General features: G+C 34.6%; 11 protein-coding genes across 12 annotated transcripts; 5 read left to right on the top strand and 6 right to left on the bottom strand.

Moving 5' to 3' along the window:
* Nucleotides 1-1,999: 1,999 nt before the first annotated feature.
* LOC120634283 lies at nt 2,000-5,643 on the top strand. The gene is made up of 4 exons (XM_039904773.1): nt 2,000-2,379; nt 3,649-3,904; nt 4,691-4,810; nt 5,464-5,643. The coding sequence occupies exons 1-4, from the start codon at nt 2,177-2,179 to the stop codon at nt 5,545-5,547; spliced, it is 663 nt and encodes a 220-aa protein (XP_039760707.1). The 5' UTR covers nt 2,000-2,176; the 3' UTR covers nt 5,548-5,643.
* Nucleotides 5,644-7,341: 1,698 nt separating this feature from the next.
* On the bottom strand, nt 7,342-24,311 carry LOC120634175 (isocitrate dehydrogenase [NAD] subunit beta, mitochondrial). Of its 2 annotated transcripts, none has more exons than XM_039904607.1 (9): nt 24,189-24,311; nt 21,660-21,749; nt 17,829-17,921; nt 16,572-16,688; nt 15,699-15,906; nt 14,720-14,883; nt 13,984-14,193; nt 13,008-13,144; nt 7,342-9,179 (listed from the first exon to the last, which is right to left on the bottom strand). In XM_039904607.1, exons 1-9 carry the CDS (start codon nt 24,228-24,230, stop codon nt 9,086-9,088), a joined length of 1,155 nt encoding a protein of 384 aa, XP_039760541.1. In that variant the 5' UTR covers nt 24,231-24,311; the 3' UTR covers nt 7,342-9,085. The 2 variants fall into 2 exon arrangements, with proteins under 2 accessions (XP_039760541.1, XP_039760542.1); XM_039904608.1 differs by having other exon boundaries at nt 21,693-21,749.
* Nucleotides 24,312-25,175: 864 nt separating this feature from the next.
* Nucleotides 25,176-45,503, top strand: LOC120634356 (sideroflexin-1-3). Its single transcript, XM_039904869.1, has 9 exons — nt 25,176-25,325; nt 33,548-33,713; nt 37,108-37,262; nt 38,771-38,888; nt 40,218-40,293; nt 41,928-42,013; nt 42,601-42,728; nt 43,740-43,924; nt 44,858-45,503. The coding sequence occupies exons 2-9, from the start codon at nt 33,565-33,567 to the stop codon at nt 44,915-44,917; spliced, it is 957 nt and encodes a 318-aa protein (XP_039760803.1). The 5' UTR covers nt 25,176-25,325; nt 33,548-33,564; the 3' UTR covers nt 44,918-45,503.
* A 4,564-nt stretch (nt 45,504-50,067) lies between these two features.
* LOC120634198 (zinc finger protein 595-like) lies at nt 50,068-71,587 on the bottom strand. Its single transcript, XM_039904659.1, has 13 exons — nt 71,314-71,587; nt 69,839-69,973; nt 67,725-68,312; nt 66,927-67,060; nt 65,327-65,651; nt 63,600-63,733; nt 61,711-61,785; nt 61,161-61,290; nt 55,029-55,162; nt 54,260-54,368; nt 52,798-52,911; nt 51,422-51,535; nt 50,068-50,756 (listed from the first exon to the last, which is right to left on the bottom strand). The coding sequence occupies exons 1-13, from the start codon at nt 71,416-71,418 to the stop codon at nt 50,511-50,513; spliced, it is 2,343 nt and encodes a 780-aa protein (XP_039760593.1). The 5' UTR covers nt 71,419-71,587; the 3' UTR covers nt 50,068-50,510.
* A 4,593-nt stretch (nt 71,588-76,180) lies between these two features.
* On the bottom strand, nt 76,181-79,003 carry LOC120634235 (snRNA-activating protein complex subunit 4). Its single transcript, XM_039904710.1, has one exon. The coding sequence runs from the start codon at nt 78,923-78,925 to the stop codon at nt 76,571-76,573; it is 2,355 nt and encodes a 784-aa protein (XP_039760644.1). The 5' UTR covers nt 78,926-79,003; the 3' UTR covers nt 76,181-76,570.
* Nucleotides 79,004-79,368: 365 nt separating this feature from the next.
* On the top strand, nt 79,369-94,712 carry LOC120634348 (DNA mismatch repair protein Mlh1). Its single transcript, XM_039904861.1, has 12 exons — nt 79,369-79,613; nt 80,672-80,735; nt 80,821-81,020; nt 82,792-83,062; nt 84,900-85,056; nt 85,663-85,746; nt 87,048-87,190; nt 88,575-88,818; nt 88,954-89,470; nt 91,815-91,951; nt 93,161-93,286; nt 93,879-94,712. The coding sequence occupies exons 1-12, from the start codon at nt 79,501-79,503 to the stop codon at nt 94,178-94,180; spliced, it is 2,358 nt and encodes a 785-aa protein (XP_039760795.1). The 5' UTR covers nt 79,369-79,500; the 3' UTR covers nt 94,181-94,712.
* A 2,858-nt stretch (nt 94,713-97,570) lies between these two features.
* On the bottom strand, nt 97,571-158,874 carry LOC120634171 (DNA replication licensing factor Mcm6). Its single transcript, XM_039904598.1, has 15 exons — nt 158,481-158,874; nt 155,983-156,185; nt 154,993-155,213; nt 153,747-153,938; nt 151,968-152,140; nt 150,918-151,041; nt 150,046-150,184; nt 148,206-148,363; nt 147,207-147,359; nt 105,040-105,345; nt 100,974-101,167; nt 99,934-100,052; nt 98,984-99,109; nt 97,839-97,984; nt 97,571-97,739 (listed from the first exon to the last, which is right to left on the bottom strand). The coding sequence occupies exons 1-15, from the start codon at nt 158,570-158,572 to the stop codon at nt 97,620-97,622; spliced, it is 2,466 nt and encodes an 821-aa protein (XP_039760532.1). The 5' UTR covers nt 158,573-158,874; the 3' UTR covers nt 97,571-97,619.
* A 347-nt stretch (nt 158,875-159,221) lies between these two features.
* Nucleotides 159,222-162,077, top strand: LOC120634317. Its single transcript, XM_039904816.1, has 4 exons — nt 159,222-159,611; nt 160,015-160,126; nt 160,640-160,744; nt 161,193-162,077. Exons 1-4 carry the CDS (start codon nt 159,508-159,510, stop codon nt 161,586-161,588), a joined length of 717 nt encoding a protein of 238 aa, XP_039760750.1. The 5' UTR covers nt 159,222-159,507; the 3' UTR covers nt 161,589-162,077.
* LOC120634316 (glycerate kinase) lies at nt 161,725-163,698 on the bottom strand. The gene has a single exon (XM_039904815.1). It carries the CDS (start codon nt 163,533-163,535, stop codon nt 162,075-162,077), a length of 1,461 nt encoding a protein of 486 aa, XP_039760749.1. The 5' UTR covers nt 163,536-163,698; the 3' UTR covers nt 161,725-162,074.
* A 2,037-nt stretch (nt 163,699-165,735) lies between these two features.
* On the bottom strand, nt 165,736-186,185 carry LOC120634253 (melanotransferrin). The gene is made up of 16 exons (XM_039904731.1): nt 186,008-186,185; nt 185,121-185,317; nt 184,539-184,661; nt 183,554-183,715; nt 181,799-181,932; nt 180,908-181,074; nt 179,676-179,820; nt 177,949-178,158; nt 176,324-176,423; nt 174,449-174,631; nt 172,938-173,108; nt 171,952-172,121; nt 170,157-170,300; nt 168,530-168,717; nt 167,054-167,213; nt 165,736-166,260 (listed from the first exon to the last, which is right to left on the bottom strand). The coding sequence occupies exons 1-16, from the start codon at nt 186,045-186,047 to the stop codon at nt 165,990-165,992; spliced, it is 2,565 nt and encodes an 854-aa protein (XP_039760665.1). The 5' UTR covers nt 186,048-186,185; the 3' UTR covers nt 165,736-165,989.
* A 237-nt stretch (nt 186,186-186,422) lies between these two features.
* On the top strand, nt 186,423-190,751 carry LOC120634267 (cell growth-regulating nucleolar protein). The gene is made up of 4 exons (XM_039904756.1): nt 186,423-186,592; nt 186,783-186,916; nt 187,968-188,668; nt 190,015-190,751. The coding sequence occupies exons 2-4, from the start codon at nt 186,789-186,791 to the stop codon at nt 190,491-190,493; spliced, it is 1,308 nt and encodes a 435-aa protein (XP_039760690.1). The 5' UTR covers nt 186,423-186,592; nt 186,783-186,788; the 3' UTR covers nt 190,494-190,751.
* Nucleotides 190,752-252,356: the final 61,605 nt, after the last annotated feature.

Genomic DNA, 252,356 nt, shown 5'->3' with positions numbered 1-252,356 from the left:
TTCCACCTTATTGGGGTAAATATTCCAACACCTCGGGGACTATGCGTTTTATTTTCATCATTTTGTTTTATATTAAGAGCTTCATGTTTTTTTCATTATTATTAGAGCCATACCATTTTAAGAGCTACTATTTAATTGCTAAAATTTTAGTAGAATAGTTTTCTCATAAAGCGTCCATTGCCTAAAGATGATTTTTACAAAAAAAAAAACTTTATAATAAGCAAATCTTTGTACCGGATGATATAATTCCTTGACTTGTTGCACAAATGTTCGACAATATAAAGGAAGACTTTATTTATTGTCCAAGTTTTAACGCTCTTTTAGGCGTTGCGATACGATTGCGTTTTATTTTACAATATAACATACTTTATCCACTTTTAAACTTCTTTAATTAAGTATAACATTTTTGTACACGCATTTTTTATATTAATAATTACGGCATGAGCAAGGCATTTGAAGTTGGAACATACGTAAACTGGATCTATTGTCTGTCTGTACACTTAATATAAAGTTTTTATGCATCTAGTCGAAGGTCGGTTCTAACTCTCGAGACTATAATTACAGAGTAAAATGCAATTTAAATGACTAATATTAAAGCTCAAATTAGTCTACACTGCTACAGCAAACGCTGAATTTTCGACACTAAAGTTAGTGACATTCGGTGCATTTTGCTTTGAAATAACAGTAACCGTTCATGATAGCGACACTACTATTGCGAGCATAAAAATCTTATATAAGAGTTCTGTTTGTTGGATTTATTTCACATGACTGGTTTTTTAGGTGGAACAGATGTGAAGAGGCTGTTTTTTTTATACAAAAGGTTGTTATGAGATCAGTATTTGTTATGTGATGTCACATTTTATTGATGAGAAATACAAATTTTGGACAATTTCGTGTTTTTATTTCAAACATTTACATTTATCCTAATATATAATTCTTGGTTATGTTAGTCACCTAATTCCTAAACGGCTGGACTGATTTTGATGAAATTTTGTGGGTATATTATTGAGCCAACCTGGAAATCGTACCTAGAACATTATGATCGTATAACCGTGTCACATGTGGCGCTTCAAATAGGAACAAAACTTGAGGCTTTATTTGTACATTAGAAGTCAGGGGAGAAGTAGAGATATCGGGCATGTGGTTTGTATTGTGTGGAAAATTCTACCGAAGGTAATATTAGATTTACCATAACTCATGTTTAAAGAATGAAGACAAACACATTTAATACATCGAGGCAAGCAGCTCCGCTTTCATCTCACACAAGATAGAACAATGATTGTCAAATTGTAAAATTATGTTGGAAAAGAGCAACTGCTGAGTTTCTTGCCGGCTTCTTCTCGTTAGAATCTGCCTTTCGAACCGATGATGGTAGAATTACTACCAACAGACATAATTGACGCTTCGAAAGTGCTTATATTAGGCCTACTTTTTTTTTGTATTTTTTATTTATTTATACGTAAAATAAATACTTCTCACTACTTATACTTGAAATAAATGAATTTGGAATTTTAATTTGGTATCAGAGTCATGATTTAAGTATAAAGCTACGTGTAAAAGGTGTTAGTGCCCTTGATACCAAATTGGCCATTAAACCAAGTTTGAACAGTAATTCAGTCATTACCTTAGACTCCTTTATCACACACAGTACTTTTGACAGCCATGTATCTAATATACTTACTAAAATAAACTAATATAAACGCAAAAGTTTGGGTAGATTTTTGTTACTTAAACGGCTGAACGTAGACAAGATATAGATTATAGTATGGAAAAGCATATAAGCTAATTTTTATTCTGGAAACATGTTCAGTTTTTTCACATATCCACTTTTTTTGCTTAATTGGGTCATCACATCACAATTTCCTCGCGAACTACGTCGCGGGAGACAACTGGCCAAGCATAATATTAACAACTAAATGCATAACTATACAAACATAACTTATATGTTTGTATCCTCTTTGAAGGCAGCTTTTGATGTTCGAACTACAAAAACAAAAAATACAATTGTCAAAACCACGACGGCGTCGTTACACATAACACGCCTAACAAACCCGCCGTTATAAAATCTCAAAAATGGCGAGATAACATTAAACAAACCCACAAAATGTAACCATCAGACCATCTCCCCTCCTAAAGCCGTATAACTCTTTGATTAGCTAGTTAGAACCGCATCAAAATGGGTAAGCCGAAATACGAAAACCCCACAAGCACCTATCCATACAGAATACCGAAGAGGTTGAATATCTTGAGCGTCCCCCGAAAGTATATTATTGATACTGGGGAGGGAATGCCAGCTTTGACTCCCAGGGGGGTCCGGAAGTCTGCACTCAACAGCGTACTGTCTGATCGGGTGAATGACGCCGCTTGGCCTTACATACGGTTAGTAAATAAAAGATATTTAACAAACTGGACAGCCGATTGGCGTATTGGGCAGCTACCCTGCTTTCTGAGTCCAGAGCTTTGGATATGCTTCCCACAACTGAGAAATGTTTTATATGTATATTATAAGTATTTATGTATACTACTTATGAATATTCACCAGTTATCTTAGTGCCCATAACACAAGTTACGCTTAGTTTGAGGCTAGATGGCGATGTGTGTATTGTCGCAGTATATTTATTTATTTATGTAACTGGCCACTTAATTGTACCATCATCATCATCATTGCATCACACGTTTGACATGCACTGCTGGACATAGGTCTTTTGTAGAAAGTTCCAAAATCCGCGAGTCTGGGCACCTTGTTTCGACCAGCTCCCCACGACACGCTTGTTGTCTTATGTCTATCTCGTTGGGCGACGACCAACGCTGTGTTTACCTCAGTAGGGTCGCCATTTGAGTACATTGGAACCCCAGTGTCCATCGGTTCTCCGAGCTATGTGCCCCGCTCATTGCCACTTCAGCTTCGCGACTCGCTGGGCTATGTTGATAACTTCTTTTACGGATCTCATTTCTGTTTTTATCTCGTAGAGATACTACTAACATAGCTCTCTCCATCGCCCGCTGAGTGACTGAGCCTTCTTATAATGATCACAGTAAGCGACTATGTTTCAGATCCATAAGTCATTAACTGGCAATACAGTCAACTGGCTGAGTTCGAATCCCAGCACACACTAACTAACTTTTCTAAATTATGTGCGTTGAAATATCACTTACTGCAACGTTTAAGGAACACATCGTGAAGAAACCTGCATGACTGAGAGTCCTAAGTAATGTTCTCAAAGGTGTGCGGAATCCACCACTTCTCATTCTCTGAGGAGACCCACTGTCTGTAATGGCCGGCCGATCTCTTTCATACTTAACTGATATGAGACTATTGGAACGACGGCATTACCTCAACGAAACGTTTTTAAAGTCAAATTCAAATACAAAATTCAGGCTTACCTACTAAGCACTTTGGAAACGCCCAGACAGTCTGTTTGTAGTACCTTACTGTACCATACCATTGGTGTACGACACGTTAAACCACTACGATAACAATAGTTTAAGTCCACCAAACCGCATTAGACCAGTGTAGTGGGTCTGAGCTCTAAAGAGAGAGCCCTGAGTCCAGCTGTGGCACAAATAATGATGATCGGTCAATTCGTAACTACCAGGGGCGCATAAAGTAGCAAGAACTCAATTTGACACTTTATATTCATTTTATAGACGTTTCCTGCTGATAAAGCGCATGTACAAGAACAAATTCAGTCAAGAACGCCTGGAAAGAATCGACCGTATGATCGAAGCCACAAACGTGACATGCTACTCGAAACTGGCGAACTGCGTCATAGACCTGAAGAAGCAGGACACTAAAGACCTCAAGAAGAAACGAGGATGGACCGAGAGCGAGTGGAAGAAGCATATGGACTACATCGGACAGATCGCTGGACCGAGGAAAGAGTTTAGGCCACCCCCCGTTAAGGTACTTTACGTCACCCCCTGTGAAAGTAATTTTTACAACCCCCCAGTTTTTTGTATCCTCTACATTTTTTGTAGTACATATTAGGTTGGGCGGCCATTCTATCCGTAACAAGAGCGAGGTGCATCTTTGACATCAAAATTTCCGGATTGAAAATGCTTAAACCAAATTTTACTGTCACAGACGCTGCACTAGGTCCATGACCATCGCAACTATCGCGTTTTTCGCGGCTTGCGTTGCATTTTTCCCTTTTTTGTAATAAAATTTTAAAATGTATCGAATTCCTTCATTAGATTCACTCATGTTCACAGTACGAAAAACAAATAAAAATCACACATTTTCCTAATTTTAATTTGAAATTATCTTCTTTAAAATTTAATCTTTTAATGATACTTATTAAAACCAGCCAGATACAAATAGTATAGTCAATGAGATTTTATTACAAGTTCATACATATTATAATGCGAAAAGACTTTTTCCCCAACCTATTAAAATGCGGCGAATTCAAGGCTGATTTACAAATGCATGACAAAATTGAGAGAAAGTTATTCGTAAGGCTATTGATTATAACCGAACGACTTTTTAAAGTTTCATTTGAAATGAGATATTTGTATTACACCTCTAGATTCCAAAGCGACTTTTAGATATATTTTACGTACAAACAAACTGTAATGTACACTAAAACGACAAAATAGATAACAAGAAGGTACCAATTAATCATCGGAGATCGCTACAGAAAATATTTAAATATTTTCGATAGTTTTTTTTAATGTTGTTTTTTATCAACAGAGAGGTGAACGCAAACCGCTGGATCTTCTCATGCCAAGAATTAGACAGCTGTCGTTGTTCCCTGAATTCAAATGGTACCGAAGGCTGTCCAAAGAGGCATGGTATCGAGATCCTGTTAAGGTAATATTAGTAGTGATATTTTGTCACTGTACCATAATGTCTCATTATGATTTTTTTTCAGTTTGTATAAGGGTGTATGGATATGATTACCTACTGATATTTTGTATCCCAGTAGTTATTACTAATTAGTAAAAACTACTGAGATACAAAATTAGTAGTAGATTTACCACTTGAAATGATATATAAATATACGATGGCCGACTGGCGCAGTGGGCCAATGCCGTGGGTTCGATTACCACAACTGGAAAATGTTTGTGTGATGAACATGAATGTCTTTAAAAACGTTTTATATTATAAGTAATTATGTATATATTGTTCGTAAAAATATTCATGAGTCATCTTAGTACCCATCACACAAGCTATGCTTACTTTGGGGCTAGATGGCAATGTGTGTATTGTCGTAGTATATATTTATTTATTTATATTTATAAATATTTTTAAAACGAGAGTAGATATCCGATATCTTGCGAGTTTCAGCACCCCATTTTGTGAAAATTGAAATTTCTAGTACCTACGTCCGACTTGAAATTTGTAATTCTTTCTCTTCACAGAAGTAAGACCATTCTTAATGTTCTTAATTCTGTATTTCTCCTATTATTTGTGCTAATAATATTTGCTGCCCCCTTGCTATTTAAAATTTACCAAATTTGCAGGTACCTCCGAACGCCCTGAAGTATGTCATATCGGAACGAGTGAAGAAACTAGCTACTCCAAGAGCTATACCGCAAGCTGATTGACCGATTCAAACATATTATATTATACTTGCATATCCAATATTTGTTTGCGCCAAAATAAATAATCCAACGCCGACTTAAACCGTAACAGCGATGTAATATAGACTTTATTGCCTTGCAAATAGATTTGAAATACAATGACAGAAAACACCCGTGCTATCTCCCTCATATAGCATGACCAACGTAACGACAAAGGGCAAGTGAAGATGTTTCGCGCGTAAAACTGCTGCGTTACGATTGGCTGATATACGTTGGCGCCTTTTTAAAAAGTTTTTTCAGTGCCTTATATCTTTTTAAAGGCAGGAAGATTAGCTAGTTTGTAGTGCTTATTGCAGAACCCATCTGGGAACCCATCCCATAAGGGTGGGAAAAAAATCATTTTTTTTTGTCAGAGACCACAGATAACAATGTGTCGGACTTTAGTATTTAACGTAGACTGAGTAATAAAGAAAAAAATCTTTAATAAAAATCTTTATTACTCAGTAGCTATTTCTTTCTTGGTACATATTCAAAATTAACTTTTCAGTAGTTTCATCGATCAATCTCCTTCGTCCTTCTTCATCTACAAAATACCTGCTTATATATGCTTAATGTTGCCTGTTTATCGGTTTTTTACCGGATATACTTCGGTGAGTGTGCTCAGGAACTTCACAATCTTGTTCCCCCTTCCCCGTTTTACCACAGAACAGCGAGACACCGAGAGCGGTGGCATCCTTATGTGGTTGATATCCCATCAACACGCACGAAACGTTTTTTATCCACGTTTCTGATACGTGCCGCTAAGATGTGGAACGCCCTCCCGGTAACTGTGTTTCCTGCCACGTATAATTTAGGTACCTTCAAGGCTAGAGTGAATAGGCTTTTTCTAGGCAAGCGTGCTCCAACCTAGACCTCATCATTGCTTTCTAACGGGCATGATTGTCGTCAAACGCTGGCCTATCGTTAAAAAAAAAAAAAAAAAAAAAAAAAAAACCTTGTGCCCAGTTGTCACAGACAAAAGCCATAAACAAGAATTGAATTGAATTACTCAGTCTATGGTCTTTAAAGAAAAATCGTACACTAAACGAGGCAAAGGAACTAAATTTTACATCCTATTATGCCGCACTTCACTCCGCGATGTTTCTCAAACCGTTTATGGTTTTTCATCATCATCATTAACCACAGCCTTCACAGGCCTCGTGTCTCAAAGAAGAGTCGGTTTTAGAGCAAAGACCCACCACGCTGCTCCAATGCGGGTTGGTGGGCTTTAATGCCTATTACAACAATTAACTGATAAATACCGCGACCGACAGCTTTACATACTCTCCGTACTGGTATCGAAAATTCTTTAATAAAAAACACCTCATATAATTTGAACCCCGGACTTTGTGATCCGTAGTCGAACATGCTAAATTGTTGTTATCAAACAGAAATTCCATTGAGCTCGATTTCACTTTCGGGGGGCCGAGTTCGAATCCCAGCACGCACCTCTAACTTTCAAAATTATGTGCGTTTTAAGTATGTAATTAAAATATCACTTGCTTCAACGGTGAAAAGGAAAACATCCGTGTGGAAACCTGTATGCCTGAGAGTTCTTCATAATGTTCTCAAAGGTGTGTGGAATCCACCAATCCGCACTGGGCCAGCGTGGTGGACTACGGCCTTAACCCCTTCTCATTGTGGCAGGGGACCCGTGACCCGGGCCCGTAATGGGTTGATATGATGATGATGATGACATACAACGTCGCAGATAGACGAACATCGTTAAAGAAATAACCCGTAATATTTTGCTTTAAATAACAAATAAAACAACAGCAATATTGTCAATATTTTATTCAACATGGTAACATTAAATACTTAAACAATACTGTCCTCTATTAATTTCATCTATGATTGCAGATCACATATTTCTCAAAAAACAAAAAAATTATAACATCAATAAATAAATTATTTCGCTTACGGTTTAGGTACTCTAAGAGCAAGTTGCCTACATTTGGTATGTTTTTAATAACACAACGCCCCGTATTGTTTAACTCTCATGGCAGTCACCAACCTGCAATGACCCACATTGCCTCCGCACAAATAGTATGAGAAAATAAATAAATAGGTATGTTATTTAATACCTCTTTTATTGTTTTTTTTACTGAAATCTAAATGTGTATTTAGTCATCTGTACAATGAACACTAGGGGTGTACAGTCTTTGAAGTAGCCAACGCCCGCCTTTGGGACTATTTTAGCGAACGAACTATACGCTAATTTGACTAACATAACGTTTGTGAACTTTAAAAGTCATACGTATGATCGCCGTGTTAATATTGGGCTCGTTTGAGCTCATAGACTTGCAATTATCAGATTAATATAGATAGCACTCAATGTGATGAATGATTTGACGATGAATTTATACTTTTTCAGCTAGCCATACTTAAATTTACTTATTCATACTTTATCGCGGCTGTTCAATCATGTTTTTTTCTAAACAACTGGTCAAAAAAGTTACACAATACGCACTGATTCTATAAACAATGGCACCATACATAACATGTTTTGTGACGTCAGATTTGACAAGTCGCATAAGAACTGTCAATTGTGACGTCGCAAATTGAAGTTTAGGGCAAAGAAAATCAGAGCTAGTGCGCCCAAAGTGGACAGTACAAGAGACGATCGGAAGATATTCAGATAAATGTTTTATTCAATCCAGAACTTTTCTATTAAGGTTAAATAAATTATTGCGTGTATCAGTATATATTTGTATACGTACGTACAGTATATAATTTATTATTTTGTACGCGAAAGTAATGCTTCATTAGGTTTTGTGGACAGTGCCTCTTAACTTAAATTGGTAAAAGCCGCCGGCTGCAGTAATTGAGCAAGATTTTAAGCTGATGGCACCAGCTGCTTAAGCCGCCGGCCGCATTTTAAAGTTCACATTATTACTAAAACTATCTGTTACAACGACATAAAGCTGAGGTTTAAATGTTTAACTCTAAATTACCCACCGTACCAGCACAGGTACGGCCAGGGGTACGGTAGTCAACAGTGGATAGCATAAAATGTATTCCATCTGTACTATATCTTACGGTCGTCTCTTAGACTACGCGTTCATACACTTAAGGGCATCATAATCTTAGCTTTATAATTAATTGTCCCTATATGCGACCTCCTTTAATATAGAGTAAACACGCACTGTGGGATACGACCGCGCGGTTTTATTGCGTCTTTAGAAACCAAATCGATAATAAAGATTCAAGAATGCTTCGTTTACAATTTGTCTTGTATACAACTTTAGCAGTGAAGACGAAAAAGACGTAAATGTTACTTACATTTACGTCTTCACTGTTAAAATTTTACTCAAGCACAAATATTTGATTACGAGCAAGCGCATTTATTTGCAAGTGATTTTGCACGCAAATGACGTCATACCGTCACGTGATCTATTACACAGTCAAAGGCTCCGATTCAACTGCACCGAGACTGCAATTTTGAGACAGCAGAAACTGTTGTTGCGTTTTTATGACCGCGCGGAAATATTACACAGTGCGTACTAGGTTTTATGGAGTACGCTTATGTGAGACAATGGATGACCGCGTAGGTGAAGTCTTTCGTTGTTGACTGCCCTCCAAGGTCCTTGGTTCTGACCTTGCCGTCCTTCAGTACTCTGGAATTAAAAAAAAAACATCGTTAGCATTTTTATTCTACCTATCTACTAATAGAGATTTTTGTGTTATTTATTTATTTTACATTATTATTTATGTACCATAGATTGTGAATGTGAACATTTGATACATGAAGTGTATACAAAGAAAAGCTTACTGCTATAAGATATCTCTTCCAGCTACCCCAGGATATGAGTAAGATGATTTCATTGTGGTATAGGTAAAATAAAGGTAAAATATACTAAATGATAACTATTAAACAGACAGACTTGACGTTTCAAAAGTGCTTATATTAGGCCTACTTGAAATAAAAGAATTTTGAATTTTGAAATTTTGTTGAATTTTAAAAAATATGCCATATATCTAAATATTAACAAGATGCTACATACTAATACAGAATAAAATTTGAAGATATTATATTATATACCAAATACATTAAAATAATATAATAAATATTTATATAACACGGTGCGGAAATATTACACAGTGCATACTAGGTTTTATTTAGCATACTTATGTGAGACAATGGATGGCCGCATAGGTGAAGTCTTTAGTTGTTGACTGCCCTCCAAGGTCCAATATAATATATATATATAGCTAAATCTAGCTAAATCTAGCTATATATATATATATATATATATATATAGCTAGATTTATTCAATGTAAACTTCAATGTAAATTTTGCTTTATATAATTTAAACAATAAACTTACATCATTAAATTTTTAATTTAAGTCTCATAATATATTAAATCATTTATTTCTCTCCGTATTCATTCTCTTCTCGAGCGGGTGAAGATCATTATCTATACCCATGTACACCCAACAATAGAATATCATCATAGTAAATAAAAGCTGTAGTTGACAGTTTGACAGTTCAAATATAGGAGTGCTCCGATCGTCACCAAACTTTACAGGATTACTCGCCAGGACAATCCGGAGATTCCCTGAAAGTTTCATTGAAATCGGTCCAGCCGTTTCGTAGCCTATACGGAACATACCCACACACTTTCTCTTTTATAAATATAGATAGAAGATATATATATATTATATATAGATATATTTTGGATGTTTTATAATAATGTTTGTAATACTCAATGGGTAGTTGAAATAAAGACGAAATTGCGTTTCTGTTGAAATACAAGAAACAACATTTAAAGCCGTTACTTCAGGTCTTTCAAATCAAATAATTTCTTCTTAAAATAAACTCTTAAATTTATTTTTTAAATGTCACTTATCACTGTTAAAACATTGGTGACTTTAAGAAAAGGTTCGATATATGAACTCGAGAAAAGAGTTCTTTACATATTATATATATATAACTACTAGCTGTTGCCCGCGACTTCGTCTACGTTTGATTTTGTTTTTTTGATGTGGCATTCAATTTAGTTGTATTTAAAAAAAAAATGAGCATTCAGTATTGCTAAGTCTTAAATGAGGGCTTTGCTGCTGTCCGCTGAGGAGTTCTGTCCTCTATCTCCTTCCACAGTTTGAGCAAAAATTAAATACATATTATAACCTCTGTAGTACAAAAATAATTATTTAAACGGTTATAATTTGTCGGAGTTATGGTGTAAAATCGTCAATAACTTTCATCCCTTCTCCCAAAGGAACCGAGCTGAATGTCGGGATAAAAAATATCCTATATTACTTCTAGCACTTCCAAGAATATGTGTACATAGTTTCATGAGGATCGTTTAAATAGTTTTTGCGTGAAAGCGTACAAACAAACTTACATTGACATTTATAATATTAGGAGAGGGATTATAAGTAGCGAGTGATAAATATACTATGACAACGATAGATAATGCTCTTTCATAGCGCACCTTTTTTAAATGTCACTTATCACTGTGAAAAACACTTGGTGACTTTAGGAAAAGTTTTCGATATATGAACTCGAGAAAAGAGTTCTTTATACATTATACATACTTTTATATATATATATATATATATATATATATATATATATGATGATGATGATGATGTCCTCCATGACGTATCCGTCAACGGCGACACCTTGGCTTTATCGTCTCGAGTGTGCACGGATATGACTAGCGTAGCCAAATTTAGTTTTGAAGATTCGATTGCACGACCCGCAGTAAAGTTGACCGCTGTTATTGTAACTATACGTATAGGAAGGCTTAGGCCTAATTTTTTTGTTGTAGCGCTTTGAGTCAATGTGCTCTAGACGTTTCATTTCGAAGGTTTTACATTTTTCACTTATCAGTTTGCGCCATTTAGACCTCTGCGTGGCGATTCGCTCCCAATTGCTCCATGGTATATTGCGTTTTAGAACATCCTTAAAGCGCAAGTACTGACCACCAGACTTTATATATATATAAAACTATAATAAGTAGCGAGTGATAAATATACTACTGCCGTCGAGCAGCACTCTGTGTTCCGGTCCGTACGGCGTGGTTGCCGGTGACATACACATGAGGCTTAGCTCCTAGCTGAGGAGTTGATGGACACGTGGCCAGTGGCGTGCACTTCATACATGCACAAAAGCACTGCATACCCTAAAATTTTTGTATGACTCATAAATGCGATGGATCGTTCCATTTTATGGCACCTTCCTTCTTTATGCATACCCTGGTCAAAAACCCTGTGCACGCCACTGCACATGGCGGCACTTTTTGGGACAGGTCCCTCGCATGCCCTGCGAAGGCTTGCTCTGTTTATAAGCGATGAGTTTCCACTTAACAGCAGTTGGGCTAAGTCCGTCAATTATTACCATCAAAAAATTGGTTGTCTGTAAAGTCGGCTTACTGACGATAGTTGAACGTGACAACGTCGTAAGAAAATACTGATGGAATGGTTGCATTTTTCAAAAGAAAATTTTAATTCTATTTGTTTGATAGATATTATCGTTGCTATAAACAATTGACACCACATTCACTTTTCACTGCACTCCATCCTTGCTGAAAACAAGTAAATGTATTATTGTATAGAAGCTGTCCACGCGGACGCATCGCTAACTAAAGTAGGAGAGAGACAGATGTCGAACGCGGAGGCCGACTGTGCCTCTTTGTCGCTCGTTCCGCGCTCTCGCTCGCACTTCAAGCCTTGAATGGAACGCCTCAGAACGAGGTAACGCCGCATACGTCATGTTTTTTCGTGCGTGCAGCCGGCTCCATCGAATTATAAGACGTTGTCACGTCAAAAGCCCTGGTCCAAAACCCCGTGCACGCCAGTGAACATCATCATAGAGTACTTTCCCCGGAAGAGCTCTGTCGCGAAAAGATAAAAAAAAATACGGTAGGCAGTGTTTTAGTGCATATATGAAGAATCTATTTCGAAAGTTACGACACCGATTCGACTGCGCATAGTTTTAAGGGCACTCGTAAACTGACACTTGAAAAATGAAAAAAAATATATGAAATTGGTTTTTTTTAATAACCTTAAATTCAAACGAAAAGTAAAAAAATATGATAATAAAAACACAAAATACCACACCTTTTGACGAGAATAATAGAAAAATTAGGTTATATGAGTAGCATAGTGAAAGTAAGACAATAGTAAGGGTAGCTTGTGTTATGGGTACTAAGATGACTGATGAATATATTTTAATGAATAATATACATAATTACTTATAAAATACAGATAAACACCCATGTTAATCACAGAAACATTTTCCAGTTGTGGGAATCGAACCCACGGCCTTGGAAAGGCCTCAGAAAGCATGGTCGCTGACCACTGCGCCAATCGGCCGTCAAAACGTGAAAGGAATGCCTAGAAATCTTCTTTGATTAGTCGTTACTAAGGCAATGCCAAACGGGCATAAAAGTGCGTTGTTATTAAGATTTGGTTGGTGATAATGGTGAATACTGACTTGTTGATGGCGTTCTTGATCATCTTGGAGTACGAGTGCAAGTTGACGTGCGCCAACAAGTTGGCAGAGCAGAGAAGCATGGCCGTGGGATTGGCGATGTTCTTGCCCACAGCGCCGGAGAAGATGTGGCGGGCTCCCTGGAATTTGTTACATTTACATCAAATGTAGTTATTACACACCACCGCAAAACAGTTAATTATAAAACATAACATAAAAGACATGGGAGTAGGATACACATTATTAAAGTGAGTTGCAATAATAATAATAATAATAATAATAGATACTCATCCACAAAAATGTATCCATAAGTTAAACGAACTTCTTGAAGGCAGAAATCTTAGCTAAGCAAAACCTCAAACCCACCACTTCTAAACTCACAGCTGCACCCACAGCCAAACCCACTCACACAGCCACACCCACCCCTAATGCCCCACCCACGGCCACTCCCTTGGTCACACCCACTGCCATAACCACTGTAACTGCCACTTCCACAGCCACACCCACAACCATAAGCACTGGCCTTCCACTGCCATATCCACTCTTACAGCCACACCCACTGCCACGCCCATATCCACATCCACTCTCACTGCCACACCCACACCCAATATCAAGCATATAGTCACTCCCACTGTCACACCTACTACCATAACTCTCACAGCCACTCCCACGACTACTCCCACTGCCTTTTTTTCACCAAAATAATTATACAAAGCTGCACAACGTGCCTGCAACCAAGCAAGATCGTGGGCAACCACACAATTGGGCACTAGGATGGTGCTGGACTATCCTAGTGCACAATTGTGTGGTTGCCCACGATCTTGCTTGGAGACCCTCGTAACGTGGTACTCTAACCTGTTCGAACACGTCGAATTCGAAGCTGAAAAAAGTGCCTGCAACCATGCCAGCACGATTTGCCAGCTCAATGGTGAGTTGCCCACGATCTTGCTTGGCGATCACCGCAACGCGGGACTCTCACCTGTTCAAACACCGCGCAGTCAGCGCTGTACGAAGCGCCCGCAACCACGCCAGCGCCGCCCACCAGTCCACTCGCGAGGTTGTCCACGATGTTGCCGTACAGGTTAGGGGTGACCATAACATCGAACTGGTTCGGGTTTGAGACCATCTGCATCGTGCAATTGTCAACGATCATCTTCTCGAACTGGATGCGCGGGTAAAGTTTTGCCATCTGAAATGAAAGTGCAATATTTATGTTTTCTTCATAGTTACAGCAAATAACAGAAACTCCATAAACTAGCTGTTGCCCGCGACTTCGGCCGCGTCTATATTGGGTTTTTTGAACATATTGGGATGCCAAATCAAAAAAAAAAAATTAATAGGGTGTGTTTCATTTAGTTATTGAAAAAATTTATTACGACGGATTCACAGACCTACCGATTATGCAAAAAAAAATATAAGAACTGTGTGTGTATACTATGGCACGAAAATTTCATATACACAACGTGTATATGAAAACCGAAATAATACTTGAGACGCTTTAGAGGTATATTATTTACTGTCTCTGAGACTTATCTGTGAAACCGAAACCCTGCGCTGGCTACGTCCATGGGCATAACTGTATAACTCAATCTGAGCTCGTACTCGTAGTTTTGGTAGCCTCGTAGTTTCTGCTTTAGCATAGTTACATAGATTTACATTGCGCTTAACGTAAGTAGTCATTATCTAAGAGTTGGTGAAAGGTTTTTTTGCCTTACCTCTTCACAGCTTCGCAGGAACAGTCCGTCGCCTAACTTCATGATGTTGGCCTTGTGAACCGCTGTAACCTTCTTACGCCTCATCTTAACGGCGTAGTCGAACGCGAACTTGGCGATGCGTTCCGACTTGGCCGCTGTAATGATTTTCAGGCACTCCACGACACCTGCGACCAGAAAAAGACATGGTGCCTCAGTTTAGCAGCACGACAAATATCATTAGTTTAATACTCATAGAGAAAGTTGAAAGGATCGAGAGTAACAAGGACTTTTCATCCAAGGGAAACAAACGGTTTCTAACAGATTTTGTAAAAAAAACTGTAATAAACGCGAAAATACTTCACAGGCACAGGCAGAGGTACAGTATGTACTGTCTTTAAGATTTATCTGTGAAAACAAAAACCTAATAGTTTTTGAGTAAACCACTGCGATAGTTTTTACTGAAAGAAATCAGATAAAACCCCAACATAACATGCAAAATTTAAATCATGTGACTCCTGTCACTTTAATAGGTACGCAACGAGTAGCGCAGGTACTATGCGCGTGTCTCTTATCTTCAATAGGGTTGTCACTTAGAATGTTTTGAATTCTTTTGAATGGAAAAATTAATTTGCTTTTTTTGATTTAATATTACAGGGTGATTCCTTATAAAATATACTTATACATTCTAAAATATTATTTCGTAATTCTGTTTCACGTTGTATACGTATTAAAAATGCGAAAGTTTGTTTGTTTGTTTGTCTTTCGTTCATGCCCAAACTAAGCAATCAATCAACATCGATTTTTGGCATAGCAATATTTAATTAAAAGGACGGAAAGGAACTAATGTACATTTATAAAAAAACGGTTCCCATGGTATTTGTATAAAACTATAATAAACGCGGCCGAAAAAAGCGGGCAACAGGGTGTGTTGAAATAAAGGAATTAAAAGACGTAATTTGATGGCAACCTATACTAGAACTCTTGAAATAAAGTTTATTACCAGGCACAGATTCGTGTTCCAGCGCCGAGTACTCCCCCTCAGTCTGCTCACGGATAATGATGCAGTCGACGTCATGATGCCGGCACTTGACGTTGGGCAGCGACTTCACGTGGACAACGTTGGCGTATAAGTCCAACGCATTGCGCAGTTTCATGTTCAGGGTTTGCAGTTCACCGGTGTGGGAAAAATCTGGTGTCGCCAAAATACCCTGTGACAATCAAAAACAACTTATTTTAGTTGCTTAATATGCACATAACTTAAGAGAAAAAGTTAAAAGGTGTGTGCTGGGATTCGAACTCGGCTCCCCCAAAGTGAAATCGAAGCCCTTACCACTTAGCTATCGATCTCAGCGTGGTGATACATAGATCCTCGATAAATGGGCTATCCCAAACTAAAATAATTTTTCAAATCAGACCAGTAGTTCCTGTGATTATCGCGTTCAAGTAAACAAACAAACAAACTCTTCAGCTCTAAATATTTGTATAAGGTGTTCATTAAATTACTTATAGTACCCTCAAAGACTTCTATTCAAATATCGCAGCATTAAAAAGCCATCAAAAACTGTAACAGGCACGAGCCCATAAGAAATGCAGTAAATGACTAAACTGAAGACTTGGCGAAAAACCTTTCAGTTACAGTTCTTAACAGTTATGAATTCTGCGTAAATAAAATATTATGTAAGATTACATTACTTATTTTTTATTGTCTTGGTTATTTTGATTTTACTTAACCCCCTTTTTATTCTTTTGTTCTACTACAAGTTTAGCCCTTGAATGCAATCTCACCTGGTAGTAAGTTATAATGCAGTCTAAGATTGTAGTGGGCTAACGTGTTAGGGAGCCTCTTTTTTTGCAGATTTTATTTTACCAATACCTTAATGCAAATCTTGTTTCTGGCAATGGAGCCGACGACATCTTCCAGCGGCGCACTCAACGTGGGATTCACTTCGGAGAAAAAGTACGACTCGAATTCCACAGGGATGCCAGCTGCCTGTAGAACGATTCATTTTATATAACGATTATTTCATAAATAGGAAATTATGAAATCAAAACCGTGGGCATCTCGCCCTCGTTTTTGATTATCGGAAAAAACGCACCGAATACTTATCGTAGAGTTTTTCTCTAAAATAATATTTAGTTATTTAAATGCCTAATAACTTATTGGCTATACACTTTCTTTATAAGCATGCTTGTGAAGAAAGTTTAAAAGTTAATATTATAGCTATCATCTTGTAATGTATTCACTATATTTATTAACTGACTTACAAAAAGGGGACGATTCGCAATTCGGTTGTATTTTTTTTTTTTTTAAGAAGTTTTTGTCAAATTAAGTTTACATGACGCTATGTTAATGCTATGTGCACTTAAATTCAAATTCAAAATGTCTTTATTCATGTAGGCGTATCACAGGCACTTATGAAGCGTTCATACATATTTGTTTACATAATTGTAACGGGATGGTGATAACTTCGTTCGCCAACTTAAATCTAAAGCTACGAGGGTTCCAAGAAGAGCCCACAACAAACTTAGCCGGGTAAATTTATTTTTTTGTTATCACCATCTTCCAGTAAATTTAAATTAAGCTATGAAGCTATAGCAATTCACACCCAAGCTTTTTTATCGTTAAAATTATCCTTAATGTTATAATAGGATTTTTCTGTAAGCTTACGTTTTATATAAATTATTATTGACATGTTATTGTGCGTGTGTATGCTATATTTTAAAACGTTTATTATTTATGCTGTTAGTGTTCTTAATAAATATATAGATAAATTAGAAAAGTTCCCAAACCGAGCCTTGTTTAATTCCTTTAAAATTGAGCCTAACATTAAATTATTAACGTTTCTAATGAGTGACGATCCAAGCCTATAAAAGCTTATAAAGCCCAACAGCCAAGTTTAAAAAATAATTAATATAATGGCGCCAGCGTACTATAGAGTACACATGATCTATAAGCGAACATTAAGACAGTATGTAAATAAGTAAAATTGTAAATAATGAAGATGTAATTATAATTAAGATCATTTTCAAATATACATGTTAAAAAGCATAATCGTGGGCATACTTTGCCAACAGATATTTGGTTAATACATTTCACTTACAATAAGAAAGAGACAAAGAACTGGCTTACCTTGAAGACCTCCTGAACCGAGTAGACCAGCTCTGGACCGACGCCATCACCAGGTATGAGGGTGCATTTAATGCGTCCCTCTTTGTTTTTTTCCTATATTTAAACAAAAGGATTATTCTAGCAATGCTGTCTATACGAGGCGCAATAAAAGAGTAATTTCAATGAGTCAATTTTAACACGTTGATTTACCACCCTGTACCACTCGCAACAGCAACAATTTCCAACACAAAAATCAATTATGACTTATGTTTATTACAGTAGATTTTTAACAATTTATATAAATACAAAACTTAAATCTGATAAATGATGAATCCAATAATATAAATAGCACTCTTGTAATTATATATCTATCCGTGGATAAGTACAAAATTGATCATTTTTTAATGTTTTATTATTAATAGGCTAGATAGAGCAGGGGTTCTCAACTTTATTAAGCCAGCGACGACGCACTTACAAGTTAAGAAAATTAGAAAAATCTCTGCAGTTTTTCAAAGTGATGACACCGCTGCACAAATAATATTAAAAAAAAATTGTTTTGATTTTTTTGATGTACAGAAAGAAGAAGGAGCGCTTCTCGGTGCATCTCTTTACTTTCTAAGGAGCTCCAGCGAGCCGAGGAGCTTGACGACAATTGGGGCATGCTTGCCTAGAAAATACCTATTCACTCTTGCCTTGGATGTACTCAAGCTATATGTGGCAGGAAACAGTTGCCTCGAGGGCGTTCCACAGCTAAACGGTACGTAATATAAAACGTTTTGTGCGTACTGCGTATAGATTGAATATCATCCAGCCACCACCAACGACAGCTCGATGTTCTGATGTAGTAGAAAGGCGATGAACCAACCAACACTGGGTTTATCGGTGCGAGGTTGCCATTCCAGACCCCAACGTTCGTTAGTTTTACAAGCGATGTGCCCAAATCATTTCCTCTTGTGTTTCGCGCTTTATGCATAAGGCTAATTCTTTTACGGGTATCCTCAATCCGGATTTATTCGCACAGATATTCTCATCTCCTCATAGCTTGCCGATTGGCTCTGTGCGACAAGATGTTCGAAGTCATACACCATCAATAGCAACACGCACTGTTCAAAGAATGGTCTTCAGGCACTGAAGTATTGTCCCAGATGCCCATCCAAGTTGGTTCAGCGGTTCACCTCTTTCTCCAAATTGTACCAATACTGGGACCAATATAATTTTGAATTTATTTAGAAGATAACTTGACTTTTATGATTGATTCCAGCATCAATATACATGTCACCTTGATACCTGATTGGCCATCAGAAATATTTTAACATATTCTCAATTAACTCTGCTAAACTTTAGTCCCACAATCTTGATTTTCTATACTACATTTAAATAAACATTTAATTAAAATTTAATTCGAAACTCGAAAAGTTTGTAACTGAGTGCTCTGAAACTTGGGAAAAATGTTGTAAACCTATGACATATTTTTTTTATACATCAGTTAGACCTATACCAAATATTTATGATACAACTTGCATTGACTAACGGTTGTTTATAGTTGCTATTTCAAAAAATTCAAAATTCAAAATATTTATAGCAAGAAGGCCCAATATAAACACTTTTGAAACGTCAAGTTTGTCTGTTTGTAGTGAATCTACCACCGGTTAGGAGGGCAGATTCCACCGAGAAGAAGCCGGCAAGAAAATCGGCAGTAACTCTTTTCCAACATTATTTTACAATTTGACACTTTTGTTCTATCTTGTTTGAGATGAAATCGGAGCGGGTTGCTGCCAGGCAATCTTTTCATTAGCTTACCTTGTTATTTTAATGTCATGGATTTTCATATATGACTAATATTCCCCTTTCCCCAAGCCAGTTCTAGGACGCTTCAAATATTAAAACATAATGTTATATTTATTATATGTGACATTTATGTTTGTGCTTATTTAATGTAATGAAATGTGGACAAAACACATGTTATTTGTTACATTGCATTGGACAACACAAAGGCTTGCATTTATTGTGATGCATCGAATCATGCACTTCCACCACATAATGTTATATATCACTATAAGTGCTATTGCTGGCTATAATGCCCTTGTACAGCTTATAGTCATCCAGTATAGCCTTTATATAGCCTTATTAGTTATAACACATATTTGGATTGTTACTATTTAATTGGCATTCATTGTTTCTAGTGTTGTACACAAAGTCAAACTCCCAGTAAATTTAACACCTGCCAGCGCAGAATGTTGAAAGGTGACAATAAATATCATCACCTTTCAATAATCTGGTTGGTGACACTATGCATTAAGCACAGTGAGCTTTCATAGTAAACTTTGAATATAGTAACAGGTACGTTTCATGATTATCATGTTTTATTGTTTTCACTAAAGTTGTTGAAACTGAATTTGGAAATTATTTTAAAGGGTTATTATCCTTATGTAAATCTTTACAAAATGCAGATTCATCTCTGTACAATCAAGACATAATCTGTAAAACACTGTTTCTATAAAGGTGCACCGCAATGGTATTAAATTACACCAAAACATAAAATGCATGCAACTCTCAAAACCCACTTACATATTGGTATGGGGATATGTTGTTCCTGACAAGTACACTATTAAAACACTATTTTTGAAGTTTCCTTTTATAGTACAATAATTTTAATGCCAATTTTGTCAAATTAAAACATAATACATAAAATTTTGGTTGCCAATATACAGTTCAATTAAATATATTGTGGGTTTCATTGTAAAGCATTTCTCATATGCCGAAAGGATAAGATATTTTTCTTTATTTTTTATTCCACTCCACATTAACCCTTGACTGCAATCTCACCCAGCGATTGATGCAATAGTAGCTGGCTAACCTGTTACATTGTACCGAAACGCCAAATCGCTTAGCGGCACGTTTTTGTCGGTAGGATGGTGACTAGCCACGGCCAAAGCCTTCCACCAGACAAAGGACTTGCAATCCAGCATTGTAGCAAAAGCATAAAACATTTTCTGCACGGGGAACAGACATAGAGTATATAAAGAAGTAGCTCAACTTCACTTTCAGGGGGCTGAGTTGGAATCCCAGCACATGCGTGCTGGGATTCCAACTCAGCCCCCAGCCCCCCTGATTCTCTAACTTTTTTAAGTAATTAAAATATCACTTGCTTCAACAGTGAAGGCAAACATCGTGAGGAAACATGCATGCCTGAGAGTTCTGGATTTTGTTCTTAAAGGTGTGTGGAGTCCACCATTCCGCACTGGGCCAGCGTGGTGGACAACAGCCTTAACCCCTTCTCATTGTGGGTGGAGACCCTTGCCCTGTTCACCTGATACAAAACTTTCTCTACCTGTGCTAACTGAGATTACTTATGTAGGTGTTTGTTTTCCAATTTAAAGTGGTATTTTTAATTTTTTTTATTTTACTTAACATTAAAATGCTTTGCACTAAAACCAACAATATACATTATCAGAAATACATTTAATTCTTATGAATGTAATGCAATAAACCAGAAGTACTGAAATCAGTATCCTTTATTGATAATATAATTGATGACTGTTCTTTATCTCTATTAGACCTTCATAGGTAATAAAAGGTATGCATCATATCAAAATATTTTAAACCTATAGGAAGGTTTAGTCAACATGTACAGACTACAGTTGATACATTTCAATTTCAGCATTTGTGTTTTCTACACACTAAAGACATTTTACCTTTGAAACATTATTCATTTTATTGAATTTGTGTTTTACATTAGAGATTTGGATATTTGTCTCTGAGGATATTGATGATATTATCATTTTTTACATTTTACTTTCTGCTTTTTTTGCATTACTATGGGTGCAACCATTAGTTAGTTAGTATTCTCACCAGGGTGCTGATTGAAAGGGGCGCAAAACATACGTTTTTGTCAGCCTTTACCGATGTTGTGTGCAAACCTTTGCCGATGTGTTGTGAACCCTAAAAAACAGAAATACATTAGATTCAAAATCTTAAACTGGGATCTAAAGTTTATAACTAAATGATATGTAACCTTTCAGATCCTGTTTACCTAAGCAGGTAAATAGGTCTATAGAATGCACATTGCTAGATTGGATTGAAAAAATATTTTAATAGGCAACCATAATGAATAAATAATAAATAAATAAATATACTACGACAATACACACATTGCCATCTAGCCCCAAAGTAAGCGTAGCTTGTGTTATGGGTACTGAGATAGCTGATGAACATTTTTTTATGAATATAATACACATAATAATAAATAATAATAATATACTACGACAATACACACGTCGCCAACTAGCCCCAAAGTAAGCGTAGCTTGTGTTATGGGTACTAAGATAGCTGATGAATATTTTTTTATGAATATAATACACATAAATACTTATAATATACAGATAAACACCCAGACACTGAAAAACATTCATGTTCATCACTCAAACATTGTCCAGTTGTGGGAATCGAACCAACGACCTTGGACTCAGAAAGCAGGGTCACTGCCCACTGCGCCACTCGGCCGTCAAGAACAGTTTATCAAGATCTGTCCTTAGCATAGATCAGGGGTTCCAAACCTAATTAAGCCAACAGTACACTTAATAGTCTTCCACATACTCTATATTTTGACCATCTACTTGGATATCTATCTTGTCTGAGTTTGTTAATATTTTGGTTTTTTATTTTATTTTATTTACACTTAATAGTTATGAAATTAGTCATGGCGCCTGTATCCTTACCTAGTGCAGTGGCGTGCACTTCATACATGCACAAAAGCACTACCTACCCTTAGATTTATATATTACTTGTATAGGAGGATTTTCAACATTTTATGCAATTTTCCTGCTGTATGCATACCCTGGTATGAAACTCAGTGCACGCCACTGCAAGCTAGTTAAAATGGATTGGTATTTGTTAGTCAGGCAGATAGGCGCAAAAAATAAAACATCCTCAATATCATACTAATAAAATTGATAAATAATAAATTTTAACAAAGAATTAAGAAATATAAAATCACCCCAACAATGGGATGGCTGAGCTTGGTGATCTAGACACAATTTTTCAAAGTGTGGGACACACCAAGTCACAGCTGCACAAAGACTATCAAAAAATTATTTTTCTTCTTTTTAAAGTACAGAAGGAGCACCTCGCTATACGCCTTTTTTTTCTTTGGCGCCCCAGGGTGCTGCATCACCCAGATTGGGAAGCCTTGGCATAGATAGATGTTGGTATATCAATATGGGCCACATTGAAAAAATTGTATTAGGCTGGAATAAAGGTTTCCTCACATAGAAGGGTTTGCCCATAATCACCATGTTGGGTGGATTGGTGATTGCAATAGATGGTAGTAGCACAAAGGATACTGCTGCCTGTACTCTGTTATATTCGTTTAGTCACATTGTACAACACCCACAGGATGGTGACAACTATATTCTGATCTGCTGTCACAACTCCGCACAAATGATTGAAATAATTTTTAAAACAAAACTATCAATTTGTACAATGATTTAAAGTGATTATGCACTTGAAGACACTAATCTCTAGAACAACCAGTAAAATATGAAACATCATTTTTATACTATGCCTAAAACGCCTTTTGTATTCTACTCCAGTTTTTTGTGTTTCTCTCTATTCGTCCTTTATTTTTCTAACTGTGTAGTGGTGTACAAATAAAGAGTTTAAATAAAATAATTTTTGCATTTAATGGAGCTCTATTCTTGAGAAAGGTTATAATTGCATCTTTTGAGCAAATTAAATATAGTGCACGCAAAACAGTGCATCAGTATATAACATGTACCCTGATACAGCAGATGAATCCAAGAATGGGACATTTTGAATACCAGAAGATAAACGTGAACGAAACTAATACCTAAATCTATAGTAATTTTAACTTATATTTGAAGATAAGATGCTCTTGTGAAGTCAATTTATGCTAGGAGAATTCCTTCTACTCTCCCTAATATATGGTATCTACGACAGCATCGCAAAACGGTTACTAGCACGATTTTATCACTTTGTCCAAAATCGTGCAAGGTAACATAAAATTATTAAAAAAAAAAAACGCGATATTATAGAATGTCTTAACCGTAAATATCTTCGTATTTTCTAAGTGCAGATGCGCAGTAATTATTATTGAAACAATATGGAAATGTCACCTTAGTAAAAATATAGCATAGGTATCACAAGATCACGTGAGGTTATTTGATATCCTCAAGGATTTATTGCTTAAATGAAGCTTCATTGAAGACCTTACTGACTCCATTGAATAAATATAATAAAGGTTATCAGTTTTTATAAAAATAACAAGTATTTTGGATAATAACAAGTAGTTACGAAACAGTTTTCGAAAATAGATTTTCTGATGGAACTATGAATATGTTAGCAGTTATATATATACGATACCTGTATTAAAGTACGGAAAACATTTCTGGTAATAAGAGACATGTTTTATTCCTTTTCAAACCTTAAAAAAGGCTAATTTTTCAGCAAAGATATTTTTGGAACGACTGACGTCCCAGTTGACAGTTGAAAATTACATTCCTTTCAACTATGGAGGGTAGAGGTAAGGAGAGTCATCTGTGTATATGAAAAAGTGTCGTCAAAATGTATTAAATTAGGATGGCGCCACATTTGCATCAGGGTAACTCTTAAAAGAAGCGCCAAATATAAATATTGTTAGAGTAGGCTTGAAAAATAAACAAGCAAGTATGGAGATACAAGGAAGTAAGGTTATATTTACCACAATATTTTGTACAACGTAAGTTGTTGAAATTCTCAATAATTAACTACTTTAGTCGATAATGACATTAAATTTTTTAACTCGGCATACTTCAATTCATCTACGATTGCTACATTCATACCATACCCTGTGCATCCACCAGCGCCATTGTGGAGGATTTTTTAACTGTTATTTAGCGCATACACTGGACACTTTTTCAACTTTTCTCCCATATAAGATGACTCTCCTTACCTCTACCCTCCATACTTTCAACGTAAAGCGAATTTTTTTTAATTAACTTGTTATAATCAATTTAGTGTTTAATAAATAATTTCGTTGTTTAACGTATTATTTCACAATTCGATGAAGTTTTCTATAACCACTAATCTACAATATGCTTATGGGACGTAAATAAGATTATTTTTTAATATGTTCCCACTTATCACGCTAACATTTTTTAATATAAAATTTATCTATAATCATTGGTTAATTTAATTGCATTATTATATTTTCGTATATATAATTACCAATAAAAATGAATAATAAATATAATTACTAAAATGCATAAAAAAATGTTATCTATGAATTTACAATTTGAATGCTGGAAACATTGATAATACAGCCAGACGGTGGCGGATGAATTGATTTTTACGTCATTTTTCGGGGTCTTGTGACGGCGCAACATTTGAACTTATTACAGCGATAAATCTTTAAGTGAAGATAAAATTCAAAAACCATGTGTGTAACTATCCTACTATAGTGTTCAAATATATTTTATATACTTTTTTTCTATACACAAAACCTGTTTCAGTGTGTCAGTGGTGAGTAAACAATATTTATATATTTTTAAGTAATCGTAGTGTTTTTTAAATTTAATGCAAATACATTGGCAATATTTGAGTGCATAAATCGGAGCGACAAATATTGCAGCGCGATTTATTTATCAATAGTTTAATAAATCAAACCAATAGAATCACAATTGACTTTGTTCATATTATTGATCACGTAGAATACGTAAGTAGGTACGTAACCTCTATGTATTTAATGAAGACCGATAAACCTCAGTAGATACCCAAAATTTGCTTATCATAACGGATATAATGTAAACAGAACTTGTCGTTAATTTATTATGAATGAATAATTGTTTAATTTTTCTTACATAATTTTGATTGACCGATTCATAAATTTTAGGTAAATGCAAGCTTAACAGGTTCATACCTATTTATATTTTTTACATCGATACGTTAATAACTAGGCTAAAAAGTATATTATATTCTAAAGGCTGCTTTTACTGTCTGTGTTATAATTATTATGATATCATAAATAGCGCTCAATCTGGTTTCATGGAATAGATTTACATGCAGTTTTTTTTATTCGATGGAGTTTTTAACCGAGGTAGTTGTTAGATGTATTGAGGAATACCAGCTGTTTTCTCAGCTTGTGTAAAGACTACATTCGGTAATCGGCTAGTCGACTTAGAATTTGGTGCAATATGGTAATCCCTACTTCCCAACTAATATTATAAATGTCAATGTAAGTTTGTTTGTTACGCTTTCACGCAAAAACTGCTAAACCGATCCTCATTAAACTTTGTACACATATTCTTGAAAGGGTTAGAAGTAATATAGGATACTTTTTATCGCGACATTTAGCTCGGTTCCTTTGGGAGTCAAACTCTTTAGCTCGGGTCTATTTATCTCGGGTCCCTTGGTTGTCAAACTCTTTCATCCCTTGAAAGAGTTTGACGATTTTACACCATAACTCCGACAAATTATAACCGATTTAAATAATTATTTTTGTACTATAGAGGTTATAATATGTGTTTAATTTTGCCCATATTTGGTGTAGATCTGATGGATGTGGTTGGAGATAGAGGACAGAACTCCTCAGCGGACAGCAGCAAACCCCTCATTTAAGGCTTAGCGATACTGAGTACTTTAAATATTTTAGAACTACAGCTAAATTGAATGCCACATCAAAAAACAAATTCAAACGCAGACGAAGGTGCGGGCAACAGCTAGTATAGAGGAAAGGTTGTTTGTAATCAATAAACTCCGAAACTACCTAAACGATTTGCAACAACTCTTTCACCATTAGTTTTTTTTTATTCCACTACTAGGTAGACCTTGTTACCAGGGCGCCAAGAATGGGCCGGCGATAATTTTACACCCGGGGAAAGGATAAGATTGTATCTTCTCCCACAGCTTCATAAACACACAGCACTGGCGTACTAGTGGAAATAATATCCAAATGAAATAGGTATATGTGTAATAATTGAATATGACGGCCGAGTGGCGCAGTGGGCAGCGACCCTGCTTTCTGAGTCCAAGGCCGTGGTTTCGATTCCCACAACTGGAAAATGTTTGTGTGATGAACATGAATGGTTTTCAGTGTTTATCTGTATACTATAAGTATTTATGTGTATTATATTCATATAAAAATATTCATCAGCTATCTCAGTACCCATAACACAAGCTACGCTTACTTTGGGGCTAGATGGCGATGTGTGTATTGTCGTAGTTTATTTATTTATAATAAACCGGGGTAAACTTCTCCTATTCCATGTTCCAGTTCTTTAGCAGTTGGACCATTTAATTATATCCCCTGACCAGCAGGGCTAGCACCGGCGGTATTACAATTATATCCCCCGATTATATCCCCTGACAAGGAATATAATTCACGTGCCCACCTGCTAAATCACTGGAACTTGGGATAGGAGAAGTTTACCCCCGTTTATTATCGCACATATATTATTTCCACTTGTGCGCCAGTGCTCTGAAAGTACACAAAGCTTATTATTTTTTTTTTTTTTTTTTAAATATTAATAATAAGCAAGTGGGTCACCCGATGTTAAGTGATCACCGCCGCCCATAAACATCTGCAGCACCAGAGGAGCCACCGATGCGTTGCCGGCTTTTAAGGAATTTGTTTATCCGCCCCTTCAACAACCCTACATTGCATTTATGAGGAAACACATAAGATGAGAGAAGATACATTTTTATCCTTTCCCCGGGGAGATAATTGTCTCCTGCTGGCTAGCCGTGCCGGGGATATAATTTTTGTCCACTGTCTGTACTAGCCCGACAGGTGTGAAGGCATGATGCAGTCTAAGATGGTAGCGGACTAACCTGTTAGTGAGTATGGTAGTCAGTGAGGTGCATAGATGGTGTGCACAGGGTATGCAGCGGATATAAAATTAATAAAATTTCGATTACGAGTTATAAATACATAACGGAAGGCTTTTTATACCTCTTACAATGCATATCCTTTAGTTTGTTATAACTCGTACTGGAGATTTTCTTCATTTTTTATCATCTTCATACCCTGTGCATACCCTTTATGCACGCCACTGATGGTAGTCATACCCCTAACCGGTTTCTACGCGACATCGCTAAACTTCTTCTCGGCACGTTTTGTCGTTAGGGTGGTGGTAGCAGTGGCTTGCACTGGGTTTCCTACCAGGGTATGCATACAGCAGGAAAATTGCATGAAAATACAAAAATCCTCATACTATACGAGTTATTTATCAATTATAGGGTAGGCAGTGCTTTTGTGCATGTATGAAGTGCACGCCACTGGGTGGTAGTATAAATTCCCAAATTGCCTCTGCCGGGAATCGAACCCGGGAACTCATACTTAAATCTACAGCGCTCACCGTTGCGCCAGGGACGTCGTCAAAGTAAATCGTAAATCTAATATATCAATAAGTAATATAGGGAATTGACACATATATATTTTAGTGATAATAACATCACTTCCTTGTCTCAAGTACACTGCAATAGTATAATAAATAGATAGATAGATAGATTACTACGACAATACACACATAGCCTTCAAGTTCTCAAAATAAGCGTAGCTTGTGTTATGGGTAATAAGATAACTGACGAATTACTTTATTAATAATAGACATAAATACTTATAATATACATATAAACATCCAGACACTGAAAAACATTCGTGTTCATCACACAAACATTTTCCAGTTGTGGGAATCGAATTCACGGCCTTGGACTCAGAACGAGCGGGGTCGCTGCCGACTGTGCCAATCGGCCGTCATAATAACCTTGACCTGACAATCCTGCAAAGTGCAACCTGGGACTATCTGACTCCTCAAAACCTGACAGCATATGTCGTGTTTCGGGTAATTGATGCGGCCTTGATAGATATTTTTTAAGATTAGGCTATTAATTAAATCGTGGGCTCTTAAAGAGTACATATATTTTAATCTAGCTATCGATTGAAACCTTTACTTGCGAAATTATTGTGTTGTGTTATGATTTTTTCTTTGCGGTTGCCTAAAATAGAAATGCTAGAGGATATATGGGTTTAATTGTGCTTTCAAGCGAAGCAGAAGCCCATTGCAATGTACACAAAAAAACAACATCAAAATCGGTCCAGATGTTTTGGTGGAGTGACAAACACGTACAGAAGGGTTTTAGTTGACTTTTCACTGTTTAAATCTTCCATATACTTCCACGAATATTTCAAGACCTAAACCAAATCGGTGCAGCCGTTCTCGAGTTTTAGTGTGACCGAAGAACAGCTCTTTTTTTTATATAGATGAATTTCCAATTTTACCTAACCGAGGATAGAACTGCACGTCCTACAGAGCTTCCATTGCGCCTGTGGGGCCGGTAACTACCTACCTATACCTATTAGTTAATAATGAATGACACGACAAAGTCGCAACAAATCAAGTAATGAAACATCGATTGGCTTGAATGAGCAATCATTAAGAAGAAACCAATAGTCTTCCAGCCTATATTATTAATTTTATTTAATACTAGTGGTCCCTCGCGACGTCGTCCGCGTAAAAGTCAACCTTAAAAGATAGACATGCTGTCGCCTGTACCAGGTTTTTTTAGAACTTATAAAGGGAGAAACTTTTTTATGCGTGATTTTATCGAAACTTAAACCGTTTACGCAGCGCACGTGGCGTAAGCTAAGTGGCCGATTTTGAAACATTCTTCATTGGTCCTATGCTCCTTTTAGTCTTAGCGTGATGGTATATACTCTATAGCCTTCCTCGATAGATCAGCTATCTAACACTGAAAGAGTTTATCAAATCAGACTCGTACCTGAATAAATCAGCCGTTTAGTTGCAGTATAGGTAAATAACCTAGATACCGACTGCAGCGCCATCTTTCGGGCTGATTTGTGAATCTAAACCATCCAGGATGCCACCCAAACGCATACAAAAAAAAACATTCAAATCGGTCCAGCCGTTTAGGAGTTCAGTGACATACACAAGCACAGAAGAATTATATATATAAAGATACTTCATCGTACAACAAATATAAGGCAGGTACAATAGGCGGCCTTATCTTAAGCTATATACATCTTGTAACCGACTTACGAAATAATATTGAAGGGTGCATAAAATATTTCATTAGGAAATAACCCTGTAAAAATATTAAATGAAAAGAAGCATATTAATTTTTCCATACAAACGAATTCAAAACATTCTAACTGCTTACTTATGACAACCCTATTGAAGAAAAAAGACCGACACACGCATAGTACATACGCTACGCGACGCGTACCTAATAATTTTACAGGAGACACACATAATTTTAATTTTGTGATGTGATGCTAGGCTGTATTTGATTTACTCAAAAACTATTAGGTTTTCGGTTCTTCTTTTAAGTCTCAGAGACAGTACATGTAAATGTACCTCTGTGAACTTTTATTTCGGTTTTCATTTACACGTTGTAGGTATATACGGGTATCCGCTCAGAATTAGAAAGGGTGAGGCCGTATCACAGTAAATATACATAATTAAGCTATTTACTGTTCCGTAGTCCACCACGATGATCAAATACGGATTAGTAGACTTCACACGCCTTTTGAGAACATTATGGAGAACTCTCGCAAGTCTCGTCACGATTTTTTCAACACGTGATATTTTAACTGCTTCAAATAAAATAACAAAGTTAAAAGTGCGGGCACGGTTTCTCCGTCAGGGAGGCTGAAGTTCTAACTACTGAGCTATCACCGCTTAAAGACAGTGGTCCTTACAAATAAACGTGGCATAACGTCGGAAATCGGAATAGCTATTCAGTGTTTTGCCACTCTTTTTTCTTTAATAAATAGTAACAATTGACATACCAAGCGGATGGCCCACCTGATAAAAAGTGAAAACCCATCTGTTGTCCCAAAAACCGGTCAGAGAAATTGTGTGTGTTTATATGCGTGTATCAGAAGTTGAACGCAGACAAAGTCGCGGAGAAACCACTGATAAATTAATTATGACGAAAACCTTTTATCGTTTTCATCCGGCAAGCGGTCAAGCACAACTTTAGTGATAAGAAGTTTGTTCGTGACATCTCAATGCTTGTCTAATTAAAATTATCTCGTTTGTATTTGCTCTCAGTTAAGTAGCCTTAGTACAATATTTGCTCGCTCGCAATCGAAGAGTCGTTTTCGAGTATGGCAATACTTTAACATCAGAATAATTTTTTTCTTATTGGCATTGTTTCTAAGCTCAAATTAATTTTTAAAAAAATTAGCTTCGGTTTTAACAGAACGTTTGTAAAACAAAAATCAGAAGAACAGGATTCGCGACTCTAAAACTAATGACAAAAGATCCATTTTACTTTGATGATACAGAGTTTAATACTCGAAAACGACTCTTCGATTGCGAGCGATCAAAGCTTATTATAAGGCCACTGTAAACCGAAACGATTTCGTTATCTTGCTCGTTATGAAGACTATATAGAGCAAAGGCCCTCGACCAAGTTTGTCATTCGGTGCGTGTATAACTCAGAAACTACTATACCTAACTGTGTTTGTCAACTGCCCTGGCGGAGTAGTCAGCGCTGTGGTTTATAAGTAGGAGGTCCCGGATTCAATACTCGGGCGGGACAATTCGTGAATTTATATTTACCTATTGAATTTTCTCTGGTCTGGTCTGGTGGGTGGCATTGGCCTAGGCTACTTACCAACCTACCGATAAAGACGTGCCACCATGCGATTTGGCGTTGCGGTACGTTGCCGCATACAAACCGATTAGTTTGGTTAGCGCGCTACCATTTAGACTGCATCATCAGGGTGAGATTGCAGTCAATGGCTAATTTGTAGTTGAATTTAAAAATAATTCACTGGCACGCAGGTTTCGATGTTTTCCTTCATCGTTAAAGCAAGTGATATTTTAAATACATAAAGTTTAAATCACTCAGCGTTAAATTACTTATCTAAAGATTACCGAGCGTGTAAACACACGACACACAAAACGCGGTTTTGTATCATCCGTCATCAATCAAAACAACGTAACGATGCTCTGCTTCTATTATCATTATATCTATTTTACGTATATCAGAATAACGTATGGAGATAAGAACCGCGTGGCTATAATTCACTAGCTTCTGCCCGCGACTTCGTCTGCGAGGACTTCAGAATTGGGTCTAAAGCTTCGCTCGTTAGCAATTTTTTTAATCTTACCACGTGAACTATTCGAGAGATCGGTATAGAAAGAACTTTCCATAGCATAGGTGACATGCGTACAAAATTTCAAAGCTGTCTGCCCGCGGCTTAGCTCGTAAGCAATTTTCAATTTTCCGTCGGAAAATACTTAAGGAATCGGGATAAAAGGTATCTTAGGTTATTTTCCATGTCAAAGGCTACATGCTTGCTAAATATCCTCCAAATCCGTTCAGCCGTTTTTGCGTGATTGAGTAACAAACATCCACACTTTCACATTTATAATATTAGTAGGATTATGTTTGAGGTCTCCCTGATGGCGCAGTGCTGAGAGGTGTGATCTTTTAAGTGGTAGGTCCCGGGTTCCGTTCCCGGTATGGGCAATATGGAAGATGCGGTTGTGTGCAAAAGCTTTCCCGTAATCCAGTCACCAGGTTGTGAGTGAAAACACCGTGGGGTTTCATCATCATCTTATCAACCCATTACTGGCCCTGTACAGAGCACGGATCTCCTCTAACAATGAGAAGGGGTTAAGGCCGTAGTCCACCACGCTGGCCAAGTGCGGATTGGTGGACTCCACGCACCTTTGATAACATGATGGTGTTAAAGTCGGTATGATTGCGGCATAACCTCTCCGCCGTCCATGGCGAAAGATATCCATGACAACTTCCCCACGATAAAAAAGTAGCCCACCACGCTGGCCAAGTGCGGATTGGTGGACTTCACACGCCATTGATAACATTATGGAGAACGCTTTTTTGACCACCTCCCTGGCGCTGTGGTCTTATAATTGGAAGGTCCCGGGTTTGATCCCCGAGGCAATTTGGTTATTTATAATTTCTGTTTCTTCTCTGGTCTGGTCTGGTGGGCAACTTTTGTAGAGTTGTTTAGCATTGTTTAGTTATAGTAAAAAATTAGGTTTAAAATAGTGTTCACGTTATATTATGAATGTTTAACTTACAACAACGCAAACATATGTTTATCAACAGTGTTTCTATTGTGTTACGGCATTAACAAAGGTGTTTGTTTTTCGGCGTTGACACCAATTGCAACTGTACATATTATTATGACAAGTTCATGGCGTGATATACTACTGCGATCTCCCATTGGCAGAGATACTCGTTCCTTTAGTCCAGCTGTGAGACGTTATTGGTGATCTGCCTTCCGAACCGGTGGAAGAGTCACTACACACAGACAGACTTCACGTTTCAAAAGTGCTTATATTAGGCCTACTTGAACTAAATGAATTTTGCATTTTGATGATAAACACCCGTGCCCCGGAGAGCACGTTAACTTTTTTATTTGCATTTAAGTTTAATTTTTTTTTTTGTGTCGAGTACAATAAAAGTACATTCATTCATTCATTACATTTTGGTATAACGTGTATTTCAGACCCCGGTTTTTAAATCAAATCAATCAAATACACTTTATTGTACACCAATAACAAAAAGCATTAAAAAAAAATACACAATTAAAATAAAGAAGAACAGGTGCAATAGGCGGCCTTATCGCTTAAAACCAATCTCTACCAGGCAACCATCTAAGTTTTTTATCTTAATAAAAAAAGAATTCCGTCCTGTTCTTTATTTGGTAAGATATTTATGATTTTTTTTGTTGTTTCCAGCCGCTCCAGTCCTCAAAATGGGCGACATAAACCTGGATAAGCCACCCTATGACCAGGGCACGTACATGGGACGCGCGAAGCACTTCCTGCGCCTAACCAATCCCATCAACGCCTTCGCCAGTAACGCGGAACTGGAAGAAGCCAAGCGGATTGTTACCGAGTTCAGGTATAAGATTTTTTTAAAGTATATGGTTTACCACAGTAGCGTGCATAGACGGTATTCACAGGGTATGCAGAGGATATGAAATGAAGAAAATCTCCAGTAAAATAAATAAAATAATATTAAAAATAAAATTGTATTTATTTTACAGTGGTGTGCTTAAGGGGTATGCATAGGGTATGCAGAGCAAATAAAATGAAGAAAATCTAAAGTACAGGCTATAAAAACTCAAGGATAGGCATTGCAAGTGTAAAAAAAATCGTACCCTCAAGTATTCACAACTCATACTGGAGATTTTATTCAATTTTATATCATCTGCATACCCTGTGCATACCCTCTATGCACGCCACTGGACTTTACCAACAGCTTTACATTAAAAAAAAAACAATTTAAACTACTCGTAGCTTACACAGTATGAAGGTAAAATGATTTTAAACTAAGATTTTCGTCGTTAATCAACATTTCTTAAATATGGTTCAACGCAGTCCCGTCGTGACCGCGATCCATGCAAATGGGTCGAAATATTGACAAATCCAAAATCTGGTGGATAACTTCCACTTCTACCAATACGCATTTGGCCAGCGTATTGGACTACGGGCTACGGGCACTTTAGTGGGCCGGTATCTCATCATCACATCAACCGATAGACGTCCACTGCTGGACATAGGTCTTTTGTAGGGAGTTCCAAGTTCCACGATTCTGAGCCGCTTGGATCCAGCGGCTACCTGCGACGCGCTTAATGTCGTCTGTCCACCTCGTTGGGGGTCGACCAATGCTGCGCTTACCAGTACGGGGCTGCCATTCCAGCACCTTGGGACCCCAACGTCCATCCTTTCTCCGAACTATGTGCCCAGCCCATTGCCACTTAAGCTTCGCGACTCGTTGAGCTATGACGGTAACTTTGTTGTTCTACGAATCTCCACATTTCTGATTCGATCGCGTAGAGATACTCCGAGCATAGCTCTCTCCATCGCCCGCTGAGTGACTCTAAGCCTTCTTATGAGGCCGGGGCCAAGGCCGGTATCTAGATGATATAAAATTAAGAAAATCTCTAGTACGAGGTATTGCACGCCTCTTAAGCGAAGCGTTGAGGTTGTGCTCTACTCTCGACATTTCAAAAAAAGCAGTTTTCTCGAAACTGAAATTGATTTTTTGTTACTTATATTGCACTTACAGGTTTAGTACACTAATATCAAGTCAAATAATTTGTCAGGCACATAAAATACATTTCAATAACAATTTTTTTGTTTAACATAGTAAATAATAACATTAAACATAATCTTTTCTGGACGTCCGTGTATGGACGGGTGTATGTGGCATCAAAATTGGTCGAAAAAATGATCGTATCGGAATAATTTTTTTTTAATTATCTAAAGTAACACACGACATAATTTCTTAGTTAATATGAGCGTTCAATTCACTGTCGTTAAATTTCCATGTAATTATTCTAGCTAATATTAATTGTAACTTTCAATGTGCAATCATTATGACATTCCCGTGTCTTGTTTACAAAAAATGAATAATAATTAATATGAAAAAAAAAATTTGTAATGAGCATTGAAAGTTTCAGTTAAAAAAAATTCAATTTTATTGTGAAAAAAATGAGATTATGAGGCGTGCACTTTTGGATTTTCCAAATTTTTTAAACTTAAGGTGAGGTCCCGGGTTCGATTCCCGGCAGGGGCAATTTGGGAATTTATAATTTATGAATTTTCTCTGGCTTTGGCCGCGGCTAGTTACCACCGACAAAGACGTGCCGCTAAGCGATTCAGTGTTCCGTTGCGATGTCGCGTAGAAACCAATTTGGGATATGACTTCCATACTCCCTAATAGGTAAGCCCGCTTTTATCTTAACCTGCATCACTTACCACCAAGTAAAATTGCAGTTAAGGGCTAATTTGTAGAGACAAAAAAATTTTTAACCCACAGCTCTGTCGTACCACCGATACCTATACCTTTTTATCTAGTCTCAAAACGACTGAGAAACTAAATACACATACATAATAATAAATAAATAAATATACTACGTCAATACACGGATCGTCATCCAGCCCCAAAGTAAGCGTAGCTTGTGTTAAGGGTAAAAAGATAACTGATGAATATTTTTATGAGTAACTAACTAGCTGTTGCCCGCGACTTCGTCTGATTTGATTTTGATTTTGTTTTTTGATTCAATTTAGTTGTAGTTCTAAAATAAATTAAAGTATTCAGTATCGCTATGCCTAAATGAGGGGTTTGCTGCTGTCCGCTGAGGAGTTCTGTTCTCTATCTCCAACTACAGTTTGGGCAAAATTAAACACATATTATAACCTCTATAGTACAAAAATAATTATTAAATCGGTTATAATTTGTCGGAGTTATGGTGTAAAATCGTCAAACACTTTCATCCCCTCTCCGAAAGGAACCGAGCTTAATGTCGGGATAAAAAGTATCCTATATTACTTCTAACACTTCTAAGAATATGTGTAAAAAGTTTCAAGAGGATCGGTTAAGAAGTGTTTGCGTGAAAGCGTAACAAACAAACTTACATTGACATTTATAATATCAGTAGGGATATACATAAATACTTATAATATACATATAAACACCCAGGGACTTAAAAACATTCATGTTCATCACACGAACATTTTCCAGTTGTGGGAATCGAACCCACATCCTTGACTCAGAAAGCAGGAGCGCACTGCACCAATCGGCCGTCAATGGTGAGCATAAAAGTACTTTAATACACTCCACTTATTCTATATAAAATCATATCTCGATCATGAACTTAGGGGAGGTAACAATAGGTTCGTATTTCAAAATGGTGCGAAAGTGAAATTATTTCGCCGTGCAATCATAGATGGCGCTGATTTTATTTTGAATCGCGCTATCGAAATGCTCTCGGGAATAGTATAAGTCTGACGGAGTTTTATGTTGCGTTACCAGCGGTTGTGAACTATATTTAAGATACAGACATGGATTGACATTAGGCACATTAAGGCTGTATGTACATTTATTGTGCTAGATCTTAAATTGTTAAAGTTTTCTAGAATTTTTGAAGGCCCTATCGACTGCATATATTCGGCCAGTCGGTAGAGCAATAATAATATTAGTGTTAATATACTATTTATTCGTAGAAATATTCATCAGTCATCTTAGTACACATAGCACAAGCTACGCTTGCTTTGGGTCTAGATGGCGATGTGTGTATTGTCGTAGTATATTTATTTATTTACGAAGCATATGTTGTTCTTGTTGTGTAGAGGTAATGAAAATAATTTCGACGGCCCCTATTGTCATGGCCCCTGTGTGTTTCGCACAAAGGGACGGCGCGGCGCGGCCCTGGCCATCTGCTTAGCCAATTGCCAATAAATAAAAATAAGAAAACATTTGATTTTATAATGTAACGTACACGTTTTAGGAAATCGCGCAAAATGCCAGCCGGCTACAACGCGGACAAGCTGTGGGCCACCAAGTACCTGTACGACAGTGCGTTCCACCCCGACACTGGAGAGAAGATGATCGTACTGGGACGCATGTCCGCGCAGGCGCCTATGAACACAATTATCACTGGCTGTAAGTTGTGTCACCATTAGCTTATTACCGTCTCAGAGGGGTTTTTTTAGAGTATAAACCCAGTGCGCTGCTCCAACGCGGATTGGTGGCCTTAACGTTTTTTTTTTATCATTATCACATCCATTAACAGCTCACTACAGAGCACGGGTCTCCTCTCACAATGAGAAGCGGTTAGGGCCGTAGTCCACCACGCTGGCCCAGTGCGGATTCGTGGACTCCACACACCTTTGAGTAAATTATGTAGAACTCACAAGCATTCAGGTTTCCTCACGATGTTTTCCTTCACTATTGAAGCAAGTTATATTTGAAATTCTCAAAAACGCATGTCACTTATAAAAGTTAGAGAATTTCGCCCAGCCCCCCGAGGGTGAAGTCGAGCTCCTACCCAATGCGCTATCACCGCTCTTTCTTTATAATGATAATAATTCAAATTCAAAATTCAAATTTTCTTTATTCATGTAGGCTTATCACAGGCACTTATGAAGCGTTCATACATAAATGTTTACATAATTGTAAGGGGATGGTGATAACTTCGTTCGCCAACTTAAACCTAAAGCTACGAGGGTTCCAAACGCGCCCTGGTCTAAGAAGAGCCCACAACAAACTTAGCCGGGTAAATTTTTTTTTTGTTATCACATGTTTGTAAATTTATATTCAGCTATGAAGCTAGAGCAATTCACACCCAAGCTATTTTATCGTTTAAGGAATCCTTAATATTATAATAGGATTTTTCTGTAAGCTTACGTTTTATATAAACTTTGAACTCATTGAGAGACATCTCAAAGATTTCAATTTGTTATAAAATAATATACAATTGCCCTTGAATGAATTTGCAATTTTGTGTAGCCTAGTAAACTGCACAACGAGTTTATTTTTGCTCCTAATATTTATATTGTTACAGTCCATTTTCTTTTTAAATTTTGTTATATTTTTATGGACATAAATTAAATTTTCATATACGAGTAAGTACTGACTATAATTAACAATTAACGGAAAGAAGCAGATAGTAGGGTAAGTTGATCTGTGCACGTGCATAAACAATTTGAGGCGCAAAGCTAGGCTACAAAGGTGGGTTCCTATACTAATCGAAGCTAGGCTACAAAGATGGATTCCTTTACTAATCAAAGCTAGGCTACAAAGGTGGGTTCCTATACTAATCAAAGCTAGGCTAGAAAGATGGATTCCTTTACTAATCAAAGCTAGGCTACATAGGTGGGTTCCTATACTAATAAAAGCTAGGCTGCAAAGATGGGTTCTTATACTAATCAAAGCTAGGCTACAAAGATGGATTCCTTTACTAATCAAAGCTAGGCTACAAAGGTGGGTTCCTATACTAATCAAAGCTAGGCTACAAAGATGGATTCCTTTACTAATCAAAGCTAGGCTACAAAGGTGGGTTCCTATACTAATCAAAGCTAGGCTGCAAAGATGGATTCTTATACTAATCAAAGCTAGGCTAGAAAGATGGATTCCTTTACTAATCAACAAAAATGGAACTGTCCCCGCAGGTATGATAACATTCTACAAGACGACTGCGGCAATAGTGTTCTGGCAGTGGGTGAACCAGACGTTCAACGCTGTTGTCAACTACACAAACCGGTCCGGTGACGCGCCTATGCCAACCTCGTGAGTTTTCACCCCCCTTTTTAGTGTCGGATTAAGTCTACTTGGTGTGTGTGTGATTTGGTTTTGTTTGAAAAGTAAACTAGTTTTGTTTGATGAAACTCATACCAAGATCTCTTTGGCGATAAGACCGCCTTTGCACACGAAAATATGTATTGTTATGCTTCTTTATTTTTTTTAAGAATAATAATAATATTTGTTTTATGCCTACCTCGTGAGTGTTCCACTCCTTTTTAGTGTCGGATTAAGTCTCCTTTTTAGTGGTTCAATATACGCACATCGTGTGTGTGTTTTGATTTAGTTCTCTTTTGTATTTGAAAGGTAAATTAATCTAGTAATTGAATTACGTTTGATGAAAATCGGTCCAAGATGGCCGCCGCCACAAAAGCCGCCGCCGTCGCGACTGCTTCCTAGCATCAGATAAATACTATAAAAATAATAAAATCATAAAGCTAACCCTTACCCTAAATATATTTATAAAAAAAAACTATTTTAGCGCACACATGTGATGGTGTGACCGCTTGCAAGTTGCACACCCTTAAATGGGTTGTTGTTGAGGATAACGGATGTTGTTGTAGCATTTCATTCTATGTATTTGTATAAAATATACATTTTTGGTATTTATGTATACCTATATTGACGGCCGATTGGCGCAGTTTGCAGCGACCCTGCTTTCTGAGCCCAAGGCCGTTGGTTCAATTCCCACAACTGGAATATGTTTGTGTGGTGAGCATGAATGTGTTTCAGTGTCTGGGTGTTTATTTGTATATTCTAAGTATTTATGTATGTTATCCATAAAAATATTCATCAGTCATCTTAGTACCCATAACACAAGCTACGCTTACTTTGGGCTAAATGGCTATGTGTGTATTGTCGTAGTATAAAAAATAAAATAAAATATTAAAACACTCTTAGCACTATCCCGTTCTCTTGCTGTAAGTCCTATCTACAAAGGTTGCCTGTAAGAGATTGCTTGCAGCAATAAGGCCGCCTTTGCATGTCTACATTTGTTTACTGTATTAATGTTTCTTTGTAATCAAAGCTAGGCTACAAAGGTGGGTTCCTATACTAATCAAAGCTAGAATCAAAGCTAGGCTACAAAAGTGGGTTCCTATACTAACCAAAGCTAGGCTACAAAGATGGATTCCTTAAACTCTTAGCACTATCCCGTTCTCTTGCTGTAAGTCCTATCTACAAAAGTTGCCTGTAAGAGATTGCTTGCAGCAATAAGGCCGCCTTTGCATGTCTACATTGTTTACTGTATTAATGTTTCTTTTCCTGTGTGTGCAATAAAGTGTTTCTTCTTCTTCTTCTTCTTCATTGTTGTTGCAGACAACTCATAGCGTCGTACTGTGCGGCGTGCGGCGGTGCACTCTCCACGGCACTATTCCTCAACAGCAAAGTGAAGGTCGGTGGACGCCGTCATCAACACATAAACCCGATACCGACCGGGTTTCTCAGAATGAGGATTGTTTAGGCCGTAGTCATAATGTTTCCATCAGATCAGTTTACATCACGCGTGTATCTCTGACGAGTAATGTCTATTGACATTCGTAATAATAGCATTACGCGCTCTTGAGCGAGCCGATAAATATTTGTTTTACGTTCACGTAACATGATGTGTAGGTACAGAAATATATCGCGAGATTCGTTCAAAATCAATTTAGGATGACTTTTTTATACTACTTATGTAACCGGACTTTTAGATATGGACGGTAGAGGTAAGGAGGATCATCTGTGTATATGAAAAAGTGTCGTCAAAATGTATTAAATTAGGATGGCGCCACATTTGCATCAAGGTAACTCTTAAAAGAAGCGCCAAATATAAATATTGTTAGAGTAGGCTTGAAAAATAAACAAGGAAGTAAGGTTATATTTACCACAATATTTTGTACAACGTAAGTCGTTGAAATTCTCAATAATTAACTACTTTAGTCGATAATGACATTAAATTTTTTAACTCGGCATACTTCAATTCATCTACGATTGCTACATTCATACCATACCCTGTGCATCCACCAGCGCCATTGTGGAGGATTTGAACTGTTATTTAGCGCATACAACTGGACACTTTTTCAACTTTTCTCCCATATAAGATGACTCTCCTTACCTCTACCCTCCATACTTTTAGAGTTCCGTACTAATTTTTGTTTGTTTGTTTGTCCCTCCTTCCTTCACGCTCTAACTAAGCAACAAATTAACTTAATTTTTGGCATAGGAAGGAACGAAAGTAACAAGCTATTTAATAATATATCCCAAGAATAATGCGATTACTTTCATCTGTAAAGTATAACGCACATAACTCCGAAAAGTCAGTGGTGCGTGCCGGGTTTCGAACTCTGTTCCCACGAAAGGAAAACCGAAGCTTTAGCCACTTGGCTATCACCGCTTAGCTGGTGGTACATGAAGCTAGTGAATGCATGTTAAGAAGAAATAATATAATTTCAGAATATTATGAAAATGGTTCATTTGCACTCCGCGAAAAGTTGAATTACTCCGTACAATGAATAATTGTTATGTCACAACAATTATTCATTGTAAAGTCAACATCTCCTGAGGATGCTCCGGTTTATAGCGAAACGTGCGTAGAGGGTACATTGCCGAAGATCTGTTTGGTGTGGAGTATAAGAATTGAAGAAATTATAAATTCTTATCCCTACTAATATTATAAATGTGAATGTAAGTTTTATTGTTACGCTTTCACGCGAAAACTACTAAACCGATCTTTATGAAAGTTTTTATACATATTCTTAGAGGTATTAGAAATTATAAAGTATACTTTAAATAGTATACGTTTTAATTGAAAAAAAAATTACATAAGATAAAAAAATGTTTGTGAAAAATCTCATATATTACTATAGGTGTAGACTTTGTAGCAGTACGCTGCCTCCCAAAATTACGCTGACGAAGCCGCAGGGCACATCTAGTACACAATAAAGATTCACCTGCTTTTCGCGGAGTATAGCAAACTAAGCTTAATTTTCATAATATATAATGGAACTCCGCAAAGTAACGCCTGCTTCTTTCCAACACATATTCCAGAATATGAACCCGATCTACGCGCGCCTGGTGCCCTTCGCGGCCGTGTGTGGTGCCAACTTCATCAACATCCCCATGATGAGGAGCGGGTAACTATCCGAACACACACAGACATGAAAATACAGACGGACACACACACAGACATAATAGACCCAAGCAAAGCAAGAGGGATTTAAGAGTAAATCCCCAGCAAGGGTGTTGCATCTAGATTCCTCAGTGTAGCGAGGTTTTAGGAGTGCCCAAAATGAAAGCAGCTTTGACCCTAAGTTGAATACTCTACTTTACCCACTTTGCGAGGCAATAAAGTCAAGTTTAAGAGGGTCTTTTTTACAATCTATATATTTTACTCTATGGTTCGCGTTAAGCAGGCTCCGGTGATCCTGTGTTTTGAGTCCAAGGCTGTGGGTTCGATTCCCACAGCTGGAAAATGTTTGTGTGATGAACATGAATGTTTTTCAGTCTCTGATTGTTTAGTTATATTTCATGAGTATTTATGTCTATTATTCATATATTCAGTCATCTTAGTACCCATAACACAAGCTACGCTTACTTTGGGGCTAGATGGCGATGTGTGTATTGTCGTAGTATATTTATTTATTTATTTATAAACTAGGTTATCGACCGTGACTTCTTCTGGACTTCCAATTTGCATTGCAATGTTCCTTTATCATTTCAGGGAGCTCATAAACGGCACGCCGGTTTTCACGGCTGATAATACTCGGGTGGGGGAGTCCAAGGCCGCCGCGCGATATGGCATCGGCCTCGTGTGTATCTCGCGGGTACTGATGGCTTTACCAGGAATGAGTGAGTAGCCTTATTTCTTCTTCATTCTTTAGTCAGTTTCCGCACGTAAGCACGTAGCTTGTTGTGCGTCGAAATTTCCCACTGCCGCTTGTTACGCCAGTCATCCGAACTCATTCTAGCACCTCATAGTAGCTCAACCTGCCGCACTAGAAGTCTAGCATGCTGCCCTGGTAGCTAAGGACTTCCGGGAAAGCTGAGGGGATGGAGATCTCTCCAGCATCAAGTGCTGTGGTGTTTCATCTTGCTAGCTCTGCAAAGTGGACTGACACCTATAATGGAAATAATGGAAGATGTCTCTTTAAAGAGGAGCGAGTACCCTTTAGTAAGGTTAGGACTTCGGATTCAAGGAAGGGTTTGAGTGCGAGACCCCGCACACAGCTCTAACTTGTCACTTGCTGAATATATCATGAGAAAGAATTTACGCCTGAGAATTCTCCATTATGTTCTCTAAGGCGTCATCATCAACCCTTTATCGGGCCAGTTCAGGGCACGGGTTTCCTCTGAGGATGAGAAGGGTGTAGGGTGTAGGTATTGGTAGACTTCACACGCCCTTGAGATCGTTATGGACAACTCTCGGGCATGCAGGTTTCCTCACGATGTATTCCTTTACCTTTTAAAGCAAGTGATATTTACAATACCTTTTGATGAAGTATATGTGTTGGCCTAGTAAACAATTATTTCTTTTGTTCTTTCTTTGAAGTCCACCAAACCGCACTTGTCCATAACGGTTTAGACCGTAATGCGACCTTTACGGTCTGTAAAGGCAGTAGAACTAATTTTGGGTTTGTAATGGGTTAATACTGATGATGATGAACTAAGACCGCGACTCCGTCCACGTGCTGTGCCATGTTAATCATGTCAGTGAGGATGCATTTTTATTGTTTAATAGTTCTGGGCAGTGTCTCAATCCATTCTGGGAGTAGAACAGTGCCCTGATCATTAAACAAGCATTCCCGTCCTAAAAGTTCGTATGGAAAATATCCTTACTCGAGTGTCTCCATTCTTCCGCAGCGGTGACGCCGATTATCACCAACATAGCCATCAACAAGGGCGTGTTCTGCCGGCGGCCTTCGATGGTGGTCCCATTCCAGCTGTTCCTGGTGGGGCTGTGCGTCACCTTCGCAACGCCAATGTGCTGCGCCATCTTCGAGCAGCGCGCCTCCATCTCCGTGGACAGACTGGACGAGGAGCTCAAGGTGAGTGGACAGCTTCACCGGCGATGGTGGTGACCCGTTACAGCTTTTCCTGGTAGAGCACCTTCGCCACAACACTGTTTTGCGCCATCTTTGAGCAGCGAGCCTCTATATCCGTGGACAGTCTGGTTGAAGAGCTCAGGGTGAGTAGACAGCTTTTTGACAGGACAGGACAGTGGGTTGCTGGTGGGGCACCTTCACCACAGCACTATGCTGCGCCATCTTTGACAAGCTCAGGATGAGTGGACAGCTGCATCGGCGAATGTGGTGACCAGTTCCAGCTGTTCCTGGTGGGGCACCTTCGCCAGGACACTGTGCTACGCCATCTTCGAGAAGCATGCCTCTATCTCCGTGGACAGTCTTTACGAAGATGAGTGGACAGCTGCCCTGGCGATGGTGGTGACCCGTTCCAGCTGTTCCTGGTGGGGCACCTTCGCCAGGACACTGTGCTGCGCCATCTTCGAGAAGCGTGCCTCTATCTCCGTAGACAGTCTGGACGAAGATGAGTGGACAGCTGCCCCGGCGATGGTGGTGACCCGTTCCAACATCCAAAGCAAACGGGCGACATCGTCCTTGCTACTACCAGCAGTGGCGTGCACTGGGTCTCTGACCAGGGTATGCATATAGCGGGAAAATTGCGTAAAACGGCAAAAATCCTCCTCCTATACGAGTTATATATAAATTTTAGGGTAGGCAGTGCTTTTGTGCATGCATGAAGTGCAGGGCACTGTGGGTTGGTGATCGTTGGTAGTCAGCCTTCACCTTTGGCTGCTATCCCACGTGGTGGTAAGTGATGATGCAGTCTAAGATTGTAGCGGTTTAACCTGTGTACGGAGTATTGTAGTCATACCCAATTCTTAGCTAATTTTCATCCATTTCTTAATTGAAAATAAACTTTTATATCATAATTAACGATTAACAATTCGTTTGTTTCAGACAAAAGTCAAGAAGAACTATCCCAAAACAAAAGAAGTATACTTTAACAAGGGTCTGTAACGGGTTACATTAACTAGTAAAATTATGCAATAAAGAATTGCACGCTCGTTGATGCAGTCGTAGTAGCGAAACACTTACGCCAAAGTAAAATTAACCTCATGTTGATACTTGTAGAGTCCAAAATCCCGTTCCGCTATTTTTTACTTTACAAACATTCCGCTAGAGCGCTGGCTTTGGAAGTGCCAACGTATTCGAAATATAAAACCTTTAAAGTTTACAGACTCGATAGTAGAAAACGAATTCGTTTGCGAGCGTACACTCAAACTATAACTATATAGTAAGGTAAAACGACAGCTTGAATCGAACAAAACCTCTCGAGACTTCAACTATTGTAGAAGTCTTCAGTATGTATAGCCTGAGATTTTCTACCTCGTAATTACTTTACTGGGAAACGGTATTCTCAATAGATTGCGCTCTTTGGATTTCATACAAATCGTAATTAACTTTCACGCGATCGAATCAGTAAACGTAAGTAGAAAATCTCACTAGGCACAAAGGTGTGTGTTTTCGAGTTAACCCAGCCAAAGTTACGTAAAGGGCAATGAAGATTTTTTTATCAGCCGCCATTTTGATTTTATTTCATAATTGTATTCACGGATAATTCTTTCCAAAATGGATAGTTAACGCCATTATAAACAAAAAATAGTTTTGGACAAAAACTTGTAAAGTGCCACATTTCGAAGATATAAGCTTCCAAAGTTTCAATTTTAATTTATTCTTGGATATAAATGTACCTAAGTCAAAAACTTCAATGCCCTTTTAGAGATGACAGACCATGATAATTGGGCAGTGTGTTTGGTCATCCATTTAAAATGACGGCATGAAGCTTACTCCGACGTTACGCAACTGAAAACTTACTTTAGGGCACTGTTACCATAAAAAGTATGAGTAATTCGATATGGAGAAATGATTCCTATTTCAAGTAACGCTTAGGTCAGTTTAGATAAAGGTACTAGGCTACCATAAATAGTATGAGTAATTCTATATAGAAAAATGATTCCAATTTCATGTAACGTTTGTATATGATAAATAAACCGGCTAAGTGCGAGTTTGTTTGCGTTCGAGGTTCCGTATGAAGGTGCACTATGAAATACTACAAAAGATCTACCAAAAGAATCAACAAAACACGTTGCACTTCTTTTATTCGTTGCTATAACGGCAATAAATATAAATAAACATTCGCAAAAAATAAAAAGTGTGTGTACTTATGTACACGCGTTAGAAGTTATATTTCTTTGGCGTAAAAAAAAAGATTTTCAAAAATTGTATCTTACGCCTTATTATACGTTTGGAGAGAAAATAAAGGTATTGTTTGAATTTTTAAAGAATTATTAAAAGTCAACTGTCAAACCTTTTTTAGAAAAACGAAAATGATGACTATAACTTCATGGTGTCGGTTTTTTCGTAAAAATTTACTCTTACCATTTTTCCCTAACGCGCCAAAAGAAGTATAACTTCAATAACTGCCTGCCTATTACGGTTCACAGTCACAGTCCAAAAGACCATTATTCAAGCAGGGTCCATACATGGCTATTTTGATGTGTACATTACATAAAAAGTTCATGCAATACCTCCCTGACGGGCCGACGGACACAGCGGATGCTTGGTAATAGCACCTTCGGGTACGGAATCCTAAAAAGTAACCTACAAAGACAAACTGTTTATTCGGGATTATAAAGTATCCAAAGATCCCAAATGTCTATGGTGGAAATTTATCAAGATCAGTTTAGCAATAACGCCTCGTATTGTTGGCCTATTGACATGGTTTTTTTTTTATAGTCTGAGAGCTGGCGAATGATTACATGGTGTATTTTCATGGCAGTCTAAATCCAACATATTTATTGTGAGAACAGTTACTTGTACAGCGAGGCATATATAATTTTATGCAAATAGTAGTTCCTGACGTGTTGACAGTTGCCTGTAAGTTTTGTATGAAATTACTATTAAGCAAGTTACACGAAAAATAACATTGCCATAAGCCGGGACCTCAAAATAAACTATTTAGAAAGCACGCAGTAAGGTAGAAACATCGACAAGTTATCGTAAAGCAAAAAAAAAAAATTAAAAAAGTGTCGTTTGTTTATGAATTAAGCGCGTCTAGACAAAACAACTATTCAGCTTTACTTAGTAGCAAAAATATTGATTTTCTGTGTTTTCGTGTATGAATAATTTGTTATGACGCCTGTCACTGCAATGGTACATTCCAAAAAGTATTTATTATTCAGTGTTACTTCCATTTAAATTGACATTTTAAAGCTAAGATTTTCTGTGTTATCAACATATGTCAAATATGGTTCAACGGGTACCACGTATATATATATATAGGTAACCACGATAATATTGTAGGATTTGTCGATATTTCGACCCAGTTGCATGGATCTTCGTCACGACGGGAGTCCCGTATTTTTAAGAAACGGTACTTCCAAATGAAAGAAATAAAATACATTATTGTGTGTTTTGTCATGGGCTTCTATATCTTCAGTGTACATCTGTTATATTTTCTAAAAGATATAAAAGTATAGAAATTTGATCCTTTTAATAACTCTACTCTTTACATGCTATGTTTATAATTAAGAAATGAAATCATTAAGTCCTCATAATATGTTACATTTTACCCGTAGGAACACTTAGGTTTGGACACCAGCTCTTAGACTTTTATTTATTCTAGGTCGCAACTGAACATTCCCATATGTGATCTTTTACTTGTTATAGATCTGTGTTTATTTTATAAAAGCTTTTAGTACTTATCTTGTTATATTATATACATATAGACAATTTATTTATTTATTAAGTTTTTCTTCTTTACTTGTGTAATATTAGATTTTTAGGTTGTGATACATTTTGATTTATATACCTGACAATTTTCAAATTATGGAAAAAATAATGAAACGTTGAAAAAAAAACCCATTTTACAAACAACACAATGTTATTTAATAAATCTTTTTGATGTAAAGTTATTGCGTAAATACAAAATGTTGCCCTCCAACTTTCTACTGAAATTTAAGTAAGCGATCTATGTGGTTCGAAATAGTTTAAATATACATTCTTACTAACTATTGTATGGAAAAGTTACTTTACCAACATATTTTATGTTGTACCTAAAAATTACTAGTTACAGTAAAATCGAGCGCTACTTTTCTTTCTTGCATTGTTTAAAATTTCACTAGATACAAAAAAATTTAGTTCTATGTTACATTCCATTTTTTATTGTATGGAAAAGTTATTGTGTACAAATATATCTAGAGGTGTTTTTCATTCCATTGTTTATTGGATGGAAAAGTAACAGAGATATCTTGAAGTTTCTCATTAAATTTTTAAACGTACGTAAGGTGCTAGGTACCTACAAGAGAAATCGAGTGCGGTTTCACATTCCATTTTTCATTGTATGGAAAAGTAACTGGGTACAAAGAAATCTAGTGTTGTTTTTCATTCCATTTTTCATTGTATGGAAAAGTAACTAGGTACAAAGAAATCTAGTGTTGTTTTTCATTCCATTTTACATTGTATGGAAAAGTAACTGGGTACAAAGAAATCTAGTGTTGTTTTTTATTCCATTTTTCATTGTATGGAAAAGTAACTGAGTACAAAGAAATCTAGTGTTGTTTTTCATTCCATTTTCCATTGTATGGAAAAGTTACTGGGTACAGAGAAATCTAGTTGTTACTGTGTCATTATAGCGCATATAGTAAAATTGCTAACTTCAGTTAATACGTTATATTATTTTTAACTATTTATTGTTATTTTGACTTTTGCATGGCAATTCGTGAAGTCAATTAAATGCTAAGAGTAAATTAATTATGCGACAATAATATACATGTGCCGTTACGTTAAAATATGAATTAAATTAATGTACAAAATAAATGTTGATTATTATTTAATAAAGGTGTCATTTTATTACTGTCTCTCAATGGTCGGTCTAATCATCATGTCAACCTGTTACCGGCCCACTACAGACCACGGGTCTCCTTCCACTATAAGAAGGCTTTAGGCTCTACCACGCTGGCTACAGGATTGGTAGACTTCAAACGCCTTGAAAACATTATGGACAGATATTAGGCATACAGGATTAATGTTGTTTTCCTTCACTGTTGAAGTTTTTTTTTTAATTGCTTAAAATGTGCAAAACTTCGAGAAGCGAGAGATCGTCGTCAAAAAGTAAGCCTCTCCAAAAGTGCAGTCCTAACCCCTAGGATTTCATCCCCGAATCCCATTTTAATATTATCAGAATTATAATCTTTATCCATATTTTAATTGCCAAATGAAACTGAGCTTTAGTAACAAACGAAATAAAAACAGTCAGTCAGTTAAAAAAAACTAATTTATGTAAATATAAGTCATACTAACATTATTAATGCGAAAGTGTCTGTTTGTTGTCCTATATCGGCTCTGTCCTACCTATGTCGGCTCAATTTGTCGGCTTGATGAAATTTGCACGACAACTTCCTTTTGAAATTTTGCCAATAAAGGGAACTGGGTAAAAACAAAACTTCCTTTATTCAGAGGCAAAATTTATATTCTTTTTATAAAGCATAACCTACAATAACGTTTAACATAAAATCGAATACGAAAGTAAAAATAAAAATGCATAAATTACACGAATTATTGTATAGTTCTCGAGATAAATATATCACACATTTTAAATACATTCTTATTGAAAAATAATATCTAATTAAATTTCACACCTATACCTAATTAATAACTTACTCGACTTTAATAATACATGTTTCTAAGCTATATTTATCGGATCAAGTAATATGAACACAATTTTAAGGCGCTAATAATTTAGCAAGGCGTATGAACTTAACCAGTAGGTTTTGCTTCAGGTGTATAGTTTATTAGATTTATTTTTCCAATTAATAAGTCTAATTCTCTATAATTTGTATCAACCAGACAAATTCGCACGGTACAACGTTTAACTTCTGCATACGCCACACCACACAGATATTCGAATACGTCCTCTACACATGTTTCGCTTCGTTCCACACATGCTTAATCTTTATAATGTTCGTTGATATTAACTGTCTGCTGGCTTAGAAATATCTATGTTTTGAAGCCAACCTATCGCCTAAATGCAACGTTGTCAGAGCGAAACTGAAGTTTGTGATTTCGCGTATACAAAAGTTGCACCGTGCAAACTTGCCTGGTGTTGCGAATTTTAAAACAATAGCATTATGGGTTAAGATGTTTCGACTTTTATATGCACAAACATTTCTTCTTCTCAGTCGGTACACTCTTGTCAGAACGTTTGTGGTCGTCATTTAAGTATTGTGGCACGCTTTGTTTTGTTCAAACACTATGAACACAATTAATAGATTATGACACTCAAATAGATAACTTCACTCATTGTGAGTGATGTTAGCACTTAAATAGTTCCCAGAGTTGATCACTATTTACTGAACAAGTCATGGCAGAGGAGGTACAGGTTTTACTTCCATATCCTGGCGTTACTTGCCATTTTTTTTAATATTCGTAACAATTAAATTTCTATTATTTTATTGCTCTTACTTGCACAAATATTTACTCAATTTAAAGATTTTACATCTTTATGTACTATTAACTCGATTATGTCACTCTCACTCAAACAGATCGCACTTCACTCATTGTAAGTTATGTAAGCACTCAAATAGTTCCCAGTGTCGATCACTATCTTCTGATTTATAGGTGGAGGGGGAGGTAGGGGTGCTACCTCCATATCCCGGCGTCGCTTGCGATTCTTCTTGTCCCAGGGCGCGTAGGGTATCTTCATGTGGACGGTCTGTATGTGTAGCTTGACCGCGCTGCTCTGGGTGAAACGACGGTTGCAGTGTTGACATTGGTAGCGTTTTTCACCCGTATGCACCTGAAATGGGTGAAGCAAAACGTTGGTGGTAGTTCTATTGTAAACAATGTGACCGTCATAACTCAACAAGCTGTAAAGCGCAAGTGGCGTACATAGCTCGAAGAACCGATGGACGTTGGGGTCACAAGGTGCTCAAATGGCGAGTCGCTGGGAGCCACTCGAAACAAGTGCGATACGACGCGGTCGGTCGGGGTATATGTTACTTTCCAAAAATAAATTAGACACTTGTAGTGGAAGGCTATAAGTTCCAAAATTCACTTTAGAAGCCGAGCAAACTAAGTAATAGCGTATGCGGGCGATGCAACCCGGTGGGTCAGGATATTTATTTATTTTTAGTCTTCATTATTGGTCCACCAACCAGTCAGAAAAACGAAAAAAAAAGAACACACTTGAAGAATGAAGCAGGATACAAAAGGCGGCCTTATCGCTAAGTAGCGATCTCTGCCAGGCAACCTTAGGATTAGGAAAACTAAAAAGAAAACAAATAGGTGGAGTACACTATTTAGTACATACATACGAATATATAAATGTTTGTCAATGTATGTTACTTAAAAGTAACGCTACGACCTTTAGAATCCGAGAAAACTAAGTAATAGCGCAGGCGGGCGATGAAACGCGGTGGGTCAAAGTTTATAAAACTGTTTTGAAATCATAAAGGCACTCACCACAAGATGCCTGTCTCTATTGCTGGGCATGCTGAATCTTCTCTCGCAATGTGGGCATGCGTACGGCTTCTCCTGTGTATGCGTGCGCATATGTACCGTCAGGTTCGCATATTGCTGGAACAATGTACATTCATTTTATTGGAGTGAAACTCAGAATTAAAAACACACAGAACCCTCATTCAGCCAATATTCCAAAACGCCCCGAGCACGTCTCACTTCACACCCGCGGAATGTTGCCAGCTCACAAACTTTTTTCAATTTCCCCCATTTTATGGCAAACGCTTAGAACTCTAGAGGTAGAATAATTTCTGTCAACTGCTAAATGTAAAAAAAGTGACTGGCCACCTTTTCGAGAAACGCTACTTACTAAAGTGGAGTGGTTTTTGATATTTCAATTTTAGTCGTGTACAAGTTCCCACTACGGTATTAGTTTAGACGGATTGTAAATACTTCTGGCACTGCGATAAATTACGGTGCACGCCCGTCGCTAAAAAGTTCTGGCATTTAATAAATTAAGGAACTTAAGTATGAAATATATCTCACTAATTACTTGTACACTAAGAAACAATATTGGCACTTTAATAAATGTCAGCACATTGGAAGTGATACACGCCTATTCCTTTAAAGAAATTGTATACAATATAAGATGATATCTTGGAGATCTCCCTGAAAAAGTTCAAAGATTGTGTTAAACGTAAGCTTATAGAAAAGTCCTATTATAGTATTAAGGACTCGTCAACAATAAAAATGCTTGGGTGTAAATTATTGCTCTAACTAGGTTGCTTCTTTAAAAGTTTTAAGTGACAATGTGAGATGATAAAGGTAGAAATGGTGATGGTAGAATCGCTATGAAGTGATAAGGCCGCCAAATTGTATACGTTGTTTTGTTATACTTTTCTTTTTTTTTATATGTACTTTTTGTGGTCTGCAATCAAAGTTTATTCATTCATTCATTCATCATGGTGATAAGAAAAAAAAAACAACCGGCTAAGTTTGTTGTGGGCTTCTTCTTAGACCAGGGCGCGTTTGGAACCCTCGTAGCTTTAGTTTTGAGTTGACAAATTTAGTTAACCGCCATCAACTCATTATAGAAGTGAGTTGGTGGCTCATTTATATTTTACATTCAATGTACGCATCAAAAGTGCCATATATGTCCCTATTTGAGTAAAGAAATATTTGACTTTGACTTAAGATTTCTGGCATATCAGTAAATGATTGGTGAATCTGGTAAATAATATTCGCAGTTTAATAAACAACGGTACCTAGGTGGTGGTACACGCATTGAGGTTAAAAGTTCTGGCACTCCAGTAAATGAGAATGAGGGGTGAAACAGGTCTATCGGTAAATATTCCTGGCAGTGCAATAAATTATAGTACCTTGGTGGTGTGTCCGCATATATCGCACATGTATCGCTTGAGGTACTCGGCGCCCGGGTGTTCAGCCTCGTAATGCCGTCTCGCTTGCACGTCTGTCGCTAAGAACTTCTGGCACTGAAATAAATGGCAAAAAGTTAAGTTAATGCTGCACCTGGAATATCCGTTAGTTTTGCTTTTAAAAAAATATATGTATGTTGATAAAATAATGAGCTGTTGCGTATTTGTTTTTATTCATAAATTTATGCTCCGCATAAAGTTCAGAAAATAAAAAAAAAGACACTTCAAGTAGAGGGACATAAAAGGCGGCCTTATCGCTAACTTACCATCTCTGGCAACCTTAGGATAAGGTGAACTAAAAGGAAAACTATAAGGTGGGGCTTGCGTATCATCAGCAGTGGACATAGACTGAATCAGATGTGGGGGGGGACCCAGACGGGAGTTTTTTTTTTTTGGTATCACAATACCACATTATATATTGCAGTTTCCTTTTTTGTTATTCAAGCAAGCGCATCAAACATTATCATCATACCAACCCAATACCGGCCCACTACAGAGCCCGGGTCTCCTCCCACAATGTGTTTTACCCCTATTATATTATAAAGGACTACGTAATCGATAAAAAAAGCTTGGGTGTGAATTATTGCTCTAACCAGGTTGCTCTTCTAATAATTTTAAATGACATTGTGAGATGGTGATAACAAAAAAAAACACCCGGCTAAGTTTGTTGTGGGCTTCTTAGACCAGGACGCGTTTGGAACCCTCTTAGCTTTAGTTTTAAGTTTACGAATGTGGTTGTCGCCATCATCTCACTACCGTGTAATTCTTATGTACGCATCAAAAGTGCCACCTATGGGCCTACTTGAATAAAGATATTTTTGACTTTGACTTTGAATGAGAAGGCGTAAATGCCATAGTCCACAACGCTGGCCCTACGCGGATTGGTCGACTCCACACACCTTTGAGAACATTATGGAGAACTCACAGGGGTACAGGTTCCTTCACGACGTTTTCCTTCACCGTTGAAGCAAGTGATATTTTTATTACTCAAAACGCACATAACTTAGAAAAGTTAGGGGTGCGAGCTTGGATTCGAACTTTTTCCAACTAAGCTACGGCTCTCCTACCATCGATGCCGAAATTAGTATATGCCTTTTACATCAGTCTTATAGCGACTGTAGCTTCATCTAGTTGGAAAAGTAAATAATAATAATTAAATATACTACGACAATACACATATCGCCACCTAGCCCCAAAGTAAGCGTAGCTTGTGTTATGGGTACTAAGATGACTGATGAATATTTTTATGAATTATATATATGTACTTAGAAAATACATATAAACACCCAGACACTGAAAAACACTTATGCTCATGAAGTTGCAGTTTCGATCTAATTTATAAAATTGATAATTCCTCCCAAGTTTATATACAACTATTAAACACTAATAAAAATTGTAAAATTACAATTTCGCATTTGGACGCGGTGGGTACTCCGGTGTTGACGATGTCACTGTTGTCGCGACGCGGTCGGCCGCGGGGTCGCTCGCTCTTCGCCCGCACTGGCTTTATTGACCTGATGACAAAAGACCCGTTTTCACTAAAGACTAACAAGGTAATGCATAAGTAAGTGTTTTCTTTAGTGTGTAAATCTATGTAATCATAATTTGTTGAGGGATAAAAAAAAAATATATATATATATTTTATTCCTCAGTGGCGACATATATATATGTCGCCACTGAGGCTGAGCGGACGTTTATTTGAAGAACTTTATTTATTAATTTTAAATCTCAACTTATTTAGTAACGTAAAACCTCATTTAATCAAGCCAAATGGTTTGATGTTGGCTTTGGTAATGTTATTTTAATAACTATTACACTTTGTGAAATTGTTCTACGCTGTAACAACAGATGGCAATATCAGCGATAAAACACTCCTAATGAATTTTATGTCTGATTGCCATTCAGATCTAACCTAAATTTTATCATCATTTTATTAATGATTTTTAATGTAATTTAGTTGCCAATAACTTACTTGTAATAAGTAAGATTATAGTTTTGTAAGAACTTGTAGCTCTTCATTAAAAAAAAATTTTTTTTTTTTCGAACAGCTCGAAAGTTTCTTTTGGGTATGAAAAAAAATCTGTGAAAAGATGAGCCCTTAATATTAATTGTATTAAGATTATCCTCACCGCAAAGAAAAGGGCGCGTGATAAAAAAAGGGGTTCTACACTCACAGATTGGTGTCGGCGTGTTTGTTCGAAGAGCCGAAGTGCGTCGCAAAGGCAGCGTCGTCACGGAACTGGATGTCGCAGTCCGCGCAGTACAGCGGGTCCGAACTGTCCACAGCCCCCGCGCCGTCTTCCACCTCCTGCGGACAGTTGTGGGGGGGGGGAAACTATTAAGCCGCGGAGCTAGAGGATCAACTTGAGACGGCTCGGCTGCCGTCGAGTGCACACGTTTGCACCGGCGCTCGGGTCCGCTAGTTCGGTTTCGCGCGACTGCCTACCGAACACACTGCGTCCAGCGGCGGCGCTCGGAACTACACGCCTTTCCTCTTCGATTGGGTTCCCGGTCTGCCACCAGCGGCAAGCCCCGGGGACCGGGTCGGTGGGGTTGGCGTGCCGGCACCGCAGCTCGGACCGCGCCTAGGCAGCTCCGCCCCGCTACACGCACCGCGTCCCGCGTACCGCGTCCCGCGTACCGCGCCCCGCGTTGAGCCCCTGCGCTCCGCACCCCCCGCGTCCCGCGTCGAGCCCCCGCGCTCCGCACCCCCCGCGTTCCGCGTCGAGCGCCCTGCGCTCCGCACCGCCGCGTTTCGCGTCGAGCCTCTAGCTCCGCGACCCGCAACCCCTACGTGCCTTCGGCTAGTGGCCTTCGGCCATGCCGCCACCGGCACCCAACCCACCGCCGCTACCGCAGCGGCGCGCTACCCGCCCACGCGCCATAAGGCGCAGAGTGTTCGTGCGGAACACCGCCGCCGCGCTCGAGGTCGGCCTGGACGCAATCATAGCGACCGGCCAGGCCACCCTTGCTACCCGCACCACCAAGGCCCACGGTGCTGGGCCCTCCTCCGGAGCGGGAGACGAAGCTTTTTCCGCAAGCCCGCTCTCACTGTCGCCGGCGCCGTCTCGGCAGGCGACACCGACTCCCAAGGCCCCAGCTGACGTCCCTCCCAACACAGGGACTGGAACCGCTGCTGCTGCGTCCACGGTGATGCAGACCAGGCCCGCAGCACCAGTGCCGTCCCCGCGCTCACCGCGATTCGCCGCCGTGCAGGCGGACATCGCCGTGGGACGATTCCCGTCCCCGCCACAACGGGGACCCAGGATCACGCCGCCTAATATGCCTGCGCTATCGCCGAGCTCGCCGATGGACGCCTCAGCGTCCCCGAGCCCGACGTATGCTGCCCGGACTCGGCAGGCCGCCGGTGCGGTCCCCGCCCGCGCCACCAACGTCGCTGCAAGCGCTACCACAACCGCTGCTGCTGCCCCTGCCGCAACTATAGATATCGGAGGGGCACCGAAACCTGCAGCCAAATACCCTCCACTAATAGTGGAGGCGTTGCCGGATTGGCCGTACCACTTCCGGGAGCTGAAGAGGCTCCTGGGACACACGCCAAACGGACGCCCCTATGGCAAGGGCGTCCGTTTTATACCGAAGTCGGACCAGGAGTTCCGCCTCATCCAGCGGTACCTGACCCAGCTGGAGGGCGCTAGCGGAATCTCCTGGTTCTGCTATTCCTTACCAGCGGAGAGGAGCCTCAAAGTGGCGATCCGCGGCTTGCCGGCCGACACGGATCCGGCACTTGTGGAGCAGGAGCTGCGCGAGCTCGGCTACATGCCTGAGCACGTGCGCGCAATCCCCGCCCGCCCAGGAAGACCGGGCTGCCTAATGTACGCGCAGCTGCAGCGTACACCGGACCTTACCCCGGGCATATATGAGGTGCGCGAGCTCCTCTGTATGCCCGGCGTGATTATCGAGGCATGGCGCGGCAGGAAGGGGCCCGCGCAATGCCACCGCTGCCAACAGTTCCGGCACTCCTCCCACAACTGCCACAGGCCTATTGCCTGTGTAAGATGTGGGGGAAGTCACCCAGCCCGGGACTGCCCTCGTCCACTGGAGGAGCCGCCGACATGCGCCAACTGTGGGGAGGCGCACACGGCGAATAACGCAGCCTGTGCGGTATTCCGAAAGGAGGCCCGCAACCGCCGAGCTGGCACGACTGCGCGCACTTCCACAGTTGCGCGCGCCACCACTGCTGCCACCCTTAGAGGAGAAGCAGACGCACCCGGCTCGCTGACGGCCGCTGCTAACCAGCCTGGACAGCAGCAGGGCCGTAAGCGACGCCGCAAGCGTGGCGGCAAGCGCGCTAAAGCGCGCAAGCAGAGCGCGCCACCTACAACGGCGCCTCCGAAAACGACATCCTCCGTGACGGTGCAGCCTCCAGTGCAGCCCGCCGGACCGTCCAAGCCCACCGTGGTCGCTGCCCCCGAAAGGGGGACGAAGGCGAAGCGAGTGGGAGCACCGCAGTCGGCCGCTCAGCCGACCCGCGGTCCATTGGACCCAAGGACGACCCGCGTCATCGGTGCCCTGAACCAGGTCCTGATGGCGATCCAGGAGCAGCGTGACCCAGTCCCGCTTATCCTGGCTTGCATTATGGAGCTCTGCACTGGTTGAGCTCCATATCACCTTCTGGAACGCCGATGGGCTTTCGAAGCACAAAGCCCATCTTCTCAAGGACCTACTTTCTCAGCGTCGAGTGGACATCGGCCTGATCAACGAGACTCACCTCAGACCAGTAGACAAGTTGAAGATTCCCGGATACTTTGTCTACCGGGAGGACCACACCTCGCCGATCGGGACTGCTTATCGGGGATTAGCAGTCTTGGTACGTCGGAACATCATCCACCAGCTGCTGCCAGTACCTCAATTGCAGACGTCGTACGCCTTAGGCGTGGAGATCTGCATCGACCGCCAACCAACCCGTGTGTTCGCGTTCTACAAGCCGCCGACCAATCGACTTGCAGTCGCTGATGTCCGCACCTTGCTGGACTCGCCACTGCCCACGATTATCGCCGGCGACTTCAACGCGAAGCACACGGCTTGGAACTCCGTCTCCGTGAGTCCGGATGGCAGACGCCTCCTCGACGATGCAGACCGCCACGGCTACGAAGTGCTCGGACCAGAGGTCCCGACGCACTACCCGTACTGTGCAGCACACATGCCGGACGTCATCGATATTGCAGTAACGCGCGGCCTCGCCGCAGCGCCATCGATTGACGTCCTGGATGATCACCTCATTTCCGACCACCAAGCAGTCCTCTTGACGCTGAGAAATGCACCGACGACCCACCTGCCTTCTCCGAAGCATAGCCAGGACTGGCGGGTTTTCGCCACATACATGGCAGAGAACTCGCCGTCCTTCCGAGTGGAGAGCCCTGCCGATGTTGAACGTCTCGCCACAGACCTCAGCGCGACAATGTCCGCCGCGCTTCGAGAGTCCAGACGCCACTCGGCAACCGCTCACAGACCACCCGCGCTCCCGGCCTACATCCGAGCGATGATTGAGGAGAAGAGGAAGCTGCGCAGGCAATGGCAATCCCAGCGGTGCCCGAACATGAGGTCGCGGCTCAACGCTCTGGCGGCCAAGATCTCGGATGCACTGGAAACAGTTGCAACCGAGTCGTGGCATACCGTCATCGAGCGAGCCGGCGACGACTGTCCTGGCATCCACCGCCTCTGCCGCCGTCTCTCCGGGAAGCCTACTCCGATTAGGCCCCTCATGGCTAGTGACGGTACCCCCCGTTACCGAGCCGAGGACCGAGCGGAGATCTTTGCTGACTTCCTGGAGACGCAGTTCACACCGAATCCGACTGCTGATGTACAGCACGAAGCAACCATCGAGCAGCACTTGAAGGCCTACTTCGAGCTGCCGATAGCCCCCGCAGAAGACCCCGTAGTGTTCTCCCCAGGACAAGTCCACAGGATGATTCGCCGAACTAAACTGCGCAAAGCCCCCGGCTCTGACCGAGTCACCAATGAAGCCCTGCGCCACCTACCCCCGCGAGCAATCGCGACGCTGGCGCGACTCTTCAACGGCATCCTCCGTACCGGGCACTTCCCATCAGCGTGGAAGCTCGGCCGGATCATCCTGATCCCCAAAGCGGGGAAGAACACGATGCAGCCTGGGAGTTATCGTCCCATCACGCTGCTGTCGACGACCTCAAAGGTCTTCGAGAAGTTGCTTCTGCTGTACATCACGCCCCACCTTCAGCCACGCGACGAACAGTTCGGTTTCCGTGCCGAACACTCAACCACGCTCCAAGTTACCAGGGTACTGCACCACCTCGCTTCCGCCAGAAACAAGCGAGAGCACACTATTGCAGTCTTCCTGGACATGGAGAAGGCGTTCGATCGCGTCTGGCATGCCGGCCTCATCTACAAGCTGTCCACGTCGACTATTCCCCGTAGAATAGTCAAGACTGTGGGCACCTTCTTGCAAGACAGACGTTTTCAAGTGGCGGTTGAAGACGCGCTGTCCACGGAACGCCCCATCAGAGCCGGTGTGCCCCAGGGAAGTTGCCTGTCGCCCGTCTGCTATGGCAGATACACGGACGACATTCCAGTCGCAGACGGCGCTATGCTCGCGCTGTATGCAGACGACGCAGCCTTCGTCACGACGTCGCTCACGGGCCCACACGCTGCAATAAAGATGCAGCGAGCACTGGACGCACTTCCCACTTGGCTGAAGGACTGGCGACTTAAAGTCAACGTGGCCAAAACTCAGGCGATCTCCATCGGACGGTCAGCAAAGACCCATGCACCCCCTCCGGTCTCGCTTCTGGGAGAAACCGTCGATTGGTCCCCCACGGCCAAATACCTGGGGGTCACGATCGACAGGGGTCTCTCGATGCGAAACCATGTGAGGAACGTGGTCGCGCAATCGCGCACCGCACGCTACCTCCTCCGTCCCATGTTGGCATCCCACCTGCCTCTCCGTGCGAAGCTGTCCATCTATAAGATGTACGTTCGCACGCGACTCACGTACGCGGCCCCAGCGTGGTACGCGCTGGTCAGCGAGACGGGCCGCAAGTCGCTGCGAGCGCAACAAGCTTTAGCGCTCCGCACCATTTCCCGAGCACCACGCTTCGTACGGAACCAGGTCATCGCCAGGGACCTGTGCATGGAGAGCCTGGATGAATTCATCCACCGCCTGAGTGCCTCGATGTTCGCACGCGCCGATGGAGCGCGAACCCAACACCTGAGGGGCATCGCGCCATACCATCGGCGCCCGCCGGACGCCAGAGGCCTGCCACGTGACCTCCTGGACATTTAACGCTTCCTCGCCGCTGGCTGACGGGCGCTTGCCAACTCACATTGGCAAGCTCGACCTCGCTGAGCGGCGGGCGCAAGCTCCCCCACGGACATGCTAAGTCGCCGCAACACCGCTGATCGCCGCGTCACAACGCAGGCTTGATCGCGCTGCCGCGACTTTTTCCCCGGACTTGACACCACGGACCCAACGGTCCCACCAAGTGACCCGTCTGTAGTTGCAGACGGCGTTGCGACCACCGAAAAGGGCCATCGCCCTGAGCGGTTACCCCGAGCCCCATTTGGGACTCCGAGGAAGAAGAATAGGATCAACTTGTGGGTTCGCGTCACCGGTGACCTCGACATGCTCGTGACGCAATCAGTATAGCGTGCGTGTGTGGTAATACGCTAGGAATTCGAGGCACACAATCATGCTCTCTCGCCCTGCGCGCGCGCACTCCGTGTAACGGGATTTGAAGCGACCGCCGCAATTCGCTATCACTCGGTCTCAGGCAGTGCGTTTATGAAATGCACGTCTTAATGACAATGTTGCTTGGAAGTATCCGACTCCGCTTTCATCTCTCACAAGATAGAAAAATGAATTTTAAAATGTAAAATGTAAATTGTTGATATTGGAAAAGAGCAACCGCCGAGTCTCTTGCCGGCTTCTTCTCGGTAGAATCTGCCTTCCGGACCGGTGGTAGGGTCACTACACACATACAGACTTGACGTTTCAAAAGTGCTTATATTAGGCCTACTTGAAATAAATGAATGTTGAATTTGAATTTATATGCATACTAAGTTTAAAAACGTTTAGTAGGTATTCGGTCACATTCACACACACTTTGAAGCGGTCTTCTCATTATGAGAGGAAACTGGTGCCCCGAAGCTGGCCGTTCTTCTCTCTTCTTCTCTTCAGTGATAAGGTAAATTGTAACAATAGAAAGAAAAACCAAGTGTATAATGTTCCCTGAACGTTGTGATGCGCGATTATAAACTTTAAGTACTATTAACGTACTTAAAAAAAATATAATAACCCAAGTACGTAACGTTACCTGTTTGCTGTGCGCCAGTTTCTTGTGGCAGTAAAGGCCGGTCTCACTCACGAAGCTGTGACCGCACAGATTGCAGATGAACATCGACGGGTGCTTTATACGTATATGGGTCAGTTTGGTCGAGGCTTTGCTGAAATAATGAAATTAAATATTTAAAAAAAATTAATAAATTGACAAACGTATTGTGTTAGTTGTCAAAAAATATGTAACCCGCCATTTTGTGGTGGCGGCCATCTTGAATTCGAAATTTGTTATATAGTAAAGTATTCTACTAGTCAAACACAGGTGCGTGAAACTTATAAAACCGGAGTCGGAGTTTCATCATCACCATCAAATCCACCCATTACCCGCCCGAAGGGTTTAAGGCCGTAGTCCACCACGTTGGCCCAGTGCGGATTGGTGGACTCCACACACCTATGAGGACATTATGGAAAACTAAGACATGCAGGTTTCCTCACGATTAAGCATATAAAAATTTCAGTCTTATAGCGACAGTCGCGTAATTTTTAGACTCGAATCGGAGGATAGTAAAATAGAACTCGGTACTCACTAAAATATTTTATCGCAATGTGGACACGTGTACGTGACGTTTTTGTGCCATCTGTAATGCATTTTCGCTTGACCCCTGGAAGTGAGAAAAAAATAATAAATATATAAAACTTAAAAAGTCCATAATAAATTTCCTTTAATATGCACATAATTGCTTTACGACTAAGCTACGGCTTTCGGCAGCTACGGATGCCGAAATTAATATGGCATATATTCTCATACTCATTATCTTAGATCGCTTCTTAGCGATAAGGCCGCCTTTTGTATCCTGCTTAAGTCTTCAAGCGTTGGTTCTTTTTTTTTTAGTTTTTCGGAGTGGTGTACAAAAGAAGAGTATAAATAAATCTTTAGTAAAGTCTTAGTCTTATAGCGACTGTAGCGCCATCTATTAGGAAACAGTTTTTGAAGATGACACATTGCTTCATAATAATTTTATATTTTTTTATTATAGTGTAGGTAAAAACAGTGTAATAAAAAAAACATAGACTGAGATTATCAAAAAGTTTCCAAACTCTCCAAAAATCCATTTTTGGATTATAATTGGTAATGGTTAAATAAAAAATGGACTCCAAAATCCATTTTTATTTTCCAATACACACACAGCACGTGGCTATGAAATGGAGAAAATCCTTTTTGATCCGCCTACTAGAGTTCCAGATATGGGCGCGTTCAAACCAAAATAGAAAAAAAATAAGACGGTTACTCTTTGGTATCATTATCAATGGTCTCCTCTCAGAATGAGAAAGTTTTACGCCGTAGTCCACACCACGCTGGCCAAGTGCGGATTGGTACACTCATATGCCTTTGAGAACATTATGCAGAACTCTCAGACATGCGATTTTTCTAACGAAGCTTTTTCTTTTACTGCTGCAAGTGATATTTCATTGCTTAAAACGCACATTACTCTGAAAAGAGCGTCAGTCCCCAGCAAGGGAAGCCATAGTCTTGCCCAATAGGTTATCGCCGCTTCTGACATACATTATTCTAGTATTGTAGGTTTGTATAAAATATTACGTTGTGACAACCATTATTTGGTGTCGTAATTTCTGTAAAAGTATTGATATCCCGAAGTAGTGGAGTAATAGTTTTTTATTATAATTAACTGGCTGTTGCCCGCGACTTCATCCGCGTTAATTTTGAGTTTTTAAGAATTCCTTTATTTTCCCGGAATAATTTTTTTTCTACCTACCTTTGGACATCTCCATAATGCAAACTATCACTATACAAATTTCAAGAGTAATTCAATTTCTTATTTCCATCTCCAGGATGCCAGTTAAATGTGTGCCAAATTTCTAATTCATTTTCAAATTCAAATTTAAAAAATGTTTTATTCATGTAGACCTTATCACAAGTTCTTATGAAGCGTTCATAAATTTAACATGTAACACTAATGTTAGTGATGGCGATAACTGCATTAGTTAACTTAAAACTAAAGCTAGGAAATTCAAATCAAATTCAAATTAAAATTCAATTTAAAATTCAAACTCAATTCAAAGGTTGAGCCGAAGGTAACAAAAAAACAGACACACTTACACATTCTTTAAATTAGTACAGAGACAGTAATACGACTTCCAATCTTTCCTAAGTACACTTGCAATAATTTTATTTATTTATTATTTATGTACCATAAATTGTGATTGTAAACATAAGATACATGAAGTGTACAAAGGAAAGCTTATCTCTCTAAGAGATCTCTTCCAGCTACCCCGGGATGTGAGTAGGATGATTTAATTGTGGTATAGATCAAATAAAGGTACAATATACTATATAATAACTGTTAAGGATATCCAATATATCTAAATATAAACAAAATTCTACATACTAGTACAATAAATTTGAAGATAATACATACAAAATACATAAAAATAATATAAAAAATTTAAGTATTACCTATTGAAGCAGACGTATGAGCACATCTGACAGGTGTATTTGAAGAGGTGCGTCATGTTCATATGTTTGTACATCTTGCGCGCGTTGGTGCAGTATATCTTGCACATGTCGCACTGCAGGTTACCCGACACGTCCTGTCGTCACAATTATTATTAATAATACATTCAATTCTAAATGAATTCTAAAATTCTAAATTCCAATTCAATATTCATAAATCAACCTAAAATACTAATTCAAAATACTAATTTAAGAAAAATTTTAATTCAAAACTGAACATATTCTAAATTTTAAAGGGGCAATGCTGCCAGCATCTAAGGCACTGTGCCTCGCTCGGTTTCTAAAACGTTTTAGATTTTATTTCGTAGACCAAGGCCGTGGGTTCGATTCCCACAACTAGAAAATGTTTGTGTGATGAACATGTATATTCGTCAAAAAGTCAAAAATATCTTTATTCAAGTAGGCCCATAGGTGGCACTTTTGATGCGTACATAAGAACCACACGGTAGTGAGATGATGGCGATAACCACATTCGTAAACTTAAAACTAAAGCTACGAGGGTTCCAAACGCGTCCTGGTCTAAGAAGAAGCCCACAACAAACTTAGCTGGGTGTTTTTTTTTTGTTATCACCATCTCACAATGTAATTTTAAATTATTAGAAGAGCAACCTGGTTAGAGCAATAATTAAATTGTTAATCTTAATAATATTCATCAGCCATCTCAGTACCCATAACACAAGCTACACTTACTTTGAGGCTAGGTGGCGATGTGTGTGTTGTCGTAGTTTGTATATATATATTTTTCATTGGGTAATTTAGATTATTTCTGTTTAAAATAGTTCAAATTCAAATTCATAATTTATATATTTTATGTAGGCTCACTCCATAAGTTCCAAATATAATATCCATAACACAAGCTACTTTGGGGCTAGATGGCTATGTGTGAATATAAGCACTTTTGGAACCTAAAGTCTGTCCGTTTGTAGTGACTCTATCTCTATCTATGTAGAGTACCACCGGTTCGGAAGGCAGATTCTACCGATAAGAAGCCGACGGGAAACTCAGCAGTTTCTATTTTTAAACATCAACAATTTACATTTTAACACTCATTTTTGTATCTTGTGACAGGTGAAAGAGGAGTCGGACGCTTCCAAGCATCGTACTCATTAGGAAATTCGAAAATTTCATAGTATACTAGCTGTTGCCCGCGTTTTTCGCCCGCTTTTATTTCGATATTTTAAAATTGTTTGTTTTGTTTTCCCACGACAAAAAGTTTTATTTTTTATTTTTCATTCCACTACAAGTTAGCCCTTGAATGCAATCTCACCTGGTGCTAAGTGATGATGCAGTCTAAGATGGTAGCGGGCTAACCTAATCGGTTTATAAACGACATCGTACCGGAATGCTGGCGGAAACGGGCTAACCTGTTAGGGAGTACAGCAGTTATATTAAACAGATATCCGTCACGTTTTTGTCGGTAGGGTGGTAACTAGCCACGACCGAAGCCTCCCACCAGACCCAGTAGCTTATAGTATTAAAATTTATTGGTAGCTAACTTAGGCTGTAGAAGGACAGTCAAATAAACAAACTCACTTTCGGATTTATAATAGTGGTGCGGATAAATGTTTTAAAACTGCTTATAAATTAGGACTACTTGAAGTAAATTCGTATCTTAAAAAGTTTTTTTTTGTATTATTAATTTAATAGTCAACATAGAATGGATTTCTTACTGGATCGTGTTTCTGCAGATGCTTGGAGAACGTCACAACCTCTCTAAACCCTTTGAAGCAATAGTCACACCTGTAAGCTGACTCCGTATAGTTTTTAGTGTTCTGCCTCTCTTTCACCAACGCATACTGCTCCTCTTGACTTATAGGCGTGTAAATGAGGAAGTCCTTGGGCAGTTTGGTTGACTTTTTCACCGGACTCCGGTGACATTGGTCTTTTTTGCTTTTTTTTGTACGGAGCCACTTCGGTCTGGGTTGGAAACAGTTGGCGGGTCTCTTAGCGGCCTTTTGTACATGCACCCACATGTAATGGTGTTTGGCAGAAGCTCTGGAAACAAAAAAATATTGTGAAAGTGAAACTTCTGGATAGTACATCTTCTGGCAGTTGAGATGGATAAAGAGTATCAGAAGTAAGAATAAATGTACTTCAAGAAATTCTTTGGCGCAATTGGAGCTTGTTTTCCAAACAAGATTAACAGACTGAGTAGGAGACAGGCAAGATACGCCATAGCGGTCATAACAGGACACTTTGGCACAGGGACCATGCTGCTCAAAATGAACATAATTGATGACCCTACATGTAGGAGGGCCTGCAACGAGGAAGTCGAGTCCATGGAACATTTGCTTTATGAATGCGACGGATTGGCTAGAAAGCGGTTGGACCTCTTGGGAGTGGCCTATCCACAACCAGAGGATTACTGTGCCTCCAACCTAAAAGCTTCAATCAAACTCTTAGAGTGGATATTTGAAGCTATTTAGGGTGAGGGGATACAAGGACGGGGCGAGCACAAAACATCCTGGAGGGTCGAAGTGCATCCGCTGAAGCGGGCCTCATTACAAAATAGATAGATAGAAGAATAAATGTAAGGTTTATTATTTTTTCACATGCTTTAAATATTTATTTTATTTATACTCTTTATTTCCATACTACAATTTAAAAAAAAAGAAGATTAAAAAAAAAACAAAGAAAGACAGACGCAGTATACAAAAGGCGTCCTTATCGCCGAGTAGCGATCTCTGCCAGGCAGCCTAATATACATAAGGAACACATGAGGATAACAGACTGCAGGTTGTACATAATTAAAAAAAAATACATACAAATAACTACATACTAATACTTGCACTAGATTCCACAAATTAAATAATACATAATATAATAAATAATTAAAAAAAAAAAAAAAAAGTTATTATTTCGATAGAGGGTATTATTCTAAGCAGTTTTTACCAACGCAGCAAATTTGTTCGATCGTTACTTGAGGTGATAGTGAAGTTTTTTTTGTAATAAAATGGCACAAAAAATGTAATCTGTATAAAATGGTAGTTTATTTAAAAAAAAAAAGTATTAAATAATTATCTATCTTCTAGACTTACAATTGCATCTTCTAGACCATAATAGCATCATACTTCTTTGACCAAAACTCTTAGAACTATGAAAAAAAAAGATTTTTAAACTTTCTTTCTAGCAATCTTACAGCTTGGCTGTAAAAATAAAATTTGTTCAGAATAATACGATCTATCGAAGGAATTACTTTTTTTTTCTTAGTATTTTTTGTATGGGCGTCGAATGATCTCCTATAACAAAATTAAAGTATTGTAATCATACCTGTCAAACGTGACTTCCGGGCACTCCCTGCATAAATACTTGTACATATGCTTATCAGTTATATGCGTTTTCAATAGGAACTCAGTCTTGTAATAATAGTTGCACAGCTCACATAGATATGTCCCACTTATGTGCTGAAAAGATTGAGTTACAATCATCAGGCAATTCTGTATCACAGTTGACATCAAGTTGCTATCAATCAATAACGCCCAACACATTACATAATCTGCCAACCATGTTGAAATGAACTTAGGTATCAGAATGGATCTAACAGGTCATTAGGTGGCAACTTTCCGCAGTGGCATAAGCAATTAAAATATCATTAGGTGAAGGAAAACGTTTTGAAGAATTTTGCATGCCTGAGTTATTCATAATATTATCAAAGGTGTGTAAAGTCTTACAATGCACACTTGGCTAGCGTGTTTAACTACAGCCTAAACCAGCCAGTTAAATTTTTTTAGGTCTCTTATGTTTAAAATATTAATCTTTCTACCAACAAAAAACTTAATTAGGTTTAATATACAATGTGTAAATGAATACCGAAATAAAACTTCACAGGCTTTAGAGGTACACTATGTATTGTCTCTGATACTTATTGTCAAACCTGTCATAGTTTTAACTGAAAGAAACAAATGATGTTACACATTTGTATATAAACCATTTGTGAAAAAATTATATATACAATGGCAGAACTGCATCGAAATCTCAAAATGGTTTATCACATTTTCAATATGGTTTTTATGAAGAAAAGAAGAACTAGAAGCCAATAAACAGATTTGCATAGTAGAGAATGCTTACCGTTTCATGCATCCTCAAATGTACTCTAAGGCGTTCTTGATTATGATAGCCTCTCTCGCAATCTTGGCACTGATATTTGCCCTGCGTACCTAGTTTACGAATTTCAGAGACAGCAGCCGCTTCTTTCATGCTTATGGGTACCATCGTTGCATATTCCTCATTCAGTGTAGAGCCGTCAACATCAATGTCAACTTTGGAGTCACTTGCGTCATTGTCCACATCATAACCATTATCTCCGGAACCCACTTCAAAATTCTCTTCAAACACATTATCAGTGTTAGCAGCATTATCAAATGCAGTATTCTCTTCTAATCCTGAGTTATTTATCTCGGAACAATCAATCTCATCTTTGATGTTGTCATGAAATTCACTTTGTGTTGACTTTTCAAATGCACATTTATCCGTTGAAGGTCCATATTGGATCACAGGTATGTTTTCCTGTGGTTCAATACTCATGCGTACTGTCTTTATCCATTTGAACTTTACACTGTCGAATTTTGTTTTAACGCTGTCCTTGTCAAGGAAGGTTAAGTTTGGACCTAATTTTAATCTTTCATAATCTATTTCCTCGAGTATAGGCTTTGTTATCTGTAATAGGAGAACATAAGTTTTTAATAAATTCTTGATCAGTATATTGAGCTTATTTTGTTATAGCCTGCTAGGCCTTAGCACAATAAATTAAAGACAAATACAGAAGAAACTTAAAAAAAATAAAAATAAAATAGAGCGTGCAAAGGCGGTCTTACCACTAAAGCGATCTCTTCCAGACAACCTTTGACGATAGGAAAAAAAAACGAAGGAACGGGTTGGTGCAGCAATTTCAGTATAAAAAATATATATTTTTATATATACAAAATAATTTTAATAAAAAAATTTAGGGGTAAGTAACCCCTAAATTCTAATACTACATACATATTATGCATAATATATATAAGTATATACATATTTAAGCAATATAAAAGGGACAAAGCATGCAAGTCTCTCCGCTGACTGATTGGCAACCACCCAAGTTCCGCACGAAACTGGGATATGTGGTCGAACTTACGTAGGCCATATATAAATCTGATGCATATGTTTTGCAACCTTTCCAGCTTATTTATGAGATGAACCTGGTTAGAGCAATTGTTCACACCCAAGCTTTTTTATCGTTTACGTAATCCTTTATACTATAATAAGACTTTTCTATAAGCTTTTGCTTAATACAAACTTTGAACTTCTTTAGTGACATCCCCAAGATATCAACGGGTAGTTTATTGTAAAATTGTATACAATTTCCTTTAAATGAATTGCTTATTTTGTGTAGTCTTGTGTACTGCACTGCAAGTTGATTTTTACTTCTAACGTTCAAATTATTGCAGTCACATTTTCTTTTAAATTTTGATACATTTTTGTGAACATACATTAAATTTTCAAATATGTATTGGCTATAGAGTGTCATTATTTTAAAATCTTTAAATTTATCTATCAATTACTCTCTCAGACCCATTTTATAGATTGCACGAACAGCCTTCTTCTACAGCACTAAAACAGTGCCAATATCAGCAGCATTACCCCATAGTAAAATTCCATATGACATAATGCTATGAAAGTAACTAACGAAGTTTAGCATCTAACATTATTCCTAGAAATACTGTTGTATCCACCGGATTCAATTCCTCATTATTAAGTAGTATAGTGGTTATTACATATTTAACATTTGGTAATGTGAATTTTATGCACTTAGTTTTACTTCCATTTAAAACCAAATTATTAGCTTCAATCCATTGAACTACTTCACAACAAACTTATATATCTTTTCTATCACCATCTCACATAGTGATTTAAACTATTTATAAAGCAGCTTGGTTAGGACAATAATTCAAACTCAAGTTTTTTATTTTTTTTGTTATCCTTGTTATTTTCTCTCCTGGAAATGTGGTAATGGAAGAAGAAGAACCAGGTTTCATTGAAGTTAAAACATTGGCAACAATATCTTGTATTCCACTTCTACTTATTATACTAATAGATCTTCAAAGGTGAAGGTATTGTTTATAACTTATGCAATAACAAATTTTACAACAAATTCATCATTAACATAATTATTATTATTAACAAGTATTTATTTTGATTCTTACCTCTTTATTCCTGTGCAATATTTCTTTTAGAGTGAAATATGCCCTTTGACATTTGTCACGAAACCGTTTACAGCTCATCACATACGCAACACATTGATAGCACAAGTACTCTGGCAAACCATTACCGCAACGGCTCTGAAAATGTTTAAGTCATAGTCAAATATTTCTTTATTATAAATATTTATTTAAACATAAGAAATTTCCACATGTTAATAAGATGAATGCGTAAACTCTTTAAACAAGAGATCTCTCATTACGAACCGATAAGCTTCTGTATACTGCTTCTGTCTGTGTTTTTTTTATTCTTCTTCTGTATTTTTATTTGTGAGAAAGTAAAGATTATAAATAAATCAAAAATAAATAAATCTCTGATTGCTCAACAGTATTTCTCAATGTAGCACAAGCCTTTGATAAAGTCTGGCACGAAGGTCTTAAATACAAACTTCAAGTGTTACTGCAACAATCACACTCGGACATACTAGAAACGTATATATATATCCGACAGAACACTTAGGGTACAACAAGATAACGCTTACTGAACTTGAAAAAATCAAAGCTGGAGTAACACAAGGAAGTATCTTAGGGCCAGTCTTATATCTTTTATACATATACTTGTGATGTTATAGAACTGGAACACAATACCATTGCATTGCACCATCATGGCTGTGGGACATACTCAAAAAGAGGCAATGGGCAAAGTTCAAATAGCCACTGATGCATAAGTTCATTACCACGCATTAGGGTAGCGTGCCGGGAATATGCCCTAAAAGTCCTTTGTTGTCTACCTCCTGGTTTTACCAGACATTTATTAGGCTGATAAAGACAAATAGGTCCATCAATTGTGGTGTCAAGACCAACACTATAATTGTGTTGCCAAGATTATTTACCGTCATTGGTTGTATCAAAGTATCTGTAAGCTGTCATAGATTATATGAACAGTCTTGCATTATTTTATCTGACTACATGAAACAGCTACCTCTCACAAAAGCAATTGTTTGTTAGATTTTAGATTTGGACACAGGACTTGATTGAACCGAGCAAATATTATTACAGAGAGTACAAATGTGAAGCTTGAAAGGACTAAGAAGAAAGAAGCTGCCAGCAGAATCTGTTTTGATAATCTTAGATAGGTATGAAACTTTGGATGGGTGTTCGTGACACAACCATGGCTGAACGACAGGATGGATTTGGATGAAATATAGTATTAAGATAGATTATAGTCTTGAATAGCACATAAGTTGCTTTTAACTCGGAAAATGTATGAAAATTTAACTTGGATATGATGTATTGTGTGATAGGATTGGTGTTTTTGTTACTCGTAGTTCCAGTCAGAGAATAACATAGACATACACATCAAAACATCTACTATTTGGTAACATTTGGGAATACCTTACCTTAGACTTACATATATTCCAGGGTAACAAAGTTGTTGGTATAATTTTTCTTTTGTAATAAATAAAAAGAAATGAAATTACCTCTAAACCTGATACCAAATTGTAGTCCTTCCTCAATTGCCCATTCAAATTATAGCATTTTACATCCATTTGCAAGCATACAGTACACAGTTTTATGTCAAACATGTCGAAATTTTTATTATTTTGTTTGCCTTTTCAGTTTTTTTATTTAAATCTACATTTGCTTATCATTGCTATGAATGTAATAAATATTTTCACAGGCTCTGTATATCAAAAAATAATATTATCACTAGAATCTGCATAGCGCAACGATCGAAAACTTATTATTTATAAAGGTCGGAAGATGTAAACTTGTTTGCACAGACCAAAAACGAATCTTGACTCTTGCCAAATTACCACAGAGTATATCGTTGAATATAATTCTTAGTAGTACAAAAGGTTGAATAATTTAGGAAACTATCGATGAATAAAATAAAAATATATTGTATCGAAGACGCATCAATAATTATTGACGCAAACCCCTGGAACACACACAGCGATTAGTGCTGTGGTTTTAAGTGGGAGGTCGCGGGTTCGATCCAGATAGAATTTATATTTTCTGACTTTTCTCTGGTTTGGTCTAGCTTCGCCCGTGGCTAGCTACCACCCTACCGAAGCGACGTGCCGCTAAGCGATTTAGCTTTCCGGTACTATGTCACGTAGAAATCGATTAGTGGTATGGGTTTAATTTAACTGCCAGACCACTTAAAGGTTAGCCCGTTAACATCTTAGCTGCATGCATCTACTCGTATATCATCACTTACTAGTAGGTGTGATTGCAGACCAGGACTAACTAATCAAACAAAAATCTAAGAACAATGTTCCTAGGAATTAATAGTTAGAGAAAAAAATAAATTAAATGTCATATCGTATAAGATATAGAAAACTTTACAAATATACCTTTATGTTTTTTATGTATCAGTTTTACGATAATATATTTTTTTTTGCAATCATTATTAAATAAATCTATATATATAACGATATCTCTGGAAACCCCTCCGTCACAAGGTAACCTTGTTTAAAACGTGCATACGTCCAATGATAACATACGCCAGTGTCGTATTCGCCCATCGCCCTCACAGCTCTTATAAGAGCTTAAAAGTCCTACAGAATAAGTTTATGCGCATGGCCACGCAACGTAGATCTCATGGCCCAGTATTTAAAAAAAAATATCAAAGTCCTTCTTTGAAAAAGCAGTCCGACACACCAAACCCCCCCCCCCCCCCCCCCCCCCAGTGGTCGAGGCGTCCACTTATACCCCCGCCCCCGACGTCGAGCCTAGGCGGCGACGACGTCCGAAACATGTCCTTTACGACCATGACGATCAAATAACTTTAACTACCGACAATGTATCCCAACAGCACACAAACACACAACCAACACAGCGTCTTCACCGGCAAAGACGAGGGCCCCGATTTCTGACGTCATCCGGACGTGGATCCTTACCACGGTCACGGGGGCGTTCGGACTAAACAATGATTAGTCCAAAAGTCCACCAACAGTCAGATTAACGTCAAACCGAGCCGAGGTCCGAGCCCTCGCAGGAGGCACCCTCGGGTCGACGTCTCCCACTCTCCCCCCGATGCTGTCGAGCCCTGGGGCTCTTTTCATGGCGAGCTATCGCGCTCGCCCCACTCCCCCGGTGACGCCGTAGCAACCCCTCAGGTGGTTAGCGTCAAGTGTCCATCCGAAAATCGAGAAAAAAAATCTCTGTAACCATAAAAGAGACTTGAAATTTGGTAGGAATATTCCTTTCGCCGAGTAGAGGTCAGCTTGAACGGATTTTACGAAATTCTCACTATTAACTTGTTGAAAAATTTACTTTAAGTAAAATTTCCAACGGGAAGAAATTATTTATAGTACAAAACACACCATAATTTTTTCAAATTAAAATTCCTTAAATAAATTAAGTAACGTGCCGTACTCGCTTTAGACGCCGCGATAATTAATTGAGAAAGATTTCCGGGAGTTGGGAGTTTTTCATTCTATTTCCTCCTCTTTCAGAATCTTTTTTGAAATTTCTTAAACATTAATAGTTTATGAAATATTGGCAAAAAACGAAATTCTATTTTTTTTTTCAGCTTTAATTGTTTAAAACAATTGCAATTTTTTATGTGCTAATACACGCTTTTAGCATATTTTTCTAGGCGTCATTCCGTATACAATGAGCTATTGCATATAATTTTAAGAGCTGTATCTCTACTTTGTACCATTTTCAACTTGTCGAAGATTTCTGTACATTTAATTAATAAATTTTGAGCGGGGGATGCTTTATAATCGACACTGAGTCCAAAACAGATTTTTATTTAATTTTTGTATGTCTGTCTGTCTGTCTGTCTGTCCGGGGATCACGTGAAAACTACTGAACGGATTTAAATAAAATTTGGTATAGTGGTAGCCGATATACCGGGTCAACATATAGGATACTTTTTATCCCGATAAACAATAAGTTTCCTCCGGGAAATGGGATGGAATTTTTTATCAATTTTACTTCATAGCTCCGTTAAATTTTAACCAATTTTTATAATTATATTTTTATTTGAAAGTGTATACTATCAAGCATGTTCTGTCTAATTTTAATGAAGATCTGATAAATATTGTCGGAGATAAAGGACATAACTCTTCACAGATAACAGCAAGTCGCGAGGCATATGGGACAACGATCGAATGCATGCGTATCATCCTACTGAATACTAATATTATAAATGCGAAAGAAATAAAGTAAAATAAATATTAAGTTTAATTATATACCTGCAAATTCAGTTTTAAAATATTCAAATTGAACCTATCGCTTAGAAGTTGCGACGGGTATAGAATAACACGTACGGCCGCGAATAACATAGTTTGGAAATAAAAAAGGTCCACCAGGTAGGTAGCGCAGCAATTGGTTTCTAGGTATTTTTCTAGGTGCAGACGAAGTTGCGCGGGTCAGCTTGTAATATCTATACTTGTAACTATCATTATAGTCTCGGCGGAAATGACAATTGTATGACTCGTCGACTGTCCAGCAGTGTTTACTTTTGCGGCCTTGTATGTACGTACTCGTACTATTCAAATCCGACTGGTACCTAGTTCCAGAGATTAGCGCGTTGTAACCAGAACAACTTTTCAGTTATTACTTATAAACTAGCGGTGACCCACCGCGTCGAGTGGCTCGCCTGGGCGGTTACTCATTTTATTTTGCTCGTGATTTTAAATACCTCTCTCGAGGATTACGAGAGATTTTTATCCTATCCCATATTTAAATTCCCTAATTGCACTTTTTTCCACCACAGGGAGGTCGTCTAAATTGTGGAAGAAAAAACCGCAATTTAATAATTTTGGGCGACGTCTAATAAATAAATAATAAATAGATAAATATACCACGACAACACACACACCGCCATCTAGCCCCAAAGTGTTGCTTGCGTTATGGGTACTAAGATGACTGATGAATATTTCTATGAATAATATACAGATAAACACCCAGACACTGAAAAACATTCATGTTCATCACATAAATATTTTCCAGTTGTGGGAATCGAACCCACGGCCTTGGACTCAGAAAGCAGGGTCGCTGCCCACTGCGCCAGTCGGCTGGCAAACTTCGAAGTACGCAGAATGCATCGATCACTTCAATGATCGATGGCAGAATGTTCTTACAAACTACTCTTTTACCCGACTGTAAATGCAAGTTCTACATTCAAGACAGACTTGAGCAAAAAAGGGAATAATTGTTCCTTAAATATATCTTAGCTTAGCTTTGGTTAAGTCACACAAAAATTAGCTGATACAAACACAAATGTTAATTACATATTTGAGCAAAGCAATGAAAAAAAAAAACTTTTTTCAGAGTAACAAAAGCCATTTTATTTCAACATAGACATTCTTGATGTTAGGTATCGAAAAAGACAATAAAAATTACAGATATACTCGTATAATGCAATATTTGCTGTATCAATACAAGATTTAATGATACTGATACTTTAGAATTATAAAAACATAGAATCCGGATCCTGGATGGTACTTTTTGAAGTTATACTTCTCTTGGAATGCTTTCAAAACACAGACATCTTAAAAATACAATGACTATCATTGAATAATAAATTAGACAAGCACTGGAGCAGTGGGTCAATGCTCTAATAGTAATGTTTACTCTATAATTTGCTATTGTCCAGGAAGAATTCTGTACTTCAATGGGGTCAAGCCTGCAATTTCGAAAACACCTCTTTATGTGTAAAAAAAAAAAATTGTTTAAATAATAAAATAAGCAAGTAAAATAGCTTAAAACAAAAACTAACAAATTTTTATTTACAGTCCGATCCGAACTTTGTCGTCGCGGAAGTTAGCTGACAGTGTAGCTTCGCGCAGGTAGTATAATTGAATTCTACGCACGAAGTTCGAGAAGTTATAAAGTTTATTTTTGACTGTACTCATCATTGTTTAACATTCCATATCGAAATTGGCTTATTATAGAATAGTATTTTTTTTTTTATTCTTACACTCCTTAGGCTTTGAACATTCTCAGTTATGTGCCCTTATTGAAATTGTGTGTTCAATTGTTTTAGTGTTTGATCAATGACAAACAAAACTAAGGATGTAAAAAGAATTCAAAAAACAATTATCAAAACTTTTCAAATTTCGCGCATAAAAAATCTTCCACTAAATTTTTTCAAACAAACTTGTACTTTATAGAGATTTATAATTAAAAAAAATTGTAAGATTCTCATTAGTACTTTTTGTCATTAATCAACCAATGACACACAATTTTACTAGCAGACTTGGCTCCTTACAATTTATATCAACTAAACAGATGTCTTACTTCAAAAAATAAAAGATCAGTTCAGATTTGTTGGTTAATGATGTGGTATACAAATAAAGAGTTAAATAATAATAATAATACATGTGGAGAGCTCCTCGCTTAATATATTAGGTAATATGCACCACATAACTTTTTGAGCTGTGTTTGTTTTACACTATTAATAAATTAAGATAAGGCCAACAAATTGTAAGCATTGTGTGAACCTGTTATTTACAATTATCCTGCATTTCTATGTGTTGTACAGTAAAAATGTATTCATTCATTCACTCATATATCATATTGACACCTCTATCTTCAAAAGTACATTGATAATTAGCTGATTTTTAGATATGAATTTGATTTCTCTTCACAACTCCATCCATGCGTGTTACGAGGTTGCATTATTAACAAATATCTTATACCCTCAAAGCTGGGTATATGATACATCTCTCTTACTAGTGAAGTATAAAGTTCAGAATTTATTAAAAAAAAAAAACATTACTCCACGAGAGAGTCAAAATAACTTGCATCATTATTAATAGTGTGGTTATCATCCGACTCAACCATATCGATGGTAGTTTCATTAACATCTCCTATTTTTTTCAAATCAGGTAGTGGCAATATAAAATTAAAATTTTCCGTGAAATTATAGTTCTCATAAGTAATTAATCTTCTGACCGATTTTGATGGAGATACATAATTTTTTAAATTGGTTTTACAATCTTCCGGTGATGCATTAGAAAGAAGCATTGGCCAGAGGAATAGAGTATTGAAACGCTCCATTAACATGGTAACCTGATCTTTTACCATAAGATTTCTTTTGATTAGAATATTAACATTCTTTGTCTCGTCCCTGTCTGATTTAGGGCTGATATAATAGGACATCAGTTTTTTGCACCCAGTTATCGTCGCATAATGCGGTGGGAATACATAAGACAGCTTTCCTAATGTGCCATTTCCCCAAATGTCTATCTTTTTATCCATTTTGACATTTTTCACAGCATTTTTTTTTGAATATGACCTAAATTGAATAAGATTTGCGGCCATTCCTGGATCTAATAAGCCTTGAAAAGTGTTACGTGCAGGGCTATTAGCAAACTTGTGTCTATTTAATTTTGCTTTCAACAACATAAGAATTTTTTGTAATAATGTAATATTACAATTCTTCATTTCCTCCTCAACTGTATAGTTATCTTGTTCTTCTTGACAGTGTTGTAACTTTTGCGCCTCCAAAAGTCTTGTGTTCTCTGTAGTAAGAACTGCTACAATTGCATCGTCTATAACTTCTTCAGGCGAATCTCTTGTAATCTTTTTCTTTTTTTTGTCAGTCACTTCAGACTGTAAACGTTTTTTTAAACACTCTATGGCTCTGTTTAGATCTTCTGTTGACTTTCCATGCCCTAATCGTCTAGCACCACGTCTTGGTGCATGAGAAATGTCTATATTAGGATTTCTTCTCATCCATCTAGATAAAGTTATGTACCTGGTTCGAATGTTCACTCGATCTTTTCCAGGAAAGTATTGTGATACGGTTGAAAAATTTGTGGACACATCTTGGGTAGCTACAAGTTGAACTAATTTACGATCTTCATCTACTGTCCAAACTGCTGAAAATCGTTGCTTCATCAAGACATGGTATCTATCTCGACACTGTGTCACGGATCGACCTTGGAGATATTCCGTCACTTTTTTGAAATTTGGCCCAAAATGTTGTACACAAGTGAGTATAACGGAATCTTCCTCGGGTAGAAATTTGCCTTTCCTAAGTTCACATAGTCTGAAAAACTTATTATAAATTTGTACTTTTGTCCTATTTTCCATGGTAGCTGCAACTTTTCCCCACGGAATGTAGTTATCTTCTTTATAATATTCAATTAACCTCTTAAGGTATTCTTCTTCTTCTTTTGTCCATTTCCGACTTGTAAATGTGTTATTCATGTTAGTACGGAAGTAAACAAAACATTGGTAGTTTGTTCTGCCAGTGCCTAGCTCCTTAGAAATGGTATCCCAATCCTGCAGTTTTTTCTCAAAAGCAATTTTCTGCAGAGATATATGTTCAGAGCGGGTCCAAGTACTTTTATTTATTGACGGATGTAAGAATAATCTCCAAAGAGATCTGTATTCCTGAGCACTGTGCCTATCACTTAGTTTGTTTGCAACATAGTCCCAGTCGTAATCCTCATTTATGGGAAGAGCTAACGCCTTAAGAGGAATTTTATCTACACAAAGGATCTGCCGCTTGAGATCCGATATGGTTTCCTCAATTTCTTTTGAATTTGACTCTTTGTTTTCACGTTTCAGATTTGAAATTTTTTTTTCCAGTTCCTTTTTTTTTTTCTCCTTCGACATCTTCAAAACGAGCTCCGTGAGTTGGCACTTGTCCTTAACGGTCCACCCGGGGACGGAGGATATCCCAGAGAAGTTGTACATTTGGTATTTAGTCATGAGTAAGGTATCCTCGTTTTCAGGAGCTGGGAAGCCCCGGTTGTCTTTAAAATACGGCTTCCCGCAGTTGACGTAGCGGAAATTGTCTTTGTCAAACCTGTCGAACTCGGTCATTTTCTGAACTTCGATAAGTCTTCGACGACACTCTGGTAACCTTGCTTGCAGTATACTTTCCAGCTTTCGTAATTTATCATCACACATTCTGTTAAGAGCCAGAGCTGTTTCAGCTTTAGAGCTTTCCCCGTAACTAGACGAAGCGCTGCAGATATTTGAGCCAGATATGGAGGCTTCTCGCAGTTCAGCACTTGGCCCGGGATCCTCACTCTCTAATACAGCGTTCAATTGTTCTAAATCTTGCAGGTCATTTTCTTCGTCACTGTCTAGGTCGCTTACATCAAAATCACTCATATTGATAGGTTAATAATTGATTAAAGTTGAAAAAAATTTCAAAATATAATTTGAGTACAGCTGACCACAGCTGACGGATCATGGACTAAATCATAGATTCATAGATAGTATAAATACCTACATTATTTGAATGACTTTATTGTTCATGTGTATTGTTCTGTGTTTATTTACTGGTCTGTTTGTGCAGCTGACGAAGTCATAGAGTAAAGTCTGACAAGACAAAGATCAAGTGTGTGGATGCTACATGAGGTTTTCGCAAAAAAGTAAACTTCTCAGTCTCCGTGTTTTCGCCTTTTTTCTATATTTATAATATTCTACTTTAAACACTTAAGATGTGGCTGTATGGTGATATACCTTTGCTTTTTCCCTATGGAAAAAAAATTAAAATGATAATAAACTATATAGTCTAAGTCTAAGTCTTTAGTCTATGTTTAAAATTCAAAACTAAATAGGTACTGATTCAATTTCAAAATAAAATACAAAATAAACTGAGAATATATTATGCGAAGTCTGAGTGTAATTGGAGTAGTTATCTATGTATATAATTTAAAACCATTGATGTAATATCCAATAATATGGGTGAACCAGGAATAATTAAAAAATTGGACGAAGAAGTCGTGAATCGCATCGCAGCCGGTGAAATAGTTCAGAGACCGGCCAATGCTTTGAAAGAATTGATAGAAAATAGGTAAGATTATTCATTTGAATTCAGAATTACATACATGGAACTGTAATTTAAGTCTATACTAATAATAAAAATGCTAAAGTTTGTTTGTTTGTTACCTTTATGCAGCACAATTACTGGCACCAATCTTAATTAAATTTAGCTCTAAAATAGCTTGCATGCTCGAGACAGACATAAATCACTTTTGAGCTCTAGAAGTATATCTTATCTTCGTAGTTCGGACACGCTCGGAGTCATTGTTCATGTGTTCGTACGATTGAAGCATAGTAGATAAGTTAATAGTTTTTTATACAGCACTGCAATAAGTGAACTCACATACATTGGTCCTTTAAGTTTTAAAACTTGTACTGGAGATTTTTTATCACTTAATATTATCTGCCTGCTTAGTGTATAGCCTGAATAGACAACACTACTTAAGACTGGTGAGTTTCTTGCAGAATTCTTGGTAGAATCTGCCTTTCCATCTTCTTAGTAACTTCAGTCTTGACAGACTAGTTGTTGCGGTCAATTAAGTGTTGTGGCTCGCAAGACAAAGCTGTAGTTTGCATTTCTAGTACATTTGTATAATGGTCACAATATTTCTCAGTCCGTCCATTGTGATTGTGATCTTCCGCAAGCTCTGCTTCGGGATAAAAAGTATCCTATATGTTGACCCGGAATATCAGCTACAACTATACCAATTTTATTTAAATCCGTTCAGTAGTTTTCACGTGATGCCCGGGACAGACAGACAGACAAAAATTAAATAAAAATCTGTTTTGGACACAGTACCCTGGGCAAAATTTTCAAAATATATTAAATGTACAGAAATCATCCAGTTACAGATTATTATAAGTATAGATTATACTCGTAAGTATTTACGCTTATTATTTATAAAAATATACATCAGTCATCTTAGTACTCAAAACACATGCTACGCTTACTTTGGGGCTAGATGGCTTTGTGTGTATTGTCGTAGTATATTTATTTATTTATTATTTACTATTAAATGATATTATAATAAACATACTTAAAAAGACTGATGGCATGAAAGATGTGTAACAATATAGTAATTTTTTCAGCTTAGATGCCCGCTCAACAAATATAATTATCACTGTGAAAGCTGGCGGCCTAAAGTACCTACAGGTGTGTACTCTCCTAAAAACTTTATTTCTTTAAATTGTACTAAGAAGTTGTTAAGTTTTATGACGTCTCAAACTTTTCTCTACAGATACAAGACAACGGCACAGGCATACGGCATGACAACTTAGATATAGTCTGTGAGAGGTTCACCACCTCAAAGCTGTCACACTATGAAGATCTTCAGGCTATCAGCACCTACGGTTTTAGGGGCGAAGCCCTAGCGAGTATCAGCCACATCGCCCACCTGACCATTCTGACTAAGACTGCTCATGATAAGTGTGCCTACAAGTAAGTATGGTTTTTTAAAACAATTTTTTTTTTGTTGTTATTGTACAAAACATTTATAAAAATAATATTATAATTATTAAAATAGCTTATACCTTCATCATATGAACCCATTACCGGTTATTATAAGATGATAATATACAATGTGTAAATAGTATAAGTCTGATGCGGATGCGGAAGCGATGCTGAGACTGTTAAAGAAGACCTCAGGAAACGCATAGAAGCATTTGAGATGTGGCCTTTCAGACGTGTGTTGGCCATTAGTTGAATTCAAAAAGTATCCAATGAGGAAGTTCTGCGACGCGTCAACCCACGGCGCACTTTTGCACACCATCAAGATAAGAAAAGTTGCATATCTGGGGCTAAGGCAACGAGAGATATGAGCTCCTTCAACATATCATGATGGGAAAAGTTGCAGGAAGAAGAGGCGTTGGTCGCAGAAAAAAGTCCTGGCTTCGTAACATCAGAGAGTGGACCGGAATCGCGACTGCAGCAGAATTATTTCGCCTCGCGAAAGATAGACAAGAATTTACGAAGCTGACTGCCAACCTTCGCTAGTCGGAGAGGCACCGCAAGAAGAAATGCCTCTGAGAAAAAACAGATGCAGCCCGAAAAAAATCAACTCCTGCCACTTATTTAATCTATTATAAAGATACGCGACGAGTAGTGTAGGTACTATGCGCGTGTCAGTCTTTTACCATCAATAGGGTCGCCATCTTCTTCTTCTTTAGAACTTTTTTTGACTGAATATTGATTGAGGGTGATTCCTTATGAAATATACCTATGCACCGTTCAGCAGTATTTCGTAATGCGGTTACTCTTTGTATAATAGTGTTAAAGGTCTTTTTAATTTATCCTACGTTCCTATGTGTCGTCTGATTCGCACTTAGTTTGTTTTTTCTGCTTGGCATCATCGATATCATCATTAGTAACCCATTATTTGTTTTAATATGGTCTCCTACCAGAATGGGTTAAGACCGTAGTCCACCACGCTGGCCCAGTGCGGATTGATGGACTTCAGACTCCTTTGAGAACATTATGGAGAACTCTCAGGTGTGTAGCGGTGATAGCCCATTGGTGAGGACCTCGGCTTCACTTTTGGGGGGCCGAGTTCGAAACCCAGCACAAACTGTGAAGGTAAACATCGTCAGGAAACCTGCAGTCCTGAGAGTTCTCCATAATGTGCTCAAAGGTTTGTGTAGTCCACCAATCCGCACTGGACCAGGGTGGTGGACTACGGCTTTAACCGCTTCTCATTGCGTGAGGAGACCAGTGCCCTGTAGTCGGCCGGTAATGGGTTGATATGATGATGAGGAGGAACTCGTTACCTTTCTAAGTTATGTGCGTTTTAAGCAATTAAAATATCACTTGCTTCAACGATGAAGGAAAACATTGTGAGGAAACCTTCCAATTTACTTCTACTGATTACAGTATAATATTAGTATGCCGTATAATTATATTATTATTGTAATGTTAGTATAATTTGACGGCCGATTGACGCAGTTTGCAGCGACCATGTTTTCTGAGTCCAAGGCCTTGGGTTCGATTCCCACCACTGGAAAATGTTTGTGTGATAAGCAATGAATGTTTTTCAGTGTCTGGGTGTTTATATGTACATATATTCTTAGTATTTATGTTTATTATTCATAAAAATATTCATCAGTCATAACAAGAGCTACGCTTACTTTGGGGCTAGATTAATTTATTTATTATTATTTATTTTATTTAATATATTGTTATTATTATAATTTTAGTTAAATATTATAAATTACAGGGCGTCTTACGAAAACGGCAAACTCAAAGGTCCCATAAAACCCTGTGCAGGCAATAACGGCACCCAGATAACTGTAGAAGACCTGTTTTACAATGTTCTGGCCCGCAAGAGAGCCCTGCGGAGCCCTAGCGAGGAGTACTCGCATATAATGGAAGTTGTAGGGGGTTACGCCATCCACAACAGCGGCGTGGGCTTCACACTGAAGAAGTTTGCTGAAAACACTGATATAAAGACTCCTATCAAATCCACTGTTATAGAAAATGTCAGAATTGTAAGTATAATCAAGGCCCTACACCAATTTTATCTCAGTAGACTATCAATGACAAAATGTACTAAGGAGAAAAAAATCATCAAAATATCAATACAGGGCACGGGTCTAATATCACTATGAGAAGGGGTTAGTCGTAGTCGTAGTCTTAGTCGTAAGGCCGTAGTCCACCACGCTGGCCCAGTGCGGATTGGTGGACTCTACAAACTTTTGAGAATTCTTGTTTTCTTCATCGTTAAAAGCTGTTGTTTAAATTGCTTTAACAGAAATTGGGGAAATAATATCCAAATAATATGTGTGTGTGATCAAAATCTCCTTTTCCCCGCTGTGCTTGGCAGGTGGGCAAGAAAATTATATCCCTTGTCAGTGGATGTGAACGGGAGATAGCCTTTTCTCTCTAGCTAGCCATGGAAGTGAGATCGCAGTCATGTGTTATCATCAATAGCCTGTAACAGTCCTCAGGGACTGAAGGCCTCTCCCAATGAGGGTATAGTAGGAATGGTAGTAGTAGTAGTACAGAACACGCTGCTGCCAGTTCTCCGGTATATTCTTTTAGTCGCCTCGTACGACACCCGTGGAAAGATTAATTTTTATTTAATTTAAACAACTTTATTGCATAATAAAGGAAAAACAAACAGGAACACTTACATTAACATAAATTAAATGCAAATGGCGGCCTTATCACTAAAAGTGATCTCTTCCAGGCTACCTTAACTATTGGAATAAGGCAATGAGAGATGGGAAATCGCAATTCTAAATTAAAAAAAATATATATAATATACATAAATAATTAAAGATGGAAGATGTGGGTGGACTGAACTGTATTCGGATCTACCATCACCACACGGCACATCATGTGTTATGGTCAGTGGCGTGCATAGAGGGTATGCAGATTAAAAAAAATATATATATACTTCGACACTACAAACATTGCCATCTAGCCCCAAAGTAAGCGTAGCTTGTGTCATGAGTACCAAGATGCCTGATCAATATTTTTATGAATTATATATACCTACATAAATACTAAGAATATACATACATATAAACACCCAGACACTGAAAAACATTCATGCTCATCACACAAACATTTTCCAGTAGTGGGAATCGAACCCACGGCCTTGGGCTCAGAAAGCAGGGTCGCTGCAAACTGCGCCAATCGGCCGTCAAAAATATCCGGATGATATAAAATGAAGAAAATCTCCAACTTATACAAAACTTAAGGATAGCCATTGTAAGATTTATAAAAAGCCTACCCTTAAGTATTTATAACTCGTACTGGAGATTTTCTTCATTTTATATCATCTATGCACGCCACTGGTTATATTACCTAAGTCGCCTCGTACGACACACGTAGGAAGAGGTTGGGTGGTGATAATTTCTGATCTGCCTTCACTAAACGGCACGTCATGTGTTATAGTGGAATTAAAATAAAACCCTACCAGCCCAGTACTATGCTCTAAAAACCTGTCCCATGAGAGGCCGGGCATTCAAATTCAAAATTTCTTTATTCATGTAGGCCTATCACAGGCACCTATGAAGCGTTCATACATATATGTTTACATAATTGTAAGGGGATGGTGATAACTTCGTACGCCAACTTAAACCTAAAGCTACGAGGGTTCCAAACGCGCCCTGCTCTAAGAAGAGCCTACAAAAAGCTTTGTCGGGTAATTATTTTTTTGTTATCACAAACCCACAGTAAATTTATGTCAAGGTTTGAAGCTAAAGCAATTCACACCCAATTTTTTTTTATCGTCTAAGTAATCCTTAACATTTGCCCGGCGGAAGACTGTTAATAGAAAGATGATTATGATTTTGATAATGTTTATTACGTTTTCAGATCCACGGAAACTCCATAGCTCGCGAACTGTTGGAAATAGAGCTAAAAGACCCGACGTTGAAACTGTCCGTGCACGGGTACATCACTAGTGTGAACTATTCACACAGGAAAGGCACCATGTTGCTCTTTATTAACCATAGATTGGTTGATTCACCTTGTAAGCACTTTATATTTATAATTCCATGCCTTCTCGTACTTCAGGGATCCGGGAAATGCCAAAAAGTATATTTAAAAATCAAAAGTATTATAGGCCACTCGTATCATCTCAGAGACAAGTGCCTTAAGCACCACGTTGGCCACTTGGCCAACGTGGTGCTTAAGGCACTTGTTGTGCGGATTTGTAGACATACACACGCACACACACTCGCACACACACACACACACACACACATCCACTATTATATACACACACACATCCACTATTATATACACACACACACACATCCACAATTATATACACAAACAAACACACTCACTCTCTCACACACACACACACGAACGCATGCACACAGGCACACAAAGTACAGAATATGGAGCTATAGGCGTATTTAACACCTGCTTACCCTACGCGTAAAGGGGATATAGACAGATCTCTTTGCAAAACTGTTAATGGAATAGTACTTCTAATAAGAAGACGTTAAGGTGAAATTCGCTCACAGCTACTTTGCGCGGTTCATGTAATATTTACCTAATCTTCAATAGTGCGAGCCAAATTCAACCTTAACATCATAACAAAACGGCTTATAAGGATTTTCTTTTTTAGCAATACGTAAAGCGGTTGACTGTGTTTACGCAACGTATTTACCGAAAAACACACACTCTTACGTGTATCTGAGCTTGGAATTAGGTAAGTTGGTATAATCTGAAGTATTAAACTAAGTATTTAACTGTGCGCCTATTTTACTACTCGAGTTTTATTTAATCCATCCATTATTAACTTTTAAACTTCCAGTAATTAACCGATTTAAAATAAATGAGGAAGTTATCAAATATGTGTTATAATTATTGTGAAACTCTTTAGAATAATATTTTAGGAATCAATTCCTACCTGTAAAAAGGCAGCTGACAGTATTGTCTTTAGACCCCGATTTCTGACTTCATCCGGAACCATAATCGAGGGGAGTTTGGACTAAAGTCCAAAAATCAACAGTCTAATTTTCGTAGGGCCTTTTGAGTTGGACTCTCTCTTCCTGATTTTGTTCAGGGATCAGCACGGCTAGCATGGGCGGAAGACAATTCTATCCACAGGGAAGGATAAAAACGTATGTTCTGCCACAGCTTTATCAACTCTCAGAGCACTGACGCGCAAGTGGAAATTATATCCAAATAATGTGTTCGACGGCCGATTGGCGCAGTTTGCAGCGACCCTGCTTTCTGAGTCCAAGGCCGTGGGTTCGATTCCCACAACTGGAAAATGTTTGTGTGATGCACATGATTGTTTTTCAGTGTCTGGGTGTTTATATGTATATTCTAAGTATTTATGTATATTCTAAGTATTTATGTATATTGTTCATAAAAATATTCATCAGTCATCTTAGTACCCATAACACAAGCTACGCTTACTTTAGGGCGTAAAATATTAAAAATAATATTTAATAGTAAACGGGGTAAAATACTCCTATTCCATGTAAACCTTGTCAGGCGATATAATCGGGGGAAATAATATATAACTAGCCCCGGTGGCGTTCAACTCCCGGCGAGCTTATCTCTCCCCCCACTCCTCGATAACATTGTTACAACCCTTGTGGTTTTCAGTTAAAATTTAAATCAAGTTTTTTGTGTTTTTTTTTTGTTTTCGAGTGAAATATGAACCTATCTTTTTCTGTCGAATCAATTTCTGTCATTTCTGTTTGCTAAATATATCATTTTCATCATCATCGTCGTCATGTCAGCCAATGGACATCCACTGTTGGACATTGGTATTTTTGGCGGGAGTTCCGAATACCACTGTCTTGTGCAGCTTGAGTCCGGCGAACTCCTGCGACTCTCTTGATGTTATCCACCTCGTGGGGGGTCCACCGACGCTGCGTTAACTTGGGACACCAACGTCCATCGGTTCTCCGAGCTAGGGTGCTCCGCCCACTGCCACTTTAGCTTCGCGAATCTTTGAGCTACGTCGGTAAAACTGATTGTTCGATATTATTTTAGACCCCAAAAACGTTGATGTGAACGTGCATCCGACGAAACACGAAGTTCAGTTCTTGTACGAGGAACAGATCGTAGAGAAAATCAAAACTGCCATAGAGAGTAAACTTCTGAGCTGTAACTCGTCGAGGGTTATGTACACTCAGGTATTGCTTACCATCTTACTCGTTACTACACACAGACATACTTGACGTTTCAAAAGTGCTTATATTAGGCCTACTTGAAATAACTGATTTTTGAATTTTTGAATTTTTTTATATCGATCCAAAAATATTTTTATGAATTATGTACATTGAGGATTTTTGAAAAAAAAATTACAGGACCCTCTAAGACCGATACTGAAGCCGAATCTAACTGTTCTGTTATTTTTTGTCAATCTGTCTGTAGTTTAGCCGCCATACAATTGTTAAGAAAGTTCATACATTTTCTGCAAGAATTTTTGGGTACTGCGTACGCCAATGTCCTTGAGAGTATTAAGCAAAACTCTCTCTTTTCCTTCAGCAATTGATATTTTACTGTGCAACTTTGTTATTTAAATGCACATTACCTTGTCCTGCCTAAGGAAAGCCAAAGCCTTACGCACTGGGCACATACAACATATACTATTATATTGGATAGAGGCGTTACTTTGCGGAATTCCTTGATATACTATGAAAATTAATATTACATATATACTCCGCGAAATGCCGGAGAATCTGTATGGTGCAATTTCCGAACCAAACAGATGTTCAGCAATGTATTCTCTTAACACGCTTCCCTCCGACACCGCAGCATCCTCAGGAAATATTGACTTTATAATGAATAATTGTTAAAGGATATTGAGTTTATAAAAGTTTGAAAGGTTGTTGAGAGCTTTGTATACCCGCTTTACGCGTAGGTATGTAGGTGTTAAATGTGTCTAGGGTAGCATATCCTATATTTTGGGTGTCTGTGTGTGCGTGCGTTGCGTTGTGAGCGTGCGTGCGTGTGTGCGTTTGTATATCTGTGTATGTGTGTCAACTTGTCCTGACGATGCTCTGGTGTCGGAGCGAAACGTGCGTAGAGAGTACATTGCCGACGATAAAGAATCGAGTTTTCATGACGTTCTAAAAGGCTTGTGTAGCCTATAGTCTAGCAAACTGCAATTGGCATACGTAGTGGACTTTTGGACGACCTCCCTGGCGGTGAGCGCTGTGGTTTTCAAGTTCGAGGGGTCCCGGGTTCCATTTCCACCAGGGGCAATTTGGGCCATGGCTTGTTACCACCCCACCGACAAAGACGTGACGCTAAGCGATCAAGCGTTCCGGTGCGATGCCACATAGAAACCGATTGAGGTTTTGGGTCAAATATAGCTGACACACTCCCTTACGGGGTAGCCCGCTGCCATCTTAGACTGCATCATCATTTACCCCCAGATGAGATTGCAGTCGAGGGGAATGTACTAAAAAAAAGGATTACAGCCTAAACCTTTCTCATTCTGAGAGTAGACCCGGGCCCTGAGTGGGCCCTTAATGGGTTGACGATGATGATGATATTAAATCGATTTTTCAGTCCAGGTTACCAGGCGCGACTATGGTTGAAGAGATCGTAAAGAGAACCACCGATGGTGCTAAAATATACGCAAAAGATCTCGTTAGAGTAGACTCCGATACGCAGAAGATAGACAAGTTCTTCAGAGTCGCTGACAAACTAGCCAAAGAGAATTCATCACCACAGACAGACAACAAAAAAGATTTAACGACTATAGAGAAAAGAGATTCAACAGTCGTAGGCATCAAACTGGATGGAAGAAAAGGTATCGTAGATATATATCTGTCAACGCGTAAAGGATATGATTTTTTTTTAATTTGCTCTGCTTCAGCAATCCGCACTGGGCCAGCGCGATTTCAACGCACTTGACCTTTTTTGACCTTGAAAGTTTTATTTTCAGAAATAGACAGAACAAATAATTTATACCATAATGCAGAACAAAATATGGATGTCGATATGACTGAAGGAATACGAACAGACAATAAAAACATCGAAAATCCAAATAAAGTACGTTTTGTATTCGAAGATTCTGACCATTTGAATGATCTAGAAACTTCTATAATGGAACATGACAAAAGCAATGATCCAAAAGATTTGAACGATCTAGAAAGTTCTCTGATATCGGAACCGAACAAAGCAAACGATCCTAAAGAAACTTGGAAATCTGCAGCGGTTGATAATGCAAATATTACGTATATAGATCCGAAAGAATCGTTCAAAACGAGGACTTTTAAGCACGAAAGAGTCGAAACGAAGTTGACTAGCATTAAACAGTTGAGACTGAGCATTGAGAATAAATGCAATATGAATTTGAGGGAAATATTGGCTAACCTGATATTCATTGCGTGCATAGATTGTCACAGATCTCTGATACAGCATTCGACAAAACTTTACTTGTGCGATACTACTAGATTGACGTGAGTTTTCCATTTTTTTACAACTATCAGTTATGCTTGAGTTTATTTTATTGGTCCTATCATGATATGAAGCTTACTAGCTGTTGCCCGCGACTTCGTCTGCGTTTGATTTTGTTTTTTCATGTGGTATTAAATTTAGTTGTAGATCTAAAAAAATAAAGTATTCAGTTGTTGTGTTTGGTTTGCTGCTGTCCGCTGAGGAGTTCTGTCCTCTATCTCCAACCACAGTTTGGTCAAAATTAAACACATATCATTACCCCTATAGTACAAAAATAATTATTTAAATCGGTTATTATTTGTCGGAGTTATGGTGTAAAATCGTCAAACACTCATCCCCTCTCCCAAATTAACCGAGCTTTATGTCAGCATAAAAGTATCCTATATCACTTCCAAGAATATGTGTACAAAGTTTCCTGAGGATCGGTTAAGTAATTTTTGCGTGAAAGTGTAACAAACAAACTTACATTCACATTTATAATATTAGTAGGGATAGCCTTCCTCGGTAAATGGGCTAGCTAACACTCAAAGAATTTTTCAAATCGGACCAGTAGTTCTAAAACTCTTCAGCTTTAAGCGTTGTACTATGCGCGTGTTGTTTTTATCTACAATAGGGTTGTCATAAGTAAACACTTAGAATCTTTTGAATTAGTTTGTATGGAAAAATAAATATGCTTATATGGATTTAAAATGTTTACAGGGTGATTCCTTATGAAATATAGTTATGCACCCTTCAACGGTATTTCGTAATTCCGTTACACGTTGTATATTAGTTATAATATTAAGCCATTTATGATATCGCTCGCGATACGATCGTAGAAAAGTAATTTGAAGTTTCTATTGAACACCTTTTTATGTTGGAGGATCTTCGTCTATATATGTATTTATTTATGTATTATTAGAAGTGTATTATTATGTTTTAGTATATATATTTGACAGGTTATGAATATATATAGATACTAGCGGACCCCAGCGCCATCTGTTGGGCTGATTTGTGAATCTAAACCATCCATGGTGCCACTTAAACGCATACCAAAACATTCATCGGTCAAACCGTTTAGGAGGAGTTCAGTGGCATACACACGCACACAAGAGATATATATATATATATATATATATATATATCTTTATATATCTAATAAAGATATATTATAATATAGATATTGAAGTGATGGCGCATTTGGTAAGAGCTCAAATTGACTTCCGGGGGCCATAGTTCGAATTCAGCTTGCACCTCTAACTTTTATCAGTTATGCGCGTTAAAATATAGTAATTAAAATATCACTTGCTTCAACGGTGAGGGAAAATATCGTGAGGAAGACTGTATGCCTGAGAGATAGATAGATAAAGTCTTTATTGCACAAATTAAAAGTGAAAACAAGAAATACCAAAAACAATAAAAATATATAAATAAGATCGCAAAGGCGGTCTTGTCGCTTTTAGCGATCTCCTCCAGACAGTGGCGTGCACTGGGTTTCTTACCAGGGTATGCATACAGAAGGAAAATTGCATAAAATGGAAAAAAATCCGCTTATACGGGCTATATTAAAATTTTAGGGTATGCAGTGCTTTTGTGCATGTATGAAGTGCACGCCACTGCCTCCAGACAACCCTTTATGGTAGAGAATTAAGTTTTGAGTTCTACATAATGTTCTCAAAGGTGTGTGGAGTCCACCAATCCGCACTGGGCCAGCGTGGTGGATTACGGCCTAAACCACTTCTCATTTTAAGAGGAGACCCGTGCTCTGTAGTAGGTCAGTAATGGGTTTTTGTGATGATGTTGATATTTATTTAGTTTCCCCATCTGCCATGCTTCTACAACGTTTTCTTCATACGAATTTGGCTGCCTGGAAGAAATCGCTATGTAGCGATAAGGCCGCCATATGTTTTTTTTTGCTTTTGGTGTTGTGTACAATAAAAGTATACTAGCTGACCCGTGCAACTTCGTCTGCACCAAATCGGTTATTACCGGAAAACACGAATAAAATGACATTTTCTAGAAATGAATGCTAGCTAGATCGATTTATCGCCCCCGAAACCCCCTGTATACTAAATTTCATAAAAATCGTTGGAGCCGATTCCGAGATTCCAACTATATATATGTAACAAGAATTGCTCGTTTAAAGATATAAAATTCATTCATTCCAATTGTAGCCAAGTGCGTATTATTAGTTATAGTAGACACGGATGATGACACCCAGCTAAGTTTTCTGTGAGCGTTCGGAACACCCGAAGTTTTAGTTTTAAGTTTACGAATGTAGTTATCGCCATCATCTCACTACCATGTAGGTCTATGTGCCTATTCGAATACAGAAATATTTCACTTTGATTCGTCGATAATTTGCAGCGAGGAGTTGTTCTACGAAACAATATTGTACGATTTCCAAAACCTCGGCCTGATAAGATTGTCGAACCCGCTACCCCTGGAAGAGCTCTTCGTACTGGGCCTCAGGTCACAGGAGGAAGAATGGAATCCAGAACTGGGTATGTCAAAATGTTTTATCATTTGATTTTCTCGCTCGCAATCGAGGAGAAGTTTTCGAATATCAAACTTTATTTCGTCAAAGTAAAATGGGCTAAATATTACTCGCATTAGAGTCACTAATCCGGTCCTTTTTTATTGTAATAATCCACAAGTTTAGGACGTCTCGTATACAGGGGGCAGGTGTCTTTTACGCAAGTTCAGGACGTCTCGTATACAGGGCGCAAGTGTCCTTTACGCGTGTTTAGTACGTCTCGTATACAGGGGGCAGGTGTCTTTTACGCAAGTTTAGGACGTCTCGTATACAGGGGGCAGGTGTCTTTTACGCAAGTTTAGGACGTCTCGTATACAGGGGGCAGGTGTCTTTTACGCAAGTTTAGGACGTCTCGTATACAGGGGGCAGGTGTCTTTTACGCAAGTTTAGGACGTCTCGTATACAGGGGGCAGGTGTCTTTTAGGCAAGTTTAGGACGTCTCGTATACAGGGGGCAGGTGTCTTTTAGGCAAGTTTAGGACGTCTCGTATACAGGGGGCAGGTGTCTTTTACGCAAGTTTAGGACGTCTCGTATACAGGGGGCAGGTGTCTTTTACGCAAGTTTAGGACGTCTCGTATACAGGGGGCAGGTGTCTTTTAGGCAAGTTTAGGACGTCTCGTATACAGAGGGCAGGTGTCTTTTACGCAAGTTTAGGACGTCTTGTATACAGGTCATAAATGCTTTTAACCTTGTTTAGTACGTCTCGTATACAGGACGCTAATGTCTTTTGCGCGTGTTACGAGAAGTCCTAAATTGGCATACTAGCCAGTTTAGGACTTTTCGTATTAAGGTCGCAGGTGTCTTTTACGAAAGTTTATGACGTCTCGTATACAGATCGCAAGTGTCTTTTACGGGTGTTTTTACTTATGACAACCCTATGGAAGACAAAATACCGACACGCGGTTATTACCAACGCTACGCGACGCGTACCTTATAAGGTGACAGGATTCACATGATTTTAATTTGACATGTGATATTAGGGCTGAATCTGATTCCTTTCAGTAAAAATTATGGCAGTGGTTTACCCAAAAACTATTAAGTTTTCGGTTACACAGACAAGTCTTAAAGACAGTACATAACGTACCTTTAACGCCTGTGAAGTGTTATTTCCATTTTCATTAACACGTATAATTTTTAAAAATAAATGTAAATCTATTAATGATAGAAATAATTGCAGGTGACATGCGAGAATTGTCGCAACAGATGTGTAAGTTGTTGGTCAGCAAGCGAGCAATGTTGCTGGAGTATTTCTCCTTGGAGGTCACCGCGCAGGGAGAACTGTCTGCCTTACCTTTGCTATTAGGTCAGTATTGCATACCTTGACGGCCGATTGGCGCAGTTCGCAGCGACCCTGCTTTCTGAGCCCAATGCCGTAGGTTCGATTCCCACTACTGGAAAATGTTTGTGCGATGAGCATGAATGTCTTTCAGTTTCTTGGTGTTTATATGTATATTCTAAGTATTTATGCATATTATTCGTAAACAATTTCATCAGCCATCTTAGTACCCATAACACAAGCTACGCTTACTTTGGGGCTAGATGGCGATGTGTGTGTTGTCGTAGTATATTATTTATATATGTATTTACACCCTAATTTTCTTCCGCTGACCATGAATGAAACCATTTTTGTGTTCGATTCCAGTGCCAAGCGTGAGTTGAGTACGTTTACTTATTCTATCGTTAGCCAATCCGCACTGGGCCGGCGTGGTGGACTTGGGCCTAACCCTTCTCACTGTGGGGGGTGACCCGTGCTCTGTAGTGGGCCGGTAATGGATTGATATGATGACTTGATCTTTCGTCATAGGACGCCATCATGGTTACCGTGTAATTCTTATGAACGCATCAAAAGTGCCTACTTGAATAAAGATATTTTTGACTTTGACTTTGACTTTCAGATAACCACACTCCATTTATGGGTGCATTACCTATATACCTAGTGCGCCTAGTCACCGAAGTCAACTGGGACTCCGAGAAGGAATGTTTCGACACGTTGAGTCGACAAACAGCCATATTTTACTCTCAACCCAATCCAGATACATTGGAGGATGCGATCAAATCGAAAATGTGGAAACAAGAGCACGTCATATTTCCCGCGATTAGGAGGAACTTTTTGCCGCCCACAAGCTTCGTCGGCAATGGGGCGATATTGCAGATCGCCAGTCTTAGTGATTTGTATAAAGTTTTTGAGCGCTGCTGAATTATGATACACACTAAAGAAAACTTAATAAGCAGAAATCGAATGATTTTTGAATATAACTGACCCCTACCCCGAGATACGAGGTCGAATACGAGCGGTCAATCAACCCAGCCATCGCCAATAAACCAGTTATTCAGTATTCAAGCTGAAGATGTTCTCCAAGTCGGTATATTGGATAAAGACAAAGTTTATATCAACATATGGCCTTACCCAAAAACCCAGATGTATCGCAGTATTAGAAGTAACAGTTAATGGAAATTATGTTTTTATGGAACACTGGCCTGAACTGTGATATTATGTAAATAGAGTTTCAGCCAGTCATAAGTAAGGAAAAAGTAATATTCGTATAGGTATTATGTCAAGGTCTTCGCGATAGAAGATCGAAAACGAGCGGTCAATCAACCCTGCCATCGCTCGTCTAGCAGTTATTCAGTACATATTTGTTTTTTTTTTTTAAGTAGAAGACAACAATTATATTTGTCATTGTTACGTTGTTGATTTTAGTGAAATAAATGGTTTGTTTGTATTTTTCTTCCCGATTATTTGTTGCCCAAGTTCTTCGTCGGCGTAATAAGGTTTTAAGATATCCCGTGGGAACCGTTTGTTTTTCTAGGATAAAAAGTAGCCTATATTACTCTCTGTACTTTCAGTTTACCTATACCAAAAATCAGTCAGTTGATTAGATGCTTAGTTAGGGTGTTAAGGAAGGAGAAACAAACAATCCTGTGATTAGTAAATGAGGGTAGGATTAGAGGTGGGTAGACATCGAATAAATTGAAGGAATCATTTATAGGCGATGTGTATACTATCGACTGTAAACAGAGCAAAACTTCGCAGGACATGAGAGGAAAATGACCTTCAAAGTGCCGCCGGTGTCCATGAACCTGAGGCGTGGGTGTCAAGCCTCATAAGTAATTACACGGGCAGCCAGTGCCGGATGAACCACTTAGCAAGAGTTGCTACGGGCCCCGCGTATTTAATACCGCTCATCTCTGCCTGACTGACTGACTGACAGACACGCACATAGACATCACCTATATACTACACTATTAAGTACCCACAAAATTGTAACCTATAGATAGCAAATACGTACTGTATTTAAGATACGCAGTGGCGTGCAAAGGGTATGCAAATAGAAGGAAGATGGCATGAAATGGAGAAAATCTTCTCCTTTATGGAACATACAAAAATTTTAGGGTAGGCACTGCTTTTGCGCTTGTATGAAGTGCACGCCACTGAAGATACGTATTGAGTATTGAATTGTATTTGTACCACTATACTTAAGAACCATTTTTTAGAATGGGCTACGGGCCCCGCGCTTACTTAATCAGGCACTGCGGGCAGCATCAGCAATGATGTTAAGAGGCAGTATAAGCATGGCGGTAGTACGAGCTCGGCTACAAAACGCTCTACTATTACTAATAGAAGTACAGTCTTCGAACTTACGGATCTGAAACTTGGTAGCTTACTATGGGCCAGAGTAACTCAGCGGTCGATAGAGAGAGCTAGGAGTATCTCTACGTGATCAAATCAGAAATGAGGGGATTCGTAGAACTAGAATTACTGACATAGCTCAGCGAGTAGCGAAGCTAAATTAGCAATGTCCTAGCACTGGGAACGACCTACCTGGCATTCTCATTATCTGAATTTTATCTGGTCTGGTCTGGTAGGAGGCTTCTGCCGTCTCTGGGTGTAGGGTTACGATACGATGGTGCCTGCCAGAAGCCGATTTGGGGTATGAGTTTAACATGGCTGCGAGCAGTTTATCCTGTTGATGTCCCATCAGTTCAAATTTGTAAGATGTGTGCGTCACGGCTGCATTCTTTCACCCATCTTATTTAATGCGTTTTCAGCCAATGAAATAGCAGTCCATTATCCAGGGCTAACATGTAGTAATATAAAAAAAAAAAGAATAGACATTGGGATCCCTAAGTGCTGGAATGGTGGCACCACGCCGGTAAACGCAGCGTTATTAAGCAAAAAAACCTATGCCCATCAGGGGATGTCAATCGTCAAGAAAAGATTATGATGACAACTCATCATATCAACTGATGGACGTCCACTGCTGGACATAGGTCTTTTGTAGGGAGTTCCAAATTCCTCAGTTTTGTACCGCTTGTGTCCAGCTCGCCGCGATGTCGTTTGTCGAAGACGAGGTCCCCGACTTCTAACGTCAACCGGACGTGGGCTCGCACCACGTTCTCGGAAGCGTGCGGATTAATCACCGTCCGTAACCCTTTCACTCCAATCGTCGCCTGAGCCGAGGTTCGGCCTCACATGAGGCGCCCTCAGGCCGACGATCCCTTCGCTTCTTCGAGCCCTAGGGTTCAAACTCTTCCTGGCAGAGCCCCATTCCGAGGCTCGCCAACAAGCCCGCGTTACGCTGTTAAAATCATTAGGGTTAATCAGCTACACACAATCCGAAAAAAAAAAAAAAAAAAAAGATGTCGTTTGTGGGCAGACTCGTTGGAGGTCGACCAACGCTGCGCTTACCAGTTGCTGGGCTGCCATTCCAGCACCTTGGGGCTCCAACGTTCATCCGTTATCCGAGCTGATATAATTTTAATAATAATAAATAATAAATAAACTACGACATTACACACATCGCCATATAGCCCCAAAGTAAGCTTTAGATTGAGCTATGGGTATTAAGATGACTGATGAATATTTTTATGAATAATATACATAAATACTTAGAATATACATATAAACATCCAGACACTGAAAAACAATCGTGCTCATCACACAAACATTTTCCAGTTTTGGGAATCTAACCCACGGCCTTTGACTCAGAAAGCAGGGTCAATATCAAAATTCATTTATTTCAATAATATAAGCACTTTTGACACGTCAAGTCTGTCTGTGTGTAGTGATTCTACCGCCGGTTCGGACGGCAGATTCTAACAAGAAGCCGGCAAGAAACTCAGCAGTTGCTCTTTTCCAATATCAACATTTTACATTTTATAATTCATTTTTCTATCTTGTGAGATGAAAGCGGAGCCGGAAGCTTCCAAGCAACCTTGTCATTAAAAAAAATCATCAATTGTATAATAACCTCGCTGTAATAAATGTGTTTTAACACATTCTTTAAACTTATGCATTGGTAGGTCCAAAATTACCTTAGGAATCATATTATAAAAGCGTATACTCAATCCCACAAATGACTTCTGTACCTTTCGCAGACGATATGCAGATGTCACTAATTTATGACCATTTCTTACAAGTCGACTGTTTATATCCACTTTTTGTTTATAAAGTCTAATATGTTGTCTTACTAATACTATATTGTTATAATATGTATGCTATAATATATATATATATATAGGTCGCCGCCCAATGCCGCCGACTGTCGCAGTCGGCCGATAATTAATAGTAATAAATGAAAGTATGTGTAAATTCAATGATTTATTATAAAAAGGCCAGCTTAACAAGATAATGTCTACGCGTCGACGACGTAATTCGGATGCACCACCAGCAACGGGTCGTCTTCCACCTCTTGCTCGGAAGACTTCTGCGTTGATTTGAGACCGGTCGTCTGTAGCGGGATTATGACTTGGTCCTGAAATAAATTAAACATTAATCAGAGAAATGTTATACTAATCTTGTTAAAATATAACATAGAGCGATCAAAAAAAAGTTTTTTTTGGGTGATACTCACGTGGTACATGAGCCGGTCAATGACCTTCTCCACGAGGGTCTTCCTTTCAACCAGCTCATCTTCGCTTTCGATGTGACCCTGCGATACTAACTGCTCGAGGTACCAGCTGACTACCGCGCTCTTTCTCATGCCCGAACTCTCCTCGCCTGGACAACACAAAAAGAAAAAAAAAAATTTATACTATAGTTAAGAAGTACTAAGAAGACGGACTTGTGCCAAACTAAAAACAGAGCAAGACTTAGGGGTTAAGGCTCATGTGTCTGTAATAACACCGGCAACCACTCCCTTCAGACAAATACTAATAATAAATATAATAGTTATACTAATATTATTCTAGTTCGACAGCCGAGTGGCGCAGTGGGCAGCGACCCAGCTTTCTGAGTCCTAGGCCGTGGGTTCGATTCCCACAACTGGACAATATTTGTGTGATGAACATGAATGTTTTCAGTGTTTATCTGTATATTATAAGTGTATAATACACTTATAATATATTAATTCATAAAAAAATATTCATCAGCTATCTTAGTACACATAACTACGCTAACTTTGGGGCTATATGGCGATGTGTGTAATGTCGAAGTATATTTAAAAAAAAAATATATATATACACAATATACTTAATATACTACTATTCCACGGCTCAGAAAGCAGGGTCGCTGCACACTGCGCCAATCGGCCGTCCGAAAAAAATGAAATTGTTAAAACAAAAAAAATATTCAAACAGTTATTTAAAACAAAAAGTTCCTGAAAACTATTTTTCTTAAACTAATATTTATTTTTAACAGTTTCGCACATCAGTACGCCCTTTGGACGGAGGCCTCCTCCATTCCTTTCCTTGCATCTCAGACGGCCGATTGGTGCAGTGGGCAGCGACGATGCTTTCAGAGTCCAAGGCTATGGGTTCGATTCCCACAACTGGAAAATGTTTGTGTCAAGAACATTAATGTTTTTTCAGTGTATGGGTGTTTACCTGTATAGTATGTTATTCCTAAAAATATTCATCCGTCATCTTAGTACCCATAACACAAGCTACGCTTACTTTGGGGCTAGATGGCGATGTGTGTATTGTCGTAGTATATTTATTTATCTTTATCACGCGTAAGTTTTTGCCATGTAGTGCCCACATATAAACACTAAACCCTTACCTTTAGATTCAGCCTCGACCTCTTCTTTCCTCATAAACACAACGAGCATGTTGCTTAAAGACTTGTACTCCTCAAATGATAACGTGAGCTTCTTTTTGGGCGCTTGGTCTCCATTCACTGGCTCCTCTGCAAAAAAAAACATGTATTAAATACTTTTAAGGTAATTAAAGGCTTTTTAAACAAAATAACGCCGTAAAATATAGTTCGAAGAAATCTATTAAAAGTTGATCTTTGTCTGTGAGCTGAATAATTGGATACCATTACAAAAATTAAATAAAAAAACCGATTTAGGTCATTTAAAAGGATATGTTACCAAAAACGAGCTACTTTGAAACCATTGGAAAAAAATCTAATGCAATTATTTAAGAGTAAATTATTTTTAAAATGTGTTTGTTGTTTATGAATATTGTTACTAAACTTTCCTATTTATTTTTGATAGATTAATATTCATTTCATTAAATAAATTTAATCTGTAATACTTAATAATAAGAATTTAGTATTTTTATTAAACCAAGATATTTGTAGATAGCTAGATAGAAGCGGCGATAGCCAATCTAAAATCTATACTTATAATAAAACTGTAACTGGAAGATTTCTGTACTTTTGATATATTTTGTAAATTTTGATGGGGGGATGTTTTATAATAAACACAGAGTCCAAAACAGATTTTTATTTAATTTTTGTCAGTCTGTCTGTCCGGGCATCACGGTTAAACTACAGTTTTAAATAACATTTGATATAAAATATGAAATAAATATAAATAAAACAATAACAACTTACTAACTTAGTATACAACGTAAAATAATAGTAGGTACATAGTTAGCCACGATTATTATATATATATATATATATATATATATATATTATTCTAGCTTCTCGATTGACTTATACGAGGACGAAGTCGCGACGGTCCGCTAGTGTTAAATAAATACGTATATGAAGTAATTTACCTCCGTTAGTCCCGTTCGGCGTATCTTGATCCACGTCCATACTGGGTTCATACTGCGGATCCTCTTCGTCTAAATGTATATCGGGCTGTTCAACTCTGATTATGGATTTATTGAGTAATCTGAAAGTTAGAGTACCGATTTGAAATTGTATCCATAAAAATTGTGGTTTGCTATTGTTAAAAAGAAATTTATTACTATTGAATTAAAGATCATAATCGCGCGTGACAATTTAAGGTGGTCAAACGTATTCTCGGAACTTACTTTCTCATATATTCAAAAGTTTTTGAGCCATTATTTTTTCATAAATATACTCTGTATTTTAGGCCACTGCAGTTGGTTATTAATTTTTTTTTTTTTATATATAGACAAGTGCTTGATTGCAATCACACCAGATGGTAAGTGATGATGCAGCCTAAGATGAGGCGCGCTTGCCTAAAAGATGCTTTGAAGACTTATTTTTTATGTTTTCCCGGGGAGATTAAAGTTTCATTTTTTCATTTATTTGATTTATTCAGAATATTGGTAAGGGTACAGAATTGACACAATAAACATGGTGCCACGATAACTGTTGCAGTAGTATAAACTGTGTCGCAACAATTAACGCCCACCTCCAACAATAAATGTATAGTACCAATAAAACAAAAGTAGAACATAGTAAATGCCAATAAAAAAAAAAGAGAATAAGAGTAAATTGAACAAAGATAAATAAAAACAATGATTAAGTTTCAAAAACGAAAATTGGGCTAAAGATATAACAGAGTGGTATCCTAGAGACGGTAAGAGAAGAAGGGGAAGACCATTCCGAAGGTGATAGATGACTTGAGAGCGACAGCAGGACCTCTGTTGACAAGAATAACCCATGATCGCGAAGCATGGAAGAACCAAAACAATCAAGCGTGACCAGTGTAAATAAATAAACCAAATAAATAAATAAATGAGTTTCAAAAACCAAAAAAAAAAAAACAATTATAACATGCAGCGACTTATTTAGTGCGGGTGTGTGTGTGTGCGCAAGTGTGTGTGTATATGAGTTTGTGTACCTGTGCGCCTCGTGCACGTGGTTTGGTGTGACGTGTCCGCTGCAATGCATCTTGGCCAGGGCTTCGGCCAACCGCACCATGGACTCCAGTTGGCGCACCGTAATACGCCACGCGCCCCCCGCGGCCCCGCCCCCCGCCCCGCCGCCCCGCGCACGCAGCGAGCTGTAGTACTCCACCAGCAACTTGCCCGCCTCCTGTTTATAAATGTGAATGTAAGTTTGTTTGTTACGCTTTCACGCAAAAACCACTTAGCCGATCCATATGAAACTTTGTACACATATTGTTGGAAGTGTTAGAAGTAATTTAGGATACTTTTTATCCTATACTAATATTATAAATGTCAATGTAAGTTTGTTTGTTACGCTTTCACGCAAAAACTACTCAACCTTTCCTCATGAAACTTTGTACACATATTGTTGGAAGTGTTAGAAGTAATATAGGATACTTTTAATCCTATACTAATATTATAAATGTCAATATAAGTTTGTTTGTTACGCTTTCACGCAAAAACTACTAAACCGATCCACATGAAACTTTGTACACATATTCTTGGAAGTGTTAGAAGTAATATAGGATACTTTTTATCCCGACATTAAGCTCGGTTCCTTTGGGAGAGGGGATGAGTGTTTGACGATTTTACACCATGATGCCGACAAATTATAACCGATTAAAATAATTATTTTTGTACTATAGAGGTTATATGCTTAATTTTGCCCAAAGTGTGGTTGGATATAGAGGACAGAACTCCTCAGCGGACAGCAGCAAACCCCTCATTTAAGGCTTAGCGATACTGAATACTATATTTTTTTAGATCTAAAACTAAATTTAATGCCACATCAAAAACCAAAATCGCGGGCAACATCTAGTAAGTAACACATAAATGGAGAAATTATCAATTAATTTTATAAATTTAAATCCTTTCTTGGGCGCTAAAGGTGCATTAAGAAAACCCTTAAAAAGTTCAACATTTCTATTCACACACATACATATTGTATTCTCTCCTGAATTTGTAATTCTAACGCATAATTTAATTTTTTTAAGAATTTATTTACAATTAATTGCTGGTGTAATTTTATATTTTTTTTTACTGTTTTCACCTACACTTGGAGGAAATATCAATTTTATAAATTAAAATGCATTTAAAAATTTTCGGAACCGACAGGATTTGAACCTACGACCCTCTGGCAATCGTGGCCTGAGCGCTACTTCCAATTAAGCTAAGGCTCTCCTACCGTCGATGCCGCAATTAGTATATGCCTTTCACATCAGTCTTATAGCGGCTGTAGCGTCATCTAGTAGGAAACGTTGCAGTTTCGATCTACGACATATGATACGGTAGGAGATGGTTAAGAAATCATCTTAGACATCATCACATACCATACATAAATACTTATAAAATACATATAAAAACCCAGACATTGAAAAACATTCCCGATCATTTACGTTTGTTAAGAAAGCAAGATTGCTGCCCACTGCGCCAATATACTACTACTACTATAACGCATTATCCTCATTATCGGACCACCGAGTTTCACCGAACATTAAAATTTGAGATTTTACGTACAATTGGATCAATTAAATTCTAATAATAATAATAATAATAATAATAAAAATCCTTTATTGCCATACACTATTGCTAATACAAGATTAATAACTAAAAGAATCATCCATTAATATTAACAATATGGCAAATGGCCGCAAACTCAGCCTTATGCTGTGCATTAGCAACAATGCTCAGCGCTGATTTTCAGTCTGCACCAGTATCCGACTGAGCAAACAACCGCGACGCCCGAGTAAATTTAAGAAAGAAATTTAAATAAAAGAGAAAAAAAAAAAAAAATCCAAATAAACTGTAAAAGAGAGCCAATAAAACTAAAACTAACGCAAACTTAAATTAAACAAGTTGGTAAATAAAAGTAATTAAAAAATAAAAAAAATAAAATGAAAATAAAATGAAATGAAATGAAATTGTAGAAAAAACAAAAAATAAATACATAACATATACATACTTCCAAACAGTACTCATTTTGCATAGACAAATCTCGCTGCTTCAATTTGTAAGTTAAGGTATAAATTTTTTAGCTTGTGTTTAAATACTATTTCGCCAAGAATATTATCACATGTACGGAACGGAGGAGGAAGATCATTCCAGATCTTGGCCGCAGCGAATCGAAAGCAGCCCCTGAACCCTGCCTTTTTGTGTTTAGGGGTGGCTAGTTTCCATTTATTAATAACCCGCCTTGTATCATTATTTCTTTGCCAGTGCATTTTCTCGTACAGGTACGGTGGACACTTACCATGCAGTATTCTGTATATCATCATTGTCAGGTGCAGGTTCCTACGTGATTTCATATTCAGAATTTTGTGACTGTTAATTACGGGTGTGATATGACTTCTACGGGGAAAATCGTAACAGAACCTTGTACAAGCATTTTGCACACGTTGTATAGCATTTTCAGTTTTCCTTAACAGTCTAGGTCCATATATTGCGTCACAGTAATTAAACGATGACAAGATAAGAGACTCCACCAGAATCTGGCGAACTTTCTCTGTCAGAAAACGTCGTACACCGTAGAGTACCTTTAACTTATAGAACGCGTTACGTATTTTGATATTAAGGTGTTCACTAAATCTCAGGTCTTCGTCTATGTAGAGACCTAGGTTTTTTGCAACAGCGACGCGTTCTAAAACTTCACCATTCAACGAAATCAACGGGTTCCTCCCCTGTATCATTGCCCTTTGATGTTTGTTACCCAGAATCATATACTTAGTCTTTTTCGCATTAAGAACTAGCATATTGTCCTCGGACCATTTTGCAACGGACTCTAGGGTTCTACAGGGTTAATTGTTTTTTTTTTTTTTTTTTTAATTTTTGGTCCCCTGATTCCTCTCTCACACGGTTTCGCAACTGCCTTCATACTGTTCAAATAGTGTAACCCATGTTCGCGCGCATTTCGTTACATCGCATAATTTCACTCCCATGATTTTTTCCCAACGCCGCTAAAGAAGTATAACTTCAAAAAGTTTGTCAAAGACATCAGCTAGCTTTAGCCTTCTTCTCAGTCGGTTCACTCTGTCGGATCGGTCGTGATCGTCACTTAGGGGTTGTGGCACGCTTGACTATTCGCCGCCACTCCTCTCTGGCAGCTGCCTTTCTAGAACACTCCTGTAAGGGGAGAGCCACTGCAGCCTTTATTTGGTCAGCCTATCTCGTGGGCAATCTTCCGCGTGATCTGGTGACCTCGATTCTTCCTTGGACAACCAGACGTTCAATGGAGTCTTTTCTGGATACGTGACCAAAGAACGTGAGAATACGAGCCTGTACTATGGAGGATAGACGTTGCGTGATGCAGATTTCTTCAAAAATGGACTTATTGGTCCGGAATGCATTCCAAGGTATTCTTAGCATTCTAATGAGTGTGAGCGAGACAAAGCGGGACCTCCGATCGCGTACGAAGACACGCGAAGAGCGCGATAGTGATAGTTCGGCGCGGCGCCGCGCCGTTCGGCCGTTTGCTACCACAGAGTCTACCTGCCAGAGTAACGTAGTGCTTGCAGTAAAGTAGACAAAGAGTATATACATTATTGAGCAAAAGTTAAAACATTGTATTTATATCCTCTTTGCTATCAAGTTTTAATTATTTTGTTTATTTGTAATATTTGTAATATTTCGAGAAAAATTTAAAAGAAATATTTATTGTAACGCAAGCCCGGCTTTTCGGCTTGTATGGTAGTACCGCCACTGTTCTCTAGCACCACATCTCAAGAACGTCTATCTTCTTTTCCTCACTCACCGAAGCATAGAGGAATATGGGGAACACAAGCGCTCTAACTAGCCGGATTTTCGTGGCTTTGGTTATGTTACGGTTCCTCCATATTTTCTGCAACTTATCCATAGCGGACCTCGATATCGGCATGCGTCGCTTTATTTCGTCTATGCAACCTCCATTGTTCGAGACCAACACTCCTAAATAGACTCAGTTTAAGCCTAAGAAAGCTTAAAGTTAGAAAAAGAAAGATTTAAACTACCCCCAAAAACTATTTTTATCAATCTCCTAAAACTTACCTCAGTGATGAGGGGCTTAAAGGACCTCGCGAAGGCGATATACCTCAGCAAATCCTCCCTCGAATACACGCAATCGTAGGTCTCCTCTTTATTGCAGTGCAAATCGACTATCTTCCTCGCGATAGCGTAGTCGACCATCTCACTACTCTCGTCGATTAGTATGAAGAATAGATCGAACCGCGACATAATGGGTGCACTTAAAGCCACGTTTTGTTGGAGGGACTTCGCCCGGTCGTATCGACCCCCCACTGGATTCGCTGCTGCCAATATTGAGGTCCGCGCGTTGAGGGTTGCTCGTACTCCGGCCTGGAACACATTATTTAAATTTTAAATATTGGATAGGAGCATTTACTTTGTTAAAATTCAGAATTCAAAATACGTTTATTTCAAGTAGGCCTTTACTAAGCACTTTTGAAACGTTAAGTCAGTCCGGCCTGGAACACATTTTTTTTATTTATATACTTACTTTCATTATATACTTAAATAGATTATATACTTACTTACATTGTATACTTAAGTACATTATTTACTTTAGTACATTATATACTTATTTACATTATTTACTAAAGTACTTTATATACTTTAGTTCATTAAATACTTACTTACATTATATACTTAAGTACATTATATACTTAAATACGTTATATACTTTAGTACATTATATACTTAAGTACATTATATACTTAAATACATTATATACTTATGTACATTATATACTTAAGTACATTATTTACTTAAGTACATTATTTACTTATGTACATTATTTACTTAAGTACATTATTTATTTATTTACATTATATACTTAATAACATTATATAAGTAAGAACATTATATACTTAAGTACATTATTTACTTAAGTACATTATTTACTTGAGTACATTATTTACTTATGTACATTATATACCTAAGTAAATTATATACTTAAGTACATTATATACTTAAGTATATCATTTACTTTAGTACATTATTTACTTAAGTACATTATATACTTATGTACATTATATACCTAAGTAAATTTTATACTTAAGTACATTATTTACTTAAGTACACTTATATACTTAAGTACGTGATTTACTTTAGTATATCATTTACTTCAGTACATTATTTACTTATTTACATTATATACTTAAGTACATTATATACTTACGTACATTATATACTTAGGTACATTATATACTTATGTACCTTATATACTTATGTACCTTATATACTTAAGTACATTATTTACTTAAGTACATTATTTACTTATGTACATTATTTACTTATTTACATTATTTACTTAAGTACATTATTTATTTATTTACATTATATACTTACTAACTTTAGTACATTATATACTTAAGTACATTATATACTTACGTACATTATATACTTAAGTATGTACGTAAGTATATAATGTAATTAAGTATAAAATTTACTTAGGTATATAATGTACATAAGTATATAAGTGTACTTAAGTAAATAATGTACTTAAGTATAAAATTTACTTAGGTATATAATGTACATAAGTATATTATGTACTTAAGAAAATAATGTACTAAAGTAAATGATATACTTAAGTACATTATATACTTATGTACATTATATACCTAAGTAAATTTTATACTTAAGTACATTATTTACTTAAGTACACTTATATACTTAAGTACGTTATTTACTTTAGTATATCATTTACTTCAGTACATTATTTACTTATTTAAATTATATATTTTAATACATAATATACTTACATTATAAACTAAGGTACATTATTTACTTATTTACATTATATACTTAAGTACATTATATACTTACGTACATTATATACTTAAGTACATAATATACTTATGAACCTTATATACTTAAGTACATTATTTACATAAGTATATAATATACGTTATTTACTTTAGTATATCATTTACTTCAGTACATTATTTACTTATTTAAATTATATATTTTAATACATAATATACTTACATTATAAACTAAGGTACATTATTTACTTATTTACATTATATACTTAAGTACATTATATACTTACGTACATTATATACTTAAGTACATAATATACTTATGTACCTTTATATACTTAAGTACATTATTTACTTAAGTACATTATTTACAAATGTACATTATTTACTTATTTACATTATATACTTAAGTACATGATATACTTAAATACATTAAATACTTTAGTTCATTATATACTTAAGAACATTATATACTAAAATACATTATATACTTAAGTACATTATATACTTATGTACATTATATACTTATGTACATTATTTACTTATTTACATTATATACTTAAGTACATTATATACTTAAATACATTATATACTTTAGTACATTATATACTTAAATACATTATATACTTAAGTACATTATATACTTAAGTACATTATATACTAAAATACATTACATACTTATGAACATTATTTACTTAAGTACATTATTTACTTGAGTACATTATTTACTTATGTACATTATATACCTAAGTAAATTATATACTAAAGTACATTATTTACTTAAGTACACTTATATACTTAAGTACATTATTTAATTAAATACATTATTTACTTAAGTATATCATTTACTTAAGTACATTATTTACTTATGTACATTATATACTTAAGTACATTATTTACTTAAGTACATTATATACTAACGTACATTATATAATTAAGTACATTATATACTTATGTACATTATATACTTAAGTACATTATTTACATGAGTACATTATTTACTTATGTACATTATATACTTAAGTATATCATTTACTTAAGAACATTATTTACTTAAGTACATTATTTACTAAAGTACATTATATACTTAAATACATTATATACTTATGTACATTATTTACTTATTTACATTATATACTTAAGTACATTATATACTTAAATACATTATATACTTATGTTCATTATATACTTAAGTACATTATTTACTTAAGTACATTATATACTAACGTACATTATATAATTAAGTACATTATATACTTATGTACATTATATAAGTAAGAACATTATATACTTAAGTACATTATTTACTTGAGTACATTATTTACTAATGTACATTATATACTTAAGTATATCATTTACTTAAGAACATTATTTTCTTAAGTACATTATATACTTAAGTACATTATTTACTAAAGTACATTATATACTTAAATACATTATATACTTATGTACTTTATTTACTTATTTACATTATATACTTAAGTACATTATATACTTAAATACATTATATACTTATGTACATTATTTACTTAAGTACATTATTTACTTGAGTACATTATTTACTTATGTACATTTTATACCTAAGTAAATTATATACTTAAGTACATTATATACTTAAGTACATTATATACTTAAGTACATTATATACTTAAATACATTATATACTTATGTACATTATTTACTTAAATACATTATTTACTTGAGTACATTATATACTTAAATACATTATATACTTATTTTTATTTACATTATATACTTAAATACATTATATACTTTAGTACATTATAAACTTAAATACATTATATACTTTAGTACATTATATACTTAAGTACATTATTTACTTAAGTACATTATATACTTAAGTACATTATTTACTTAAGTACATTATATACTAAATTCTGTATATACTTAACTACATTATATACTAACGTACATTTTATAATTAAGTACATTATATACTTATGTACATTATATACTTACTAACATTATATATGTAAGAACATTATATACTTAAGTACATTATTTACTTAAGTACATTATTTACTTGAGTACATTATTTACTTATGTACATTATATACTTAAGTATATAATTTACTTAAGTACATTATTTACTTAAGTACATTATATACTTACAATACATTATATACTTACTTACATTATATACTAAATTTTATTACATTATTTACTTAAGTATATCATTTACTTAAGTATATCATTTACTTAAGTACATTATTTACTTATGTACATTATATACTTAAGTACATTATTTACTTAAGTACATTATATACTTACAATACATTATATACTTAAGTACATTATATACTTAAATACATTATATACTTATGTACATTATTTACTTATTTACATTATATACTCAAGTACATTATATACTTAAGTACATTATGTACTTAAATACATTATATACTTTAGTACATTATATACTTAAATACATTATATACTTTAGTACATTATATACTTAAGTACATTATATACTTAAATACATTATATACTTATGTACATTATTTACTTGAGTACATTATTTACTTATGTACATTATATACCTAAGTAAATTATATACTTAAGTACATTATTTACTTAGGTACACTTATATACTTAAGTACATTATTTAATTAAATACATTATTTACTTAAGTACATTATTTACTTAAGTACATTATTTATTTATTTACATTATATACTTACTAACATTATATAAGTAAGAACATTATATACTTATGTACATTATATACCTAAGTAAATTATATACTTAAGTACATTATATACTTTAGTATATCATTTAATTAAGTACATTATTTACTTAAGTACATTATATACTTAAATACTGTATATACTTAAGTACATTATATACTAACGTACATTTTATAATTAAGTACATTATATACTTATGTACATTATATACTTACTAACATTATATACTTAAGTACATTATTTACTTATTTACATTATATACTTAAGTACATTATATACTTAAATACATTATATACTTAAGTACATTATTTACTTAAGTACATTATTTACTTAAATACATTATATACTTAAATGCATTATATACTTATGTACATTATTTACTTGAGTACATTATTTACTTGAGTGCATTATTTACTTATGTACATTTTATACCTAAGTATATTATATACTTAAGTACACTTATATACTTAAGTACATTATTTAATTAAATACATTATTTACTTAAATACTGTATATACTTAAGTACATTATATACTTATGTACATTATATACTTACTAACATTATATATGTAAGAACATTATATACTTAAGTACATTATTTACTTAAGTACATTATTTACTTGAGTACATTATTTACTTATGTACATTATAAACTTAAGTATATCATTTACTTAAGTACATTATATACTTACAATACATTATATACTTACTTACATTATATACTTAAGTACATTATTTACTTAAGTACATTATATAATTAAGTACATTATATACTTAAATACATTAAATACTTTAGTACATTATATACTTAAATACATTATATACTTAAGTACATTATATACTTAAGTACATTATATACTTAAATACATTATATACTTATGTACATTATTTACTTCTTTACATTATATACTTTAGTACATTATATACTTGAATACATTATATACTTTAGTACATTATATACTTAAGTACATTATATACTTAAATACATTATATACTTATGTACATTATTTACTTAAGTACATTATTTACTTGAGTACATTATTTACTTATGTACATTATATACCTAAGTAAATTATATACTTAAGTACATTATTTACTTAAGTACACTTATATACTTAAGTACATTATTTAATTAAATACATTATTTACTTAAGTACATTATTTACTTATGTACATTATTTACTTAAGTACATTATTTATTTATTTACATTATATACTTACTAACATTATATAAGTAAGAACATTATATACTTAAGTACATTATTTACTTAAGTACATTATTTACTTGAGTACATTATTTACTTATGTACATTATATACCTAAGTAAATTATATACTTAAGTACATTATATACTTAAGTATATCATTTAGTTTAGTACATTATTTACTTAAGTACATTATATACTTATGTACATTATATACCTAAGTAAATTTTATACTTAAGTACATTATTTACTTAAGTACACTTATATACTTAAGTACGTTATTTACTTTAGTATATCATTTACTTCAGTACATTATTTACTTATTTACATTATATACTTAAGTACATTATATACTTACGTACATTATATACTTAGGTACATTATATACTTATGTACCTTATATACTTATGTACCTTATATACTTAAGTACATTATTTACTTAAGTACATTATTTACTTATGTACATTATTTACTTATTTACATTATATACTTAAGTACATTATATACTTAAACACATTAAATACTTTAGTACATTATATACTTAAATACATTATATACTTAAGTACATTATATACTTAAATACATTATATACTTATGTACATTATTTACTTATTTACATTATATATACTTAAGTACATTATATACTTAAATACATTATATACTTAAGTACATTATATACTAAAATACATTAAATACTTTAGCACATTATATACTTAAGTACATTATATACTTAAATACATTATATACTTATGAACATTATTTACTTAAGTACATTATTTACTTGAGTACATTATTTACTTATGTACATTATATACCTAAGTAAATTATATACTTAAGTACATTATTTACTTAAGTACACTTATATACTTAAGTACATTATTTAATTAAATACATTATTTACTTAAGTATATCATTTACTTAAGTACATTATATACTTAAATACTTTATATACTTAAGTACATTATATAATTAAGTACATTATATACTTATGTACATTATATACTTAAGTACATTATTTACTTATGTACATTATTTATTTATTTACATTATATACTTACTAACATTATATAAGTAAGAACATTATATACTTAAGTACATTATTTACTTGAGTACATTATTTACTTATGTACATTATATACTTAAGTATATCATTTACTTAAGTACATTATTTACTTAAGTACATTATATACTTACATTATATACTTAAGTACATTATATACTTAAATACATTATATACTTATTTACATTATATACTTAAGTACATTATTTACTTATTTACATTATATACTTAAGTACATTATATACTTAAATACATTATATACTTAAGTACATTATTTACTTAAGTACATTATTTACTTAAATACATTATATACTTAAATGCATTATATACTTATGTACATTATATACTTATGTACATTATTTACTTAAGTACATTATTTACTTGAGTGCATTATTTACTTATGTACATTTTATACCTAAGTAAATTATATACTTAAGTACACTTATATACTTAAGTACATTATTTAATTAAATACATTATTTACTTAAATACTATATATACTTAAGTACATTATATACTTATGTACATTATATACTTACTAACATTATATATGTAAGAACATTATATACTTAAGTACATTATTTACTTGAGTACATTATTTACTTATGTACATTATAAACTTAAGTATATCATTTACTTAAGTACATTATATACTTACAATACATTATATACTTACTTACATTATATACTTAAGTACATTATTTACTTAAGTACATTATATAATTAAGTACATTATATACTTAAATACATTAAATACTTTAGTACATTATATACTTAAATACATTATATACCTAAGTACATTATATACTTAAGTACATTATATACTTAAATACATTATATACTTATGTACATTATTTATATCTTTACATTATATACTTTAGTACATTATATACTTAAATACATTATATACTTTAGTACATTATATACTTAAGTACATTATATACTTAAATACATTATATACTTATGTACATTATTTACTTAAGTACATTATTTACTTGAGTACATTATTTACTTATGTACATTATATACCTAAGTAAATTATATACTTAAGTACATTATTTATTTATTTACATTATATACTTACTAACATTATATAAGTAAGAACATTATATACTTAAGTACATTATTTACTTAAGTACATTATTTACTTGAGTACATTATTTACTTATGTACATTATATACCTAAGTAAATTATATACTTAAGTACATTATATACTTAAGTATATCATTTACTTTAGTACATTATTTACTTAAGTACATTATATACCTAAGTAAATTTTATACTTAAGTACATTATTTACTTATTTACATTATATATACTTAAGTCCATTATATACTTCAATACATTATATACTTAAGTACATTATATACTTAAATACATTAAATACTTTAGCACATTATATACTTAAGTACATTATATACTTAAATACATTATATACTTATGAACATTATTTACTTAAGTACATTATTTACTTGAGTACATTATTTACTTATGTACATTATATACCTAAGTAAATTATATACTTAAGTACATTATTTACTTAAGTACACTTATATACTTAAGTACATTATTTAATTAAATACATTATTTACTTAAGTATATCATTTACTTAAGTACATTATATACTTAAATACTTTATATACTTAAGTACATTATATAATTAAGTACATTATATACTTATGTACATTATATACTTAAGTACATTATTTACTTATGTACATTATTTATTTATTTACATTATATACTTACTAACATTATATAAGTAAGAACATTATATACTTAAGTACATTATTTACTTGAGTACATTATTTACTTATGTACATTATATACTTAAGTATATCATTTACTTAAGTACATTATTTACTTAAGTACATTATATACTTACAATACATTATATACTTACTTACATTATATACTTAAGTACATTATATACTTGAATACATTATATACTTATGTACATTATTTACTTATTTACATTATATACTTAAGTACATTATATACTTAAGTACATTATATACTTAAATACATTATATACTTTAGTACATTATATACTTAAATACATTATATACTTTAGTACATTATATACTTAAGTACATTATATACTTAAATACATTATATACTTATGTACATTATTTACTTAAGTACATTATTTACTTGAGTACATTATTTACTTATGTACATTATATACCTAAGTAAATTATATACTTAAGTACATTATTTACTTAGGTACACTTATATACTTAAGTACATTATTTAATTAAATACATTATTTACTTAAGTACATTATTTACTTATGTACATTATTTACTTAAGTACATTATTTATTTATTTACATTATATACTTACTAACATTATATAAGTAAGAACATTATATACTTAAGTACATTATTTACTAAAGTACATTATTTACTTGAGTACATTATTTACTTATGTACATTATATACCTAAGTAAATTATATACTTAAGTACATTATATACTTAAGTATATCATTTACTTAAGTACATTATATACTTAAATACTGTATATACTTAAGTACATTATATACTAACGTACATTTAATAATTAAGTACATTATATACTTATGTCCATTATATACTTACTAACATTATATACTTAAGTACATTATTTACTTGAGTACATTATTTACTTATGTACATTATATACTTAAGTATATCATTTATATACTTACAATACATTATATACTTACTTACATTATATACTTAAGTACATTATTTACTTAAGTACATTATATACTTAAGTACATTATTTACTTAAGTACATTATATACTTAAATACATTATATACTTAAGTTCATTATATACTTAAATACATTATATTCCTATGTACATTATTTACTTAAGTACATTATTTACTTATGTACATTATATACCTAAGTAAATTATATACTTAAGTACATTATTTACTTAAGTACACTTATATACTTAAGTACATTATTTACTTAAGTATATCATTTACTTAAGTACATTATTTACTTATGTACATTATATACTTAAGTACATTATTTACTTAAGTACATTATATACTTATGTACATTATATACCTAAGTAAATTTTATACTTAAGTACATTATTTACTTAAGTACACTTATATACTTAAGTACGTTATTTACTTTAGTATATCATTTACTTCAGTACATTATTTACTTATTTACATTATATACTTAAGTACATTATATACTTACGTACATTATATACTTAGGTACATTATATACTTATGTACCTTATATACTTATGTACCTTATATACTTAAGTACATTATTTACTTAAGTACATTATTTACTTATGTACATTATTTACTTATTTACATTATATACTTAAGTACATTATATACTTAAACACATTAAATACTTTAGTACATTATATACTTTAATACATTATATACTTAAGTACATTATATACTTAAGTACATTATATACTTAAATACATTATATACTTATGTACATTATTTACTTATTTACATTATATATACTTAAGTACATTATATACTTAAATACATTATATACTTAAGTACATTATATACTAAAATACATTAAATACTTTAGCACATTATATACTTAAGTACATTATATACTTAAATACATTATATACTTATGAACATTATTTACTTAAGTACATTATTTACTTGAGTACATTATTTACTTATGTACATTATATACCTAAGTAAATTATATACTTAAGTACATTATTTACTTAAGTACACTTATATACTTAAGTACATTATTTAATTAAATACATTATTTACTTAAGTATATCATTTACTTAAGTACATTATATACTTAAATACTTTATATACTTAAGTACATTATATAATTAAGTACATTATATACTTATGTACATTATATACTTAAGTACATTATTTACTTATGTACATTATTTATTTATTTACATTATATACTTACTAACATTATATAAGTAAGAACATTATATACTTAAGTACATTATTTACTTGAGTACATTATTTACTTATGTACATTATATACTTAAGTATATAATGTACTTAAGTACATTATTTACTTAAGTACATTATATACTTACATTATATACTTAAGTACATTATATACTTAAATACATTATATACTTATTTACATTATATACTTAAGTACATTATTTACTTATTTACATTATATACTTAAGTACATTATATACTTAAATACATTATATACTTAAGTACATTATTTACTTAAGTACATTATTTACTTAAATACATTATATACTTAAATGCATTATATACTTATGTACATTATTTACTTGAGTGCATTATTTACTTATGTACATTTTATACCTAAGTAAATTATATACTTAAGTACACTTATATACTTAAGTACATTATTTAATTAAATACATTATTTACTTAAATACTGTATATACTTAAGTACATTATATACTTATGTACATTATATACTTACTAACATTATATATGTAAGAACATTATATACTTAAGTTCATTATTTACTTGAGTACATTATTTACTTATGTACATTATAAACTTAAGTATATCATTTACTTAAGTACATTATATACTTACAATACATTATATACTTACTTACATTATATACTTAAGTACATTATTTACTTAAGTACATTATATAATTAAGTACATTATATACTTAAATACATTAAATACTTTAGTACATTATATACTTAAATACATTATATACCTAAGTACATTATATACTTAAGTACATTATATACTTAAATACATTATATACTTATGTACATTATTTATATCTTTACATTATATACTTTAGTACATTATATACTTAAATACATTATATACTTTAGTACATTATATACTTAAGTACATTATATACTTAAATACATTATATACTTATGTACATTATTTACTTAAGTACATTATTTACTTGAGTACATTATTTACTTATGTACATTATATACCTAAGTAAATTATATACTTAAGTAAATTATTTACTTAAGTACACTTATATACTTAAGTACATTATTTAATTAAATACATTATTTACTTAAGTACATTATTTACTTATGTACATTATTTACTTAAGTACATTATTTATTTATTTACATTATATACTTACTAACATTATATAAGTAAGAACATTATATACTTAAGTACATTATTTACTTAAGTACATTATTTACTTGAGTACATTATTTACTTATGTACATTATATACCTAAGTAAATTATATACTTAAGTACATTATATACTTAAGTATATCATTTACTTTAGTACATTATTTACTTAAGTACATTATATACCTAAGTAAATTTTATACTTAAGTACATTATTTACTTAAGTACACTTATATACTTAAGTACGTTATTTACTTTAGTATATCATTTACTTCAGTACATTATTTACTTATTTACATTATATACTTAAGTACATTATATACTTACGTACATTATATACTTAGGTACATTATATACTTATGTACCTTATATACTTATGTACCTTATATACTTAAGTACATTATTTACTTAAGTACATTATTTACTTATGTATATTATTTACTTATTTACATTATTTACTTGAGTACATTATTTACTTATGTACATTATATACCTAAGTAAATTATATACTTAAGTACATTATTTACTTAAGTACACTTATATACTTAAGTACATTATTTAATTAAATACATTATTTACTTAAGTATATCATTTACTTAAGTACATTATATACTTAAATACTTTATATACTTAAGTACATTATATAATTAAGTACATTATATACTTATGTACATTATATACTTAAGTACATTATTTACTTAAACACATTAAATACTTGAGTACATTATATACTTTAATACATTATATACTTAAGTACATTATATACTTAAGTACATTATATACTTAAGTACATTATATACTTAAATACATTATATACTTATGTACATTATTTACTTATTTACATTATATATACTTAAGTACATTATATACTTCAATACATTATATACTTAAGTACATTATATACTTAAATACATTAAATACTTTAGCACATTATATACTTAAGTACATTATATACTTAAATACATTATATACTTAAGTACATTATTTACTTGAGTACATTATTTACTTATGTACATTATATACTTAAGTATATCATTTATATACTTACAATACATTATATACTTACTTACATTATATACTTAAGTACATTATTTACTTAAGTACATTATATACTTAAGTACATTATTTACTTAAGTACATTATATACTTAAATACATTATATACTTAAGTTCATTATATACTTAAATACATTATATTCCTATGTACATTATTTACTTAAGTACATTATTTACTTATGTACATTATATACCTAAGTAAATTATATACTTAAGTACATTATTTACTTAAGTACACTTATATACTTAAGTACATTATTTACTTAAGTATATCATTTACTTAAGTACATTATTTACTTATGTACATTATATACTTAAGTACATTATTTACTTAAGTACATTATATACTTATGTACATTATATACCTAAGTAAATTTTATACTTAAGTACATTATTTACTTAAGTACACTTATATACTTAAGTACGTTATTTACTTTAGTATATCATTTACTTCAGTACATTATTTACTTATTTACATTATATACTTAAGTACATTATATACTTACGTACATTATATACTTAGGTACATTATATACTTATGTACCTTATATACTTATGTACCTTATATACTTAAGTACATTATTTACTTAAGTACATTATTTACTTATGTACATTATTTACTTATTTACATTATATACTTAAGTACATTATATACTTAAACACATTAAATACTTTAGTACATTATATACTTTAATACATTATATACTTAAGTACATTATATACTTAAGTACATTATATACTTAAATACATTATATACTTATGTACATTATTTACTTATTTACATTATATATACTTAAGTACATTATATACTTAAATACATTATATACTTAAGTACATTATATACTAAAATACATTAAATACTTTAGCACATTATATACTTAAGTACATTATATACTTAAATACATTATATACTTATGAACATTATTTACTTAAGTACATTATTTACTTGAGTACATTATTTACTTATGTACATTATATACCTAAGTAAATTATATACTTAAGTACATTATTTACTTAAGTACACTTATATACTTAAGTACATTATTTAATTAAATACATTATTTACTTAAGTATATCATTTACTTAAGTACATTATATACTTAAATACTTTATATACTTAAGTACATTATATAATTAAGTACATTATATACTTATGTACATTATATACTTAAGTACATTATTTACTTATGTACATTATTTATTTATTTACATTATATACTTACTAACATTATATAAGTAAGAACATTATATACTTAAGTACATTATTTACTTGAGTACATTATTTACTTATGTACATTATATACTTAAGTATATCATTTACTTAAGTACATTATTTACTTAAGTACATTATATACTTACATTATATACTTAAGTACATTATATACTTAAATACATTATATACTTATTTACATTATATACTTAAGTACATTATTTACTTATTTACATTATATACTTAAGTACATTATATACTTAAATACATTATATACTTAAGTACATTATTTACTTAAGTACATTATTTACTTAAATACATTATATACTTAAATGCATTATATACTTATGTACATTATTTACTTGAGTGCATTATTTACTTATGTACATTTTATACCTAAGTAAATTATATACTTAAGTACACTTATATACTTAAGTACATTATTTAATTAAATACATTATTTACTTAAATACTGTATATACTTAAGTACATTATATACTTATGTACATTATATACTTACTAACATTATATATGTAAGAACATTATATACTTAAGTTCATTATTTACTTGAGTACATTATTTACTTATGTACATTATAAACTTAAGTATATCATTTACTTAAGTACATTATATACTTACAATACATTATATACTTACTTACATTATATACTTAAGTACATTATTTACTTAAGTACATTATATAATTAAGTACATTATATACTTAAATACATTAAATACTTTAGTACATTATATACTTAAATACATTATATACCTAAGTACATTATATACTTAAGTACATTATATACTTAAATACATTATATACTTATGTACATTATTTATATCTTTACATTATATACTTTAGTACATTATATACTTAAATACATTATATACTTACTAACATTATATAAGTAAGAACATTATATACTTAAGTACATTATTTACTTAAGTACATTATTTACTTGAGTACATTATTTACTTATGTACATTATATACCTAAGTAAATTATATACTTAAGTACATTATATACTTAAGTATATCATTTACTTTAGTACATTATTTACTTAAGTACATTATATACCTAAGTAAATTTTATACTTAAGTACATTATTTACTTAAGTACACTTATATACTTAAGTACGTTATTTACTTTAGTATATCATTTACTTCAGTACATTATTTACTTATTTACATTATATACTTAAGTACATTATATACTTACGTACATTATATACTTAGGTACATTATATACTTATGTACCTTATATACTTATGTACCTTATATACTTAAGTACATTATTTACTTAAGTACATTATTTACTTATGTACATTATTTACTTATTTACATTATTTACTTGAGTACATTATTTACTTATGTACATTATATACCTAAGTAAATTATATACTTAAGTACATTATTTACTTAAGTACACTTATATACTTAAGTACATTATTTAATTAAATACATTATTTACTTAAGTATATCATTTACTTAAGTACATTATATACTTAAATACTTTATATACTTAAGTACATTATATAATTAAGTACATTATATACTTATGTACATTATATACTTAAGTACATTATTTACTTAAACACATTAAATACTTGAGTACATTATATACTTTAATACATTATATACTTAAGTACATTATATACTTAAGTACATTATATACTTAAGTACATTATATACTTAAATACATTATATACTTATGTACATTATTTACTTATTTACATTATATATACTTAAGTACATTATATACTTCAATACATTATATACTTAAGTACATTATATACTTAAATACATTAAATACTTTAGCACATTATATACTTAAGTACATTATATACTTAAATACATTATATACTTATGAACATTATTTACTTAAGTACATTATTTACTTGAGTACATTATTTACTTATGTACATTATATACCTAAGTAAATTATATACTTAAGTACATTATTTACTTAAGTACACTTATATACTTAAGTACATTATTTAATTAAATACATTATTTACTTAAGTATATCATTTACTTAAGTACATTATATACTTAAATACTTTATATACTTAAGTACATTATATAATTAAGTACATTATATACTTATGTACATTATATACTTAAGTACATTATTTACTTATGTACATTATTTATTTATTTATATTATATACTTACTAACATTATATAAGTAAGAACATTATATACTTAAGTACATTATTTACTTGAGTACATTATTTACTTATGTACATTATATACTTAAGTATATCATTTACTTAAGTACATTATTTACTTAAGTACATTATATACTTACAATACATTATATACTTACTTACATTATATACTTAAGTACATTATATACTTGAATACATTATATACTTATGTACATTATTTACTTATTTACATTATATACTTAAGTACATTATATACTTAAATACATTATATACTTTAGTACATTATATACTTAAATACATTATATACTTTAGTACATTATATACTTAAGTACATTATATACTTAAATACATTATATACTTATGTACATTATTTACTTAAGTACATTATTTACTTGAGTACATTATTTACTTATGTACATTATATACCTAAGTAAATTATATACTTAAGTACATTATTTACTTAGGTACACTTATATACTTAAGTACATTATTTAATTAAATACATTGATTACTTAAGTACATTATTTACTTATGTACATTATTTACTTAAGTACATTATTTATTTATTTACATTATATACTTACTAACATTATATAAGTAAGAACATTATATACTTAGGTACATTATTTACTAAAGTACATTATTTACTTAAGTACATTATTTACTTATGTACATTATATACCTAAGTAAATTATATACTTAAGTACATTATATACTTAAGTATATCATTTACTTAAGTACATTATATACTTAAATACTGTATATACTTAAGTACATTATATACTAACGTACATTTAATAATTAAGTACATTATATACTTATGTCCATTATATACTTACTAACATTATATACTTAAGTACATTATTTACTTGAGTACATTATTTACTTATGTACATTATATACTTAAGTATATCATTTATATACTTACAATACATTATATACTTACTTACATTATATACTTAAGTACATTATTTACTTAAGTACATTATATACTTAAGTACATTATTTACTTAAGTACATTATATACTTAAATACATTATATACTTAAGTTCATTATATACTTAAATACATTATATTCCTATGTACATTATTTACTTAAGTACATTATTTACTTATGTACATTATATACCTAAGTAAATTATATACTTAAGTACATTATTTACTTAAGTACACTTATATACTTAAGTACATTATTTACTTAAGTATATCATTTACTTAAGTACATTATTTACTTATGTACATTATATACTTAAGTACATTATTTACTTAAGTACATTATATACTTAAATACTTTATATACTTAAGTACATTATATACTAACGTACATTATATAATTAAGTACATTATATAATTAAGTACATTATATACTTATGTAAATAATATACTTAAGTACATTATTTACTTATGTACATTATTTACTTAAGTACATTATTTATTTATTTACATTATATACTAACTAACATTATATAAGTAAGAACATTATATACTTAAGTACATTATTTACTTAAGTACATTTTTTACTTGAGTACATTATTTACTTACTTACATTATATACTTAAGTACATTATTTAATTAAATACATTATTTACTTAAGTATATCATTTACTTAAGTACATTATATACTTAAATACTTTATATACTTAAGTACATTATATAATTAAGTACATTATATACTTATGTACATTATATACTTAAGTACATTATTTACTTATGTACATTATTTATTTATTTACATTATATACTTACTAACATTATATAAGTAAGAACATTATATACTTAAGTACATTATTTACTTGAGTACATTATTTACTTATGTACATTATATACTTAAGTATATCATTTACTTAAGTACATTATTTACTTAAGTACATTATATACTTACAATACATTATATACTTACTTACATTATATACTTAAGTACATTATATACTTAAATACATTATATACTTATGTACATTATTTACTTATTTACATTATATACTTAAGTACATTATATACTTAAGTACATTATATACTTAAATACATTATATACTTATGTACATTATTTACTTTAGTACATTATTTACTTAAGTACATTATATACTTATGTACATTATATACCTAAGTAAATTTTATACTTAAGTACATTATTTACTTAAGTACACTTATATACTTAAGTACGTGATTTACTTTAGTATATCATTTACTTCAGTACATTATTTACTTATTTACATTATATACTTAAGTACATTATATACTTACGTACATTATATACTTAGGTACATTATATACTTATGTACCTTATATACTTATGTACCTTATATACTTAAGTACATTATTTACTTAAGTACATTATTTACTTATGTACATTATTTACTTATTTACATTATTTACTTAAGTACATTATTTATTTATTTACATTATATACTTACTAACTTTAGTACATTATATACTTAAGTACATTATATACTTACGTACATTATATACTTAAGTATGTACGTAAGTATATAATGTAATTAAGTATAAAATTTACTTAGGTATATAATGTACATAAGTATATAAGTGTACTTAAGTAAATAATGTACTTAAGTATAAAATTTACTTAGGTATATAATGTACATAAGTATATTATGTACTTAAGAAAATAATGTACTAAAGTAAATGATATACTTAAGTACATTATATACTTATGTACATTATATACCTAAGTAAATTTTATACTTAAGTACATTATTTACTTAAGTACACTTATATACTTAAGTACGTTATTTACTTTAGTATATCATTTACTTCAGTACATTATTTACTTATTTAAATTATATATTTTAATACATAATATACTTACATTATAAACTAAGGTACATTATTTACTTATTTACATTATATACTTAAGTACATTATATACTTACGTACATTATATACTTAAGTACATAATATACTTATGAACCTTATATACTTAAGTACATTATTTACATAAGTATATAATATACGTTATTTACTTTAGTATATCATTTACTTCAGTACATTATTTACTTATTTAAATTATATATTTTAATACATAATATACTTACATTATAAACTAAGGTACATTATTTACTTATTTACATTATATACTTAAGTACATTATATACTTACGTACATTATATACTTAAGTACATAATATACTTATGTACCTTTATATACTTAAGTACATTATTTACTTAAGTACATTATTTACAAATGTACATTATTTACTTATTTACATTATATACTTAAGTACATGATATACTTAAATACATTAAATACTTTAGTTCATTATATACTTAAGAACATTATATACTAAAATACATTATATACTTAAGTACATTATATACTTATGTACATTATATACTTATGTACATTATTTACTTATTTACATTATATACTTAAGTACATTATATACTTAAATACATTATATACTTTAGTACATTATATACTTAAATACATTATATACTTAAGTACATTATATACTTAAGTACATTATATACTAAAATACATTACATACTTATGAACATTATTTACTTAAGTACATTATTTACTTGAGTACATTATTTACTTATGTACATTATATACCTAAGTAAATTATATACTAAAGTACATTATTTACTTAAGTACACTTATATACTTAAGTACATTATTTAATTAAATACATTATTTACTTAAGTATATCATTTACTTAAGTACATTATTTACTTATGTACATTATATACTTAAGTACATTATTTACTTAAGTACATTATATACTAACGTACATTATATAATTAAGTACATTATATACTTATGTACATTATATACTTAAGTACATTATTTACATGAGTACATTATTTACTTATGTACATTATATACTTAAGTATATCATTTACTTAAGAACATTATTTACTTAAGTACATTATTTACTAAAGTACATTATATACTTAAATACATTATATACTTATGTACATTATTTACTTATTTACATTATATACTTAAGTACATTATATACTTAAATACATTATATACTTATGTTCATTATATACTTAAGTACATTATTTACTTAAGTACATTATATACTAACGTACATTATATAATTAAGTACATTATATACTTATGTACATTATATAAGTAAGAACATTATATACTTAAGTACATTATTTACTTGAGTACATTATTTACTAATGTACATTATATACTTAAGTATATCATTTACTTAAGAACATTATTTTCTTAAGTACATTATATACTTAAGTACATTATTTACTAAAGTACATTATATACTTAAATACATTATATACTTATGTACTTTATTTACTTATTTACATTATATACTTAAGTACATTATATACTTAAATACATTATATACTTATGTACATTATTTACTTAAGTACATTATTTACTTGAGTACATTATTTACTTATGTACATTTTATACCTAAGTAAATTATATACTTAAGTACATTATATACTTAAGTACATTATATACTTAAGTACATTATATACTTAAATACATTATATACTTATGTACATTATTTACTTAAATACATTATTTACTTGAGTACATTATTTACTTATGTACATTTTATACCTAAGTAAATTATATACTTAAGTACATTATATACTTAAGTACATTATATACTTAAGTACATTATATACTTAAATACATTATATACTTATTTTTATTTACATTATATACTTAAATACATTATATACTTTAGTACATTATAAACTTAAATACATTATATACTTTAGTACATTATATACTTAAGTACATTATTTACTTAAGTACATTATATACTTAAGTACATTATTTACTTAAGTACATTATATACTAAATTCTGTATATACTTAACTACATTATATACTAACGTACATTTTATAATTAAGTACATTATATACTTATGTACATTATATACTTACTAACATTATATATGTAAGAACATTATATACTTAAGTACATTATTTACTTAAGTACATTATTTACTTGAGTACATTATTTACTTATGTACATTATATACTTAAGTATATAATTTACTTAAGTACATTATTTACTTAAGTACATTATATACTTACAATACATTATATACTTACTTACATTATATACTAAATTTTATTACATTATTTACTTAAGTATATCATTTACTTAAGTATATCATTTACTTAAGTACATTATTTACTTATGTACATTATATACTTAAGTACATTATTTACTTAAGTACATTATATACTTACAATACATTATATACTTAAGTACATTATATACTTAAATACATTATATACTTATGTACATTATTTACTTATTTACATTATATACTCAAGTACATTATATACTTAAGTACATTATGTACTTAAATACATTATATACTTTAGTACATTATATACTTAAATACATTATATACTTTAGTACATTATATACTTAAGTACATTATATACTTAAATACATTATATACTTATGTACATTATTTACTTGAGTACATTATTTACTTATGTACATTATATACCTAAGTAAATTATATACTTAAGTACATTATTTACTTAGGTACACTTATATACTTAAGTACATTATTTAATTAAATACATTATTTACTTAAGTACATTATTTACTTAAGTACATTATTTATTTATTTACATTATATACTTACTAACATTATATAAGTAAGAACATTATATACTTATGTACATTATATACCTAAGTAAATTATATACTTAAGTACATTATATACTTTAGTATATCATTTAATTAAGTACATTATTTACTTAAGTACATTATATACTTAAATACTGTATATACTTAAGTACATTATATACTAACGTACATTTTATAATTAAGTACATTATATACTTATGTACATTATATACTTACTAACATTATATACTTAAGTACATTATTTACTTATTTACATTATATACTTAAGTACATTATATACTTAAATACATTATATACTTAAGTACATTATTTACTTAAGTACATTATTTACTTAAATACATTATATACTTAAATGCATTATATACTTATGTACATTATTTACTTGAGTACATTATTTACTTGAGTGCATTATTTACTTATGTACATTTTATACCTAAGTATATTATATACTTAAGTACACTTATATACTTAAGTACATTATTTAATTAAATACATTATTTACTTAAATACTGTATATACTTAAGTACATTATATACTTATGTACATTATATACTTACTAACATTATATATGTAAGAACATTATATACTTAAGTACATTATTTACTTAAGTACATTATTTACTTGAGTACATTATTTACTTATGTACATTATAAACTTAAGTATATCATTTACTTAAGTACATTATATACTTACAATACATTATATACTTACTTACATTATATACTTAAGTACATTATTTACTTAAGTACATTATATAAGTACATTATATACTTAAATACATTATATACTTAAGTACATTATATACTTAAGTACATTATATACTTAAATACATTATATACTTATGTACATTATTTACTTCTTTACATTATATACTTTAGTACATTATATACTTGAATACATTATATACTTTAGTACATTATATACTTAAGTACATTATATACTTAAATACATTATATACTTATGTACATTATTTACTTAAGTACATTATTTACTTGAGTACATTATTTACTTATGTACATTATATACCTAAGTAAATTATATACTTAAGTACATTATTTACTTAAGTACACTTATATACTTAAGTACATTATTTAATTAAATACATTATTTACTTAAGTACATTATTTACTTATGTACATTATTTACTTAAGTACATTATTTATTTATTTACATTATATACTTACTAACATTATATAAGTAAGAACATTATATACTTAAGTACATTATTTACTTAAGTACATTATTTACTTGAGTACATTATTTACTTATGTACATTATATACCTAAGTAAATTATATACTTAAGTACATTATATACTTAAGTATATCATTTAGTTTAGTACATTATTTACTTAAGTACATTATATACTTATGTACATTATATACCTAAGTAAATTTTATACTTAAGTACATTATTTACTTAAGTACACTTATATACTTAAGTACGTTATTTACTTTAGTATATCATTTACTTCAGTACATTATTTACTTATTTACATTATATACTTAAGTACATTATATACTTACGTACATTATATACTTAGGTACATTATATACTTATGTACCTTATATACTTATGTACCTTATATACTTAAGTACATTATTTACTTAAGTACATTATTTACTTATGTACATTATTTACTTATTTACATTATATACTTAAGTACATTATATACTTAAACACATTAAATACTTTAGTACATTATATACTTAAATACATTATATACTTAAGTACATTATATACTTAAGTACATTATATACTTAAATACATTATATACTTATGTACATTATTTACTTATTTACATTATATATACTTAAGTACATTATATACTTAAATACATTATATACTTAAGTACATTATATACTAAAATACATTAAATACTTTAGCACATTATATACTTAAGTACATTATATACTTAAATACATTATATACTTATGAACATTATTTACTTAAGTACATTATTTACTTGAGTACATTATTTACTTATGTACATTATATACCTAAGTAAATTATATACTTAAGTACATTATTTACTTAAGTACACTTATATACTTAAGTACATTATTTAATTAAATACATTATTTACTTAAGTATATCATTTACTTAAGTACATTATATACTTAAATACTTTATATACTTAAGTACATTATATAATTAAGTACATTATATACTTATGTACATTATATACTTAAGTACATTATTTACTTATGTACATTATTTATTTATTTACATTATATACTTACTAACATTATATAAGTAAGAACATTATATACTTAAGTACATTATTTACTTGAGTACATTATTTACTTATGTACATTATATACTTAAGTATATCATTTACTTAAGTACATTATTTACTTAAGTACATTATATACTTACATTATATACTTAAGTACATTATATACTTAAATACATTATATACTTATTTACATTATATACTTAAGTACATTATTTACTTATTTACATTATATACTTAAGTACATTATATACTTAAATACATTATATACTTAAGTACATTATTTACTTAAGTACATTATTTACTTAAATACATTATATACTTAAATGCATTATATACTTATGTACATTATATACTTATGTACATTATTTACTTAAGTACATTATTTACTTGAGTGCATTATTTACTTATGTACATTTTATACCTAAGTAAATTATATACTTAAGTACACTTATATACATTATTTAATTAAATACATTATTTACTTAAATACTATATATACTTAAGTACATTATATACTTATGTACATTATATACTTACTAACATTATATATGTAAGAACATTATATACTTAAGTACATTATTTACTTGAGTACATTATTTACTTATGTACATTATAAACTTAAGTATATCATTTACTTAAGTACATTATATACTTACAATACATTATATACTTACTTACATTATATACTTAAGTACATTATTTACTTAAGTACATTATTTAATTAAATACATTATTTACTTAAATACTATATATACTTAAGTACATTATATACTTATGTACATTATATACTTACTAACATTATATATGTAAGAACATTATATACTTAAGTACATTATTTACTTGAGTACATTATTTACTTATGTACATTATAAACTTAAGTATATCATTTACTTAAGTACATTATATACTTACAATACATTATATACTTACTTACATTATATACTTAAGTACATTATTTACTTAAGTACATTATATAATTAAGTACATTATATACTTAAATACATTAAATACTTTAGTACATTATATACTTAAATACATTATATACCTAAGTACATTATATACTTAAGTACATTATATACTTAAATACATTATATACTTATGTACATTATTTATATCTTTACATTATATACTTTAGTACATTATATACTTAAATACATTATATACTTTAGTACATTATATACTTAAGTACATTATATACTTAAATACATTATATACTTATGTACATTATTTACTTAAGTACATTATTTACTTGAGTACATTATTTACTTATGTACATTATATACCTAAGTAAATTATATACTTAAGTACATTATTTATTTATTTACATTATATACTTACTAACATTATATAAGTAAGAACATTATATACTTAAGTACATTATTTACTTAAGTACATTATTTACTTGAGTACATTATTTACTTATGTACATTATATACCTAAGTAAATTATATACTTAAGTACATTATATACTTAAGTATATCATTTACTTTAGTACATTATTTACTTAAGTACATTATATACCTAAGTAAATTTTATACTTAAGTACATTATTTACTTATTTACATTATATATACTTAAGTACATTATATACTTCAATACATTATATACTTAAGTACATTATATACTTAAATACATTAAATACTTTAGCACATTATATACTTAAGTACATTATATACTTAAATACATTATATACTTATGAACATTATTTACTTAAGTACATTATTTACTTGAGTACATTATTTACTTATGTACATTATATACCTAAGTAAATTATATACTTAAGTACATTATTTACTTAAGTACACTTATATACTTAAGTACATTATTTAATTAAATACATTATTTACTTAAGTATATCATTTACTTAAGTACATTATATACTTAAATACTTTATATACTTAAGTACATTATATAATTAAGTACATTATATACTTATGTACATTATATACTTAAGTACATTATTTACTTATGTACATTATTTATTTATTTACATTATATACTTACTAACATTATATAAGTAAGAACATTATATACTTAAGTACATTATTTACTTGAGTACATTATTTACTTATGTACATTATATACTTAAGTATATCATTTACTTAAGTACATTATTTACTTAAGTACATTATATACTTACAATACATTATATACTTACTTACATTATATACTTAAGTACATTATATACTTGAATACATTATATACTTATGTACATTATTTACTTATTTACATTATATACTTAAGTACATTATATACTTAAGTACATTATATACTTAAATACATTATATACTTTAGTACATTATATACTTAAATACATTATATACTTTAGTACATTATATACTTAAGTACATTATATACTTAAATACATTATATACTTATGTACATTATTTACTTAAGTACATTATTTACTTGAGTACATTATTTACTTATGTACATTATATACCTAAGTAAATTATATACTTAAGTACATTATTTACTTAGGTACACTTATATACTTAAGTACATTATTTAATTAAATACATTATTTACTTAAGTACATTATTTACTTATGTACATTATTTACTTAAGTACATTATTTATTTATTTACATTATATACTTACTAACATTATATAAGTAAGAACATTATATACTTAAGTACATTATTTACTAAAGTACATTATTTACTTGAGTACATTATTTACTTATGTACATTATATACCTAAGTAAATTATATACTTAAGTACATTATATACTTAAGTATATCATTTACTTAAGTACATTATATACTTAAATACTGTATATACTTAAGTACATTATATACTAACGTACATTTAATAATTAAGTACATTATATACTTATGTCCATTATATACTTACTAACATTATATACTTAAGTACATTATTTACTTGAGTACATTATTTACTTATGTACATTATATACTTAAGTATATCATTTATATACTTACAATACATTATATACTTACTTACATTATATACTTAAGTACATTATTTACTTAAGTACATTATATACTTAAGTACATTATTTACTTAAGTACATTATATACTTAAATACATTATATACTTAAGTTCATTATATACTTAAATACATTATATTCCTATGTACATTATTTACTTAAGTACATTATTTACTTATGTACATTATATACCTAAGTAAATTATATACTTAAGTACATTATTTACTTAAGTACACTTATATACTTAAGTACATTATTTACTTAAGTATATCATTTACTTAAGTACATTATTTACTTATGTACATTATATACTTAAGTACATTATTTACTTAAGTACATTATATACTTATGTACATTATATACCTAAGTAAATTTTATACTTAAGTACATTATTTACTTAAGTACACTTATATACTTAAGTACGTTATTTACTTTAGTATATCATTTACTTCAGTACATTATTTACTTATTTACATTATATACTTAAGTACATTATATACTTACGTACATTATATACTTAGGTACATTATATACTTATGTACCTTATATACTTATGTACCTTATATACTTAAGTACATTATTTACTTAAGTACATTATTTACTTATGTACATTATTTACTTATTTACATTATATACTTAAGTACATTATATACTTAAACACATTAAATACTTTAGTACATTATATACTTTAATACATTATATACTTAAGTACATTATATACTTAAGTACATTATATACTTAAATACATTATATACTTATGTACATTATTTACTTATTTACATTATATATACTTAAGTACATTATATACTTAAATACATTATATACTTAAGTACATTATATACTAAAATACATTAAATACTTTAGCACATTATATACTTAAGTACATTATATACTTAAATACATTATATACTTATGAACATTATTTACTTAAGTACATTATTTACTTGAGTACATTATTTACTTATGTACATTATATACCTAAGTAAATTATATACTTAAGTACATTATTTACTTAACACGTTAAACGCCAAGTAATAAATGCAAATCTTTCTAAACAGGCCATGTCAGACAATGTTGACCGGCACTTGTATGTCTCGTTCGGGCCGTGGGGGACAATGCTGTCCGACGGTCAGAGCTATTTTCAAACTTCTCCTTTGAGCCGCCGGGCATTAGTTTTATGATGTTTTGTATATAGCATGACCCGCGCGGCTCCACAGAACAATGTGGATATCGCAGCACTCAAAGATTTTAATTTCTTATTGAAAATTTTTGCCACTTTCTACATAGATTTTTTTCCAACTCTAGTGTAGTCCAACAAATTGTTTACTGGATGTATTATGATTAATAAATTATTGAAATGGAATACCTATAGGGTTGGTAAATTACGTAATACAGGAATAACCAATTAAATTGAGCTTTTATTTAAAATTATATAAAATATCTTAAGACTATTAACTAACTAAAAAATATGAGATCGTTCTGAGACCATTCTTGTTTTAAATCACATTCATAAAATATTACTAAAATTTATAGTAGAGATACATTATTAAAAAGTAAAAAAAAATGAATTGCTTTCAATATTTTAAGCGAAACGATGGGCTTTATTAAAGCAATCCAAACACAAAAATGGTTTGTTTGGACAATCGTCACAAAACGTTTGAACTTTTTTTACTTTGTTTTTAGCCTGTTTTCTTCCTTGACTCTGTACAATGTTCTTATAACACTGAGAGCATGATCTCCTAACAATTGAACTCTTCCCTTCTTTCTTCACCAGTTTGTGTTTCAACCTCTTAGGTCTTTCATCCTGAATTTCTTTTATATTTGTTTGCATACAAAAAGATTCCACAATACTTTTTCTAAAGTTACTTATAGGGATCTTTTTATTTGTAACTTTTTGATACAAAATATAGGCGTTGACCAATGAAGTATTGAGCAATAAATTAATGGCAAGCTTCTTGTGCCACTTAAGAGATTTTCTCAAAGGTGTTGAATAAGCAGCCAATTGATCAGCCAAATCAACTGCCCCTTTTACTTTATTATAGTCCACAACAATTTTTGGTTTTGAAACAATTTTGTCACGTTTATTAACATCGTGAAATTGTATTGAATGCTTCGTGGATAGCACATATACGTCACGCTTGTCCTTCCATTTCATCATGGTTATGCCATCAAAGCTCTCGGCTGCAGCAAACTCGCCTTTTCTGAGTTTAGCTGTAACAACATCTTTAGGCAACTTTCTTCTATTTTTGCGAATGGTGCCTACCAGGTGCGTTTCTTGGTCTATTAGCTGTCGTGCCAAATCTACGCTTGTATACCAGTTGTCCGTATAAAGAGTATGTCCTTTATTCAACAAATCTCCGCACAAAGACATAACAACATTTGTCGGTGTATTATTAGTCTCGTCATTTTTACCTGCGTAAATGCTTACTTTATAGGTATACCCCGGAATTGTGCATAGTTTAAACTCCTTTATGCCATACTTATGACGCTTTTGTTTATTATATTGACGAAATATTATCCTTCCACGGAATGGCACCATGCTTTCATCGATACAGATGTCTTCAGTAGGTGTATAATTTTTTTTAAAATTAGAGTTTAGATTTTCGATTAGCTGGCGAACTCGATGCAATCGATCTTCTTTGTTATGGTCGTCATTGTCAGAAAAATGAAGCATTTGCAAAAGCAATTCAAAACGGTTGCGAGACATCACAGTTCTCGAAAACGGGTGCCCGGTTATTTTGTCTTTTGACCAATAATCCGCCAATTTGACAAGCTTCACCAAACCCATAAATAAAATCAAGCCAAAAAATTGCTTCATCTCTGTCAAGTTGGTAGGATGCCACTTTCTAATACGTGCACTGGGAGTAGCTTCAGGCATATTCGTTATTTTAGCAATAGCATAGCAGTTAGTGTGATTCACTATTTGTTGAAGTATATCGTCGGTTAGAAACAGCGAATAAAAATCTACGGGTGACTTATTAGACATTGATAATTTGACGTGCAACGGAGCACCCGAAATTTCGGTGAAAGGAATAATCTTGCGTTGGTTACCTTTTGGTTCAGTCCAAACATTCGTTGATGGTGTACTTCCTGAAGTATCTGGACCAACTGCCTCATTTTCGCTGATCTCACTATCCGATTGAATTATACGACGCCTCTTTTTTTTTGTGGGTAATATTTGATAGTCATCTTCATCCTCTGAACTCAGTTGAAAACTATTGTTTAGCAATGATATTTCGATATCATTAAGTTGTGTCAAAATGTCCTCTGTGATTTCAAAACCATCATCGTCAAAGTCAGCCATTATAATGCAAGTAATTAGCGAATTTCTTTGATGCGTAGGTATTACGGGTTGGCGGGAAAAACACAGCTCTAACCTAGAGCGGGTAACGTATCGTCCTGCGAAATGCTTGCGAAGCACTAAAGGGGAGCGGGAGGATAGCGAATTGCGCGTACGGCTGAGTGGTGGGAGCGGGACGGAAGGGTAGTGCGGGCGGAGTACTTCTCGGCCAGCAAGCGGCGCGGCGGCGCAGCGTAGGTAGAATGGGCGACAACGTGACCCGCGCGGCGCGCTCCGTATGAAATGCAGATGACCATCCGCAGGGGGCCATCGGGGACAATGATGGGCGACATGAGCTATTGTCGTTATTAAACTGTTTTAATCAGTCTCCTTAATACTGTAATAGTTTAAAACGTTTCACTATTCATATGCACTAATAAAACAAAAAAGGATTTTTTGACATATGACAACTTTTTTGTATGGCTAGCGGAGAAAGTCGAGTGTCGCCCAGTATTGTCCGACACGGCGTTGAACGTGTTAAGTACACTTATATACTTAAGTACATTATTTAATTAAATACATTATTTACTTAAGTATATCATTTACTTAAGTACATTATATACTTAAATACTTTATATACTTAAGTACATTATATAATTAAGTACATTATATACTTATGTACATTATATACTTAAGTACATTATTTACTTATGTACATTATTTATTTATTTACATTATATACTTACTAACATTATATAAGTAAGAACATTATATACTTAAGTACATTATTTACTTGAGTACATTATTTACTTATGTACATTATATACTTAAGTATATCATTTACTTAAGTACATTATTTACTTAAGTACATTATATACTTACATTATATACTTAAATACATTATATACTTAAATACATTATATACTTATTTACATTATATACTTAAGTACATTATTTACTTATTTACATTATATACTTAAGTACATTATATACTTAAATACATTATATACTTAAGTACATTATTTACTTAAGTACATTATTTACTTAAATACATTATATACTTAAATGCATTATATACTTATGTACATTATTTACTTGAGTGCATTATTTACTTATGTACATTTTATACCTAAGTAAATTATATACTTAAGTACACTTATATACTTAAGTACATTATTTAATTAAATACATTATTTACTTAAATACTGTATATACTTAAGTACATTATATACTTATGTACATTATATACTTACTAACATTATATATGTAAGAACATTATATACTTAAGTTCATTATTTACTTGAGTACATTATTTACTTATGTACATTATAAACTTAAGTATATCATTTACTTAAGTACATTATATACTTACAATACATTATATACTTACTTACATTATATACTTAAGTACATTATTTACTTAAGTACATTATATAATTAAGTACATTATATACTTAAATACATTAAATACTTTAGTACATTATATACTTAAATACATTATATACCTAAGTACATTATATACTTAAGTACATTATATACTTAAATACATTATATACTTATGTACATTATTTATATCTTTACATTATATACTTTAGTACATTATATACTTAAATACATTATATACTTTAGTACATTATATACTTAAGTACATTATATACTTAAATACATTATATACTTATGTACATTATTTACTTAAGTACATTATTTACTTGAGTACATTATTTACTTATGTACATTATATACCTAAGTAAATTATATACTTAAGTAAATTATTTACTTAAGTACACTTATATACTTAAGTACATTATTTAATTAAATACATTATTTACTTAAGTACATTATTTACTTATGTACATTATTTACTTAAGTACATTATTTATTTATTTACATTATATACTTACTAACATTATATAAGTAAGAACATTATATACTTAAGTACATTATTTACTTAAGTACATTATTTACTTGAGTACATTATTTACTTATGTACATTATATACCTAAGTAAATTATATACTTAAGTACATTATATACTTAAGTATATCATTTACTTTAGTACATTATTTACTTAAGTACATTATATACCTAAGTAAATTTTATACTTAAGTACATTATTTACTTAAGTACACTTATATACTTAAGTACGTTATTTACTTTAGTATATCATTTACTTCAGTACATTATTTACTTATTTACATTATATACTTAAGTACATTATATACTTACGTACATTATATACTTAGGTACATTATATACTTATGTACCTTATATACTTATGTACCTTATATACTTAAGTACATTATTTACTTAAGTACATTATTTACTTATGTATATTATTTACTTATTTACATTATTTACTTGAGTACATTATTTACTTATGTACATTATATACCTAAGTAAATTATATACTTAAGTACATTATTTACTTAAGTACACTTATATACTTAAGTACATTATTTAATTAAATACATTATTTACTTAAGTATATCATTTACTTAAGTACATTATATACTTAAATACTTTATATACTTAAGTACATTATATAATTAAGTACATTATATACTTATGTACATTATATACTTAAGTACATTATTTACTTAAACACATTAAATACTTGAGTACATTATATACTTTAATACATTATATACTTAAGTACATTATATACTTAAGTACATTATATACTTAAGTACATTATATACTTAAATACATTATATACTTATGTACATTATTTACTTATTTACATTATATATACTTAAGTACATTATATACTTCAATACATTATATACTTAAGTACATTATATACTTAAATACATTAAATACTTTAGCACATTATATACTTAAGTACATTATATACTTAAATACATTATATACTTAAGTACATTATTTACTTGAGTACATTATTTACTTATGTACATTATATACTTAAGTATATCATTTATATACTTACAATACATTATATACTTACTTACATTATATACTTAAGTACATTATTTACTTAAGTACATTATATACTTAAGTACATTATTTACTTAAGTACATTATATACTTAAATACATTATATACTTAAGTTCATTATATACTTAAATACATTATATTCCTATGTACATTATTTACTTAAGTACATTATTTACTTATGTACATTATATACCTAAGTAAATTATATACTTAAGTACATTATTTACTTAAGTACACTTATATACTTAAGTACATTATTTACTTAAGTATATCATTTACTTAAGTACATTATTTACTTATGTACATTATATACTTAAGTACATTATTTACTTAAGTACATTATATACTTATGTACATTATATACCTAAGTAAATTTTATACTTAAGTACATTATTTACTTAAGTACACTTATATACTTAAGTACGTTATTTACTTTAGTATATCATTTACTTCAGTACATTATTTACCTATTTACATTATATACTTAAGTACATTATATACTTACGTACATTATATACTTAGGTACATTATATACTTATGTACCTTATATACTTATGTACCTTATATACTTAAGTACATTATTTACTTAAGTACATTATTTACTTATGTACATTATTTACTTATTTACATTATATACTTAAGTACATTATATACTTAAACACATTAAATACTTTAGTACATTATATACTTTAATACATTATATACTTAAGTACATTATATACTTAAGTACATTATATACTTAAATACATTATATACTTATGTACATTATTTACTTATTTACATTATATATACTTAAGTACATTATATACTTAAATACATTATATACTTAAGTACATTATATACTAAAATACATTAAATACTTTAGCACATTATATACTTAAGTACATTATATACTTAAATACATTATATACTTATGAACATTATTTACTTAAGTACATTATTTACTTGAGTACATTATTTACTTATGTACATTATATACCTAAGTAAATTATATACTTAAGTACATTATTTACTTAAGTACACTTATATACTTAAGTACATTATTTAATTAAATACATTATTTACTTAAGTATATCATTTACTTAAGTACACTTATATACTTAAGTACATTATTTAATTAAATACATTATTTACTTAAGTATATCATTTACTTAAGTACATTATATACTTAAATACTTTATATACTTAAGTACATTATATAATTAAGTACATTATATACTTATGTACATTATATACTTAAGTACATTATTTACTTATGTACATTATTTATTTATTTACATTATATACTTACTAACATTATATAAGTAAGAACATTATATACTTAAGTACATTATTTACTTGAGTACATTATTTACTTATGTACATTATATACTTAAGTATATCATTTACTTAAGTACATTATTTACTTAAGTACATTATATACTTACATTATATACTTAAGTACATTATATACTTAAATACATTATATACTTATTTACATTATATACTTAAGTACATTATTTACTTATTTACATTATATACTTAAGTACATTATATACTTAAATACATTATATACTTAAGTACATTATTTACTTAAGTACATTATTTACTTAAATACATTATATACTTAAATGCATTATATACTTATGTACATTATTTACTTGAGTGCATTATTTACTTATGTACATTTTATACCTAAGTAAATTATATACTTAAGTACACTTATATACTTAAGTACATTATTTAATTAAATACATTATTTACTTAAATACTGTATATACTTAAGTACATTATATACTTATGTACATTATATACTTACTAACATTATATATGTAAGAACATTATATACTTAAGTTCATTATTTACTTGAGTACATTATTTACTTATGTACATTATAAACTTAAGTATATCATTTACTTAAGTACATTATATACTTACAATACATTATATACTTACTTACATTATATACTTAAGTACATTATTTACTTAAGTACATTATATAATTAAGTACATTATATACTTAAATACATTAAATACTTTAGTACATTATATACTTAAATACATTATATACCTAAGTACATTATATACTTAAGTACATTATATACTTAAATACATTATATACTTATGTACATTATTTATATCTTTACATTATATACTTTAGTACATTATATACTTAAATACATTATATACTTTAGTACATTATATACTTAAGTACATTATATACTTAAATACATTATATACTTATGTACATTATTTACTTAAGTACATTATTTACTTGAGTACATTATTTACTTATGTACATTATATACCTAAGTAAATTATATACTTAAGTAAATTATTTACTTAAGTACACTTATATACTTAAGTACATTATTTAATTAAATACATTATTTACTTAAGTACATTATTTACTTATGTACATTATTTACTTAAGTACATTATTTATTTATTTACATTATATACTTACTAACATTATATAAGTAAGAACATTATATACTTAAGTACATTATTTACTTAAGTACATTATTTACTTGAGTACATTATTTACTTATGTACATTATATACCTAAGTAAATTATATACTTAAGTACATTATATACTTAAGTATATCATTTACTTTAGTACATTATTTACTTAAGTACATTATATACCTAAGTAAATTTTATACTTAAGTACATTATTTACTTAAGTACACTTATATACTTAAGTACGTTATTTACTTTAGTATATCATTTACTTCAGTACATTATTTACTTATTTACATTATATACTTAAGTACATTATATACTTACGTACATTATATACTTAGGTACATTATATACTTATGTACCTTATATACTTATGTACCTTATATACTTAAGTACATTATTTACTTAAGTACATTATTTACTTATGTACATTATTTACTTATTTACATTATTTACTTGAGTACATTATTTACTTATGTACATTATATACCTAAGTAAATTATATACTTAAGTACATTATTTACTTAAGTACACTTATATACTTAAGTACATTATTTAATTAAATACATTATTTACTTAAGTATATCATTTACTTAAGTACATTATATACTTAAATACTTTATATACTTAAGTACATTATATAATTAAGTACATTATATACTTATGTACATTATATACTTAAGTACATTATTTACTTAAACACATTAAATACTTGAGTACATTATATACTTTAATACATTATATACTTAAGTACATTATATACTTAAGTACATTATATACTTAAGTACATTATATACTTAAATACATTATATACTTATGTACATTATTTACTTATTTACATTATATATACTTAAGTACATTATATACTTCAATACATTATATACTTAAGTACATTATATACTTAAATACATTAAATACTTTAGCACATTATATACTTAAGTACATTATATACTTAAATACATTATATACTTATGAACATTATTTACTTAAGTACATTATTTACTTGAGTACATTATTTACTTATGTACATTATATACCTAAGTAAATTATATACTTAAGTACATTATTTACTTAAGTACACTTATATACTTAAGTACATTATTTAATTAAATACATTATTTACTTAAGTATATCATTTACTTAAGTACATTATATACTTAAATACTTTATATACTTAAGTACATTATATAATTAAGTACATTATATACTTATGTACATTATATACATAAGTACATTATTTACTTATGTACATTATTTATTTATTTACATTATATACTTACTAACATTATATAAGTAAGAACATTATATACTTAAGTACATTATTTACTTGAGTACATTATTTACTTATGTACATTATATACTTAAGTATATCATTTACTTAAGTACATTATTTACTTAAGTACATTATATACTTACAATACATTATATACTTACTTACATTATATACTTAAGTACATTATATACTTGAATACATTATATACTTATGTACATTATTTACTTATTTACATTATATACTTAAGTACATTATATACTTAAGTACATTATATACTTAAATACATTATATACTTTAGTACATTATATACTTAAATACATTATATACTTTAGTACATTATATACTTAAGTACATTATATACTTAAATACATTATATACTTATGTACATTATTTACTTAAGTACATTATTTACTTGAGTACATTATTTACTTATGTACATTATATACCTAAGTAAATTATATACTTAAGTACATTATTTACTTAGGTACACTTATATACTTAAGTACATTATTTAATTAAATACATTGATTACTTAAGTACATTATTTACTTATGTACATTATTTACTTAAGTACATTATTTATTTATTTACATTATATACTTACTAACATTATATAAGTAAGAACATTATATACTTAAGTACATTATTTACTAAAGTACATTATTTACTTGAGTACATTATTTACTTATGTACATTATATACCTAAGTAAATTATATACTTAAGTACATTATATACTTAAGTATATCATTTACTTAAGTACATTATATACTTAAATACTGTATATACTTAAGTACATTATATACTAACGTACATTTAATAATTAAGTACATTATATACTTATGTCCATTATATACTTACTAACATTATATACTTAAGTACATTATTTACTTGAGTACATTATTTACTTATGTACATTATATACTTAAGTATATCATTTATATACTTACAATACATTATATACTTACTTACATTATATACTTAAGTACATTATTTACTTAAGTACATTATATACTTAAGTACATTATTTACTTAAGTACATTATATACTTAAATACATTATATACTTAAGTTCATTATATACTTAAATACATTATATTCCTATGTACATTATTTACTTAAGTACATTATTTACTTATGTACATTATATACCTAAGTAAATTATATACTTAAGTACATTATTTACTTAAGTACACTTATATACTTAAGTACATTATTTACTTAAGTATATCATTTACTTAAGTACATTATTTACTTATGTACATTATATACTTAAGTACATTATTTACTTAAGTACATTATATACTTAAATACTTTATATACTTAAGTACATTATATACTAACGTACATTATATAATTAAGTACATTATATAATTAAGTACATTATATACTTATGTAAATTATATACTTAAGTACATTATTTACTTATGTACATTATTTACTTAAGTACATTATTTATTTATTTACATTATATACTAACTAACATTATATAAGTAAGAACTAACATTATTTATTTACTTATGTACATTATATACTTAAGTATATCATTTACTTAAGTACATTATTTACTTAAGTACATTATATACTTACAATACATTATATACTTACTTACATTATATACTTAAGTACATTATATACTTAAATACATTATATACTTATGTACATTATTTACTTATTTACATTATATACTTAAGTACATTATATACTTAAGTACATTATATACTTAAATACATTATATACTTATGTACATTATTTACTTAAGTACATTATTTACTTGAGTACATTATTTACTTATGTACATTATATACCTAAGTAAATTATATACTTAAGTACATTATTTACTAAGGTACACTTATATACTTAAGTACATTATTTACTTAAGTACATTATATACTTAAGTACATTATTTACTTAAGTACATTATATACTTAAATACATTATATACTTAAGTTCATTATATACTTAAATACATTATATACCTATGTACATTATTTACTTAAGTACATTATTTACTTATGTACATTATATACCTAAGTAAATTATATACTTAAGTACATTATTTACTTAAGTACACTTATATACTTAAGTACATTATTTACTTAAGTATATCATTTACTTAAGTACATTATTTACTTATGTACATTATATACTTAAGTACATTATTTACTTAAGTACATTATATACTTAAATACTTTATATACTTAAGTACATTATATACTAACGTACATTATATAATTAAGTACATTATATAATTAAGTACATTATATACTTATGTAAATTATATACTTAAGTACATTATTTACTTATGTACATTATTTACTTAAGTACATTATTTATTTATTTACATTATATACTAACTAACATTATATAAGTAAGAACATTATATACTTAAGTACATTATTTACTTAAGTACATTTTTTACTTGAGTACATTATTTACTTATGTACATTATATACCTAAGTAAATTATATACTTAAGTACATTATATACTTAAGTATATCATTTACTTTAGTACATTATTTACTTAAGTACATTATATACTTAAATACATTATATACTTACTTACATTATATACTTAAGTACATTATTTACTTAAGTACATTATATATTTAATTTCATTCATTTAATTTAATTCATTTTTGTTTTGTCTCCTAATAATTGATTAAGTTAATTTTTTTATTGTAATTTAGCTTTAAATATTTATACTTTTTTACTTTTGAAGGTTTATATTATTTGACTAATAATTAATTGTAAATAATTTATAAGAATGACTTTTTTACATTTTAATGCATGCTGTGATAACCTGTAAATAGTTGAACATTTACTATGTGACTCATTCCAAAAAAAAAAAAAGCATGGTTTAATGTATCTACTGTTGGATGTCATTAATAAATAAAAAAAAAAAAAAATAAATAAATAAATATACTTAAGTACATTATATACTTAAAAACATTTTATACTTAAGTTCATTATATACTTAAATACATTATATACTTATGTACATTATTTACTTAAGTACATTATTTACTTGAGTACATTATTTACTTATGTACATTATATACCTAAGTAAATTATATACTTAAGTACATTATATACTTAAGTATATCATTTACTTTAGTACATTATTTACTTAAGTACATTATATACTTAAATACATTATATACTTACTTACATTATATACTTAAGTACATTATTTACTTAAGTACATTATATATTTAATTTCATTCATTTAATTTAATTCATTTTTGTTTTGTCTCCTAATAATTGATTAAGTTAATTTTTTTATTGTAATTTAGCTTTAAATATTTATACTTTTTTACTTTTGAAGGTTTATATTATTTGACTAATAATTAATTGTAAATAATTTATAAGAATGACTTTTTTACATTTTAATGCATGCTGTGATAACCTGTAAATAGTTGAACATTTACTATGTGACTCATTCCAAAAAAAAAAAAAGCATGGTTTAATGTATCTACTGTTGGATGTCATTAATAAATAAAAAAAAAAAAAATAAATAAATAAATATACTTAAGTACATTATATACTTAAAAACATTTTATACTTAAGTTCATTATATACTTAAATACATTATATACTTATGTACATTATTTACTTAAGTACATTATTTACTTGAGTACATTATTTACTTATGTACATTATATACCTAAGTAAATTATATACTTAAGTACATTATTTACTTATGTAAGTACATTATTTAATTAAAAACATTATTAATTAAATAATGTACTTAAGTATATAATGTATTTAAGTAAATAATGTACTTAAGAATATAATGTATCGAAGTATATAATGTACATAAGTAAGTAATGTATTTAATTAAATAATGTAAATAAGTATATAATGTAGTAAGGTAATACTTAAGTTAATAAATAACTATTAACTATATTACATTATTTACCTTAATACATTATTTAAGTAAATAATGTAAGTAAGTAAATAATTAAATAATGGATTTAAGTAAGTTATGTACGTAAAGCTTGAAAATGGACATAAATAAGTGATATCTGCATATCGTCTGCGAAAGGCGCAGAACTTCTTTGTGGGGTTGAGTATACGCTTTTACAACATGATTCTTAAGGTAATTCTAGACCTACCGATGCATAATTTTGAAAATGTGTAAAAACACATCAACATCATCATCAATACAGAAATCATATTAAAAAAAAATTGCTTTAATCGAAGCATGTCCAAAATTAAATGAGTGCATGAATGACATAACAACATGCTGATTCTGTCAACACTGAAAAAAGTTCCAATTTGACAGCACAATCCCCATCTGAAATTTAAATTTGTCAATTTGCCCCCATTAACAAAATGATCCGCCATTTATTGAATATATTAGTTACAAAAAATGTGTTAAATGAAGAACCGCTCAACCGATTTTGTCCAAACTTCACATAAACCATTTATTTAATAGTCCGAACAAAGCCTAAACATTTGGTTTGGATAGGTGAGCCCGTTCTTGAGTTATAAAATTACAACTGGAAGTGGCATTGATTTTTATATACATAGATCGATAGATTGCTAATTATTTGTGTATATTATTCATTACCCGTGAATCATTGCCTTATTCCATTAGTAGTCTGGAAGAGATCACTTTTAGTGATAGGCTTTATCACTAAAAGTGAGCTTTTAGCACAGTATTATGTTTAAGTAAGTGTTTCTGTGTGTGTGTTTCAATATTACGCAATAAAGTTGTTTAAAATAAACAAATAAAATAAATACGTATAACATACATATGAAATAGACACTGAAAAACATTCATGTCCATCACACAAACATTTTCTAGCTGTGGGTATCGAACCCACGGCCTTGGACTCGGAGAGTAGGGTCGCTGCGTACTGCGCCAACCGGCTGTCAAATTACATTTAATAATATACAGATAAACACCCAGACAAAGAAAAACATCCATGTTCATCACACAAACATTCCAGTTGTGGGAATCGAACCCACGGGCACTTGGACTCGGAAAGCAGGGTCAAATAACATTTATGAACATTTATCAGGCTTTGTAAAGCCTCAATCAAACTCTTAGAGTGGATATTTGAAGCTATTTAGGGTGAGGGGATTCAAGGACGGGGCGAGCACAAAAGATCCTGGAGGGTCGATGCATCCGCTGAAGCGGGCCTCATAACAAGATAGATAGATTCAGGCGGTGTGGTGGCGACAGTTACCTTGGCCAGTGAAATGGTCTGCTGCTCCATAGCCTCGTGGATGGCGACCTGGTCTCCGGGGTCCATCTTGTCGAACTCGTCGATGCAGCACACTCCGTTATCCGCCAACATCAAAGCCCCCGCCTCGATCACAAAGTCAAATGACTCTTCGTCCTGTGTACAAATAACGCATTATAATATCATCAGAATCTAGAATATAAATTTAAAATGCATATAAAAATTTTCGGAACCGACAGGATTTGAACCTGCGACTCTCGGGCAATCGCGGCTGAGCGCTTTCACCAATTAAGCTACGGCTCTCCTACCGTCGATGCCGAAATTAGTATATGCGTTTCACATCTGTCTTATAGCGACTGTGCCAAGTGTAGGTAAAAACACTAATAAAAATTATAGAAATCATTAGCATCGTTATCATTATCAACAAAAAAAAAATAGATTTACTAGCCCCCTATGTCACGGGTCTCCTTTCAGTATAAATAAATAAATAAATATACTACGACACAGTGGCGTGCACAGGGTTTTTGACCAGGGTGTGCATAAAGAAGTTATAAGTTTTAGGGTAGGCAGAGCTTTTGTGCATGTATGAAGTGCACGCCATTGCTACGACAATAGACACATCGCCACCTAGCCCCAAAGTAAGCGCAGTCTGTGTCATGGGTACTAAGATGACTGATGAATATTTTATGAATAATATACACAAATAAATAGCAATTACTCACTCAGACCCAGACTCAGAAAGCAGGTTCGCTGCAAACTGCGCCACAGGGTTATAATATAAATATAAACACCCAGACACTGAACCCACAACTGGAAATGAAAAATCATGTTCATTTCCAGTTGTGGGTATCAAACCCACAGCCTCGGACTCAGTAAGCAGGGGCGCTGCCCACTGCGTCACGTTTTATTCTAACCAAAAATAGTTTAAAACACATAGAAATCGAAATCTTCATCGCTGAAACCATTTAGAAATCAAGAAACTAAGTTGAAATTGAATGTTACCTTGACAACAGCGGCAGTGAGACCCGCAGCCGAGGACGCTTTGCCGCTTGTGTAGACCGCCCGGGGGGTGATCTCACTGACTTGCTTCAGCAGTTGAGATTTGGCTGTACTCGGGTCGCCAACTATGCATACGTTTATGTCACCGCGTAGAGTTGTTCCTGACGAGACCATAGACAAAACATTCATTAATTATTGTTTAACTAGCAGTCGCCAGCGTTCTTCGTGCACGTTTATTAATAATTCCGCGCGAACCGTTTATTTTCCTGGGATGAACTTACTTCAGTGAGCAGTGGCGTGCACTTCATACATGCACAAGAGCAATGCATACCCTAAAATTTTTGTATAATCTCATACAGGGGAAAGATTTTTCATTAATTTCAAGAATTTTATGCCATCTTCCTTATTTTTGCAAACCCTGTGAACGCCGCTTTCGGTGAGTATGCTCTCAGGAACTTTACAATCTTGTTCCTCCGTCCCCGTTCTACGATAGCGAGACGCCGGAAGCGGTGGCATCGTTATGTTGTTGATATTCCATTAACACGTACGAAACGTATTTTTATCCACGTTTCTGATACGTACCGCTAGGATGTGGAACGGCCTCCCGGCAACTGTGTTTCCTGCCACGTATAACTTGAGTACCTTCAAGGCTAGAGTGAATAGGCTTCTTCTAGGCAAGCATGCTCTATCCTAGACCTCATCAATGTCGCTACAAAGTGAATTTTGTATACTTCTTCTGTCTGTGTTTTCTTTTATTCTTCTTCTGTATTTTTATTTGTGTGCAAATAGAGTATAAATAAATAAAATCAATGCTTTCTAACGGGCATGATTGTCGTCAAGCGCTGGCCTACCGTTAATATAAAAAAAACTAAATCTATGCCAAAAATATTCATCAGTTATCTTAGTACCCATAACACAAGCTACGCTTACTTTGGGGCTAAATGGCGATGTGTGTATTGTCGTAGTATATTTATTTATTTATCTGGTTCTTGCGGATTAAAACAAACAAAACTTTCAAAAGGGTTGTCATAATTCTTTATTTATGACAACCCTATTGAGGATAAAAGACTGACACGCGCATAGTACCTACGCTTCGCGACGCGTACCTAATAAAGTGACATGATTTTAATTTTGCATGTGATGTTAGGGCTGTATCTGATTTCGTTCAGTCAAACTATGGCAGTGGTTAACTCAAAAAGTTTTCGATTTCACAGATAAGTCCCAGAGACAGTACATAATGTACCTCTAAAGCCTGTGATGTACATCCTGACATCACATACAGAATTAAAATCATGTGACTCCTGTCACTTTATTAGTTAAGCTTCGCGTAGCGTAGGTACTAAGCCCTTGTCGGTCTTTTCAACAGGGTTGTCATAAGTAAACACTTAATAACGTAAAGTAAGTACAAGTAACGAAAAATAAATATTTAATATTTTTACAGGACGATTCCTTATGAAATATACTTATGCACCTTTCAACAGTATTTTGTAATTTGGTTACACATTGTATATTTACTTTAGTACGGGTCTCTTCTCAGAATGAGAAGTGTTTAGGTTGTTGGACACCATGCTGATAAGTCTCAGAGACATTACATAATGTACTTCTAAAGCCGGTGAAGTGTTATTTCGGTTTTCGTTTACACATTGTATATTTACTTTGGTACGGGTCTCCTCTCAGAATGAGAAGTGTTTAGGTTTTTAGTCACCATGTATGTAAAGCTATCGATGAAAGCTTTTGTCACGTGGTGGGCCTTCTACCGTTATGCCACTTGATTTGCAGTGGACTTTTATAGGCAGCAATGAAAGCTTTTGTTACTAGGTTATTTCATTTAAGCAAACTATACCTTCAATAGTGGTTTTGGCCACTCCCCCGAACAGCATGAGCAGTATACCCCTTTTGACCTCATTGTTGCCGTGTATGCTGGGGAACAGGCTCGTTATCAAGTTGTTGTACAGGTTCCGGTCCCGAGACATCTCGTACACCTGGAAAGTTATCACATCATTATCACATTGAATCAAGAACATACAGAATTCTCATCTTCAGTTAGAATATTGTCTTTATCATGCAACAGTATTGGAAGATTTACCAGATTTAGGTCACTCATAATAATTGAAGTGGACACTGTACACTACACACTATACAGTGTTCACAGTTTTCCAATTTTATTTCTGTTGCTGTTCAATTTTACAACAAACCTTTTAGGTTATTCAAATTTTGTTACCGCTTAAAGCTAATGATCATATTATATATGATTAAATAACAGGTGGAATGCGTTAGAATAAAGGACGAATCATATTATAACTGTATGAGTTTCTTGCTGGCTCTTCTCGTTAGAATCTGCTTTACGAACCGGTGGTAGAGTCACTACAAACATACATACTTGAATTTTCAGTTATTATAAGTAGGCAGTATGAAATTGAATTTGTACTTGCTTACTGAGTACTTATATACGTACGTACGTACATATAGAATCCTCATTCAGCTATTATTGCATGCACATACTGGGTCCAAAGATATGTGAAACTGAAACGCGTATGTACTATGCGCGCGTCGGTCTTTTATGTTCAATAGGGTTGTAATAAGTAAACACTTAGAATGTTTTGAATTCGTTTGTATGGAAAAATAATACATATTTTTACAAGGTGATTCCTTATGAAATAAGGATTTGTACTCAAACAGTATTTTGTATTTCGGTTACACGTTGTATAATCATACCTTGTCCCATTCTTTATCGGTCATCTGTTTCCGCATATCTTCCGTGGTAAGGTCATCAGTCGCCAGATCTGCGGTTCCGAACCGTCGTGAGGTAGCTTGTACGCTGCATGCCAAAAATGCTGTCCTAGAAAAAAAATACATAAATATGTTATTACTTATGTAAGCATATAAGAAGTGATAATTTGCTGTTAATCGCAATTTACTTAAAAAAATAAATCGAAATCCAATTTAAATACAGATAAAATATAATTTTTATTAATACATAACTATAACCTAAAATAAACTATTTAAAAACTAAATAAAATCTAAAACGTCCTCAAAACCACCGCAGCGAGGCACAGTTCCTAAGATGAATAAATAAATAATAAATAAATATACTACGACAATACACACATCGCCATCTAGCCCCAAAGTAAGCGTAGCTTGTGTTATGGGTACTAAGATAGCTGATGAATTTTTTTTTTATGAATATAATACACATAAATACTTATAATATACAGATAAACACCCAGCCACTGAAAAACATTAATGTTCATCACACAAACATTTTCCAGTTGTGGGAATCGAACTACAAAGCAGAATAAATAAATAAATGATTACTGCTAAGAAACTAGGTATTTAGCTTCAATAATACTGTTAATTAATGAAAGATCTAAGTGCCATCCTGAACATTGTGGGTATTGCAGTGAATATCTGAATACCTTGGCCTTCCAAGACCATGGACTCAGAAAGCTGAGTCGCTGCCCACGCAACCTAACCTGTTAGGGAGTATGATAGTCATACCCCTTATTGGTTCGCACCACAACACTAAATAGCTTGGCGGTACGTCTTTGTCGGTAGGGTGTCAACAAGCCACGGTCAAAGCCTCTAACAGACTAGACCAGAGAAAAATAAGAAATTTTAAATTCCCAAACCTCCTCCGCTGTAGGACCCCCTACAGCGCTCACCGTTACGCCAGGGAGGTTGTTATAATTCTTATGAAGTACGCAACTATTTGTACCACGCAGCCGTCATATATAGCTAGTATTTCATAAAATACAGAGTACATACTTGTAATGCAACTCCCGTACACCCAAGGCCTTAAGTCCCTTGATACCTTCCATTTGTCCGTCATTTCCTTGTCGTGTCCTGGTTGTCAGTTCTGCCTTGGCTCCTGGTAAGGACAGAGAGCCTACATCTGGAACTACTATTAGTGTTCCTGTGAAGTCATAACGGTCACCTGCCTAGAACAGCAATGGATAAGAACTATTAGATGGTTTTTACTTCATTGTGATAACGTTTGTCATAGTATCAATTATAATAATAATAATTTCTCTTTTCATTTATAAAATCTGTTCACATTGTATAAAATAGAGAAAATCTCCAAAATTAAAATCATATCAACCAAATAAAAATTAAATAACACAAGGCATTGAAATTGCAATTAAATTGTGTCTTTCGCAGAAATGCTGGAGGTAGTGTCAGTGAAGTCTAGCCATGATCATCTTCAAAAATAGAAGTAAATTGAGACCTGTTCAATTTTGTTTTTTTGTAAAACTGTAAGACTGATAGTCATGGTCTAGTCGACAAGTTGAAAATGGTACAAAATAGAGATACTGCTCTTAAAATTATGTGCGATAGCTCATTGGATCCGGAATGACGCTCAGAAAAATGTGCAAAAAGCGCACATAAAAAATTACAAAAGTTATAAACAATTGAAAAAAATATATTCAATATCTGAAATAAAACGTGCCGTACTCGCTTTTGAGGACGCGCGCGAAATCTAAAAATGTCGCGCGCAGACCTATTTTCAGCGGTAAATTGGAATTATAAATACAGTGTAAACTCCATGTAACGTCCCTCGATTTAACGTCGAAATTAATTGGTTTTGGTTGGTTTAGCTTGTCTTCCATACAATGATACACTCTACATAGCATTACACCCAACATTTGAGTAATAAAGTACTTTTTAAGTTGCTAAAATTATATAAATATTATATAAAACTGCGCAACTGTGTACGTTTTTTTTTTGTCGCTTTAATATCCTAGCCCGCAATAAACTCGACTGTCGACATCATCCATACGAACTTTCCAAGAAATTGGGATTGCTTGCACGTGTAGACTGAATGTATCACCAAGATGCCTCGATATCGCAAGATATGAATAAAATAAGTAAAAAAAATCAACAAAATTACTGGTGCAGCAAAAGACGTCAGGCAAAAATAACAGACTATACGCAATAGCATTCAAATAAGATTCTTTTTATATGTACATAACTACTAACACTTGTCTGAAATAAACTTTTTCTTTTTCTAATTGAAAAATAAGAATTAGAATTCTCTCCATTTAACAACAACACCATAAAATTCACAGTCCCTTCAGTGTCGTTACATAGAGTTTACACTGTAATGGAGATAGAGTTCCGGCAGTTGGGAGTTTTTCATTCAATATTTCCTATTCTTTCAGAATCTCTTATTGAAATTTCTGAAATATTAATAATAGTTTATGAAATATTGGCAAAAAACGAAATGCCATTTTTTTCATCTTTAATTGTTTATAACTTTTGCAACTTTTTTATGTGTTTTTTATATACACGCTTTTGGCACATTTTTCTAGGCATCATTCCGGATCCAATGAGCTATCGCACTTAATTTTAAGAGCAGTATCCTCTATTTTGTACCAATTTAAACTTGTCGACTAGACTACCAATTGTATAGTACTCTTGCTTAAGTTGCTTATTTCAACCAATATTCAAGGACAATTAGCCAGCATTGGAAGTTAAGTTGACACTGTTATTCTAAGACAACAAACTCACTGAATTTATGTTACATACATTTTATAAAAAGATTACCTGCACAGATTCGACAGCCTCAGCTCTCAATATGACCTCCAGAGATCTTGGTATACAGCCTCTTGGCAGCTCTGCCTGCGTCTCTTGTACGCGAATCTTCTGGAAGTCCACAAACACTGACTTGTCCGCATCCAACATGAACCGTCTACGATTAGCGCACACTGGATTCCTGCATATTGTTGGTATTGTGTACTGGAAATATAATAAAGGATTTAAGGAATTGTTTTATGACCAGCTTTTTTTTAGTAAATATATAAATAATCTACGACATTGCACACATCGACATCTAGCCCCAAAGTAAGCGTAGCTTGTGTTATGGGTACTAAGATGACTGCTGAATATTTTTATGAATAATGTACACAAATACTTATAATATACAGATAAGCACCCAGACACTGAAAAACATTCATGTTCATCACACAATTATTTTTCATTAGTTGGAATCGAACCCACAGCCTTGGACTCAGAAAGTAGGGTTGATGCCTACTGCGTCACTCGGCCGTTGTATTATATTTATAGTTAGATATTTTTGTGACAGAGCTTGTCTAGGAAAGAAGAAGGGCCATGCTCTTCCATTTTGAAGGGCATAGTTGCTAGTGTAATAACAGGTACATGAGGCTGTGTTAATTGCATACTCTGCGAGTATTTCTCTGTTTATAGGCAATTTTGACGGCTGATTGGCGCAGTTTGCAGCGACCCTGCTTTCTGAGTCCAAGGCCGTGGGTTCGATTCCCACTACTGGAAAATGTTTGTGTGATGAGCATGAATGTTTTTCAGTGTCTGGGTGTTTATATGTATATTCTAAGTATTTATGTATATTATATATAAAAATATTCATCAGTCATCTTAGTACCCGATGTGTGTATTGTCGTAGTATATTTATTTATAAAAAAAAAAATGATAATTTAATTGTTCTGTCAATTTTATTCCTTCAAAAAAAAACGAAATCTTAGTATAAATTTACAATCTTAAACACAGTGCAATTAGTTAACAGTATGGCATCCTTTTGATTGCAATTTTCACACATGCCTCTCATGTCATGAGGAACAATTGTCCTTCAATTATCTTATAGGCGTGCACAAGGGAAGGTTGTTTTAAAACTTACATAGTATTGTGAATTAGTGGCAATAAAATTGTTACTCGCTGCGTCCAAGTCTTACACACAGTAATTGTGATGTATTCTGATGCAAAGGAAACACTAACACTGCTTCAAAGCAAAACAAAATAAAATAAAATAAATGCTTACCTTGAATTGCTGTTCAACATTTTTTATCACAGTCTGGCAGTCCAAGCACACAAAGGTTCCCGTAACAAGCTCAGGATGTACCGGATGGGTCCTCACAATTTGTCCCGATATCCTTATCAGAGTACCTATTTTGGCGGTCGTTAACTCTCTAACCTTATGCCTTGTTGGTACATCAACAAATGAAACGTAGCACTCTTTATCTTGCAGGTCTTTTTTCATACCTAAAAGAAAATGAATATGGTGTTTGATACATTTTAATCTGCTCAGCTATCCAGAATCCACAAGCACCATTCTAAACTACCATTAATGGTAGTTTAGGATGGTGCTTGTGGTGCTTTGAAGAAAGACACACCTTTGCATTAATGCAAAGGTGTGTCTTTCTTCACACCCTTACTGAGCAACCAATTAACTTGATTTTTGACATAGAGTTAGTTTAAATGATGGTCCGAACAAGATCTTTTTTATCCCAGAAAAACAAAAAGTTTCCACACATTTATAAGAAGCTTTTTAAGACATGATGACATCTAATCATCATCATGTGTTAGACAGCAAGTATATTATAAGATACACAGGTTTTTGCATTGCTAAAAGTATAGCTTCGGCACAGTAATAATCATCATCAACATCATCGTACGCTGATGGTGGTCTCCATACTAGGGACTTTACCAACGATGACCAATCTGCCTGCCCGGCATAGTCATTACAGGGATTTCTTCTGTGTAATTACAATACTCCCCTCATTATTCCCTTGTTTCTTAAACACAAGAGAGAAACATTAGCTACATTTGATCCTGGAAAACATCAAATTCCCATGGGTGTTTTCCAGGGATATTTATAATTTTACACCAACATTGCCCTCCTATTCTTAACAAAGCAATGGAACAACTTGTTCACCTCACTCAGTAGTAAAGAAAATCTAAAATAATAAATGTCACCAAATGTTTTTTTTTTTCAATTGCCTAAATAATAAGGTAAAATGATATTAATTACCAGTTTCTGCAAGACTCAGAACATAGTTCAATATAGCTTGGTTTAAGAATGGGTGTATCCTGTAGTACTCTTCAATTATCGTTGTAGCAAGATTCTGGTTGTACTTCTCTACATCATCGAAGCTTATTTCTAATGTGCTCAGTTCTGGTTTGAGCAGCTCTTTGGCCTGTTTTTCGTATTTCAGTTCATTGTCTTCTTTGAACCTGAAAATTAGTTGCAATAATTGATTTTTCCATATCTATCTTAATCATTTTTCACTTAACTGAATTAACACATAACATGAAACGGACAAATAAGGACAGAATAGGACATAACACAAGGATATGAATAAACGAAAGAACAAAATTGTTCAAAAAGATAGAGAAAGATAGAAGCCTAGAGACAGGCGGGTTTTAGAGCTGATTTTTCAACAGTAGACCACATACATGTAGTGAAACAAGTTGTTGAAAATTATAATGAGTATGGTAATTCATTCTATATATCATTTATAGACTACAATAAGGCATTCGATTCCCTTTCTCACAACTACATATATAAAGCCCTTGCCAGTCAAGGAATAGAAAATAAATATATCAGACTCATTAGAAATATATACAGCAACAGCACAGCAAAAGTGAAGTTGGAAAGAATTGGAGTTCAAAATAAAGAAAGGAGTAAGGCAAGGAGATCCTTTGTCTCCTAAACTCTTCTTAACTTAACTGTGCTAGAAGAAATTTTTAGAAAAATACAGTGGGAAGAGTTAGGAATTAATATAAATGGATGCAAGCTGACACACCTGAGATTCGCAGACGACTTAGTGCTATTTACCAATGACCCAGACACTCTACAAGAAATGCTAAACCAACTAGCATCAGAAAGCCGGAAAGCAAGTCTCACCATCAACACTTCCAAAACGAAGGTTATGACAAATAGGCATAAACAAACTATAAAAGTAAACAACCAAGAGATAGAATATGTGAACGAATATGTCTATTTAGGACAAATAATCTAACCAAACATGCAGATGGACAAGGAATTGCAAAGGCGAGTGAACAACAGCTGGGCTTGATACTGGTCACTCAAAGAAGTACTAAAAAGCAAAGATATTCCAATGCCAACCAAATCCAAGGTATATAACATGTGTATTCTCCCAATCCTCACTTATGGATGTCAAACCTGGGGATTGACGAAAGCTCACCAACAGAAGCTCTAAGTATGCCAACATAGAATGGAAAGGAGCATGTTGAATATTAAGCTGAAAACAAGTGGAGCATAAGGAAAATTAGGAAGGCCACAGAAGTAACGGACGTCCCCAGAAAGATTAAGAGGCTAAAATGGCGCTGGACTGGCCATGTGGTTAGATCCTCGAAAGAAAAACGGACTGAAGAAATTATATCTTGGTACCCTAGAGATGGCAAGAGGAAAAAAGGACGGCCACAAAAAAGGTGGGAAGATGACTTGCCAAAAGGATGGCGCAGAGACAGAGCACACTGGAGAATTCTAGAGGAGGCCTATGTCCAAGGACAGCCTGACTAAGCGCGCTCGTGTTACAATTTTTTTAGGAATAAATATAACTTAATTAAATAATACATTTAGTAACTAGTAGTGTATAAGCAAAAATGTATTTAGTCAGAGAATAAAGGCTATTTTTATTTTATTTTATTTATATCTTAATCATTTTTAACACTTTCATTACCTATGTTAAGTAGTGAAGTATGTTTTGTAGTTAGTTTTCTGGAATAAACTGGATGTGGTGTAAATTTATTTATTATGTACATACACTAAGCGGGCAGATGTAAAATGAATAAAATCACCAGTACAAGTTATAAAAAACCATTGTAAGAGTTATAAAAAGGCTAACCTTTAGATTATATAACTCATACTGGAGATTTCCTTTATTTTATATCATCTGCAGACCCTGTGTAAACCCTCTACATACATAATATATATATAGATAAATAAAATATGTACCTTCTTGTATAGATATAGTGCATCATCATAGTAACCCATTAGTGGCCCACTACAAGGAAGGGTTAAAGAATGAGAAGGGGTTAACACACTCTACACACCTTTTATAATTATTATTAAATTCTTTTTTGCAAACACAAAAACAAAATACACAATTGAAAAAATAAAAACCAGTCTTCCTTTCCCTCCCAGGCAACCTTTGGCAAAGGTAGTTATTATAAGGAAGGTACCTATGAGAACATTATAGAGAACTCTCAGGCAGGCAGTTTCCTGACGATGTTTTCCTTCACCATTGAAACGTGTGATATTTTAATATCTTAAAATGCACATCAGAACTAGAGGTGCATGCTGGGATACAAACTCGGTCTCTCCGAATGTAAAGTCAAAGTCCAACCCACTAGGCGCTCATGAGTTAGATGTAGTTGTGAAGACATAATAGTTACTTTAAAAAATAAAACGTGTATCCTTTAGGTAAAATCTCAGTGTTACGTTGACCGATACAAATCTATAATGTTCGCTACTAAACCAGTGATTATATGAATAAAACTTACTCTTCCAAGAAATCCTGAAACAACTTCTGGCATCTAACTCCAACCTCATCCTTTACTTGACTCTGGGTTGCGTAAGTGTCTGCTACATCCATGGTTATACAGGTCACTTACTAATATCACCACACAAAGTTCGGCGATGGCGTAAGGAAGTTTCTTCAATTCAATCAATTATTCGAGTTTAAGGATATGAAAACACTGGGACTTTCAGTTCACGTCACTTGAAATTTACCGTGTTTAATGAGGAATTGGTTAATCTGTAAGCTAATATAAGGATAAGCGTATTTACTATAACCTAACACAATTTTAACTGTTTTCAACTAGATACTTTAATGTCTTTAAATAAATCTCGCCTAATACGAAAACAAAGCATGTATTTTTTGACAACTGTTTTGTTTTGGCGGGAGCCGCCGGCTGCGTTAGTCTTTTTTATGGCTTTGAGTGCTAGTTGTTTTAAGTTTAATCAAGTCACAATAATCTACAGATGCATGCACGTTAAAATATAGGTATTTGATTTAATGATATATGATAGGTTGGAAATAAATTTATTTACATGCGAAGTTTACCTATAAAAAAAACATTTGAACATTTTGCCCTAATGTATTATATTATATTTTTATTACTTTTGTTGTTGGCTGTTGGTGAACCAAGTAACAACGTCGCTGTTGATCGTCTGTGGTCTCCACAGAGCCTTGAACCAAGATTGAAAAAATAGTAGGTATTTCAAGTTTTTGTTTGGTGGTTTTACCAAAACATGGTTTTAAGCCAACAAGACGTGATTATTAAGCACTCAAGACATGGCTGTACAGTAGTATATACCTTTGTTTTTCCTTATGGGAAAGAATAAAGAATTTTTTTTTCCTTTGTTTACATTTTACAATCGTTCTGTATATCGTACATTTATTGGAACAAGAATATTACTACACATAGGGATTTTTTATGAAAATGTTAATAAGCTCCGTTCAGTGTTAACACAGTTCTATAAGGCATAGTGTTTATTTACTTGCTGGCGATTTTGTATGTTTTAACTATGAACATAGGCGAGCTACAAGTGAACTTTTTAATCAAAGCTTCTTCTGTCGTATCACGGATTCAAAAGAATGAAACTCAAAAAATACTAAGAAGCCTTTACTTGTAAGTTTGATAAAAGTATTCTAATCTTGTGACACAGTTTCAGCGAATGTGAAGTATTTATTTTAGGTTATAATCAAACACCAAGCTTTACTTTATATTACATCCTACCGCCAGTAGCTAGATGTAAAGTATTTTTTTTTGTCTGTAAAAGTCGGTTCAGCTGTTCTAAAGATTAGCCCAGAAAAAGAGTATATTTATGGTTGAAAATAAAGTAATGTTTCACAGATATTCCCACCTTTACCTTTATACTTTGGTTATGTTTTGGTTTAGTTTTGGTCAACGTTATCATATAACTATTGAGATGCAGCATTTATTTAAAATCATAAATAATTTATTTGAAATCATAAATATTATCAACTTTCACAACACACATTTGCTTTAGTAAAGTAAAGTTTTTTTATAGGTTGCGTTGTAACCAATTGGCTGGAACGGGCAGGTTACCACTTAAGCAGTTTTCGTGTGATTCAAGATGTCCTCATTGTTTTATAGAGTGGACGGAAGACACAGAAAGAAAGGTGAGCTAAGCCTGGATATTTAAAAAAAATGATTGTTTTCTGGCGAGGAGAAGGTGCTACTTTGCAGAATTCTATGTTATACAAGAATGTTACGCCTAATTTGCTACATTCTGCGATAAACAGGAGAATCAGTACTATGTTATTTTGGGTGAAGTATAAATATTGAAATTTTTTTTAATTATGCTGTTCAGATTCTCCTGCTTTCAAAAAGTTAAATAACTGTGTAAAGTTAAATAACAAGTGAGCAGAAGTATCAACAAAGAAGATGCTCAGTCAATAAGTGCTTTTTGCAGTTTGTTACCATGACTTTAATGTTAACAGAGCCTAGTGTAAGACTTTCTTTCTACCTACATTTTCTTATACTACATCGGGCCAGCATGGTGGTCTATAGCCCTAACCCCTTCTCATAATGGGTTGATATAATGACAGTAAAAAGCTTTACTTTTATCTGGTTTCCAATAATAACTCAACTCTTTTATACTGTGTTGATTCATTTGAAATATATGGTTACAGGTGACTCCAATAAAACTTAGTAAAAGGCAAAGACGTCGGATTAGAGTCAATGGGAAGAAAAAGAATTCTGTCAATAAAGATTTCTTACTTCACAGCAATAATATGGTAATGTTTATCACCAGACAATTCTAAATTTTATTATTTCAAGTGCACTTTAGAAACATCACATCTGTGTGTTTGTAGTGACTTACTTTATATTGTTTCGGAGGGCAGTTTCTACAGAATTAAATAAGTGTGCAATTGATATAATTTCCTTTAAGATGCATGTTTGTGAGTTTTCCATTATTTATTTATTTATTCCCATCTTACATTTTTGTCATTACAGAAAAAGTTATTATATATATTTATTATATTCTCAAAGGTGTGTTAAGTCTCTAGCAATCTGCACTTGGCCAGCTTAGTGTACTGTCAAATCCCTTCTCACTCTGAGAAAAGACCTGTTCCCTGTATTGGGCCGGGCCAGTAATGGTTTGATGATGATGTACAGTGTAGTAAGTGGAACACATAAGTAGTATTTAGGATTTGTATACTTACATATTTTGTATTTCTATAGGAAAATGTGTGCTCCTTTTGTGGCCACACAACAAAGTCAACAATAATCAAACCAAGCGACACTTATAATAAGATGAAAGAAGAAAAACCGTGCATAGAAACTCCTATGATACTTGAAAAACAGAATAAAAAAGAAACAAAACAATCAAATGTGAGGATTCATAAATTGAATGTGTATTGTGAAACAAAAGAGGCGTTTTCTTTAAGCAAACAGAATAACACTCTACCTCGTTTAATAAAAGAGACGCCGAAAATTATTAAAAACAGTAAGAAAAAGAAAGACAAATTTGCTGGATTGTGCCGTACTGCTGTAACTGCTGCATTAAAATTAAAACAGGACAAGGACAAGCAAAACAAGTTAAATCTATTTTTGAAACCTTCAACTTCAACAGTCTAATAAAATAGGGTATATGTTACAAGATTTAGAAATGCAGGTAGACGTCCAGAAAAATATTGTAAGGTTTGTCAAGAAACTTAATTTAAAGGCAATAACTCCTTTTTAACAAGGTTATTATTATTTAAGACCTTTCAAAAATGGTTTGAAGAACACAAATTCTAAAGTAACTTCACTATTACTACATAGTTAATGGTCCTAAAACAATTTTTTTTTTGCAAATATGTATATACATAAATGTGCTCCTGAAGTTTGCGCACGATTTTGTGCACCACACACATTTTGGGTGTCTGGTGTAGCGGGGAGGGTAACAGCGCACGTCTGCTAACTTCAGGCAGACGCATTTATGTTTGAATCATACTACTTACGTACTTGATTATGAATTTTAATAATTTTTATTTATTCATTGAACATACTACATTTAGGCTTTATTTATGTTGGTATGAATTAGTATGTATTTTGTTAAAAATAAAAGTAGAAAATTGAAAATTATTTATGTATTTTGTTTTTTATTATAATTAAATGTATATCCATCACATTTGTGTCTGTATGCCCTGTAATTACGTGTAGCTCTCCATTTTGGAATCTTCTATAAAAATTATATGAATCATTATTTTCAATGTAATTATCAACATCAATATTTGATTCTAGACAATTTGAAATTAGTTGCAGATATCCTATAGCACCAGCTGCATCTGTAGGTCCATCTATTCCATCCGTACCAGCACTTAAAAAATATATCTCATGATTAGTTAGTTGATTGCTAAAATCATGTATTACTTTAGAAAATTCTAAACTAAGTTGTTGATTCCTTCCACCTTTTCCTTCACCTTTTACTTCCACTGTAGTTTCACCACCAAGTATTAAACATAAATCTTTAGTTTTTATAATATCATCTCCATCAATTGAATACAGAGTTTTGTTTAAATCAAAACCTGGTATAGCCAAGGTGTTTAAACTTCTTTTTAATTCATCAGCATTTATGTTACCCTTTTTAAATGCTATAATTATTCTAACCAATTCTACATATTCTTTAGCTAGGTCTGTTACATTTCCAGTGACAATATTAGATAGTACAAACGGAAAATAGTTTAGTTTTACAGCTTCTTTTGTAGCAGCTTCAGTGCTTAGTTTATTAGAACCAATTATAATATTTTGTACATTATCTAAAGGAAACATTTTCAAATGATTATCATCTTCTAATACAGACCTTATTGATTTAGGGAGGTCTTTGTATAGTTTGTATTTTTTAATTACATTTAAGGCTTCAGATGGATGATCTTCATTCTTAGATGTTGGTCCACTTGCAATGAAGTCTAAAGGATCGCCAACTATATCAGAAAGGATCAAAGTTAAAACTTGAGCAGGTTGTGCCAAAATGGCTAGCTGTCCTCCTTTTAAATCAGATATTCTCTTTCTGACTGTGTTAAGTTCTTTAATATCTGCACCAGAATTTGCTAATTTTTTTATTAAATTAAGTTTGTCATCTAAAGTTATAGGATATTTAGGCAAAGGTAGTAAAGCAGATCCACCACCTGATAAAAGAACTAATAAAAAGTCATCGTGTTTTAGTTTTGTAACCAATTCTTTGATTTTTGTAGCAGTTTCTAGAGCTTTTGAATCTGGTAAATTGTTTTCTGCACCTTGCCAGTAGGCTATACTATCATTGATTGGTTTATAATCCGAACTGCCAAAAGGAATGCTTATAATGCCTTGTTTGATTTTAGAACCCAAACTCTTTTCAACCTCTATCGCCATGTTTTTTACAGCTTTCCCAAATCCGACAACATAAACATTTTTGTCTTTTAGATTATAGTGCTGACCCGCAATAGTTAACTGCTGCTCATTACAATTGTAGCAAATAGATTTTCTGATTAGATTTTCGGGTAGTACAGCTGAAACACTGCTTTTAAATATTTGTCGCAAATCACTTAGGATGTTTTTGGCCATTTTATGAGAAAACAGAAAATATAAAACTAGAATAAATACAACCGCAAGGTTGAAATGAATTTGTTAAGTAATAACATTCCTCTAAGAGTCAAGTTTATGTCATTTATTAGATAACAGCATTTTTAAACAAACACATAAATGATAACTCAAACGATAATGAACTCTATTATGATAAGATAATCTTATAAATTGCTCGCCTAAATAATAACATTCTAGGTATGGAGGGTAGAGGTAAGGAGAGTCATCTTATATGGGAGAAAAGATGAAAAAGGGTCCAGTTGTTGCGCTAAATAACAGTTCAAAAATCCTCCACAATGGCGCTGGTGGATGCACAGGGTATGGTATGAATGTAGCAATCGTAGATGAATTGAAGTATGCCGAGTTAAAAAATTTAATGTCATTATCGACTAAAGTAGTTAATTATTGAGAATTTCAACAACTTACGTTGTACAAAATATTGTGGTAAATATAACCTTACTTCCTTGTATCTCCATACTTCCTTGTTTATTTTTCAAGCCTACTCTAACAATATTTATATTTGGCGCTTCTTTTAAGAGTTACCCTGATGCAAATGTGGCGCCATCCTAATTTAATACATTTTGACGACACTTTTTCATATACACAGATGACTCTCCTTACCTCTACCCTCCATAATTCTAGGTTAGGTACCTTCGGACTCCAGTCACAGAGTATAATAAGATATAAAGTACGGACTACGGATGCCGGATGGTAGAAAAAATTTATCATCGATTAATCGACCGATAATAAAAATTATGTTCCTCGTTTTTTATACGCATAGTAATACTGACGTTTTTTTTGAACGAAAATAAACAATAGAATATCTAAGAGTACAACTATTTAACAGACTAATTCATTGATGTATTATTTTAAATATCGATAATTTTGGTTCGTTCATATTCGAATTTCAAAAACGCGCGTCAAGTAATGATAAACGGACTGCCGACATTTGAAGTGTTCAGTCCGTTCGTCATTCGGTTTTTCCGTAACATCTTCCAAGTATACGTGACATTGGCGAAATACAACGTGCCGATTTGGCACACCTAAAAGCCAAAAAAGTAAAATCAAAGATGATTAAATCGATTGCTTCAGTTTTGCTCTCTGAGACCTTTAGTTCAGAAGTGGACTGTTTTAGACTGTTTTTTTTTACTGATGATGATGATGATTTATAAATAATAGCTCGTCTTGTTCTGATATATAAGCTCTTTCAAAATCCGCTCAGTAGTGTTAGCGTGAAAGAGTAACAAACATCCATACATCCTGACTTTCGGTTTATAATATTTATTAAGTACCAAAAGAAGTAACTAGGAAACATATAATAGTATAGATAATATATACCATAGGCAGTGGGGGAAATTGAGAGGGAAAGATATTAGAAGAAAGTAGGACGAAATTAGAGATTTGTCTACAACAAAATAGCTACCATTGGGGATTAATAAAAAACAAAATATAATTCAAAGTATATTGTTGAGTAAAAAATAAATTGTTAAGAGATTCATATGGACGGAATACATTGTTTAAAAAATAAAGCTTTACAAAAACTCAGTGTACAAAACGCATAACTTAAGTAACATACAAGTAATCTTTTAATTAACTTATAATAATATATAGTTCTAAATATAAGTATGAGGCAGAAATTCCTTTCATACCCTTGGCTGGGCTAACACATCTACTCACCAGACGTTTTAGACAGTTGAAATATGCTTTTTATAATTGACATTTTTAAATATCGGGTCCGAAACCATACAAAAGGTACACATAGTACCAATAGGGACATTTTATATCCTATTAGTGAACGTGAATTGAAACGTTTACGCAAAACTAGATTCTATATATCATTAAAACTTAAAGCTGCTAAAGGATTTGCTGCCAGTATTTTTTTTTAAACATAATTAATGGCTCATAATAAATCAATCTAGTAGTTTCAGTAGGTATGAAACTATTTCGAATTTCATTAGTAAACTAATTTACATTTTTTACCTGACTTTTGATAGGTTGGTACTTGGTGTATAAAACATATATTATTGAACTTAACTTTTTTATACTTATTCTAAGGTGCTTAATAAACTTATATATAATACTTAAAGTTTTGGATGGAATGGTTAAAAATTACAAAATATATTGACATTGACAATAAAAAAGTCACAATAAATATCAATTACATAAAAACAAAAATGTGGTTATATTTTTTTGAACCGAATACGGTAGGGGTGTATATGTATTAAATACATATTAACCAATATTTCTGAACTTAATTTAATTCTTATTTTAAGGCACTTAATTTGGATGGAATAGTTCATTAGTACAATCCGCGATACCCGTAAAGCAACTTTATGAATTGAAACATACATACTGGCTTATAAGAAATAATAGTAGCCGATCACGCGGAATGTGCAGCCAAACTGCAATTATTTCTTTCACCCGATAGTCTGTCTTTTAACGTAACAAAACCAATATAAATAATGTAAGAGCAATTAAATGTCCAAAGACACCGGATTTGAAACCTTCCGACAAAAAGTCCGGGTCCGAAGCGATGTAGTACGAAGCTTGTGGCGCGTCACACGAGACGATCCTCGCCGCGCGTATTAGAGCTTTTCCCGCAACCAATTCGGCGGATCTCTTGCTGTGTGGCAGCGGCTTTAGGCGGACCGCTGCGTCGCTGAAGATGAGGTCTGAGTACGGCGGATGGGACAAGAACATGCTGAAGCTAGAATTAAATACATAAAAAAAAACTTTATTGCACACGAAAAAAAATAGAAATTAAAAAAAAATAACAAAGGTACAAGTAATTTAAATTTGTTAAACAAATGCCGCCTTATCACTTATAGTGATTTCTTCCAGGCAACCATTTTAAGGAATTGACTCGCATATGAAATGTTTTAGCGGTGCGTAAAGTACTAAAAATATACATAACATATTAATAATTACAAAAACAGTACATATATAAAATAAACTGATACCATAATATTAACGGTAGAGAACATAAATGTAGAATAAATACACATATATAATATCAATATGTTTTTATTGATTTACTTTTTATGATTAGATTGAAACTGCAATGTTTCCTACTAGGTTCCGAAATTTATATATGTTTTTTAACTTATATATTTCTTAATATAAGAATGATATAAAAGGCATATATATTAATTACAGCATCGGCGATGTGAGAATCGTAGCTCAGGGGTAATTATTTCGGTTACAAAATTGATATTTACAAAAATTTATATGTTATGTATTTTAATATAAAACTGATATTTACAAACTTTATATGTTATGTATTTTAATATAAAACTGATATTTACAAAGTTTGTATGTTATGTATTTTAATAAAAAATTGATATTTCCTTCAAGTGTAGGTAAAAACGCGAAGTGTGTATTGTCGTAGTATATTTATTTATTTATTTTGTTTATTTGATTAAAAATTAAAATTATTCAGAAATGGGATAGATTGCCAGTTTGGATCCCAATAAAAGTAAAAAAAAAGAAAAAATAATTACCTGAACTCGTCAGCGGTTGTGGCGCCGTAGAACTGCTGCGCGTACACCATGAGGTTGGAGTACGTGTCCAGCTCCGTGTGGTTAGCCCGCCCCATCAGAACGGAGCCCGGGACTCTACCCAGATTGCAGTGCTTGTATTCGTGCATCTTAGCGCGGGTTCCTGGTAGAATTAAAAAAAAAAAATTATTACAAGTTAGTTCTTGACTGCAATCTCACCTGGTGGTAAGTGATGATGCAATCAAAGATGGCAGCGGGCTAACCTGCTAAGGGAGTGTGGCAGTTATATCCCTAATATTTTTCTACGCGACATCGCAACGTAACACTAAATCGGTTAGCCACGGCCAAAGCCTCCCACTAGACAGGACCAGAGAAAATTCAGAAATTATAAATTCCCAAATTGTCTTTGCCGGGAATCGAACCCGGAACCGCCTACTTAAATTCACAGCGCTAAAGTGACTTGATTATGACGGTATTTTTTTTAAAAGCAAAGGAGCCATCTAGTTGAGAGCCAGCGGCGATCGTTTCACGCAGAAAAAAAAAAGACTTGAATATGAACTTAATTCGATCAGCTGTTTCGAGATTTCTAAATATTTTTTTAATTTATATTATTTCGCTTGGTAATATTTTAGTTACTGTAGATCAAATATACTAAAGAGTAAACAACATTTACAAAAATCAAGTACCTATGTATGTTTGTAGTGTCTCTATCAAACCACTACCACAATCAAGTTACATTCGGAAAAATTGACTCGTCTAATTTTAACAACGCGCAAAATAAGTGTATACCTTATGCTATAAGATATTTACAAAAACTAGCGGACCCGCGCGACTTCGTCCGCGAATGAGCCGACTTAAAACGAATACTCGTATGTTGACGCGGACTGTTTTATAGAACTTTAAAGAAACAACAATTCCGATATACTTACTACATACTTCCGTCGTTTGGCGTAACGTTTACCGTTCACGCATCTCACGCATCAGAATCTCTCAAAAAGAATATTTTTGCAGTTTTTGCCCAATTAAATTAGATTTCAAATAATATTTTAAGATTCCAATATAAATGAATCCTAGCTAGATCGATTTATCGCCCCCGAAACCCCCTGTATACTAAATTTCATGAAAATCGTTGGAGCCGATTCCGAGATTCCAATTATATATATACAAGAGTTGCTCGTTTAAATATATAAGATTAATAAGTTTAAAGAAACTTGGACCTTTGACGTTTAAAATCTTAATTTTTATTTAATTTAATTTTTATTTTATAATAATTGAATTTCAATTTAATTTTAATTCTATTTTATATAAAATTGTAACCTTATTAATTAGGAAAATATTTTAAGGAAAAGCAAACGCTGTGAAAACCTGTAATAAGCTGAGCATTCACTTAGCTCACAACCTAGAATCTTGGACAAGAAAAAATGTATTAGCTGTTGGTAAAAAAATAAACATAAAAAAAATACTGTAGTGTAAACCCACCATCCGGGCACAGTAGCTGAAGGTCGTCGGGCAGCAAGTCTCGGGCCCACCACTCGCGTCGCCGCCCGCCGCTCACCTCGTGCGGTGCGGTGTGGCGGACGAACGCCACATCGCCACCCCCCTCCACCATGCAGCGGACGGCGCCCACGTGGCCGTAGTAGTCTTCACTGGCGTCACGACGGCAGCGACTACCATTATCATTATCATTTTCATCATCATCTTTATCATCTTTATCATTTTCATCATCATATCAACACATTGCCGGCCCACAGCAGAGCACTAGTCTCCTCTCGGAATGAAAAGGTTTCATGTTATATCATGTTTACACAATAGTTGGTAAATTTAAAATTGGGGAATTAATAATTTCAGAATTTTACACATGGATCTGGAAGGCTACGGCCGTGGCTAGTTACCTGCCTAGCGGTAAAGCCGTTCCGCCAAGCAATTCAGCGTTCCGGTACGATTTTGCATCGAAACTCAGGGTTTAGCTCGAATATAACTGTGATACCCCTATATTATTCTGCTACCATCGTAAGACTGCATTATAACTCAGCAGCAGATGATATTGCAGTCAAGGGCTAACCTGTTAGGGAGTATGGCAGTTACATTTAACCGATAACCCTCTTCAGTTTCCACGCTTCCAGTTTCACGTCTTATTCGGTAAAATAGAAGAAGAAGAATAAGTCTTTATTGCACATACAAATATAAAACCAGGTTAACAAAAAAAAAAACGATAATATACGCAAAGGCGGCCTTATCGCTTGAAGCGATCTCCTCCAGACAACCTTTGGTTGAAGAAACATTTTAGAGAAAACGGGATAGGGCAATACTTAAATTGTGCTAGTTATAAACGTTACATATACAATACATACTAATAACTACATATATGTATATATAAGATATATAAATATCAATATATAAACTTAAATACATATTACTATTTAAACATACACATAAAATACATAGATATTTTGCTACATACTAGACAGGAAATAGTCTTTTAACCGCGATTTAAAGATATTTAATGATTTGGACTGTCTTATATCCCTTGGCAGGTCATTCCATAAATTAACCACCTTTACCTTAAAAGAATTGCCATACGCCAATGAACGACTAGCAGGAACGTGTAACAAGTTGTCATTTCAAAAGTAGTAAGATAGTTACTAGCCACAACCAAATTCAAAATTCAAATTCAAATTCATTTATTTCAAGTAGGCCTACATTATGAGCACTTTTGAAAATTCAAGTATGTATGTTTGTAGTGACTCTACCACCGGTTCGGAAAGCAGATTCTACCGAGAAGAGCCGGCAAGTTGCTCTTTTCCAACATCAACATTTACAATCATTTTACTATCTTGCGGGAGATGAGAGCGAGGCTGGCTGCTTCAAATCTACCTTATCATTGAGGAATTCATCAAATGTATAATAACCTCGCTGTACTAGATGAGTTTTTACACATTTTTTAAATGTATGCATTGCCAGATCTGAGAAAAATGAGAAAATTGAGAAACCGAACCCTCGATCTCCAGCTTAAAATCATAGAGCTCACCGTTGCGCCAAGGAGGTCGTCAACTTGTAGTGGCATTGCCTTGGTCTTGGTTAGTGAAAACGGGGATTCAAGTCTTACCGGTAGGCGGCGCCATGGCACAGGTGGCAAAGGTTGTCGTGAGGCACGGTGCCCGCGTCCACGTACTCGCTGCTGAGGGCACCAGGAGCGCATGACTTGGTGAAGTACTGAGCCGCGGCGTGAGCGCCGTCGCAGCCGTACGACCTAAGAGCAGGTTATACTTGTAAATGAAAACAGAAATAATACCTCACGGGCAATAATAATAATAATCAGACATAATCGATTAGCCAGGATAGTTCATCAACAACTTGCTATCGCCATGTTTTGAAGGGCGTGATTGCCGGTGTGATAACAGGTACATGAGGCTTAGAACCTACGTCTCAAATTGATGGACACAGGGCGGCGTGTTGCAGGACGTGCTCTTTGCATGCCCTGTGAACGGTTGCTCTGTTTAGGCGATGGTTCTTTTTTCGCTTAATGTCTTTATATTGACACAATTATATAGGTGTACATATATATATGTCGGCAGGGGGGGTCGGACATGATAAATTAAAAGAAGCGGATAAGTCAGGAAAATAGTCTTTGTAACTCTATGAAATGAAATGAAGTTATAATCACTTAGTTAATAATAACTAACCACTACTTCAATGAAGATAGTAATTATGCGAGATGGTTATCAACTATTAATTGTGGCTACTAATTCTAATTTATAGTTGGGAATAATAATTAATTCGTTTACCACAAATTAATTATCCAAAGAGTCTAGGATAAGCTACTAGCAGGGTACATCATGTGCACCGTGCTACGCCAGAGCCAAGACTCGCCACTGTAGTTTCGGTCTTTATATACGGATCATAACGACTTGAGTAGTAGGTGAGTGGGGATAATGAACAACGCGCCAGGTGGCGAGAGCGGTGCACGTGTTGTTTACAGATTTCTTGCCGGCGCCGTCATATATATATATATACACATATATTATTGGCGTGATGTTGGCCACGCCCCCTTGCTTTGCAGTTTCGTTACAATATATATATATTGCGAGACAAGGGGGCCGTGCGCGGGTAGCCTCTCGACGGCGCAGAGCGCCATCTCTCACTTTTACTTGGACGGTCGGACTGTGCAGACGTGTTAGGAATTTACATTAATCATTTGATCTATTAAATCTTGTAATCAATTAAAACAATAAAAGTTGTTTTCTATCCGTTTATTTTTTTATTTAGATCAGCTTCAGGTCTTTAATCTCTATCCCTACTTAATATTATAAACGTGAATGTAAGTTTTTTTATTACGCTTTCACGCAATAACTACTTAACCGATCATCATGAAACTTTCGAAACATATTCTTGGAGGTAATAGAAGTAATATAGAATACTTTTTATCCCGAAATTAAGCTCAGTTCCTTTGGGAGAGGTGATGAAAAAGTTTGACGATTTTACAAAAGGACTATATAAAAAATGTTAGAAATGCTCTTCGTTAACCTTTAGCATATAAATCAACTAACAATGCGATTTTGATGCCTCCTATAACGATTACTATAACGATTTTTTGTAAGTGATAGGAGGAGCTGAGACTGGTCAGACATTTCTTTTCAGATATTGTTTATGCGAATCGATTTTTATATACAACATAAACATTTCAGTACAACTACACCTAAATTAAATGTCCATGTGTCTCAAAGAACAAAAACAAACGCAGACGAAGTCGCGGGCAACAGCTAGTAATATATATATTTTCTATTAGTTTAGTCATGTGTTTTTTTATAATTCGATTTGGGTATTTTTTATTTTAATTACTATTATTATTTTATTTCATTTATTGTCCAATTTTCTGATAACGTAATTGAAATTATTCTTACCGAATCCATCCATTAGAGATGAGGTAAGCGAGCGGGTAGATCCACCCGGCAGCCATGCCAATGCCAGTGTGGCAAGAGTTCTTGCCGCGCAGGTACGTCAGATCCGTATCCGGGTCTTGCTCTTTGGCCACCGCCACGGCGTAGTACCAATTGTTGCCGCTCGAGTACACCTTTAATGCATTTATAGTTCATAAGATATATGAACGTTTTCACTAACGACGAATATGATAGAAAAGTAATCAAAGAAGATTCCTAGGCATACATTAACCTTAACGTCGATTTTTATTTGACAACTCATATAACTTAACTTGTCTATGATTCTCAGAAAAGGTTAAGGTTATTATAAAAAACCGTATTTATATTTTTTTTTATCTGTCTGTTTTTTTTTTACTACGACAATACACACTTCGCCATCTAGATACTGATAAATAATTTATTTAATTAATAATATACATAAATATGTATAATACATATAAACACCCAGACACTGAAAAACATTCATGGTCATCACACAAATATTTTCCAGTAGTGGGAACCGAACCCACAGCCTTGGAATCAGAAAGGTCCACTGCGCCAATCGGCCGTCAAACTTTACATGTTTAAAAGTTGCCTAAAAATTACGAACCACCGAATCGGTGTCAAAACTTTAGATGGCGCCTAACGTCCATAGTCATCATCTAGTTGTTGGTGAAACGTTTTTTCTTTACGCATCACACATCATAAGGCCGGATGCCTGATTGAGTCTTTTCCTAGGTTTAGTGTAAACTTACATTATTGTTTTTGCATACAAAACATTGTAAAATAGCATTTTTTGTACTTAAAAATAATTAAATATTTATATAATATTTGTATTTCATCAAATTTAGTAATTTATTTATATTTACACTAAATTATCAGTAAAAGTAGAGCCGCCATGCTTGTTTCCGCCGCCAAGCAGTAAAATCTACCTGTCAAAAAAAAGAGCATTACGGACGGGGTATACTCACCTCCTGCATGAAGGGTACGAGGCGGTGTCTGTACGCCGCGTGTAGCATGTCCGCCGCGTCGAATATCGCGAAGTCGCTGGTGCCCTCAGCGATCGCTCGCTCGCAGTGCCGTGCGCTGTGTGCCCGCCAGCACACCAGTGTGGGCGACAGGAACGCGGCCTTCATCGCAACCTGCATCAATATACTCCGGCTCATCAATGTATGGAGAGATTTGTCAGTTTTACTGTCAAACTAGCAGAAAACTGAGTAATCGAGTACTACCAAGTATTGAGTAACGAACGCGGCCTTAATTCCTACCAGTATTGATATACAACGACACATCGATGTTTGGAGCGATTTGACAGGTTTACTGTCAAATTAGCAAACTGAGTAAACGAGTACCACCGAGTATTAAATAACGAATGCGGCCTTATTTACCACCTGCATTAATATACACCGGCACATGAATGTATGTAGAGATTTTTTTGCTATTTTACAAAATAGCAAAAAAAAAAGAGTAAACGAGCTACAAGACGTCTACCTCACTTGTGCAGTGGTCTTGTAAGTGGTGGTAGTACGCCACCTGAATTAATGTACGCCGGCACATCGATGTATGGAGAATTTGACAGGTTTACTGTAAAACTAACAAAAAGCGTTTATCGCTACCTGCATTTATATACACTGGCTTATCAATGTATGGGGAGATTTGACAGATTTATTGTCAAATTTACAAAAAACTGAATAAACGAGTACTACCGAGTACTAAGTAACAAACGCGGCCTTATTTACCACCTGCATTAATATACTCGTACATCGGCACATGAATGTATGGAGAGATTTGACAGGTTTACTGTCAAATAAGCAAAAAAACTGTGTAATCGAGTACTACGGAGTACTGAATAATGAACACGGCCTTCATCGCCACCTTCATTAATATACACCGACACATCAATGTTTGGAGAGATTTGACAGGTTTACTGTCAAATTAGCAAAAAAAACTGAGTAACAGAGTACTACCGAGTACTAAGTAACAAACGCGGGCTTATTTACCACCTGCATTAATATACACCGGCACATGAATGTATTGCATGCTATGCGAAGTGTTGCTTCTTTATACGCGATGGTTTCCCACTTACCTATACTATAAAATAATATTATTTATGTATGTCTCCCTTCAGACTGGAACACAGCATTGCAATAATGTTGCATAGCGGCAGAAATAAGCACGGTAGTAGTCCATGCCAGTATTTCCGCAACCTTTTTCTCTGTCACTTAACGCTTTGTTACTACTGAAAAATACTATATGTTGGCCTTTTCTTAAATATTAATGTTTAAAAGATTTTATTGACTCATCCTGCACTCTAGAATTAATACTATTAGAGAAATAACTTTACAAAGTTTCATAAAAAATATACAATGACAACTTCTAACGATAGCGATGTGGCCGCCGGATCCCGTTGAAAGATAGGCGTCGGCTACTTCAAAGACTGTACACCCGCGAGTAAAAATACTGTAAATATTGATTAAATTACCCTCATTTTGACACATTTGTCCATCTCAGGTTCGCTTGTGACACACAGAGTTGCCCTCTTGACGGGACAGTCCCGAATGCCCATGACTGCCTTCTCAGCCTGGTCGCCCACGAACTCGTTGTTCAGCAAGTGATTGGCGGCCTGCTGGTCCTCTTTGATTACCCTAAAGTTTATGGTTGCATCCTGCAAATAAAACAAGTACTTAATAGAAAAAACGTGTGTGTACACGCTTTAGAAGTTATACTTCTTTGGCGTAACAGGATAAGAATCTTTACAAAAATGTTATCTTTCGCCTTATTCTACGTTTGCAGAAAAAACGACAATAGAAGAAAGTTATTTAATACAATGAAAGTTTAATTATGAAAATTTCATAAATATACCAAATACATTAAACCAGGTGTTTGAATGGTGGGATCATACTATTGACCGCCCTGTCATTATATTATATTTAGAAATTTCTTATTTAGCCCAACGGCTAAGCCTAGCAATTCAAAGGGGCAATAGCGATAGCATTTTGGGTACCATGCCCATAAGTGAACAGTTAGACGGCTTATATTTATTGTAAATATTAATATTAGTTTGTAATTATTATTTCCCTAGAAAAATATTTTTTTTCTTGGTTAAACATCACAAAAAAAAACTAATTCTACATAATTAAAGAAATGGACATAATAAACTTAATTAAATTTCGAATACTGAAAGATTCATTATCGGACAACCAATTTTCACTGAACATTAAAATTTGAGATTTTTGTACAATTGCATCAATTAAATCACCGGAATGAGCCCGCAGACTTTGGCAATTGTAAGTGTCACTGTCAAACCTTATAGCTAACTTCAGGGTGTCGGATTTATGTGACGGTGCGCGCGCGCATCGTAAATATTTACTCTCATCATTTTCCCTAACGCGCCAAAAGAAGTATAACTTCAAAAAGATATTGAAAGCATATTTTGACTACAGCAAAGAGCTGTGCGAACGATATATAAGCTTGGATCACGCGAATCGCTTCGTGCTAAACAAATAGGTATACTCACAGAAGCTTCGCAATATATTTATAATAATATAGTATTTGTGAGATAAACTATTTTTCTTAATAAACAAAAAGTTGATATATTTCTAGTTGGTAGGACTTCTACTGCACTAGCACTTTCAGGGGGCCGAGTTCGAATCCCAGCACGCAACTCTAACATTTCTAAGTTATGTGCGTTTTAAGCGATTAAAATATCACTTGCTTCAACGGTGAAGGAAAACGTCGTGAGGAAACCTGCATGCCTGAGAGTTCTCCATAATGTTCTCAAAGGTGTGTGGAGTCCGCCAATCCGCACTGGACCAGCGTGGTGGACTACTGCCTTAAACTCTTCTCATTGTTGAGACCCGTGCTCTGTAGTGGCCCAGTAATGGCCGTAATGATGATGAAGAATGCAAACATCCAGAAAGCGTAGCTTGTGTTACGGGTACTAAGATAACTAACTAAGGTAAAAACACTAATAAGAAATTATAAAAAAATTCTTGTTTCAAACGTAGATCGTAATCCATTGTAATATGGACCTTTAAAAAAGTAGATCGAAACTGCAACGTTTCCTACTAGATGACGTTACAGTCGCTATAAGACTGATGTGAAAGGCATATACTAATTTCGGCATCGACGGTGGGAGAGCCGTAGCTTAATTGGATAAAGCGCTCAGGCCGCGATTGCCAGAGAGTCGCAGGTTCAAATCCTGTCGGTTCCGAAAATTTTTATATGCATTTAAAATTTATAAAAATTGCTAATTCCTCAAGTGTAGGTAAAAACACTAATAAAAAATTATAAAAGTTATTAATGAATAATAAACCTAATTTTTTCTTTCTTTCATAGAAAAATGCAAGCGAAATACCTGTAATAAAAGATCCGTAGTGTCACCCGATTTGAACAGTTGGAACGGCAACTCGATCGGACGTCCCGATGGATCCAAGCGGGCTTTGAAAGGCGATAAGCTGTAAAGAATTCAACGTTCGTCATCTGCAAGCCCATGTCCAATGTCCCATTCATTGCTGGGCAAAAGCTCATTTTATCGCTGTTTACGCATTATTCAAATTTCCCGCCACAAAGTCGCACCAATATCATCACCATCAAGCCATTACCGGCCCACTACAGAGCACGAGTCTCCACAATGAGAAGGGGTCAAGGCCTAAACCCACCACGCTGGCCAAGTGCGGATTGGTGGAGTAGCGCACCAATATACAACGTGTAAATAAACAGGCTTTAGAGGTACGTTATATTCAGACTCTGAGACTTATCAGTCAAACCGAAACGCTAATTGTTATTGAGTAAACCACTGCCATAGTTTTTACGGAAATAAATCAGATACAGCCCTAACATCACATGCAAAATTGAAATCATGTGACACCTGTCACTACTACTAGGCACGCGTCGCGTAGCGTAGGTACTATGCACGTGTCGGTCTTTTATCTAATTAAAATTAACATTATTCCCGCCTTATCGACTATGGATGAAAATTAGGTATTTATGTTATATATTTTATTTATATTTATATGTAATATATTTTATTTATATATTTGCATAATTTTAAATATTATTTATTGCACCACCTACCTCTTTTCTATGTTTTTTCCTTTTAGGCCATTGGTTGCCTGGAAGAAATCGCTATGTAGCGATAAGGCCACCAAATTGTACTCTCTTGATATGTATTTATATCTCTGTAACTACTTTTTTTCTTTACTTACTTTACAAAAAGTCTTGTTTTGCAAATTGAAAAATGGAATAATCTTATCAAATTCTCGTTATATCTACAAAGTTTGAACGAAATCAGACCTTTTGAATAGGGTCAAAATCAAGTCCAAATGAGTCTTATGAAATTAAGCTTAATTTGCTAAAGTCTGCGAAAAACAGGAGAATCTGTATGGTGTGATTCATAATTTCTACAATGCTTATACTCAACACCAAACAGATCTTCGGCAATGTAACCTCTACGCACGTTTCGCTATAAACCGGAGCATCCTCAGGAGATGTTGACTTTACAAAAAATAATTGTCATAACTTAACAATTATGATGAGAATGCTTTTCGCGGAGTATAGCAAATTAAGCTTAATTTTCATAATATATCAAGGATTTCCGAAAAGTAACGCCTGCTTCTAGTCATTATCTAAAAAAGTTCGTGACAAACACACATACATTAGAAGCTAATATAAAGCGTGTATAAATAAATAAATATACTACGACAATACACACATCGCCATCTAGCCCCAAAGTAAGCGTAGCTTGTGTTATGGGTACTGAGACGACTGATGAATATTTCTATAAATAATATACATAAATACTTATATATACAGATAAACACCCAGACACTGAAAAACATTCATGTTCATCACATAAATATTTTCCAGTTGTGGGAATCGAACCCACGGCCTTGGACTGAGAAAGCAGGGTCGCTGCCCACTGCGCCAGTCGGCCAGTCGTGTATAAAACTCCTTTAAGAGTAATTTTACTTTAAAACTCACCCTTCTTGTTTGTTGTCGAACTGTCGACTGTTGTCTACGGTCTGGTCAGGTCTGTAGGGGTCGTAGTAACGCTGCGAAGGTGGAGTGGTGGAAGTGACCAGGTTGCCGTACGGGTCGCGAGCTTGGAAGTCCAGGGTGCGGTTGGAAATCTTGTTCAGAGGGTTCGGTTCTCCGTATAGCTCCAGAAATTTGAGCAGGAGATTTTGGTATCTGTAATATAAATTAATACATTATAATAGTTTATCTTGTACTAGCTGTTGCCCGCGACTTCGTCTGCGTTTGATTTTGTTTTTAAAGTATTCTGTATCGCTAAGCCTTAAATGAGGGGTTTGCTACTGCCCGCTGATGAGTTATGTCCTCTATCTCCAACCACATTCATCAGATCTACACAAAGTTTGGACAAAATTAAACACATATTATAACCTGTATAGTACAAAAATAATTATTTAAATCGGTTATAATTTGTCGGAGTTATGGTGTTAAATCGTCAAACACTTTCATCCCCTCTCCCAAAGGAACCGAGCTTAATGTCGAGATAAAAGGTATTACTTCTAATACTTCCAAGAATATGTGTACAAAGTTTCATGAAGTTCGGTTAAGTGGTTTTTGGGTGAAAGCGTAACAAACAAACTTACATTGACATTTATAATATTAGTAGGGATAGGGATAGGGAAGTAGGGATAGTGATAGGGATAGGGATATCTTAACCTATGCTGGACATAGATAGACTTCCACCAAGAGAGGGAGATCCCAATGTCCATCGATCTTCCGACCTGTAGATTTCCTCAGCTTACTATCACTTTGGTGAACTAAAGGTGTGCGGAGTCCACCAATCCGCAATGGGCCAGCGTGGTGGACCTACGGCCTTTGGTGGACTCCACACACCTTTGAGAACATTATGGAGAACTCTCAGGCGCGCAGGTTTCCTCACGATGTTTTCCTTCACCGTTGAAGCAAGTGATACAGTGTAAACTCTTTATAAAGAAACTCAAGGGACTGAGCATTTTTTGTCGTTATAGAGAGTTAGTGTCATATGGAGTGAACAAAAAAACATGGATTGACTTAGTTCAAACCGCTTTCATACGTCACTTTTCTTTTCTCCCTTTTCAATGACATATATCACACAAAATTTAAAAATTAAATTTATAAAGGTATGCATAAAGAAGGAAGATGGCATAAAATGGAAATATCCTTTGCATTTCTGAGTTATATCCAAGATCAAGGGTAGGCAGTGCTTTTGTGCATGTATGAAGTGCACGCCACTGCCACTGGGCTATAGCCGCTTATAGTTATAATCCACGACACAGGTATTCCTAGTGTGGAAATCACAGACTCTATCTGTATTTTTTGGCCTACTTTTTATGTATTTGTTTGAAATAAATGAATGTTTTTCAATTTTTCATAGCCGCTTTGCCATAACACAGTGTAGTTGTCATTAAAAAAAAAAAAAAAAAATTACGACGACAATACATCCATCCATCTAGCCCCAAAGTAAGCGTAACTTGTGTTATGGGTATTAAGATGACTGATGAATATTTTTATGAGTAATATACATAAATACTTAGGATATACATATACACTGAAAAAAATTCATGCTCATCCCACAAACGTTTCCCAGTAGTGGGAAGCGAACCCACGGCCTTGGACTCAGAAAGCGGGGTCGCTGCGAACTGCGCCAATCGGCCGCACATAATACAAAATGGAAGAGTTTTTAAACAATATCTCACTTTTTCCTTTGCTTGACGGTGGCGGCACTGCTCGTGACCACAGCGTCGGCGGGGACGCGGCCCCAGTTACAGCGTTCCCACTCCTGCACCGGCATCCTGGAACCGTCGCGGCAGACCAGCTCGAAGCGGTCCTCTGACACACCACCTGTCACCATACATACGTACAAGGTGCCTATCGCTACTAATATTGTAAATGTGAATGTAAGTTTGTTTGTTACGCTTTCACGCTAAAACTACTAGACCGATCCTCATGAAACTTTGTACACACATCGTTGGAAGTGTTAGAAATAATATAGCATACTTTTTATCCCGAAATTAAGATCGGTTCCTTTGGGAGCGGGGATGAGTGTTTGACGATTTTACACCATAATGCCGACAAATTATAACCGATTTAAATAATTATTTTTTTACTATAGAGGTTATAATGTGTGTTTAATTTCGCCCAAACTTTGGTTGGAGATAGAGGACAGAACTCCACAGCGGACAGTAGCAAACCCCTCATTTAGCGATACTACATACTTTAATTTATTTTAGATCTAAAACTAAATTTTATGCCACATTAAAATAAACGCAATTCAAACGCAGACGAAGTCGCGGGCAAAAGCTAGTAAACAATAAATAAATATACTACGACAATACACACATCGCCATCTAGCCCCAAAGTAAGCATAGCTTGTGTTATGGGTACTAAGATGACTGATGAATAATTATATGAATAATATACATAAATACTTCATTGTCCAGTAGTGGGAATCGAACCCACGGCCTTGGCTCAGAAAGCAGGGTCGCTGCCCACTGCGCCAATCGGCCGTCAAAAGTAAAGACAATACATACGTACGATAAGACTTGTATGTAATCCGGAAACCTAAAAGGTTTCTAGTAAACAACTGCCATAGGTTTTACTGAAATAAATCAGATACAGCCCCAACATCACATGCAAAATTAAAATTAAGCGACTCCTGTAACTTTATTAGTTTCGCGTCGGTACTATGCGCGTGTCGATCTTTTATCTCCAATATGGTTGTCACAAGTGAACACTTATAATGTTAAATAAATATGCTTAGTTTAATTTAATATTTTTACTGAGTGATTGCTTATGAAATATACTTATGCACCATTAAACAGTATTTCGTAATTCCGTTACACGTTGTATATACAATTGTGAGAATTTTATGAAAATCTCATAATTTCTCGTCGCTATGGACGTATTCACGTCGAAACGTAGAACTCACCCAATATCCTCTGCGACATCAGCGTGTGTTGGATGGTGGTGTCCCTCACGAAGGCGATCTCCCCCCCACCGTCGGCCAGGAGACATTTTAATGCGCCTTCGTAACCAGCGTGTGGGTCGGCCAGGGTACACCGCACCCCCGCACCACCGGCGCACAGTTTACACAACCTTGGAAGTTAAACGATCACATTATATTTTTATTAGTGTTCTTACCTACACTTGGAGGTGGTGAAAGCGCTCAGGCCGCGATTGCCCGAGAGTCGCAGGTTCAAATCCTGTCGGTTCCGATAATTTTTATATGCATTTAAAATTTATAAGATCACATTATAGATTTTAAACTAAGATTTTCGTGGTTAATCGACATTTCTTAAATATAGTTCCACGATAATATTTTTGGATTTATCGATATTTCGACCCAGTTGCATGGATCGTGGTCTCCCGGGACTCCCTGAGTCCCGTCGTGCGGTGATAGCCTAGTGGATAAGGCTTCGGTTTTTCTATCGTAGAGACCGAGTTCGAGCCCAGAGTTACGTTGTTTATGCTAATTTAAGCAATATATATATCACTTTAAGCACACAGTTTAAACTACCGCAGGAGACAGGGCTTCACACTAATGAAATGTATACGTTTTTCTGATAAAATAAAGATATTATTATATTATTATTACTTGCTTGAAACGGTGAAGGAAAGCATCGTGAGGAATCCTGATGATCCTGAATCATGCCTGAGAGTTCTCCATAATGTTCTCAACGCGGTGTGAAGTCTATCAACCACACTTGGCCAGCGTGGTAGACTACGGCCTGAACCCTTCTACTCTGAGAGGAGACCCGTGTCCTGTACTTGCCCGATAATGGGTTGATGAAGATGAGGTTACAAATCTGAAGCCACTTACTGATCTGGGTTATCTCCAATTGGGTTGTACATGTCCTTCAAGGAGTTGGGTGCGCACGATTCGCCGAAGTACTGTATCGCGGACTTTACGTGGTTATTGCAGTCCGTCACTTTGAGACCGCCCTCTCGCATTAACTGTTATCATCAAATGCAGATTTATTTATACTCTTTATTTGTACACCACTCAGAAAAAGGAGACAAAAAAAAAAGAACAACCACATGAAGAATGAAGCAGGATACAAAACAAAAGGCGGCCTTATCGCTTAGTAGCGACTGCCAGGCAACCTTAGGATTAGGAAAACTAAAAAGAAAAACGCATAAGTGGGGTACACTATTTAGTACATACATACAAATATCTACATACTAATACATAAACCAGACTACACAAATATAACAATACTATTGATGAATATAAAAAATAGATATATTAATACATATTTTAACATACCATAAATACTTTAATATGAGTTTGAGTAGATAAATAAATAATAAGTCGTCTTTACTGAGCGAGATAATGAGCCTTAACAGTATTTTTAAATATGCCCAGTGACTTCGACTGTCTTATGTTCAATGGGAGTGCATTCTACAATTCAGTAGCTTTGACAGTGAACGAATGCTTATAAAACTTCGTTTTGTGGAACGGCATGCTCAAAGTCAGCGTACGACTCGATCTAAGTTCGGACTGCACTCCGAGAAATTTAAACTTCTCCTTAAGATAAGAATGAGTCTTAGGATTAAATAACACGCAGTACAGAAGTGAAAGTACGTGAAGGTCAAGATAATGGATAGATAGAAAAATTGTATTGCAAAGAAAGAGTAAATAAACAATCATTATCTCTGTATAGTAATAAATATGCTTCGAAGCGATGATAGCCCAGTGGGTATAACCTCGACTTCGCTTTCGGGATTCCGAGTTCGAATCCTAGCGAGCACCTCTAACTTTTACATAAAAAAAAACAAAATAAATATACTACGACAATACACACATCGCCATCTAGCCCCAAAGTAAGCGTAGCTTGTGTTATGGGTACTAAGATAGCTGATGAATATTTTTTTATGAATATAATACACATAAATACTTATAATATACGCATAAACACCCAGACACTGAAAAACATTCATGTCCATCACACAAACATTTTCCGGTTGTGGGAATCGAACCCACGACCTTGGACTCAGAAAGCAGGGTCGATGCCCACTGCGCCACTCGGCCGACAAAAGTTATGTGCGGCTTTAAGCAGTTAAAATATCACTGGAGCTATGGTGATACGCTCGACCGTAACAATAGGAAGATCTTCCTCCGAGCGGGTGATCGTGCTCGGGGACCGAGGTCCGAACATTCATTTTTGGAAGTTGTATATATATGCATTCTTCGTAAACACTTCGCTAACGCGATGCAGAATTTTTGTAGCGCCATCTAGTTATGTAATGTGGAGACCGCTACACTTGCTTCAATGGTAAAGGAAATCATCATGGTATGCCTGGAATTGTTACTTCATGGCTTTAACACCTCTCATTTTGGGAGGAGATCCGTGTCCTGTAGTGGGCCACTGCGGTGTTGTTAATTATGACGACGACGATGATGATGATGATGATGATGATGATGATGATGATGATGGTGGTGATGATGATGATGATGATGATGATGATGATGATGATGATGATGATGAAGAAGATGATGATCATTATGATTAATAAACCGTTACGCCTTGTGGCTATAAATGACTCATAATGTTACAGTGCGTCCATCACTCACCACGTGTATAGGCATGACCCATCCTGCCAGAGCGCCCACGCCAGGGAAACAGGCTCTGGCACCCCTCAGGCCGTGCAGTCCACTGCCAGCCTGCACCGCTGGTAGTCCACCCTTTTTGACGACCGCCACTGCATATTGATAGGGCTCTCCGCGACCGTACAGCTGTTTCGGTGACAGTTTAATTTTAATAAATTCAAATTCAAAAATGTTTCATTCATGTAGACCTTATTACAGGCACTTATGAACTGTTCATATCATGTTGCACTAATGTTAGTGATGGTGATAACTGCATTTGTTAACTTAATCTAAAGCTAGGAGGGTTCCAAACGCGCCCTTGTCATAGAAGAGCCCACAACAAACTTAGCCAGGTTTTTTTTTGTTATCACCATCTCACAGTCTAGTTAATGTTGGGATAATAATAATAATAAGTCAATAATCAAGAATGTTGTTATTTCAGTCTATGGTCTTCTCGCTAAAAGCTTCGACCAACATCTTAAGAACAGCTTTTGCTTGGTTGTTGGATCAATGGTTCCTGGGGCATTCAAAAGATGAAAAAAAAAAAGTAGATATAGCTACAATTCTTCTCAAATTATCTAAACTTTTCCAAACATACCACGGTTTGTGACATACATTTCATATTATAATAATTTGATGTTCTGGGTATAGATGTCATTTGAAGGGCCATTACCTCAATCAAATACTATCCCGTTCACTGGCTGTAAGTCCTATCTACAAAGGTTGCCTGTAAAGATTGCTTGCAGCAATAAGGCCGCCTTTGCATGTCTACTTTGTGTACTGTATACTCCTTACTGTTTCTTTTCCTGTATGTTATATGTGAATAAAGTGTTTCTTCTTCTTCTTCTTAGATCTCTAGCTACAGCCCCGACTGATAGATGTAGTGGAGATAAGAATATCACCACTATATCTAGTCTGGTTAGTCTGCTAGTGTGAAAAGGCCTTTTGGCAAATTTTTTTAGTAACATACCTCCTGTATAATTGGCACCAGGGAATGGAACCTTCCAGCAACATACACTTCTCCTGCGTCCAAAGCCAGAAGGGATGCCTCTCCTCTATCTACCCACGTCATACATTCTTCAGTGTCGAAAGCCTATAATAATAATAAAACGTTTAAATTACCTAGAAGTACCTGTGGCAACCCATCTTAACTCATGAACATGCCATTTATTGCTGAGAGAAATTTTATCAAGATCAATGTCAGGTTGTCCCAAACATAGATAACTGACAACAGATACAATATCACATATATAATGGTGGTATAGATAAATAGTGATAGGTTTAGTGGTAGATTTTGCACATATATAGTCTTACCACTTGTTCTTTTTTATACTGGCAAAAATGAGACTGGTAGATAATGTAAAATATAAAAACATTTCTGTTTTGTATAACCAAATAGAAAGGGTGCTCAGCTTGAACAATGCATTAAAAGCGTTTATTTTTAGTTGAGACTGGAGTGAAGTTAAAATGTATAAAAGTTAACTAAAAAGGTTTTAGGATAAGATAAATACTTATTGAACCAATTTTGTATAATATAATTGTGCAGACTTACTTGTTTACATTGTATATCAATATAATCTCGTCCAAACAGCCCCTTGTCTTGCATAGCAGTTTGCGATAGTTTCAGACATTTCTTCTGCTCTAAAACCGAGGTTGTGCACCAAGACACAACATCCTCGCCTTCCACTTTGGGTACTAATACCCCATTTGATAATGTTTCACTTCCAAAATAGTTGGCATTACAAGTTGCTATAAGAAAATAGATAGAATAGGTTAATTGCAACAAAGAAATAAGACATTAAAACATGAAGAAAAAACTGCCCCCATCAGCCCTACTGCAAATCATTTGATGGGGTGTGTGGTATGAATATATATTTTTCTTTTCTGTTTCTTTACTTCCCCTAACTTAGTTCAGTATTTGTCCCAATTATTCTTAGGTTGTTTAGGTTGATTGTCTTAAATGTAATGTCTGATACATTAGACTTAAGACAATTTGTATGTTAGTGAATTCCTCATAATGGTTGCCTGGAAGGAACCACTATAAGTGATAAGGCCGCCTTTGTTACACAAACTTAAATTACTTGTACCTTTGTTCTTTTTTATTTATTTCCGTTTTGTTCATATTAAATAATGAAAGGTCTAGTCATAAAAATAGCCTTGCGGCAAGTCGTGGTCTGTTTAATACACGTATTTCGAACTCAACTGTCGCCTAAATTTAAAATTTGTAGCCATAAGTAAGTTCTAGAGACACATACTTCACATGAGACACTCAATAGTTACAAATCATATTTAACTTTATTTTTGAATTATAGTGATTGTTTACTGAGATAATGGCACTTTAAACATAGTTTTGTTAGTAATTCATGAAGAAATTACTAATCATATTCCGTTTATGAAAGAATCAATGTTTGTTTACATCAAGTAACCTGTATCACTTACGTAGCAGTAATAACAGCAGATAACTTCTGTCGATTCTCATTTTGTTGCTATTTGCACCAATTGTTTCATACAACCTCACTCATTTACACATATTTGTTAGAAAGCTTATAATGCTTTTAAAATAAATAATTTCGGTATTTTTGGACTGTTAGACACACCCAAAGACAAGCAGTGCTACCAACCGGTACACTTTTTTTTGATTTACTCTTTCAGGCAGAGGTATATTACCGTACAGCCATGTCTTGAGTAGCTACTGCCACGAACTCTCTACTACTATTATTCAATACTTAATCCATGCTTGCGCTATGATTGGTTGTTCCTCTGCTGTGACTTTATATGAGATAGTGAGGCTAAAAAATACTAAAGTCCAAAGGCTCCAAACATGGGTAATAATAAAAAAAAACTACAAATGAGAGTTGACTTCTATCAATTCATGTCAACGCCCTGGTGTCACAAACAGATGTCAATTTCATAAAAAATCTATTCTAAATTTTTTGGCGAAGCGTGTTTTGATCTTTTGATACTTGTTTGTTTATTGGCACGTGTTTGAAAAATACTTTTGACCTGTTGGAATAAAATTCATAGGTATGTTCATTTACAGCATATATTTTTATGTAGTTACATTTGTATACTCTTATGCCCTTTCTCTTTTAGAGATGGCGTGAAACTACGCATCGCGATTATAAATTTATTTTGTAGCTTCCTAACCAAAAAAATTATTGTCTCCGGACGCAATAGCCTATTTATATTTTATAATTCAATATGTTTCATGCAGGAGATAATGGTCGTGTTTACATGCGGTCACTGTGGGGAGTCTGTTCAGAAGCCTAAAGTGGAAAAACATTATTTAACTAAATGCAGGAACAAGAATCCCAACGTTTCGTGTATGGACTGTTTTAAGGATTTTCTGTGAGTATATCGCAAATTCTATAAATACTTCAACCTCGACTTAGTCCAGTCCATCGGCCGGTATGACATCATTCACAGCAGATGAATTCATCATCCATCATCATCACAAGTACTTGACAATTTATGGCCATATCACAATCACAATGTCCGGGAATTGAACCCAGGACATGGTTATCCAAACAGTTGTTTTTAACTACTGTTTGTTAACTTGTATCTGTATCTAAGAACTTGGTTGTTTTTCATTTTTACTAACTCTTGCCTCAGAGTTCTCCATAGTGCTTTCAAAGCTGTGTAAAGTCTGTTCTTTGCCATAGTTCTGGACTGCAGCCAAAACAAAGCTCATTCTGAGAGGAGATCCGTTCTCTGTAATGGGTCTGTTAGGGATCAATGTTATATCACTTGTCATATCCATCCATTACCGTCCCATTACACAGGCAGGGCAGGGCACAGGGCTCTTCCTACGAAAAGAAGAATTCAAGTAGTCCACCATACTGGCTTATTGTAAATTGGTGGACTTCACACCCCTTTGGGAACATTATGCAGAACCCTGAGACAGTTTTCCTCACAATGTTTAGCTTCACCGTTAAAGCAAGTGGTATTTAAATTACTAAGACACACATAACTTAGAAAAATTAGTGGTGCATGCTGGGATTCCTGGCCCCCCAAAAGTGAAGCCGAAGGCCACTGGGCTATCACAGCTTCAATAATGCTGATGCTATTGCTACAAATATGTTATCAAAAGCAGTTTATTATTATTATTTTAAGCCTAGTTACAGAGTAAAGAAGCAATTACACTATAACCCATCCCATTTTAGGGCAAAGGCCTTCCCTAGTTTCTTGTTGGTTTGGTAATCTGGAGCAGTTCTGTGCCACGGCAAAAGCAGATAGTTACACAAATATAAATCAATTCCAAGTAGAAACTTACCAGCATAAAACAATCTTCCTTTTAACAAAGAGTGTCATATACTGGAAATAACTAAAAGTTACATTATTTTTAGCAAATAAAAAATTGCAGTCTTAACAACTAATATAATATTTGTTTTGTTTACAGAGGCAATGATTATGAGGCTCATACAAAATGTATTACTGAGGAAGAACGTTATTCAGGCAAGGGCTTCGTTCCTAAGGAGAAGAAAGGAGAAAAGAAACAAAATGTCTGGGTGGACATGATACAATCTGTACTTGATGAGCAAGAAAACGCATCCAGTAACGTGTTAAGGATCATAGAAACCATAAGTAAACACAACAACACACCCAGGAAGAAACCGAAATTCGTTAACTTTGTTAAAAATGTTTGCGGGAGTAAAACAAATATTAAAGACATTGACCAGGCATGGGAGGTAATTTCGGTTAAATTAACCGAATTGTCCAATCTGACTGCTCAGAATGTTCTTAAGAAAAAAGAGGAAAAGGCAGAGTCAGCTAAAGAGGCCACTGTTGATGAAAAAAAGCAAAATGGTCATGCCACTGATGGTACTGTAGAAAATGGTAAAGCAATTAATGGAGAAGGTACACAAAATGGAAAAGAAATTAATGGAGCATCAGATGACCAAGAAGATGAAGAAAATAAGATAGTACAAAATGGAGGGGATAAATCTGAGCAGAAACTTTCCAAGAAACAAAGAAAAGAAGAGAAGAAGCGTAGAAAATATGAAGCAGAACTGCAAAGTGTTGAAGCAGCGCCGGAACAACCTCAGGAGGAGGAAACTGAAGTGCTTGCAGTGAAGAAGGGCAAGAAGAATAAGAACAAAGGTAAACATGTTCTTTTTTGTATCTTAACTAGTTTACATAAATGCTGCTTTGAGTAATATTATAGTTTTTAAAGAACAATGGCGATTTCTTATATACATATTACCTAGTTAACTAGTGCAGCCCAAGGCGGAGCGCACTTGCCTAGAAGATGCCTATTCACTCTTAATTTGAAGGTACTCATATTGTAGGTACTGGGGAAAATGGAAGCTGGAAGGGCATTCCAGATCATTGTACACATGTACTTTTACATAATCATTTTAATCACAAAAAAAAGATATTGATATTTTAATATTTTAATATTTTAATGTTATATTAGTTTAGAAAGTAGGTTAGGTAGTTTACACAAGATTTACATATTAAAGCACAACCAGAGTGCAAGCGCAGGTTGTTCAATCAAGTTTGTTGGCAATGTGAGGTTAAAGATAAATAAAACAGAAGACTAGGAAAACACAATGACCAACCAAACGTGTGATTAATATATAGATAGTAAGCAAGTCGGCGAGTATGCAATTTGTATTTTGTTTACCAACATGGCGTTGTTCCTTAGTGTTGCTATACTAGTTTATTTCAATTTCAACTAATACATAATACAAGCAAACGCTTTGCATTAGGTATTGAGTAAGTTTTTTCTGGTAAAGCAAACTTTTTTCATAATATCCTCGTATACATGTAAAGAAAACCTCTTTTCTCGAGTTTGTATCAAACCTACCTAAAACCTAACCTAAAATAACTAAACTAACCTAAAACCAAAGTTCCCAGTGATATTTACAGTCATAAGTGACCTTTAAATATCTATATAAGAGTTTGCTTTATTAACTCCTCATTCGCAAATTATTTTTTTATTATTTTCTACCAACAAATACTTAAAAAATAGGTGAACTAAATTTTTTTCTTAAGTGGCAACTCTATAGCTGAACCAAACATGTATTTTATTAAATAATAGTTAATTTATTTTATATTTTAACCTCGGCTTATACATGTAAAACTAATTTCGTATAAAATAAAAACTAAATATATTGCTAACTTTTGTATAGCTCATATTTGTAGACGCCTCCAACAATATTCAGGTTAAAGAATAATGGCAAGATGCCATTTTTCTTTAAAAATACATAATATACAAACAAAACCCCTACCAAATAAATACGATATTTGCTCCAAGTGTAAGTAAAAACACTAAAAAGATAAAAAATAATAAAATTGGAAATCTGAATAGTACAATTTTTAGGCATTATAATAATATTATAATTACACACAATTACATCAATTACACATTTCATCTTATAATATAAGATAGTGTTTAAAATTTTGGAATTATGGATCTGATAATGTATGTTGTTTGTTTAAAGGTGACAATACACATTTACAAGAAAAGGTCAACGAACAAGAGGAAATTGATAAGAACAAGAAACGTAAACGACAAGACACCGTCAACATTCCAGAAGTGCAGCAAAATGATGTTGACAACATCGAAAATATTCCAGTGAAAGAAAAAACTATCAAGAAAAAGCTGAGAAAGGACAGCAAACATGAGGCTGACGAAAGCATTTGCCTTCACGACCAAAACGTTGCCAAAAGTGAAAATGAAGTTGCTGAAAATGGTGGAAATGATGGGAAATTTAATTGGCATGAAGTAATCATTTCTCTTTTGCAGAAAAAAGGCAATGAATTGCCGTTCAAGCGTTTACAGAAAAAGGTATTGGGTGAATATTCAGAATATACAGGGTGTGAAGTTGACGATCGCATTGCTGACAAATTCATCAAGAAGTTAAGAAGCGCACCTAAAGTAAGAGTTGATAAGAACAGAGTACTATTACTGGACGAATAAATGTTGTATGTATATATTGTGTTTATTAAAGTTGATCGCACATCTATCTAGAGGCGTCGTACTTACCGCAAAATCGAATGGTATGTGTTGACCTCATTGTTTGCACTGAAATTCCCTCCTTCGGACTCTATCCGAATTTTAGAACCAACTGAATTAAACGGATATTTTTAAAGCAAATTAGCTTTAAAAAAAACGTGTGCGCCGTCACGGGACGCCTGGCAGATGTGAAACATCGAAATTGTTTTTTGTATGTAATTGAAGATATTGCATAATGAAAAGATAAAGCATTACAAATTTATGCCACAAATTAAAAAAAAATACAACCAAATAGATAATCACTCCTTTTTGTAATAATAACTGTTTCCTTACAAAATTTATATTCATTTTTATTGTTCTTTACGAGATACAAAAATTCAATCATATAGCGGCATGTGTCGCCACGCCAAAAGTCAGGTTTACCCTCCGCCTCCGCCTACAGATGTTTCACATCCAAAGTTTTTTTTTCGTCAATCAGGTGAGGTGAAGTTCATCATACGCCGTCTTTCATCTTCAAATTGAAGCTTGAAGGTTTGCTAGTGCTATTGATGGATGTTGCTCTGCTCTTGATTTCCGATTAGCCACAGCATAGCTAAATATCAGTTCTCCACTCCCTTTTTACTATAGAACCATTTCTTTTTCTGTTTCCGTCAATCTAGTTCGCTACTACGCGTTTATTTTCCCTATAAAGATATTATAACTTATAATATTATTGCGATTTATGACTAAGTCAAGAGCTAAGTTTTTATTACTATTTATTTAATACTTATTTATGTTACCCGCGCATTCGGCCACAATTTATTAATTTTTTTTATAAGTCTTGATTCAGGATGTTAAAGAAAGAAAAAAAAAAATCTCACAGTAACAATTCTGAATTTTGTGATGATAGTGCCAAATTTTTACTGCTAGATTTGTTTAGTTGCTGAGTAACGAAGTTACAACACTAGCGTTTCATAATATATGTATGTTATGATATGATAATACTTGTTACGAATGCAAACAGTGCTTTAGTTATTATACAAATATAGTCAGAGATTGTTATAGGTACTTTTAGACCTTCAAGAAAAATAAAAATGCGCAAAATTCGGCGCTTACGCCACTTGCTTCTGCATATATGTGCGATCAACTTAATATTGAAATTTTTTGTAAGGACTGAGTTGTAAGACGATTTATTATGAACTGCAATTACTTGCACTGCCCAAATGTTTTTGCTGTATCTTTTTCTTTTTAAATAGTTTATAGGCTCTTAACGGAGCTAACTGCTGTATTATTAAAGTTTCAATAACTGTAATAATAACAAAGTAACCACAAATATATTACTGTAGTTTTAATTAATTGCCTTTAGCATCTTGTCGATCTCAATGGCGCAGTGGAGCGCGCTTTGGACTTAAAATTAAAAAAGAGGTCCCGTGTTAGATTCCCGGGTTTTTTGTCTGGTCTGGCCCCTCAGCTATGGCCGTGGCTAGTTTCCACCCCATTTCTGAATTTTCTCTGGTCTGGCCTGGGTGTGGCTAGTTTCCATCCCACCAGCAAAGACGTGCGTAAGTTATCTAATCAACCCATTACCGGTCCACTACAGAGCACGGTTCCACATAAGAAGGGGCTAAGGCCGTAGTCCACCACGCTGGCCGAGTATGGATTGGTGGACTTTGAGATTTTTTTTTTGACAATACACATCGCCATCTAGCCCCAAAGTAAGCGTAGCTTTTATTATGAGTAAAAAGATGCCGGATGAATATTTTTATAAATTGTATACATACATACTTAGAATATACATATAAACACCCAGACACTGAGAAACATTCATGCTCGTCACACAAAAATTTTCCGGTAGTGGGAATCGAATCCACGGCCTTGGGCTCAGAAAGCAGGGTCGCTACAAACTGCGCCAAACAGTATGTAGACTCTCAGGCATGCAGGTATTCCACTACAAGTCAGCCCCTGACTGCAATCTCACTTGATGGTAAGTGATTATGTAGACTAAGGCTCAGGCTCCCAATCGGTTTCTACTCGACATCGCACTGGAACGCTACATCGCTTAGCGGCACTTCTTTACGGTAGTTGTGTATCAAGCCGCAGCTGAAGCCAGCCTGCCCAGATCGGAGAAAATACAGAAATTATAAATCCCAAATTGCCCATAGCCGGGAAACGAACCTGGGATCTCTGGCTTAAAACCCGCAGCGCTCCCCGTTGCGCCATTGAGGAGAGGTATTTATTTATTTATTAGCCATTCAAGGTAAACAAACAGTACTATTACACATACAAGTAATGCCGTATTTTTATATCACATAAACCATTCAAGTTTTCACTCCTTAGTTATACATATACGATAACATTAGCCACAATTGCTTAGGAATACCTACTAAGCGATAATTAAACAAAAAAAAGTATAAAAAAAAAACTTTAAAGCTTATATTACTTATTTTGCCATAATAAATTGCCTAAAAGTGCCAATTTCGACCTAAAAATTTCCATCTCACAATATTTGCTGTTGGAAGCATTGCACGCACGAGATTAACAATGGCAATAGCAGTATGGCAGTTATATTCAATCTATACTTATAGGTATACTGCTACTGCTATTGTCTTACTGCTATTGTCATACTGCTATTGTCTTAGACTGTAATCCACTACGCTGGCCAAGTGCGTGCTCAGGCATGCAGAAAACCTCGCGATGTTTTCCTTCACCGTTAAAGCAAGTGATATTTCATTGCTTAAAACGAACCTATCTGAGATTTAGAGTTGGTTTTTTTGCTCGAAAACGACTTCTCGATTGCGGGAGTCAGAATCAGAACTAAATTTATTTTTGACGGCCGATTGGCGCAGTGGGCAGCGACCCTGAATCCAAGGCTGTGGGTTCGAGTCCCACGGGAAAATGTTTGTGCGATTAACATGAATGTTTTTCAGTGTCTGGGTTTTTATCTGTATATTAATGTATTTACGTATATTATTCGTGAAAATATTCATCAGGCATCAGCTACCTTAGTACCCATTACACAAGCTACGCTTACTTTGGGGCTAGATGGCCTCATGTATATTGTCAAAGTATACCTTATTATTATTATCAATTAAACGAAATTGAAGGCTAAGGGACAAAAAAAGAAAAACTCAAACTGAAGAAAACTCTGAAGATAAGGTCACAATTTTTGTATTGTCATTTTTTATACTCCAAATACAATAAGGGCTGGTGTTGTAGCATTCGTTAAAACTGGTCACATTTGGAATGAGCTGGTTAAGATAGTGACGATGCTAACATTGTTCTTATATTTGAACGATACCAAAGGACCACAATATATAGTTTTCTTATATTTGGACGATACCTACCAAAGGAGTACGATAACGAAGGCCCCTTCGTGCCCCGGGTTCCTTTCCCATTCAAACCCCCGGGGTCGTGCTAGAACGGCAATTTTCTGTTTATTTTTCATACAATGATTTTATTAGTTAAATTTTAATAATTTTGCCTTGGTTTTTTTTATGTAGAGAAGGAAATAAACAAACCTACAAAAATCTATGTATTATCAATAAAACTCACACAAATTGTATTCTAAAGCTTAGTTACCCCGTTCCATCCCCGGTACCTTCTATCATAATCATATCATATCATATCAACCCATTTCATGGCACGGACCCCCTTCCACAATGACAAGTGTTCGAGGTCGTAGTCCACCACACTGGCCCAGTGCGGATTGGTGGGTTCCCCTTTTTTTTATTCAACTACAAGTTAGCCCTTGACTGCAATCTCAACTGGTGTTAAGTGATGCAGTCTAAGATGGTAGCGGGTTAACCTGTTATGGTAGTCATACCCCTTATCGGTTTCCACGCGACATCACATCGGAACATTAAATCGCTTAGTGGCACGTTTCGGTAGGGTGGTAACTAGCCACGGCCAAAGCCTCTCACCAGACCAGACCAGAGAAAATTCAGAATTTATAAATTCCTATATTGCCCTGCCGGGAATCGAACCCGGGAACTCCTACTTAAATTCTCAGCGCTCACCGTTGCGCCAGAGAGGTCGTCAAAACCTTCCGTTATTATCAGAAATTGTAAGACCATGAAGTCGTGACCGACTGTTTTTTAAATCCAATAAGTATCTGTACCTATTAAAAACCAATGAATAATAAATAGACAAAAGCAATGATGAATAGTGGCTTGGTATTTGGTTTTTAAATCACAATCCAACAATGTCTTTAGGCTTGCCAAAACTACTCAATTAATCTTACTTTATAAATGTGGAACACGGATAATGTCGGCGCGCTGATGAAAGGAATGATTAATGGCTTTGCTTTAATGCCGGGGTTTTTGTCTGTGGCTGATGATCCACAGACACATTACACTTATAAGGTCTATACCATAGACGTAAATCAGTTATTATAATCCATAGTAATAAGTAGTTATAGAGTTCTTTTGCATTTTGAGCAATAAAATATCACTTGTTTCAACTGTGAAGGAAAAATTGTGAGGAAACGTGCATACCTGAGGGTTCTCCATAATGTTCTCAAAGGCGCGTGAAGTCCAATTTAACAATTATTCATTGTAAAGTCAACATCTCCTGAGGATGCTCCGGTTTCGGAGCGAAACGTGCGTAGAGGGTATATTGCCGAAGATCTGTTTGGTGTGGAGTATAAGGATTGAAGAAATTATAAATTACATCACACAGATTCTCCTGCTTTTCGCGGAGTATAGCAAATTAAGCTTAATTTTGATAATACGCGTGAAGTCCGACAATCCGCACTGGGTCAGCGTGGCGGACTAGGGCCACGAAGTCCTTCTCCGCCGCGGCAGCGCGGCGGTAAAGGACTTCGTCCCATCTAGTGACCCGATTGTAGTTGCAGGCGGCGTTGCAACCACTGAAGAGGGCCATCGCCCTGTTCAGATACCCTGAGACGGGGATTCCGAGGACGTCTTCGGATCGACCATACATACAATCCCCAAAGATTTATGGTTTGACTTCGGTCCCTGAGCACAATTAGCCGCACGGAGGAAGATCTTCCTATTGTTACGCTCGAGCATCACCATAGCTCCCGTAAAATGATTAGAGCGTTCTGCTGCATGCAAGTTTCCTCATGATGTTTTCCTTTACCGTTAGTTCAATTGATATTAAATGGCTCATTGATTTGAAAACTTGCCGAGGTTAGAACTCGGACACCGCAAGGAAAGGCCGAGTCCTTATTACTAGTCTATCAACGCTTCATCAATCTATCGCTAAAAATGCTACGCTAACTTCTGTTCTTCTGCAAATAGGTTACAGGTTTTTCATGATGTTTTCCTTCACTGTTAGTTTCAGTGATATTAAATTGCTCATTGCTCCGAAAACTTGTCGGGGCTCGAACTCGGAACCCCGCAAGGGAAACCGGAGTCCTTATCACTAGTCTATAAACGCTTCATCAATCTATTGCTAAAAATGCTACGCTAACACCACGGCCAGTCCAGTAGTGGACTGTTAAAGTCTATCGATTGATAAACGAAATAGAAATTTAATAAAAAAATGATAGCCGGTCGTCGACATAGAACACTTTAGGAATGACTGCAAAATAACTCGATAAAAAATGAACGGCATTTTTTATTTCCGCCTTCCCGACCTGTCGCTAACTACTCTCATCGTAAAAATAGATTGCTGGAATATTGCCTCGAAATAGACTTTACTAGGTAAATTTTTAGGGTTCCTTTATCAAAAAAGGCTAGGGTGTGGATCACATGCATTCGTAGCCTTTTAATAACATCAAACATGGCATATCTAGTTATACAGTGTTTAAATATTGGATAAAAGCAGGCGTTTCTTTGCGGAATTCCATGATATATTATGAAATTTAAGAATAGAATAGAATAGAAAAACTTAATTGCAACACAACACAATAGGAAAAATACAAGGAAAACAGTAATAGTGCTTAGTGCTAGGGCACAAAGGCGGCCTTATCACTAAAAGTGATCTTTTAAAGGCAACCTGAGCGTACGAAGCCGATAAAAAAGTGGAAAGTGGTTAGTGCATAAAGTATGTTACAAAAAAAAAAAATTACATACTACATTTACATATTAACTACAAAAATACCTACATAAATTTATACATACTGTAATAGATATTTATGATATATATTTATGCTATTATAAACTTACATAATACTCAATTACATAGAAAAGTAATAATTTTTTAAGCGATGTTTAAACAGGTGAATGGTTTCGGAATGACGTATTTCCCAGGGGGAAATGCGTCATTTCGAAGCTTAATTTAAGCTAAATTTGCTGTGGTGTAATTTATAACTTCTTGAATCCTTATACAGCAAACAATTCTTCGGCAATATACCCTCTACGTACGTTTCGCTCCGAGAAATGAATAATTGTTAAGATAATATTTAAATAATTGTTGTTTTCAAATATTGGATAGAAGCAGGCGTTACTTTGCGTAAATCCATAGTATATTATGAAAATTAAGCTTAATTTGCTATTTTGAGGTTCTGTCATTTGCAGTGTGACGAAACACTGCATAACTATTTCAACGTTATGGCACGTTTAAAGTGGTGGAAGTTTTTGGGTTTCGTCAATGAAGAAATTTCCACTACCAGTGCCTGATTAAGCATGCGAGGGGCAAATTCTTTAAAAGAGCCCTTGATCTACTATAGGTTTTTAAGTATTGTTGTGTATATATATAGATTGTGGCCTGTATTAAAGATAATGTATTGAAATTAAACTGATTGCTGGTTAACTAGGATATTTATTTTGTTATAAAGTTTAGTAAATGCACTGAGACTGCCGATGCGTGAATGGTAGTGTCGGCCACGTAAGTCGCGCTCGCGGGCCGCCCCCCGCAGAGCCCGCGACCCGCGGACCGGTTTCGATGCATACAAGTGGGCATCGAACAAGTATAAAGTAGTAAAAATACAATTCAATACTCAATACGTATCTTAAATACGTATAAACGTATCTTAAATACAATACGTATTTGCTATCTATAGCCAGTCGGGCAGAGATGAGTGGTATTAAATATGCGGGGCCCGTAGCAATGCTACTCTTGCTACGTTGTTAATCCGGCTCTGTGCACTACGCTATCTACACAACACTACACTAAAAACCGCATTTTCTCAAGAATAAAATGATAACTTTGCCCTCAATTTAATAAATAAATAAATAAATATACTACCACAATACACACCGCCATCTACCCCCAAAGTAAGCAGTAAGTATAAAAATAATATTTTTATGAATAATAATATACATAAATAATTAGAATATACATATAAACACCCAGACACTGACAAACATTCATGCTCATCACACAAACATTTTTCAGTTGTGGGAATCGAACCCACGGCCCAGGGCTCAGAAAGCACGGTCGATGCAAACTATGGTCGATGAGCGTCATATTTTTTGTAACTAATAAATTCAATAAATGGCGGATCATTTTGTTAAACAAACAGACAAATTGACAAATTGAAATTTCGTGCGTACCATCCTGGAATAGCTCATAGGCTTTTTTTTAAATCCCGGAAAAGCAAATGCCTTTTTGAGATAGGCATAGTTAAAATATTAGCAAGCTGCATATGCTTTATATGCATATGCTGCATAAGTTTGTTTGATCGAACGCCCTAATCTCAGAAAATGCTGTTTCGATTTTTTTTTTTTAATTTTTTTGTATCAATTAAGGCTATATAACATCACGCTACGACCAATGGCAACCATTATTGGTGAGAAAAAAAAATCCTTTTTGAGAGCGTGTGAACATACGACTACTTTTTGAAGTTGATTCATTCGCGGACGAAGTCGCGCGGGTACGCTGGTATGCTATAAAATGACGCAGAGATGTAACTACCTACTGATATAATAAACACGATAATATAACCTTCTCAGGCGGCGAATTGCCTATAAACACGACTTGACTGTTTTATTATGATTACTTACGTATTTTTTGTTATCTATTTAATCCACGCAAAATTTCCGTTCCCTAAGTCCATTCTATGATGACAATGCATTTTACTGTCAACCTACGGAGAGGTACACTACGTATGTCCGTTCTTATAGTATTAATTAAGTGACCAAGTTTGACGGCCAATAGGCGCAGTGGGAAGCGACCCTGCTTTCTGAGTCCAAGGCTGTGGGTTTTATACCCACAAATGTAAAATTTTTGTGTGATGAACATGAATGTTTTTCAGTGTGTGTCTGTTTATCTATAGAGTACAATTATTTCTGTATATTATTAAAAAAATGTGGGAATCGAACCCACGGCCTTGGACTCAGAAAGCAGGGTCGCTGCCAACTGCGCCAATCAGCTGCGAAACATATGCAGGTACTTCCCCGGAAGACCTATAACCAGAAGCCCACTCAATACTTCATTAATAGGTTAATCCTAGAAGGCACTAACGGGTAAAAGCACCAAATTTAATAAAGCAGTAAATTTACCTACATAAAAGTAATTCGAATTTGTATACAGCGCTGTTAAGTAGGTCAAAACTGGGTCAAACTTGGTTACGTTTTGAGCATTAAATCATCTGCAAATAAGTCGTAAAGGTCTGAGGATAGGTGGGAAGACAACTTCATTTTTTTATACTAGATAGACTTGACCTATCATGCCTGACGTAAAGCCATTGCGCCCCATCTTATACCGCATCATTATGCGTTGGGGCGCGCTTGCCTACAAAATGCCTATTCACTCTTGCCTTGAAAGCATTCAAGTATGAATCAGGAAACACCGAAACCGGAAGAGCATTCCAAACCTTAGCAGTCCGTATCAGAAACGTAGATGAAAAACGCATCGTGCGTGTAGTCTGTATGTCAACCACATAAGGATGCCATCGTTTACGGCGTTTCGCCGTTCTGTGGAAGAATGTTGCCGGAGGAATAAGGTTATGAAGTTCCTGAGCACACTAGCCAAAGTATATCCTGTAATAAAACGCCAGGCAGGCAACATTACGTCGTTGCTGTAAGCTGTGTAGTTTCGCCTGAGTTGCTTCGTTGCTGATGACTCTCTAAGGCTTCAGTCTGGTACTTGGCAGAGCACTCATACAGGTGAATACAGTATTCCATGCTAGTTCGGATGGATTGGATGGAAGCAGGCGTTATTTTGCGGAAATCCATGATATATTATGAAAATTAAGCTTACTTTGCCATACTCCGCGAAAAGCAGTAGATTCTGTATGGTGTAATTTATAATTCCTTTAATCCTTATACTCCACACCAGAGAGACTCTACGCATGTTTCGCTCCGAAACCGGAGCTACGGACCCCAATTCTGCGAAAGCGTGACCAAGCTAGCGTGTTTTAGGTGTGCGTGTCTACAACTAATTTTCTCTTTTGTCTTTCCCTTTTGCGAAGAAGTACCTACTACCTTTTTTATTTGTTGACGGGGGGGTCTTCTTAAAAGATACCCGATTTTCTGCGGGAGAATTTGGGTTATATGGTGATTATATACTACTACTAGCTACTAGCCACTAAAACCCCCTCGGTAGCCAGCCTCAATAGATATTGGGAGGCTCCGGGATCTCCAAGGAACGCCCTGATGCCTCCCTTGCACAACACGTGTAGCTCGTTCCGGGAAGATTGATGATTCCAAGTACCTAGGTGTTAAAACTCCGTGACAACTCAGCGCAGTGGCGTACATTGGGTTTCTTACCAGGGTATGCATACAGCAGGAAAATTGCATAAAACGGCAAAAAGCCTCGAATACGAGATATATATAAATTTTAGGGAAGCCAGTGCTCGTCCGGGAGGTTACAACTATATACAACCGGTTCCCCGGGCGTCTAACAAAGCCAACAAGATGGACATGCCGTGGTTGTTTTTAGTTTGGGTAAACCCCTTTAGTTGCGGGAGTCCCACATAACCTTCGCACTGCCCAAGGGTTGGAGGTAGGAATAAAGCTTTTCAACGACCCTTAAAAACAGGGCAGTCATTGCTTTTGTGCATGTATAAGGTGTGATAACCTCAATATAAATTTGACCTAATGCAGCGAAGCTATTTTGGTCGTGTTCCAGCGGTCCCACCGCATTTCGAGAATTAGCCTGGCATGTGGAAATGTTTGCCACAGCAGCCACACAATGCGGTTCGTGTGCTCGATTGCGATTAAATCTTTACTAAGAGTAGAAAGAGATAGCTTATCTCATATCGCTACTTAATACTTTTGTGTGTCGAAATCATTCCATCTTCAGTAAGAGTAGAATGAGAAAGCTCATCTCATATCCCTAGTTAATACTTTTGTGTGTCGAAATCATTCCATCTTCAGTAAGAGTAGAATGAGAAAGCTCTTCTCATATCCCTAGTTAATACTTTTGTGCGTCGAAATCATTCCATCTACAGTAAGAGTAGAATGAGAAAGCTCATCTCATATCGCTAGTTAATACTTTTGTGTGTCGAAATCATTCCATCTTCAGTAAGAGTAGAATGAGAAAGCTTATCTCATATCGCTAGTTAATACTTTTGGGTGTCGAAATCATTCCATATCACTCTTCTCTTCTCTCTCTCTTCTGCAACCTACCTCACTTCTGTAGGTTTCTTTTACGCCATTGGTTGTCTGGAAAATATCGTTAAGTAGCGATAAGGCCGGTAAATTATAACATGCATAGTTTTGACATACGTTTATTATATCTTCCGTTTTCATATTGTGTAACTACAATAACATAATAATATTACTAGCTGTCCTCTGCGATTTCACCTGCTTTTATTAGATCTTAATGTTATGTTGGCCACCTGGGCATCTTATTAAGTAATTAATTATAAATAAGTCCAGTAATATGATTTTTTGATTATCTCCTAAACAATGCACATAAGATTTTCTTGATAGTAAGTTAACTCTTTTTTTGTAAAAAGAAGTAAAATTAACAGTAAAAATGACAGTAAATTTTTTTTTTTACATAAGCGTTATTTTGGCTTTTTTATGAGATGGGAAATCCGGCTCGGTTTCTATGCGACATCGTTCCAGAATGCTACGTATTTGTCGGTAGGATCCCAGAACCTTAAAGAAACAACAATTCCAACAACTCCGATATACTTACACGTTTGACGTAACGTTTACCGTTCACGCATCGCACGTATCAGAATCTCTTAAAAAGGATATTTTTTGCAGTTTTTGCCCGACATTCCAATATAAATGAATCCTAGCTAGATCGATTTATCGCCCCCGAAACCCCCTGTATACTACATTTCATGAAAATCGTTGGAGCCGATTCCGAGATTCCAATTACATATATATATATATTTATCGATAAAACACGAATAAAATGACATTTTCTAAAAAATAATCCCAGCTAGATCGTTGGAGCCGATTCCGAGATACCAATTATATATATATATATAGAGTAGCTCGTTTAGAGATATAAGATAAGATTTCTGAATTTTCTCTGTCCTGGTCTCATGGCTAGTTACCACCCTACCGACAAAGACGTGCCGCTAAGCGATTTAGCATTCCGGTACGATGTCGCGTTGACACTGACGAACCTGTCACTTTGCCAGTTATAGGTAACTATAACTGGCAAAGTGACAGGTTAGTCCACTAACATCATCAATTACGACTTTAGTGGAGTTAAAAAAAAAGTTATAATAATCGTTCAAAATCGAATCCGACCCGAAATAAAGCAGTGTGGGTGGGTTTATACTGTAAAACACTCCTATGCCCAGACTGAGAAATGTGAAATCAGTTCATTATTAATTAGATAAACTTGGCTAATCCTAATTATTCCTAAACCTTTAATTAATTATTTTTTGCCTTTCTCACTTTTAATTAAAGGGTGGTATAATTACTTGTGAATAATTACAAAGTGGAATAACCGAGTCAGTTTACTGTTTCAATTTCTGAAAGGGTCGTTCTCAGACGCAGAGTTCTAGAGAGAATGAGCCGCCACGTGCTGGTCAACCTAAGTATGCCCATCGGGCTAGCACAGCTACTAGAAAGGATACCCGTCAAGTTTTTTTTCGAGACATTTAGAACCCATATAGTTTTAGGTGCAGTGCAGTTATCACCATCATCACGCAATGGCTTTTTATATGTAGGTACGTAGTAAAAGAGAGTCCTTTAATCGACCTAATTGAACAAAGTCAAACGGCCAATAGGGCCGCTGCTTGCTTGAGGACATTGGTTTTCGCAAAAAAACGGATCGCCTTTCTGTTCATTCCCATTTTCTAAGGAGTTACTAAACTTCAGTTTTACATCACGTCCAAAGTTGATTACAGACGTTCGTATTTTCAAAAGGAAATTCTCCGTGCTTTAAGCTGGCGAATTTAAAAAGAAAACCGGCATTTACAATGGCCTCAATACTAAGTAGATTTATTCGACGGTATAAATTACGCTTGGTATTAAATCAATAATGTACGACCGAAACCCTGTAGCCTGTAAAAGTCGTAGTTTTCATGGATCTAAACAATAAACTTTTATAACTCCATACAAATGTGTCAAGTTCCATAATGTAGACATACATTGTGGTTCTCTGGCCGAATTCCGGAGATCAATACAATTAGCTTTAAGTAAAGTATATTAATTTAATTTATTTTTTATTATAAACTTTTTAGGCATGAATTGTTTTTTATCAGTGTCCTATTTGAATTACTAATACTATTTCTTTATATTATGCTTGTATTCAATCATATTATTATGTTCATTTAATTTACTTTTTCTTAATTTTTTATAGTCAAGTTAGCTTTTTATGGTAACACAAAAAATCAGTAAATTTATTTGATATCTTTCAAATTTATTTGATGGCCTGAATGAAAATTTAGACATTGCCTACACTGGACACTTTTATCTTGTTTGTGTAGTTGAAAGCTAGTTTAACACTATTTATTTGCATGCGGAGTTTACCTAAAAGTAGCTGAACATTTTGTCTTCATACTGTGTAAGCTAGTTTAAATTGTTTTTTTTGTAATCTACCAACCAAAAAAAAAAAAAGTTTAACTCTAAAGTTAGGTTAGTACAATTAGAGCTATTTGTGGCAGAGCTCGTCCGAGTAAGTATCAGCCCACAGTAGAATGAGAAGGGTTTACGCATTCCCAGGCCTTCTAGAATATTATGAAGACCTCTAAGTAAGCAGGTTTTCTCACCATCAAGGCAAGCGATATTTAAACTCTGAAAAGTAAGAGATGCGTGCCGGATCGGATTAAGTCCTCGAAAGGGAGGCTGAAATTAATTATAATATTATACTACAAAAAAGGAAGGATTGGGGTTCCAAGGTGCTGGAATGGCAGCCCCGCACTGGTAAGCGCAGCGTTGGTCGACCCCCAACGAGGTGGACAGACGACATAAGCGCGTCGTAGGTAGCCGCTGGATCCAAGCGGCACATGACCGTGGAATTTGGAACTCCCTACAAAAGACCTACATCCAACAGTGGACATATATCACATATATCATATATATATTCCACATATATCACATCCTACATCCGTCGTATATGATGATGATGATTATTCTACAATTACAAACAAGTAATGTCAATTTTGCACAATATTTTAATTTCCAAGAATTCATTACAAATAAATAATAAATAAATAAATGCTTTTAATTCAGGCTAAATACCCATATGACAAAAAATTAGAAATTTTGAAAGTCTTCTCGACAAGCCAAGTCTACAGTTTTTTTCATGAAATTATCATATGGATGTGTATTACAAATCAATTCTTCACCGGATAGTTATAATCTTCGAGTGAAACACTTGTATAAGTAGACGCAGATCAGGAAGTGAGATTTAAGTTCAAGAACGTAATGAGCCCACTGCTGATAAAGTTAGCAGATAAGCTTAAAAGCCCATCAGAGATCGCTTATCGTGTTACCCGGCGACCGCAATCGTTTACGTAAATGCGGCCGTGAGAAGATTTGCTGCGAAATGCACAATAATTCCCCTGTTTGTTTACAGGCAATTTACTTTCTTCGATCGAAAGTTTTTATTGGTTTGAGTATTACCAGAGCTTTTTGTGACAGAGCTCGTCCGGGAAAGTACTGTCACCATGCTTATTTCTACCGCTAAGCAGCATTGTTGCAATGCTGTGTTCCAGTCTGAAGGGCGTGGTTATAATAATAATAAATAAATATACTACGACCATACACATCGCCATCTAGCCCCAAAGTAAGCGTAGCTTGTGTTATGGTTACTAAGATGACTGATGAATATTTTTATGAATTATATATACATAAATACTTAGAAAATACATATAACACCCAGACACGGAAAAACACTTATGCTCATCACACAAACATTTTCCAGTTGTGGGAATCGGACCCACGGCCTTGGACTAAGAAAGCAGGGTCGCCCACTGGGCCAGTCGGCCGTCTAATCGGCCATGGTTGCCGGTGATCACATGGCACATGAAGCTACGCCTCAAATTTAAGGACACAGGGCGTCATGTTGCAGGACGTGTTCCTTGCATGCCCTGTTAAGTGTTACTCTGTTTATATGCGATGGTTTTCCCCCAGCCGGGCCATCGGCTTGGTCAATTATTACCTACTATAAAAAAATATGTCCACCAATCCGCACTCTATCAGCGTGGTGGACTACGGCCTTATCTCTTTCTCATTGTGGGAGGAGATCCTTGCTCTATAGTGGGACGGTGATGTGATGATGATAACAAAATTAAGATTTTTTTCATGGTCTGGTCTGGTTTTGACTGTTGCTAGTTACCACCCAACAAAGACGTGTCTTGTAGTAAGATGTCGCGTAGAAAGCGATTAGGGATATGAGTTTAATATAGCTACCATACTCCCTAACAGGTTATCCAACCTATCATCTTAGACTGCATCATGACCTACCTCAAGGTGAGATTGCCGTCAAGGGCTCATTAGTAGTCGATTAAAAAATGAAATAAAGAAAAGTCGTTTTCACTGGCAATTTACTATAAAACCATGTATAATCGACGGTATTTATTGGTTTGAATGTTTCATTATTAAAAATTTACAAAAAAACCCATCCTCCGCCTGCGATGCATTTGAATGGCAAAACAAACGGCGGTCAGGTCTCCAGAGTGAGGAAACTCATTACAGTATTGTAATGATGCCATTTCAAGGTGTACTGCCTTCTGTATCCGACCCTTGATCCACTCACCAAGCGAAAGCTTCTTAAGATGTTGGTGAAGCTTTTGCGCGGGAAGACCATTGACTGAAACGACTATCGGAACAATAACGGTCGACTCAACACTCCACATGGCGGTAATCTCGTGAGCCAAGAAGGTCGAAGTATGTAGTAATGTCAACAATTATTGCACAGCGCACTGATCGATCGACTATTACAGCAAATAGACCTGATGTCTAGTAGCTGTAATATGCCTGTCAGTGATAAAAATACGAATATTTCATTTTTACAATACGACAATTTGGGAATTAATAATTTCTGAACTTTCTCTGGTCTGGTCTGGTGGGCTTCGACCGTGGCTAGTCTGACATTATAGTATAAAACAGGTCATTTCTAACAAAACATTGAGCCATTGAGAAATTAAAATCAACAAAATCGAAGAACAACGGTTATTTAATCAAAAAAACTAATTAAAGGAACACAGTTGTAAGTAGATCAGGCGTTCATAAAATTGGACAGAAGTCGGTTTACGGCATCTCTTGAGATTTACGCCTCCCATTTATTCGACGAACACTTTTATTGGACTTCGTAATTGTACGGAAGTGTTTGTTTTTATTTCATTCTCTAAATATATCCGAATAGATTAGAAGGCTTAACTAGATGGCGTCACAAGGTCCTCAAGGTCCATCGCGCTAGCTAAGTTTTCAATGCAAGCATGTATACAACTTCAAAAGATGAACGGTTGGACCTGACCCCCGCAGCACGAGCACTGCTTCGAAGGTAGATCCTCCTATGGTTACAGTCGAGCTCATCACCAGACCTCCCATACAGTTTGTATTAGTATAAGTCAAATTACTGTATAGGTTCAAATTCAAATTCAATTTCAAAATTTCTTTATTCATGTAAGCCTTTCACAGGCACTTCAGAAGCGTTCATACATAAATGTTTACATAATTGTAAGGGGATGGTGATAACTTCGTTCGCCAACTTAAACCTAAAGCTACGAGGGTTCCAAACGCGCCCTGGTCTAAGAAAAGCCCACAACAAACTTAGCCGGGTAAATTTTTTTCTGATATCACCATCTCACAGTAAATTTATATTAAGTGTTACAGTTACTTTATAAAGTGGGTAAATAATTAAATTTTTTGATAACTATAAATTCATATTTGCCAGATATTTGTGTTCATGACATTGAGTTTGTGGGTATTTTGATATAAATACGACTGCATTATCGATGCACCGCAGTCCTACATGGACTCGAACGATGCAAAGATACCTCCCGGTGTCTTAGTCGTTTATCATAAGCTATGAGCTTTTTATCGTTTAAGTAATTCTTAGTATTATAATAGGATTTTTCTGCAAGCTTACGTTTTGTATAAACTTTGAACTTATTGAGAGACATCTCAAAGATTTCATTTGGTAATCTTAATATATATAAATCTCCTGTCACGATGTTTGTCCGCAATGGACTCCTAAAATACTTAACCGATTTTAAATTAAATTGGCACACCGTGAGCAGTCTGGTCCAACTTAAGAGATAGGATAGCTTATATCTTTAATTATAGTCGCAATTTTATTTTATTGCAATTTATTTGTCTATAATTAATTGACAGTCACATGTTATATATATTTATATATACTACTATACTCATTTAAGGCTTAGCGATACTGAATACTTTAAAAACAAAATCAAACGCAGACGAAGTCGTGGGCAACAGCTAGTTTGCTATAAAATAATTTACACTTGCCCTTGAATGAATTTGCAATTTTGTGTAGCCTAGTAAACTGCACAACGAGTTTATTTTTGCTTCTAATATTTGTATTGTTACAGTCCATTTTCTTTTTATTTTTCTTTACATTTTTATGGATATATGTAGCAACATACATAAAACATTTGAGTTTTTTATGAATGCTACTACAATAAATTGCTTGGTTACTATTTTTTTTTGTAAAGTAGGTCAAAAGTGCCATCTGTGGGCCGCCTAGTTGAATAAAGTTATTTTTACTTTCACTTTGACTTTGATGACTCAGACCTATAATATTGCTGATATAGTCAAATATATGACGATGAAGCGGTAAAAAAACACCCATATTTTTGTGTGTGGGTTAAAGAATAACAAGAATATATAATTTGAGTAACATTATAATTTCGTAAGGGCCTTGTTTTCGATCCAGGAGCCTGAGGGCGGGTAATATATTAACATGAAAAGTTCAAAGCAAAGATTTCAACATACTTAATAACACAGGATGTTAGCTACGTTATCTTATTTATTTGAGAAAGGAAAAAAATGTTAAGTGTCTATATTATGAAAATTAAGCTCAATTTGCTGTAGGTACTCCGCGAAAAGCAACAGAATCTGTATGGTGTAATTTATAATTTCCTCAATCCTTTATTATACTCCACACCAAACAGATCTTCGGCAATGTACCCACACGTATGATAAAAAAGCTTTGGCATGAATTGCACGTTTCGCTACAAACCGGAGCATTCTCAGGAGATGTTGACTTTACAATGAATAATTGTTAAGACTAAACAATTATGATGAGAATGCTTTTCGCAGAGTATAGCAAATTAAGCTTAATTTTCATAATATATCATGGATTTCCGCAAAGTAACGCATGCTTCTATCCAATATATTAATCTTGTCTAACAAACGTTAGGCATTAGAGTCCAGAACAAATAGTGCGTTGTAGAATAGAATAGAATAGAATAACTTTATTGCAACACAACAAAAAAAAAAGGAAAGTACAAGGAAAACAGTAATAGTAGTTAGTGCTAGGGTGCAAAGGCGGCCTTATCACTAAAAGTGATCTTTTTAAGGCAACCTGAGCGTAAGAAGCCGACAAAAGAGTGGAAAATGGATGGTGCATAAAGTAAGTTACATAAAGTAAGTAAAAAAAAATAAAGAAATGTAATATACACTTACATGAACATACATACTACATTTACATATTAACTACACAAATACCAACATAAATTTATATATACTATGATAGATATATGTGATATATATTTATGCTATTATAAACTTACATACTACTCAATTACATAGATAAGTAATAATAAGTTGTAGTGCGATGCGGCGGCGTAGCGTAACGCTGTGTCGTTTTCTGAGATATATTTTAATGACATACTAAAAAAACAAATACTTGGGAACTAATGGATAAAAATTATACCGAGAAGAACTGCGGTTAACTGTTTTAAATTGTATGGAGTAAACCATACTTTTCTTAAAGAAGCTACCATGCTTTGAAATACGAATGCATACGGTATGTTTGGTTTTTTTCATGATACAAAACTACTCGTATCGTGTTTTTTACTGTAACAAGAACTAATTTAAGGTCTTAAAAATGTCATATATTTTTTCCAATGAATAAGCCAACATTTCAAAGAGTAAACCTCTTAACGATTTCGTAAGTCTCTTAACGAGGTGAAGTCTTAGCTTCACCTTAAAGCGTTGCGTTGCATCGCAGGTGTGGCTGCAACCCGTTGTTTCCGTTTCCGGCGACACATCACGCAAAGGCACTTGTCTCACCGGCAACGATTAACGAGTAACGAGTAGAGCTAGAACTAGAAACGAGTTAGCAAGACGCGGGGAGCGAGTGCGTAGTTCCGATATTTGTGTAGCTCGGCTATAAGCGAGTGTGCGAGTGAGGCGGGCGATTACTCACATCACTCGCTCATAGTATATATACTCTCAAATCCTATCATAGAATTCATCATCATCGTCGTCTGAACTAGATAACAATGATAATTCAAATGATTTTTCGATATTCATATTAAATAAAAAAAACGTGTACTTTGAGATACGCACTGTAGAGAAATGACCACTGGTTGCTCTCTCGGCGTGAGTTCTAATCGCTTGGCGAGTATCGCCGAGCGAGTGTTATCTTTCATGGCTCTTGTCGCTCAGCGACAAACTAGTGAAGCGAGTGGTCGCCGGCAGTGTGAACAGTCAGCGATCAACTGTTTGTATATGCATCTCTTTTGTTCACACGGAAAGTATATCTATTGTACGTTTCTTGAGCGAGAAAATAGCCGATAGTTAGTCGTTTTCTCGTCGTTGGTGGGACAACTGCCTTAGACTTTTCGTTTAATGTTCAAGCTACTTTGGAATGAACGACCAAAGAGCATACAACAGTCTGACTCGCTAGATAAATCCAATAATTCTGTTATATATGGATTGTAATAACATAAAGCAATATTGTTGGTATCAGTTGGTCATTTAAAACCATAATAAGCAGTTCATATGACCTTGTAACAACGCAGTATATTAATGGCTGACAGACTGAAGGGGGGTTAGGGAAAATAAACACAACTTTCTTCTTTAGTATTTTAATTATAATTTATCTTTTTTCTTTATAGTTCTATTTTCACGTCTTTTCACCTTCCCATCAACTCCCTCGTCATCCACATCGATGCCTTTTCGTCGATCAATCACCCCAAAGTAATTCATATGAATTATTACAATAATACATTGTAAAATTCATAGAATATTTTTAAATAATAATAATTTATGTGGGACGACGGTGATTTAAAATTTATATTTAACCGAACCTACAGACAGAGAATATTCTTTAAACACCCTAGAGGAGTACCAAGAAAGGGTTTTTTAAAGCGACTCGAGCTGTCTGTGAAGTGCTGTTCTGTTAATAGTTTTAGATGGTCAGGAAAACAGGAAAATAAATACGCTCACAGTAGATGTTTATTTTACTTAAACATTCAAAACGCAACAATCCCCTTACATTCTAGCTCAGCCTTTTGATATTGTCGAATGAGTAAGATTATTGACATGAGTCAATAATCTAACTATTTCATTACAAATCATCAAAAGTTTGTTGTTATTGTAAAAATAATAAATATAAATCACTTATGGGTCGCAGCAGGGTGCAGAATACAAAGATGTTAAGACTAATATAAATTTATTAGTCAAGAATAACATTATTAATTATAATAATATTAAAACTAAATTTATTAACTATGCTCGGGCGATTTGTCGTATGAGCTACCTCTTCCAATTAATTCTAATAGGAAGCGTGGTAAAAAAGGTATCGCAACACGATTCAAAGCTAGGCTCCGTAATTTGCTGCGCCGACGTAACTTGAACATGATGTGATACGGTCGTTTCTTATCCCGTGGGCATGCCTGCGTAACAAATCATTTCATTTATTTTATCAATTAAATATCACTTTTACACAACCATTCATATATTTATAATATTTGAAAATAGAACACGCGTTACTATTTCCTGTCTTCAAGGTTGGCAATCATTAGGGCTATCTCTACTTTGGACACCGCTGCCCTAAATAATGATTTGGTGCTCTTTCCAAACCATTGTCGTAGATTTTTGAGCCATCATATTCTTCTCCGGCCAGGCTTTCTTCTGCCTGCCACCTTGTATGATAAGCTGAAGAAGTTCATATTTTTTGGTTTTCAGCATCACATTACCAAAATATTCGTACTTTCTTCTTTTAATTGTCAAGAGTACCTCTGGAACCTTACCCATTCTCTGCAATCCGTACACGATCGGTCCAAGATATTTTTAACATACGTCTATACACCCACATCTCAAACGCTTCGAGTTTCCTGGACAGGATCTCTGTTAGAGTCCAAGCTTCTACGCCATATAGGAGTACAGAGAAAACATAGCACCGCGCTATGCGTGTTCGGAGAACAATGCTTAGGTTCCGGTCACAGAGTACTTTTTTCAGTCTAGAAAAGGCGTTGCGTGCTTGCTCTATTCTGCAGCGAATGATCCCCTTTGTCGTCAAGCATTGTGCCTAGATATCTGAATTTGGATACCCGTTCAATAACCTGACCATTAAGGTACAAAGAATTTATTAGCTCAGGTGTTCGGCTAATTTCCATGAACTTTGCCTTTTTGGTGTTGATGTTAATACCATAATCAGCACTAACGGAAACTACAGAATTGACTATGTTTTGAAGCCCTTCAAGACTACGATTAATTCCTGTTTTGAAATTCAAATAAATATTATTATAATTTAAGGAATTATGAGGTCATTTACTATAACTTATTTACCCTAATTTAATTTTTATATAAGGCGATGGTTTTTAATCTTTCTGGTCCACCTTTTTGGTCACAATTATTATTATTAAATAAACTAGCTAGTGTTATATATTCAGACCAAACGATCCAAATAATTGTAAACAAAAGTGATGTTTGATGATGCGAACTGAGCGAAGCGGTGCTTGTACGATCGAACGCAATAACCGCAGAGTGGTTGCTGGAATCAAATTACCTATTTTGCGGTTGTAGCGGTGAATGTTTTGCACTGATTCCGCTAATTTGCGGCGAAATACAATGTTAGATCGCCTCGTTGGTGTAGTGGTTAACATGTTGAACATTAATCTTAAAAATCCTATTATAATATTAAGGATTACGAGTATGATAAAAAAGCTTGGGCATGAATTGCTCTTACTTCATAGCTCAACATTAAGTAGACTGTGAGATGGTGATAACAAAAAAAAACCTGGCAAGTAAACTAGTTTGTTGTGGGCTCTTCTTAGACCAGGGCGCGTTTGGAACCCTCCTAGCTTTAGTTAACGAATGCAGTTATCACCATCACTAACATTAGTGTAACATGTTAAATGTATGAACGCTTCATAAGTGCCTGTAATAAGGTCTACATGAATAAAACATTTTTGATTTTTAAACTTTGATTGATTGCTTAACTCGCTATAAAATGGATTAGAATATCTTTATTTGCTGGAATGTGTTTTTTTTTGCTCTTATTTGTGTCCCATGGCATTCAACTAATTAAATAATATGCAAGCATTTTTTAAATGCAATTAATATTTATTAAATTTACAGTTTCATATCATCTTATCGACCCATTACTGACACTAAATTGCTCAGTGGCACAAAGACGTGCCACTCAGCAATTTAGTGTTCCGGTGCGATGTTGCGTAAAAACCAATTAGGGGTATGACTAACATACTCCCTTACAGGTTAGCCCGCTACCATCTTAGACTGCGTCATACCATGTGAGATAGCCTCAAGGGCTGACTTGTAGTGGGATACAAATTGTGGTAATTGCGCAGTGAGTAGGAGCTCGACTTAACTTTCAGGGGGCCGAGTTCGAATCCCAGCACGCACCGCTAACTATTCTGAGTTATGTGCGTTTTAAGTAATTAAAAATATCACTTCCCTCGATGGTGAAGGAAAACATCGTGAGTAAACCTGCATGCCCGAGAGTTCTAGATAATGTTCTCAAAGGTATGGAGTCCACGCACTGAGCCAGCGTGGTGGACTAACGCTTTAACCCCTACTCATTGTGGGCGGTGACCCGTGCCTTGTTGTGGGCCTGTAATGAGATGTATGATGAAGGCTTGTGGCAGATCATTTCTGACGTTAAAAAAACCGGATTTGCTAATTTAATACGAGTGCCATTAGGCCCATTTTACTTTGGCGGTAAATAGTTCGATAACGACTCCTCGATTGCTATTTAGCAAATTTTGTACTAATGCTACAGGGGTAACGTGAAAACACCTTAATGTTGAAAAGTTAAAACTCCGAAGTAAATTAGTTTCCGCGATGTATACGAATAAACTTACTCTCTTTCTCGTAAAGTCGCTTAAGTAGACGTATGAAATATTTTGATAGCATGCCATTTTGTCTAAAGCGCTCCTGAGCACCTGTGAGCAGACTGGTAGCCAGGCCAGATTAACGGGGGGTTTCCATCTATCATGCAAGTTTATTGCGTTGCAATAATCTTCTTTTTGTGCATTTTCACTACTGAAGGTTGGCAGTCATTCCAGCGAAACTCTCGCGGTCTTGCGGTATGAAAAATTATTTATCCTCGCAAGTTATTTATGCTCGTCTACTCATATGTTAATATATCATCATTTTCGAATATTGCTTAACCTGGATTTTTTCCTTTTTACTACGCGTCGTTTGCCCGCTATTTTGCCCATCACGCCACAATAAGGCACGGGTCTGTTTTCAGAAAGAGAAGTTTAGGCTACCATACTGGTCAAATGTCGATTGGTAAACTTCACACGCCGTTGAGAACAGGTATTACGTTATTTCAGCGGTAAAACAAGTGATTATTTTATATTTAGAAACGAATAATAATAGTTTAGTTTATAGAAGACAGACCCCTTCCCGGTAATAGGTTTTTTATTCTACTACAAGTTAGCCCTTGACTGAAATCTCAACTGGTGTAAAATGATTTTTATTTTATTATCTATTTATTCGTAATCAACAGCGGTACAATAAAAATATATTTATAAATAGTTTCACTTAAATCTAAAGCCACAAAGATTACATAAACATAACGTTTTGAAATAGTACGGTCACGGATTTAACAATAAAAATAATTAGATATTTTGAATAAATAAGTATATAAAAGAGTTATACATAAAAGTGTGAACAAGACGTAAAGAAAGAAAGAAAACAATTAAGACGATGATGCAGTTTAAGATGGTAGCGGGCTAACTTATGCAGTATGGCAGTTTTATTAAATACGTACCCCTAAGCGGCACGTCTTTGTTGGAAGGGTGGTAACTAGCCACGGCCGTAGATGAGACCAAAAAAAAACCGAATATATCATTCCCTGCCTGGAACCCGGCACCTCCAACTTAAAACTACACCACTTACTCCAGCGCCAGGGAGGTCGTCAAGGATAGGACAGGATGGGATGATGATTATTAAGAACGAATATGGGAATAAGATGAAATGTATACCAAACCCTTTACCCGTAATCAATGCAAATGGGTAATTTTCTTAAATTTACCCATTTGCATTGATTTATTACAACAATAATTATTTTAACGTTTTAAGATTTAATAAGATCTCGATTTCAAAACCCCCTCTTGGAAACTTTCTCTTAAAGAAATGGTTCGTGAAATCCGGCCCTTGGAGCCTCAAGATCCTAGTTACGACGACGTACTGAGAGCTTTATTCCCGGAAGCAGTTGGCAGAAACGTTTTAAAGACACTTTCTGTTGGCACTCGGGCTGTAAAGCAATTTATGAATGCCAGTTACGATGCCACCTTTAGTTTATAGCTGAGAGCAAAACGCTTGCACGTAATAAAAGCATTTTTGTAGCGCGCACCGTTTAGTTTGTTTCTGTTAATTCCTTATTGGACAGTTTTAAAGTGACACTTTATAAATGTGGCATTTCTACAGTTCTCATAGCTAAACCATGTTGGTCTTGTATTTTCAGCTGCATCGGCTTGATACCATCGCTCCATCAATATCATTATCAATACATTACCAGCCCCCCTTGACCGTTAAGGCACCCGGTATTTCATTGTTTACATTAAAAAGAACACTCAGAAAAGTTATACTCTGCTTATTCTTGCCAGTTTCTTCAGATGGTAACATATTAAATCAATGAATTTCTTCTTCATAGAATTTGCGTTCCGGAACTTCCAGTGTAGAGTTACTTCAAACCGTCACAGGTGAAGTATCAAAAGTGTTTATAGAGTCATATACGCCCAGATAAATGCACCTTAATTTTTTTGCTAAGTTGGCAGTACAAAATTACTACATACACCCATATTGTGGTCTTTAAAAGTTCAGCACAAATAAATCGGCCATTTGTTTTTTGTAAAAGCATAAAATTTGTTATTAAAATAAAACGTTCTGCTCTTCGGGCGTTTAACTTGAAAGTATTTCTAGAGTAGAGCTTCAAAGATTAAAGCGTTCCTCTTGAATTTTTTAAATTTGAGATAGGATATAATTATACTTAAATGCGGAGTAAGCGAAGTTTGGAATACGTCGCAAATTCTATTTCTTTGTCATCTTTATCCCTTTGTGGCGTCAAAATCAAAATGAAAAGTTCTTTATTCAAATATGACTCTCATGGTCCTCACAAAACCACGCTGTTACAAAGCGGGTTTGTGGGCATTAACGATTATTGGCGATTTCGATCGCGTTTGTTTAGTTTTTTTTTTTAAATCGTTATCTATAATGTATTTGACGGCCGATTGGCGCAGTTTGCAGCGACCCTGCTTTCTGAGCCCAAGGCCGTGGGTTCGATACCCACTACTGGAAAATGTTTGTGACTGTTTTTCAGTGTTTATATGTATATTCTACGTATTTATGTATATTATTCATAAACACATTCATCAGTCATAACACAAGTTACGCTTACTTTGGGGCTAGATGGCGATGTGTATTGTCGTAGCATATTTTTTATTATTTATATTATATATTTATTTATTTGGGAAGCCAGAAGTCAGTCATTATCGTGTTTTTGAAAACACCTTCGCAAAAAGTGTATGTACAATACCTTTTTCTAAAATGTTGACAGGCTTTTTATTAGCTTCGCCTGTATGTTTGTATGTTTGTAACATACTCCTTTGGACTTGATTTTGACCTTCTTCAAACAGTCTGATTTCTTTCAAACTTTGTATCGCGGACCGATGACAATACACTAATTTGATGAGAGTATTCTATTTTTACATTTTCAAAATAATTTTTTTTGTTCATATATAATTATAATATAATTTTGATCTATAAGGCAGGCAGTTTAGTTATTTATATCAAGCATGTTTTTAGTTTTTTTAACTATTTTTTTTGACTACAGTTTTATGTCGTACTTGCGATGCAGTTTAAAATTGCAGATGGCTTAATAATAATGAATATGATAATAACGATTGCTTTTCTTTCATATGACAAACATTTAAACAAAATATACAGTGAAGATATGACAGTAAAGTTATATTAAACTATCATTTCTAGGCAACATCGTACTAGAATGCTAAATTTCTTGGAGTGCGTCACGTCACTGTCAGTATGACATAGCACTTCATACATCGTTCACTTATGTACGTTTTTTTATGTAACGAGAAAGAGTCTCTCAACGCTTAGCATGTTCAGTATTTTTATAGAATTGTTTTCGTTTTGTTGCAGTTTTATTCCAATTCATATTCTAGTAGAAACTTTTTTTTTTAATTTAATTTTAATTAAATTGATTTTGTTATTTATAATGTTGGAACAAAATTCGCTTGTCTACACTAGTAAAAACGCATGTGCATTTCCGAGGCATAAAGGTCGTCTTCTTGTACCTAGGATTAAACAAGCCTTATATAGAGAAAATGCATTTTGTATGGCTATTCGAGTATATAACAAGTTGCCAGAATCCATAAAGGGAATGAATCTTCCTTTATTTAAGAGAAAATTGCATGAGTGGCTATTATTTAGGTGATTTTACTCAATTAATGCATTTTTTGACTTTACTTAATGTTATTACTTTCTAAATTTTTGTATGCATGTATTATCAACAATATAATGGGTATTATTCAAGAGTTTTAATTTCATTAAAATATACTTGTATTTTGACTTAACTGCTTATTTCCATTTCATTAGATGATTTTTACTATCGATATTATAATTTACATATTTTTGCGTTCAATTTGTAGTTGTGATTTCTTTTTAATGTTTTCCTTTTATGTTTTTATTTCATATAATATGATTGTAAGTTGCACACTAAATTAATGGTAATACACTGTTTCAACAACAAAAGCTAAATTTGTAACATCTGATTATCTACGTGTATTTATGCAATAAATCTAAATATTAATATTATTCGATATTTACTCTCACGCCCGTGTACAAAATAAATACATAAAAAGATCCAAAACAACATAAATTAATACACTTAAATATACATTATTATTATTACGGCGTAGGTGGTTTTGCTACGCTGCAGAGGCATTGTTACGTCGTAGTTCGTACAGCTATATACTTTTTCTCTGGTTATGTTGCACGCAGTTTGTTGGATTCAGCTGGGTTTTTTTTTTAATTATATCAATGGAGGTTCTAAGGCGTTCTCTTTTATTTTTGTCTTACTACAAGTTGCAGTTGCAAGACGATAATAGACGAACGACGACGACGGACCAGTTAGGGGTATGTATTTCACCTAAAACCCCTTATAGGTTTAAATGCGACACCGTACCGATACGTTAAATCGCTTGGCGGCTCCTACGTATTTGCCAATAGCCCAACGTCATGTCTGAACATACACTGAAGTTGGAACACAGTACACAGTAAACAATACGTTTCAGAAGCTTATTGACGGAAACACTCGCATAATGGCGCGCAGTGTAATGTAAGCACTACCTTTCTCTACGTACACTCAACGTCTAGACTACCTGCTTAATATACGAGGTTTATGTTAAAATATACCGTGTGTTGAGGCAGATCAGAAAGATAGATGATATACTAATTTAAAATTTATAAAATCCTCAATTACAATATAATGTAGTCGAGCCCGTTCAAAAAAAAAAAACAATCAAAATCTTTTCACACACACACACACACACACAAACACACACACACACACACACACACACACACTAAACACACACGCACATACACACTCTTATAATCCCGTTGTTTTTGCATTAAAAATTCATTTATTCATGTTAAGTTATACAAAAAGTAGGTACATCAGATCTGACCACATTGGTCACCACTCCTCCTCTTTCTGCAGGTGTTATACGAGGCGACTAAGGGAATATAACTGGGAATGGCCAGGCAGCATCCTTTGTACTACTATCATCAACTGCGATCACCAACCCCTTCGCCCAGCGTGGGGATTATGGGCAAAACCTCCTGTTGGGAGGTGCCTTTAGTCCATGTACGGGAGCTATGGTGATACGCTCGACCATAACAATAGGAAGATCTTCCTCCGAGCCGGTGATCGTGCTCGGGGACCGAGGTCTGAACATTCATTTTTGGAACTAGTATATAAAGGCATTCTTAGTGAACACTTCGCTAGCGCGATGCATGATTTTTGTTGCGCCATCTAGTTTTGTAATGTGGAGACCGCTACAGGCCACAATAGATGATTAATGAGATAACCAAAATAACACACTCGTTATATAATGTAATTTACCTTCCATTCACATTATTAATCCGTAATACAGCCAAAGCCTCTTCATCTAAAAAACTCAGTGTCCCTTCCATTTCAATCCCTTTTGCTTCATCTGTCTTTACTTCAATATACATTGATAGTCAGAGAGATGCCGAGATAGATTTACTCGTATTATACAAGAAAATAATAAACAAGAAAGCGAGTTTTGAGAATTTAATCTAGTGTGAATACACTTGAATCAGTCTTAATTTGTTAGTTAGCCCATTACTATAATCTCTCCTGGTGGTAAGTGAAGGTTTACCATTACCTTTATCGCTATCCAAGCGGCATCGTGCTGGAACGCTCAATGGCTTGGCAGTACGTCTCTATAGGTAGGGTGGTGAATTGCCACGACCGAAGCCTCCCACCGCTACAAGCCAGGAAGAATGTACTTAATATTTTGTCATTAATGAAATATATGATTTTTATATGTTTATTACGAAATTATATCAATTTGAATAAACATTTAAAAGATAAAAGTAATCAAACAGTTACAACAAAAATATTCACAAATTATATATACCTTCCAAATGAACAAACAAAGGCAAGGCGCCCAAGATACTGGCGATATTCCTACTATAAATATAAAACAATTTGATATAAATGACAACACACGCACACACACACACACACACACTAAATCTAGTGGAACATTTGTATAATTACTGTACTATAACTCGGAGGTGGGCGGTGGTACATGCAGCACAGTTTTTACTATTGCAGTGCCACCCTTGCTAGTATTTTAAGTGCCATTGTAACTGTTCCAAATAATAGTATATTGTGCAACTAATGCGACAAGTTGTCGATTGCCCACGAAAGCGAAGTTGAACGCACGAGAGAAGCGAGTGCGGTCACTCGCTTGAGTGGGTAATCGATGTCGCACTTGTTGCACATACTATTTTGTATTACTCATGCGGGGAAAGTATCTTGACGCTCGCTGTTGCGGTTGAAAAAGAACCGTTTGCCCATTTTAAAATTTGTCGCACTCAAATTATTCTTGTCGCACTCAAATTTTAAAATGGGCAAACGGTTCTTTTTCAACCGCAACAGCCAGCGTCAAGATACTACTTTCCCCGCATGAGTGATACAAAGATTTATTATTATTATTATTATTTATTAACAAATTAATTAAATGAGTGCACCATAATAAATTCTCAAATAGCCTTCAACAGTCCATTATGAGGTCTCGAGTTTGACCCCGGCGGGGGCAAATACCGTTAGACTGCATCATTAGGGTGGAGAGATTGCAGTCAAGGGCTAACTTGTAGTTGAACATATATTAGTAGCCACGTTTATTCGTGCATCTCTTACACTATAAGAAATTACACATCTACGTAGGTATAATCTTTATAGATCTCCTTAGTAAATGAAAGCCCCGAGGTTTATCCCCGAGATTCCAGCTAAGCTCCGGCACATGACGTATTTAGGTATTTTTTGCGATACAGGCGCCTTTTTAACGGTATTAGTAAAGGTATTTTTTATTCATTATCCATTAAGACCCGTTTTTATCTGGCTTCAAAAAAAAGCAGAGGTTCTTTATTCAATGTTTATTATTCTTTTTTTATATTTATAATTTTTGGGTCCATATTCGATGTGCATTTATACGTTGTAATTGTCTGACTAAGCGGCCAGACAGAGAAAAGCGAGGTTTCTTTGTATTTTAAAGCTCACCTACTCAGCTATAATTTATCGAAAATTCAAATATAAATCGGAGGTGAACGAAATATAATCGATTATGATCTGTCATTTTCATAGAAAATTAAAAGCAAATCGATTTTTCTTTCACAATACTAGTTTCAGTCTCATGCCGCTTTGTGTTTTTTACGTCGAGTTGAGAAAGTAATTCTGTTTCCCCCGTATAAGCTAAATTCTAATACTACTGCAGTGTTGTGCTTTCAAGCCCGGTGACCCTCAATAGAGCTAACATTACATATTCTTAAAAATGGTTTTCTCTGAATGAGTTTCCAATCAAAAAAATATTTCGGTGAACGAAAAAAGAATAATCAAGCTTTATTTTTTATACTAGCTGTTTCGACTTCGTCTGCGTTTGATTTTGTTTTTCGATGTGGCAATAAATTTAGTTGTAGATCTAAACAAAATTAAAGTATTCAGTATCGCTAAGCCTTAAATGAGGAGTTTGCTGCTGTCCGCTGAGGAGTTCTGTCCTCTATCTCCAACCACAGTTTTGGCAAAATTAAACACATATCCTCTATAGTACAAAAATAATTATTTAAATCGGTTTTAATTTGTCGGAGTTTCGTGTGTCGGAGTTCGGAGTTATGGTGTAAAATCGTCAAACATTCATCCCCTCTCCCAAAGGAACCAAGCTTAATGTCGGTATAAAAAGTATCCTATATTACTTCTTACAATTCCAAGAATATGTGTACAAAGTTTCACGTTTATCGGTTAAGTAGTTTTCGCGTGAAAGCGTAACAAACAAACTTACATTGACATTTATAATATAAGTAGGGATAGGGATTTGGAAGTGGCCAAAGATCCATAGTGTGCTAGTCATTCTCCTTTTAAAGCTGATTTTGTTAGCTTTGACTCATAGGGAAGTATTAAATTTTTTTAACGACCAGAATAAAAGTAAAAAATTGCCAAAGAAATAAAAACGAAGAAAAATTAGGCTCGTGAAGGATTTGAACCTCCGCCCTCCGATGACCAAGTATACTTTATATCGGCGCTCTAACCTACTGAGCTAACGAGCCTTGATTTATGTAGAGTGAATTCACGAATAGTCTCCTCGCTATGACGTCACGGCTCGACTGGTGGGTCCCTTGCGACAATTATGTAGTAAGGATGTATATTGGGTGTGTATATAGGTTTCTATCTAGACACCGACTGTTCTATACAAATTATCGATCAATAAGAGCTTGTAAAAAATGTAACCAAGGAAATAAGAATATATTCATGTTGAGTGCTACAGAGAGTACAATATCATATCATGAATCATCATATCAAGACATTACCAGACTTTTACAGGGCTCAAATTTCCTCCCAAAATAAGAAAGAGTTAAGGCCTACGCTGGCCCAGTGCGGATTGGTGAACGACCTCATATATTAATATAGAAACATTATGTCTGTCATCAGACAGAAAAGCTTAGCCTATGCCACGAACAAGTCGGGTAATCTCCGACTATAATTAACATGAGTTCAGCTGTCAATGATGCAGTAAAAAACAAGCGATCATAATATACTTAGGTCCCACTCTTTAAGAACATCCCTATCCCTATCCCTACTTAATATTATAAAAGTCAATGTAAGTTTGTCTGTTACGCTTTCACGCAATAACTACTTAACCGATCCTCATGAAACTTTGTACACATATTCTTGGAAGTGTTAGAAGTAATATAGGATACTTTTTATCCCGACATTAAGCTCGGTTCCTTTGGGAGAGGGGATGAAAGTGTTTGAGGATTTTACACCATAACTCCGACAAATTATAACCGATTTAAATAATTATTTTTGTGCTATAGAGGATATAATATGTGTTTAATTTTGCCCAAACTTTGTGTAGATCTGAATGTGGTTGGAGATAGAGGACAGAACTCCTCAGCTGACAGCAGCAAACCCCTCATTTAAGGTGATGCTGAATACTTTAATTTTTTTTTAGAACTACAACTAAATTAAACGCCACATCAAAAAACAAAAGCAGACGAAGTTGCGGGCAACCGCTAGTGGTTTAATAAAATCGATTACAACGTTATCGATCGGAAGAAAAGGAAAAAAAATACTCACGAAAAAAACTTGGTAATGGAAAAGTTTCACTCGTGAAGGATTTGAACCTCCGCCCTCCGATGGTCAAGTTACGATTTATATCGGCGCTCTAACCTACTGAGCTAACGAGCCATGTAGCACGCCAAATGAATTTAAGAGTATTTTCTTCATTATGACGTCACACCTCGACTGGTTCAACCACTGCGATACTACTGGATTCTTTTCCGACGTAATTCAGAGTAGATTTCAAAGGGAGAAAGTTGGTGACTCAAACAGTATTCAAGAGGGAGAGATGGACAGTAAGACAACGTAGTATTCCTAAAAGGTTCCGTTTTTAAAGTTGAGTTAACGTTGAGATAATGTTTAAGAGCGATGGTTTAAGGGTTTTAATATTAATAATAGTAAATTATTTGCATTTTTAAGGAGTCACTTGTGGTGCGTCGTGCTACCGCCACCTAACGCCCAGTATACGCATCGTGCGTTGCAGCAGAAGTGTGTCTGGGAACGGTGGCGCTGCAGCCGGCTACGTAGTCCTTGTTATGCACTGACCTCTATTATTAATATATTGAAGTGCCGCATGCAAATGACAGCTTTACGTTTGCCCCAGTTGAAGTTCTACAAGACGTTGCTACGACGTAGCAAACCGTAGACCGCATCACAACACCAGAGAAGCTATGCTACGGCATAGCAAAATTGTATAATAGATGTAAAAAGAGTAAATTAAGTTTACAAACCCTTTAGTAAATGTTGTTAATATACTCAACTTGCAGTAGTAAAGTTCCGGTCAGAACACTCGCACATCTACACGTTCGTTTTAGCTTTACCTTTTTCTTTTTCCAGTTGTGGGAAACGAACCCACGGCCTTGGACTCAGAAAGCAGGGTCGCTGCCGACTGCCCCAGACGGCCGTCAAATTATACGAGTACTAACAACGGATAACGATGTCCTGGATTCGATTCTTGGGTCCTTTATAAAAAATCGTTGGGATTTTGATTTTTCTAACAGGAAGTTGACGGTGTCCATTCATTAAGGCATGCTGTTTTAGCCTGGAAGTCGGAAGAATGTTATGATCACAAACTATAATATTAACATGATATACTGACTATCATAAGTTTATTTCATCAAGACAAATACGTGGGATTCATGGGTGGAATTTTTTTTCGTTCAAGCAATGAAATTTTTTTACTTTCATTATCAGCAAAAAAAAACAGGCTGTCATGTTTGTACCAAGGTTATATTGGTTATATTGTATTTTAAAGGTCATCGCAGCTCTACGTATCTCATCGAACAGTAAGTCTGATAAAATCGATTGCAAAGTTTGTGCAAAACAGATAAAAAGGAATAAACACCGACAAAAAATTGGTGTTAAAAGAAAAAGTTTGACTCGTGAAGGATTTGAACCTCCGCCCTCCGATGATAAATTACGATAAATATCGGCGCTCTAACCAACTGAGCTAACGAGCCTTGGTACACATTTAATGAATTTACGAGTATATTCCTCACTATGACGTCATACCTCGAGTTGCGGCTCCTATCGAATGTACTTTGGAGTAGAGAAAGGGTTTTTTTTAGGTAAAAAATCTCAACTGAGAGCAAGAAAGTGTTACTTTGTAAAGCTGGTATCGCGTTAAATGAATAGATTTCAAAAATATAACTATTTTCGGATAGATTACATCTTACCTCTACTTTATTGCCGTTTGGATAGCTTAGGTTTGTTCGACAAGGTTCAAAGTAGCTCTCGCGGATTTTCACACATGTACTTATTTCTACTCAGAGCGCTTTTGCTATCGCCGCGCCGCTTAGCTTGGTCGTAGGCGTCAATTATACTTGTAAGTTTTGCATAAGAACCTTAGTTACGGATGTCTTTTACGATCAATTTACTAATGTAAAAAACTTTTTAATCAAGTTACAGTGTCTTTTTACGTAACGGAATATAAGTCAGGTGTTAGCACGTCACGTTACGCTTAAAAGCATATCGAAGTGGTGCCGATAAGTTCACGCTTACGAAAATTATTCACACCTGAGATGTTTGTACGAACGAGCCTAGTAAACGAGGCGTGCATAGTTTGAAGTTTTGAATGGGTTTTTCTCGAGTTGAACATACCTCGTACTTTTCTGGATTACGAGCATAAAATTTTGATCAGAAGGCAAAAAATAGTTTTAAAAAAGATAACACTTTTTTCATCTCACCGACGTCCCACTTTACAGGTCTCCTGTCTCATAGGAGAGAGGACTTTAGAGCATAAATGAAAATACTGTAGGATGATGCGTAATAATTTATGAGAAGGTGAAATAGCTGACGACCTCCCGTGCGCAGCGGTGAGTGCGTCAGAAATAAAAAATATATATTATTAGGCTCTTGATGATGATGATGATGGTACAAATACATGGTCCGTCAATAATTAGTCTAAAAAGAAACAGGCTAGTCCGTTATCAAACTGCAACATCACGTACAACTATGTGATGAGATAATCAATTGCTAACTTGTATATTATAAAAAATGGTAAACCCGGCACTGTGTACGACCACGTGCTCCAGGCTCAAGCTAGCTATTTGTCCCGTTACATTAGTTTGCACTCATTACGGGCTCGGTGTAACGTGCCACATTTTTTCCGAGCAGGGGTTCAGAGTTATTGACGTCATTAGTCTCAATCTAACAGCGTGGCATTACGTATATTGTTGGTGTCACTTAAAAAGAGCACTGTCATAGGAACTGCGCAGTGGGTAATTTTTTTTATGTTTATCATTTTTTATACTATTTATAGTACGCCAAAAGATGTTAAGGAAATCAATAGGAAAAGCTGAAATTTAAAATAGTAGGATACAAAAGGCGGCCTTATTGCATAGTAGCTATAACTGCTATGCAATGTAATAATTTGAAAAACAAAAACCATAACAAAATGTAGGGTATAATCTAGGCAGGTCCGCCCCGATAAATAGAATTGTCTCAGCCTACAATTGTGTATTTAAAAAAGCTGATTTAGATATTTTTCACAATTCTGCTCTGAGTTATAAGCGCAAAATTAAAAAACTGTTTGTTACGTAATCCTCTTTTATTTTCATTTTTATTATAGTTTGTAGTATCTTTTGTATTTTTTTTTAAATTTATCTCTTTAGTTTTAGGTTCTGTACATTGAAGAACGTCTATATTTCATGATGCATGCAGAGTTAGCCTGTAAGTGGGGTATACAATGTAAAATTCAGAATATTACTGTTATGTTTATAATAATTTTAAGGCATTGTATAGACATATAACATAAATAAATAAATAGATAAATACACTCGTCGCCATCTAGCCCCAAAGTAAGCGTAGCTTGTGTTATGGGAACTAAGATAGCTGATAACACCCAGACACTGAAAAACATCATTCATGTTCACCGCACAAACATTTTTCGAATCGAATCCACGGCCTTGGACGCAGAAAGCAGGGTCGCTGGCCACTGCTACCGCCAACCGGCTGTCATAATAATAATTAAGTGGTGTTTCTCGCTGTAATAAAATAATAATTTAGGTGCGGTGCATTCTCGACGAGCTATTTATCAGGTTGCAGTAATATGTAACCTGGCTAGTAAGTACTATTAAATAAATAAATAAATAATAAATATACTACGACAATACACACACCGCCATCTAGTCCCAAAGTAAGCGTAGCTTGTGTTATGGGTACTAAGATTACTGATGAATATTTTTATGAATAATATACATAAATACTTATATTATACATATAAACACCCAGACACTGAAAAACATTCATGTTCTTCATACAAACATTTTCCAGTTGTGGGAATCGAACCCACGGCCTTGGACTCAGAAAGCAGGGTCGCTGCCCACTGCGCCAATCGGCCGTCAAATTAAAAAAAAACTATTAGATTCTTAAAATGTTAATGATGGGAATCTATCTATCTATCTTGTAGTGGGGCCCGCTCCGGGAATGCACTTCGACCCTCCAGGATCTTTTGTACTCGCCCCGTCCTTGAATCCCCTTCACACCCTAAATAGCTTCCAATACCCACTCAGAGTTTGATTGAAGCTTTAAGTTGGAGGCACAGAGGATTACTCTGGTTGTGGATAGGCCAGTCACATAATGATGGGAAGGTGTAACTCTTGAGTTCCATGCCAATTTCTGCTCAGGACAATCTGTCTGAGCAAGTGGTAGAGTCACTGTAATAACACACTTTATGTCTCGAAAGTTCTTGTACCGAAAGCAGGTCTACTTAAAATGAAGGATCAACATTTGAAGATGCAGTGCTTAAGGCGCGGTTTTTCTCAACGAGCTATTTGTCAGGTTACATTAGTCAGCGCCATTACGGTCTCGGTGTAATGTGCCGCGTTTTTTCCGAGTGCGGGTCGAGAGTTATTGACGTCATTAGTCTCTATCTAACGGGTCGGTATTGTGTATTACGAATAATAAGTAGTACTTAGGTACAAAGGGCTACAGCTTTTTGTTTCAATGATTATTCTGAACCACAACTTATTACTTGGTATAGAAAATAAACTGTAGTGTTTTTGTGAGGGTTAGGTATTAAATCCCTATTCCTAGTAATATTATAAATGTGAATGTAAGTTTGTTTGTTACGCTTTCACGCAAAAACTACTTAACTGATCCTCATGAAACTTTGTACACATATTGTTGGAAGTGTTAGAAGTAATATAGGATATTTTTAAGCTCGACAGCCCGACATTAAGCTCAGTTCGGAAAGTGTTTGACGATTTTACACTATAACTCCGACAAATTATAAATAATAACCGATTTAAATAATTATTTTTGTACTATAGAGGTTATAATATGTGTTTAATTTTACCCAAACTTTGTGTAGATCTGATAAGTGTGGTTGGAGATAGAGGACAGAACTCCACAGCGGACAGCAGCAAACCCCTCATTTAAGGCGATGCTGAATACTTTAATTTTTTTTAGAACTACAACTAAATTGAATGCCACATCAAAAAACAAAATCAAACGCAGACGAAGTCGCGGGCAATAGCTAGTAACTCATAAAGTATGACGCTTGATATGAGAAAGAGTAATAATTATGACGGACGTACGTTTGCAATATTTTTATTGCTATTTACAATTATTATTTTATTGTTATTTATACTTAAATTTATCTCTTTGTATTCAAATAACTGGGTTTATACCTTTGAATAAAGATTAAGTATTATTATAGTACGTTTCAATAACGAAATAACTAAACATGCCTACCGATCAATCAGGAACACATAAATTAAAATGACCTCATAAATGTCTCATAGGGACCATTTGGTACTCGAATTCAATTAGAACGACTAGTGTACATTGCGCGTAAAATTCAATAATAAATTTTACATGCTATAAGCTAGAGGTCATCTCACCAGATGTAAAGCTTTTTGTGACAGAACACGTCTAAGTACAACTACCATGCTTAATTTTGTTGCCAAGTATTATGGCCGTGTTCCAGCATGAAAGGGGTTGTTGCTGATGCAATAATAGGCACATGAAGCTACTATAATACAGAGCGGAAAATTGTAAGTCGTGTTACTCGCATGCCCCGCGAAATCGTCCTTACGGTGCCTCGCTGTTCGATGTTAAAAAGGCGAGGGGGGAACTAGATCAAATAGTTCTTGAGCACATACTCCGAAATATATCCTATAGAATACCGAAAGGCAGGCAGGATCTGCATCCTTACGTGGTCGATATACCGCGGACGCGTACGAAGCGTACGCGTTCGTTTCTGATCCGCACCGCTAGGATCTGGAATGTCCAGCTTCCATTTTCCCCAGTGCCTACACTATGAATACCTTCAAATCAAGAGTGAAAAAGCATCAAGCGCGCTCCACCGTAGGCTGCATCATCACTTACCATTAGGTGTGATTGCAGTCAAGCGCTCGTCTATAAACATAAAAAAAATGGTGCTAAGCTGCGATGGCTTAGAACTTACTCTCAGGTGGGCAATCTGCTTGACCGTCAATTATAAATAAAGGAATTGAAGTCACTGACCTCTATTACTCGATTAGAGGTCATCATTCAAAGGAAAGGGTAAGTTTTATCCCAATGTGATATAAGAGCATCTCTGAAATGAATCAAAGAGAAAATTATCACTACGTGGAACTAATGGAACTAATAATAAAGTTCTTGGAACTTCTAATGGTAGTTCCTTGTATAGTCGTATAACATTATCACAAAGCGCTAAAATGACGTTTTTCTTATTCCTATCTCCTGTACTCCTGGGAGTATTCAAAAATTCAAAATTCAAAATTCGTTTATTTTAAGTAGGCCTAATATAAGCACTTTTGAAACGTCAAGTCTGTCTGTGTGTAGTGACTCTACCTCCGGTTCGGAAGGCAGATTAAGAATTGTCATTAAGAAGTTCATCAATTGTATAATAACCTCGCTGTAATAAATGTGTTTTAACACATTCTTTAAACTTATTTATGGTAGGTCCAAAATTACCTAAGGAGTCATATTATAAAAGCGTATACTCAATCGCACAAATAATTTCTGCACCTTTCACAGACGATATGCAGATGTCACTAATTTATGACTATTTCTTGATTTGTAGTTTATTTTAGTTATACCCCTAATTAAATTCTACGCCAAATCGCACCGGAATACTAAATCGCTAAACGACACTTCTTTGTCGGTAGGGTGGTAACTAGCCACGACCAAATCCTCCGCCCAGAGGCCAGAGAAAATTCAGAAATAATAAATTCCCAAATTGGAATGAATCGGGAATTGAGCCTAGGACCTCCTACTTAAATTCACAGCGCTCACCGTTGCGCCAGGGAGGCCGTCAATCTTCTGCAGTACATTTGATTATTGCACACATAGAGTTGATTGACGGCAAGTTATCTTATCGGACTAACCGCCCGGTGGTAACCCATCGCGCTGTTAGTCTGATAAAATAATTGCAAGGTTTGTGCCGACCAGAAAAAAAAACAAACAAAAAATAGGTGTTAAAAGATAATTTTTGACTAATGAAGGATTTGAACCTCCGCCCTCCGATGACCAAGTATACTTTATATCGGCGCTCTAACCTATTGAGCTAACGAGCCTTGATTTCTGAAGAGTGAATTTAAAAATAGTTTCCTCGTTATGACGTCACTGCTCAATTGGTGCGTCTACTCTGACAATAATGTAGTAAGGGTGTATATTATAGATTTGTATCTAGGTACAGACTGTTCTATCATATCGTCTGCGAAGGGTGCAGAAGTCATTTGTGGGACTGAGTATACGCTTTTATAATATGATTCCTAAGTAATTTTGGACTTACCAATGCATAAGTTTAAAGAATGTGTTACACCACATTTATTACAGCGAGGTTATTATACAATTGATGAATTTCTTAATGACAAGGTTGCTTGGAAGCATCCGGCTCCGCTTTCATCTCTCACAAGATAGAAAAATGAAATGTAAAATGTAAATTGTTAATGTTGGAAAAGAGCAATTGCTGAGTTTCTTGCCGGCTTCTTCTCGGTAGAATCTGCCTTCCGAACCGGTGGTAGAGTCACTACACACAGACAGACTTGACGTTTCAAAAGTGCTTATATTAGGCCTACTTGAAATAAATGAATTTTGAATTTTGAATTTTCTATATAAAATATCTATCAATAAGAGCTAGTAAAAAATGGGAGGAATGAATGAATATATTCATGTTCAGTGCTACCAAGAGTAGCACTACACACTAACACTATGACGTCACATCTCGACTTTTTCATCTGCTGCGATACATAAAGGATACTGTAGATTCGATTATTAGACAAACTTCTAAGTAGAGAAGGGGTTCTTTCGAGGGATAAAATTGGTGGTATTCAAGAGGGAGAGATGGACAGTAAGACAACGGAGTTATCAAATATATATATTAAAAGGGTTCCGTTTTACGGCTGATTTAACGTTGAAACAAAAGTTAATGTGTCCGCTTTGAAGGCTGTAATATGAGTGAATTAAATGCATTTTTGAAGAAGGCACTTGTGGTATGCCTTAAAACCGTAACTAAACGCCAAAATTAAATTTATAGAAAAAATTGTGCTATCCTGACAAAAATAAAAATTTTCACCAAAAAAAAAAATTTAGTAAAGAAAACAGTTTGATTCGTGAAGGGTTTGAACCTACGACGAACCTTTGTACGAGCCTTAATGCACACTGTATGAATTTAAGAGTATTTTCCTCACAATGACGTTACACCTCGACTGGTTCATCTGCTGCCATACAATAAGGCCTATACTATAGTTTTCCTTCTGACGCACCTTGCGGTAGAGAATGGGTTATAACCCAACAGGGTTCCATTGCAAGGTTGATTTAACGTCGAAACAAAAGTGATTGTGTAAGGGTGTGAGGGTATAAATAATAATATAATTCTTTATTTGGTAACTATGACTCATCTTCAATATTAAATATTAGTAAATTATTTCATTATCTAAAGGAATTGCTCGTGGTCCGCCTTGCCACCGCCATCTAACGCCCAGTACACGCGTCGTGCGTTGCAGCAGGAGTGTGACTCGGAACGGTGGCGCTGCAGCCGGCTACGTAGTCCTTGTTATGCACTGACCTCTATTAATATCACACTGAAATGGTTGTCACCATAAAAATTCCAGCTCAACGTTGGTCCGCATTAGATAGCAATTTGAAGTGCTAGGCTTAGACGTTACAACGATATAGCTTTACGTAGACAGTATCACAAATCAGTCTACGAGATGCTACGCCGTAGAATTTCCACGTTCTTTTGTTTGTTCAATCTGCTTTCCAGCACTCATTGTAATCTCGGCGCGAAATTTAATTTATAGTTTACTAACCTAGCAAAAAAAAAAAGGGAAGGAAGGATTCGTGCAGGATTTGAACCTACGACCTACGATATGTAACAACTCCATATCGACGCTCTACCAACTGAGCTAACGATCCATGGTTCACAAAGAGTGAAATTACAAATGGTTTCCTCGCAATGACTTCACTCGACTGGTACGTCTATTAAAATATTATATGTGGGTAATTTTTATGATTTGAATACAAGTGCCCCTTTGACTAAAATCTTACCTGGTGGTGGATGCAGTCTAAGATATTAGTGAGCTAACCAGTTATCTTAGAGCCACACCTTCCAAAAGCTTGACTGTACTATTTTGTCAGTAGGGTTGTCACGGCCAAAGCCTCCCAACAGGCACATAATATCTTCTATTATATATAAAAATCGATGGCAAAGTTTGTTGTGACGAGAGAAAAAGACGTGAACACCGACAAAAATATATATAAGAATAGTTTGACTCGTGAAGGATTTGAACCTCCGCCCTCCGATGATCAAGTATACTTTATATCGGTGCTCTAACCTACTGAGCTAACGAGCCTTGATTATTGTAGAGTGAATTTTCGAATAGTTTCCTCGCTATGACGTCACTCAATTGGTGCGTCTACTCCGACAATAATTTAGTAAAGGTGTATATTATAGATTTGTATCCAGGCACAGACTGTTCTAAAAAAATTATCGATCAATAAGAGCTAGTAAAAAATGGACGGAAGGAAATGAATATATTCATGTTTAGTGCTACGAAAAGTACATCATATTATCAACATCACCATATCAGACAATAACCAGGGCACGGGTTTTCTCCCACAGAAGAGCTCAGCATATGGCATAAACAAGTCGGCCATTCTCCAATGATAATTTACGTTTGTTCAGCTGTCAATGATACAGTGAAAAATGAAGCGATGATAATATATTTTAAAGCTGATCTTCTCGGCTCTCACTCTTCGGGAACTTGGTATAATAAAATCGATTGCAAAGTTATCGACTAGACAGTAAGAAAAAAAACACCCAAGAACCAATAGTTTGACTAGTGAAGGATTTGAACCTCCGACCTCCGATGGTAAATTACGATTAATATCGGCGCTCTAACCCACTGAGCTAACGAGCCTTGTTACATGCCGAATGAATTAACGACTAGATGACATCACACCTCGACTGGTTCATCTACTGGCATACAGTAAGGCCTATACTATAGATTTCTGTCTGATGCACATTGGAGTAGAGAAAGGGCTTTTCCGAAGGAGAAAATTTGTAGCTCAAACCGTAGTAGAGAGTGAGAGATGGACCGTTGTTAAGACAATGGAGTTATCCCAAAAGAGTTCCGTTGTAAGGTTGATTTAACGTTGATGTAACGAAACATAAGTTAATATGTAGGGGTATGAGGGCTTAAATATCAGTAAATTATTTCATTATCTGAAGGAGTTGCTCGTGGTGCGCGGTGCTACCGCCACCTAACGCCCAGTGCTTGCGTTGCAGCAGGAGCGTAACTAGCAACGGTGGCGCTGCAGCTTGCTACGTAGTCCTCGTAATGCACTTACCTCTATTAACATCACAGCGAAGTGACTGTGTGCATACAAATTACAGCTTAACGTTTGTCCGCATTTGATAGCCATTTGAAGTGCTAAGCTTCTAGATGCTACTACGACTGCGTAGCTTTATGTAGACATTATTACAACACAGGCTACGAGATGCTACGCCATAGAATTGCCGTGTTCATTTGTTTGTTCCATTTTTAATTTTTTTTTAAATTTTTGTTTTTCATTCTATTAGTACGGTTAGCACTTATTAAATAAATAGCAGGTAAAAACGAGAACAAAAAAAGAGAATACAAAAATAAAAGCAGAAACAAAATCATAATTATAACAATTCAATCAACTTTAGTTTAGTTTTACCTAATAGTATCTAATAGTATCTGTTTTCCAGCACTAATTGTTTCGGCGCAAAATTAAATTTATGGTGTACTTAGAAAAAAAAAGGGAAGGAAGGATTCGTGCAGGATTTGAACCTACGACCTACGATATGTAACAACTCCATATCGACGCTCTACCAACTGAGCTAACGATCCATGGTTCACGAGGAGTGAAATTACAAATGGATTGCTCTCTATGACGTCACTCGACTGATACGTCTATTGGAATATTATATGAGGTTAATTTTATGATTTGAATACAAGTGACCCTTTGACTTAAATCTCACCTGGTGGTAATGATGCAGTCTAAGATGGTACTGATCTAACAAGTTATCTTAGACCCACACCTCTCAAAAGTTTGACTGCTTTTTTTGAAGCCTCCCACCAGACCCATAATATCTTCTATTACATATATTTCCATTGTCATGACACGTCCGATATGAGCTCCGAAACTACTGAACCAATTTTAATTTTTGTTTTAATGTATGTTTTGTTACTTAAGAGATATGGATAGGATTTGTACCTTAATTAATAATTGTAATATTTTTTAAACTGCACATTTATTATTTAGTACCTAAGAAAACCACAGCAACGCGTGGCCGGGTCTGTCAATATATAGTATCTTGGCACGACATTCTTTAACTACTACTAACGTACTAGTAGCTCTGTTTAAACCATGAATTAAACAGAGCTACTAGTACAAAAGTACTAAATCAGGAACCATCTTCATTATATCCACCTATTACCAGCCTACTACAGGGCACTGGTCTCCTCGCACAACGAGAAAGGGTTAAGGTCATAGTCCACCACGATGGCCCATTATGTATTGATGGACGTCATCATATATTAATATAGAAACATTACGTCTGTCACGAGACAAAAAATCTCAGCATATACCATAAACAAGTAAGGCAAAAATTACCGTGAGTTCAGATTTCAATTACACAGTAAAAATCAAAGGATATATATATTTCAAAGCCGATCTTCTCAGCTCCCACTCTTTTGAAACTTGGTATTATAAAATTGGTTGCAAAGTTATCGACCAGACAAAAAGGAAATAAATACTCACGAAAAAAACATGTTAAAAGAAAAAGTTTGACTCGTGGAGGATTTGAACCTCCGCCCTCCGATGGTCAAGTTACGATTTATATCGGCGCTCTAACCTACTGAGCTAACGAGCCTTGTTACACGGCGAATAAATTTACGAGTATTTTCCTTACTATGACGTCACAACTTGCCTGGTTCATCCGATGCGATACATAAAGGTCTATACTATAGATTAGATTATTAGACGTACTTCTGAGTAGAGGAGGGGTTCTTTCAAGGGATAAAATTGGTGCCTCCAACAATATTCGAGAGGGAGAGATGGACAGTAAGACAACGGAGTAATCCTAAAAGGGTTCCGTTTTAAGGCTGATTTAACGTTGAAACAAAAGTTAATTCGTAGGTTTTTGAGGGCTTTATTATGAGTAAATTATTTGCATTTTGAAAGGATTCACTTGTGGTACGACTTAATACCGCCTATTAAACCTACCAAAATTTATAGAAAAGTTTTTTCCATCCTTACTCAAATAAAAATAAAAAACAGCCAAGAAAAAACCTATTAAAGTTAAAACTCCGATGCGTGAAGGATTTGAACCTACGACCTCCGATACGTAACACAGCTCTATATCGGCGCTCTAACCAACGAGTATATTCCACACTATGACGTCATACCGTGGTCCATCTATTGCGATTCATTAGCATCCATTCCGTAGATTCCTATCGAAAGTACTTTGAAGTAGAGAAAGGGTTCTATTAGGTTGAAAATTGGTAGCTCAAATAGTATCTGAGATCAAACAACGGACTGTCGGATTGTGGAGTCATCCTATAAGGGTTCCGTTTCCGTTACGTATCGCGTTAAATTAATAAAGACTGTCTAACGAGTAGTTAGGTTTCAAGTGGCTAAAATATTGACATAAATTCTTAAAATAATTCGTTAGAATTTGTTGGCAGTATGTCTTGTGGACTTTTACTCGTAGCCTTGGTCTTAAAAAGAGTGTAGCGCACGAGATATGCGACGTAGCAATATGTAGATGCTCTACAGTTTCCTACGCTATTTTTAACGCCTTCCGGAGGGAAATATTATGGATTATTATGAGTTTTAAGTATCTGTAACTCCCAAAAGTCGATTTTTTAACGATACGGTCATACATATATCCATAATTCCCTCTACATGGTATTGAATGAAAGGGCTTGACTAGTAGAATAAGAAACTTTATATTAAATAAAAAACTTTATATTAAAACTTGTAATCTATTTCTGACCTCTATAACTTAATTAGGTGTACTTATTCAAATGATGTATGCAGTGACAGCCCAGTGGTTAGGACTTCGGCCTCACTTTTGTGTCGTGGCCGAGTTCGAATCCCAGCACGCACCACTTAGACAAATTATATGCGTTTTATGCAATTCAAATTTCAGTTTCTTCAGCGGTGAAGGAAAACATTGTGAGGAAACTTGCATGCCTGAAAGTTTTATATAATGTTCTCAAGGGCGTGTGAAGTCCACCAATCCGCACTGAGCCAGCGTGGTGTACTACAGGTTAAACCCTTCTCATGTGTGGGCGACTCGCGCCCTGCAGTGGTCCGGTTATGGGTTGACATGATAATGATTCAAATGGCAGCGTTAATTTTATCAAATTCAAAATTCAAAATTCATTTATTTCAAGTAGGCCTAATATAAGCACTTTTGAAACGTCAAGTCTGTCTGTTTGTAGTGATTTTACCACCGGTTCGGAAGGCAGATTCTACCGAGAAGAAGCCGGCAAGAAACTCAGCAGTTGCTCTTTTCCAACATCAGTAATTTACATTTTGCATTTTAACATTCATTTTATCCCCATTTGAAGAGCCAGATGTGTCATACAAGCATCTCTAAAATATAAATATAATATAAATATACTACGACAATACACACATCGCCATCTAGTCCCAAAAAAGAGTAGCTTGTGTTATGGGTACTAAGACAACTGATGAATAACTTTTTATGGATAATATACATAAATACTTATAATATATAGATAAACACCCAGACACAGAAAAACATTCATGTTCATCACACAAATATTGTCCAGTTGTGGGAATCGAACCCACGGCCTTGGACTCAGAAAGCAGGGTCGCTGCCCACTGCGCTAATCGGCCGTCAAAAAGAATGAATCAAAGAGAAAATAATCGCTACGTGGAACTAATAATACAGTTGTTTTCTAGTGCTAATTCCTTGAAATAGTTTTTTTTTCTTTTAATTATTTACCGCATAGGTTCTGGCCCTTTAGAGCTTATAGGCCTATATTTCCAGTAAGTGTACCACAGAGCTATTAACTAAGATGTATTATCGTGCTTACACTCAGCGAACATTCCACTACACTCGTGGGATTATTTCGTATACAGGGTGTTCTATTAACACAGCTGAGACAGTGATACACTAAATTCAGAGGCCAAGAAGTAGTGCTATCCTTTTCCAACGGGGACCGTTGGTCAATAGACTGCACTATTTTTTATTTGTATGATGCCGATATGGGAACGGAACTCAGGGCGTTGTCAGTCAACGCGAAAATAATGCGTTCAGGGTTCTGTTGAAGCTGGCACGTGGATGGACTTGTTGTTGTCTGATGTAGATAAATAAAATTAAAAAAAAAACAACTATAAACTTGAAAATAACTGTAATAAATGGAACACGCTGTATATATGCGCGAGTCTAGACGGATAGACGCTATTACTCTCGGGCGTAGTATCATTTGGTAGTTGTTCTCCTTCGGCATGTGCTCTACCGTAACACTAGGAAGGTCTTCCTCAGGGCGGGTGCTCGTGATCAGTTCCGAGGTTCAACCTACGCTAGCGCGATGCCAGATCTTTGTGGTGCCATGTAGTAAGGTAATTTGGAGACCGCCTCATATTCTTTGTACAGAGTACATATATCCAAGCTAAGTGTTTCATGAGCCCCTAGGACGTCCTCCACCCGGTATATAATATAAGTTATTTCGTAATCTATATTTCAGTTTATTTATGTCTGAGATTCTGAGTAAAGTTTATAACTTTATAAGTTTCTAGCTGACCATATTAAGAGGGATGAAAAATAGTTGTTGTCCGATTCTCAGATATACCGAATATGCACCCAAAATTTCATGAGAATCGATCAAGCTGTTTCGGAGGAGTTTAACTACAAACACCGCGACACGAGAATTTTATATTTAAGAAGATTAAAGAAATCTTCATTGTTGCTCTATAACTTTAAATCTATATAACTCATTATTATTCATAAATTTACTTACTTAAGATATTCTCGGAATTACTACTTTTTCAATCAAGAAATACCTAGAAATTTAAATTCAAATCCAAATCCAAATATATTTTATTCGTGTAGACCTTGTCACAGGCACTTACAAAGCGTTCATATATATCACATGTTACCACTAATGTTAGCTGACGGTGATAACTACATTTGTTAACTTAAAAACTAAAGCTAAGAAGAGCCAACAAAAAACTTAGCCAGGTTTTTAGACTCTAATTAGACAATCGATGCGGGACGCTGCTGTCAGAATTAAAATTAGTTGGAATATGACATATGAAAGCACGGACGGAATTCATAACAGATTCATGGACCAAATCTATTATCAACAAAATAAACTCTATTCTGACAGCAAAATAGTAGGTATTTTGCTCTTCCGTAGTCGGTTGAAAAGTAAGTGCGCCTTCACAGTGGGTATATGTAGGCGGCTACATGAAGGAATTTCAGCTCGCAGTCTCGGTATTTCTTAATCAAGCGTCGATCGAACATCGGCCGTTTTCTTCGCACTGTTTCACAATGACTGGAACAGTAAACATTTACGTAGCTTAGATATTTACTGTGGTCAGGGCGACAGATTAAAAAACCGGCGGACTATCCTTTTCACGACCTCCCTGGCGCAATGGTGAGTACTGTGAATTTCAAGGACCCGGGTTAGATCCCCGGAGGGGCAATATGGGAATTTATAATTTCAGAATTTTCTCTGTTCTGCTCTTGTGTGGCTTTGGCTGTGGCTAGTTACCACCCCACCGACAAAGACGTGCCGCTAAGCGAATTAGTGATTCGGTGTGATGTGGAGTAGAAAACGATTAGGGGTACAACTACCACACTCTTTAACTGGTTAGCTCGCTTCCATCTTAGACGGCATTATCACTTACCACCAGGTGACATTGCAGTCCTGCAAAAAAATCCTGGCTGAGTCCAGCAGAACTCCTTGCTGCATATAGACGGCCGAGTGGCGCATAGGGCAGCTCCCCTGCTTTCAGCTCGTTAGTCCAAGCTCGTGGAAAATGTCTGTCTGATGAACATGAATGTGTTTCAGTGTCTGGGTGTTTATCTGTATATTATTAGTATTTATATCTATAATATATATTTATAAAATAATATTCATCAGCTATCTTAGTAGCCATAACACAAGCTACGCTTACTTTGGGGCTAGATGGCTATGTGTGTATTGTCGTAGTATATTTATTTATTCATTTATATTGTTATTTATATTCTTCCCATCATATGTGAGGAGGGTACCCGTAATACACTCCAGATACAGTCGGCAGCGGGCGGAAGCAATCCACCATTTGATTAAAACGAGATTTAAACTTCATTGTTGCTGATTGCGTCCCACGTGTTAATAAATACACGATTTTTGAAGAAAAACTTTCCTCGCTTTCCATAGTTTACCGACAACAGTGATTTATGTGACACAGCTATTATGAAGTCCTAGTACTTATTTATTTAAGCCTACATCTCTGTACTACATACCCTATCCTTCTAATATTTCCTATTTATTCAAATTCAAAATTTCTTTATTCATGTAGGCCTATCACAGGCACTTATGAAGCGTTCATACATATTTGTTTACATAATTAATTGTAAGGGTATGGGTAACTTCGTTCGCCAACTTAAATCTAAAGCTACGAGGGTTCCGACCGCGCCCTGGTCTAAGAAGAGCCCACAACAAACTTAGCTGGGTATTTCTAAATATGCATCATTTTTTTTATTGAAATAATAGTTTTCTTTTTTTTTAATTGTGCTTTTTTTTTTAAGTGAAATTTCTTTACAATCGTTGTGATTTCAAACTCGATGAAATGAAAAAATCAGTCCATTAAGACACAAACACATAAATATCAGCCGGCGAGAGCATGAGATAGAGCATAAATGTGTAATGTCACACATTTTGTTTCCTTTTTGAGTTACCAAGGTAACCGAATAATATCTAAACAAAGAAAAATAACACATAAACGTATAGGACAGAGTGAGATCGAAAACATTATACATTTTTTTACCTATTCAAGTTAGCGTGCCGAATGGGGCTGACATTCTTATTGTTAAGAAAAGTCCCGAATAAATAAAGAATAAATAAAAGTTAGCGTGGAAACCAAATAATAAACCTTACATTTATCCTAATAGTTCTTATACTCTACGTCCACCTCAATCTCTCGTAGGCTACTTTTTAGAAATTAAACTTCTGCCGTGTGTGAATAAATTTCACAGGATTTTTGTTTTTTTTCGTTTCTCAGCTTAATAATAATAATAATAATAATCATTTATTTGCTTATTTCTACTTATAATATTATAAACTTTAGAGGTCTCTCCATTTGCAGGCAGAATCCTAGTCCTACTACTATGGTTATTTCTGCCGCCAATCAGTATTGCTGCGCTCCGGTCGGCGAGATCGCCGGTGTATGGGGGGACACAATGAGGGTTCTGTACGTTCCCAATTCTGTGTCAAATACATACGTGGAACATTTCGATACCGAAGCAGATAAATAACAACTAAATAAGACCTCGAGTCGAATAATAATTTAGTTTATTTGATGAAACTATTTTGCTTGTAAGACGATTTGGAATTGTTTATAAATAGTGCCACATAGTTTCCGCCGCACTGAGATGCGTATGGAATTATTAATGTTCCTTGCTAATGCAAGGTAGAGTGTAAAGACCTCGTCAGACTAGATGGATTAAATGAGAAACGACGATATAGGTTGAAATGTGTTAACTATGTATTTATCATACTTTATCAGCAAATATAGTGAGATTGATATTTTTACGGCACAAATTATAGATATTTTTTCTTTTTTTGTTTGGTAGTTAATCCCTTAGCATTGAATGCATGAATTAATACACTTTTCTTGTACACTTTTATTGTACACACAATCTCAATAAAATTCGAACTCGTAACATCACGTATGTGCTGATATAAAATCATGTAAATATAATAGTTATTTAAGTATGCTATTACGTGCTAGACAGTTTCCTTAGTACATATAAGTTATTCCGCAAGGATCTGGAATTCCCTTTCAGCTTTCGTTTTCCCCAGTACCTACAATATAGTACCTTCAAATCTAGAGTGAATAGGCATCTTCTAGGTAAGCCCGCTCCACCTTAGGCTGCATCATCACTTACCATCAGGTGCGATTGCAGTATAGCGCTCGTCTATAACGTTTAAAAAAATATATACACTTTTTGCATACATACATCGTGGTCCGGGTATGCTATGGCGCCAATTGCACCACCAGTCTCTTTTTTTCATTAAAATCGGTTAAAATATTCTCTATTCCTGCGTATTTACAAACTCATTTCGTAACCGTTGAAATATTAAACTCAGCGTTATTTAATTATTGTGAAACAGCTCTTAGCGTGGTCCGGACCCTCGGCTCCGTAAATGACCACATGTTCCGTCGCTGATAGAAAATTCATGTACCGGGTCGAGAGCTCTAACCACCTTGTATTTAAGAGCAGCCATAATACGTATAACTTATGAAGCATATTCAACTACGGATTACGGGTACTGCTTTAAATTCCTGGGTTCCTGGTAGTATTGTTAGGTATTAGGTATCCGGTTATTATGACTTACACAGAAATAAGAACATTCAGAACCCATTATTGTAGGCATTGCATTGTGTCCTATTGTGTCCGTGAAAACGCCCCGCGCACCTTTCACTTCACACCCGCGGAATGTTGCTAACTCGAAAATTTTCCATTTTCCCATTTTATGGTAAACGTTTTGAACATTATTTAGAGGTAAAATAATTACTGTCAACTGCTAAATAGAATGAACCATCTGTTCATTTCATGGAAATTTCATTCATTCTTCACTATTGATCATTTAGTCTTATATCACTATTGTTACACCTAGAATACTGTGTGTTGGGGTTTAAGAGCGCCCAAAATAAAAACAGCCTCACCCCTGCCTTAAATACCCTAAACCTAGCGATTTTTTTTTTTATACTACGACAAAACACACATCGCCATCTAGCCCCAAAGTAAGCGTAGCTTGTGCTATGGGTATTAAGATAGCATGAATATTTTTATGAATATAATACACATAAATACTTATGATATACAGATAAACACCCAGACACTGAAAAACAATCATATTAATCACACAAACAATTTCCTGTTGTGAGTATCGAACCCACGGCCTAGGGCTCACAAAGCAGGGTCCCGTCAATATTATTGCTATTTTTCAAAAATTGACTTCTATGAAATTAGTATGACGGTAGTAATTTTCACAGACAAGGTCTGCTGAAAAATCCACAACAAAAAAGTATAAAAAGAAGAAATTGATTTGAATTTAGAATCAAAACTACGCTTCCCAATGTCGATGTCTGTATGTCACAACAGATTGAAGGGGTAGATAGCACTGAACTAAATAGGAGAGCGATTCGCCCAATTGTCGTCGACTGATAACAGTATCACAGACTACCCTGCCTTCAATAGACACTTGGGTCTAGATCAATTGGCTAAGCGGAGCTTATTGTAACGCTACCCCTAGGACGGAATAAATACGAACAGCTTTAGAAAACGGAATTCGAGTGCGAGTTCACTGCCAGTGCTCGAACCAAAAACTTTTGTTGGAGAACGTGTGGATAGGACTTGGAATAAAACTAGTTTTCATCTATCAATATATATATAGTGTGTGGGTATGCTCCGTATACGCTCCGAAACGACTGGACCGATTTCAATGAAACTTTCAGGGAATCTCCGGATTGACCTGGCAAGTAATCCTGTAAAGTTTGGTGACGATCGGAGCACTCTTATTTTTGAACTGTCAAACTGTCAAATACAGCTTTTATTTACTATGATGATATTCTACTGTTGGGTGTACATGGGGTGTATAATGATCTTCACCCGCTCGAGAAGAGAATAGAAGAGAATGAATACGGAGAGAAATAAATGCTTTAATATATTATGAGACTAAAATTAAAAATTTAAATAAAATAAAGCTAATTCTAGCCCGGCGTAGCGGGCTGGGTACGCTAGTTTATTATATTTGACATTTAATCAGGCAGAGTTTCCCCAGAATACAGAATGAATGCTTAAGAAAGTAATGCTACTACTTTTACACGGCTCGGGTACCGTTTACAATGTTGACAACAAAACGAATCAATAATAATATTTTACGATATTAGTTTCCGGTATGTTATTTCACAAAGTATATAGTTATTATTCTATTTGAAAAAACCTGAAATATTTAGATAAATATTATTATGATATATAAAGCAAAATAGTCCTATAACATAACGTCAAAACATGTTTATGGCGTAGCGTAGGGATCAGCCAGGTGGGCAACCGCCAAAACTTGATTTTATATATATCTAGTATTTATTTGTACACGACTACAAGTTGAAGAAACAAAAGAAAAATAAAAATACCAGAAGCAGAATACAATAGGTGGTCTTATCGCTTGGTAGCGATCTCTGCCAGGCAACATCTTAGGATTAACCTTTATTTATTTTACTCTTTATTTGTACACAACTAGGAAGTTAGGTAAATTAAAGAGGAATAGAAATACAAAGATAAAAGTAAAATACAAAAGGCTTCCTTATCGCTTGGTAGCAATCTCTGCCAGGCAACCTTAGGATTAGGAAAAAGATTTTTTAAGTTAGGAAATCCCGGATACGATCCTCGGCAGGCAATTTGGGAATTTATCATCATCATCATCACACCAACCCATTACAGCGCACGGGTTCCTCCCACAATGAGATGGTCTTAAGGCCGTACTCCACCACGCTGGCCTAGTGCAGATTGGTGGACTCCACACGCCTTTGAAGACCCGTGATCTTAGTACACGGCTATAGTTGCACAGAGAACGCTGCTGAACGTATTATCAAGCATATATTGTCTAATTTTAAGAAAGCTCTGATAAATATTCTCGGAGGTAAAGGGCATAACTCTTCAGTGATAACAGCAAGGTATATGGGATAGTAAATGATTTTAATTAGACCTATGTTTCGAAGTTACGACGGGTATAAAAATGCTAAAAGCAAGAAAAATGCAGAGGGACGCCAGGCCTCGTATTATATAGTTTGGAAATAAAACTGGACCCATTAAGTGGCGCTACAGTAAGGTTCTTAGTTTTATTAAGATATTAAAACAGATAATAATCGATTTGATGCAGACGAAGTTGCGCGGGTCAGCTAGTTATAAATATATTGCGAGGCTACTGTAAGTATACCTATTTCTTTAAATTTGGTACGAATGGATTCGCGTGATCTAAGTTTGTGTTATATTCCCTTAATCACCTCATACGACACCGGCAGGAAGAGGAGTGATGGGTGACAATTGTATACTGATCTGTCCCCTCTTGGCACAATCTAATGACAGACACAGAAAACGTTATATAACTAATCACTAGAGCTAACAAAGTTTTATTACCAAGGCCCTTAGTATGAAATATCAATAAGGCTTCAGCAAGAACAACCATAAGGTGAACAAAACAGCAGAATTCCAAACCGCTGGAAACAATTCGCCGCCCGAAGTCATAACTTGTTATTTCGAACATTAGGATTAAATACCAAGTCAGAACAAAACAACGCGAAGTTTAACTACACAATAGGCATTTACTTTAAACTCAGTTCAACTAAGTTTGTAGTTCCTAAAGAAAAGACAAATTAGCAAAATATATTATTAGCTACCGACGTTTGCGTCCGATCTTTAATTGAATAATTTTTTTTATTTTATAATTTTTACCTACACTTGGAGGAAATATTACATTTATAATTTAAATTTAAAAAAAGGTATGTCTTTGAGATCATTACACAAACTTTTAAGGCGTGCAGGTTTCCTCATGACGTTTTCCTTCACCGTTAAATCTACTGATTTAATAACTTAAAACGCACTTAACTCCGGAAAGTAAGAGCTGAGTGCCAGAGGACGAACTTGTTTGTAGGTGGGTCCGTGGGTGGGTTACGTATTTGCGAAAAGTACTTATGCTTGTGGTATAGAAATTTTTAACCATTTACCACTCATGGTAAAAAAATTAGACGGAAATATTCTAAAAATAGGTTAAGGATTTGGTTAATAAGTAAGGCGTATTAAAATATTAACGAATATTTTTGTGACAGTTCTTAGTTAGTGTCTAAAGTTCAAAATTTTAAGTGTTATAGTAATTTGTAATATAAACTCTAAATATGTAAGAAAATTGCTCGCCAGAAAGAGCCAAAGTGTTGGAACTATTCCCACTTACAACACCAGAAAAAATTCCAGATTCTATTCTATTCTAGACTTTTAATCTTTACCTTTTGGGGACTTTGCCCAACGGGACCCTAACGACTGTGTTAGTTAGAGAAACGGTTATCCTTTTACAGTAATATCTGGAAACTGCAATTATTTCAAATTTAATGTAAATACGCCATATGTCGATTATTTTGTAATTCAAATAGTACTAAGCTAATAAATGCTTTGCCTCCAACATTGTGGGAACAGTTGTCGAAGTAACAAGAAATGATCAATATACAGTGTGTATCTAAGACGTAAGCAATGATTTAACAGTTGCTTAGTAATTAAATAAAGGCTAACCACTTGTAAAAACATATAAATCTAATATCATTAAGAGATTAAAAGGAATAATAGAGCTTGTTTAGGCCTTCGTTTTTTATTTTGTTTTTATTCCACTACAAGTTAGCCCTTGACTGCAATCGCACCTGGTGGTAAGTGATGATGCAGTCTAAGATCGTAGCGGGCTAGCCTGTTAGGGAGTAAGGTAGTCATACCCCAAATTGGTTTCTACGCCACATCGCACCGTAACACTTAATTGCTTAGCGGCACGTCTTTACAGCAGGGTTATAACTAGCTACGGCCGAAGCCTCCCACCAGACCAAAGAAAATTCAGAAAGTATAAATTCCTAAATTTCCCTGTTGGGAATAAAACACGGATCCTCCTACTTAAATTCACAGCGCTCATCGTTGCGCCAAAAATCATCCGTCATCAAAATTAAACAAAAAAAAAGTCAAAAGTCGTCCGGGGAAATATAGCCGCCATGCCTTTTTCTGCAACCAAGCGTCATTATTACTATGCTGTGTGCCGATCTAGCGTGGTTTCTATAGTGTATGTAATTACACTGTCTCGTGTGTTCCTGAGCAATGTTACTACCTCAGTATTACCCAAGCCGCAGGCGAGAGTAGACGTGAGACAGTTGGTAGTGAGCATTGCCGAGCCAGTGACTAGGGGACGCTATCAGCAGATCCTACAGTTCCCCTTGTAATTACAGGCACAGGACACCATGACTCGTCAATTATTATTGCTGCAATAAATATTTCTCTGGAAGACATTAGAGCTGCCGGAGAAATGTTTTTATCTCTCTCGCACAGTGAGAGAGTTATAAAACAAGAGACGCGTACAAGAATCGATTTACCGGCTTAGTTCATCAGATTCATAGTTATTTATTTATGGTATAGTTTATCATTATCGTATCATACGCTGCTAGATATGGGTATAGTGGGTTTCAAATTTCACACTCTTGTGTCAACGTTCAGCGGCACCCTGCAACCTATTTGATGACGTCGGTGCTTTTTGGATTTGAGGTTTCGCCATTCTAGCACCTTGAGACTCCAACGTCCATCGTTTCTCAAACAATGTATCCCGCCCATTGCCACTTCAGATTTGCAATATGTGAGTAACTCTGGCTCTTTACGGATCTCTTCATTCATGTTAACGGATGGAGATACTCTCTCCGTGGCTCGTTGAGTGACACAGAGCCCTTATATAAGACCCATAGCTAGCCAACGGATTGTTTCAACTTCCTCGCTTTCCCCTACCAGTGGCGTGCATAGAGGGTATGCACAGGGTATGCAGATGATATAAAATGAAGAAAATCTCTAGTACGAGTTATAAAAAACTTAACGATAGTCATTTTAAGAGTTATAAAAGCCAACCCTTAAGTATTTATGCCCACGACGTCACTCTCCGTTTTTACATCAGTGCCACTACGCCGCGGTAGATGCCTCGCATAACTGCTATACAATCGTCCCATGACGCCGTGCTTCGACTCCACGGTAGTTTCATTACGTCGCTCTCACAAACGTTGCCGCTTGCCCACGTAGTGAAAAAGTGAAACTCTAACAGAAAAATTACGCTTAGTGACCGGACTGTCTAGTAAAAGATTATGAAGGAAGTAGGAAATAGTAGTATATTATTATTGCCATTGTGTTTAATTTAGTCACACCCTCTATACATTCGAACGATATTGCTTGGGTTACAGTGAGAATTTCCAACATTGTCTTATCAAAGGATTATAGTTGCCGAATTCAAGACATTCTACAGACAAACATTTGCTTGTATGTTATTAAAGTTCGAGTTATACTGATTCCAGACCGCGACTTTCATCTCCCTGGAGGTCAGAATGAAATTAAAAAGTAACAACAAAAATTAAGTTAAGCGGTATTAATGCAAGAAAATCCTAACTAATATTATCAATGCAAAAGTTTGATTGTTTGTTTGTTTGATTGTTGATCTTTCACACCCTAACAAAACACTCAATCGACTGGATTTTTGAAAAGAGTTAGTTGAAAGAACGGTCAGAAACTAAACTACTTTTGGTTTTGGAAAACAGCAGATTCCTGAGAACAGTATGTATATATTATCTTTGTACCCGAAAAATAGTCGTTTATTCAAGTCCTAAGTTCCATGCCATGCTGCGTTATAAAATTTTGTATATAAATATTTTTGCACATAAATGTGCCTATGTAAAAATATGAAAAAAACCTGCTGTAAAATTTGTTTTATGTTGGTTACACTTTTCGATGGTAACCGCCCCATAATGTACGTGAAATCCGTCGCTTGCGATATCGCAGATTGCCCAGTGCATTAGACACCTTAATATTCTAAAGTGCATGGACGAAAGCAGTTCACGCGAGAGCGAGCGATGGAACGAAGGCGTCAAGTGGATTGATGAGGCGCGTTCCCGACACAGATGCAATGAGCCGAAGCGAGACACGCTCATTTCTCGTAGCACCGTAGATGCAGATGTATCGATACATCAATATTATAGGACGATATCTATACATACAATCTATACTACTTTAATGTTTAATGGCTTCTCGTAGTCACAAGTAAAATGCTACTCAACTGCTTTGTCTTCGCACTTAATACTATGTACAACTAAAATAAAAAAAGTATAGTGGCCTTGAGAAGCTCGACATGTAGCGAGATACGCTCATTAATTCGATAAATCGATAAAGCACAAAGTGTACCGAACCTTTATCCAAATATTTTAGCAGATGAATGTGCTGTTAATTAAAAATTCAATGGTAATATTTTGAATTATTAAATTGCAATTTTAGAGCACATTCATTATTGATTTGCGAAAATATTTAAATAAAACTTCTTTAGAATTCGTGTTTTGTCGGTTCGACAAAATTGGCAATAATGGCTCGATAAAGTACTTGAAGTTGCGACGGATTGTCCTGGGTATGGATACCTGAATATCCTAAAGTGTGATGGCAAAAGGAGGTCACGCGAGCGATGGAATGAAGGCGTCAAGTGGATTGATGAGGCGCGTCGCCGACACTGAAGTAATGAGCCGAAGCGAGACACGCTCGTTTCTCGTAGCACCGTAAATTCAGATGTATCGATACATCAATATTTATCTTTACATATATAATCTGAGACGGTAGCGTGGCGCAGGAGACCGTTATGTAGCGATAAATATGGCCGCCAAATTATATTTGTTGTAGCATTGTTTGAACTTGTTTCTGTATTTTTAAGTGGTTTTTATTAGAAGCAAATTCGTTTCTTTATACGCATAAGATAAATTTCACTAAAAGGTAATTTCGAGATATATCAATAAACGATGTCTATTCATGCAGATGATATAAAATGAAGAAAATCTTCAGTAAAAGATATAAGAAACTTAAGGATAGGCAATGTAAGAGTTATAGAAAGCCTACCCTTGAGTATATATAACACGTACTGGAGATTTTCTTCATTTTATATCACCTGCATACCCTCTATGCACGCCACTGCTTGCCAAGCAATGACACAGTAAGTGGAAAACCATCGACTAGGACTCTCAGCTATTGTGTCAGGGCAAGGTGCTAATCATCATGTGCCTGAAAACCCGGAAGAACAGATCAGAGAAATCGGGTATTAAACCAGGCACCGCCAACTTAAAACCTTACCTTTAATAAAAATAAAAACCCCTTCGAACTGAATGACTGATAAATTACTTATCAAATTCGGTCATAAAAAGGAAATAGAATAAAAACCCCCGCATGAATAATTCAAATAAATAAACTTTTAAAAATTTGTAAAGGTTTGTAAAGAAAAAGAAGAAGTCTAAAAATTTTAGAATTCTCGGTCAAAAGGTCGAGGCGACGAAAAAAAAGTCGACTTTTAAACATTTAACAAAGTTTAGCCGCATTTTACGGAAATCTGCTTTTATTGCGGCAACACTTTATAAGCAACTTTTGGCGTTCAAAAAAGACAGTATTACTATTACCCACTAGCCTTACTTTGCGATGAAGACGAATTGAAGTCGGACTTCGGCCCCGAACACAGAACACCCGTTCGGAGAAAGATCTTCCTATTTTTTATATTGTTGATGGCAAATGATGATGAAGGGTGAAATAAAAGTATGAATGTCCTGACTTAGATAGTGGGAGGACCTGGTGGGAGTTACCACCCTACTGTCAAGACCGGTCAGACCTCGTAGCTAGTTACCGTTAGTCGTGCCGTCGGAGAAGTTTTAGATTTCCATAAAACTTCGTCGTAGTCTGGTTTTCATTTTAAGCCGACACACAAAAAAGGAGGTTATCTATATCTATAATCGAGCAAAACTTTCTCTATCAAATATTCGTCAAAAAAGAATCGACTAAAACGCATTTCTTCTACTTTTAGACGGCTCAGAACCGTTTACAATGTTGACAACAAAACGAACCAATAATACGAACAATATTAGTTTCCGGTAAATTACGTCACAAAACATACAGTTATTATTTTATTTGGAAAGAGATGCGATGAGAATTATTATTAATTATTCAAAGCAAATTAGTATTATTAAAGCAATTCTATATTAATGAATCTTCCAGCCAGATAGGCAACCGCTAACATAAGGCTACCTTTCCATCCTCCACATCCCAATATTATCATTTAATCCATTATGTCAGTTAATAGTGCACCGCCAGTACCAGCCCATGCGATTGAGTAATTAATTTGCAATTCTGATTTCAGTTTCCATGTAAAATACAATTTTCACAGTATTATTATATGAACAAGCCTCGAGGCTATCAAAACTTGTATAAGATTTACTTATACATGTTCGTAATCCACAGCCTTTTAACGTCCCACTGCTGGGTACAGTCCGCATAGGGAAGACAGTTTTAGAGCATAGACCCACCATGCTGTTCCAATGCAGGTTGGTGGGCTTTAATGAGTATTAACACAAGTGGCAATAACTGGGACCGACGGTTTATCATGCTCTGCGAGGCACCGTGAATTACCTAATTTAGTTGGCTGACTCTTTTGTAACTCGTATAGTTCATATTTATTTATTTTGGTACTTAATACTATTAAAAATTAAAATGTACAGGCTTACTTAGTTCCTATCGTTCTACAATGTAGCAGTTTTATTCTTCTTATTAACACCTGAGGTAATCGTTGCAGATAGGCACCGAGGACAAACCTTTGTGGTTTTTTCGGTGCTTTTATACTAACCATTTTAATGTAATTGTTTTATATGATAAAAGTTGCTTGATATGATAAACTTGAAAGTATGTCTGTTTGTCCTATAATTTTTGCCACATATAGACATTTAGAGGTAAATCTATGAGATGCATTTTTCTTTTATTTCGGTTTCGTCGCTACATCGTACTGTTATAATTCGATTGCTGGACAAAAAAGTGAAACAAGACAGTTTATAAATTATAAATTCCAGGTTTCCTTGCCAAGAATCGAACAAGGGACCGCTCTGTTATAAGACCATAAGATATATATAGCACTCACCGCTGGAGAGGTCTTCAAACCTTCAACAAAACAAAACTTAATAATTCCGCCGTCGGCCAGTTATATTAGTTTGGTGATGTTAATAAAGGGCATAAGGCGATGTAACTTCGTGATGAAAGCTAAATATGCGCATAGCAATGGCGTCAGTACGTAATTACACTAATGAAGCCATCCAGAACACAGGACACGTAGTTTCATCTTTATAATTAACATCACACATCGCATTTTAGTAGAAGTGGAGGTTATTGTGACAGCTCGACGACCGGGGAAGTAATAAATAATAACAAATACTTGTATTGGAAAAAACTTGACTGCAATCTCACCTGATGTGTAAGTGATGATGCAGTCTAAGGTGGTAGCGGGCTGACCTATTTGGGAGTATGGCAGATATAACCCAAATTCTTAATCGGTTACACAAACTCTTGGTCGGTCGGCCATACTCCCTAGCAAGGTTAGCCCGCTACCATCTTAGACTGCATCATCACTTACCGCCAGGTGAGATTGTAGTTAAGGACTAACTTGTAGTGGAATAAAAAAAAACTAGCCACGGCCGAAGCTTCCCACCAGACCAGACCAGAGAAAATTGAGCTGTTATGAATTCGCAAATTGCCTCTGTCGGGAAGTCAACCCGGGAACCTCCCACTTAAATTCACAGCGTTTACGGTTGTGCCAGAGAGGTCGTAAATACACGACAGTACACACATCGACACATTTAGTCTAGCCACAAAGTAGGCGTAGCTTGTGTTATGGGTACTAAGATGACTGATGAATATTTTTATGAATAATATACATAAATAATTATGATATATAGATAAACAACCAGACACTGAATAGCATTCATGTTTATCACACAATCATTTTCCAGTTAAGGGAATCGAACCCACGGCCTTGGACTCAGAAAGCATGGTCGCTGCCCACTGCTCCAGTCGGCCCTCCAACAAGTGAAGTTAAATACTTATTTATTCAAAATTCAAATTCAAATTCAAAAATATTTTATTCATGTAAACCTTATTACAGGCTATAAACTATAAAGCGTTCATACAATTAACATGTTACACTAATGTTAGTGATTGTGATAACTGCATTCGTTTACTTAAATCTAAGAAGAAGCCCGCAACACACTTGGCTCAATAAAATAAGAATGACAATAATGATTACGGCAGGTAGAAATAGGTTTTATGTCTATGATAAAGGGTCTTCTTTTTTGATAGATATAAAGCCTATTTCTACTACTTTCTTTTTTTGTGACAGTTATGACGGTAAATCAGAATACAGTTGTCACCAGCATGATGGAAACAAAGATGGAGATGTCTCTTAAAAAGTTCAAAGTTTGTATTAAACGTAAGCTTATAGAAAAGTCCTATTATAGTATAAAGGACTACGTTATCGATAAAAAAGCTTGGGTGTGAATTATTGCTCTAACCAGGTTGCTCTTCTAATAATTTTAAATGACATTGTGAGATGGTGATAACAAAAAAACACCCGGCTAAGTTTGTTGTGGGCTTCTTCTGAGACCAGGACGCGTTTGGAACCCTCGTAGCTTTAGTTTTAAGTTTACGAATGTGGTTATCGCCATCATATCACTACCGTGTAATTCTTATGTACGTATCAAAAGTGCCACCTATGGGCCTACTAGAATAAAGATATTTTTGACTTTGACTTTGACAAATGGCCCAGGAGCGTGCATATTACAAAATACCTATGTCCAGCAGTGGACGTCAATCGGTTGAAGTGATTTTGATAATTCACATTTTGGGAGAGGCAATAAGTCCAGCAGTCGAGTGTTATAGGATATTGATGATTGATAAAGAGTTTAAGTTATACTTTTCCCATTTTCATAAAAGTATGCGTAAACTTTGCTGACTTTTTCAGCCCAGATGTGCCGCGATCATAAATCTTAAAAAAAGGGGCCATTAAAAACTCGTGAATGTATTTTTTGCGTTCCGCATTGATCATCGTTTATCGCCGAACTGGCGGTTTCCCGCGATGCCATCTGCGTACAGGCGTATACAAACTGTTAACCGCAATTTTTAACTTAATATACTACGACCTACCCGATTCGCATCGCTCTCTCGTGTTTCCTTTCGCTTAATTTTCTTTCTGACATTTTTCTTTGTGTTTTGTTGCTTAGGGTCGTAGCGTAATGATAAGTACCCTAAAACTGAACTGTCTCAAGAATGAGGCTATAAAAAATCTGAAGCGGTGATATACCAGTAGTTATCACTTCGACTTCACTATCGCGGGGCCGAGTTCGAATCCCAGCATGCACTTCTAATAAAATAATTAATAATAATTTTTAAGGCAGAATATA

Source organism: Pararge aegeria, chromosome 23, assembly GCF_905163445.1.
Source record: "Pararge aegeria chromosome 23, ilParAegt1.1, whole genome shotgun sequence".
Classification (NCBI taxonomy): Eukaryota; Metazoa; Arthropoda; class Insecta; order Lepidoptera; family Nymphalidae; genus Pararge; species Pararge aegeria.
The sequence above is the reverse complement of the archived record's forward strand: the minus strand, read 5'-3'. Positions and strand labels throughout refer to the sequence as shown.

Coding starts and splice junctions, on each gene's coding strand:
- LOC120634283 (XM_039904773.1), top strand. CDS start 2,177: ATGGGTAAGCCGAAATACGAAAACCCCACAAGCACCTATCCATACAGA. Junction 2,380..3,648: donor GCCGCTTGGCCTTACATACG/GTTAGTAAATAA, acceptor TTCATTTTATAG/ACGTTTCCTGCTGATAAAGC. Junction 4,811..5,463: donor GGTATCGAGATCCTGTTAAG/GTAATATTAGTA, acceptor CCAAATTTGCAG/GTACCTCCGAACGCCCTGAA.
- LOC120634175 (XM_039904607.1), bottom strand. CDS start 24,230: ATGTCTCTTATTACCAGAAATGTTTTCCGTACTTTAATACAG. Junction 17,922..21,659: donor CCCTTTCAATCAGCACCCTG/GTGAGAATACTA, acceptor GTTTAAATATAG/GAAAAAAACAAAGAGGGACG. Junction 15,907..16,571: donor GAAACAAGATTTGCATTAAG/GTATTGGTAAAA, acceptor TGATTGTCACAG/GGTATTTTGGCGACACCAGA.
- LOC120634356 (XM_039904869.1), top strand. CDS start 33,565: ATGGGCGACATAAACCTGGATAAGCCACCCTATGACCAGGGCACGTAC. Junction 37,263..38,770: donor GAACACAATTATCACTGGCT/GTAAGTTGTGTC, acceptor CTGTCCCCGCAG/GTATGATAACATTCTACAAG. Junction 43,925..44,857: donor GACTGGACGAGGAGCTCAAG/GTGAGTGGACAG, acceptor CGTTTGTTTCAG/ACAAAAGTCAAGAAGAACTA.
- LOC120634198 (XM_039904659.1), bottom strand. CDS start 71,418: ATGTTTGACATAAAACTGTGTACTGTATGCTTGCAAATGGATGTAAAA. Junction 55,163..61,160: donor AACTGGCGCACAGCAAACAG/GTAACGTTACGT, acceptor AACTGTCCGCAG/GAGGTGGAAGACGGCGCGGG. Junction 50,757..51,421: donor ATAGAGACAGGCATCTTGTG/GTGAGTGCCTTT, acceptor CACCCATTTCAG/GTGCATACGGGTGAAAAACG.
- LOC120634235 (XM_039904710.1), bottom strand. CDS start 78,925: ATGAGTGATTTTGATGTAAGCGACCTAGACAGTGACGAAGAAAATGAC.
- LOC120634348 (XM_039904861.1), top strand. CDS start 79,501: ATGGGTGAACCAGGAATAATTAAAAAATTGGACGAAGAAGTCGTGAAT. Junction 85,747..87,047: donor GTATCTGAGCTTGGAATTAG/GTAAGTTGGTAT, acceptor ATATTATTTTAG/ACCCCAAAAACGTTGATGTG. Junction 88,819..88,953: donor CAAACTGGATGGAAGAAAAG/GTATCGTAGATA, acceptor TTTTATTTTCAG/AAATAGACAGAACAAATAAT.
- LOC120634171 (XM_039904598.1), bottom strand. CDS start 158,572: ATGGATGTAGCAGACACTTACGCAACCCAGAGTCAAGTAAAGGATGAG. Junction 105,346..147,206: donor AGACCATTTCACTGGCCAAG/GTAACTGTCGCC, acceptor AATGTGTTCCAG/GCCGGAGTACGAGCAACCCT. Junction 101,168..105,039: donor TTAAGCCCCTCATCACTGAG/GTAAGTTTTAGG, acceptor ATTTATAAACAG/GAGGCGGGCAAGTTGCTGGT.
- LOC120634317 (XM_039904816.1), top strand. CDS start 159,508: ATGAACATAGGCGAGCTACAAGTGAACTTTTTAATCAAAGCTTCTTCT. Junction 160,127..160,639: donor CGGAAGACACAGAAAGAAAG/GTGAGCTAAGCC, acceptor ATATGGTTACAG/GTGACTCCAATAAAACTTAG. Junction 160,745..161,192: donor TACTTCACAGCAATAATATG/GTAATGTTTATC, acceptor GTATTTCTATAG/GAAAATGTGTGCTCCTTTTG.
- LOC120634316 (XM_039904815.1), bottom strand. CDS start 163,535: ATGGCCAAAAACATCCTAAGTGATTTGCGACAAATATTTAAAAGCAGT.
- LOC120634253 (XM_039904731.1), bottom strand. CDS start 186,047: ATGAGAATCGACAGAAGTTATCTGCTGTTATTACTGCTAC. Junction 179,821..180,907: donor GATGTCGCAGAGGATATTGG/GTGAGTTCTACG, acceptor GTATGGTGACAG/GTGGTGTGTCAGAGGACCGC. Junction 170,301..171,951: donor ATCTCTAATGGATGGATTCG/GTAAGAATAATT, acceptor ACCTGCTCTTAG/GTCGTACGGCTGCGACGGCG.
- LOC120634267 (XM_039904756.1), top strand. CDS start 186,789: ATGGTCGTGTTTACATGCGGTCACTGTGGGGAGTCTGTTCAGAAGCCT. Junction 186,917..187,967: donor GACTGTTTTAAGGATTTTCT/GTGAGTATATCG, acceptor TTTTGTTTACAG/AGGCAATGATTATGAGGCTC. Junction 188,669..190,014: donor CAAGAAGAATAAGAACAAAG/GTAAACATGTTC, acceptor GTTTGTTTAAAG/GTGACAATACACATTTACAA.